The sequence below is a fragment of the Rhineura floridana genome, chromosome 2, assembly GCF_030035675.1.
Source record: "Rhineura floridana isolate rRhiFlo1 chromosome 2, rRhiFlo1.hap2, whole genome shotgun sequence".
NCBI lineage: Eukaryota > Metazoa > Chordata > Lepidosauria > Squamata > Rhineuridae > Rhineura > Rhineura floridana.
The window spans coordinates 91,596,405-91,800,886 of record NC_084481.1 but is presented as its reverse complement, the minus strand read 5'-3'; the positions used below and the strand labels follow the sequence as shown (position 1 = coordinate 91,800,886).

The 204,482-nt window shown below is 43.1% G+C and overlaps 4 protein-coding genes across 14 annotated transcripts; 1 reads left to right on the top strand and 3 right to left on the bottom strand.

Annotated features, from left to right (window-relative positions):
• Window positions 1–3,590: 3,590 nt before the first annotated feature.
• PLCD4 (phospholipase C delta 4) lies at window positions 3,591–51,052 on the bottom strand. Of its 6 annotated transcripts, XR_009760552.1 has the most exons (18): window positions 50,810–51,052; window positions 28,584–28,642; window positions 27,879–28,037; window positions 25,487–25,715; window positions 24,435–24,564; window positions 23,264–23,495; window positions 22,664–22,865; window positions 19,990–20,134; window positions 18,169–18,321; window positions 15,616–15,780; window positions 15,045–15,074; window positions 13,720–13,876; window positions 12,243–12,359; window positions 9,460–9,638; window positions 8,265–8,400; window positions 6,911–7,060; window positions 4,867–5,056; window positions 3,591–4,652 (listed from the first exon to the last, which is right to left on the bottom strand). XR_009760552.1 is itself a non-coding variant. In XM_061609294.1 (17 exons), the coding sequence occupies exons 2-17, from the start codon at window positions 28,606–28,608 to the stop codon at window positions 4,953–4,955; spliced, it is 2,313 nt and encodes a 770-aa protein (XP_061465278.1). In that variant the 5' UTR covers window positions 28,609–28,642; window positions 50,810–51,052; the 3' UTR covers window positions 3,591–4,952. The 6 variants fall into 6 exon arrangements, 5 of the variants coding, with proteins under 5 accessions (XP_061465278.1, XP_061465279.1, XP_061465281.1 ...); XM_061609294.1 differs by having other exon boundaries at window positions 3,591–5,056; XM_061609295.1 differs by lacking the exon at window positions 50,810–51,052 and adding an exon at window positions 35,957–36,007 and having other exon boundaries at window positions 3,591–5,056.
• A 21,765-nt stretch (window positions 51,053–72,817) lies between these two features.
• CNOT9 (CCR4-NOT transcription complex subunit 9) lies at window positions 72,818–89,194 on the bottom strand. Of its 4 annotated transcripts, none has more exons than XM_061609293.1 (8): window positions 88,867–89,194; window positions 82,517–82,696; window positions 81,975–82,090; window positions 79,923–80,032; window positions 78,193–78,302; window positions 77,312–77,389; window positions 75,343–75,433; window positions 72,818–74,525 (listed from the first exon to the last, which is right to left on the bottom strand). In XM_061609293.1, the coding sequence occupies exons 1-8, from the start codon at window positions 88,888–88,890 to the stop codon at window positions 74,350–74,352; spliced, it is 885 nt and encodes a 294-aa protein (XP_061465277.1). In that variant the 5' UTR covers window positions 88,891–89,194; the 3' UTR covers window positions 72,818–74,349. The 4 variants fall into 4 exon arrangements, with proteins under 4 accessions (XP_061465277.1, XP_061465274.1, XP_061465275.1 ...); XM_061609290.1 differs by having other exon boundaries at window positions 77,312–77,410; window positions 88,867–89,182; XM_061609291.1 differs by having other exon boundaries at window positions 72,818–74,518; window positions 75,342–75,433; window positions 77,312–77,410; window positions 88,867–89,177.
• USP37 (ubiquitin specific peptidase 37) lies at window positions 89,069–141,065 on the top strand. 3 transcript variants are annotated; one of them, XM_061609289.1, is made up of 24 exons: window positions 89,069–89,531; window positions 92,710–92,921; window positions 94,717–94,885; window positions 95,034–95,134; window positions 99,739–99,920; window positions 100,207–100,278; window positions 101,791–101,888; window positions 103,215–103,299; window positions 103,423–103,581; window positions 106,844–106,975; window positions 107,555–107,678; window positions 112,635–112,840; window positions 114,987–115,104; window positions 123,304–123,383; window positions 130,540–130,704; window positions 131,231–131,296; window positions 132,039–132,183; window positions 133,298–133,553; window positions 134,454–134,620; window positions 136,218–136,278; window positions 137,722–137,837; window positions 138,977–139,046; window positions 139,455–139,593; window positions 139,953–141,065. In XM_061609289.1, exons 2-24 carry the CDS (start codon window positions 92,766–92,768, stop codon window positions 140,038–140,040), a joined length of 2,955 nt encoding a protein of 984 aa, XP_061465273.1. In that variant the 5' UTR covers window positions 89,069–89,531; window positions 92,710–92,765; the 3' UTR covers window positions 140,041–141,065. The 3 variants fall into 3 exon arrangements, with proteins under 3 accessions (XP_061465273.1, XP_061465272.1, XP_061465271.1); XM_061609288.1 differs by having other exon boundaries at window positions 89,070–89,531; window positions 92,754–92,921; window positions 136,215–136,278; XM_061609287.1 differs by having other exon boundaries at window positions 89,072–89,531; window positions 136,215–136,278.
• Window positions 141,066–145,252: 4,187 nt separating this feature from the next.
• Window positions 145,253–180,351, bottom strand: VIL1 (villin 1). The gene is made up of 20 exons (XM_061609286.1): window positions 180,215–180,351; window positions 173,420–173,528; window positions 168,524–168,598; window positions 166,000–166,196; window positions 165,380–165,488; window positions 163,346–163,456; window positions 162,160–162,362; window positions 161,056–161,134; window positions 160,534–160,632; window positions 157,910–158,063; window positions 155,851–155,951; window positions 154,828–154,965; window positions 154,334–154,492; window positions 152,875–153,054; window positions 152,591–152,736; window positions 150,264–150,408; window positions 148,205–148,393; window positions 147,579–147,647; window positions 146,486–146,623; window positions 145,253–145,424 (listed from the first exon to the last, which is right to left on the bottom strand). Exons 1-20 carry the CDS (start codon window positions 180,349–180,351, stop codon window positions 145,311–145,313), a joined length of 2,652 nt encoding a protein of 883 aa, XP_061465270.1. The 3' UTR covers window positions 145,253–145,310.
• Between the last annotated feature and the right edge of the window lie 24,131 nt (window positions 180,352–204,482).

The window sequence follows — 204,482 nt, the reverse complement described above, 5'->3', positions numbered from 1 at the left end:
CTCTCAACTAAAAAGCCCCAAATGCTGCAACCTTTCCTCGTAAGGGAGTCTCTCCATCCCCTCGATCATTCTGGTTGCCCTCTTCTGAACCTTTTCCAACTCTAGAATATCCTTTTTGAGATGAGGCGACCAGAACTGTACACAGTATTCCAAATGCGGCCGCACCATAGATTTATACAACGGCATTATGATATCGGCTGTTTTATTTTCAATACCTTTCCTAATTCTCCGTAGCATGGAATTTGCCTTTTTCACAGCTGCCGCACACTGGGTCGACATTTTCATCGTGCTGTCCACTACAACCCCAAGGTCTCTCTCCTGGTCGGTCACCGCCAGTTCAGACCCCATGAGCGTATATGTGAAATTAAGATTTTTTGCTCCAATATGCATAATTTTACACTTGTTTATATTGAATTGCATTTGCCATTTTTCCGCCCATTCACTCAGTTTGGAGATATCTTTTTGGAGCTCTTCGCAATCCCTTTTTGTTTTAACAACCCTGAACAATTTAGTGTCGTCAGCAAACTTGGCCACTTCACTGCTCACTCCTAATTCTAGGTCATTAATGAACAAGTTGAAAAGTACAGGACCCAATACCGATCCTTGAGGGACTCCACTTTCTACAGCCCTCCATTGGGAGAACTGTCCGTTTATTCCTATTCTCTGCTTTCTGCTTCTTAACCAATTCCTTATCCACAAGAGGACCTCTCCTCTTATTCCATGCCTGCTAAGCTTCCTCAGAAGTCTTTGGTGAGGTACCTTGTCAAACGCTTTTTGAAAGTCTAAGTACACTATGTCCACTGGATCACCTCTATCTATATGCTTGTTGACACTCTCAAAGAATTCTAATAGGTTACTGAGACAGGACTTTCCCTTGCAGAAGCCATGCTGGCTCTGCTTCAGCAAGGCTTGTTCTTCTATGTGCTTAGTTAATCTAGCTTTAATCATACTTTCTACCAGTTTTCCAGGGACAGAAGTTAAGCTAACTGGCCTGTAATTTCCGGGATCCCCCCTGGATCCCTTTTTGAAGATTGGCGTTACATTTGCCACTTTCCAGTCCTCAGGCACGGAGGAGGACCCGAGGGACAAGTTACATATTTTAGTTAGCAGATCAGCAATTTCACATTTGAGTTCTTTGAGAACTCTCGGGTGGATGCCATCCGGGCCCGGTGATTTGTCAGTTTTTATATTGTCCATTAAGCCTAGAACTTCCTCTCTCGTTACCACTATTTGTCTCAGTTCCTCAGAATCCCTTCCTGCAAATGTTAGTTCAGGTTCAGGGATCTGCCCTATATCTTCCACTGTGAAGACAGATGTAAAGAATTCATTTATTTATTTATTTATTTATTTATTTAATTACATTTCTAGACCGCCCTATAGCAGAAAGCTCTCAGGGCGGTGTACAACAAATAAGCTTCTCTGCAATCTCCTTATCGTTCTTTAGTACACCTTTGACTCCCTTATTATCCAAGGGTCCAATCGCCTCCCTAGATGGTCTCCTGCTCTGAATATATTTATAGAATTTTTTGTTGTTGGTTTTTATGTTCTTAGCAATGTGCTCCTCAAATTCTTTTTTAGCATCCCTTATTGTCTTCTTGCATTTCTTTTGCCAGAGTTTGTGTTCTTTTTTATTTTCTTCATTCGGACAAGACTTCCATTTTCTGAAGGAAGACTTTTTGCCTCTAAGAGCTTCCTTGACTTTGCTCGTTAACCATGCTGGCATCTTCTTGGCCCTGGCGGTACCTTTTCTGATCTGCGGTATGCACTCCAGTTGAGCTTCTAATAGAGTGTTTTTAAACAACTTCCAAGCATTTTCGAGTGATGTGACCCTCTGGACTTTGTTTTTCAGCTTTCTTTTTACCAATCCCCTCATTTTTGTGAAGTTTCCTCTTTTGAAGTCAAAAGTGACCGTGTTGGATTTTCTTGGCAATTGGCCATTTACATGTATGTTTAATTTAATAGCACTGTGGTCACTGCTCCCAATCGGTTCAACAACACTTACATCTCGCACCAGGTCCCGGTCCCCACTGAGGATTAAGTCCAGGGTTGCCGTCCCTCTGGTCAGTTCCATGACCAACTGGTCTAGGGAATAGTCATTTAGAATATGTAGAAACTTTGCTTCTTTGTCATGACTGGAACACATATGCAGCCAGTCTATGTCCGGGTAGTTGAAGTCAACCATTACTACCACATTTCCTAGTACGCAACCCCTGTGCTGTGGAAGCTCCCAGTTTACACAGTTTACACAGATGAAAGAAATTGCCCTATCGAGGACACAATGCCTTACCATTGGACTCCATCTGTGAACTGTTAAAGTTGCTGTCACATTCTCAGGATAAAACCCCCACTGTTGAAGGATCATTGGTCAGGCTGTGGATCTGAAGGAAAATGACCAAACAGCATTCTACAGAAGTGATAGATAATGTAATACAAACACATAGATTGGGAAAAGGGTACAAACTAATATGCAAGTGTTTGGATATCCCAGTGAGCACAGTTGGATCAATAATCAGGATGTGGAAGCTGCTTCACACCACCCAGGCACTGCCAAGAAAAGGCCGTCCCTCAAAACTCGGCACTCGAACAGGAAGGAGACTTGTGAGAGAAGCCACAGAGGGGACAACAATCACTTTGAAGGAGCTACAGAGTTCAGTGGCTGGGAGTGAAGTAATGGTGCACCAACCATATCAAGAGTTCTGCATAATACTGGCCTGTATGGGAGGGTGGCAAGAAAGAAGCCATGACTCAAAAAGTACCATATGAAGCACGTCTGGAGTTTGCCGGAAAGCATGAGAGTGCCCCAGCTGCGATGTGGGCAAAGGTTGTGTGGTCAGATGAGACCAAGATAGAGCTCTTCGCCCAAATCTAAAAGTGCTATGTGTGGGGCAAACCTAACATTGCCCATCCCTCAAGACACACCATCCCTACAGTGAATATGGTGGTGGCAGCATCATGCTATGGGGATGCTTTTCATCAGAAGGGACTGGGCATCTTATTAAAATTGAAGGAAGAATGGATGGAGCAAAATACAGGGAAATGCTGCAACAGAACCTGCTTCAGTCCACTAAAAAACTGAAGCATGGGAGGAAATTCACTTTTCAGCAGGACAATGATCCCAAGCTCAAGGTCAAAGCAACATTGGAGTGTCTCAAGAACAAAAAGATGAATGTCCTACAGTAGACCAGTCAAAGTCCTGATCTCAGTCCCATTGAGAATCTGTGGCACTCTTTGAAAATTGTAGTCCACAAACGACATCCAACCAACCTCAACAATCTGGAGCGAATCTGCCAAGAAGAATAGGCCAAAATCCTTCCAACACTACGTGCAAAGCTGGTACATACCTATCCCAGAAGACTTAAAACCATTATTGCAGCAAAAGGTGGCTCTACCAAATATTAATGTGTGGGGGTTGAATACTTATGCAAGCAACATGTTTCAGTTTTTTATGTTTCTTACAAATATTTCCCAACATAAAACCAATGTCACCTTACAATAATTGATTTTGAGTGTCAGTGTTTCAAAATAAAATATAACAGAGAACAAAATTACAATGTAACATTTGTAATTCAGTAATGTGAGAGCATTGGTCTGATTACTTTTGCAAGGCACTGTATAAGGTTCTTAACCCTTCCTACTTGGAGTTAATTTAGAGGCTGATTCAAGCCGAGCCAAGAGATTTCTATATAAAAATAGCACTTAGTGGCCAGAACTCCTTGGCCAACACATACTTGTCAGAAAGCCAAGTCCCTGGAGTAGAGAAAGGGAGTTGGTATCTCTTCCATCATGACTACAGTCCTCAAGCAGTCAGCAGAATATGTTTCTGCTACTCCTTGCCCGTGGACTAATTTGCATAGGCACACACTGTACATCATTTGATAACATCTACCTAAATGTGCAAACTGCCTCCACTAGAAATTAAAGACTTTGTGGATAGCACATGGATGGCTGTTGATGTGCATTGTCAGTTCCACAGATGTATATTGTCACTTGATTACTAAGTAATGAACATGTATATATGCAAGCACCCTATTAGCTGCTAACTGGGTGATAGTAACAGGAAAGATCTACAGCTAGACGACACGGAAAGGGAAATTCTATGTTTCACCACAGTTCAGATTAGCATCTGAAAGGCAATGGGAATAAACGGAGCTCATTTTCTCCTTTCTCATGTGCAGTTTGCAAGGAAAAAGAGCATATGGTTCAACAGTTTAGCTTCTTCCTGCCTCTTTTGGTCTGTTAGACAGGAGGATGTAGCTTTCCAGCTAAGAGATGTTGTTACAAGAGCCACAGATGGGGTCCTTTCTTTCTTCCATCAGGTGTTGCCAAATGTAGCCAGAAGCCTCTAGGAACAGCTTGAGCGTTCATAATCTGATCCTGTTTTAGAGATGGACAGCAAGTTGGCCCTGCTTCCATGCCTAGACAAGGAGAGTTGCCGCTGAAGACAGGTGAGGAAAAAATGCCCTTTGGAAAGACATGACGGGTGATGAAAGAAACTCACTCTTCCTTTTGAAGACTGTAAGCCTGTCTTGCGGTAGTTTCTGTTCCTGGCTGTAGCAGCCTAGCCTGCCCTTGGTATACAATGGAGGTAGATTTTAAAACAGAGCCATCAGAGTTGACAGACTTAGTTGAAGCCTGCTTGAAGGGTCTGGGATCTGTGCAAATCACAATAATTTTTAAATATCTATATCTATATCTATATATATCTATATAAAAACAGCAGCAAAATGATACAAAATTGTTGGGGGTTTTTTGTTTGCTTAAATAAATAAATAAACAATATAATAGTGCAAAATAGCCTTTCATTCCAGTCTTGGATAGGAACCAGAGAGGCAGGCAGATGGAGTGTTGTATGGCATCTTTCCTTACCAAGGCTATTGTCTCCTTCACTCCCTCACATTCGCCAAACTAAATTGGGCAGAGAGGGATGAGTTGCACTTTGAGAGGCAGCTGATTCAGTCACTCTCTGCTGACAATGCCCTGATTTGGATGTGGACAAATAGGGATGCTGGTGGGATACTTGTTCCATCTTTGGAAAGAAGGTGGATGTGGCGGTATCCTGCACGGGAGACAAGAAGTAAGAAACGTATGAAGCTTCCTTATGTTGAGTTAGAGCAGGGGTAGCCAACTTTTGGCCCTCCAGAGGTTGTTGGACTTCAGCCCCAGCCAACCTGGCCAATGGTCAGCGGTAGTGGGAGCCATAGTTCAACAACAAAAAGGGCACCATGCTGGCTGTCTCTGAATTAAACTGCTGGTCCATCAATCCAGTACTGCCTACTCTAACTGGCAGTAGCTCTTAGAGGTCTTTCCCAGACCTGCTAGGATCCTTAAAAAAAACAAAATTCTAGGGCCATCTGCATGCAAAGCCTGTGCTCTCTTGCTGAGCTATGGACCTTTGGCTAGGATATTGGCGGAGAACATGTGTTTGTTACTAGAAAGTTTTTTCTAACTGGTCTCTTGAACCCTCTTCTGAATAATAACAAATGTGGGGCTCTTCCCAATCCCCTATGTGATGTTTTCCTTATCCCCCCAGCATGTTTATTTAGCTGTCACATAGAGGAGGGTACAGATTTGTTCTCTGCTGCCCCAGAGGGTAGGACTAGGTCTAATGGTTTTAAGTTGCAGGAGCGTAGATTCAGATTGGACATTAGAAGGAACTTCTTGACAGTAAGGGCAGTTCGGCAATGGAACCGACTGCCTAGGGAGGTGGTGGGATCCCCTTCGCTGGATGTCTTCAAGCAGAGGCTGGACAGCTATCTGCAGGAGATGCTCTAGCTGTGGATTTCCTGCTGTGAGCAGGGGGTTGGACTCAATGGCCTACAAGTCCCTTTCTAACTCTATAATTCTATGATTCTATTCATATCACTGTTAGAGCCAGCAGAGGTGACTCTTCTAGTATCAGTGCATAGCACAGTACTTCTCCATAAGATGGAGGAAGCATCCCCCCCAATGTACATACACAGGATAGGAACACAGAACTCTGCTGTTTGATCTAAGAGGAGCAGCAAATAGATAGGATCAAATTAGAATACTGTAATAACTAATCCAGGATACAAGCCAATTGATCCTGAGGATGCACACTTTTTCATATTGCAAGGTGACTTGTAGATGTCTCTTGCGGAAGAATCGACCTGTGGATTGCGAAAAGGGTCAGGTCTGCTTTGGAATTACAAATAAAAATTAATTCAGTGAACAGTTGTACATGTTTTGAAGGGCAGCAATTACACTGGAATTTAACTGAGTGAATCCAGACTTAATCCTAACCCCACTTTCGTGGGAGTAAGCATCATTGAACTTAGTGGGATTTACTTTTGGGTAGACATGGTTAGGATTGCACTATCTGCCACTTAGAGTAGAGCCACTGAAATTGTTGGGACCTGAGTAATTTGAATCCCATTGACTGCACTGGGCAACCCTAAGCATAACTAAGGCTGTGTATACACCATATATTTAAAGCACATTTAGGACACATCCTCACCTATCCCAAGAATCCTGGAGACTGCACTTGGTTAAGAGTACTGGGAACTGCAGCTCAGTGAAGTGGGGTGTGTGTGTGTGTTTTAAATGTATGGTTGTGTATGTAGGTTCCTACTGGGAGGAAGGGTGGGATATAAATCTAATAAAGAAATAAATAATATGCACCATAGGTCTGGGTTTAACCATAGGTCTGGGTTTTTGTGTTGTGCTGTTGACACCCTGTCCATATGCTGCCATTCTGACTGACTGAGTTGCTACCCCCTTTGTTGTAGGAAGTAGCTTATGCTGCCTTCTTTATATACACAAATAGATGCCTCTGGTTAATGTTGCCCTTTTGGTCAAGGGCCCAGGCCCAGATATGCTTTCATCTCCTGATCTTGGTAGAAAACTGGTACATGGTAGTCATACATCATGGTGCTGAGAGGAAGACACTCACCTGCTTTGACACTAGTAAGAGGTAGAGTGTACTGTCCCACAAAGTCATTCCAAGATGCCTTGTCATAATCCTCCACCACAAAGCGCAAAAGTGCCAGCTCTGGTACCCAAACTTGGAACAGAAAGGTCTCACCCCAATGTGGGTTAAAACCTGGCCAGGGATGTTAAGGTGAAAAAGAGGATGTCATCATGGCAGAAAATCTCAGTGTCTCCCTCAGTCTCTCTCGGACTTCTCTATAAAATCTCACATAGCTTCCATCTTCGCTACTACTTCTGCTCCCTTCATCTTTTCATATCACCTCAAAGACATCCCTCCCCCTTTGCATCCTTTTCTGGCCCAACTTGCCCTTGCACTTTGAATGCCCCAGAACAAAGAGAGACAATGCCTTTAAGTGAGGCTGCATAGTCTGGCATCTGGCAGAGAATTTATCTTCTTGCAAAGTTCAACTTTCTTTCCAAAATGACCCTGCAATTTTCTAAGCTGCAGGAGTGCATAGAAACATTTGAAAATATAATAGACAACAGCATGAGTGGGCAAAAGTTACTTCTGATTAAATCCCACTGAAGTCAGTGGGACAAATAAGCTGCCATTTATTTTTATTTTAAGCTATCTCTATGCTGCTGTTCAGGCAAAACATCTCAGACAGCCTATAATAATAAAAAGTATAATAAATATGTAAGAACAGTGTAAGAACATCAGCTCATTCCATCCCACTGTTTTCAAAAGGGCTTAGTCATAACTCACTTAGTCTGGGTTGTTCCCTTTGTAGTGGTCCACAGCAAGGCAATCCAAGGCTTGCAAAGGAGATTTATATGCTCTGCGCAACACTAGCTCCATGCCTTCCTCCCCTCCCTCACTTCTCCTGCTACCTGTTTCCAACTGTGCTGCTTCCCTGAGCTCCACCAACCCAGTGTTGGAGCACAGTCAAGAGCCAGTGTGGTGCAGTGATTAGAGTGTCAGACTGGAACCTAGGAGACCAGGGTTCAAATCCCCACTCGGCTATGAAGCTCACTGCATGACCTTGGACCAGTCACTGTGTCTCATCCAGGGTTCTATGAGGATAAAATTTGGATGGAGGAGAACCTGTTTGCACACCACCTTGAGCTCCTTGGAGGAAAGGTGGGATATAAATGTAATGTCTGATATGTCAAACATTTTAAGTACATTTATTCCCAAGGCAGAATTTGGGTTTCTAAAATATAGAATCTGAATTTCCTTGTCCCAGATAAAACCAGGATATCTACCCATCCCTACTGAAGAATGAGTGGTGCCAGTGTCAACACCTATATGAAGTCCCCGCATACTGTAACTCCATCTCAGCAGTTCCTCACAATGACCAATAGAATTGTCTCACCATTGTTATCAATATATTTGGTCTCCTGCCTAGCATTGTCAGCAGGGACCCCATGAATCTCCACCCGCACAAGTGGATCCACGATGGAGCCTTCTTTGCTGTTTGGCATCTTGGGAAGCTGCTGCCCGCTAATGACCTGGAAAAGAAGGTCTCATGAGCATGGAAAACTGGCAAGGGCACATGTGCGAAAGCTGTGACATGTCAGCAGCTTCACCATGCAACTCATGCACCTCAAAATGGTGACTTATTAGAAAGGAAATTGGACACAATGGCATACAAGCCCAAAGATACAAAGGACTTGAAACAACACTGTGCTTGTCTGTCTGACAGTGAAGCTCCTCACTGGAAGCTCATCTTAGCTGCAGTAGACCAGGTGTGGGGAACCTTTGGCTCTCCAGATATTGCTGAACTACAACTCACATCAGCCCCAGCATGCATGGCCAATTGGTCAGGGATGATGGGAGTTGTTGTTCAGCAACATTAATTAATTAATTAATTTATAATTTATAATTTATATCCCATCCAGGGTGGCAAACAAAAGCACTAAAAACACTTTAAAACATCATAAAAACAGACTTTAAAATATATTAAAACATCTTTAAAACTTTTTTTTTTAAAAAAAGCTTTAAAACATATTTTTTTTAAAAAAGAAAAGGTTTAAAAACATATTAAAAAGCAATTTCAGCACAGACTGGGATAAGCTCTCAACTTGAAAGGCTTGTTGAAAGAGGATGGCCTTCAGTAGGCACTGAAAAGATAACAGATAATTTGCCTGTCTAATATTTAAGGGGAGGAAATCCAAAGGGTAGGGACTACTACACTAAAGGCCCATTTCCTATGTTGTGTGGAACGGACCTCCTGATAAGATGGTATGTGCAGGAGGCCCTCACTGCAGAGTGCAGTGATCAACTGGGCACATAAAAGATAAGACGGTCTTTCAGGTATCCTGGTCCCAAGCTGTATAGGGCTTTGTACACCAAAACGAGAACCTTGAACTTAGCCCTGTAGCTAATAGGTAGCCAGTGCAATTCAGCAGCGGGGTGACATGTTGGCAATACCCTGCCCTAGTGAGCAGTCTCACCACTACATTTTGCACCAGCTGCAGCTCCTGGACCAACTTCAAGGATAGCCCCACATAGAGTGCATTACAGTAATCCATGGTAGATTAAGGTATGGATAACAATTCACAGTGTACCTTAATGACTAAATTCAGTGGACTATTGTTACCCCTGCTTTGGGGATTCTCAGGACTGAAGGCTGTCTCTGGGTCTCTCATAAAGGTCGGCTTCAGCACATAGCCACAGCGGCCATTTTGACTGAAGAGTCCATCACATAAGTCCATCTCTGTTCCAGCCGTCTGAAAATTCAAGGCCACTGAGAGGAGGAGACAGGAATCTCTTTCAGACCAGCAGCAATTGGAGGCAAATGAGAGAGCGGTTTTGCAAGCTTCTGCCATGCAAGGCATCTTAGAAATACAAACGAAAGCCCAAACTATACATTGTGGTGGGAGGACTGTCAACCCACCTCTCTCTGATAATGAGCAGGTGAAAAAATACATCACGATATCATAGTATTAGCATTTCCCTGGCCCCCACCCCATTTCACTGGCAGCTTCTTATCCTATTGCTGAAGCTCCATCTTCCATCAGCTCCTGTCTTGCAAATCCGTATTTGCAAGATAGAAGACATTTGGGGAAACCAACATTATGAAGAGGCAGATAATCCTGCCCCCACCCTGTATGAGCAGCAGTGCTGTAAAGTTAAGTTTTGACCACTGAGGCATGGCAATGGCAGAAAAAAACAACTTAGTATTTACATAAAGTGGTTTCTTTATTTATTTTCCATCAAGGTGATGTACATCTGATTCCCAGGCAGTCACCTATCCAGGCACTGCCCAGGCCCAGACCTACTTAGGTTAAACAAAGTGGTGGTGTTATATGCCTTCAGGCCATACTCTGGGACCAGGCTTACTGACTTACAATACTGTATCTGAGAGCAGAACTGCGATCTACTTCAGCAAAGCATGGCCTGCATGTGTGTTTGCTGACATCCCACAAATGTAGGAGGGGATTTGCAGGGGAGGACCAGTGTGGGAGGGGGGCTTAACCCGTTTCCTGTTTCTCAACTCCCCTGCAAGTCCCCCCAGCTGTTTTCTCCCCAGCAGGATTCTGAGACTGGAAAAATCACTGGGATAACTCGGTAAATAGAACCCTGCTGGATCAGACCAAAGGCCCCTTTAGTCCAGCGTCCTGTTTCCCACAGTTGCCAGCCAGGTGCCTCTGGGAAGCCCGCAAGCTCTCCCTCTGTTGCTCCCCAGTGACTGGTCTTCAGAGGCAAGCTGCTTCTGATCCTGAAGTAGCAGACAGCCATTCTGATTCATAGCCATCAACAGCCTTATTTTCCACCAATTTGTCTAATCTCCCTTTCAAAAGCCACCTAAGTTGGTGGTCATGCCACTGCCACATTATGCGACAAGAAGGCTTTACTTTCTTACTTATTTATTCACAGTATTTATAGGCTGTCCCATAACAGAGTTTTCAGGGTGGCTCATGACAAAAATAAAACAATTTACAATTCAATGGCATGTTAAAAGCATAACGGAGCATAAAAACACAAGTCACAGGGAGTAAAAACATCTTACAGCTAACAGATTAAGAGGCCTAGGAAAATTTAAAAAGTCTTGTTTGTCTGGCATTGAAATAATGCCAAAGCAGGTGCCAGGAAAGCCACATGGTCACCACAGAAAAGGCCCTTTGCCCTGGAGCAACCCACCACACCTGACCCGGAGAAGGCATTTCAAAGTGCTAAACATTCCCTTCCCACCTGCCAATTACTTCAGCATAAGCAAATCTGGTAATTTATACTGTAGTTCTGCCCTCTGTAATCCTTGCAATAATGCTTTAAGGCAGGGGTGGGAAATTTGTGGCCCTCCAGATCATCCCCAGGCAGCATGGCCAATGGCCAGGGATGACTGGAGCTGTAGTCCAACATCTGGAGTGCCACAAGTTCTCCACATCTGCTTTTAAGGCAAGTCAGCATTATTATCCCTATATTATAAATCAGGGCCTGAGGCTGAGTGACACCTAAGGCCATCTGGTATGTACATGACTCAGGTGAAATTTGAATGAGATACTTTCCAAGTTCAGAGCTTAGGGAAGCTAATTGGTCAGAGGCGATTAGGAACAGAGCTTGGAAAAGTTACTTTTTTGAACTACAAGTCCCATCAGCCCAATCCAGTGGCCATGCTGGCTGGGGCTGATGGGAGTTGTAGTTTAAAAAAGTAACTTTTCCAAGCTCTGATTAGGAACAAGCCCATACATAATCACAAATGCCCCACTATAGTCAGCGCATTCTACCTAGAAGGAAAGCTCATGAGAAGTTCTGGTTGGAGGGTGGGGAAAGCACACAGTCACAAATAAGGTCCGGGTATTAGATACCACTTTGTGGCATCTTTCATTCAGAGCCCAAATGTTTAGTCCATGTCCCTATTAAAATAACAGTTTCTACCCTTTCTAGAAGCTGTACCAAACTGAGTAACTACGACTGTAATGAAGGAAGCATTAATTTGGAGAGAGGCATGGTATTTGGGGGCCAGGACTCGAGTACGAAGAAACCAACCTCAGTCCTTCATGGCTGCTTTCTTACTTTGAAAGAGGGGTATCTGAGCTTCATTTCCCCAACCACCATCACCTTGACCAACCATTCTGACACTGGGTGGGTCAGGGGACTGTCGACCAAAGGAGGATGGCTGAAGATGTGGCTGATTGTTTCCCTTTCCTTGGGTTAAAAGCCCTACTACTAGAGAGAGGCCCCAGAAGCAGCAGCTTAGTAACAACAAGCAAAGTGGGCTGCATAACAGAGGTGATTGCTCGGCAGAGTTTTGACAAGGACATAAAGTAGCACAGAAAAAAGAACAACAGGCGACTGCCTCACCCCCCACCCCCCTTAAATCTCTCTGGTGCTTGCACCTCCGGCATACCCATCTGGCATCCCACATTCCACATCGCCTGGGGGTTGTAATTGGAGGAGTCGGTCCGCAGTCCGCTGGGGAAGATGCGCGTCAGCTGCCAGGCATTATGGCGGACAAAGTCATTCCCTGCAGGAGGTAGTTAGCACACCAAGAGTTAGGGACCCACGGATGGCCTCTGTAGTCAATGAGGTGGGAAGGCACTTGGTCTGGGAGATCTTTAGACTACAGCTGTCATTTAGGATTTTCCCAAAAGAGGTCTATCCCGAAATAGAATGGGGATGGATTGGGTGTCAGGACCAGAACAGCCTGAAAGGGATAGAGCCACTTTTTCCTTACAGGGAGTGTGAGAAAGAGATTTAAGTAAGTAAATGGTGGGAAAGGCCAACACATTCACAGCAGCTATTGTGCAAGAGAAGGAAGACATGGATTCCTGCCTCCTTCCAAAGCAAGCCTTGTTCTTGTAGGCTGCAGGGTCACCGTGGGATGGTTAAACCTATTTTAGTAAGGTTGTCTTCTTCAGTGCTGAGAACTGAGGCAAACGTGAATAAAGTATTTGGGAAGACAACAAAATCACAATATGTTGTCTCTCTTGATTATTGTGAATAGATCTATCTCTGCAGCTCTATTTAGGCATTCAGACCCCTGTGGAAACACTCCCGTGATGGAAAATATCCAAAGGCTCATTCCCTCTGTCATGTCACCCTCATCCAGCTTACAGCCCTCCTCTGCAAGTTTGAGGGAGAAAGTCTAAAGAGGGGTCTCCTCTACCTCATGGGGGCTCCCCAAGCGATTGAGAATCCTAGTTCTCCATGAGCAGAGGAGGCTCCCCTCTTCAGACCTGCACTCTCAAACTCATGGAGGGGAGCTGTTCGCTGGATGTGTGCTGAAGGGGATAGGACTTGCCTTGTTCTCCCTCAGATGAGTGTTTACACATATGGGATCTGAATGCCTAAATAGTGTCTTCTGATGCGGATGAGGGATTTAACAAAATAATCTTAATATTTCTGGATTTTTGGGAACCCCATCTCCAGTTGTCAAGAGTGCAATATTCATTAGGGCTTGGGGAATATGACCCTCTCCAGCTAAGGTGAGGGGTCAAAGAAACAGGTTTGAGCCACTTTACATAAAAGATAGGTTGAGAACTAGAAATTTCTAGTTTGTTAATTGAAATGAGGGTGGACCCCTCTTCTGTGCATGTAGGGCTTCACAAGTTGCTTTCTGGGAATCTGATGCAGAGTTAAGAGTGGATTTGCTGCCTGCTGATAAGAGACTGCTTGCCTCCACTATGCTCTGCTGGTATATTTTAGTGCTCTGTCTCATCCACAGGAAATGAAACAGGAATTTCTCACTTGTTGGCAATATGGGATGAGTGAATAACATTTGTGTGTGTGTGTGTGTGTGTGTTTTGGGGGGTAAGGGTCACATGGCCACCAATGTTTATTCCAAATGTCTTGCCTGCCAGCTGCCTCCCTCCCCATTTTCTCACCAGCCTCTCGGATGAGCTTGCGGGTCTTGGATTCGGCAAAGGAAGACATCTCATAGGACTTGTAGTGGCTTCGGGAGTGCTGGAAGCTGTCAAAGGGCACACTCTTGCAGTAGATAATACAGTCAGAAAGCTCCTTGGAGAGGGATTGTTTGGCCTTCTGCAAAGAATGTGATATTAATTTGTAAATTATGTCTTTGTGTATGTGCAGACGTGGAAATAGGAATGACTCCCAACATCTTCTAAAAAAATAATGATGCAGTGCTGCCATGATTTTTCAGGGGTGAGGAAGGCAGGTCTCCTCTGCCTGTAATGGGTGCAAGGCAGGTAGACATTTGGCCCTGGCAACTTTACCTGCCTCTTGTTAGAATGTTAGGGAGGAGAAGCTAAAGCTCAGCCAGAGCCTGCATGCTTTGCATACAGAAGGGGTAGCAGTTTCAGTCTCTGGCATTTCCAGTTAAAAAAAACCAGCGCTGGGAAATGCCCCTGCCTGGGACCTTGCAGAGCTGCTGCTAGTCGGAGAACACAATGGATGGCCCAATGGTCTGACTCCGAAGGCAGCTTCACAGGTTCATATAAGAAAAGAGTCCCTTTGAGCTTCTGAGAAAGAGCCCCCAACTCAAAAGGATTTAAAGGCTGTTCTAGGGAGTAAGCAACTTTGCCTTCTCCTTACAGTGGCATCTCAGGGCTTCCCAGTAGAATCAACGTAGTTATTCTACACTAGAGTATGTAGTGTGTGTGTCTGTGGCAAGTGTGGTGCTTGCTGTTTGTTTTCTTTGCATACTTGAGGGGAAATAGAGAAAGGGTCCTCCAGCCGGCTACACTTTCCTATCTTTACCTGTGATCCTCTCTATTTCTTTCTTTATTATTTATTTATTTATTACATTTATATACCTCCCCGTAGCCAAAGCTCTCTGGGCAGTTTACAGCAATTAAAAACAATAAAAACAAATATACAAGTTTTAAAACACAAAAAACAATTTAAAAACACGATTAATAAAAAAAAAAAAAAAAAAACTTCCGTCCATGTAAACTGATACTCTCAGGGAAGCTGACCTCACTTCTGACCCACCTTCCTGTTTACATTTTCTTTGACTGTCCGAGGAGAGAGGAGACATATTTGTCTTTCTTCTCTCTCCTGAAGCATGAGGGCAATGTCCTTGGGCTTTGCTGCTCCAGCTTAGTTGGTTAGCCAGAACAGGGGTACTTTCCTATCCACTACAGTATGTACTTCTATAAATAAAGTAGCTTTTCTTATTTTTACAAAGGCTTCTCACTGGTTTTAAATGCAGGGTAAAACCCTGCTTTTTAAGTAAATACATACTCACAGGCACAAGCAGCTCAGATTGCTGAAAACTCTGCAGAAAAATATACACAACAGCATTGTCATCAGTTGCTGCTTCTGAGGGTGCCTCCAGACTGTCAGTATTTTGTAGGAGGGATTCAAGCACATATCAGAATTTTAGGTTTGCACAATTGAAGTGGATGAAGGAGCTCTGTTGCCCTAGCACAACAAATCCACTTCTTTAAAAACCCAGACTTTTTGCAGTTTGGAAAGTGTGGGGAAATGCATTTAAAATTGTGGGATGAAAAAATGATTAATGGGGAAAAAATGTAAACATCCCACAAGAAAATCAGGATGAATGCAGGGTCAATGTTCACTGCTGTATAATCTTCCCACAATTAAATCATGTTATAGTCTAACCACTGCATAAGATTTGTGCAAGCGAATCAGTATGAAAGCTCAACGAACAGGATGAATGCTCAACAAAGACAGAGCATAGTCTAACCACCATGTACACTTTATACCAGCAAATCAGGATGCATAAATAGATTGTCTGGAGGAGCCCTGAGATGACACTACCTCTAAAGAGCTGACCACCTAGGATATCCATGTACCTTCTCTTTCCTCTTGTTTTGATTGTGCAGGGCTTCTTCTTCTGTCTCTGGTCCCTCCTCCTCTTCCTCGTCTTCCCGCTCAGGCATATTGTCCAGATGTCCATTCAGAGAGTCCTCCAGGTGTCCAATCTTCTTGCCCTTCAGAATGATCTTGCTCTTCAGCTCCTGCGTGAAGACACAGTGGTAGTGCTTTAAGTTCAGTTTATGGGGAAGGGCCTCTAGCAACTCCGGCTCACCCAGGCTGCCGTTATTTATTTATTTATTAAAAAAATCAAACAAAACTGTATTGAATAAAACAATATATGTAAATATATATAAAAATAATTGCTGTCCCGTCCTGGTCTTCCTGTAAAACTCCACCTTTCCCTAGAGCTATGGCGCCCTCTTAAGTGTGCTTCAAGCAAACAACCAGTATCAATAGTTCCTTCTCAAACTGGGTGGAAGTAACGAGTGGGGTACCACAGAGCTCGGTCCTGGGCCCAGTGCTCTTCAGCAATTTTATTAACGACTTAGATGAGGAGGTACACGGCATGCTTATCAAATTTGAAGATGATACAAAATTGGGGGGCATAGCTAATACCGTAGAAGGCAGAAACAAAATTCAAAGGGACCTTGATAGGTTGGAGCACTGGGCTGAAAACAACTGAATGAAATTTAATAGGGATAAGTGCAAAGTTCTCCACCTAGGAAAAAGGAACCAAATGCACAGTCATAAGATGGGGGATACTTGGCTCAGCAAGACGACATGTGAGAAGGTTTTTGGTAAAAAGCATCGTAACTTTCATTGGTCTTTGGACGGCCATTTAATCGAACAATGCCGTTCTTTTAAATACTTGGGCATATTTTTTCAGGACAATCTTTCCTGGAAAAAACACATTGACTACATCAAAGCTATTGCTCTGAGAACATGTGGAACCATATTGAGCTTTTATAGGTCAGCAGGAGGTAATCTCATCCCCCCAGCAATGAAAATTTATAACACCAAAGTTATGTCGCAGATCTTGTATGGTGCTCTGGTCTGGGGCTGGGAGGGCCCTCTTCTACGTAATCCTGAGGTGGTCCAAAACAGCTTTTCCAAAAAACTTTTATGTTTGCCTGCAGGTACTCCGACTGCATTACTGCGCGCTGAGCTGGGTATTCCTCCTGTTAGTGGCCATATCCACTGCGCTCTACTTAACTTTTTGGAGTCAATTTTGAAATTATGCGGTGAGTTGGCCTCTAGAGACAGACTTTGGGGTGATAAAATGTCTGGCATATACCATTTGTACCATATCTCACCACCTGTTTCAGCTACCCTTGATAAATCAAGGCTGAAAGAGACAATCTTTCTACACTGCCATTGGCTAGATAGATTGGCGATTATTAATTCCCAATTCTCTAGATGGTTCGGGGCTATTAAAAAGGACCACCAAAGGGCAAATCATTTGGCCCACCCTATGACATCAAACCTTAGACAAGCTTTCACTGCACTTTGGTTTCAGTCAATGCAGAATGCTGTGTTGATGGGCCATTATAACCAGACCCCGTGGTCCCAGCGATTTTGTATCTGTGGGACTAAAGTGATCGAGGATCTTCTGCATTATTTGTTAGAATGCCCCTTATATGCACATCCGCGCTCCAAAATATTGAGCGAATTACTGGTAAGCGGGAGGCCCCCGCAGGATATTATTGTCTCTCTTTTAGCTGACAAGGACCCTATGGTTACATATAGGGTCGCTCTCTTTGCCTGCGCGGTGCAAAAGATCTGGGCGGTTTAGGTAGCTCATCTGTCGGGTAATCCATAGGGGGTTTCATGGGGTTTTTTAAGCTAATCATTCTGTATACTTCATGAAATCTATCGCTGTATGTTTTAATACATGTTTTATATAAGTTCAGATATGGTGCAAGTTGCAATGGCCTATGGCTAGGCAATAAAGTTTGACTGACTGACTGAGAAGGATCTTGGAATTGTCATTGATCACAAGCTGAATATGAGCCAACAGTGCAATGTGGCTGAAAAAAAGGCATGCTACTTTAGACTGCATTAACAGAAGTATACCTTCCAAATTGCGTGAAGTATTAGTTCCCCTCTATTCAGCACTGGTTAGGCCTCATCTTGAGTACTGCATCCAGTTCTGGTCTCCGCACTTCAAGAAGGATGAGGGGAGATATGATAGCATTCTTCAAGTACATGAAAGCTTACCACACAGAGGAGGGCTGGGATCTCTTCTCGATTGTCCCAGAGTGCAGGACATGTAATCATGGGCTCAAGTTGCAGGAAGCCAGATTTCAACTGAACATCAGGAAAAACGTCCTAACTGTTAGAGCCATACGACAATGGAACCAATTACCTAGAGAGGTAGTGGGCTTTCTGACACTGGAGGCATTCAAGATACTGCCACGTGTCTTGATCCTAGCTCCTCATGCCACTCCCCCATGGCTCTTCCCCTTCCTATGACCATCTTTTTAATACTTCAGACTAAAAGAAATTGGGTCATGTGAGCATTAACATAACTGTCCTGCAACTGCAATCAAGGTATGTAAGCCCAGTTTGAGGAAAGACTCTGTCCCCACCTCTGGTGAAGGCAACTGCACGGGGACACGCCCATCAATGGTGGTGACGAGGAGCTGCTCTCCCAGAATCCCTTTCAGCTGCTGTGCCATGACGTCCTGCTGCTCTACACTGCAGTGGTTCTCAAGTGACAGGATGATGGGGTATTCGGAAGCCTGAGAGACCAGAGACACAAAAAGCTAAATAAGGCACTAATAGACCAAAAGTGTAAGAGATTGAAGATGGAGCATAGTGACAAAAAGAGGGGGATGGGGCTACTGCAAAAATCACTGGGAGCTGAAGCAAATCCTTGCAGGATAGTGAGCTGCCTTTTAATTCAGGATAACCTGATTCCTGGTGAGCAGACAAGGAGTAGGATAGAGGGAAACAAACTCACTACTGGGATGTGGCAAAACTGGAATCACAGTCTTTTGGAAGAAGAGATGGTATGCCCAAGTTAACTCTCAGAAAGGGATGGGATTGGGGGCAACTGGAACTATACTTAGGCTTTCACAGCTTTGATGTGCTATCTGGAGAATGGTGAAATTTAATCAAAAGCAACAGGGAGAAATATTTTGGTTATAAATGAAATAATTACAACACAAACACACACTTCACATGAACTGCTTCTTCCAAATCCCATTAAGATGTAAAGTTAAATCTGTGAGAGCACATTGGGCAGGGTCTTTTCAATTGTGGCTCTGAATCTAGAAGTCCATTTGAAGAGAGGCCTGCTTCAGCCTGACTCTGCAGGTGTTTAGGAAGAAGATAAATATTTTTTCCATCATTGTGTAGTGTAATCATATCACTGTAAACTGTCTGACTCTAACCTATCCGTCTGCACAAGATAAAAAAGTGGGAGGTGAAATATATTGTAGCAAAATTCTAGGTGTGCTGTATGTTTTTAATTGACTATGCCCACCTTTCCTTACGTGGACTAGTTTAAGCATTACAGGCTGAAAACATGCATCTTGGGCAGGCCAAGTTTGTTTTTTCCAACAGCTAGAATCATTGCTTAAGTAGCAACATATTGTAATCAGTCTGATTTTACATCAAACTGCAGTTTCAAATTCAACTGTTAATGTGCCCAGAACAAAAATACAGCATAACCTTCAGTTTGAAACACAAAAGGCTATCTTCACCATCATATGACATTGACCAATAAAAAGGCTTTGAAATTAATAAAAATAAATTTGACACAGATTTCTTGGATGAATAATGAGAGAAATATAATTTTCTAGGTTAGATTCTCTATAGAAACAATAGTAACACAGGAAAGAAGCAAAGTAAAAACACCAACAAACATACAAAAATGTAATTCTCTCACTTTGGAGATTGCAGGTGTTGCCACCACTCACCATATGCTCAGAGGCACGTTACCAAATTCTTCCAAGCTACACAGGAAGTGGATTGGACTGTGAAAGACCGACCCAAATTGTGTTTGCATTTTGACAAATTTGTAGGGCAGTACAATATCTCAGAGAGGAGGTCACGTCTCCTGCTCCCCTGGTGTATTCACTATAGCTGCCCAATTTCCCTGCTTTTTAAAGTTTGATAGAAATATCTGTTGGCTATAGATACACTCTTAAACCGCAAGGTTTTTTGCCTGTTAGTGAATAACAACAACATGATACAAGAGATTCATGGCAGGTCATGCTTATCTCTAGGAGGGATAAAAACCTGGCAGTCTTTATAGGAATCTTTAATTTTCTGCAAAAATGGATGTGTTCTTAAACCGCAAAGTTTTTTGCCCATTAATGAATATCAGTAGTAACATAATGAATTTGGCTCAGTAACAAATCAGCAGCAATCATAATTCCCGGTGGCAGAAAAGTTCAACCTACCCGGAAAGCATATTTCTCCAGGGTTGTCACAACTTCCCGGAACGGGATCTTAGAGGTGAAGGTATGGCCATGATAGACAATGGGCTCCCCATTAGGCCCATCCCAACAGTCTATCTCTAGACACCGGCAGCCTCTCTTCAGAGCCCTGCAGTAGAAAAGAAGGCAATTCGTGAGCCCTTTCTACCTTCTCAGTTTACAGGCAGCACCTTTCACTGCTAGCTGGTAACAGGGGGGCGGGACATCACTTTTTACCATACTTCACCTGTGCCCACCTGAAACCAGCACCGATTGCATTAGGCATTTCTTTGTCTCTTGGGCATTTCCAAATGGCAGTTTCCTGTGCTCTCAGTTCAGTGCTTGGATATTAAAGTAGAAGGGTGAAGAAGAATGAGGTGAAATATAAAAGCAGAGCTCTGAGCAGGTCCCTCCATCGCAGAGTGAGCCCTGCTTCCTTCCATCTTCACCAGTGAAATGACAGATGTGTATACCAGCAAATAACAAAATCAAATGCTGGGTCAGCCATCAGTCTTTTGCCAGTCATTAGGCTGCAGCTGGGCTACCATTTTTTAAATTAATTAAAAGAAATAGCGCTGCGTGAATGTTCCTGCATTTCATCCATTACTTTAGTATTTCAGAATGGACACTTTTGAAAGTACAAAACTGCTGCAGGGTCTTGGTGACATCCTGGGAATGGGTGGGGAAGCCAATCAGAGCTGTACCCAGCTGGATTCTGCTTGAAATTTGCAGAGCCATTTTTCAAGAGTTTGACCCCTGGAGAGGAAGGAATAAGTGCTACTTCTAACTCTCTCCCACCACTCTGTACACATTACATCTGTCTTCACTCTTAAGGCAGGAAGAAAACATTATGGAGACCCTGAAAATGCGGGTACCTTTTTATGAGCTTATTTAGGGTTGCCACCTTTTTTCCTGACAGAGGCTCTTGTTCCTTTAACAGCTGCATGATGGTGAGAAATTCAACTGGTACATTTTTCTTCCTGCAGCAGTGTGCCTCTGAATGCCAATTGCTGAGAATTGCAAGTTGGGGGAACACTGTTGCGCTCAGGTCTTGCTGTGGGCTTTCCATAGGAATCTGGTTGGACCCTGTCAGAGCAGGAAGCTGAAATAGATGGGCCTTTGGCCTGATCCAAGAAGGTTCTTCTTATGTTATGAGAGAGAAAACAGCAGGATTTGTTGAATTTCCCAACATTTGGCAGCTGTTGAAGGTACAGAAGTTTCTGTTGGGAAAGAATATGGTACTCCTATGAACAATTCCAGTTATACTTGGTTTGTGGAGGTGTTGAGAGTACTGCTGCCTGTGCAGAGCAGCATGAAGTCACAACAAGGTGTGGATTGGTACGCCTTAACTTGCACATCACTTTGGTACTGTGCACTGGAAGGATTCTGTATCTCTTCCAAGATCAGAGCCTGTTAGAGGAAGGAAAGAAGCTCAGACCTTTCCCAGTCAGATTGGTAAGGATGAAGCATCGAACTAAGGAGTGAGGGAGAGAATGAATTTGTGGTAGAAGAACAACTAAAGTTAAGTGCAAATGAAATTTTAGGAAGGGGCAAGGAGAACAGGTAGCCATATTGGTGGGACTGAAGAGCCAAGGAGGGCTTTGCTGAACCAGGAAGTGAAGCAGGATGTGGAAGGAGTAAAGCAAGGTGTGGAGTCTATGGGACCCATAGTATATTGTTTATTTTATTTAACAAAATTTGTATACCACTTAATCGTAAAAACCTCAAAGCAGTTTACATAAAATAAAATATGCATTAACACTCTTGATAAAAGTCAGAGTTAAAAACAAGATGACCTAAAAAATCAAAATATAAATAAAATCAGCAGTTAAAATTACAAAATAAAATTACATATTAAAATATAGGTCAACTTAGGTGTTCTGCTGCCCAGCATAAGACTACTGAGGGGTAGATTTATGTCGAGAAAGGAAATGAACAAGAACGGCAGGGTGTAGGAATGAGCAAATAAAGTTACTTGGACCGCAGGAGGCCTATGACTTCCAACAAAGAATCAATGGCTCTGGGAGCTGAGCTCCAGCCCTGGTTCTGGAAGACCCAGTGGTTGACATCTCTGGCATTCTGGTGTGTTTGTCATCTCATTACTTCACCATAGGGGAAGTGCACTCCCAGGTACAATGTACAAGCAAAGTTTTGGTGATGAAGAGGTTGTAATGTTGAAAGAATCCAGTCTGTGCTTGAGGTATCCCAGTTCACCAGAGTCTGAAGCCGTTCCATTTGTGGTTTTACAAAAAGCTCAGGAGACTAGGTCCTGAGGCAGCTGAAGAGATAGATTTCTGGTGGGCTTTTCCCATGCCTAATGTGTGTTTGGGTTTGTTCTAAATAAAGAAGGATGGTTTGGCCACCATCATTCATGTGATGAGAATATCTTACAGAGGTCTTAAGGGATGTATCTTGTGCCTGATTCTGTTGTGGAAGGGAGTAACTAGTGACCCAGGCTGCATACACACCATAAATTTCAAGCACATGACTTTCCCCAAAGAATCCTGGGAGCTGTAGTTTGTTAACAGTGCTGGAAATTACAGCTCTGTGAGGGGTAAACTGTAGCTCCCAGGATTCTTTGGAGAAAGTCATGTGCTTGAAATTTATGATGTGTGCTCAGTCCCAAACAGTCTACTGCCTGCCCTGTGATTGCAGTTACCTGATATATCCCTCAATGCTGCTCTGTCCTCGCAGCTGGTCCTCCATCAGATATGTATTGTGGGAGGAGGAGATAAAATAATGGCAGAGGGGCTGAGACATGTCTTGAAAGACCTTTCTGTGCCCAGGGTTGAAGATGGAGCCATCAGGTGAGCATAAGTACATGAGAAATCCATCAATGCTCAGGATGTGGCGAGCCTTGGCTGTGGGAAGAGAGAAGCAGTTGGACAGAGAAAACAATGTCAAAGAGGATCAGCCTCGTCCACAAACAAAGACTCTGGAAAGGGACAAAGATGCTGAAACTGGACAAATGCAGTGAAACAGAAGCCTCTGGAGGGCCAAGGAAAAGCACCTGCGCTAGCAGTTTCTATGGCAATAGGTGACATGAAACCAATACAGGTAGTGATAAATGCTTTGTGGAGATCTACTAGGACAAGAGAGACATACAAACACCCTCTCACCCTCAATGCCTGAGAACTCTATTCTTGGTGAGGATTCTTCCAGGACTCCAGGGCCAACGTGTGCTAACCCTGGATGCTTGTCCAGGTTGTGGGCCCACCAGCTCTCCCTCCTCCTCCTCCTCCTCCTCCACCCCGCCAACCTGTCTCAGATGGCTCATATCTGTCAATCAGCTCCATGGCATGCTCATCAATTCCATCCCCCTCCATCTGCTCCTGTTGCAAGAAGTCCACAAGCTCCAACAGTGTCAGCTTCTTGCCATCCTCGGAGTACTCCTGGAACAACTCGAGCACCTCGTCCCGCTGAGTCAGTGCTTTGTAGAACAGCACAAACTCCTCCCCCTCCAGTGTACCTGTCTCTGATTTGTCAGCCATCTGCAAGGAATGGAAGGGTCTGACCAATGGGGTCCTTGTGCAGGAAGGAGAACATTGCAATCAAAGCAATGGAGTAAGGCAGAGGTAGCCATTGTGATGCCGTCTAGAAAGCTAGGACTACAACTCCAAGCCAGCATGGCCAATGGTTGAAGATTATGGGAGGTGGAGTCCACAGCATCTGGAGGGCACCATGTTGGCTGCTCCTGGAGTAAGGGACCTGAGGCTTACTCATGGAGACTCTTTTTAATGTTTTTATTTAACTTTTTTGATTTTACAGAAAAACAAATGGATACTCTTGAGACACACTGCTGTTGCTGTTACAGCACTAAGTGTGTACTAGGTGGTATATAGTACATCAAAGCAATGTGGTTCTTGCCCAAAGGGCTCTAATCTACCTTAAAATGACTAGATGGAGACTGGAGGAGGAGAAAGAAAAGGTCAGGGATTGAATGCACAGTGTGAGTAGGATGGAGGGGGGCAGATTCCGGTTCTAGGATATCAGCAGCTGCTCTCAGCATTTGCCTCTGCTATCAGTTGCAGAAGCCAGAAGCCACTATCAACCCTCACTGGGATCAGCAGCATGAGAGACAGCACAGAGAGCCTGTGCAGATGACCCACAGTGATGTCTTGGGGAACCCTGTTCTCTATCGTTGAATTCAAATAGACAACAGACAACATCTTCAGATGGGCAAAGCGCTGCAGCCCGGTGGATGATGCATTGGGGAAGAGACATGATACCAGAAAACAGAACAGCAAGGTTTGGGGTTACAGAGCACAAGCAGAAAACAAGAGAAACTGGTATATCTGCACTAGGGTTTGAGTGTTATGGGTGACCATAAAGCCTTTGAGTGACGTGTTGCCATCTTATGATGAGAAAGCACAGGGCTCCCTCTACGTAACCCATTTTCATATTCCCCCCACTCCTGCACCCAAATTCACCTGGAAGAGAAGGAAGGCATGGTCTTCATTCATATCCACATTCATCATCCTGAGTAAGTGCTGCACCTCCTTGAAGTTCATGCGCCCATCCTTGTCCTTGTCAGCTTTTATGAACCAGTCACAGATCCATGTGCAGCCCAAGATAAGGGTCAAGGAAAACAGACTCATAGGAGCTGAGCATAGCTATGCCTTCAATGCTAGCCATAGTGCATAAGCAAGCCAAGATGCATCAGGAAATTAGTGTGTGTTGACTCCTTGTCAACATCATTTGCAATATCTGGCATCTGTTAACAATTGCATCTTGTTGAGATGCACTCACATGGACCTTCTTTGCTACATGGGTTGAATTTGTGTAAGACTAAGCCCTTCATTCAACTTCTATATACGTATTTACTATTTCATCGATGTACTATTCTTCATTTTTAAAAAGTCATAGAGCAGTTTACAGCATAAAACAATAAAATACAACAGGCAGGGAAAGACATGATCATTTTGTATCAGCAGTTTTGTGTTGCTTAAGGCAGTGTTTATAAAAAGAGGAAGATCCAGAACTGGCACAGAACAGAATGATGGGCAGTTCAGCTAAGATACAGCTGGGTGTGAAGGAAGGTTGGTTCTTGGGGGAGCAGAGAATGATGGTAGAAGCAATGCATTGATAAGGAAGGACCCCAGAAGAGAGAAAGTGGGAAGAGCTGAAGCTGTGAAAGAAAAGGCAGGAGAGCTGCAAGTCAGCAACCCAACAGAGCACTGGTCCATCTAGTTCAGGAAGACCTACACTGACTGGCAGCAGCTCTCCAGGAGTTCAGACAGGAGTCTTTCCCAGTCCTAACTGGAGACACCAAAGACCAAACCTCAGACCTGCATGCAAAGCTTGTGCTCTACTAATTAGCTGCAGTTCTTCTCCACGTTTGAGATGATGCTATGGCATTTGGGAATATATACAATATGTCTCCAATATTAGAATGAAAACCAAGCCGAGCTCTGGAGGTTGGATTATCCCGTTTGAGGACAGGCGCTGAAATGGACAATGAATAATTAAAGGGTAAGGATATTGATCAATCTTCTCTTTCTGATCCATGTTAGTGACAATCTCCACAAGGTGCCGCAGGCCTTTGATCCAGCACTGAGCTTCCTCAGCTGAGCCAGCAATTAGGTCTAGATTGTTACGGCGCCCGTGAAAGACGACAGTGAAACAGCACTCGGCTGGGAACTCCTCCGCTAGACTTTGCAGGACCTCCGACTGGTGTCCCTCGCGCACAGTCTCCACATCACTCACTGAGACTTGGGAGAGGGATAACAACCAAGAAGGATCAGCCTTAGAACCATAGAACAGCAGAGCTAGAAGGGGCCTGTAAGGCCATCGAATCCAATCCCCTGCTCAATGCAGGAATCATGCAGGGGGTAGGAGCTTAAATTACCAGATTAGGCCCTTGCTTCTCAGGCTGGACCCCACAGGAAACAGCATCAGCATCATTACCTAGCAGTCATCCATTTACATATTCATCTAATTCAACTTATCTTTCTATCCATCCAATTATTTACTGGGAACATAGGAATCAGCCTTACACTGAGTCAGACCATTGATCCATTTAGGTCAGTATAGTCTACACTAGGGCTGTGCACAGACCCACCTACCCGCCCCTTGGCTCCAATCCAGAAGGGAGGCAACAGGCTGACCCGCCCTAGGTCGACTTGGAACCACCCGCCCTGACAAGAAGGGGGCAGGGCTCATGTATAATTAGGGTTAAAAAAAACCTAATTAAAAGAGAGGGCAAGGGAAGTTAGTTAGTTAGTTAGAACTAGGTATGTCTTTCTATCTACTATGTATTTCTATAAATAAAGTAGCTTTTCTTATATTACTAAGTCTTAAGTCTCAGTGATCTCAATGCAGGGTAAAAGCCTACCACTTAGGTAAATGCACATACTGGCACACATGCATCTCAGACCATTGTTCTCTGCTAATATCTATATAAATTTACACAACAAATTTCACCCAGTGGGCCATTAGCTCAGAGAAGTCGCACCAGCAGGTCAAGAGTTCAGATACATTCTGTTATCTGTGGATAACAGAATGAAAGCATCCAATACTAGAACAGATTATGCAACAAATGGGGAGGATGTACAACTTCCACTGCTCAGGGCAAAATCCAAATATAGGCTAGTGGTTAGTATATTCTCTTGAATCTTTGGATCTTCCACCTGGGGCAAATCAAAGACATGTTTATGACTGAGGTGGAAAATCTAAAATGCACCCCAGACAGTAAAAAACAAAACAAAAACCCCAACTTTAATTACATTTGCTTGCAATTCTGTGCTTACAGTTGCTGCCTGAGGTCACCACCTCACTCTAATTCATGATAGGACCAACCCCACTTCCACTGTCAGACATAAAAGACTCAGTACACCTGGGGACGAGGTTTTACCCACACCCCATGCTCTCTGAGTCCTCAAATATATACATCCAAAATGCTCCTTACAAAGAGTTCAGAACATCACATGCACACATAGAGATACACACAAACATATCGGCTATCATGCTAGCCAAAGCTGTTTGTATTCTCCAGCATGGGAATTAGGGGGTGGCCCAAGGAGCTGAGTCCCCGGTCTTTTGTCCCTGTTCCTGGATCTTCTTGGATCCTGGATTTTTTTTACTTTGATGCTATTGGAGGTTGCTGATTCATAGGGTCGCCATAAGTCATAATTGACTTGAAGGCACATAACACACACACACACACACACAGCACTGCAAAGCTCAGAGATGGAGAGACCTAACCCATGTGTCATCTTAATTTGCTTTCCAGCTGTGGCACAGATCATGTGACGATTGGTGGCAGGGGTCTTGGAATTATGTGCAGTAACTAGATAGGAAAGGAGATGTGTGTGAGAGAGACAGTGAGAGAGAAAAGTCATGTTAGATGCAACTGGACAAGACTTGCAGTTTTGATAAGTATATAAGCAGCAGTTGTTGCCAATAGACCAGAGGGTCCAATCTACTTATATTATTCCCCCCCCCCAAATCTTGTTGGTATCCCATGACATCCAAGAGTCAGAGTTGTTTCCACCCCTCTGAAATTCAGCCTAAATTTACAAATATACATATAAATTAGCATATGCAAATGTATGTCTTGGGCCTGTGCCCCGAGTCTTTTAAATATATGGCAATGCCCCTCTTTTTCAGTGGGAGTCTGTTGCAGCCCAACACTTTTTTTAAAATAGTATTTTGCCTAGGAATTGTGTAATTTTTGCATTCTGATCTCTACCAATAATTGGTGTCACCAGACCTTCATTAAACAGTTTCATGTGTGTGTTTGTGCAATCTGAACATGTTCCAGCCCTTGTGAAAGGATCCCCAAATTGAACTATACATTGCAAGTGCAACCTCAGACAATGTAATATGGAAACCAGCCATATTATCAATCATTCAGAGCCAGGAGTCAAACTCACATGCAGACTTGGCTTTGCCAGACATCTTGGATTTGTACCAGATGGTCATGCAGTCGTCCTGCAACATGAAGTACCGTTGTTTCTTCCAGTTCTTAGACTTCACCTTGCGCATCATTGACCCCTGTTGCATCTGTTCAAGGTTCTCATCCAGTTGAAGGCCTGAGCAGGGGATTGAGGGATAAACATTTCACATCAGAAAATGTGTGAAGGCCAATGCCTGCCCAAGATGGGGCACATAAGTCATCTATGCACCCAGATAAGGAACATAAACTGATGTGAGATTCCACATAGAAGATGAGAAAGACCCAGCTTCTGGGGCAAACATTATGATGGGATCTGAATGAAACAACCCATTCCATAATTACCAAGGTAGCTTTCCCCAACCTGGTGCTAGCTAGAGGAGATCTGGAGTCCGACAAGATGAGGGCACCAGGTTGGGGAAGGCTGTTTGAAGGATAATATTGGCTCTACTACATCCAAAACTAATTTTACTTCCAGCAACTGTAGGGATTCCCTGTCTGCTCAGTTGTACTTTGTTCCTTGGGCCCAGAGAGAGAGGGTGAGTGAGTGAGCATGCACCAGTGATGGCAGCAAGGTGGAGGGGGGTGTCATTGAGGAAGATCTTCTGATGGCATCTTGCCCAAGGTCACCTAACACCCAGAGGTATCAATCTGTGGTTCGCTGGATGCTCCAGAAAATACTCACGGACGCTGTAGAGAACTGAAGTCATGGTTCCTCTTTCTGTGGTTTGGCACAACTATCACCTAGAATGCAAGAGAGGTTCAAAGAAAAAGCAGTCTAAGACAGTTGTTCCCAGACCCCCACACACACACACACCCTTGACAATTGCTGAGGGTCTTGGCAAGCCACTTAATGGTTTTTCTGCCTGTTGTAGCAATTGTAATTCCATAGAATTCAAACTGTAGTACAATACAATCTAAGAAATAAAAGAAGCAATAAAAACACAGTTAAAAATCAATATGAATATTCAGTGTGATGGATGTGCATCTCCCACATTCAACCACAAATCCACAGACATGCCACGGACCACCTGAATGAAGTTTGCAGACCACTGATGGTCCACAGATCACAGTTTGGGAACCCCTGGTCTAAGGCAATGGAGGACTGGCCAGCTGTAATAAGCCCAAGGAAATTGGTTCAATATTGCCATATCTCATAATTTCATCTAGTGTTCTCTAAAGTCTCAGTATCTGATTTATTTTCTAATGCTTTACATAATCAACTGTAGCCCCACATACATACAGAAGAGAAGTGTCTTTTTATCCTTAATCACCTGTCGTTTGAAAGAAGTTACAAAAATAGGAGTTGGACCAAGAAATGAATTATTGTAAAAAGGATTGTATTTGTTTCTGTTAGAATTTATTTTCACAGCCTATTAGCTTGTTTAACATTACCAGCAGCAGTGATAAAAATATCTTCTCACTTTGACTTTTCCAGCAAATATTGGAATAATCGCCATCATATTGAGACAGTTTTCTTTTAAAGATAGAGCCACTGTGTACTAATCTATCTCATTCCACATAAGTTTTCACATTTCCACTGACATATCTATTTGAAATTCCCTGTTCCATTTTGTGATGTAACCTGGTTGATCCATCTTAACGTTCAATTACATATAATAAATTTGGGATGATGATTTCTTAGGTTTGTTCACTAAGACTTGTTCTAACTGGGTCAGTGATCAAACGTTGCCTTCTCCTTGTCTAATCCATTAATTAAAAAGTACCTGATTTGAAAATACTAAAGAAAAGAGGGATCTGAGCCTCCCCCATCTCCTCCTGAAGTCAAATACAACCTAATATGTCTCTTTTGGATCCAGCATCTATATTGACAGAGGGCCAAACTTTATATTACTTTTCTTGCATGGTTAGTAACTTGATCAGAGTTTGTTTGTTTTTAAAAACAAACACATTAATATCAGGCACAAGCTCCAGACAATTGTGTGTTTTTTTCAGGACTGCAGCACACAGGAAGGAAAGGTTTAACCTTTCCCTCCCCAGCTGTGATTCTGATGAAAATTGCCCCCAATCAGAGCAACTAGCTTGGAGGGGGAGCCTCCATTAGCACCAAAATATTTTTTTTTGTCTAAGGCTAATTGTTTCCTCTTAGACCATTTGTTTTTTTTACAAATCTTAGCTGGGAAGGACAGCGTTAAACTTTCCCTTCTTGTGTGCCGTGGTGGTCCCAATGAAAACCTACCCACCCTGCCAGTACACAGTATTAATTTTTTTAAAAACCCAGATATGGTTGCTAACCGTGCAATTAGAGATGCCTGGTTTAACCCTAAATCCCTGCTTAGTTCAACTTTGGAAAGAGCCAGTCTGTCCATGTATCTGTGTTAATCACACATCAACGGCCTGAGAGGAAAAGGAGAGTGGACTGAAAAGGGAAACCAGATCTCTTTCAACACACAAAGGCTTCCCAATCCTGTCAGCTAGAGTAGATTTCTACTCTCTCCCCAAGAGAAGAACGGCTGTTTACAAGCCTTCTTGAAAGTTTATGTGGAATTAACATTTGAGGATGTAAAAATGGGAAGAACATTTACCTATTACTTATTTAACCCCGTTCAAACTGCAAAACAAACTCATTTTTTTAATAAGGCAGAAAAGGTCCAGGATCAGAGATATCTGGGTCTGTTCAGCATTACATGTGGCTTAAAGGACACATGAGCAAATCCCATTGAACTCAATAAGCATGCAAATGATCAAACTTGCCCCTGCCTTTGCCCTTGCCCTCTCCCCTCCTCCCCTCCCCATCTCCCCAACCTCCTTGCTTGCCCCTCCTCCCCACTCCAGCCCTCCCCCTCCTCCAGGTCAGTTTCACCTATCCTAAGCATGATTGCAGGGGAGTAAATCCCACTGAGAGAGCTAGTATGGTGTAGTGGTTAACTGGACTATGACCTGGAAGACCAGGATTCGAATCCCCACACAGCCACAAAGCTCGGTGGGTGACCTTGGGCCAGTCACTGCCTCTCAGCCTCAGAGGAAGGCAATGGTAAACCGCCTATGAATACTGCTTACCATGAAAACCCTATTCGTAGGGTCGCCATAAGTCGGGTTCGACTTAAAGGTAGGCCATTTCCATTTTTTTCCAAATCCCACTGAACTCAATAAGCATGCAAATTGTCAAACCTGCCCTTCCCTTCACCTCCCTTCCTCCTCCCCTGCCCCTCCTCCTCCTCCTCCTCCTCCTCCTCCTCTATGGTCGGTTTTACCTATCCTAAGCATGATTGCAGGAGAGTAAATCCCATTGAACTCAAGAAGCATGCAGATGATCAATCCATTCTCAACAAACTTACACAGAATCCCATTTCTTACCTCCTGGATTAAAAAGCAATGCTTAAACCACTTCACTCAATGAAGGGTAGGCATGGTCAATTAAAAACAGAGCACACCTAGAAATCTGCTAGAATATATTTCATCTCCCACTGTTTTATCTTGTGCCGTGATGTCTACTGGAGACTATTCTGCAGAATAGTCAGTGCCATTATTCCACAATTGTTTTTGGAGGGTTTTTTTTAGTGTAAATTATGCAAAGTGTTACTATAATTTACACATTCACAGAAACAGAAGCAAAAGAAAATAATTTACCATAGGAAATGTCACTAAAATTGAGAAGTAAACCAAACATGTTGAAAGTGAACATCTGAAATACATCAACTGCTAAAACAAGATGAGCACAGCACAGTACATGGTTTGTTTCTGTTATTTGGGCTGATTGCAGGTGTTGCCACCACTCACCATATGCTCAGAGGTGCATGTAGCCAAATTCTTCCAAGCTACGCAGGAAGTGGATTGGACTGTGGAAGATCAACCCAAATTGTGTTTGCATTTTTACAGATTTGTAGTAGGGCAGTACAATATCTCAGAGGTCAGGTCTCCTGTTCCCCTAGTGCATTCACTATAGCTGCCCAATTTCCCTGCTTTTGAAACTTTGGTAGAAATATCTGTTGGCTATAGGTACATTCTTAAATGGCAAGGGTTTTTTGCCTGGTGAATTGCTTCTTACCATCCAGTGGCAAAATGTGTTGTCTCTGGCTAAACACAAAGCTACAAAAAGAAAAAAAGAAGAAAAGCTGTTTCTTTCAGGCTCCACCAAGTCAAGCAAGGTGTGACCAAAATCCTTGTAGCTGGAAGTAGCCACCAGACATCAAGGGCCATTACATTAAGTGCTTTCATATATCAACTAATACAACAGCCAAGGGAGAAAACCAGTTTCATGTAAGGAGCTCACTTGGCAAGTTAGAAGGTAGTGCACACAAAGGACAGTGTCTCAAGATAGCACATTCCATCAGTCTTAACAGCTGCAATAGCACACAGGAAAGATGATCCCAAGGAATATCTGAAAGTAAATTTCCCATCAAAACTGTGATAGGGAGAAACCACATTTTTTAGTCCAGGGGAAAAAGAGAGCAAAATTCTGTAGCTACTGAACCAGCAACAGACAGCAAGGAGCAAAGTATACAAAGTGCAATGATCAAGCAATACAGACCTCTATCTGGCATAAGAACATAACAAGACTTTGTGGGATCAGGCCAATGGCCCATCTAGTCCAGCATCCTATTCTCACAGTGATAAATCAGATGCCTGTGGGAAGGCCAAAAGCAGAAGCGCCACAGGATTCTCCCCCCTCTGGTTTCCAGCCAGGGCTGGCACCAGAGGGTGGCCAGGTCAGGCCCTGGCCGAGAGCCCCTGGATCCCAAGGGGCCCCTGAAGGGCTCCTCCTTAGGGTGGGTGGGTAGTGCTCCCTACTACAATCCATGGCAGCATCGGCTCCCAACCCTGCCGCAGATCGTGGAAAGGGAGCTCTCATGTACCCCCCCATACTACCGCACAGGCCCACGACGCCCACCTGCATGCCCCACCTATCTCTCCCTTGACATAAATGCTGTTCACGCTATGGGCGCAAGCCTGCCATCACTTAAGATGGTGGCTGAGGTTTCCCTAAGGGGCGGATTCCCCTTCCGCCATCTGAGTTGACGGCAGGCTTGCGCCTGCAGCGCAACCAACATTTACGGCAAGGGAGAGGTAGGTGGGGCATTCTGGTGGGTATCGCGGGCCTGTGCAGTAGTAGGGGGGTGTCTGGGAGCTCCCTCTCTGTGATCCGCAGCAGGGTCGGGAGCCAACACTGCAGCGGATCGTGGCAGGTAGGTAGGTGGGGCGTGCATGCAGGTGCTGGGGCCCGGGGCAGGCTGGTGCCCAAGGGCCCTGGCATGCCTGGCGCCGGCCCTGTTTCCAGCAACTGGTATTCAGAATTACATTGCCTCTAACAGTGGAGGTAGAACAAAGCCATCGTGGTTAGTAGCCAATGATAGCCTCATCCTCCATGACTGGCAGAAACCTTCAGTTCCCTGTCTTTCCCTTATAAATGATGACCAAATGCATTCCCAGTCATTTCAATAAAGTATCACTACCTCATTAATTCCAGGAAATACAATTTCAAGAAGACTGTCCATGTTAGTCTGTTGTAGCAGAAACAACAGAGTCTTCATAGAAGCATAGAATAGTAGAGTTGGAAGGGGCCTATAAGGCCATCAAGTCCCACCCCTTGCTCAATGCAGGAATGCAAATCAAAGCATTCCCAACAGATGGCTATCCAGCCGCCTCTTGAATGCCTCCAGTGTCAGAGAGCCCACTACCTCTCTAGGTAATTATTCCATTGTCGTATGGCTCTAACAATTAGGAAGTTTTTCCTGATGTTCAATTGAAATCTGTCTTCTTGCAACTTGAGCCCATTATTCCGTGTCCTGCACTCTGGGACGATCGAGAAGAGATCCCGGCCCTCCTCTGTGTGGCAAGCTTTCATGTACTTGAAGAATGCTATCATATGTCCCCTCAGTCTTCTCTTCTCCAGGCTAAACATGCCCAGTTCTTTCAGTCTCTCTTCATAGAGCTTTGTTTCCAGTCCCCTGATCATCCTTGTTGCCCTCCTCTGAACCTGTTCCAGTTTGTCTGCATCCTTCTTGAAGTGCGGAGACCAGAACTGGATGCAGTACTCAAGATGAGGCCTAACCAGTGCCAAATAGAGGGGAACTAATACTTCATGCAATTTGGAAACTATACTTCTGTTAATGCAGCCTAAAATTTGCCTTTTTTGCAGCCACATCGCACTGTTGGCTCATATTCAGCTTGTGATCAATGACAATTCCAAGATCCTTCTCACATGTCATATTGCTGAGCCAAGTATCCCCCATCTTATGACTGTGCATTTGGGTTTTTCCACCTAAGTGTAGAACTTTATTTCTGTCTTCCACGGTATTAGCTGTGCCCCTCAATTTTGTATCATCTGCAAATTTGATAAGCGTGCTCTGTACCTCCTCATCCAGGTCGTTAATAAAAACGTTGAAGAATCTTGTGGTACCTGAAAGGCTAACCCATTTACTTGCTTTCATGGACCAGAGTCCACTTCATCAGGTGCATGAAGTGTAATCCTGAATTAGCAAACATACTCTGGGAGGGGGTGTAGAGGAATGAGTTTAGAGGGAAATGAAATGCAAATATGATTACCTGAAAGCAAAATAGTTACACTGACGAATTAATGAGGCAGCTCTGGTAGAAAGACAAACATTCTGGAATTGGTAAGCTAATTAACTCAAGTAATGTCATTTAAAAACCACCACCACCCTACAATGTGAATTCAAGCCACAGGTGACCTTACTGAATTGCCTGATAAATTGTAATTCAGCAGTTTCCTGCTAGAGTTTCCCTTCAAATTCCCTTTGTACACCTATGGGTAGGATTCAGACTTCATCCAAGCTTGATGCAGGATTTGCTTATTGGCAACTCAGGGAAAGAGGAGGGGGCAGGATTCCATATCTGGAAATGAATTTGACACATGACAGTGACCCTTCTTTAAACATTGAACCTTTCCCCTCCTAATGCAGCTTGGAGTTATCTGAGCCCTCTCCAAAATGGGCTCAGGCTAAAAAAGATCACAGGAGCATCAAAATTGTGGGTGTGCATTTAGCGGAATGAGGTGTCAGACTTCTGGGAAGAAGTATTAAGCCTGTAGAACATGCAGTACTTTTTCTACATGACAGGGGAAGGCAAGCACATTGCTTTGCCAGGAGCAATTATAATCTTCATGCATAAACTCACTTTCCCATTACAAAGCCAGTCTGTCTTCCCCAAGTAGACAGACATCCCAGAGAGAAAGGACAGAAAAGGACTTGAACCTTGCCATGCACAAGCCCCTGAACATGAGAACGTTGTGCAATGTGGCTGCTGTGAGCTAGCACTGACCTTTAAAAGGCTATAGGAACAAAATATAGACCATGTCACGAATTACAAGGAGCACCCTAAGAGCACACTGGCTGGAAGAAGTAGAATGAATCAAAACTGTCTTCTGGGGTTATCTTCCTTGCCTGGTCCAAGGTGCTTGGTCATCATTCCTTTTAATAATTTACATAACATGTTTCATGTACAAAAATATTTTAAATTGGGAGTTTTTTGGATCCCTCCTTTTCCATCATTTGACTCTTGGAACAATAGTAATGGTATATGTGATAAATCTGAAATAGTATCTCCCTTTTAACATCGACCCTTGCTCTTTTTTAATAAAATAGCCTGTCCAGGAGGACAACGGTGGTAGTGGTTCCAATGTTAGATTTAGACTGGGGAAACCTGAGTTGAAATCAGTGCACAGCCACAAAGCTTACCGGATGACCTTTGACCAAACTCTCTCTCTCTCTTTCTCTCTTTGCCCAACCTAACCTCACAGTATTGTTGCAAGAATAGATGTGGTTACGGTGGGCTAGGGAAAGCCACGTATACTGTTCTTCTCTGAAGAAAAGGCAGGATAAAACAATCTGATATCCCATCTCCCTCCATCCTTTTTAACTCACATCTGTTCGACAGGAAGAAGGTTCCCCACCCACACTCTAAGTCAGGGGTAGACAATGTAGTGGCCTCCAAATGTTGCTAGACTACAGCTCCCATCATCCCTACCGTCTGGCGATGCTGGCTAAAGCTGATGGGAGTCACAGTCCACAGCATCTGTTGTCTATCTCTGCTCTAAGCCTTCCATGGCAACACGTTAACAGACAGGAGGATAGTTACCTCTCCCCCAGGTTCTTTCATAGGAGGATAGCTTTAAGGCATCAGGGTAACTGTGCCACTGTTCAATTTTTCGTACAAATCTGGCTAGATGTAACATGCACAGAAGTCATACAGCAGAGCGTTCACCCTCTTTTTTTCTCCCTAAAAGACAAGTGAAATAAAACTAATGAAAGGTTCACAAAGTGAAAAAGACCTAGGTAGAAGGGAGAGGGTTCTGTTGCTCATCACAAATGACATCACAGACAATGACATGGGGGGGCTGTAACATGTACATGAGAACATTCCACTAGGCAATAGCACTGGATACGCTGTCGGGGTAGAAAGGGATGACTGTATATACCACCTTGAGCTCCTTGGAGAAAAGGCAGGATAGGCTCTTTTGAAAGGAAGGGCAGATATAAATTTAAATATAATTTATTATTATATAAATTGTGTTTTCCCAGGCACAAAAATCACACTTCAACTGCTCAGAAAAACAATGTAACTTCACAACGCAAGGACTACCTTTAGGGCAGATGGGTAGACTATGTGTTATTATTGGGAAGTACAATATAATGCACCCTGAGCAGGGGTGTAGACATCTAGGATCCGGGGGGGGGGGTCTTAGATCCCTTACTTTTTGAGGAGCCAAGTCCCTGCAGGGTCCCTATGTCTCCAGTGTCCTACAGCATGAAAGGGGAGGGTGTCAGCCACTGAGAAGAGTCCCAATGAGTGTCCACTGCAAACAAGACTTTATTAGTTCCTACTTCAAAAAGCCAAGCCAAGTGAGTGAGAATTCGGTAACTGCAGAAGAAAAGACAGTGAATCCTGATGATAGCATCCCATCTACATCATCAAGCAGTTTGGTAGCAGTAAAAGATAAATGTGTAGACACTGAATCCAGTAATTCAAGCAATATCTCTGGCAGTGGGAAAGGACAGTCAACTGGTGACAGTTATAGAGAAGCAGAAAGCAGTCTTCAAACCTGGCCAGTTTATTCTATAATTTTAGAAGGTTGTATAATCTTAGAAGGGGGCATGGTTGTGACTATCATGAAGGGACCCTGGATTCTGAATTGGCCACTATGCTACTGATTCTGAAGGGGGTTGGACTCTGTGTCTTTATAGGCCACTTCCAATGCTACGATTCTATGATAAGTATTTTCTCCAAGGCCATTGGGTAAGTCCATGGCTACGGTGTGATGCAAACCCAGGATCCCAGGATTCAGCGCTCTGTTTTATGTACATCACTAGGTTTGCACTGCGGGGTTCCTGCTCTTAAATATTTCTGTTCAGACTTCTGGAAATTGTCACAATGCAGTGTGTTTTCCCCCAGAAGAAATTCCCTTCCTTGAACACCCTTCTGGATCGAACGCAATATTCCTCAGCCTTATAGATTAAAAGTTTGTCAGGACTAAATCTTCCTGGAGCCAATGAAACAAGTTAATTAGCTTAAGCTATCAATTGGACTTAGTCACAACTAATTTTAGTTGTACTGGAGCCAGTCACAGCATCCAATGTTAAATCTTCAGAAAGAAACCCTGTGATTACAGTCTGCACTCCAGTGGTTGCTGCCTTGAAACAAGATTTTTGATATTAACTCAAGAACAAATCATTGACTCCTTCAGATTGCACTTGTCTATAATTATGTAACCTAGCTGGACATACCATGTTTATGATGAATTTATACACCTTAGCCTTTCTTTAAAAACAAAGAGAGTGAAGGCCACACCTTGTAGATGTAACTCTTGCTTTCTCACATTAATGGAGTCTTTCCTCACATTCATAGATGGTATCATTCTGAAGCCGGATGTGCATAGTGATGTAGCAAAAACAGCCTTTTAGCCTTAGCTATGCAATCTAAGAAAGGTGTAATATATAAGCAGCCATGTTACTAAGGAGCTCAGCCTCACTGTCATTTAAAGTATGCCCCGTCAACTTGACTCTTACCAGAGCTTGGAAAAGTTACTTTTTTGAACTACAACTCCCATCAGCCCAATCCAGTGGCCATGCTGGCTAGGGCTGATGGGAGTTGTAGTTTTAAAAAGTAACTTTTCCAAGCTCTGCGTCTTAACACTCAGTTGTTGTCTGGGAAGGTGAACTAAGTGAAAGTGTAAGGAACAAGGTCACCTTCAGCACATTTGTTAGGAGTGCATCTTGCCAATTGTGAAAAAAGGTGTGAGAACGCTAGCAAATGCTCTCTTCCTTGCCTGGTCTCTAACCTCATCTAACCACCCAAGGTGAATCCACTAATCCAGTTATCTCAGAACCCTGATAAGAGGAAGCCCCATTTAGAGCAATTTGAATATGAGGTGAAAGCTGCTCTTAAAATACTTGGAAGAAACAAATCACCATGAACAAATGGCATACCAACAGAGTTGCTACAAGCTACTGAAACTAATTATTGAACTATTGCCTTAATATCCCATGCAAGTTAAGTAATGCTCAAGATTCTACAACAAAGGCCTTTGCTTTATAGATTACAGCAAAGCCTTTGATTGTGTAGACCATGAAAAACTATGGAATGCTTTAAAAGAAATAAGGGTACCACAGCATATGATTGCCCTGATGTGCAACCTATACTCTGGACAAGAGGCTACTGTCAGGACAGAACATGGAGAAACCGATTGGTTCCCCATCAGAAAGGGTGTGAGACAGGGGTGTATTTTATCACCCTATTTGTTTAATCTATATGCAGAATGTTTCATACGGAAAGTGGTATTGGACCAGGAAGAAGGAGATGTGAAAATTCGAGGGAGAAATATCAATAATATAAGATATGCAGACGATACCATACTACTAGCAGAAACCAGTAATGATTTGAAACGAATGCTGATGAAAGTTAAAGAGGAAAGCACAAAAGCAGGACTACAGCTGAAAATCAAGAAGACTAAAGTAATGACAACAGAAGAGTTATGTAACTTTAAAGTTGGCAACGAGGATATTAGACTTCTCAAGGGTTATCAATACCTTGGCACAGTCATTAACTAAAATGGAAACAATAGTCAAGAAATCAGAAGAAGGCTAGGACTGGGGAGGGCAGCTATGAGAGAACCAGAAAAGGTCCTCAAATGCAAAAATGTATCACTGAACACCAAAGTCAGGATCATTCAGACCATGGTATTCCCGATCTCTATGTATGGATGTGAAAGTTGGACAGTGAAAAAGGCGGATAAGAGAATAATCAACTCCTTTGAAATGTGGTGTTGGAGGAGAATTTTGCGCATACCATGGACTGTAAAAATGACAAATTGGGTGTTAGAACAAATTAAACCAGAACTATCACTAGAAGCTAATATGATGAAACAGAGGTTATCATACTTTGGACACATCATGAGAATACATGATTCACTAGAAAAGACAATAATGCTGGGAAAAACAGAAGGGAGTAAAAAAGAGGAAGACCAAACAAGAGATGGATTGATTCCATAAAGGAAGCCACAGACCTGAACTTACAAGATCTGAACAGGGTGGTTCATGACAGATGCTCTTGGAGGTCACTGATTCATAGGGTCGCCATAAGTCGTAATCGACTTGAAGGCACATAATAACAACAAAAATTAGTCATCAGCACCCATTAGCATCCATCAGGAAGAGAAACCTCCACTCAAATTATGGACATGGAAGCCCTTTTGCATCCACTACCCATGGCAAGAAAGCTTAGATTCAGCTAATACTCTAGATACGTCCTCTCTCTCCCTCCCTCCCTTTGTTCTGGGAAAGCTCTTCTTTAGATGACCAAACGTACAAGAGTTTTCTCCCCTCACTATCAGTATCTAGTCCCAGTCTGCATGAGCCTGGCTTCAGGCCAGCCTGGATTGTTCCATGCTGTCTATGCAAATAATAAATCTTTCAACCTTTATAATAAACTGCATATTCTTCTAATCTAAACTCAGGTCTGAAGCCTTGTTGTATAAGGTGCCCCATGGCATGCTGTGATTCTTAGCTAAAGACCCAAACATGTTTCGATGTGGTAACAATCCAGATCTCCATTACTGTAATTCACACTTTCACAGGGGTGGAAATTCCTAGGATCTGGATCTCAGTTGCCTATGAGCTGGAAGTGATTGATGAAGCTGGACTTGTATTACAACCTGGTGCTGTTAAGCATTTCATCTGCAGTACTCACAATAATAGCCATTGGAGGATTCCAAAACCCCAATGTTCTTGGCAAGATCATGTGTGCACTGAGTTTTTTGGCTAGTAGCCATTTGATAGACATATATTCTTTACATTCACCTGCTCTGTTTCTTTTTTTTCTTAACCTTGCAAACACCAATGGTCTTTACCATAACTGTTAATGCCATTGTATTAACTGTAAATGGGTTTGCCCTTGCCTTTTCATTGCTTCAACCTTGCATCATCGCTCCCTCAATTTGTAAAGTAGACCAAGATGGGAGAAGGGACAGGATCCCTAGAGCTTAGAGGAACCCCCCTCAAAAAAATATCCAGGAAAATCTTGTGGTTTTAAAACAGTTCTTCTGCCAAGTGTGAGTAAAGTAACTGATTTCAGAACTTCCACCCACAGAATGGGTTTTGTGGTCTCCCTTCAAAAAACTGGCTGAGACCAAGGCCTGCACATCATGTGTTCTGTCCATATGCTACCAGCAGATGTTGGCAATAGAGAACAAACTGCAGGCATAAGCCCTCACCCACTGGAGCATTAGGAAGTTACTGCTGCTTGCTTCCCCCCCACCTTGCGACCTAAAGGCAGGGGGAATTGTGATCCAAGTTCAGTTCACTCCCCCATACCCAAAGTTCCTTTGAACTGCAAGGTTTGCGGAGAGAGGAAGGAGCGTCCTATTCACAGTTTATAGGATTGTAGAAGGGGTGCACTTTCAGGAATGCATTATTCTCCAAGCCCAGTTCAATTTGACACCTCATGTTTCCTTTACACTTCAATGGGCATTTGAAGGACTCAAGAAAAATTTGCCTTGGAAAATGTGTACGCACAGGTGTGTGTTGTCTGAACCCAGTTCACCCCTGAATCCTTTAGACCAGGGGCAGGCATCTTTTCTCTAAGGAGCTCAAGGTGAGATACATGGTTCTCCCCCTCCTCTTTTAATCCCCATAATAACCCTGTGAGGTAGGTTAGGCTGAGAGATAGTGACTGGCCCAAGGTAACCCAGTCAGCTTCATGGTTGAGTGGAGATTCAAACCCTGGTCTCCCAGGTTCTAGTCCAACACTCTAACCACTATACCACACTGGCTCAATTTAGGCCCAAGATTACTGATCCAACAAGTAGTACCTGCACAGACAGATGCTTCCTTCTGCACCCAAATGTTTTTCAGGCTTACACTTCTATTAGTTTAACTGTGAAATGAACGTGATGGATCCATGGAAGGCAAATTCATTTGAGTTGCATATTTTTAAGTAGATGCATGTGGTAACCTCTCAAACTGTAATTGTGCAAGACGTTTCAGTGGTTTAAATGTTCCTCAGTTCAATAGGATTTAAGCAGCCTGTGTGCAGAACTGCAGTCTTGATCCACACCACTCCTGAATACCACCCGTATATACAATTGTGTGACTATTAAGACCAGCATTTGCCACCCACCACTCTAAGCACTGATAATGCACTGTTAGTGAATCCTTTACTAAGGTGGAAGGATTTCTGTACGTATAACAGTTGTGTGGATAAATGGATTTTACTGGCAATCCAAGGTGCTGCACGGGCAACAGAGACTGCACTTGCCAAGATTCCTTCTTCAAGGCAACTGCTGAAGGGCCAGGAATCCTGCCTTCCTTTTGCATCTAGCCACCCCCTAGTAGCATTCCACATTACAAACAGGATCCTGGCAAAACCATCAATCTTGTCTAGGCAACCTAGAGAGAATATGAATACACAGCTGAGTTGACTCAGCCTTTTTCATGCATTAGCAGCAATTTCATCAATAACATGCCCAGGTCTGGTTCTTAGGTTCTCTGAAGTTCTGCTGATGTCCTTAGTTTCCTACCATTAGGCTTCTTCTATCAGCTGGTATAGCACAGTGGGGAGGAGAGCCTGGCTGGGAGTCCAGAGTCTGTGAGTTCAAATCCCTGCTTGTGTCTCCTGGGTGTCAAGGGCCAGCTAAAGATCACCCCCACAGTAAGAGGTTCAGGGGTTATGTGCCCTGCCACCTGTGCAGCTGTGGGCAAGCTGCATAGTCCCAAGGAGCCCAGTTGCCCCCCAGCTGGCAGTTGCAGACAAGGAAGGGGCTGGTTTGTGCAGCTGGGGCAAGCTGAGCAGGCCCTAGCCAGCTGGGGAGGACTAGCCTCAGAGGGAGGCAATGGTAAACCCCCTCTGAATACCGCTTACCATGAAAACCCGATTCATAGGGTCGCCATAAGTCGGGATCAACTTGAAGGTAGTCCAGGCTTCTTTTGCAAACCCTGAGCTCTACTTAGTCTCTCAGTCTCTCCTCCACTACTAATAATCTTCCTCGCGCAGCTTCCTAAAGAAGCATTAATGTTATTAAGCATGTGCTTATGTCGCCTAAGGCATCTCTACATCATCTACATCTGGGCTTTTCCAAGAACGCTCACTCACACACTGCTGCTTACCATCAGAAAGGGGCTGCTTTCTTTGCTATGAGACGGAAGCTGACAGAAGCTGCCACAGACACACACAAGCATGCTGTAGGGCATAATGTTCTGGAAATAATCCAAGATGGCTAATAGGGGACAGAAGCCTTCATGGAGATGCGCTGGAAGGATGGTAAGTCTCAGCCTTCACCCCAAGGCCAACAGAGTGTGATTGCTGAAGATAACTTTATTAGAGTAAGATTTCCATTTTTTTCCCTCCTTGGCGTTCTAAAATGTTTGAGAAGAGAAGGGTAGCATGAAGGCACGCGACTATTTCAGTAGCTGATTGACAAATCTTATTCTCATTCCTCCTTTCCCTTTGAGCCTGGGCCCTCATAGCTATCACCTGTATTGATTTCTGTTGTAAAGTGTTGCTCAGAAAACTGAGCCTACATGAGGGCAGATATATTATTTATTTAAATGCTAAATGCTACTGTCTTAACTGGGCCTGTTTACAGTTACTCATACAACCTAGGGCCAATCCTACTGTTAGGCAGAGTGAGACTGCTGCCTCAGGCAAAGGATTCTGAGGGAGGGAACAGGCAGCAGCAGCAAGGTGTTGCAAGACAGAACTGTTTGTGCCACATGCGCTGCCAGGGGTGTAGTTGTCTGGGGTCCTTGGGGTTTTTAGACCCCTTACCTTTTGGGAAGCCAGGTCCCAGCAGGGTCCCTATGTCACGAGCATCCGACAAGCCAATCAGCATTAAAGGGGCGAGTATTAGCCACTCAGAAGAATCCCCATGGGAGTCAATTGCAAGGAAAAAGCCAAGCCAAGTTGTGGAGAGTGAGAATTCTGTAATTGCAGAAGAAGAGACAGTGAAACCTGATGATAGCATTCTACCTACATCATCAAGCAGTTTGGTAGCAGCAGGGGATAAACAGGTAGATGCTGAACTCAGCAATTCAAGCAGTACCTTGACAGTGAGAAAGGACAATCAAATTGTGACAGTGATAGAGAAACAGAAAGTAGCATTCAAGCCTGGTCAGATTATTCTATAATTTTAGGAAGTTGTATAATCTTACAAGAGGGTGTGGCTGTGCATATCAGGAAGGGACTCTGCACTTCTGAATTGGCCACTACACTATTATGCCCTGCCCTGATTCTCCTCAGCTATCCTGGTGCGCTTTAGTGCGGAAGTGGCCATAGCGCAGTGGTGGAGCATCTGCTTAGTGTGCAAAAGGTCCCAGGTTCAAGCCCTGGCATCTCCAGGTAGAATCATAGAATAGTATAGTTGGAAGAGGCCTGTAAGGACATTCAGGTAGGACTGGGAGAGACCCCTGTTAGAAATCCCAGAGAGCTGCTGCCAGTCAGTGTAGACAATAATGAGCTAGATGAACCAATGGTCTGATTTAGTATAAGGCACTAAGACAGCTTCCTAGTTTGCTATCCCATTGCCTTTGTTGAATTAAGATTCAACTGGCTGTCTGATCAGCTTCTGTACATGAAATAGGAGGTGTTCACCTCAGGCAGCAAAATGTCTTGAGGTAGCCCTGATTACTAGAGATGCTCCTTTTTATCTGGTACCTGCTCCCGATAAACGACTGAGCCTATTTTGTCTCTAATTTTACATTTGAGGAGATGTTAGAGATCATGTTTAAACTGTTGTTAGTATGTACCCACAGGCACTAGAGTTCTTCAAGCTTGCCCCCCCCCAAATTAAATAGGAGGGAGGGATACGTCTTCTGGTGCATATAAATACATGCACATGGACATAAAATGCAAACTACTTCCATTTCACCATCCCCCAATAACCACAACCCAAAAATTGTTGCTGAATGTGTTTGAGTAGTGGCTATTTTGCAATGATTAGAGTGCAACCACAGTAAAAGAAACTGTTAAACATCCCTTAGGGAATTACCAGTTTACTAACACAATTTGCTTCAGAATTCAGCATTCAGTGCAAGACAGGATGGCCGCTGTGGTGGAATAAATGAAGAGAAGGTGGAGCAGATGGATAAGAGTTTGCAGCAATGCCTAATTGCTGGGGAGCAGGAACTGTGAGGTAGAGGTGGTTAGTGTACAAATAGGTATAGTAAATACCAAGAGTCTAGAATAGAGATAGGTAACCTGCTGTGGCTCTCCAGATGTCGTTGGACTGCATTGAACTCCACAGTGCAGCTGATCCCAGTGGAGTTCGCTTGCAAAGGAACAATGAGAAGCTTATTTTAAGATTCCAGTTCTTCCTTTGTAGCCTGCCCCCACACCTGATGTCATATACAATGGCAGGTCTGGGGCAGGTGGGTGTGGGTTGGGGAAAATAACCTCATGGCCCTAATTAGGCTTGCAGGGTGGAGGTTCCCCACCACTAGAATGCAACTTCTATCATCCCTGAACTTTGGCCATGCTGGCTGAGGGGCTGATGAAAGCTGGAATCCAGCAACACCAGGAGGGCTATAGGTTGCCCATTCTGATTTAGAACATAAGAAAGGCCCTGCTGGATCAGATCAAACACCCATCTAGAATCATAGAATAGTAGAGTTGGAAGGGGCCTGTAATGCCACTGAGTCTAACCCCCTGCTCAATGCAGGAATCCAACTTAAAGCATACCTGACAGATGGCTGTCCAGCTGCCTCTTGAATTCCTCCAGTGTTGGAGAGCCCACCATCTCCCTAGGTAAATGGTTCCACTGTTGTACCACTCTAGCAGTTAGGACTTTTTTCCTGATAGAATCAGTCTAGCATCTTGTTTCCAATAGTGCCCAACCAGATGTTTCTGGGAAGCCCATGAGCAAAGCACAAAGGCGACAGCCCTCCCCTGCTGTTGCCCACCACTCCAGCAACTGGTTCTCAGATATATACTGCCTCAGCACCCAGAGGTTCCATTCAATTACCGCACACACACATACATACACACATTTATGAGGAGGAAGAAGAGGATGGTTAAAAGTGTATAAACAACCCCTGACAAGATCAGGAGTTACTGATTCACTTCTTTACTCATCCCAACACAGGTGATGTGGGGTGGGATAATAGTATTATTTTGTCTGTAGGCTGGGCAAGGATTCATAGTTCCATAGGAAAACACAGCAGTCTCTTATAAATACAGTACAGGGTTGTTGTGGCTGAAAACACAGGCATTCTACTGTAAACAGAGGTTGTTATCTTAGGGATACTCCAGAAATAATTACTTTAAACCTTAGTTGCTATGAACAAGTCGTAAGGAGTTTAGGACTGAAGTTACTGAAGATGGAGAGGGAGGTAGGGAAGGAGGGAGAGACAGGAATGGGGACACCTCCTAGTCAAGATTTTTCTCCCTATAGACATATGATAGCTCAGGGGAGGGGAACATTTGCCCTCCAGATGTTGCTGAACTACAACTCCTATAAACCCTGGCCATTGGCCATTCTTTTTGGGGTTTATGGGAGTTGTAGTTCAGCAACATCCAGAGGGCCAAAGTTTTCCCACCCCTGTGATAGGTGTCTCCATCCACTACACACAAAGGGATCTCTGATGAGCAAAATCAAAGGCCATTACTGCCAAGTAACCCACAGAAGAGGTAAGGTAAAGACTGAACCCTCCTTGCGATCAGATTACAATGGAACTCAGTCCCTAGTGAGGCAAAGGTTAAGTGACCAGCAGTGCCATCAGGGAATGGCATCAGGGCAGATGTGCGGTGTCCCACTCAGTAGGATGAGTGGGGGCAAGGGGAATGAAAGAGATGACAACTGGGCTGGCTTACCACATTTTAAAGTGAGTTAGCATCTAAAGAGCCCTCCTTCACAGACCATGAAGTCCTGAGTAATTACACAACTTTCGCATGGTAAGTGGTGCTTGGATTCTCTTTCCATCTCTAAAAGGGCAATAAGATGTACTGCAGTAAAACAGTAGAATTCCCTGTAGATGCCAGGGCAAGAGGCAGAATGGTCCCAAGGAGTAGGAGAGGCTGTGTATGCATTATACATTTAAAGCACATGACATCCTCCCCAAGAATCCTGGGAAATGTAGTTTGCTAAGAGTCCTGAGAATGGTAAGCTACAGTTCCCAGGATTCTTTGGGGGGAAGCATGTGCTTTAAATGTTCTTCAAATGTATGGTGTATGCAGCCAAAGAGAGAGAGAGAGAAAGGAAGAAATTCTCTCTCGTTATGAAAAAGAGAATTTCTTAAAACACAGAGTCCCAAAACAAATTGAGCTGTCTTGCAGGATTCACTTTAGGATACAAAGTTTGGTCAGCGTGTCTTGCTTCAGGCATCCCAACCAGCAGAAGGGAACCTAACCAGGATTGATCCCCAGTGCTTACATTTAATTCCTCTGCGGTTTGGAAGAGTAATGCAATCTCCTGTCTCAGTCATGCAGGAGGGAACAGCACGCTTCCTTCCTTTTGCATACCCAAGGAAGGAAGGGGAACTGGTCCTTTGTTCCCACATACTGTGTTGGGGGAGGATTCTGAAAGCAGGAGGTTCAGAGTAACTATACATATAGGCATCTTCATTTCATGTACTGCTGCTTACGTATAATACAAAAAAAGCAAGCTTTGCGTCTTGATTTTCTGTGGAGAGATAACAGCTTATCCCAGGGCTAGCCCAATATATTTTGTTGTCAAAGGCAAAGGAGAAGATGGCAACCCCTCCCATTCCATTCACAGAAGCTTTTGAAACTAGCAGTTGGATTTGTTTCAAGACTAGTGATGGGACAACATCCTCCACTGCATCTAAGGGTATTAGGTTGTGTGCATCCTCTAAGCACTCAGACTGGTCCTCCAACACCTCACTGCACTTCCTGCCACTTGAAGTGGCAGCCTTACTCTGCCTAATGGTAGGGCTGGCCTGGACTACTCATATCTTCCACCCTTTTGCTGTTTTGTTTATTTATTTATTTATTTATTAAATTTATTAGTTGCCCATCTGGCTGGTTGTCCAGCCACTCTGGGCGACGTACAAGATAAAAAACAATACATGAAAACGTTAAAATTTAAAACCATAACAGTAAAAACCTAACCCACCCCAAAAGCCTGCCTGAAGAGCCAGGTCTTCAAGGCCCGGCAGAAGCTCATCATAGAAGGGGCATGGCGGAGATCATATGGGAGAGAGTTCCACAGGGTGGGAGCCACTATTGAAAAAGCCCTCTCTCTAGTCCTCACCAGTCTAGCTGTTTTAACTGGTGGGATCGAGAGAAGGTCTTCTGAGGCTGATCTTGTTGAGCGGCATCCCTGATGATGCTGGAGGCGCTCCTTCAGATACACTGGGCTAAAACCGTGTAGGGTTTTAAAGGTCAAAACCAACACCTTGAATTGGGCCCGGTAAACAACCAGTAGCCAGTGCAACTCCTTCAGCACTGGAGTGATGTGATCTTGCCGGCGGCTGCCTTTAATCAGACGAGCCGCTGCATTCTGTACCAGTTGCAGCTTCCGGACCGTTTTCAAGGGTAACCCCACGTAGAGCGCATTACAGTAGTCTAGGCGAGAGGTGACCAGGGCATGTACCACCAGTGGGAGCAGATGGTTGGGAAGGTAGGGGCGCAGCCTCCGTATCAGATGGAGTTGATACAGCGCCACCCGGCTCACAGCCGAGACTTGAGCCTCCATGGACAGCTGGGAGTCAAGAATGACCCCCAGGCTGCGGACCTGGTCTTTCAGGGGCAATCATACCCCATTGAGCACCAGGTCCACATCCCCCAGCCTTCCCTTGTCTCCCACAAACAGTACCTCGGTTTTGTCAGGGTTCAGCTTCAGCTTATTCCTTCCCATCCAGCCACTCACCGACTCCAGGCACTTGGACATGGTTTCTACAGCCAACCTCGGTGAAGATTTAAATGAGAGATAGAGCTGCGTGTCATCCGCATACTGACGACATTGCAGCCCAAATCTCCTGATGATTGCCCCCAGCGGCTTTATATAGATGTTGAACAGCATCGGGGAGAGGATGGAACCCTGTGGCACCCCACAAGTGAGAGGCCAACATCCTATCTGATTAAACATCCTATCTGATTAAAACATTGAAAGCTTATCAGCAGCTTCCAAAAGGATAGTCTGTCATGATTATATATGTTCAAGGGATTCATCTGAGGATTAAAAGTTCAGTGCGGCATCAACAACAAAGAGTCTTGTAGCACCTGAAAGACTAACACATTTATTCTGATATAAGCTTTTGTGGATTAGATATGATGTGTTTGCCCAAGTGAGCTCTAGTCCACAAACATTTAGGGCATAATAAGCTTATTAGCTGCTGCAAGATTTTTATTGTTGTTGTCGCTATTTTAGTTGGGTTTAACTGTCGGATTTCAAGTTACACCAACAAGAAAAAAAGATGGATTTTCTGTAAATGCATTGTAATGTTGCTAGTTAAAAATGACAAGCTAAGCACCAACATTTCAATGTTATATCTATGTCACTGTCAATGCATGGTTGACAATGGCTGCATACACATCATACATTTAAAGCACATTGCTTCCCCCAAAGAATCCTGGGAACTGTAGTTTACCTGTCACAGAGCTACAATCCCTGGTACCCGTAACAAAATACAGTTCCCAGGATTCTCTGGGGAAAATCATGTGCTTTAAATGCATGGTGTGTATGGAGCCAACGAACATCTTGGGGATGGGGATTGGGTGGGAAAATGAAGTGTCATTTGGAGTCATCTTCAGAAGAGAGGATCTCGGGGGCTGCCTAATTTAAGAGCCCCACAGAAACCTGTTATTCAGTTTTCAAGGTGCCTAAGCAGTGAAGCACCCCTACCATCTGTTCCTACCGGAACAGAAACTGCCCCCTGCCTTAACAGCCATAGTTGTGCCCGGTCCTTGGTGGAACTGTGTACCACAGCTCCTGTTGTCTACATTTAAAGCAGGAATTTCTGGTACCAGAGACACAAAGAGATGGGAAGGCACTCGGGGTTTTTTGCTGTTACTTAAAGTTTCATTCTGCTGCTCAGTGATCACTCTGACCATGAATCTCAGTTCCTAAAGAGATCCAGCAAAGTTGCTTTTGGATCCGGGAATCTAGGGTTCAAATCCCATCTCTTCACACCAAGAGAGCTCAGTTCCCTGACTGTAAAATGGGAATAAACAGTGACCCTGCAAGTATGCACATTTATTTGGAAGTAAATGCCACTTAAATCAGACAGGCTTACTTCTGAGTAAACATTGATAAGATCAGGCTGAAATCTGAAATACTGTAAAACACTTTGCAGATTAAGAGCAGTTCGTAGGTTCTCTATACCCATAGCCTCAGTAGTCTCTCATTTCCCCCTTTCTACCTCTTTTCTAAAACATTTCTTGCTTCTTTTCTAAAATTTGAAAACTCTTATCAAGTTCCTTTTCCTTCAGATTTTCCTTCATAAGGAAAATCCAGTCATTCCCATTTCAATTCTCACAGCTCCCGTTTCCTAAATGCATTATGTTTCCCCACTCTACCCCAATTTCTTTCTGCTTTAACTTTTACTTCTGATATTATAGATCTAGCAAGAGCCAGCAGGAATATTTACTGACACTTTAGCAGCAGCCTGCCAAAGAAACTGCAGCTTTAAAAAAACTGGCATTGCTTTACAAAACACTCAGGAATGCTATCATCTGTCTCCCAAAAACATTTGCCCTTTTTGAGGCAGCATTTCAGTGATGGGGACTGAGGCTCATTTCTCAATTTACTAGAACACCAATCAAATGCAGGCATGCCCACCCATCCCCCCCCCCAAAAAATGAACATAGGAACAAACAAAGAAAGGGGGGCAAAGGCTTCTCAGTGGAGTTGCTGTTGCCTTATGCTTTGTGGTTGTCAAGTACAATGATCAGTAATTAATTTAATTGGCTCTGTTCCTTTGTGACTTGTTTCAGTGTTTCATCTGGTTTGATATCCTGGTACCCAGATGTTAGGGATTTTCTTTCAGTCAACAATCCTCCCATACCTGATGCATAACAGCCTTGGCTTTGTTTTGCCTGGTTTTGTCTTCAACAGTCAGGAATCCAATACAAAGTTATTTCCCACTACTATGCTTGAGCATAGATGCACGAGATCCTGCCCTGCATCAAACACTGAACATAGTCCACCACCAAACAAACATGCACACACTTCTCATTGCCATGGGAGCCATTGGTGAGCTACAGTTATACTTATGTTAATGCATGCTAGTGAGCAAACATCTGATCAGTAACTCCCCTCGCCCCTAAGGCTTTCATTTGTGGTTGTTGTTTTTACTGTGCTGTGCCTTAGCAGTGGAACAGGAGAAACAATCATGCCACTGAACACAAATAGAGTTTCTTTCCCTTACCATCAAATAACCACATCCAGAAATAGGCTTAAAGGTATCCAGGATAGAGGGTGTAACTTCAATGCATACTACAACACCAGCAACTCTTATTTTAGAAATTAAACCACACTCTCACCTGGCTGGTCTTCAAGCGCTTGTTCCTCCTTCTCTCTTTCTCTGCCTGTTCCCAGTGAGCGGCACTGCAGCAAAAAGTCCCAGTTTTCCTTAAGGGCACCAAGTCCTTGCAATACAGCTCTCTTACCAGTAGACAGAGGATCCCAGGGTTGAAACAAGGGCACGGTTTCAAAGTATCTGCAGATCTTAGGGAGGCATGGGGATGGCAGCTTCTGCTTCAGGTTCCCTGCCTTACCGTCTCATGCTGTTGGCACTCAGGGCTGCAACTGACGCAGCAGCTGAGCTGCACTGAGAGAAAGGAAAAGTGAGCTCACAGCAGCTCGGCCCTGCCTAGTGCTTGGCCTTCTCGCTTAAAGGCACATAGCAAGAGGCTCCCTTGTCACCCGGCCACCTGGCAAAGCGGATCCTCCTTGGCTCAAAAGCTGGAGGAGATTAAAAAAAAAAAAAGCTGCTCAGACAGAGAGGGGGATATGCATACCTTGCAGCTACTCATGAAGTGGGAGGGAAATCCTGCTTCCCTTTGGTCCGTTCCTGACATCCAAGCAGAATGATGCCCAGTCGCTCTTCCTCCCCGCATCTGCTGACTCTTGGGGCACCTCCAGACTGTCAGTACTTTGCAGGAAGTATTCAAGCGCATACTGAGAAATGTAGGATTGCACAGTCAGCCCTGTCATTATGAGGCGGGGGAAAGGAGGAGCAGAGCTTGGAAAAGGTACTTTTTTGAACTACAACTCCCATTAGCCCCAGACAGCATGGCCACTGGATTGGTCTGATGGGAGTTGTAGTTCAAAAAAGTAACTTTTCCAAGCTCTGGGGTCAGCCTTTTTTTAATCCCTCCCATTGTCATCCTGCCATTTCTGTAGATGGGGAACCTCACCTGGCTTCCACCGGCAGTTAGGATTGCTCCCTAATAGGGTCTTTTGAGGACAATAATATATTTCTAACTTTGTTTAAACCAGGGGTGGGGGAACCTTACCTGCCTGAGGGCCATCTTCCCTTCTGAGCAATCTCCAGGGGGCCACATTCCAATGTTAGGTGGGACCAGCCAGAAGCAAAAGTAGATGAAGCAATTAATGCAAATCTTACCTTTGTACAGTAGTCTAGTTTCTACACATACCCCTCTTTTCCCTCCCATACAGGCAAGCAAGAGGCATAATCAGTGTTCAAGGACATATTTCAGCCAGGCAAAAAATTCAAGGGGGGTATGAGTAGGGCTGTTTAGGGGTGTGGCCTGGGGAGTGTAGGTAGAGTTCTGAAGGCCACATTTGATCCTCAGGCTTGAGGTTCCCCATCCTTGGCTTGCTTGCTTTATTTATTTATTTGATTGATTTATATCCCACCCTTCCTCCCAGTAGGAGCCCAGGGCGGCAAACAAAAGCACTAAAAACACTTTAAAACATCATAAAAACAGACTTTAAAATATATTAAAACAAAACATCCTTAAAAACATATTAAAACAAAACATGTTTTAAAACATTTTTTTTAAAGCTTTAAAAACTTTAAAAAAATATTATGAAGCCATAATGCCTATAACTAAAAGAAGCACTGGAGTTATCATTTATCTGCTTCACATACTCCAACAGCTATGTCTTTGAGATTTTTGTTTATAACAGTAAGCAATCAGTCTTTCCTACTGAAGATCTTGTTGGGCTGTTGACCCATAGGCATTACTGTCTCTAGTTGTTTTCCATAAAGCCTGCAAGTTTGGAGAAGTAACTGTTATCTCCTGGCCTGAGAGAGAGCAGACATCCAAGGCCAGCGGTTGTCATGGTAACGTGAGATAGCAACTGGGAAAGTTCTAACAGAGTCTGTAAGTTGTGTCTTCTGTATTTTGCCTCTGAACTGAGAGGTTGTCTTCTGTGTTTACCTTTGGAGAGAGATGTACCAGAAGGGGGGGTGACTGAAGAAACTCTACATGTATTTACTCTTAAGCCTGTTGGCCCTAACGTCTTAATAAAGACTCTTAACCTGATCTAATGCATCTGAGAAGTTTCTTGCTCAACTTAACTCCAAAGTAACGTATGCTGTGTCACGCAAGAACCGCCACCATCAACAGGGTTATGGGCCCAGATCCACAGCGCGTTACACAAGAGTAAGTTGCTGGTCTGAACGGCAGACGGAGTTCCAGAGAGGGCAGCGTGATTGATTGTGCCAGACAGAGGTGAGCAGGATGGCTGTAAACATGTCTGGAGGCTTGCCGATGGAATGACTTAATGAAAAGAATTATGGCAGTTGGAAGCCAAGGATGCGTGCTAGTAAAGGAGGATTTATGGGAAGCTATTGATGGAACACCCCCTGCACCCCTTACAGCAGCTTGGACTAGGAACGATGAGAGGGCTCAAGCTTTTATTATTCTGGCTCTATCAGACTCTCAACTTCTACACGTGAGAGATGTTACAAACGCCAGACAGATGTGGGACCGGTTGGAAGGCATTCATGTGCAACAGACCGCGGGATCTAAGTTGTGTTTGGCAAGGAAGCTGTACCAGATGCGCTTCACGGGTGAGTGCGAAATGAGTGAGCATCTCACGGAATTCAGGCGCCTATTTGCTGAGTTGCAGGATCGAGGCATGGAACACTCTGTCCTTCAGAAGACCTATTTGATCCTGGCTTCACTCAATGGGTCTTGGAATAATTTTGTTATGGGAATCGAAGCCATGCCTGATGGAGGCCTGAACATTGAATTTATTGAAGAAAAGCTGACCCAGGAATGGCAGCGGAGGAAAGAGGCGAAAAGTGCCGTGCCAAAGGAGGCAGCCGGAAGCAAGCAGGAACAGCAGCGGTTAAAGGCTTGTTATGGTTGCAGAGCTCGTGGGCATCTTCAGAGAGACTGTGCAGTCAAGCGAAACTCCAGGGACGGAGGCTGGAAACAGGGAAGTGTGAACTTTGTTTGTAAACAGAAATCTCAAGATTTAGGACCTGTTAACTGGATTCTTGACAGCGGTGCGAGCCATATATTAATCACAGACAGGAGTTTGTTTTACACTTCAGAAGATGTGCAGGACTTTGTTTTACTTGAGGATGGATCGCGTAAGAACGTGGAAGCTCGAGGACTGGTGAGATTTGATAAACTTGGAATACTGTCAGATTGTTTGTTTGTACCAGAATTGGCTCATAACGTGTTGTCAGTCAGAAAACTGATGAGTTGTCAATTTTCAGTCTTGTTTGACAGAGGGAAACGTTTTGTGCAAAGAAGAGGCAAAGTTGTCTGTCAGGGTTTCATGACACAAGGGCAATTTAAAATGACCATGGGTGTAAAGTGTGCTGATGCCTTAAGTTTAATGAGGCGGAAAGAGAATGACGGTCAGAGCTGTAAGAAGACAGCTGTTAAAAGCTCACAGCCACAGTATTCATGTAATGCAGTCAGGCTGATGCCTGAAAGAGTGCATCGCAGCCAAGTTTACAAGCCACAGGGTAAGAGACGTGGCAAACATGCACCTAGAGCACAAGAGAATGCATATTTCAGAGTTTGGTGTCCAGAAACACAGCAATTAATCCTGAGCAGAAGCATTAAAGTTGCAGAGAAGCCTTGGGATCAAAGGCAAACAGTCATTCTCACAGGGTCAAGTGACACACAAGCACAAACACAAGCGCAAACATTTAAACCAGATCTTGACATAAAAGTGGAAGGCACACAAATTCCACTTAGAGATGCTTTAAATGAACTCATTTGTGGGAAACGAAGATCGAAGAAACGTAAGGTTGAGGAAATGGAGGATCCTGGGCACGCTGTGCCAAGCACAAGCACAAATGGGGGGGCAGAGAGAGCAGAAGCCCTAGTGCCTTTAAGACGTTCTACAAGATCAAACATAGGGAAACCGCCTGAAAGATTTACTGTGGGGGTAATTACCAGCCCAGGTATGCATAAACAAGTTGAAATGGATCCTGAGACACTGTATTTGACTTGTGTTCAGCCGAAATTTGATTGAATAAAGTTCTAGCTAAATGTACAGAGATGTTCTGAAATGTACTGCAATGTACTGAGATGTAATTTGGATCTGTATGATGCAATGTATTGAAATGTATTACCTTTGTATTGTAGAAATGTATTGCTGAAATGGAAAAGTTATAGATGCAATGGAAAGTTTTGCAGTCTTGATGGAAAAAGGGGAATATGTTGGGCTGTTGACCCATAGGCATTACTGTCTCTAGTTGTTTTCCATAAAGCCTGCAAGTTTGGAGAAGTAACTGTTATCTCCTGGCCTGAGAGAGAGCAGACATCCAAGGCCAGCGGTTGTCATGGTAACGTGAGATAGCAACTGGGAAAGTTCTAACAGAGTCTGTAAGTTGTGTCTTCTGTATTTTGCCTCTGAACTGAGAGGTTGTCTTCTGTGTTTACCTTTGGAGAGAGATGTACCAGAAGGGGGGGTGACTGAAGAAACTCTACATGTATTTACTCTTAAGCCTGTTGGCCCTAATGTCTTAATAAAGACTCTTAACCTGATCTAATGCATCTGAGAGGTTTCTTGCTCAACTTAACTCCAAAGTAACGTATGCTGTGTCATGCAAGAACCGCCACCATCAACAACCAAATTAATGCGGATGTTCCTTGATGAAACCCACATCAAAGGCCCCCAGTGCCAAGATTGATGCTCACCTCCAATTATTTTCTTCATGAATAGTTAAGTCTTGAGTATCCCTATTCATGTGCTCAATATGCAGAATCAAGGTATCTTCTGTGGTTTTCATCATTACTGCTATCTACTTGTTTAGTTCAATCTTGCTCCTGTTGGAAAGTAGGTTTTGCAGTCATCTAATACTGAGAGTGTGAAGAGCGGTCAAAAGCTGCATGGTTTTTGCAAGGTCACAGGCCCAGGTTCCCCTTAATTAAAAAAAAAAGTTTAAAGAGGTGGCTGTCTTCCTTTTCTCAAATGTCAAATTTATCCTGTGTGACCCTGGCTACACAGGGCAATTAGGTGAAAAGGAACTGGTTTGATCTATGACCAGGTTGGAAGCAGTTTGTTGAGGTTCCCTGAAGTCTCTAACAGTGTTAGCTCAAGGCGGGAAGAGCCAATGTAGTGCTCTCCAGATGTCACTGAACTCCACTAGCCCCAGCCAGCATGGCCAATGGTCAGGGATGGTGGGTGATGTAGCCCACAAACATCTGGAGGGCACCTTGTTGGCTACTACTGGCTTAGGAAAATGTAAGAGTGCATAAAGATGCAATGATGCAGTGGTAGTAAATGTTGAGGTGCAGGGGCTCGTCATGATGATCCTCATAGCCCCTTCTATAACTATACAACAGGAGCAGAGAATGTCAGGTTCTCCAGATACTGCTGGACTACTCGTCCCATCATCCCTGCCCATTGGCCATGCTGGCTGGGACCAATGGGAGTTTGAGTCCAGCAACATCGGAGGGCCACAGGTTCCGCTTCCCCATAATAATAGACCTGTTATCTGGCTGAGCAGCTTTTTTTTGGTCTCCTCCAGCTCAGGGCAAGGTACATTTTATTCCCACAGTTACCTCATACAGAGTAGGAGTAGACATGCTTGCAGGATCTGTCTTTTGTGTTTTTACTAGAATACCCAAACTGGTGGGTCTGAGCCTGGGGCAAAATAGTGGTTCTGACTCTGAGAGGGGGGGGCAATATTGCCCTCGTCCGCCATTGCTGGGCCGGCCTCCTCTCTCTGTTCCTTCTAGAGGGGTTTTTCTTGCTTTGTGTATGTCTCTGCCAGTTTGGAGATGGGCGTTTGCCTCCCATCTTTCCTCCTGGGCCCTTTTTAGAAGGCCAAGAAGATAGAGTGAATTTTTGCTTTGTGATTTGTTAATGTATTTTATTGGATGTTGTAACTGCTGCTTTTTGTAAACTGTATTGTTTTTATTGATGTATTTTTATATTTGTGTTTATTTTTTTTGTAAGCCACCTTGAGGGCCTTTTGGCCAAAAGATGGGGTAGAAATAACAACAACAACATAGAATGAAGGAGGAGGGGGCACATGTTCAGTCCACAAATTTGTTCCCAGAAACAGCCCTAAGCTCATAGTCCTGTTACAATACTCCTAGTTCCCCACTACCACAGCTTTTAAAAAAATATCAGCAGCCTAATTCAGAAAGGGGGAGCGCCTTTCTCCATGTTGCTACCGTTAAACCATTTGGAGTCAGAAATCCTTGCTGATCTGCTGCAGATCACTCAAAGATCTACCAGCAGATCCCAATCTATCTATTGCCCACTTCTGATACAGAGTTAGTTTGAAAAATAGTGACTTGCCCAAGGCTATAGCTTAGAGGTGGGAGTATTAGGGACAGAGAGGCAACCACACCACTAGCCAATCAGGTCTAGACATTGAAGCAAATATGAATTGGGAATAGATGTAGAAGTTGCAAAAGTCAATGTGGCTCAGGCAGTATTGACTGCAATGCTCTTTAACTGGGGAACAACATGTACCAGAATTTCAAGTATATTTGTTGTACTATGATAGCCACCTCTCCTATCTCAATACGTGGATCTTTTAGTTCTTCTGTGGGCATGTCAATTGATCCAGTGAAAAGTCTTCTTCCTCAGAAGGGTGAGCACAATATTTTCCTGAGAGCATTCTTGTGCTTTTCTACTACATCCATCAGATAAGCAGGAACCTTGGCAGGTAAAATACCTTGTTTTGCTACAGACAGAACTCTCTGCCTTATGATCTCCGCCATGCCCCCTCCCTGACAGGCTTTCGCCGAGAACTGAAAACATGGTTTTCTAGGCAGGCATTCGAGACCTCTGTCTAATTTAGTTTAAATTTTTGTATGATGGGGGTAGGTTTGCATTGAGTATACTTATTGTTGTTTTGTATTATATGTTATATTTTACTCTATGTTATATTTTAGTCTATGTACGCCGCCTAGAGTGGCCGTTAATTCGGCCAGATAGGCGGCCTAGAAATAAAATTTTATTATTATTATTATAGCTGACTCAGGTTTACCCCAAGTCCAACACAACTCTGACCACTATGCTCTGTGGTAGTTGCAGTGGTAGACCCCCTGCCCCAAATGTAAAGGTAGTCATGTTGGCCCATAGGAAACTATATTAGGGCAATACATTTGTCAGGCAATCAAAACAGTTTTTCTGTTTTCCGGAAACAAAAACTGGCTGTTTCCCAAGTCTGCCTGCATCCTTAGGCAAGCCGCACAAGTTCCTTGATAGGTAGAAAACATTAAAAAAGAAACTAGGTAGTCTTTATGGTGGCAAAGGTGGAAATTAATTTTATATGTTTTGCCAAATAAAAAAAGGCAGCAAGAGCCTAACTGGGTAACTTTACCTAATATTTGGAGGGTATGAATTTAGCCATTCAGGAATGGGCTCCTAGAGAAGGATGATCTGACACCCACTGAAGATGGGTCTACATTTTATGAGGGAACAGAGTGTTTCCAGAAATGAGGAGTCAGCCATTGTTGTGCTTCTTGTTCCCACTAGATCATTCTGGAACCCGATACCTCCATAGCACCTAAAGGGCCTCACTTGAGTGTCTGATACCTTCTTCCAAATTCTGTCTTATGACTCTCACCAGATGCAAACTTATGGCATTGCCAGCCACCAATATTTTCTCTTCCCTCCTCTCAATTCCTTCTTAGCCTGATGAAGAATTCAAGGAAACGCAAAACCTTGTGCACTAAGAGTTGTATCCAGGACTGCTGTTCCGCTTGCGCAACAGCATGTCACCTTCCTCTTTTCCTCCTCCAGCCACCCATGAACCGTCACAATTTGGACACATGCAGGAAGGGAAGAGGAAGGGCAGCCCTATTTGCAATATTTTGATTTGCCTAATAAAAATATTGCCCTAATATGGTTTAAAAAACTGCCTGGGTTTCCTTTTCCCCCTCTTTAAAAACACATTCATTCATAGGCAGATTGTAATTCAAATGTAATAATTATGACTTTTGTATTTAATTGCTTATTAGTTTCTTTCTCTCTCCCCCCCCCATTTCTCTTTTAAAGCAAGCCTCATATAACAGCTGCTGTCTGGAGAATCGTATCCAACTTCTACAGCCACAAAAAGCCATGTGATGCATTTTCATGTCTAATGTATTAGACATAATGCTGAACCTAATGCAGCTCAAATGTCTCTGAGTGACCTCTGAGCTAATAATCATATGCTCAGACCTAGTATCCTTAATCTCCTTTATTCAGTTTGTGACAGTCGCAACACCTTTGAGGCAAAATTGCTTTACTAGTCCATTGCTTGATAAATAATTTTATAAGATGACTTACGGTGCACATACCTCTGATGACTAAGAAGAGAGAGCTGTTTCCACATCCAAAGGATCTCTTGCAATCTGGAATCTGATAGCCTATTAACATATTTCCTTATTCAAATACTGGTTTTAAGGAAATTTCACTGAATGTTGTTGCTTTTTATTGTTTTTGTGTAAACCGCTTTTATTAGGCAGCATAAGATTTTAAAATAAATAAATATTAATACACCATACATTGTACTAATCAAGTTGGGGAAGGGATGTGCTTTATTTTATTTATTATTTTATTTACACCCCACCCTTCCTTCCAGCAGGAGCCCAGGGCGGCAAACAGAAACACTTTGCAATGTAAATGATTTTATCAGAGACAGGAGACAAGCTACCATACTGTTGCCAGTTTAGATTCAGATCTGGTTGTGATAGAGTACACTGGGGTAGGGAACATGTAGCATTCCAGATGTTACTGATCTGTAACTCCCATCTTCTCTGATCCATTGGCCATGCTGGCTAGGATTGATGGGAGTTGGAGTCCAATAACATTTGGAGGGCCACACATTTTCTGGGCTGCTTTTTGGAGGAAGGGTGGGATGTTATTAATAACAAAGATAACAACTTCTCCCTATACCTTCCCTATGGATACCAGGACCACTGTAGTGCTGACTATAAAGTGGTGAAATTATTGGGTTAAGATATAAGAAATCTTTGTGAATTTTAGAAGTCGTTACTCAGATGATTAATTAGCACTATTAGGAAACATGTTTCTCTCAACATTTGAACTGTGGTTTTTATTTAAAGAGGATTTGCCAACATGGGAAGTAAACCTTTCTTGGTCAAGTGTACAAGCTAATTATGTGCTACTCACCATTTTCCAAGCTGCTGTTTCCTGTAATGCTCACGTATGTAGTTTTATTATGTAACTTGAAAGATGACTTGTGTACAGTCCAGTATATAAGCTGCTATCAGAAATGTGGGGAAAATGCACATTGTTTTTCTCTGCAATGTAAACCTCTGAATAAAAGTGACCCAGTTTTATCTGTGCTATTTAAAGTCTGCCTTTGATAAGGAAAAAGCCCTGTGCTGTGAGCCAATGGCAATTTAGGACTTTAAAAAGCATCTTTTGCACCAACATGTATGGACAGCTACCACAAATCCAACACCATGGGTATATCTTCTACATTGTCATTGCACCTGAGGCAGTTCAGTTGTTGAGCTACAGATCAAGTAATAATAATATGAGGATGACTCACACAATGATTTAAGCTTTAATGGATAAGCAAATATCCCCTTTTTGGGCAAGGTGCTCAAGGAGGTGGTGGCGGTCCAGCTTCAAGCATGCTTGAGGGAAGTGATTACTTGGATCCATTCCAGGCTGGCTGCAGACCTGGCCATGGCACTGAAACTGTCTTGGTCACTGTGGTTGATGACATTTGTCAGGAGAGAGATAGGGGGAGTGCAATCTTGCTCGTTCTGCTTGATCTCTCAGCAGCTTTTGATAACTGCTGACAACATCATCCTTCTGGGGCATCTCAGGGAGGTGAGGGTTGGGGGCACTGTGCTTCAGTTGTTCCACTCATACCTCCAGAACCATTTCCAAAAAGTAGCTATGGGAGGCTATGGTTCCTCACCCTGGGAGCTGTCCTGTGCTGTTCTGCAGGGTTCCGTCTTGTCCCCCATGCTATTTAACATCTATATGAAGCTGCTAGGAGCTGTCATCAAGAGATCTGGAGTGGGTGTCATCAATATGCAGATGACACCCAGCTCTATCATTCTGTTCCATCTGAATTGGGAGAGACAGCTGAGGTGCTGGACCAGTGCTTGGAGGCGGTGATGGGCTGGATGTGGACCAATAAATTGAGTTTGAATCCTGAAAAGACAGAAGCATTGTGTGTCAGAGTTCTCATGTCCAGGAGGTAGGGAGACAGGCTATCCTAGACAGGGTTGCACTCACTTGGAAGAAGCAGGTTCACAGCATGGGAGTACTCCTGGATCCAACATTGTCGCTGGTGGATTAGATGGCCTCAGTGGCTAAGAGTGCCTTTTTCCAGCTCTGGCTGGTTTGCCAGCTTTAGACAGAGATGACTTGGGCACAGTACTCCATGCTCTGGTAACTTCCAGATTGGATTGTTGCAATGTATGCTCCATGTGGGGCTGCCGTTGAAGATACCTATGAAACTTCAACTGGTCCAAAATGCAGCAGACAGATTATTGGCTGGCGTTCCTTTTAGATCTCATATAACCCATTTTAAAATAGCTGCATTGTTTCCCAGTTCATTTCCAGGCCCAATTAAAGGTGCTCACTGTAATGTACCTCCCCCTGGCAACACCTGTCAGGCTCCTACCCGTGGCTACCAGCAGTCAGAACGTTAGTTTTAATTTTTTCTTTAGTTCATCCTAGCACAGATCTCACAAGATCCCACTGCTAGGCAAGCACCACCAGTCACTCCCTGTAAACAATACTGCTAGAGACTTCGCCTTAGTCTCCCTATGACTTGTTACTTTGTGTCTGGGTGCCCTTGCTGTCCACAACGCCCTTGTATCTTTGTCTATAAAGCATACAATCCTGGGTTGCTCTGGATATTTGACAATGTTACAATATCTCACACTGCCACCATTTATTTGATACTGTTTCCCTCCAGCCTTGGTAATTACCCTGCCCTCCCTTCTGGTCTGTGTATCCCCAGCCAAGGATCAGACTTTTGGTAAACCAATAAAAGTATTTATTTGATAACACCAGGAAATAAAAAGATTACTTTAGGAATGTTCAACAAGTGTATGGTTTCATATAGTGCCACTCTTTATGATTCCAGTCATATATATTCTGCCTAAATACCAGCCAAATATAATCCAACCCACAACCAACTCCAATACACACTCCACAACCAACCACCACCAACTCCCCCACAAAACAGAACCCTGAACCAACCGTCATCCTCTCATTTATACCTTCAGCCACTCAAACACTCAGCCAATCATCATACATCATTCTCCAGCATTCTAACCCATGTACTCCCCCCTCTAACTCAATCCACTTACCATATATACCTTAATAAACCTGCACTTACCATATTTACAGTCATAAAAATACAGGGGCATCACACTCACACTAGTATTTAAAGCCCTAAATGACTTAGGTCCCAAATATATGAGAGACTTCCCTATGGACCCTCTCAGGTGTTCAGATCAGCAGAGAGGGCCTTTTTGATAGTTCAACCGCCCTCTGAAGCCTAAGGGTGGTGGTGGTGGCGGCAGCCTAAGTGAGGGCATTGTCTGTGGAGACTCCTAAGTTGCGGAACTCCCTCCTCACTGAGTTGCTTCTGGCAACCTTGCTGTACAGTTTTAGGTGAATGCTGAAAATGCATTTATTCATTCTGGCCTTTGACACCTGAGACATGTATTTATAGGAGATTTTAGGTTGCTTTTAATTTCATATTTTATAATTGTTGTAACCTGCTCTGGGACCTTTGGGTAAAGGACAAATAACAAATGATGATGATAATTCCATGGTGTTCCTGGTGTGGAAGGCTATTGCAGAACAGAGTAGTAGTAGTCTGGAGTAAAACTGCAGGCTTGGGAGGAGATGGGTGACAGCTACGATGATTCTGAATAGCTTGACACACTGTTTATCATACATATCACACTGCTGGTCTGAAATTTGTGTGTCAGGATGACTAGTTTGTTGTTGGTGCTTTGATAAGCAAGCAGGAAGTAGAAACTCAGAGGACCTTTCCTACAGGAGCTTCATGCCAAGACCCACTACGGATATGCAATTCCCAAGGGGCATGGAAACACCCTGTGCTGCCTATGGCAGCTGCTTTCAGACCAACCAGATTACTGCTTGACTAAATACTATCCATTAATTATAAAGGGAGAGACTGTAACTCGAGGCAGGGGGGAAGCTTAGTGTCAGGGAACAGGGACATAACACAGCTAGCAACAAGAAGTCCAATTGCACACTTAGGATCTCCACTTCTCTTTCTGACAAGAGCTTAATTTAATTCAAGACTCACCTCTAGAACCATTTTCTTTAAACCTAACGGTCTTTCCTAGAAATAATTGGAGCTCCTCTGAGCATGCACCAAGTACATTCCATAATAGAAAGGGTGGTTTTCATGTAGGCTCAAGGCAGATCTCATCTCATTTTAGAAATAAAGCACTGATCACACGACTGACCGTTAATGGATAAAAATGTTATTCTACCTTTTCAACTAATGAGGAGCCACCCAAAAGCATTTCTGGGGCTAAGGTAGGCAACTCCTTAGGATCCTTTAATTGGAGACATCACAAAATGAAGCTGGGTATTTGTATATGTAAAATATTACATCATCACCAAGATATAGCCTTTCCCCCAAAGTGTCTCTTCCCCTGCTGCTTTTTTGATGCTAGTGGGTAAGCTGTTGGTCTTGACATCCCTGTGTTCAAATCAAACAATGGACTGTCACTTGGGTAATTTATTAAAAGAACAAGAACAGAATACTATCTTTGGGTGTGCAAGGATAAGCGAAATAAAGGTTGTTATGAACTTTGCACATTAGAGGAATCCTTACTACTAAAAAAAAAAGCACTGTGGAACAAACACATAAGGGTTGCCAGAAGAGATCACCTGTGTATCCATAGGAAAGAGCCAAGTAATTATTGGGCAGAATCCAGCATTATGTGAGTGGAAGCCCATTCTGCTTGCGCATGAGCAAGTTTGAATATAGCCCAATGACTTTAAAAAGAAAAAACTGATTAGCAAATGTTTGAGAAATAAGTCTCTGCAGAATTGTGACAGAGCACATGTCCTGAGCACACACATCTGGTTTACTTCATATAGTTAAGGGCACAATCCAGAACCATTAACATCAATAGGCAACTTTTCCTATGGCTTCTAGACAGATGGGATTGTCCCTTTACTTTGGAAGTCTCAATGCGTGGATGAGACGATGGTGTCGGGTGGAAGGGTTTGGATTTGTTAGGCACTGGGGAACATTTTGGGACAAGCCGGGCCTGTACAAAAGGGACGGGCTGCACTTGAACCAGAATGGAACCAGACTGCTGGCACTTACATTTAAAAAGGTGGCAGAGCAGCTTTTAAATTGCCTGAGGGGGGAAACCCGACAGGAGCTGAGGAACGTCCGGTTCGGAATAAACCACCCCCCTGGGATAAAAACCAAAGAAATGATGAAATTTTAAAAGGGGTAGGCCTAGAAGTAGGCATTGTAAGAGCAGGGGCACAGGATATAAATTCAGAAGAGCAAAATTACCACAGGCCAAACCACAAGTGCCAAAGACACTTGAAGAGAGACACTGCTTACAAGTGCCTGTACGCTAATGCTAGGAGCCTCCGAACCAAGATGGGAGAACTGGAGTGCTTGGTCTTGGAGGAGAGCATTGATATAGTGAGCATAACGGAGACCTGGTGGAATGGAGAAAACCAGTGGGATACGGTTATCCCTGGATATAAACTATATCGGAAGGACAGGGAAGGACATATTGGTGGCGGAGTCGCTCTATACGTGAAAGAAGGCATTGAATCCAGCAAGCTCGAAACCCCAAAAGAGGCAGACTCCTCCACAGAATCATTGTGGGTGGTGATACCGTACCCCAGGAGGGACTTAATATTGGGAACGATCTATCGTCCCCCTGATCAAAATGCTCAGGGAGACCTTGAGATGAGATATGAAATTGAGGAAGCATCCAAACTAGGAAATGTGGTAGGAATGGTTGACTTCAGCTACCCGGACATAGACTGGCTGCATATGTGTTCCAGTCATGACAAAGAAGCAAAGTTTCTAGATATTCTAAATGACTATTCCCTAGACCAGTTGGTCATGGAACCGACCAGAGGGACGGCAACCCTGGACTTAATCCTCAGTGGGGACCGGGACCTGGTGCGAGATGTAAGTGTTGTTGAACCGATTGGGAGCAGTAACCACAGTGCTATTAAATTAAACATACATGTAAATGGCCAATTGCCAAGAAAATCCAACACGGTCACATTTGACTTCAAAAGAGGAAACTTCACAAAAATGAGGGGATTAGTAAAAAGAAAGCTGAAAAACGAAGTCCAGAGGGTCACATCACTCGAAAATGCTTGGAAGTTGTTTAAAAACACTATATTAGAAGCTCAACTGGAGTGCATACCGCAGATCAGAAAAGGTACCGCCAGGGCCAAGAAGATGCCAGCATGGTTAATGAGCAAAGTCAAGGAAGCTCTTAGAGGCAAAAAGTCTTCCTTCAGAAAATGTAAGTCTTGTCCGAATGAAGAAAATAAAAAAGAACACAAACTCTGGCAAAAGAAATGCAAGAAGACAATAAGGGATGCTAAAAAAGAATTTGAGGAGCACATTGCTAAGAACATAAAAACCAACAACAAAAAATTCTATAAATACATTCAAAGCAGGAGACCATCTAGGGAGGTGATTGGACCCTTGGATGATAAGGGAGTCAAAGGTGTACTAAAGAATGATAAGGAGATTGCAGAGAAGCTAAATAGGGCAGATCCCTGAACCTGAACTAACATTTGCAGGAAGGGATTCTGAGGAACTAAGACAAATAGTGGTAATGAGAGAGGAAGTTCTAGGCTTAATGGACAATATAAAAACTGACAAATCACCGGGCCTGGATGGCATCCACCCGAGAGTTCTCAAAGAACTCAAATGTGAAATTGCTGATCTGCTAACTAAAGTATGTAACTTGTCCCTCGGGTCCTCCTCCGTGCCTGAGGACTGGAAAGTGGCAAATGTAACGCCAATCTTCAAAAAGGGATCCAGAGGGGATCCCGGAAATTACAGGCCAGTTAGCTTAACTTCTGTCCCTGGAAAACTGGTAGAAAGTATTATTAAAGCTAGATTAACTAAGCACATAGAGGAACAAGCCTTGCTGAAGCAGAGCCAGCATGGCTTCTGCAAGGGAAAGTCCTGTCTCAGTAACCTATTATAATTCTTTGAGAGTGTCAACAAGCATATAGATAGAGGTGATCCAGTGGACATAGTGTACTTAGACTTTCAAAAAGTGTTTGACAAGGTACCTCACCAAAGACTTCTGAGGAAGCTTAGCAGTCATGGAATAAGAGGAGAGGTCCTCTTGTGGATAAGAAATTGGTTAAGAAGCAGAAAGCAGAGAGTAGGAATAAACGGGCAGTTTTCCCAATGGAGGGCTGTAGAAAGTGGAGTCCCTCAAGGATCGTGTGGTGGTCGCCCAACTCCAGAGATTCCTGGATGATACGGATTATCTAGATCCATTTCAATCTGGTTTCAGACCTGGCTATGGGACAGAGACGGCTTTGGTCACCTTGGTGGATGACCTACGCAGAGAACTGGACGGGGAGAGTGTCTCTCTGCTGGTTCTACTGGACCTCTCAGTGGCTTTCGATACCATCGATCATGGTATCCTTCTGGGTCGTCTTGCCGAGATGGGACTTGGGGGCACTGTTTTACAGTGGCTCCAATCCTTCCTGGAGGATCGAACCCAGAAGGTGGTACTGGGGGACTCCTGCTCGACCCCTTGGCCATTGACCTATGGGGTCCCTCAGGGTTCTGTTTTGTCCCCCATGTTATTTAACATCTACATGAAACTGCTGGGAGAGGTTGTCCGGGGTTTTGGTGTTCGGTGCCATCAGTATGCTGATGACACTCAACTCTATTTCTCTTTTCCACCTGAAGCCAAGGAAACTGTACAGACCATAAACCAGTGTCTGGCATCAGTGATGGACTGGATGAGGGTAAACAAGTTGAGATTAAATCCTGACAAAACAGAGGTACTCCTGGTCAGTCGGAGGGCAGATCAGGGAATAGGGGTTCAACCGGTACTGGATAGGGTCGCACTCCCCCTGAATTCTCAGGTTCGCAGTTTGGGTGTACTCCTGGACTCAGCTTTGAATTTGTTTTTTTTTACAATTATTTTTATTCAAATTTTCATAAAACAAACAAAACAAAATCATAAAACATTCAAAGACAAAAAACAAAACAAAACAAAAATGATTAAACAAAAAAAATAAAATGTTGACTTCCCATTTGTCGCAGATCAAATCAGTTATAGGTCTACAATATATAACAATCCTGTTTCTTAAATTATATTATAAAATCACTTTTCTCCAGTAGTTATCTTAATTAATCATCAAATCTCATAAACATTACTTTATTCTTTCCACAAAAAGTCAAAGAGAGGTTTCAATTCTTTAGGAAATATATCTATCAATTTTTCTCCAAATAAACATGTCGATTAATCCATCTCGTTAATAATAATAATAATCTTATTGTCATAACCATAGTCCAAATAAACATTTCGATTAATCCATCTCATCAAAATCTGTTAGGTCCAATAATTTCAATAGCCATTATTCCATTATCCATATTAATTCCATCTTCCATCTTCAATAGTCCTGTTGTCCAGTAATTTCAGTGTCCAATCTTCCATTATCAGTATTCCATAATAATCTTGGTGTCATAGCCATAGTCATATAATAAGAGTCTGATGGGAATTTCCTGTATCCCAAATATTTTCTTGCCATCGATTCTGAATAAGTTGCTGAAATATTGTTGTAAAGTCATATCTCTGTTCTTCTTTTTTACAAAATGCACTGGCTCATCTCTTTAGTTTTTCCATTGTCACATGGCTGCAGTTAATTCCATAGATTTTCTCTATATCAAGCTCCATCACGTCATTCCAGTCCAGAAGATTATCCAAGCCATTAATAACTTTATCTCTAATATCTTCATTAATTTCTTCAGAGATAACGTTAAATTCCAAACAGTAGATTTTATTTCTAATATCCATAAACTCCAGATCTTTTTCCAATTCCACATTTGTTCCAATCTCCAGGGCTTGTATCTTCCCTTTATTTTTTCTTTTCTCATCTCTGATCTCATTCTCCTCTCTCACAGGATCCCCTATTTCTTTAAGCTCCTGCGTCATTTTGCTCAGTTCAATTTTCAGCTCCTTACTGCCCTGTCGCAGGGTTTGTTTCGTTATCTCAATCTCATCCATTATTTTCTGAAACATAATTACTTCCAGATTCTCAGCCACTTTCTTGATTGCCATTTTTAAAACTACGAAAACAAAACAAAAATAAAGAAGAACCACTTCTTATTTCAGCAACAATTGGGTTAATATTCTAGGCTTGATGACATCACAGTATAAACAGAGCAGCCTGCCTTATCTCTCTATGTTCAAGAATACAAAACAAATTTAGTTCCCAGCATCAAAACAGTTAGTGGCGTCGTGAAGAAGCAGATTCGTCAAAATAAAATAGACCAAAAAAAGAATAGTCCCAGACAATATAATGTTCCAAAGTTCATATTTTTTATTTTTTTCTCCTCGGAATAGAAATCCCTCTTCTGTTTATATCTTTAGAATGCACTTCCAGGACAGCTTTTTGCAATAGAAACAGAGATAAGCTGTTAATTTCGTGAATAACAGAGAAGAGTTATAGCTCACCCAGAAGTTCTTTAAAGCTGATTCATTTGACAAATCTCTTTTTGCTGCAACAATTTAAACCAAGTAAAAAAAAATAGAAAGAAGGGTGCTTGCCTGTTAGTCCGTTTTCTCTTTGAAGAAAAGATAAACGTATCGCATTAATCAGATAGAGCTTGTTCGGAAGTCCGTCCGGCATTGCTGGCTGGACCTTTTCTCATAAATTAATGAAATCCAGTCCTCCCAACAAAAACAGGCTTTAGAGGTTGATCTCTACGTTTCTCCCTGCCCGGGAGAAATTTCATCAGTCAAAAAAAAAAGTTCTGACTGATTTATATCTGAATAAGCTTCTTCTGAGGCGGGAGCCCGTCTCAGAAGCAGGCACAAGCGAAGTCACCCTTCCCGGAAGTCTACTCAGCTTTGAATTTGGAGGCCCAGATTGCTGCAGTATCCAGGAGCGCATTTGCCCAATTAAAACTGGTGCGCCAGCAGCGCCCGTTCCTGGACCTGCCTGATCTGACCAGGGTGATGCATGTCTTGGTTACATCCCGCTTAGACTATTGTAACTCGCTCTATGTGGGGCTGCCTTTGAAGACTGTTCGGAAACTTAAATTGGTACAAAGAGCTGCAGCCAGAGTACTAACTGGGGCTGGTTACAGGGACCATACAACTCCCCTGTTACAACAGCTCCACTGGCTGCCAATTTGTTTCCGGTCACAATTCAAAGTGCTGGTTTTGACCTACAAAGCCCTATACGGCTCAGGTCCAGACTATTTGACAGATTGTATCTCCCTACATGAACCTGCCTGGGATTTGAGATCTTTAGGTGAGGCCCTTCTTGTGTTCCCTACACCTTCGCAAGCACATTTGACGTGGACATGAGATAGGGCCTTTTCGGTGGTCGCCCCTAGGTTGTGGAACTCCCTCCCGAGTGAGGTACGATCAGCACCCTCCTTGCCGTCCTTTTGGCAACAAGACTGTTTTATTTCAGCGGGCATTTGGGACAGAGAACGACCAGGATTAATGTCTTACAGGCTTGGTGATCATATTATATGATTTTGTTATTTTAAATTGTTCGCTGTTTTAACTTTTATCTTATAGTTTTTAATTTTCCCTTATAGTTTAATTCTTTTTTAATAATATACTCTGTATGTTTTAATGATGTTGTTTTTAGTTGTAAGCCACTCTGAGTCCTATTGGAAAAGGGCGGGGTAAAAATAAAGTTTTATTATTATTATTTATTAAGGATCGGTATTGGGACCTGTACTTTTCAACTTGCTCATTAATGACCTAGAATTAGGAGTGAGCAGTGAAGTGGCCAAGTTTGCTGACGACACTAAATTGTTCAGGGTTGTTAAAACAAAAAGGGATTGTGAAAAGCTCCAAAAAGACCTCTCCAAACTGAGTGAATGGGCGGAAAAATGGCAAATGCAATTCAATATAAACAAGTGTAAAATTATGCATATTGGAGCAAAAAATCTTAATTTCACATATACGCTCATGGGGTCTGAACTGGCGGTGACCGACCAGGAGAGAGACCTTAGGGTTGTAGTGGACAGCACGATGAAAATGTTGACCCAGTGTGCGGCAGCTGTGAAAAAGGCAAATTCCATGCTAGCAATAATTAGGAAAGGTATTGAAAATAAAACAGCCGATATCATAATGCTGTTGTATAAATCTATGGAGTGGCCGCATTTGGAATACTGTGTACAGTTCTGGTTGCCTCATCTCAAAAAGGATATAATAGAGTTGGAAAAGGTTCAGAAGAGGGCAACCACAATGATCAAGGGGATGGAGCGACTCCCTTATGAGGAAAGGTTGCAGCATTTGGGGCTTTTTAGTTTAGAGAAAAGGCGGGTCAGAGGAGACACGATAGAAGTGTATAAAATTATGCATGGCATTGAGAAAGTGGATAGAGAAAAGTTCTTCTCCCTCTCTCATAATACTAGAACTCGTGGACATTCAAAGAAGCTGAATGTTGGAAGATTCAGGACAGACAAAAGGAAGTACTTCTTTACTCAGCGCATAGTTAAACTATGGAATTTGCTCCCACAAGATGCAGTAATGGCCACCAGCTTGGATGGCTTTAAAAGAAGATTAGACAAATTCATGGAGGGACAGGGCTATCAATGGCTACTAGCCGTGATGGCTGTGCTGTGCCACCCTAGTCAGAGGCAGCATGCTTCTGAAAACCAGTTGCCGGAAGCCTCAGGAGGGGAGAGTGTTCTTGCACTCGGGTCCTGCTTGCGGGCTTCCCCCAGGCACCTGGTTGGCCACTGTGAGAACAGGACGCTGGACTAGATGGGCCACTGGCCTGATCCAGCAGGCTCTTCTTATGTTCTTATGGAAGCATAGCTCATTCCAGCCTGCTGTCCCTTTGAGTGTTGGAATCCCAGGTCTCATAGTGCCAGCTGGGAGTCATGTGGAATGATGCTGCAAGGATTAAGCTTCTGGCAGTACTCACTGCTGTTGCATTAACTGAACATTTCATTGCTATTCTGGAGAACAAGATTCTTAGGTCTTGGCCTGATGCTTACTGAAACAATTCACTGAGACAGAACCAAGGTCAGAAGAGAAAATCCAATCAGAACAGGAAATTAGTATTTAATGGAATGAATGCAGCATGCTAACTAGGATAGTGCCTACAACCCAAGAATCTAGTATTCCACAACTCTGCCAGACAAGGGCATTATGTGGAGTGAGCATAGAATTTGGCATCTTAAAAACTCAGGTCACATTTAACATTTTTAAAAGGAACTTTTAAAAAAAGCTGCATCAACAAAAGGCTGCACAGCCACTGCCTAGGATAATCTCGGAGAGGTAGCTGACCTAGTTTTTCACATCCAGGGTTTTCTACTCCGCATAGCTCTTTGTTCTACTGAATATGCAGAGGGGCAGTGTGCAACAATCATATACTTAATACACATTTGTACAAGTAACACTTGCTTTCCTTGGCACAGAATATAGAAGACAGTTGCAGAATTTTTAGTGCACGTATATGCAACCCAGGGCACTTTTCTTCACAGCAAAATGTACAGAGCAGTGCTCAGCCACCAGCAAGTTTAGTATAAACTGCTATGTCATCCCAGATGTCTATTTAAGAGTAATCAGTTGTTTCTTATGCAGTTCTCACATCATTCCTAATTTTGTTATATGTTGCTCTTTGTTCAGGAAGCTCAGAAGAGATTACTTGGTAGGCCCCAAGCAGTCATTATGTAGGCCAGTATCTACTTAACTTTAACAATGGCTCTTGATCATATGCCTTCACCTTTATATCTTTCTCAGATCATCCTAGTCTATCTTCTGTAAACCAGAACATTCCAATGATTCGAGGATCTTCCTGAAACTATGCTATACCCTGTGTGTCTGTGATGCCCTTTTACGTACACTGAAAGTTCCATTGTAGTAGTGGTGTTCAGATGAGGTATTCAGGACTAACACCCAAACGATAATTTAATAGAAGGATACTTTCATTGCATAAAATTTTTCCACCTTTCCTAATAAAAACCTATCATTGTATTTTAGTAGCAATTAACACAAGCAATAGAGCACACAAACATATCTATTTGATTTGTTCAGGGGGCAAGGAGGCACTTTAGACAACTAGTTTGCATAAATCCAGCTATCAAAAAGCAGTGAGCAATTAAATACATAGCATATGGGAGGGCACATAATGTAATTAGCGCCCACTTCTCTCTCAATATTACCCTAGCTGGGATGGGGAAATCTCAAGCATATTTACAGCCCAATTTCAATCATATCTTCTGAGAATTCAATCCCACTGAGCTCAACTGAACTTAGCTGTAAGTGGGCACAGGACTGCAACACTTCATAACCAATATAACAATGCAAACATTCAAAATAATTTGAATTAACTGAACAGGTTGGGGAAATGTTGCAGCCCAAAGCACACATCTCCCAAATTCATTCCAGTCGGATGACACTGAGAAGAGCAACATAGCTATTGGAGTGGCAGGTTCAGCGTGTATGTATTCTTTCAATGCGAGAGGGAGGCACATCTATGGACAATGGAACTGAAACAGCTTTGGTTTTGGAAGCATATGACACCAGGTGTGTGAATTCACTGTTACCCAGCATCTACTGCATGCTTCAAAAGAAATGCTTTCCAATGACATGTAATCTAATGGAGCAAGACTATCAGGATTATTGTACGCTCTTCATGATTCTCAAAAAAAAACAGAGGTGCACACCCACCCTACCCCACTGACATGAACTGCCCCCCCATCTGAACCCAACACAGTGACCCTCCCCCCCACCACACACAGGTGAGGATTCTCTGAGAAGAACAGCTCCACTCTCATTTAGAGGAAACTGCAGTATTGCCCAGCGTCAAGAGGTTTTGAGAGGACATTTTTTGGTAATATAAACAACCCTCCCTACCCTCCTTCCAAGACTATTTTAAGTCAAAGAGGATCCAGATTTATTTGGCTTATTTTTTATTCAAGTTACAAAACAGAAGCAGTTGGTAAAGTCCACTCAAGGCAGGGATGGAAAAACAAGGCTGTTATAAAACTGGGAGCCGCTATAAGAGCAAAAGCAGTCCATGTAGAGGGAAGAGTTAAGACACTCTTGGCGTGGCCTGGCCAACCGCCAGCAAAGAAAAAAGGGGAAAGGGAAAAATAGGTCCCTACCCAAAGCAGCAGTGGGTACTGAGGCCAAGGGATCTGGCAAGGGACCAGAAGCCACCTGCTCTCAATCTTGTGCAACTGACAAACAGCCTGGATGATTTCCCCCTCCCACTAAACTCCCTCACCTTCCTTTTGTTTGCTTTTCTCATTTAGAGGGTAGAGGAGAGGCTGCTTTTGAAGACTGCTTAATAGCTCCACATCCAACACACAGGGGCAGGTTCAAGGTGATGCCAACTAACAGGGGTGGGTTGAAGGTGATGAACTGGATGCACTTAGTCTGGTAGCAGGGGAAGGATACGATAAAGAGCATGAGCCCTTGCATTTTGTGGCCATTATGCTTTCCAGCACTAGCCAGCAAGGCTGAAATCCTGCAGCCTTTACTGCCTACCTGAAATAGCTCTTGGTCCCTATCTATTTTGCTCATCTCTAGAGTTAGCCCTACCCTAGCCAGAGGCATTGGCTGCAGCAAAGTAGAAGGCCGCATGGCTTGCTGGCCATGCATCCATGCAATAACATTCTCCCCTGGCACAGTCTGAATGTTAAAGGAATGTTCTGGTGGCATTCTGAATCTTACTGACTAGGAAGTGGAGGTGGATCCATGGAAAATTTGACACTAGTTCAAATACAATCACAGAGGCAGGCACTGTTCTAATGCACAGCCAAAGGAATGCAGTCCAGGAAGTCACTGCCTTCCGATATACCAGGAACAATCCTTTAAGAAGCTGTGGATATACTATATTACCATCCCTCTCCCAATCCTCCAAGAGAGTTAGAACTCTAGGGGCTCCAGCCCCAGTGGCTGAACTTATCAAAAAGAACGCATCAGGGAGGATTAGTGGGCTCCTCTTATGAAAGCGCAGTTCCCAATTGGAAAGAGGAACATTGGCCTCCTCTGCTTAGAGCTAGATGCAGTTCAAAAGGTACTCCTAAGAGGGTCAAAATGACCAGACCAACCTTTATTGAACTGACATGTAAACACTGAATAACAAGGGAACTGAGGAACACTTCCCAAGCCTGCCGCATTGAACCAGGCAGGGAGATATACTGTTGGTGGCAGCACTGCCCAGCTTGGTACTCAACTGATCATCGCAACAAAGCTCACACCCTAAATGAGGGCTTCTCTGTCCCAACTGTGTTTGCTGGTGTCATAATCCTCAGAGGCATGATGAGACGTTGCTATAGAAAAGGCCTGCAGTCCAGGTGGCTATTGACAGTCCAAAGAGCTGCCCACACATGCCTGACAGGATCTGGAAGAGGTCATTGGTTCCTGGCTCTCTGTAAACCTGAGCTGTTTCCTCCTGGGTTCTGCAACCTCCTTGGCGGTCACTGTGGAGGAAGGGGGATACCCCTGGGGTCGGTGACTTGGCCTTCCTGCAGGTTCTTGACCAGCTGTGCCAGCCAACGCTTGGTGGTGGTGTCATCCTTCAGGACCTGGGCAAAGGTGGTATCTTTCAGCTGGTCAGGAAGGCACTGCCTGAGGGCTTCCCGTGCCCTACATCAGGAGACAAGAAAGAGGGGGGCCAACAAATAAACTCACACAGACAAGAGGGGTGCAAGCCCCCCTCCTGAATACTTAAGGCTACAATTGCTGTCCTTCATATTGGAGCCACCCATGCATATTTGCAGGATACCACTACATTCTTTATACTGGGGTGGCTAATCCAGATAATGCTGAACTATATTCCCATCATCCCTGACCACTAGCTATGCTGACTGGGACTGATGGGAGTTGGAGTCCATCATTAATCTGGAGGGCTACAGGTTAGCCACCACTGCCTTGTATCCTACTCAGCATCTTCTCCACCCTGCCCACCGGAGCCTCAAAATGTGACCTATAAAAGGAAGCTTAGTGACTTGCCTAATGTTAGGCATTCCTATAGAAATCCAGAACAGCCAAGCACACGAGGAAAAGGATTGCTGGCAGGCTTAATAAACAGACATATTTGCAGTTGGGGAAGGAGGGGGAACAAAGACAACAAACTCTTGTTTTATTACAGTCAATTCAGGTCCTGAACTGTGTGAAAAAGGGGAGGAGACTCCAGTGTTAATTTAGGTCTCCTTATATACACAGATCTCACCTGATCTTGCTTCATTCTCTAGAATCTCTAAGAGGACACCTGAAAAATCTAGTTGGACTCTAAGCTACCGACACTTATTGTGAGGGAAGAGTCATCAGATTATGTTTGACTGTGCTCTAGAGATAGAGGAGCTTGACCTCCATCCAGGCACTGCGTAGTGCAACTGTCCCTAGCTCCACAGGGCAACACCAACCCCCACCTTACAAAGAGACCCCTAGAAACTTCTAAGGTGTCTACCTTGGATTATCAGAAAGGCGAAGGTAACAACGGACCACATGTTTCAGCAGCCTGGCAGAAGGCTCCTTGGAAAGTTGCAGGACCATTTTACCCTGGGTTAAAAACATGGAGAATTTAGAAAAAGGACATTTGCTGAAGCCTAAGTATGTATAACTGTGTTGTTCACACCCATCCCTTGTTACCCTTGCTGCCCCTCCAGTTTAATTATACAGCCACAAGAGTGGCTGTATACTGTAGCCAGCATGGATTTTTCACATTCTGCAATGTTAAATTGAAAATACCCCCATGACATTCTGATGCTTCCCATAAGCTCATTTCAAAACAAAACCTCACAAAACTCAGAAACACTTGCTTAACAACCCTCTCAATTTTCATGGCGATAAACAGTCAGAAACAATCGAGAGTTCAAAGTCTAAAGAGAGAGAAAAAACCAGAGCCCTTGTTCTCTCTCAGAGTTCTCATCATCTGTTAAAATTCATTACAGATCAGCCATGTTTACAGAGGACCTGTAATCCTATTACTGACCTTGCCCCATACTCTGACCATCATCTTCTGCAGTTTAAAAATTAAAAAAATGCCTGGCTGATTTTTAATTAATTTACATGTTACATGTAAATTTAATTTACGTTACCAAATCCTTCCAAGCTACACAGGAAGTGGATTGGACTGTGAAAGACCAACCCAAATTATGTTTGCATTTTGACAATTTTGTAGGGCAGTCCAATATCTCAGACAGGAGGTCAGGTCTCCTGCTCCCCTGCTGCATTCACTAGAGCTGCCCAATTTCCCTGCTTTTTAAAGTTAGATATAAATATCTGTGGGCTATAGGTACCTTCTTAAACTGCAAGGTTTTTTGCCTATTAGTGAATTTAGATTGTAAACTACTTGGGGCAGCAAACTGCCTTTTATTTATGTTACTTTGCAAAGTGCCATGTATCCTGATAGCATTATACAGATGGAGTAATTTCAAGAGATTCAATGCTTTCTAGCCATAGCAGTGATATGGTAGTGATTTGTCTCTCTGCACTCCAAATATGCATGAGTTGCTGACAAGAACAGAAGCAGAGGCAAGAGCCTCTCAGGCTGCCACTCCTGCAACCGTCTTCTAGCACAATAGAGGGAGCAGAAAAGGTAGCATAGCAATTATGGGTCCAGTTTAGAATCTGGAAGACTGGAATCTATTAATCTCTCTGGACATGGGCTCTCCTTTTTGTAAATAGGGACCAAGAACATTGGCTTGCCTCCCCAGGGACTGGGAGAAAAAACTGCAAGAACAAAAAGATCCTCCTTTTCATTATTACTACAGATTCAGCAAGATGAACATCAACACAAGTTACTATGCTAAAACCTAATACTTAATTATTCAGAAGTATTGTATAGACAGCTGTAGTTTCCTCTGACGTTTTCACAGCAGCAAAGCTAACAGCTGAAGAGGTTAGCCATTTTAACCCAAGCAGTAATCTGCCACTGGCAGTGGGAGTTAAGAAATTTAAAATAAAGTTTAAGTAGTGTGAATGCGGTGATGTTTATGACTTTGATTTTTTGCCCCTCTAATTATGTCTCATCATGTATGTTTTATCCATAATGTCCAACTAGCTTTTGTGCTCAAATAACAAGCCCCTACAAAGGAAGGGAACAGGCCTCTCTCTAATATGGCTCACCCATGAAACACTGTCAGCACAGCAGCAACCTGCTCCTCAGACGCTGAGATCCACAATCGCTTCAAAAAGGGGAGTGCTTTCACACAGCCACCCTTTGGGCATAATGCCATGTGTGTTGCTTTGCAATGCTCTGGCACAGACTGGTTCCTTGATATTAGAAGTCTGAAGTCACCTTGTTGTTTGATCAGACATTTCTGCTACAAGGATCCAAACTACATTTGCTAAGCCTTGCTCTAAAGACCATTTAGTTCCCCCTAAAGGCGGGAGCTATGTTGACTTACCAAACCCTCTGCAAGCAAAGCAGCTTACCAATATCATTGCAACGTGAGAAAATCGTTCGTAAGTCTGACAGATATAAGCCAGCCCCGTATCATCCAATAGGATCTTCTGTAGAATAAAAGTAGCAACCTGAGAGACAGAAGATGAGAGATTTGAACAAATGCTTGAGCTGTACAACTGTGCAGTGCTAGGGTGGGTTGCCATATCCTGATCGCATCATCAAAACCTCAGGGTGAAGCTAGAGAACTAAAGGAGAAGAAATAAACCTATGAGACTTTGCCCACTACGAAACCAAAGAAAAACCTCATCCAACACAGAGACAAAAGAAGCAGAGAATACTGCAGTTATCTGCCTTGGTGTCAGGAACTAAAATTTTATTGATGAGGCTTGACTGGAGGAGGAAACCGGCTTCAGTTGTGCAGACAAATGGTGGCGGGGTGATGACTAGCCAAAATTAATAACCTAATGAAGAGTGACAAATGCCTAAAGGTGTGTCTAGGACTAAACTGACCAATGAATGGGGCATGAAAGATGCTGAGGATCTCATGAAGCACACAGGTCCACTGCAGATTTCTCACATAAATGATACTAGGATTGCTCTTATAAAACAATTGCCCTTTTCAAACAGATACTGGGAGTTGCGGCAAGAAATGAGTGTAAGAGCATCTTGGATGAGAAATGGTACAAAAAGAATATGAACCTCTGTTATCCAGGTTTGCTCTCATAGCAGAGATTTGAAAGGAGGCAGCGAATCATGACAATTTGAAATGGGTACATCTGCAGTCACTCCTCAGAGAGAAATAGCCAATTAAGCTCAGATGAAGAACAGGTCTGCTGCATGCAGGAACATGATGTACTGGAAAGTAAACAGCCAAGAAGCTAGAACTACTTCATTACACTAAAAGCAATACCGTTTTGGAAAGTTCACTGCCAGACTCCATGATGCGTAAGCACAAAGGGATAATTTCTGTTGTCAGTAGGAAGTTGATTACTTCTTGCTCATCTGTCTTCACCAGGGCCCCTTAAACATAAGCAAAACACAAATAACTTCATATAACTCGCAAAGGCCTAGCAGGAGCAGGCATATTAAAAAAACAAGGGCTAACAGAAAACCAGTAAGTTCTGGAGAAGCGGAAATTGACAGGGTGAGCACATGGCTAAGAAGCAGCAGCCTTTTAACCCTTTCCTTCACTCTGCACGAATTCTTCCCTTGGCCAATCAAGTATCTGAAACGTTTATACTAGGACCTTTAGAACATAAGCAGGTTTCCATGCTTGCCAAGACAAGTATGGTGCTGCCTTGTGGTGAGTGGGACAAGCAACCACTCATTCTTTCCAATTTGAAGCCACAGAGGCAGGCAGAGATTGTTCTGATAGCTGTGCTGCAATCCCTGCCTCCAGCTTCAAGGTTGGGAGAAAAGCTATCAGTTGTTGGGCAGCGGCATGGCTGAAGTGTCTGAAGAACTTTGGCCATGCAGGGCCAAACCAGACCCCCCCCCCAAAAAAAAACACCCTTGCTGGGCTTTTCTGCTCCAGAGCAGGAAAGGTGGGCAGGGGAATTGCTACTGTAATGTACTCAAAGCATCTTACAGCAGAAAGTTTCAGCTGGCTGTCCTCCTCACCCGCCCTTCGCTTAGGAAAGAGTTGTGTGTTGGGCAGTGCTCTGCAAAGGCGCTAGAGTGCTTTAAAGCAGTGGGTACCAGAAAAGGATTGGTGTGAGGGGAGAGTGGCAGCTACAAGTTGTGGATTAACCCAGGAAAGACATTCAAATACTGTAGACTCCTGAACATAAAACACTCAGATTTTTTTTTAATACCGTGGGTTCAATCACCCAATGAGACACTGCTATGAACCTTACAGATCTGCCAAACTGGAAGCTAACTAGGAGTCAGCACAACTTCTGCGCTGGCTGGATATGTTTCACTTCCCAACATATACAAAAAGGCAGTATGTTGCATTTTGAATTAACTGAAACTTCCTAAAATTCTTCAAGTGTAGTCCAGTACAAAACATAATTAATCATCCTTGAGGTTACAAATATATAGACAGTTGCAAAATCCTTAAAGCTTCATGGAGAGCTTCACATGGCGCTTGGAAAAAGTGCTTTTTCCCCAAGGTCTAACCATGACCCCTATAAGAATGCTTGTGTATTTGATGAGACAGGTAGGGCTCATATCAAAAATGGGTAGGTTTAATTCCCTCAGTGCTCCAGGATCCCCAACTCTGTTATTTCTATCTTTCCCTTATTTAATTTGGAAATTAAACCCTGAGGAAATTGGAAGTCATTGACAGGAAACTTAGCAGCAGAACAGATACTTATAACTAGCCTAAATCACTATTGATGAAAGTTTAATTTCTGGCTGAATTATTGCTTATGCCATACATACTTCCCAGAATCCCGCTTGCTAACAATAGAGAGTCACAACATAGAAGTTCTTTCTAGAAATGACAGTCTGCTACATAATTCCACATTTTTCTGGAATGTTAGAATTTTCTTTTTCAAAACATATGGCCCAAGTCTTAGAAGAGATCAGCTCAGACCAAAACAGCACCATTTTCTGTCCTAAAAACTGATGAATCAAAGCCATCTCCTTTTCTTAGTGTGAGACCTCACCATTTTTAGGATCAGAGTAGCTACTTACCAATTACTCCAAGACTTGTGAGTCGTAGGTACTCAAAAGGCCGAGTCTTGCTGACAGTGTGCAAGAAAGGATACAAGAAGAGAGGGATGTGAGCAGCAAGGAAGGCTGACCTAGACACGGGGGAGAAACGCATTTGGCTATAGAGAAAATATGGCAGAGACACAATCTGTTAACATAATAGCCTAGAATTGTTAAAGGTTTTTGTAGACATTAATATTCAACACTGCTGAGGCAGCAAGTAGCAATGACACCTTCAGAGTAATACATGGGGAGTATCACAAAATCTCAGGGCACGTACAGCATGCCCAATAGCTGGGCAAGTGGACACAAGTTCGTGACAGCTGGCACATTCCTCTTGCTTGTTGCCCTGACATGATGTCTAGCCCACTTCTCACAGAACCAGGCTCCCTTCCCAGTGCTACTTATCTGACATCATGCAAGCATTGACCATTACTGGGAAATGTTGATGGGTAAAATGTCTCACAAGCCAGTCTGCCACCAGTAAAGTACGGATGAAGGTTACCCATGTGCCTTCAGATAGTCTACATGTCCCTAGCGAGGAACCACAGTTCAGTAGTAGAGCTCACAATCTGCATGCATAAGTTCCCAGATTCAATTCCTGGCGTGTCCAGATAAAATAACAAGGTAGCAGTCTGCCCCGGTACAAGGCACATTCCTATGTTCTGGAACACAAACTACTTTTTCAAGCTTTCCAAGGCCTTACCTTCACCTTTTTGCCCCCATATACCTGCACATGATCTTCACTTCTACTTTACTACCATAAACTATCTGAAGGTTCCTGTTCTCTTAACAACTGCACTCATTCTTCCTGTGCTGAGAACCCCCTCCTAGAAATTACATGATGCTTCAAGTTCTTGTCAAGGATCATCTCCGCCCCATGCCTTTACCTTAATCCCTCAGTCCTCACCCTTACCAAAATGAAGGCTAAGTGTGTATCACTGCATTTGCTCACAATTATAATTCCTTGTCTCTCCCATTCCCCTGTCCTGTTTTGCTACCCTTTCTTCTCCCATCCTCTGCTGGTCAAAGGTTAGACTATACTGTATAGTCCTTGGGGCAGGCAGTTGTCTTTTTTGCTTATTGTACTTTGTGAAGCATTGAGGAACACTGACTGCACTATATAATATAGCATTAGCAATCCACTGTTCTCTCAAAGAAACCACCTACAGAGTCAGAACGTATCTTTTGGATATCTGCATACAATGAATTACTTTATGAAGGCTAGGAAACTCAATTCAAATTCTCTCATTTTCCTAGGCTGCTATTATGGGACCTCACCTCGAGGAAGAGGAAAAATATGAGAAATTATGCCTGTAAGACCAGTTTTCTTACTGACTAACTGGCCAATAAGACAGACAGCTTGACTGTGTTATTCATCAAGTTGGCTTAATACTCTAACACACTCCAAAAGCAATGTAAAAAAAAAGTTATAGAATGATTCCTTCCCTGCCTCTGCCAGCAAGGGATATAAGATACTAAGTATCTCTTTGTTCATCTGTTTGATGTCAGCTAATTTTGCTGTATGCTCTTTGACACAAGATAACCACTTGTATGTTAACATAATGGCTACCATTCAGATTGCTCTCAAACACATCCAGTAGGACTTTTCCCCCTTGAACAGCACACATACTATCCTAAAGTACTTTTAAAACTTCCAAAAATTTTAAGTGTGGTTTGCCATGCAGCATAAGCATCTGCTGTTTAAAATAAGTCATATACACTGCTGGATACACGAAACTATTTGTGCAGTTATTTGGATTGTGGCCAGTGCCTTCCAAAGCGAAACACAAATTAGAAAGAGAAATTAGCCATAAATTTCAGGCAACAAGGATACTGAGGTACAACTGGCACATACGGAAATCAATCTGATCCACTCTCTTTATGAGTCTATCAAACATGCAGTTCTGATGCTATACTTGATATGGATGCAGATGCCTGCAGGTCAAGTAACTTTTGTCCAATCTGGGCATAAACCACACTATCAAAATAACATAAGCTTTTCCAGAGAACCAATATACAGGGCATATAAACCTGGTTTCCGGATGTGATGCAACACATTGCAGAAGTGCCAGAGCATTGCAGACTCTGTTGGACTGATGAGCTGTCAAAGTTGGCGGATTTATAGATGGATAGATATTTACAATTTCCTACAGAAAAAAGAAAACAGGATTTTGTGTGAAAGTTCTTCTACACATTTAAGCACTTGAATACTCATGTCAAAGTTCCCCCACTAATTACTTATGACTGATTAATGTCTCAGTTTGAATTTCTACTCACACACTAAATGCACTATAGCTGGTTAGAAAAGATAAAAAAGTATCAGAGAAGAACTACAATACAGATGCCCAAATCATTTACTATAACCCAAATTATTAATATGCAAGATGTGCCTACATAGTGTGGCCCAAGATCTTCATTGCCATCTTTCATCATTGTTGGTACATATACTCTTATTGAGCAAGGAGGGGAAAAAATCAAGATCTTCAGTATCTTAAGATATTCAGGAAAGTATCAAACAATTTGCCCATAAAAGTCTGGCAAGCTATTTCTGAGAAAAGCAATGTCCTACCCACCTGTAAGAGAGCTGCAATTGTGCCAAAGGAGTGCCATAGCATTGGTGCAAGATCAGGGACAGATTCCCGTTTTTTACTCAGCTCCAGCAGTGCATTCTCACGAGTCTCAGGGCTGGAAAGCTCATTGATCCACTGATAAATCTTCTCTCGATCAACCTGAGCCAGTGCCGTTGGCACAGGCTTTGAAGGGAGAGACTAGGTTTAGGTCAAGGTTTTCTGACCCAGTCAAATCAGAATGATAATCAGTAAGTAGTTAATAATACCTCACATAAAACTTCAAAGACAAGTGATCAAGAGAAACATGGCTTAGATTAAGTCCCACATACTTCAGTGGGACTTGCTTCTACTTAACAATCCATCGGGCTGTAGCATTAGTCTTGACAGAGGCACAACATCAGCACGGGAAGGAATATGTCACAGCAGAAAAACACAAAGCTTCTAAAAGAGCTTATGTCTATATGTACTCACCACATTTTACCATACAGTAACTGATGTGTGTTAAAATTCTCATTGTTTATTTATATTTATCAGATGCATAATAACCAATCTCAAAGGAATGCTCAAACAAAAAACAATTTACAAACCACAAAAACTGCACAAAAAAGGCTATAAAACCTTGACAATAAAAATAAAGCAAGAGATTAAATACAAATTCGAGTTCAGCATCAATCATAATACAACGGGCATAAAAAACTCTGAAGCTCAAAAGTACTAGCCTAGAATCATCAGGAGACACCGAGATTAATATATTAACATCTGAGAAGAAGCTCTTTGCCTGGTGCCAAAACCCCACTGAAGTAGATGCCAGATGCCTCCCTTGGATTGTGGTGGCACTTGGAGAAGGATGGCAGATGACAATCTCATGACCCACATGGGTACATTTGTGAAGCATTACTCCTGCAGATACAGAGGCCTCAAGCTGTGAAGCACTTTATAGATAAGAACCAGCACTCAGTGAGATAACAGATAACTGAACTTACTCTTGGGTGGTGTCAGGACTCACCTTTGCTCAGATCCCAAATAGTTTGGTCATCTGTATGGGCTCATTATTAGTGTCGAGTCATTCAGCTAAGTTCTACCCTTTCAAGATGCATTGAAATTAATGAACCAAAGTCATGTATTTCACTTCAAGAGGTCTACGCTGAATAGAACTACCACTGAATACCACCCATAGTCCTTGCAAATCCTCCTGCTTAGGCAGTTTATTTACATCTCATCACCTGGCTACCAGGTGGGAGGAAACTTTTGCTTTCTGTCTATCAGACAAAGATTACAGAAACTGAGCAAAACTGGGGCATGTTTGGAGATAGATAAAGCAAATTTGTTTTACATTGTAGAAAAAAGGCTTTAGGGCATAGGTGGGCAACCTGCAGCCCTGACATCATTTTATACAGCTCCAAATAAAGCTGCTCCATTCTTCCAACCCATCAATTTCCTTTCTTCTTATTCATTTTTTCTGGCTGTTAGAAGTGTTTCCCCTTCTTTCTATGTAATTAGAAGGGGCAGTATTTTATACAATAAAATAAGTTGTTGTTGGTTTTTAAAAATACCTTTTCCCAGTTATAGGCCTGGGGGGGGGGTTCCCCAGTTGTCTTGAGAACAAGTTGGTAGGCTTTTGCCATTTAAATGGGTGCATAAGAGAATGAAATCAGAAAAGTAATACTTCTGCTTGCTTTCCAGAACAATAGGTGTATTGGTCTGTTGCACAAAAAAAATCCTCTATGCTTATTTGAAAGTATACCCATAAAATCCAATGGAGGTTATTTGAGTAGACCTTAGTTAAGACTGGGGAGTCTAATCTGAGGTAGCTACAGGGAAATTATAGCAGGGAAGTCTTCTTTCCAGATTAGTTAATCCAGAACACTTTTGTATCTGGCTCTGCCCATTGCTGGCATTCCCCACCACTCATTCATCTTGAGGGAATGCAGCCATAGATAGAAAAAAGGATGCCCACCCTTGCTTTAGGGGAATGAAAGATGACTGAAGTAACAATGAAATCTTTCCCCACTTCCAGACTGTTGTATACCTTTTCATCAGATGTGCAATAATCATTTGCCCAGAACTCTAGGGCTGCTCCACAGTGAAAGGGATCCACAGTGGTATATCCCTGCCTTATTAACACATTCCTCCTATTCTGGGGCTCAGTTGTGGAGACTGCAGTAGGACCAACACCTCTTATCTAGAACGCTATTGATGTCATGACATTTATATGCTGTTTTTCTATAAAAGAATGATGCTTAGTCACACATAGGTACCCCATGTTGAGCATTCAGCTCCCAGTCAAACAGCAATAGGTTCAGAAACTCAGAGACAAATAAAGCAGAGGAAAGGGGCAGGGAAGAAAAACTGATAACATCCTAGGATCAAATTATGGCAATACAACAGAAAGATTGGTTCCTGAAAATATGCTTTATCTGAGCTGCAGCCTCCAAGATACGGGAGAGGTGGCAAGGGAAATAGCAGACAGGATAGCAAGTTATTTTCCCCATCACTTATAGAAATGTAGGCAACCACATCAAAAATTGAGTATAAGGAAATGTTTTTGCAGAATAATTGCTATTCTTGTGCAGGGCTGTGGAGTCGGAAGCAATTTTGGGTGGAGTCGGAGTTGGAGTCGGTAGAAATGTACCAACTCCGACTTCAAAATAAATTTTGATTGACAAATTTTTTAAAATATAAATTCAAAATGTCAAAGAAGCTTCCCATGAAGTCAGCTGTAGTTGAGCATTTCACCATAACTCAAGATGGAAAACATTTTGTGTGTCAGTGTATGACACAGGACCCAGATGAAGACAAATGCTGTGATGCCAAGATCAGCGCATATTCAGGCAGCGATAAAAATGCTCCTATGAGAGCTTCCAATTTAAAAAGACATTTACAGCCCTTTCCAGGGCTGTGGAGTTGGAAGCAATTTTGGGTGGAGTCGGATAGTAGAAAAATAGAGGAGTTGGAGTCAGAGTCGAAGGTTTGGTGTACTGACTCCACAGCCCTGTTCTTGTGCACAGTATTTTGTTTGTAAGCTAGACATTTCTAGCTACATTCAGTCACTTACTGTTTAATATGCCTTAAAATATAAGGTACTTTTCTAAGGAAATTAGTTTTACAGCCAGTTCAAAAGGCCTCATTTCATAATTATCTTCAGAGTAAATGGATTTTCCCCCCAGTGACAGAAGCTGTAATGGTTTTCCTACCCCATTCAATAAATATCCACAGTTCCAGAACTTCAAGTATTAGCTTGGTAAATATTCACTTAAAACTATACTATGTGTATAGTAAGTGCATCACAAATAAGAAATTGCCAGAATGTCAGACAGGAGTATTTCTAATTAGTAGAGCTAGTACACCATCATAATTTATTTATATAGCACCATCAGATGCACGTGCCATTTACATAAAATAAAACAAAACCAAATCTTTGCCCAAAAAGGCGTACAATCTAAATAAAATAAAATGAGGACAACAAAGTAAGGAAGGGGAAACAAGTAAGAGGACAAAGCAAGGACTTAAAATACACATACTCTAGGTATCCAAATTATAAAAAATAAAAAACTAAGCCAAAATTCCAAAAGCTTTGGGGGGGAAAGGAAGGTTTTTAAATAAGACTTAAAAACTGAAATTGAGGGAGCAGTCTGCAAGCGCTCCAGGAGACAATTCCAGGAATACAGAGCAGCAAGAGCAAACAACCCTGGGATGGGTAAGAAGCACAGTTTGAGGAGTGGAGATCCTGAGTAGGGCTACTAGAGAAATAAAAACTGAGTGATAAGGAGGAGTCAGATTGCAAAGTTTTAGAAGTTAAAACAAGAAACTTGTATTGAATCCTGAAATAAATAGGGAGCCAGTGAAGGGAATTCAAAATTGGAGTACCATGTTCAAAAAGATGAGTGAAAAAATGTCCTTGGCAGTGGAGTGTTGAATAGAAACCAAGGGACTGATATGAGTTCATGGAAGATCAGTCAAAAGAAGGCTGGGATAGTCAAGGTGAGAAATAATTAAAGCATGAACTAACATCTTTGCAGAGGAGACAGACAAAAAAGGTCTGATTCTAGCAATATTACAGAGGAAAAACAACATGACTTTGCTACAGTCTTAATGTGCGGAACAAAAGAAAGAATAGTCAAAAGTAAAATCAAGACTACATGCTTCATCCACAGGATAGACTGGGATGTTGTTAACAGTGATGGAAAATGTATATTGCAAAGAGGGCTTAGTAGAAAAGATGGGCAATTCATATTAAGTTTCAGGCACTGCTGAAGCAACCAGGCTGAAATGTCCGAAAAACATGCCATAATACAATGTTATATTTGAGTGTGCTGGCAAAGATTAGAACTAGATGTGATAACATAGGGCTGCCACAAAAACAACAAGCATGTGTGAAGTTCCCCCTGCCATCCCTTGAAACAAGTAGTAGAAATAAGTAGAGCAATATTATGGGTTGTATCCAGAATTATTCACACTCAGGATAGACCCATAAAATTAATGGTCACTCTAATTTAGATTCAATTTCAATGGGTCTACTCAGAGTAGAACTTAGTTGGATACAGCCCATTGTTACATGTTTACTTGCTCCCATACAGTAGCAGTCAGTCATCGGGGAAAATGAAACATATGACAAGATGTTATGCCATGCATTTTCATTATTACAAATTATGGGAAAAATAAAGGGAAGCTTGATATAAAGGTATCGTTTTTAGAAGCAATTTCAAATTCTTGTCACATATACTTCTACCCCAAACTAACATAGCAGTTACTGTTGGTGATTTTTATTGAACAAAATCCTATTGTTTTAACAACTGAGTCAAGAGAAAATGAACTATCTAGGTTAGCCTAGCAAAATGAATAAAGATATTTACAACTCTACTAAGCAGGCAGCACTGCAGTATCCAATCCAAAGCCTACAAGCAAGTGCTCAAACTAACATATCCTGGAGGAAGGCAAATGTTGATAGAGAGACTGCACCACATCTTTTAACCCCATTCCAATAACCGCTTTTGTACAAGAGTGAGATATAAACTTGTTCACATAGGAGAGGGGAAAGTCCATTTTTTCTGCTATCACCAAGGAGATGTCAGAGTAGGCCTTCCCTGCTGCTGCCTGCAACCCTGGAAGTATCACTCTCAATAAGATGCTACCTTCTGAGTAAGATCTAAGTGTGTCACTGGCTATCACTACTCTTGGAAGTTCCCGTTTCTAATTCTAAGCACTTGTAGCCTAAACAGACTATGAATGAACAACAGTTGTTATGAATCCATGATTAATTCCAAATGCAAAGATTAAAGGCTATATCCACAGATTTCTTTGATTTTAAGCTGTTAAAGCCGAGATAGTGGAGTAAGTAGACAAGAACTGAGAACCAATGGTGAAACACATAGCGAGGAGGAAGGAGGTAGAATAGATAGGATGCAGAACAAATGTGGAATATAAAAGGAAAGAGGCAATAAGAAGGTGGACTACAAAGAAAACTTTGCACTGCAACCCCAATGAAAATGCTGCAAAGGGGTGCCTAGCTCTCTTAAGATATACACTCTTAGTACTATTTCTACTATGCAAGCTCTTTATTTAACCCAACTACTGACCCAGGTGTTGCTATCTCATTATGTTCATGAGCCACACGGCTGTTAAACTACAGCCCGTACAAGTATCTATGTGTGGAACTTTGTTACTCTCAGTTACATTTTAAGGCTATCATCCTAAACTTTACAGAAAAAAAGCCTCATTCATCTCAGTGGGACTTACTTTCATGCGAACGCGTTTATGAACAGGCTTCAGGAACAACAGTTGAAAGAGAAGTAGAGATACGCTATCCCACACGTAAAACCACACAAAACACAAACTTGGTAACACCTCGCTTAGAAGCGCTTGAGAGAGAAATGATCAAGGGTTGCACGTCATGAAACGGACTGGACCCAAGTTTCTTTGCGTATTTCTACGAAATTAAATCTGAGACACAAAACAGCAGTCTCTACTTAAAGAGGTTTTATCTAAACCGCCTGTCTCTCGAACCACATTTTTCACCTATCAGCATTAAGCAATGGGGAATTACAAACCCGCATAGATTAGCATATGGGAAACGCACAAGAGACGGCGGCGACTCCAGGCAAGCGCATTTGAAGGAAAAAGCCCCGCACAGTTCCTTCTTCGCAGAGACTGGCAAAGACCCCTTAAGGGTGCTAAAAGACGTCCGTTTCTTGAAGTGGGCGATTTGGCGGGAAAGAGAGCATTGCTCCTTTCCATGACCCCCCTCCCTTTAACTCGTCGACCAATGATAAGAGAGATAAAGCCTTCCACGCTCCTCCATCAAGGCCCTTGTCGCCCTGGAGGAAAACGGCAAGCGACATCAGGCTTGGTCTTACCGCAGCCGTCGCCAGGCTGTGCATGGTCGGAACTTCTACGCGCGATAGAGCTCAGGAGGCCGTTTCTACTTCAGCCGCCGCCATCATGGATCGAAGCAGAGGCCACCGCCTCTTCCTTTTTCTGGCGCCGCCGCTACTCCTGCTACTGCCGTGACCTCTGACCTCTCTCTGGGATCAGCAGTAGGCCCGAGGAGACTGAGTAGGCGCATGCGCCGTGAAACTAAAAGAAGGCTAAATAAGGTACAACAGACAGCGCGTGCGCAGAGGTACAAGCTTCGTCACTTAGCCTCGAGCAAAAGTTGCTTCGTTCCGCCAAGGATGTCTACAGCGGAAAAAGCCAACTAGCCGTCGCCGTGATGACGTAGAGATTCTCTCCCCCCCTCCCAGAGGCTTAGTTCTTTTTATTTTATTTTTTTACGTGCGTGTTTGCGTCAGGCTGACGGTCGCGCGGCCGATCTGGTTCCCGCCATCTGCCCTTTTCACTAACCTCAGAAGAGGCCGGGCCGCGTTCGGCCAAGACAGCATAGGCCGGTGCGAGCGCTAAAGTGGATAACCCCGAATAATAAAGGAAAGAAAGCGGCGGCATTGAGGCAAAGTCAGGCCGGGACTGGTGTGTGGAGAGAAGGTGGAGGCAGAGGAGGGAAAGCCTCCGCCCGCCATCCGTAGTGAGTAGCTGGGCAGGGCGGCGGGTCTTGGGATGTGTTTGGAGGGGCTGACTGAATGTGAGGGCGCGTGAGGGGCTTCTTCGTATATGCGGGGCAGGGTGTGCTGAGGAAGAGGCTGTGTGTAAGGAGTTGTGGTGGTGGTGGCCTGCTGTGAAAATGGGAGGTGGGTCTCCGTCGTATCTGAAACTCCCCACCCCCTGCCAGCGCCACTCTCCCCGCCAGCGCCACTCTCCCCACGCCCTTGACCTTAGACTGGCCCTTCCCCATCGTTTCCTCAGGCCTAGTCTTCTCTCACCCCACTTCCCCCCTCATCTCCCTTGTGTGGCTACTTCAGACCGGCACCTGAGCCTCAGCTTCCCTCCTCGGTTGTCTTTTCCAGCCGCAGCCTGTTTCCCGCTAATTTATTCCCAGCCCGTAGAATGTCCCAAGACTTAATAGCCGGCCGGGTAGTCCACTTACTAGCCTTGTTGCTATCCCTTTAGTAGTAATAACACAAAGAGATGCCTGGCAAAAAGATAAGAGACGTGGGAAAAGCTGCTACTTCTCTTGGTGAAGTTCTGCGTGCCAGGTTACTCCTAAATACACAGCAGTGGGGGCAATGTAACTTCTGCAGGAAGTGCCTCCTATTCAGTTGCTTTCTACTCACATTCTGTTGTTTTAAAGATTATGCCCATTTTCCTTCTGAGATTTAGACTTGCTGGTTTTAACTTTGTTCTTCCAATCAGAAATTTGCTTGCAACAGTAACAGCCACTTCCTAAGTCAGTGTAGTAGGTGCTGAACAGTCTGAAGGGGACTTCTGTTCCTGCTGGCTTTACAGTGAAAGTTTTTACAAATGCAACAGAACAGGAGAGAGGGGTTGATGAGTTAATATTTATGGGCAGATATCACCATTATGGGTCTTCCATGTCTTTCATTATCAAATGGCATTTCTGTCTTTGCCTTTAAACTTGTACTTTTGCAGAGATGATGCATGTGTTTAAAATCTGCTCAGCATTCTTCACAGTTGTCCTTACAAGCACATTGTTTTCCCTAAAGAGTTGTAGACTGCAATCTGTACAGAACCAGTGGTACATGTTTTGTGGAAATGGGCTTGACTGAAAATGTCATTATCTCTTTTGTCTCATGGACTGGAACGCTATGTTTACGTTCTAAATATATTATTCTTATTGATGTAGAAGGAAAAGTGGTGGTCTGAGCATCTGGTGTCTGCTTTTTGCAAAGAGTGTTTAAGTGCAGTGTGACCCAATAAAACCTTTTATTCAGAGCACTTTTTTAGGCTGATTCTGTGCAGAGTTAAGCATACTTAACCCATTGAAACTAGTGGTTTAGATGCATCTTAACTCTATTTAGAATCAGTCTGTTAAAGTTAAAATTAAAGAAAGATAGTGAAACTAGATTGCTTTGATAAAAGTCTAGCGTTATGCATGTTATAAGTAGGCTCTTGGCTACTTTGTTAAAGTGCAACAAAGCTCTTGATTGCTTTTTCATCCATTATGAGGTTGATGGTAAAACATTTAATTCTCATGCTTAGAGAGCTAGAAATAGTTTTCCTACCCCTGCATTGCGCTTTTTATTTAGTCTGTGGTGGGGAGTTGTGCTGCTCTAGGTGGTGTTGGTCTTCAGTTCCCAACAGCCCCAGTCAGTATGGCCAGTGGACAGAGATGATGGGGGCTGTAGTCCAGCAATATTTGGAGGGCCTTGATTTAAGGCAGGGCTGGGGAACTGCAGGCCTGTGCAGGTCGAATGTGGCTCTCCAAGCCTCTTGGGACTCTCCCAGGCCACACACCCTCTCCTGAGGCCACACTCCTTGGTGGCCCTGCTTTACAGTCTCTTTGAGTGTTTTTGCTTGACTGCTGTGCGTCCTTGAATTCTGGTAATTCCTCCCACTTCCTTTTGCTTGCTGGATGGAAAATAGAGAAAAGTATGTATATGTGTAGAAACTGACCTACTGTACAAAGATTAAATGTACACTTGTTGCTTGCCCCACCTTTGCCTTTAAGCATGAACACCTTTGTGTCTGCCCTGCGCACCACTGGCATACAGCCCCCAGAAGGTGATATGGCTCTTTGGCTGGGAAAGGTTCCCAACCCTAATTTAAAGAAACAAGCTAGTGTAAGCATTCCATTAAAACAGAATAACAGTCTGGTTCAAATACAGTTGATGATATCCAATGTTAGGCATACTCAGAGTAGAGCCATTGAAATCAATTGACTTAAGTCCATTTATTTCGTTGGACCTATCCTGAGTATGACTAACACTAACACTGGATTATGCCCAGTTCTCTTACTTTATATGTAAAATCAATTTTACAAGTTATCTCAATTTATTTTAGTCCAAGTGTTTCATTAACACCCTGTACAAATATCTATTGTAATGCACTTTTCCCCTTTAACTTCTAGCTTGTGACACAGTAGGAATTAATTTTAAGATGTGGTCTTATAATATTTAATTTATTAAAGATTTCTGGATATGTTCTTGCCTCAGTGTTGACAATTAAGATATACTCTTATGTCACTTCCTTCTCATTATTTCTGTGGTTTGTGCCTCATTTTAGTCAGAAGTTAGAATCCTATTATGCTATATTTTGCTATATGCTATATTTTGCAGTGAATAAAAATTATAATTCCCTTTCCCTTCTTTGGCCTTCCTGAACTTGTGATTTATGGCAGTATATAAAGTTTGGGGTGGGAGGGAATGAATAACATTAGGGATTTCATTAAAATTAATTTCTGTTTAGGAAACAAACTAATTCAAGTAGCCTCTTGAGTTTGTATAATTACATTTTGAAACTGGAAGAGTTCCCAAGCTTCCTTAGAAACATGTAGGTTCTTATGCCCTTCCCATCAAATTCAGCAGTGGCTAAAATTTGAGTGGTGCTAGCATATTTAAAAGCATATCAAGTTTAATTCCTTGCTCTGTTAGATATTGTGATATCTGTTCTGAACTACCTACTTTGATTTTTTTAAAGAGATAAGTGACATTGAGCAGATTTAATAACCTTTGGGAGGCAGGCATTCATATGTTGAAAAGAGTTTGTTTACCTTGGCGATATACCCTGAAAGATGGAGTAAAAATCTGTAAAATAATAATAAAAACTGTTTTTATTTTAAATAGTCTCTTGCTTGTGAAGGTATTTACTGAGAAGCTGCTAACTTTCTGACTTTCTTTTTAAAACAGGCTTTGTGTGTTTTAAAACAAGGTTTGTTATTTTCATAAACCAGTTGTATGAAAACATGACTTCGCTGAAGCTATGTGGGCCTATTCGCATGCGCAGCATACATACTGGGACAACAAAATGGAAAGAAGGGACATTTGAAGTTGTTGATAAGGACAGCAGAGTAACTCTGTCAGTTTACTACAATGCTGGAGGAATTTCAAAGATATTTCAGGTATCTCAGAATTTCAAAGGCTTTTTGTTTTGAAGTAATACACAAGTTTTGTGTCTGTGAACAGCTGTCCTTTCCAAGTCCATTTAGCTGTCATTTGAACTTTCCTCAGAGACTTATTCTTGTTTCTCCTTTCCAGAACACTGATCCTATTATACTGTACTGTGAATTATTCAGGTGTACAGTGTACTCGTACAGCAAGGAAGACATTTTTAAATGCTTTAAACATTGGGAGAAAATAAAACCTAGACATTTTATTATTTGTTTAGAATATAAATATTCTTTGTGGCCCCAAGACCAAGAGGCGCTCAAAATGTATTTCAAATAAAATATTTTAAGTATTAGGATGCTATTCTGAATGATTGCACTGATGATAAAGAAGTGTTTATCTGTTGTTTGTTTGGTTTTCTCCTAGTAGTAGTATTGAAAATTCTTATTGTAGATTTATTGATAGATTTTCATTCCTTTATACAGTATATACTTTCTCCATAATTAGCTTCTGTTCATATTGGCAGAATGTATGTGGATTTTGTATCAAAGGCTGCTGTCCTATCACACTAACCTGAGAGTAAGCCCCAATGGCCACAGTAGGACTTGTGAATTAACATGCATAGGATTTTGCTGTATGTCTGTCTCATCTACCAATGTACAGCTCCTCCCTTTTCTTCTATTTGCAACATTTATATCCATTCTAGTCTGGAAAGATATCCAAAATTACTGGATTCTTTGGGAAGTAATTTTACAGGCTAATGCAAGATTTATTATAGTTTGAAAGACTTTTATAAATGGAAACTAAAAATGTTCCTTTAGTTTGTTCTTTTTTATAATCAATATCCCAAATGTTTGCATGTAAATGTGACAAGAATGCAAAGATACGAAGTTGGGAATTGTTCTTTAAAATGTACTGAGTAGGACTTGAGGGTTTTTTTGTGGGGGTGGCATGCTAGGAGTGAAGAAGGAAAACCTAACCTTACGTTTCCAAGCCATGTATGCCAGACATTCATAACTGTTGCTCAGTTATCCAGTGATGGTTCATCTACTTCAGTAGCACTTGATTGTGATGAGACATCACAGGGTGGTATCCAATGTTGATCATTCTTGGATTAGACCCCTGAAATCAGTGGACATCAGAAACTTAAATCTATTTATTTCTGAGTATGATATTTTTGTATATGGTGATGGGGATCAGGAACATTTCCAGTGCTTTATTCTTTTGCAGAAGTGTTTCCCTTTCATAAATTCATGAGTAACAATGAATGGATGCTATTTGCGAATACCATATCAGTTGGCATTTTCAGAGTTTTGATCTTTATTTAATACTAACTATAAGTAACATAACCATGCTAAATAAAATCACTCTGCAGGGCAGGAATAGGGAATCCATGGCCTCTGTATGTTTTGGATTACAGCTTCCATAATCCCTGACCATTGGCCATGCTGGCTGGAGCTGATGTGAGTTGGAGTCTAAAAATCACTGGAGGCCACAGGTTCTCCATTCTTGCTCCAGGGCCCCAGAATTTTTCCAGTGTGAATTACCCTAGACAAATTACTCTAATTTGCATCGGAAAATTGTCTAATTCAATTTTTTCTGGAAAACCCACATTGGTGGTTGGATATCACCTACAGTATGGTTATAGGTTATATCTTGACATGTGTGGAGTTAAATGAACAGACATAGTATGTGTCAGTGGGAAGCATATTTAAATGCATTTTTTCTTACTCTGGGGAGGAGGAAAAACCTTCTTGAATGTAGCTTTTCCTTAAACTATCCACATGATCTCCTTTTTTCCCCCCCTAGCTAAACCATAATATAAAAAATGTGGTTGTGCGACCAAGTAGAGGGAAACTGTGTTGCTTGATGATAACACTAAAAGATTCTAGTTTTCTGACTGTGGATAAAATACCACCCAAAGATGCAGATGAAATGAAGCTGTATCTGGAGGCTGTTCAAAACAGGGTTCATGCAGGTTAGTGTTAACCATAGATTTTTTTTCTTTGTTGTTGGTGGTGGGGAGAGCTGGTAATAATACTCAGAATAAAAGCAGTGATTCTACAGTAAGAAGAGAAAATATGTTACTAAAACTTGTAGACAAACTTAATTTTTTTCCCTTTCAGCTGTAAAATCCTCCCAAGGGTCAGGCAGTTTTGGATGTGTTCTGGGCAATAGAACCACACAGAAGGATTCTAACAGGCAATTCTCATACATTGAAAACCAGGTATTTTAAACCATTTCCTTCACTTCCTTTCCCTATGCTCGTTTGCTCTTATCTGTGTACAATAAACATTATGGTACAGCAGTTCGGAGTATTACAGTGATGTGTCCTCAAGCCTTAATTCAAACAGAAGGAAGGAGTAGTGCTATGTTATTAGGCGATCCCCCTCATTTTGGGTTAGAGGACAGTGCTATGTATGTCTCACAAATCAGCTGTGGGGGGATGTGTTTGATCTCTAGGGCTCCATTGTTAATTTAAACTGGCCAAGGGTCAGTCCCCCAAATAAATATTCACATATTCATGTTTACACATGCTCCTCCAGATGGCAATAATGGAATGGAGCAGAAGAGAAGCCTCTGTTCTTTCTTCCTGCAGGTAGACAAGCAGCTTGGGAAACTCCTACCCTCAGAAGCAGATATTCCTCTTTGGAATAAATTGCTTTAGGGAAGTACTCACCAGCAGGGAATTGGATTCTATTGGGACTAATATAGTAGGATCACAGAGCCAACCTTAACCCTCAGGCCTGCTAACAGCTTCTGATCTGAGGCCCTTATACTACCATGTTATACCCTTAGGAAATTTTCTTGAGGCAGGTCTTCTGCATGCGTGATGTTACAAATTTTACCCTAGGTTATACAGCCTTTATTTTGCTTATTTATAACATTTTTACTGTGCTCTTCAGCCAAAAAGGCTCCAAGAGCAACTTACAGACCAGTAATTTAAAAAAATACAGACTCTGCTTTTGAGTTAGTAGAGACTGCCGATCTATGAAGGGATATAGTTAGGCCTTTGAAGAGCAGTTCTACAGATTTAGGTTTAGATTAATCATCACTATGGATTTATTTTAGTACAAATCTGTTTTAGCCGAGAAGCATAGGCAAAATGAGCATATTAAAGGTAAATTAGAAAGCAAAGTTGTGAGGTGGGTACAAGTTAACCAGAACTGACCAAACAGTTACAGGTGAAACATAACTCTGTTCAAGGACTAAGTGACTAGGCAACAATTTTATTATAGATTTGTTTACTTAAGTTCTTTCGTGGAGTGGGAGGACATCTTGTGAAGGGTTGCTCCACCCAATGGTCTCCAGATGCAGGGCTTAATTGAATTTCCTTCTCCACTTTGAGATGAGGTCCTGTCCAATTCTTGTCTTGTCTTGATCAAAAGTTCAGGGTACTTTGGCTGAAATGCCCCACTACGTTCTAGAGGATCTGCACCATACCATGGCACAAGAGTCAAGTCTGTAGGTCTGCCCTCTGTTCATTCAGGTTTGTCAAAAAGAAAAAAAAGTTAAGCTGCTTTTGATTTCTCTGTAATAGTGAGTGGGGAGGCATGACACTTGGGTTTTTTCCAAATCAGGATTTGGACTTTAGGCCAAATTGGATAGCCTCCCAATTAGTTCAGACTAAATTGGTCTCTTTTTTGAAGTGCCATATCATGGTCTGAACTGAGTCTTGTGGTCTGTGCACACCACTGGTATTCATGTGATGATGCTGGCTTTTCTGACCTGACCCACATCTGTATCAAGGTGTTGGTCTAAATACTCTTAAAAATGCAAGCCACAGCACATAGTAACATTTGGGACCCATGTAAGTGTGTACCCTCTTACACCATTCTCATCTGAAAGGCTTCCTTAGGGGGACAACTGCTCTTCATCCTCTGGCCATTCATTGCGGCTGTCATGGAAACTTCAGACTATTGTGGGGATCCAGAACAAGCCTCATCATTAAATTAAATTCCATTAAATTTCCCTTAAAGTGTTTTTCTGTTGTCAGTGACATCGAACTTGTCAAGGATTATCAATACCTTGGTGCAACATCAACCAAAATGGAGACAGTAGTCAAGAAATCAGAAGAAGGTTAGGACTGAGGAGGGCAGCTATGAGAGAACTAGAAAAGATCGTCAGATGCAAAGATATGTCACTGAACACCAAAGTCAGGATCATTCAGACCATAGTATTCCCGATCTCTGTGTATGGATGTGGAAGTTGGACAGTGAAAAAACTGGATAAGAGAAAAATCAACTCATTTGAAATGTGGTGTTGAAGGAGAGCTTTGCAGATACCATAGATCACAAAAAAGACAAATAATTGGGTGTTAGAACAAATTAAACCAGAACTATCACTAGAAGCTAAAATGATGAAACTGAGGTTATCCTACATTGGATACATCATGAGAAGACATGATTCACTAGAAAAGACAATAATGCTGGGGAAAACAGCAGGGAGTAGAAAAAGAGGAAGGCCAAACGAGATGGATTGATTCCATAAAGGAAGCCACAGACCTGCTGTTGGAGGTCACTGATTCATAGGGTCGCCATAAGTTGTAATCGACTTGAAGGCACATAACACACACACATGTGTCTTTCACAAGGACCAGGTGGTGCCTCAAACTGATTTGTCACTCAGAGGTTAATTCTGTCTTCCACTGAACACACTAACTTTGCGTCCTGTTCTTCTTCCCCAAGTAGCTGCACCCAAGGGAGGTTAGATAGTCCTCTCTAGATGTCCCTTGGGTTCTGCACAGCTATCTTAAGAGAACTTCTTTGATATTCAAAGTCTCCCTTTGTGGTATTTCATCTATTCAGGGAAAGGAGGCTTCTCAGTCCTCCTTGAGTAGGTGGATCCATCATCATTGCCTATCAGTTCTTACTCCTCCCAATCCCAGAAGGTACCTTATCTTGCTCAATGTGAGGAGCAGTCATTTTCAGTGGCCTTTGACACAAATGCTTCCCTATGGGACATCAGCAAAACTGCTGCCTGGGTATTGGTGTCTCCTTTTATAACTACACAGTGAATATATTTGGTCTCTGCTAATGCAGGTGTTAGTCTTGTTCAAGAGCAGCTGTCTCACATGGGGTGGAGAAGCATTACTATTGTCTTGGCTCTCAACCAGAAAAGCAGACTCAGGACTCGGAGACTGGGTTTTTTTGCATAAAGCTTTATTCCAGGAATCAAAATAGGAATCTAGCATCTCATGCCAGGCCTAAACCAGAATTCAAACAGGAACAGACATAACTAGACTTTGGAAGCAACAACAGATGAGATGTTGCAACTGAGAATCACAAGCTTTCTAGGACTTATATATCAATGAGAGGTGGCGTCTACACATTACGGGTTAATTTAAGCACCTTCTTGTAAGGCAAGAGCTTGATTCTAGGAGCAAAAAGAAAACTGCTCGATTAACAACATCTCTCTTCCAGCCAGCGTCCTTGACCGAAGTGTTATCGCTTGCTCTGACAAAACTCCCTGAAAAAACTCCCTGTCTAAGTGTGGGGGCTTTCCTTGACAGAAACACTAATAGGCTTTCTGACCATGAAACAGCCCGAGGTTTTTGGAAGCATTTTCTCCAGGATTACCCCAACCCCTTTCCAAATGTCTGTAACCCACTCATTTCCCCAATCCTGCCAAGAGGTCTCCATGGGACCCATGACAACTATTGTGCATCCCTGCAACAAGATGTCTTCTCACTCCAAGGGAAAGAGCACATTGGACATACCGTGTGTGTTCCTTCTCCTTGGAAACTGAAGGACATCCGTTCCCCACCAATTTCAGAAAGGTTTCTGCTACACACAAAAAGCGTGACTCCCTCTGGTTCAGGTCGGTGTCTTGTTCGCCTTAGTGCCAGGAAATAATGTCCCTTTTCCTGAATTTTCAGAACACTGTAGAATGCCACATTGGACATATTTGGAAAAGTTGTTCTTTCTACATTTAGCATCTAACTGGGAGCAGGCCCCCTCTCCCAAAAAAGTGGAGATAGAAAGTTCAGTTAATCTTTGCCTGTGGAGACTGATGGGTGGAGTAACTCTTATAGGATGACCTCCCATCTCCAAGGAGAAGGAACACTCACGGCAAGTTCAATGTTCCATTTCAGGCCACGGTTCTTAAAGAATATATATTGCTTCTGACTGTATAGCACTTGTAGTCTGTCGATGAAATAAAGACAAAGTACTTAGAGGATAATTGGGACCAAATCTAAATACAGCCTTTGTATCTTAACTGGATTTGAACGGTAAGAAGTTTTCCAGAGGCACTTGAGAAAACATAGTTTGATCCTTGTTTTGTTTGTTTGTTTACAAAGTAGGCATTTTATTAACAAATTAACAAGAGAGTACAGATGAAGGGAGAGGGACAACCAATTTTCTGGATTGAAGCAATTGCTTTTTTCACATTTTAAGATCTTGTTCTTCAAACACACATGCTAGTTATTCTACTATTTTTTCTGCATTACATTTACAGTATGCAAGCCCGCCAGAAAGGTGATATGAGGTGTTTATATATAATCAGGTACCTGGTGAGCACATGGAAAGTACGCAGGTCATCTAGTAAGCTCGCAATCCATTGGGATCCTGTACATGAACCAGTGGCTTCAGTGAGGCCTGTGATCATGACAGGTTAAAATATGGCTGCTGCAATAACTAAAATCATGGCAGCTGTTTAGAGGCCCTATGTGGTTCCTATGGATATAATCTGTATGTAGTCTTTGCTGGGTTACCAGCCTACCGGCTGGCCTGCTAATAACAGATATGCCACTGTCTCTGTGAAATGGGTCCATGATTTGAAATACAGTATGTTGTACTGACTTCAATGTTCCCTTTTTGAATTTTATAGACTCCTTCAAAAAAAGGGATTTTAGAAAATAAAGATGAAACTCTACTTCATAAGATGCTGGGCAGCCCAGGCAGGGCATCAATTAAGAATTCTTCAGTAACTGGAATGTCTGGCAACAAGGTTAACATTTCAAGTACTTCTGCTGCTTCAACACCTCACAGAACAGGATTGTTGGAAAACCGGTATGAAAAGAAACTTTTAAGACTGTGCCTTCCATGTGAATGCATTAAAATATGAATGGCTTTGAGCATTGTATTGGTAAGCTGCTTTTCCAGTCATTATTAATGCTGTCTTGAAAGTGTCCCAAAAGCTTTCACTAAGCTAGCTGAAAGGCAGTTAACTATTTTTGCCTTTTACAATAAGGCATTCAAAAGTGAGACTATTTGGAGATTGTGAAAACATGTTAAGTGACTTGGGCTCACCTGGTTTCCTTGTGGTCTTAAGGAATTTTCCCCCCTAACAAAACAGTGAAAGAAGGAAAAGGACGCCAGCTACCTCAGAGATGAATGAAGATTACCCGAAAGAGAATGATTCATCAACGTACGTTGTTGCAGTTCTTTAAATTTTTCAGATTTGTTTGTTTCTTGCCCCTTCCCCGTATTGATTTTGTTCAGATCTCCTTTCCTATTACATCAGTATAACATGACGTCTTGCAAAAATGCAGTGCTAGTATACTTTAAAATTGTAAGGATTCAGAAATATAGCATGTTTTATGTATTTAGTTTGATATGCTAGTTAAAACTGAACGTAAGAGTTGCACTTTGGTATCATCTGAATGAGTGACTATAAACTGATGGCCTTATATTAAAGCACAAGGCTAGTTTATGCAGCAGATGTATGTAGTAATGTCATTGTTAACCTGATGTATAGCTGGGGCTGCCATTGGGCTCAGTGGCACCCTTGAGGACTTCCCTGGTGCCCACAAGGCCTCTGCACTCCCCCCGCCTACTTGCTGCTCCTTTCTTCAAGGGTGGTTACCTTTACTTCCACTTGCAAAGTACATAGAGCTGAAGAAAAAAGTTAGAAGAGGAATAACTTTCCCGCTTTCAGTTTCAGATCTATGTGCTTTTCAAGACTCAGATGAGCGCCTGAACAGCTGAACAGAAAGTGCAGAATAAAGAGAGTGATTGGGGAGACTGAAGGGAGGGAAACAGTGACTGAGGGGAGGCAGAATATGTCTTTGAATACCAGTTGTGGAGATTAGAAGTAGGGAGAGTGCTATTTCATTCGGGTTCATATCCACTGTGAGAACAGCAGGATAGACTAGATGGGTCTTTGTTTTGATCCAGTAGGGCTATTCCTATGTTCTTATGTTCTAGGCAGGGAGGAGAGAGTGGGATGCCTCAGGAAGCAGAGAAAGAGAATGGACTGTCAAAGAGAAGTAATGCACACAAACACAAATCGGATCCAGTAAAATGCATCCTCTTGGAATTGTTTATGATGTTTTCATGAATCCCCCATGGACTACCAAACCACAGTCATGGTGCTGCCATGATGTAAAAACATAAATCAGAGGCACGGATCCTTACAAATCCTCATAATTTTTTTAGGAATCCCCTTAAAACCACCATCACATCACATGTGTCCACAGATGAGTTCTGTGCTTGTTGTCCTCCTATGTAAAATCTATAAAGTCTGTGCTTTGTGGTGCTGGCAAGCACAGGATCTGTGTGGGTTTTTTTAACTGCAGTTATCCAGTGTAAGCTGCAGTTTGATCCTTTTTTTTTTGTTAAATCATGCAAATTCAAGAACATCTGTTTTAGTTCTACTAGACCTGACTTTTACCCAGACTCCATGGAAAAGCAAAAGAGTGAGTTTGTATGCATGTGTGTTTTCTCTCTGTTTTCTGTTTGCTGGCGGGGGGAGAGTCCATAGCTCTCTCAGAACTCCAAATGTGCACACCACCCCAAAAAGGCTGGTGATGCTTGAATAGTGTGTTGGAAGTGTTTAGATAGCCCGTAAGAGTAATAAATAAATGTAAGCCTAGGGAATTGATGTACAGTATTGCTTTACACATAACTTTAAATAAAAGTTATATGGATTTATCTGCAGCAATAACAAAGCTATGACTGATCCAGCACGGAAATTCTTATACAGCAGCAGGGAAAAGCAGATGAACTTGAAACAGACTGAAGAGAACAGGGCATCAGGTAAACAAAATGATACTGTTTTCAGTGACTAACTAGTCAAACTATAAACACTGATTGTATTCTGAAAAGTGATCTTTTAACATTCTCTTTATAATGAAATTATCTTGGTTCTCACTTGAGAAACGTTGAAAGGTAAAACATTAAAATGTGAACTGTATCGTATAGAGAATAGTTGAGAGTAAGGAGGGTCAAACATGAACTTTATCTTGAGAATGGTTTAAATAAAGGGTTTGGAGGAGAAGAGTGTTATATTACATACCCAGCTGTAAATTGGTCTGCAAGTTTTTGTTTTTTAGTTTGCTGCTGATTTTTGTTATGATTCCACCTTGGTCAATAAATTGCTGCCCCCAAGAGGTGGTAACTGAGTCAGACATTGTGCACTTACATCAGAGCTTGGAAAAGTTACTTTTTTGAACTACAACTCCCATCAGCCCAATCCAGTGGTCATGCTGGCTGGGGCTGATGGGAGTTGTAGTTCAAAAAAGGTAACTTTTCCAAGCTCTGACTTACATGGAAATTTAGGAGGTAGCATTTTCAATTTTCAATTTCTTGTGATGAATGGTGAGCTGTGTATCTTCAGTATAAAACAAGGCCAAAGTTAACTGTCTGTGTGTAATTATAATACTCAGTAGATACTTTCTGTGTGTAATTATAATAGTAGATACTTGCTAGAAACTATAAGTTGGAGGGCATGTTTCTGTTTTTGCTCCAAATCTGAAGTTTCCAGATTAGCAAAACAACCCTAATCATTTATAACAGGGGTGAGAAATGTTTGACCCTCCAGATGTTACTGAACTACCATCATCTCTGGCCATAGGCCATGATTGCTGTGGCTGATGGGAGTTGTAATTCAGCAATATCTGGAGGGCCAAAGGTTCTCCATCCCTGGTCTACATGGTACTGCCATGTATAATGTAAAACCTCCTACGTCCTGTCTAAGAAGATTTTAAAAGCCTTTCCGTGTAATATATTTACAGAAGCACCCATTTATTTTGCATAAAACTAAGTTTCCCTGGAGTAAGTGACAAGGTTCAGTGATGCAAGATGTAACTTAGCAAATCTCATTGTTGTAGCCAAGGCAGAGGGTTTTGAGAAGTGATAAGAGGACAAAAGACAAGAGGACAAAAGATTCCCAGGGTTCATATTCTGTTGAGAAATATCTGTATTTTGCCAAGCAGATACATCCGTTGTTGTATTTTGTAGTTAAAATTAATCATGTTTACATTGTATGTTGCATCTCCTTTGAAGTAGTAAACATTACACACCGTTATATAGTTACCCTACTAAAGCAATGTTTACAGAAGTTTATTTCTCTTCCCTTCCCAGGGGTTTTGCCTTTACAGTCCTCTTCATTTTATGGTAGCAGATCATCTTCAAAGGATTATTCAGCTGGCAATTCTAATCTGGACAGGTAGGTACAGGATGCCTTAGCTATTTTTTTTTCTGAAATGCTTGCTAATTGGAGCACTGCATTCATCTAATGGTGGGAGCACATTTATCTTGGAAAGCAACTTCTTATGTTACTCTATCACAGGTCTAATGTGTTGAATCAGACTTCTGCTAAAAGAAGCTTGGGGTTTGGCTCTCAGCCAGCCCCTCTCTCTGTTAAAAAAATGAGATCAAATCAGGATTACATGGGATGGAACAAACCACGAGCCCCTCTTTCCACTCATCCACAACAGCAACTGCAAGGGTAAGATTTTCTGTTTTCAGTATGTGTGCATGTGCTTGGTGTTCACAGGCTGTGTATGCTCAGTTAAACATTGATTACATAGAAACAGATCCAAAAACCTTTTTTGTAGCTAGTTGTTGTTCCAGTACCCTTTCTCTATTTCTTCATTTTTAAACACTATGTTTGCTCTTCATGTTTGTTCTGTACATCTAACATTATGTTATAATCCCTCTGAGCAGGGGCTGCCTCTTAGCTGTTCTATATAGAATTCTGTTAAAGCAAAATAAGTATTTAACAATTGCTTTGTGGATTGTTAAGGCAGTTATATATATGTTCTAATCTCATGCCCTGATATGCAGTTAAGGTTTTAAATATATTTCCATCTTTCTAAGTCTTTCCCTCTTCCATTTCCTTTTTCGCCTCTTGGTCTGCAAATTAAACATTGTATTCAGGATTGCCCATCAGTGTTCTAGAAGAATTCCATGGTAATAAGGAACCTCAATGTCTTGCAGATCCATTAGTTTCCCCCTCTTCTCCATTCCATGCATGGTTTTAAGAGGTGTTCAGAATATTTTAAAAAATATTTTACTACTGTCGTGCCAGCTTGCCAGCCTTATTCTGGCCTGTAGTTAAAATGGCTGAACACCAAAGCCTTGTGGGGATTTTTTCCCCTTGACATCTTTTTTGTTAACCTGCTAGCAAGCAGATAAACATGGTTCCCCCCATCACTGTGACATGGTGATTTTACAACACAGCTGTATCAGCTTACAGTTAGCTTTGCACCTTCTTATCAGCAGAAGGGGCCTGGTTCTGTCAAGGCCGTAAAACTCCTTGAGTTTGTTATGGGAAACCAAGAGGAGGCGCCAGATGCTGTGGGAACATAGTTTTTTCATCCTTTTGATGAAAATGTCAATTGGTTAATTGTCTCCAGCTGGGTGGAAGATTTCTTCCATAAGAAGGAGCTCAGAACTTTGGGTTTTTGTGTCCCACTTCAGAGCACCACCTTGTCTCTTTGGTGATGTTCTGTTGTGGCTCCATTTCCATCCTGACTCACAGTTCCCTGAGGGGAGACGGCTATCCAGCTAGAGATCCTATGGTCTGTAAGTATAGCTTAGGCCAGAAAGCTTTATTTTGATTTGTGCCAAAAATCTATTTTGCTGTTTTTCTTACCAAACGTTGCCCTGTTTGGGGTGTATGGTAACAGGATTCAATTTGCTGCTAAAACTTACTTTTGTGCACCTCTTTGTTATTTGTAATATTTTTATGCTTTTCTTATTTTTCTTTTCAATAAACTTTAATTACTTTAACCAATGTGTGTTCATTCCATTGAGAGGGGTCAGTTCCTAAATTCAGTCATTGCCATTCGACTACAACTACTGTGTAACAAAGGAACGTTTTACCTGAGACTTTAGAAGGGGCAAGGAGTATATTTAGACTCTTGCCCTGAGAAGCTCTGGTGTTTAACTGGCCTCTGGAGTTCCCTTCGCCCCAGAGTAGCTAACCAGTCTGAAGGGTGGTGGCAGTTACTACCTTGCAGGGTTGGTGTGAGCGTGCACAACCTTGGCAAACCAGGATTTGCTGGGATCAATTGCCCAAGGCTGGGGATTGACTCCTGGGACAGTGAGAGCAGACGGGGAAGGTTTCCCCGCTTTCACTACAACTACGTTTGAAGAAAATTAGCAACATAGTTTGTCATGAGCCTCTTCTGAGTAGCTTGAATTGACAGCCGAGTGTATCTTAAAGGGATTGCCAACCTTTTGCCTATTGTAAGTGTAGCTTATAATAGGGGTTGCCGACCATTTTTGGACCAGAGAGCACATTTCGAATGTTGAGAGTGCTGAGGGTGCCAGTCAGAAAATGGCTGCCATGGGGGGCATGGCATAACACAACATGGGGGGGATGGCGTAACACAAAATCAGAGATAGTACAGTCATTGCTGCTTCTCTTCCCACCACCTTCCCCTGACAACCTCATGTTTGCTATGCAAAGTCATCTATGTCCTGCTCATCCTGATTGTGAAGATACAGCTCTTAAAGGCACAAGAACCCTGTTTTTACCCCAGTGCCAATTCTAAATGAAAGCCTGGGCTGCCATCCTGTACCCACTTACCTGGCAGTAAGCCCTATTTAACACAAAGGACTTACTACTTAAGTAGACATGTGTATTATTGTACTGTATGTTTAACAGTGTATTCTTAATGAGTGCCTTGCCATCAGCTCCTGAACAGCAGGAAACATGCCTCTTTGCAAAGTTTTCATATTTTGCATTTGCCATTTGGGGAGGGAATTTTTTAACATCCACCTGCATTTATTGTGTAGTAGTATTTACTGAAAATAACTTGTATTGAGTACCTGATCTCAGATAAACTCAGCACAGGAAATATGCATCCTGGTTGCTAGGTAAAAAGGAAGAGCAAACTATGGAGATTCCAAGGACTACTAAAAATAAGATAGAAGCAGGAAAAATACATTAAAGGGGAGAGGAAGACAGAAGCTCTTCAGGACTACAGGAATTCCTGTGGCTTGGTATCCAAATAACTCACTTATCAATCACAGTTCTAACTTCACTAATTGGCTAAAAACACTGACAAGGGGGAACAGCCAGGCTGGCTCATTTCACGGAAATTGCTTAGAAGGGTACCTGAACATTAAAGAACTTCCTTTCTAGGAGAGTTAAAGACTTGCTTTGTTTTATTTCTGTTTTTTTTTTTAAAAAGAAAACAGTCTTGGCTACCTACTGGGGAGGCACCATTGAAGTCCTTTACGGGTGCCATGCACCCACAAGCAATGAGTTGGCGACTCCTGTTTACAAGGTTATGCTTATGAACCTTCTAGTTACAGCTCTGCTACTTAGCAAGCCTAAGTAGAGCCTGGAGCCTGATTGGCTCTTGCTCTATAAATCAGCATTATTGAAAGGTCTGCTTTGAAATGTTTCCTCACTCTGTTGTCCAATATATGCTGTGGTTGTTGTTCATTGCAAACTCCCAGCAGACAAACTCCTCTAATTAGTAGGGAACAGAGTGTATACACATGTGCATACACACTGTACCCAGCATAACACATCTGTGTTGGAAATGTTGGACTACGACCTGGAGATGAGGGTTCAAATCCCCACACAGCCATGAAGCTGACTGGGTGACCTTGGGCCAGTCTCTGTCTCCAGCCTCAGAAGAAGGCAATGGTAAACCCCCTCTGAATACCGCTTACCATGAAAACCCTAAGTCGGAACCGACTTGAAGGCAGTTCATTTCATTTTTTCAACGTTGTAATCTTGTTCTTCACAGGTTTACAAACTTGGGAAATACCTGTTACATGAATGCTATTTTACAGTCTCTGTTTTCAATTCAGTCATTTGCTAATGATCTTCTGAAACAAAATATTCCATGGAGAAAAGTTCCATTCAATGCACTTGTCAGGTGAGCACAAGCTTTGTGGTTTAAGTGAACATTTTCTCCTGGCTACAGGCTCAAAAGAAGCATTCAGATTTGGCATGCTATTTGTAATTGTTTTAAGGTATATTTTTATTATATTCCTGTGTTTTCTAATGTTCCAGCTTTTATTACTACAGTTCCTCATTTACTGAGCCTCTGTCATTTCCTCTTCCTTTGCTATGGTAATAAATAAATTTACAGATTGTATTGCGAAAGGCTTTGCAAGCACAGTAAATGAATACTTAGAAAAACAGTTATATGGAGGGGGCATACTAAAGTTTGAATGATATATTCCTGTAAAATTAGTGTCTTGAGCCTTTTTACACGGCTCATGCAGTATTCTACCAATAAGCATAATGTAGTTTATGGGAATTGATTTTTAAATACACATAATGTGGTAGGAGGGAGTGTGAATTACTCATTTCTAAGGGTATTTGTGCTGTTGAAATCATGCTGTGGTAACTTTGCAGATATTTTTAGCATTAACTTTGCAGATATTTTTAGCATTAAACAATGCTAACTTGCTTTTTGACATATAAATGCCACTGCATTTAATTGGTCTAGGCGCTTTACCCATCTGCTTGCTAAAAAAGATGTTTGTAGCCCTGAAGTAAAGAAGGAATTACTAAAGAAGGTGAAAAATGCGATTTCAGCGACTGCAGAGAGATTCTCTGGTTACATGCAAAATGTAAGTATTACACCTTCTGGCAGCAACCGTCAGCCCAGAATTTAAACATTTTAATGGGTGGTGTGACCAACTGTTATAATACCTGTGCAAGACCAGTTGCATAAAAGTGTTCAGAGCAGTTCTGGGCAGATCAGGAAACTTGGAGCTAGTGGTATGTGATGAACTGTTAGATGACTATTAACAAGCAGTGGCAGATAGTACAAAGACAACAGGGCTTCTGATATATTTTTCAGTGATCACATCGTGAATCTTATTTGTTGTACATTGGACATGTGTGTGTTTTACTGTTCACAGAAGGAAAACATGTTTTCCAAAATCTTATTTCTGTCCCTTAATTTTGATGATTTTAGAAACAACAAAAGCTGAAAGATCCATTCTCCTGTCATTATTTTGGCTGTAGTTCTCTTCTTTTCTTCCCTACCCCAGCCCTTTGACAGTTGTCAAACTGCATGTTAGTGTGGCTTATGCAGGCAATTGAGAAAATACCTTTCTGCATTAGTTAATTTATTTCTGATTTTAATTTTTATATGGTTTTATTCTCTGTGTTATATATCTGATATTTTTTAAAACTGAATAGTGGCATATAAATATTTTTATAAATAAATAAATATAAATCCGCTTTGTGAGGCCCCCCTGAAAAGCAGTGTATAAGTGCCTTAAAAAAATAAATATACTGAACCAAGATGTCAGTGTACAATAAATACAGTGCCTTGCAAAAGTAATCAGATCCCCGACCAATGCTGTCATATTACTGAATTACAAATGATACATTGTAATTTTGTTCTATATGATATTTTATTTTGAAACACTGAAACTCAAAATCAGTTATTGTAAGGTGACATTTGGTTTTATGTTGGGAAATGTTTTGCTGCCCTAGGCTCCTGCTGGGAGGAAGGGCGGGATATAAATCAAATAATAAAATAGATATATAAATAAATGTTTGTAAGAAACATTAAAAACTGAAACGTTACTTGCATAAGTATTCAATCCCTGTGCTGTGGAAGCTCCCAGTGTATACAGATGGAAGAAATGCTCTGTGGAGGATGCAGTTACCTTGGCCCTCCACCTGTGAACTGTTAAAGTTGCTGTCACATTGTCAGGATAAAAACCCCATTGTTGAAAGATCATTGGTCAGGCTGTAGATCTGAAGGAAAATGACCAAACAGCATTCTACAGAAGTGATAGATAATGTAATACAAAAGCATAGATTGGGGAAAGGGTACAAACTAATATGCAAGTGTTTGGATATCCCAGTGAGCACAGTTGGATCAATAATCAGGATGTGGAAGCTGCATCACACCACCCAGGCACTGCCAAAAAAAGGCCGTCCCTCAAAACTCAGTGCTTGAACAAGAAGGAGACTTGTGAGAGAAGCCACAGAGGGGCCAACAATCACTTTGAAGGAGCTACAGAGTTCGGTGACTGGGAGTGAAGTAATGGTGTACCACTCAACCATATCAAGAGCTCTGCATAACACTGGTATGGCAGGGTGGCAAGAAAGAAGCCATGACTCAAAAAGTACCATCGGAAAGCACATCTAGAGTTTGCCAGAAAGCATGAGAGTGCACCAGCTGCGATGTGGGCAAAGGTTTTATGGTTGGATGAGACCAAGATAGAGCTTTTTGGCCCTACAGTGAAGTATGGTGGTGGCAGCATCATGCTGTGGGGATGGTTCATCAGCAGGGACTGGGCATCTTATTAAAATTGAAGGAAGAATGGATGGAACAAAATACAGGGAAATACTGCAACAGAACATGCTTCATTCCACTAAAAAACTGAAGCTTGGGAGAAAATTCACTTTTCAGCAGGACAATGATCCCAAGCACAAGGCCAAAGCAACATTCGCCTAGTCTCAAAACTGCCATTCCTGGGCAAGGCCGTTGAGCGGGTAGTGGTGAAGCAGTTGCAAGTGCATTTGGAGGAAGCGGATTATCTGGATCCATTTCAATCAGGCTTCAGGCCTGGACATGGGACTGAAACGGCCTTGGTCGCCTTGGTGGATGATATGAGGAGGGCGTTGGATAGGGGCGAATGCACCTTCCTTGTCCTGGATCTCTCAGCGGCTTTTGATTCCGTTGACCATGGTATCCTTCTGGACTGCCTGAAGAGGTTAGGCATGGGGGCACTGTATTGCAGTGGTTCCGTTCCTTCCTCTCTGGTAGGTACCAGAAAGTGGCATTGGGGGATGAGGTTTCTGATCCTTGGCCTCTCACTTGTGGGGTGCCACAGGGCTCCATCCTCTCCCTGATGCTGTTCAACATCTATATAAAGCCGCTGGGGGCTATCATCAGAAGATTTGGGCTGCAGTGTCACCAGTATGCAGATGACACGCAGCTCTATTTCTCATTCAAATCTTCCCCGAGGTTGGCTGTAGAAACCCTATCGAAGTGCCTGGAGTCGGTGAGTGGCTGGATGGGAAGGAATAAGCTGAAGCTGAACCCTGACAAAACCGAGGTACTGTTTGTGGGAGACAAGGGAAGGCTGGGGGATGTTGACCTGGTCCTCAATGGGGTACAATTGCCCCTGAAAGACCAGGTCCGCAGCCTGGGGGTCATTCTTGACTCCCAGCTGTCCATGGAGGCTCAGGTTTCGGCTGTGAGCCAGGCGGTGCGGTATCAACTCCATCTGATATGGAGGCTGCGCCCCTACCTTCCCAATCATCTGCTCCCATCTGTGGTACATGCCCTGGTCTCCTCTCGCCTAGACTACTGTAATGCGTTCTATGTGGGGTTACTCTTGAAAACGGTCCGGAAGCTGCAACTGGTACAGAATGCGGCGGCTCGCCTGATTAAAGGCAGCTGCCGGCGAGATCACATCACTCCAGTGCTGAAGGAGTTGCACTGGTTACCGGTTGTTTTCCGGGCCCAATTCAAGGTGTTGGTTCTGACCTTTAAAACCCTATATGGTTTCGGCCCAGTCTATCTGAAGGAGTGCCTCCAACATCTGCCGCTCAACAAGATCAGCCTCAAAAGGCCTTCTCTCTATCCCACCAGTTAAAACAGCTAGACTGGTGAGGACTAGGGAGAGGGCTTTTTCAATTGTGGCCCCCACTTTGTGGAATTCCCTCCCAAATGATCTCCGCCATGCCCCCTCTATGATGAGCTTCCGCCGGGCCCTGAAGACCTGGCTCTTCAGGCAGGCTTTTGGGGTGGGTTAGGTTTTATTATTATTGTTGAGATTTTTAATGTTTTAATGTATTTGTATGTTTTTACTTTGTACGTCGCCCAGAGTGGCTGGACAGCCAGCCAGATGGGTGACTAATAAATTTTATTAATAATAATAATTATTATTAATAATAATAATAACATTGGAGTGGCTCAAGAACAAAAAGATGGATGTCCTACAGTGGCCCAGCCAAAGTCCTGATCTCATTGAGAATCTGTGGTGCTCTTTGAAAATTGCGGTCCACAAGCAATGTCCAACCAACCTGAACGACCTGGAGCAAATCTACCAAGAAGAATGGGCCAAAATCCCCCCAACACTGTGTGCAAAGCTGGTACATACCTACCCCAAAAGACTTAAAAGTTGTTAGTGCAGCGAAAGGTCGCTCTATCAAATATTAATGTGTGGGGATTGAATACTTATGCAAGAAATATGTTTCAGTTTTTATGTTTAACATTTCCCAACATAAAAACATTGTCACTTTAATTGATTTTGAGTGTCAGTGTTTCAAAATAAAATATCATACAGAACGAAATCACAACGTACCATATATAATTCAGTAATATGAGAGCATTGGTCAGTGATCTGATTACTATTGCAAGGCACTGTAACACTGAAGTCTCTAACATTATAGCACTATGGTGCATGTTTATGTAAAAAGCCTGAATGCGTTTCAACCGCAAAGGGTTTTCTTTCTCCTTAACAATTGGTAACATGATTTAGGCTGCAATTCAATACATGTCACCTCAGAAGTAAGCTCCATTGGGTTCAGTGTGACTTACTCCCAGGTAAGTGTGTGTTGGACTGCAGACTTAGGCAATATATGTGTTACGAGGCCTTTTACTTGTTACTTTGGGTTTTACAGTAACTTATGGGTACAGGTTTGCTTTTTAAAACATGGCATAATTTCCCACTGAAGAATTAAGGATGAAATGCATTTGGGCCTCTGGTCAGTGGTATAGTGTCAAATTCAGAAATGCAGGGTCCCTTTATGATACTCATGCTGTGCTCTCTCACAGCCATGCCACCTTTCCCTCATCTCCCTTCCTCTCCCTGTCATCTCATGAGTCCGCACTCCATTACAATAGACCACCCAAGGAGCCAATCAGCAAGAAAGGGAAGGCTGCATGTTAGCTACTGAGAAGAATCTTCTCAGTGGCTGACTCACCTCATTTCACTTTGATTGGTTCCAAACAGCATGCAAGGACAAGGACTCTTCTCAGTGGCTAACAAGCTTCCTTTTCATGCTGATTGGGAGCAGGGTCCCAGCTAGGTCCCTATGTATGAGCCAAAGGAGAAAGGGATCTGTGACCCCCCATGACCCTGGATGACTGCACCCCTGCCTGTGGTATCTTGTGTAAGACTCTTACTGTATGTTGTTTTGGTTTAGTAAATATATTTAGCTTGTTAAATTGTTATTTTTTGAATATTTTTTTCTTTAACATCTTAATTTGCTGTTATTTATGGTGAAAGTTAAATCATTTTTCTGTTTTGTTTGTGACCTTAAATGATCAAATATACTGGTGATTATTGGAAAAAAATGAAAGCCATGAGTACACAGACCTCATAGTAAGAATGAGAATTTTAGGTTTTATATATCTTTTAAAACTTAGTCATTTTGGATATTTGTAATTCAAATTAAGTTGATAGCTTGGGTTGTGATTTGAATTTATTGTTTAGATGTCACCTGCTTTAAGTAACTGATACTAACTTGGTTTATATAAGGTATGTTTATATTCATGTGTGAGTGGGACTTGAAAGTTGCTATTCTAAGGAACGTATCTGTGGTTTTAGGATGCCCATGAATTCTTAAGTCAGTGCTTGGATCAGCTGAAGGAGGACATGGAGAAGCTGAACAAAACTTGGAAGAGTGAGCCAATTTCTGGTGAAGATAGTTCTCTGGGACGTATATCTGATGACTTATCGGCCACCAGAGTATACACATGTCCAGTTATTACAAACTTAGAGTTTGAAGTTCAGCATTCTATCATATGTAAAATGTAAGTGTTTTAACAGCCTCCCTCCCATGTCTGTGCTTTCTGTTTATGTCCCCTTCTTCCTTTCCTTGCCTGTACTGCTGCTCACTGAGTTTGGTTAGAACAGGCACAAGGATTTCATTCTTTCAACAATTTGCCCAGTGAGGGAGTCTGATACAGCTGGATGCTATGCAATGAGCAGCTTGCTACCAGTGCTAGAAAAGTCATTATACAGACTCTCCCAATGCAGATGTAGTAGCACAAGCATTATTCCATCCTTGTGTCTGCTTTTGATGAGGTTAAATAGCTCAGGGTAGGGAACCATAGGCCTGGGAACTGAATGTGGTCCTCCAGGCCTTCACCTGGCCCTTGGGACTTTCCTCAGGCCACCCCTTACCAGCCCTCCTGCTCTGTCTCTTCCTCAAACGTTTTTGCCTGGGTGGAATGTGCCTTTGAACAGATAGTGGTGCCTCTTGCTTGCCAAAGAGTGGGCGTTTTGTTTTTACTGTACTTTAATTACTGGCAGGATGCTGCTGATAGTAAGGGACAGAACAATAATCAGTCCATGTGTGTTATGGCCTAGGAATGCCTCCAGTGGAAATGCTGCCAGAATGTTTGATTCCTTTGAGACATTACTTGGCTTTGTTAGTGTGCAATTCTGATACATGGTTAACTATCAAAAAGTTAAAATTATGTAAGGTTTTTCCTTTTAATTTCATTTATTTCAGTTTAAATCATATATCATACAAAAAAAATCTTAAAACACATAATTATTTCTACTAATATTTTAAAAATTAAGACTACTTTTGCTTGTATTATCCTGAAAACAGCCGTTCCAAAATGTAACAAATTCCATCTTAGCGCAGCATTTCTTAAATTGGTCAACCTTTCTTGCCCTTCATGAAATCTTACAAGATACATGTTTAGCTACATACACTGAGTTCCAAACTTCCTTTAACTTGAGGACCCTGTGTTGTCTTCTATTTCTGAGCCACCTGGATGTCCTTATTAATCTGAAACCAATTCTTGTTTCTTTTTAGGTAACAAATAGATAATAGACCCAAGTAATAGCCTTAATGGTAAAATGGAAATTTGTATATATAATATCAATCACCTCCTTCCAAAACAGTTGAACGCTTCCGCATGCTCACCACATGTGGAAGTCATCTGTTCTCAGATTAGTGCGTTGTCTTCTGACATTCATTTTACTTAATTTTAGAGGGATCAAATGCCAGTTATACAGAAATTTAAAATGTTTTTCTCTCATCACTATATGAAATGAAACCTTTTAATTCATTCACAGAACATGGCTATTCATATGTCTTCATTTATCTCTGTTGCATAGGAATTTGACAATTTTGCTTTCAATGAAAGAGTGGTCACCCTTCCTTTCTTTTTTCCTCCCAGTATACGTTAGTTAATATTTTTTAATTATATTAACAGCAAACCCATTAAAAACAGGTTACATTTCAATCTACTTCAAAATTTCACACAAAGTGATGTAAGCAACAACAGGCCTCCGCTTGGGCAAACAGGATTCTTCGAGCACCTGTGCACCTCCAAAATCTTGGTTGAGGGAAGCACAGGATGCAGGGAGGAAGCGGAATTTTGTCACGTCCATCGTTGTGATATTGAATCTTTCCATAGAGTCCTACCATCTATGCTGCCATATAATATTGATATTAGGTATTCCCATACCCCTAGTTTTTGTTTTAACATGAAACTTAATATGCAGTTCTAGCTCTTTTGCTTCCATTGAGCAATACTTTTATCATTTTCTTCCACTGTTCTCTCTTTTCTTTTGGTATATATATTGGTAATATTAAAAGGAACAGCAGCTTAAGGATTCATTTTATAAGGTTCTGTTCTTATTGTCAGAGAAGTTGCAATTTGGACTACTTTTTGATATCCTATCTTCGGCAGTTATTTCAGTGATAATTCTGTTACTTTTGCAGCTAAATATATGCCCAAATATTTAACTTTTCCAGCAGATTTTACTGAGAGGCATTAGTTCATTTTATGGTAATGTTTATTATTAACATTTCTGACTTTGACTCATTTAACTTATACCAAAAAACTTGGGTATATGTATGAGTTACTAATCCTTGTACAGAATATGAAATATGTGTGATTGGGCTAAAATGCACAAGAACGTCTCCTTTCAATGCAGGTGTGGTGAAACAGTCACCAAACGGGAACAATTTAATGACCTTTCCATTGACTTGCCGCGAAGAAAAAAACTTCTTCCGTCTCGTTCAATCCAAGATTCCTTGGATCTCTTTTTCAGGGTATGTAATGCATTTTTTATCATTTAGCATATCTTTCATTAACATATTTTTTCCCACATATCACTGTCAAAATTTCTGAATATCAGTTCCTTTCTTCATGTAGACATAAGGTTGAATGCAAATAGGAAATCAATTTTAAAGCCTTCCTAGTTAAGAGAAATTAGAGTAAATTTGCATGGGCAGGTTTTCCATGGGCTTTTTTTTTTGGTAGGCAGGCAGCTCATAGTGAACACCCATAAAGATCTTAGTCCTATACATGAGCTATTGTTTGGTCTGGTGCTGTGCTGGCACTATTTGAACCATACAATTATTTTATATATTTAAATACCTACAGCTCACACTTTTCACAATGCAATAATGTGGTATACAGCATACAAAACTGCAGTAAGATAAATAAAAACATCAGTGGGGGGCGTGACCAGATGAGTCAGATGACCACTTAATCTCTTAGCACCTCTCCCCACTGGAGTAAAAAAGCCCCCTTTTGCAGCATTTAGCAATGAAAATCTGCAAACATTGACTTGCTTGGCTACTAGGGCATGATATCTTCCTACTTTGAGGCCATAGAAGGAGAACTAGAAGACTATTTTTGTTGGATTAACTTGGTTAGTTCTATCTCCACCAAAAGGCCTCTTAACGGACAATATGGTGCCTGGACACTCTAAATCGGCATGAATGTCTCACAGTGATACAGGACAAAACACTTCCAGCTTCAAGAAGGAATTGTCCTCACAATTAGGAATATTAGAGAAAAAACTAGAAGGAAGCTGGATGGCAGCAATAAAGCCTATAGATGACAAACTAGAAACACTGAACTCCCGGCTGGGGGAAATCGCCTCAGAAGCTATGGACGTGGCTTTAACGAACTCAGAGGACATACTATTCCTAAAACATGAAAAATAAAACTCTTAAAATAAGCTGGAAGAATTTGAAAACCACAGTTGGAGATCCAACCTGAGATTTCATGGAATTAAAGAAAATGTGGAAGAACACTCACCTTCATGGCGTCCTTTTTTGTGGGGTGGCCTGCTTCAACAGCTGAAGACTTCGATAGAGCCCACCGTGCACTGACTACAAAACCTAAGGACTCTACCCCACAGAGAGACATAATAGTTTGCTTTTCATGGTACGGGAAAAAAGGAAGAGCTTCTGATAAAAATGAAAAAACTGAAAGACTTACCTTTTGAAGGAGAGCCAATAATGGTCCTTCGAGATCTAAGCCCCAAAACATGAAGAAAACGCAAGGAATTCTGCCCTATTTGTTACGGGTGGGGCTGCACCTTTTGTTTGATTGTCCCACAGAATGGACATATATTAACTGCATCTACAATACGGGAAGCTGTATCCATCCTGCAGTCATGCAACATAGAAGAACCCAAAGACTCAAACCTAACACCTGAAGAGGGAGAAGAAGTTAGGAACCAAAACAAAGGGAGAATGGCAAAGAAAACAATCAGGAAAACAACTTCGCAGATGACTCACCATGATGAAGGAAGAAGAGAACCAGCGAAAAACTCCATAAGACTCGGGCATTGTAACCAGTCTCGCAGATCCATCTCTAGCAGCAAGAATACAAATATACCTGTTTTAAGAATTATTGGCAACTTTAAAAGCAGTACTATAGGTAAAAGGGTGTGGGTATATGTGCATGTATGTATAGGCATGGGGAATATACATGCATGAATGCATACATACATACTGTACATACCACCTCTTTAAATGGGAAATTAGTTGGGGACGTTGTCCCTTTTAGTGTGTTACTCCCTGTATTTCAGGGAGAAATCTCGGGGGGGGGGGCAAAAGGTAGCGAGAAGTTCTATCGTTACTATTTTCTAAATTAAATTGTAATATTTTATAAATCAGCAGTCTCCCCTGGAAGGAGATAGTGTGTTTGTAACACATGAGGCATATGCCAGTGTCCAACACTGGCTGGCATGGGAGCAGCTTCAGCAGGCTTGCTGGACTGCACTGGATAGACGCTATATTGTTTTAATTAGTTGATAGTTGTTTAGTCAAGTTAATGTTTATAAAGAGGTGTTGGGAGAGAAGGGGGGGTAAAGGCAATGGCAATATTAAAAGGGAATTAGAATATATCATATTTCAGTGTAGGTATTCATAATTTGCTAGCTCTTAAAATATGTTTATGGGGGAAATGGCTTAAAATAATGACTTTAAATGTTAAAGATTTAGGTAATGTAATAAGATAATAATGTCATATGTCAGAAAAAGGGATCTTGCAGTGACCTTTTTACAAGAGATACATAAAATTAGAAATAGAGATTCTTTACTTAATCACTGATACTTTGAAGAGCAATATGTAGCATCAGGCTCCTCTAAGGCGAGAGGTGTGGCTGTTATTTATAAAGTCAGTCTCCCTTTTGTAACAGAAAAGATATGGAAAGACCCAGGAGGCCATTTCCTTTTTATAAAAGGACTGCTCAGTGGTACTGATTATTTCACAACAGGCACAGTTTATGCTCTGAATAAAGGGCAAATCAAATTTTTAACCACCCTTTTAAAAAAACTTAAAATTTTCAAAGGGCACAATTGATAATAGGGGATTACTTTAACATTAATTTTAGAGGCATGACTTCCTTTGAATAAAAAAGGAAGAATGTATCCGGTAAAAAGTATGAGAAACAATCCCCGCTTTCTCATGATAAACAACAATTTGCCACTATTTTCAAGAAATCAAATTTGACAGACTCCTGGACTGAATTAGACCCAAGGGACTATAATCCTAATGGACTGCCTTCAAGTCGATTCCGACTTATGGCGACTTCTCAATCTCATTCAAGGCTGAACAGTATCCTCATCTCAACAGATCTGCTCCCATTTTTAATTAATGCAGAAATAGGAGCAATAAGAATCACAGACCATGCTCCAGTCTCAATAACTATAGAAAGTGCACGATCTATTAAACTCTTTGACTGGAAATTGAACCCTATATTACTCACCATCCAGTCAAGCAGGGAAATAATCCAAAACACTCTAAACAATTCCTTTAAAGAGAATGATACCCCAGGAATGCCAATTAGGACTCAGTGGGAAGCCATGAAAGCTGTGCTTTAGGGGAATTTGTATGAAGGAACTATATGAAATCACAAGTAGAAATAATTTGCAAATTAAACAATGAGATACAAAGTTTAGTACAAGATTATGGGAAAACAGGTTCTCATCAGATTTACAAAAAAAATAGAAATGAAAGGTAAAGAATTAGATCTTTCAAGTTAGTAGAACCAGGATCAATAATACCAAACAAAGATTTTACGGCTTTGGCAGTAGAGGTTTATGATTAATAGCAAACAGGATTAGACAGAAACAGAAAACGCACATGACAAGTACAATACAAAAGAAAGATGGCTCAATAACATGCTCTCCAAGGGAAATTAGGGAGACATTGCTACTTTCTTTAAAAACATATATCAAAATATTACTGTGGACCCAGAAAATATTGAGAAAATTATATGAAAACCAAAACTCGAATCTCTGTCAGATGCAGATAAAAGAATATTAATGAAAGACATTAGCATGGAGGAAATCGAATTAGTAATCAAATCCCTCAAGACAGACAAAACACCATGACCGGATGGTTGCACTAATGAGTTTTATAAGCAATATAGATCAGTCTTGATCCCACAATTATTAAACCTTTATAATGGTATATTTCAAGGTGACTCATTTCCATAGACATGGATTCAATCTGAATTGTAGTTCTTTTAAAACCTTATTGTGATCCTCGACTGACAGATTCATACAGACCCATAGCATTACTTAATACAGATTACAAAATATTTACCTCAGTTATAGCTAATAGATTAAAACGTATAATTCCAAAATTGATCCACTCTGACCAATCTGGATTTGTGCCACATAGACAGATTGCTGACCCCATGAGAATTCTAAATCTTACTAATCACTGCAGAACTAAACAACTGCTGCTAGCCTTTTTATCCTTAGACATTTTTAAAGCGTTTGATTGTGTACATTGGCCTTTTTTAATATCAGCAACACAAACAATTTTGGTAATAAACTTATAGCACTTTTTAAAAAAATTATTCCCCAACAACAACATTTATTAAAATTAATGGCATTGAGTCACCTTATATTGAAATACGTTGTGGCACCAAAGAAGGATGCCTGTTGTCACTTCTCCTGTTCGTTCTGGCAATAGAACCGCTGGCACAGCATCTGAGAAACAATTAAAAAAAAGGGACTTGAAATTGGGAATGAAATGCATTTAGTTAATATGTATGCAGATGACATAGCCTTACTTATTACAAACCCAGTAGAAGCTGTACCCCACATCCAAGACATATTGGAAACTTTCACAAATGCTTCTGGGCTTTGGGTGAATCTTAAAAAATTTGAAGTGTTATGATTCCACATTCCCTCCTGTGGCCCAGAGGCAATTCTAATCTGCCTTGAGGATTCATTTATGCCTGAAGCAGTTGAGATATCTAGACATACAAATACATAAAAATATGAATAAACTGTTCCCGGTTAATTACAGACCTTTGTGATACATCGTAAAGGCAGACATGAATTGGTGGACCAGATTAAAGCTCCCTATCTGCTCAAATAGTTGCAAAAAAAGAATGTCTTACCTAGACTAACATTTCTCTTTCATGCACTCCTAGTATATATATAGCTGAAAAACAACTTAAAATTTGGAAAAAAGAACTAAGTCATTTCATTTTTGAAAAAAAATCCCCTAGGATTAAAAAAATATTCTGCAAAACTACCAAGGGTGGGGAATCCCTCATATAAAATTTTACTATGATGGCAACCAGCTATACCATCTAGTGCAACTGATAATAGATGAGAATTTAAAAAAATGACTCAATTAGAAAATACTGAAATACAAGGCATTCTGTTGGGAATATGGCTCCTTAGAACAAAGGCAAACAAAATAATAACTCAAGCCAATAAAAGTCCATTTACAACTGCTTTGCTCAGGACCTGGGGCCAGTGGTCATGATGACTTGTACCTAATCCGCCTTCTTTAGTCCCTTTATTTTTTCATGAGGACTTTTTCAATAAAAACAGACATCTACCACGGCAACGATGGCAGGAACAAGGACTATTTTGCTTAAGAGATATTTACCCCAAAAATGCTTTAATAAGAGAGAAATTTCAAACAAATAGTGGGTCAATCAGGATTCCAATGGCTCTGTTGGAGGAAAATCCATGATTTCCTTTCCCATCCAAAAATTGAAGCACAAGCAGCATCAAATCTGTCATCTTTTGAAAACAATTGTGGCAGCACAAAATGGAGAAAAAGGAATTACCTCTAAATTATACAATTCACTTCTAGACATGGGCTCAGAACAATTAATAGGACTCAAACATTGATGGGAAGGGGATTGGTCAGTGGAATTGGATGGGAGAGATGGGGAACAATTATGCAATAACTATTTGATACCCATTTCCTCCCGCCAAGTTCGGGAAACTATGTTAAAAATTGCTCATCGATGGTATGCTACCCCAGTATACCTATGGCGAGTGAACCATACCCTCTCCCCCAAGTGCTGGAGGGGTTGTGGTTCAATTGGCACGTACCACCATATGTGGTGGGCATGTGAAAGGGTTAAAACCTTCTGGGATGCCATTTTCAAAGAAATCAATCAAATAACCAAACAAGACATCAATCAAACATCACAACTTGCTATTTCAAATTTATTCATTGACTCTTAACAAGAATGTACAATGTAAGAACCATGAGTAGATGGCTTATTATCTCACAATTGCTAAGCACTGGAAAGATCTTAAAGGGTGCTTCAATACAATATTGGTCACAAATATGGCATGTAGCAATCATGGAGAAATTAACGTCCAAGCTCCAACAAGCAAGGGGCGAGTTGAAGAAAGAAACCTTTGTGGACTCTTGGTACTCCTTCATAATGTATGTAAGTCAAACACACGGGTGGACTCCACCAACACAATATGTGGCCACTTGGAATGCCTAAGCCACAATTTATTCTGATTAGATAAAATTTTGAATGCCTAGTAATTTTTTGTTTTTGTCAACATATTACTCATTCTAATAAATTATTTAAGTTCATTAAAAAATATACCGTTGCATGGGGGGGAGGGGTATTGTTTACTGGGGATTTAATAAATATGAGATAGTTAGCATGTGCAGATTGTATTTGAATACTGATCTGGTATCAAAAATATGTAAAACCTCAACATTTAATAAAAAGTATAAAAACATCAATAAAAACTGATTGAGGAAAAAATAAATTCATATTTCAAAGACCTGTTTTCAGGAGACGTCTGAAATCACAAGTAAACGTGATTTCTGTACTGGCAGGGAGTTCCATAGGACAGCGCCTGCCACACAAAAGGCTCAGTTCCTACTAAAGGCTGACTGACCCTCAGGAATATGGTAAACCACCACCAATACCTCATCAGAGGCTCTCAGTAATTGAGGTTGAGCATAAATTGTTTAGGGGTTTGTGAAATATTGGTGGAGGAGGAGAAAGTGGATCAGAATGAGTATCTGACTCTGTTCTTGACACTGAGGGGCCAAGTACAGGTTGTTCTTAGTTGGGGGCGTTAAAATGTTCTGTCCAATTTTTGTATTAGAATCCTGTTTGAGGCTGGGCAACCACCCCTTCTCTATATTGTAGTACCTAGAAGAATTGCCTTTCTCACTCTACTTACTTTGGACAGTAGCATGAAGAACACACATCAAGAAGGAAGAGCAGCATTCTTCTATGCCACTTATCTTTGACCCTACACATGTCAAGGTTGCCTTTTCAGTGCCAAACTGATAATCTGAACCCCAGAACTCCTAGATTCAAGTTCAAGAATTTGTGTGTATGATTTATTCTACTGGTTTGGAAGGTTCAAGGCAACTTGTATACCAGCCAGTGACCAGCATCAAAATTCTAACCAGCATCAGCTAGCATGTATGTTGTTCTAACATTGGTATCCAATTAAAATATAAAATTTAGGCTGCAATCCTGTGCACGTTTACTTGGGATTAAATCCCATTGAAAATAGTGGGACTTCTGAGAAAAGATAATAATAATAATAATAAATTTAATTTTTGTGTCGCCTATCTGGCCGAAACCACTCTAGGCGACGTACAACATTAAATTCAACAATACATAATAATACAATACATAATAAAATACAATGCAGTCAACAATAACCATTTTAAAAAGCGGCAGTACAGGGCCATCAATAGATAATTTTAAATCAAAACAAAGAAATTAGCCCACCCCGGGGACCCCAAAGGCCTGTCCAAAGAGCCATGTTTTTAAGGCTCGGCGAAATGTATCTAGGGAAGGGGCATGGTGAAGATCGAAAGGGAGGGAGTTCCAGAGAGTGGGGGCCGCCACTGAGAATGCCCTCTCTCTAGTCCCCACCAACCTAGCTGTTTTCGTTGGTGGGATGGAGAGAAGGCCCTGTGTGGCTGATCTGGTCGGGCGGCATAATTGGTGGTACTGGAGGTGCTCCTTCAGGTAAACTGGGCCGAGACCGTATAGGGATTTAAAGGTTAAGACCAACACCTTGAATTGGGCCCGGAAAACAACTGGAAGCCAATGTAGATGAAATAACACCGGCGTGATGTGATCACGGCGGCGGCTGTTTGTAAGCAGGCGTGCCGCCGCGTTCTGCACCAGTTGTAGTTTCTGGACCGTTTTCAAGGGTAACCCCACGTAGAGCGCATTGCAGTAGTCTAATCGAGAGGTGACCAGGGCATGTACCACCAGTGGGAGCTGATGAATAGGAAGGTAGGGTTGCAACCTCCGTATGAGGTGTAGTTGATACCAAGCTGCCCGGCTCACTGCCAAAATCTGAGCCTCCATGGACAGCTTGGAATCAAGAACAACCCCGAGGCTGCGGACCTGATCCTTCAGGGACAATTTTACCCCATTAAGATTCAGGTCAGCAACACCCAACCTTCCCCTGCATGGGATTGTGCTATAACAAAACACTTATTTCAGTGCTTCCACATGGGCATTAGTTATGCCTTAGTTGATTGCAGACAGCCTCCTACAGAGCACTATAATGGATGTGAAAGCATTCAGATTATTTGTTAACTGCTTTTTATTTTATTGCTGTTTTAAAACATTGTATTCTGAAATACAAGGTGGTCACTACCTTGCTGAGAAAGAAAGTTACATAATGTTTGATACATTACGATCCTTGTATTGCATTCATTGTATGTATTACGTCTCTTAGGCAGAGGAGATAGAATATTCCTGTGAGAAGTGTAATGGAAAATCTGCTCTTGTTACACACAAATTCAGTCGTCTTCCCAGGTAGGTATATGATCTTGGTACAAAAATTGTATGAAAATCCTGGTAACTTTCAAGACATGTTGAAGATGAACTAGATGAATGACCGAGGGCGGAGGGGAGTTTAATACTAATTTTGAAATGGCTGTCTTACCTGACTAAATGCAGAACAAAATAACATCATCCCTGGAGAATAGGAGTTGGAGCAAATTCAGTTTTGAGAATGCATTTGCAATTCAGCAGATGGTCTTGAAGATATCTATTTGAAGGGACTTGCAGCTGCAGAATTCTCATTTTCCACAGGTAGCCTGCCATCAGATTGGGTAGTACTGCCATCTAGCATCCGAAGGCAAGAATGCACTAGAGTTAAAACCTGGGGCTCGAGCCCCTCCCACTCCAGTCTTCATTCTTGCCTCCGTCCGAGGCAGATCTGAATTTAGACAGAGCGTAGCTAAGTCTTATTTCCATTCTGTTACTCTTCTTATCTTTTTACCTCTTGATTTCTTCGGGGCTCTTCCCTGAGGCTTCACCAGCAGCGGCTGCTGCTTTTACATTTAGCGGGGACTCCGCGGCTGCGATCCTCCCCCCCCCTTTTTTCTTTGCCGTTTGTTACTCAGCTTTCAGAACTTCCTCCAGCAGCGGCTGCTGCTCTTTCCCATTTAGCGGGGGCTCCACGGCTGCGGTCCCCCCTCCCCCTTTTTGCCGTTTATTACTCAGCCTTCTCAGCCTCCTCCAGCAGCGGCTGCTGCTCTCTCGTGTTTGCGGGGGCTCCGCGGCTGTTAGGCTCCAACAGCAGCGGTTGCTGTTTTTTCGTTTAGCGGGCGCTCCGCGGCTGCGGTCTCCCCCCTCCTTATTTCAGTCTATATTTTAGCCTCTACATAGGGAAGCTTGCGGCTGCGGCTCCCTCGTAGACACCCCGCCCGTTCTGAAGCCTCTTGTAGCGCTCCCGTTTTTCCCGCCAACCCCGATATCGCGGCCGCCATTGTTATTTATTTCTGTCCTTAGGGAAGCTTGCGGCTGCGGCTCCCTCGGCGGCCGCCATTGCAATTTCTTCTATTTTTTTACAGAAGCCCCTCAGCCCTGCTGTTCATTCAACCCGGCTTGGGCTCAATTACTCTTACTGATATCGCCCCTCTCGCCTGTTTTTTAGCAGTGTGCTCTCCTGTTAACAAACATATACTCACCTATTCAGTATTCCCCTCAGACACAGCAAGTAGCCCTACTTGTGTAGTCTCCGGTTATCAAATTTATATTCACTTAATCAGTATTCCCTTCAGATACATCAGGTAGCCCTGTTATACCACACCTTCCTCTTCGTGTGTGTGTATATTTGTAGGTGCACCTCCAGTAGCCCTGTTATACCACACTTGCCCCATTGTGTGTGCGTATATTCGTAGGTACACCTCCAGTAGCCCTGTTATACCACACCTTCCCCAGTGTGTGTGTGTATATTTGTAGGTGCACATCCAGTAGCCCTGTTATACCACACCTTCCCCATTGTGTGTGTGTATATTTGTAGGTGCACATCCAGTAGCCCTGTTATACCACACCTTCCCCATTGTGTGTGTGTATATTTGTAGGTGCACATCCAATTGACTAGTCTGTGCACCTTGGTGGTACCGCACCTTCCCCATTGAGTGCGTGTATCTAACCTTGGCCACACTGCGATTTTTAAATAAAGCTTACCTCTCTGGCAGTGTCACTAGCGGTCTCGCACCTTCCCCATTGTGTGCGTGTACTTAGCTCAAGGCCAAGTTGGCAGTGTAACTAGCGGTCTCGCACCTTCCCCATTGTGTGCGTGTACTTAGCTTGGCGCCAACCTTACCCGAGTTGTTACCTTTCTCGTACTGGGCGTACTCACTCCTGTCATACTGTTTCTAGTCTGTCCTATACTATTTTTACCTTGCCTCTGTTACCGCTCCTTCCCCATTGTGGGCGTCATTCAGAGATTGTCATGGCGGATTTGAACCCTGAGGTGACAATATCCCCTGAAGCAGGCCGTCCATCCCCACGCCAGCCAGCTAAACATAAACACGCCAAGGCAAAAGCAAAGACTAAACACCTGTCTGGTCACGGAGCACCCAAGAGAGCACGCTACGTATCATCACTCCCAGAGAAACCTCGCCATGCAGCCGTTCCTGTACTTTTCCAGTCTCCCTCTGAGTCTTCAGAGGAAGAGTTTGAAGGATTCCCCTGTCAAGCTCCTCAAACTCCGCATGGGCAGCCTCAAATTCCTCTTCAGGAACAGGCACTACCTTCTTCCACTCCCCCAGGGATATAGTTGACCCCTGACTTCCTGCAACAACTACGAGAGCTGCTGGGGTGCCTATCCCATCCCCAGCCTACTCTACATTTGTCTTCTCAGCCCGGAACCTCACGACAGCCCAGCTCTGCGAGACAACCCGGTGACAATACTGATGCTCCACTACCCTCTCCTAACCCATATGAGGTGGTCAGGGGTAGATTGGACATAGAACAATCTCAGTCTGATGACTACATGAACGTTTTTCAGACTGACCTGGATGAATGGAGTGGGGAATCTGACCAGGAGGAAGAGATCTCCTATCGCCTGTTTGACCCGGCGGATTTCTCTCGTCTGTCACGTGGAGTCTTGGACACTCTTGGCATTCAACCAGAACTTATTCAACCGGTTGTCCCTCCTGTCAAGGGTGCCAGAGTTCTCAAGTCCCCCAGATCAGTGCAGCACTTCATTCCCGTGCCAGACCCCATTAAAAAACTGACCAGAGAAGAATGGGCCCATCCCCTTCGTCCACGTCGTTCCTCCTCCTTAGCCAACAAGCTCTATACCCTGGACCCGGAATCCATGTCCTTTCTGAACGTCCCGGGGGTGGACCAACCTATTCCCAATCTTGTATCCCGTTCTCTCCTTCCAAAGGAAGGCAAATCACTGTTCAAGGACCCCTATGAGAGGAGGCTTGACTTTGTCTTCTATAAGATCCATGAGGCCTCCGCTCATTCCATCCGGGCCTCTTCTACTGCCTCTATCTTCTCACGGGCTTCCATGATGTGGTTAGAGGATATCCTTGACGAACCCAACCCGGATCCCGCCAAACTAAGGAAAGGTATCCTCAAGATACACAAGGCTGCTGCCTTTGTGGCCGACGCCACGTTAGACGCTTCCCATCACAGTGCACGCGCCCTTGCAGCCGAAATTGTAGCTCGTCGTACGCTATGGCTCCAACATTGGGACGCCGACTCGACTGCCAGAACCAACTTATCCTTAGCTCCATACTCGGGAAATATGCTCTTCGGCGAGGACGCTCTCAAAGCAGTCCTTGTCGACCCCAAGGACAATCATAAACCTGCACTAGCTACGGCCAAAAGAGACGACCGCAGACCCGGACGACGGTTTACCCCTTACCGTTCCTTCCAACCCTTTCGGAGAGGACGACCCGGTGGACGAGGACGGGACACCAGGCCTACAAATTTCCGTCCCTTCAAGGCACCCTGGTCCAGACAACGATCACAATACAGGGGCCAGTACCAGAGCAGGCAGGCATATGGCAGAGGAAACCGTCAACGCAGGCAGTTCTGACTCCATCCCCATTGGAGGCAGACTCTCCTTCTTCTCCAGCATCTGGCTAAACTTGACAAACATCTCCTGGGTCAGACTTCTCTTCACCCAGGGCTACAATATAGAATTTTGGCGGACACCACCGGACAAATTTTGCATCTCCCCCATCTCCAGGGCACGCAAAAAGATCATGCAGGACGCACTACGACATCTACTAGAGATAGCCACTATAGAGCCTGTTCCCCCATCCGAACAGCTACAAGGCGTGTACTCCGTCCTCTTTACGGTTCCCAAGTGAGACTCCTCATGGAGGGCGGTCTTAGACCTCAAGGGCCTCAACCGCTTCGTCAAATACCGCCACTTCAAGATGGAATCTCTGGCGTCTATTTTAGAGGCTCTACAACAAGGGGACTTTATCGCATCCATCGACCTGAAGGACGCTTACTTACACATCCCAATTTGCCCAGGTCACAGACGGTTCCTGAGATTTGCACTAGGCCACCTCCATTTTCAATACCGGGCCCTTCCATTCGGCCTCTCCTCAGCCCCCCGAGTCTTCACCAAAGTGATGGCCACCATGCTGGCGTATCTCCGCCTCCAGGGGGTCCATATTTATGCTTATCTCGACGACCTCCTCCTCCGAGCAGGCTCCCGGGACTTGGCCAACAGGCAGATCCAGTTCACCCTAGAGGCACTACACTCTCACGGCTGGCTGATCAATGCGGAAAAGAGTCACCTACAACCAACTCAGCACCTCCAGCACTTAGGGGCAATACTGGACACATCCCTAGCCATGTCCTTTCTGTCCCCAGACCGTATTGCTTCCATCACAGCCATGGCAAACTTCTACATCGCCCCACAGCAGATGTCATGTTTCTGGCCCAGTTTCTCGGGGCAATGATCTCCACCATCCACATCGTTCCGTGGGCCCGACATCATTCCAGACCTTTACAATGGGCTCTCCTACATCTCCAAGTCCAACCATCGCGTAATTCCTCTGGGCCAATCTCTGACGCAATCATTCCGCTGGTGGGTATCCACAACTTCCCTTACCAAGGGGACACCGTTCCGGGACCCAACCAGAGTCCTAATCACCACAGATGCCAGTCTGTCCAGCTGGGGAGCCCATTGCAACTCCACCTTTGTCCAAGGCGTGTGGTCAACCCAGGAACTAAGTTACAACATCAACTGGCTGGAGCTCAGGGCTGCTCATCTCGCTCTAAGACACTTCCAGCCACTATTCGCTCTACAACACGTCCTAATTCGCACGGACAATGTTTGCGTGAAATCTCACATCAACAGACAAGGAGGCACAAGGTCCAGGGCTCTACAGGAGGAAGCGACACGACTCTTCGACTGGGCCGAGTCCCACCTCCTGTCATTACGAGCAGAACACCTCAGCGGCACGCTAAACGTTACGGCCGACTGGCTCAGCAGGCAAACGATCCATCCGGGAGAATGGAAACTTCATCTAGCTGTGTTCACCCTCCTTCAGCGGCAGTTCGGCCCCCTCTCACTGGATCTCTTCGCCTCCAGCCAAAACTGCCAACTGCCTCGTTACTTCTCAAGGTACCTAGAGACAACGGCGGAAGCAGTGGATGCTCTGACGACACCATGGCCACACGGGCTCCTTTATGCCTTCCCGCCTATATCACTCCTAGGCAGGACATTGACAAAACTCCGACTCGAACGGACACGGATTTTACTCATAGCACCCTACTGGCCTCGCAGACCCTGGTTTTCGGACCTCCTCTCGATGTCAATGGCGGCTCCCTGGACTCTTCCAATCAGGCCGGATCTTCTCTCCCAAGGACCAGTTTGGCATCCGGACCCGAACTGGCTGAGACTGACAGCCTGGCTTTTGAGCGGACACAGTTGATCTCTGCTGGTCTGTCTCAAGGGTCACAAACACTATTTTAGCATCTCGGCGTCCGTCAACTACTCGAATCTATCAGAGTACTTGGCGTACTTTTTCCAGCTGGTGCACTTCTAAAGGTTTTTCAGCACCCCAAGCCACTGTACAGCACGTTCTACAGTTCCTACACAGAGGCATGACATTGGGACTCAGACCGAACACCCTGCGTAGACAGGCCTCCACCATCTCCTCAGTTCTGTCTGTTTCTACATCGGCAGCACCCCTAGGCACTCACCCGCTCATCAAACGCTTCTTAAGAGGAGCTACCCACCTCTCTCCAGCGGTACGTCACCACTTTCCATCCTGGAACCTCTCCAAAGTTTTGCAGGCATTACAGCAACCTCCATTTGAGCCTCTTGCCTCAGTGCCTCTAAGACTGTTGTCTTTTAAAGTCCTTTTCCTCGTGGCTATCACTTCAGCGAGGCGGATTTCGGAGTTACAGGCCCTGTCATCGGCCCGTCATCTCTGCGTATTCCATAAGGACTCTGTAGTCCTGAGGCTGGATCCATCGTTCTGTCCTAAGGTCAACTCAGTCTTCCACAGTAGCCAGGACATTGTACAAATTTTGCCCAAAGCCGGTCCATCCCCTCGAAAAGGCCTGGCATTCGCTGGATGTTAGGAGAGCGCTCAAAGTTTACCTCTCTCGCACCCAGGATATTAGACAGACAGACGCATTATTTGTATCCTTTCATCCGAGATCTTTGGGAAAAAAGGTGTCCAAATCCACTTTGTCCTGTTGGCTTCGAGCCTGTATTTCTATTGCATATCAGTCACTTAATTTGCCAGTGCCGTCTAACATCACGGCCCATTCGACCAGGTCTGCTGCCACTACGGCGGCTTTCCTAACTAATGCTCCTCTTACAGACATATGCAGAGCGGCGGTATGGGCTACCCCTAACTCCTTTGTGAAGCATTATAAGATTGATCGCTATGCTTCAGCTGACGCCTCTTTCGGGAGACGTGTCCTGCAACACGTTATTTCTGATTTGTAACTTCCTAGGAATCCCTCCCTATTAGGGGGCTACGTTGGTACATCCCAATCTGATGGCAGGCTACCTGTGGAAAATGGTCCCTTGGACCCACCTGAAGGGTGATTTTCACAGGTACGCCTGCCATCACGTCCCTCCCTTGTGGGGGATTTCTGGGGAAATTGGTTCAGTATTTCGTATATTGTTCAATCTATGTGCTTCGTGCTCTGTCTGATTTTCTTTAGTTAAAACCTGTTCTTATGTTGCAAGTTCTATGATATTTGCTATGTATATTTTCTTTGCTGCTGGGGCTTTTGCCCTTTGGTTACTTTCAGATTACCACTTCGGACTCGTCATCATGAAGACTGGAGTGGGAGGGGCTCGAGCCCCAGGTTTTAACTCTAGTGCATTCTTGCCTTCGGACGCTAGATGGCAGTACTACCCAATCTGATGGCAGGCGTACCTGTGAAAATCACCCTTCAGGTGGGTCCAAGGGACCATTCTAAAGAAAAATGGGGCAAAAACATGGCATACTTCAGTGCTTGATGAAAAACTGTAGAATCACATGGCCCTTCTTACCCACATATTTGGTATTGATAGCAAACCAGGGGCAAAGAGAACAAGGTTTATTTGATACTGATAGCAAACCAGGGGAAAAGAGAATAAGGTCTGTTGTGTGTGTTGAGGAAGCCGTATTCTTAACTGGGAATAAAGAACACCTCAAAATGAATTTACCAAGTTTCCAATTGTTGTGTCTTGAAGGGTCTTGATTCTTCACCTGAAACGGTACAGCTTCAACGTGGCACTCTCTCTCAATCACAAAGTTGGACAGCAAGTGGTTATACCAAGATTTTTAACATTGCAGTCTCACTGTACAGAAAGCACAAGGTCTCCACTTAATCTAGGGTGGAGTGCACAATCAGCAATGTAAGCTCTTCCCTTTATTCCAGTAATAAATCACCTCACCTTTACCTACAAATACCTTCAAAATACTTCATGGTGGGTGATTTGCTTTAGGAAAATATCATGATTGTTCCCTTTGCATATTGTATTTAACAAACTTGATCTTGTAGGTTTGACTGAGTTATCCTATTTTGCAGATCATGCTCACTGGCCTGTTGTTTCCAGGGCTTACCAATTAACTTGAGTAAAGTCAATTGAAGGTGCTAGTGGGGAATCCCTCAAGAATGAAGATAACCATAAAGTATAGATTTGTAAAAAGGAGTTAGACCAGAAGAAGTTGCAGCCCTGGCTTAGTGAGAACCATTGCAAAAAGTGTAAAGGGTGAAGTTATCTTGCATACATTTTGTAATGTAACATTGTTAGTTCATTTCAAAGTCTTCTTGTCAGTCTCTTTTGCCCGATAGACTAGTGTTTGGGTCACCATCAAAATGGTCATGCATAGTAGGCTTTCGAGTATTGCACAATTAACACTTGCTTTTATTTTATTTAGCTCTCGGCCATTAAAAGTATCCCAGATGGTGAATTCCTGTTCTGTAAGCACTTCCACACCCTGTCGGTGAGTAATGATTTTCATGTTTATGGACCCTGCAGTGAATAAGTATGCAGATGCAACCCTGATTCCATCTAAATTCATTTGTTTTATTCCCGTCTTATTCTTGTACATCCTTGCTTTTATAATAAATTTAATTTAGTGTGGGGATTAGTGAGCAGGCTGAAACATGTTGGCCATGGGGGAGGGTGTTTCTGGGTTTAGTAACTGTATTTTAGCCCCTTCGTTAAATTGGAGACAAAAGTCATGTTTTAATTCATTAACCTTTTAAGACAAAGTATAAATGAAACAATCCTAGATAGACAACAATTTATTGGCCAGGGCATGAGCCATGTGCTTATGTGCTCCCTCTTTGCCCCTTCCCACACATGCCTGGCTTTAGCTGAGCATTTAGTTTCTTAATGCACAGCTTCCCATGACAAATGAGTTGGCTAAATGTGTGTTAATAATTTTTTTTTAAGATGCATCATGTATTTTGTAGAAGTTACACTGAAATAGTAAAAATGTTGCAGGTTCTATATGTATTGCATCTGAACCAGTTCAACGTTGCTGAACTGGTTACCAAACCATTTAAGGGTCAATGTTAAGTGACCTGAAGAATTCTTGTAGGCTAATGGATTTATTCATGTTTTTGTATTAAAACTGTGTAGTTCTTGTAGCTATTATATGAAACTATTTTTTACCTGTTTATCACTGTGGCAGATTTTTTTCAAAGGTAAGGAATAATGGTTCTGTTTTTAATTTTCAGAAAGTACTCATTCAAGTTTAAAGGTCCTATTCTGAACACTGTAGATTCAGACAGTGAAGATGAACCACTGAAACGTCCTGTTGCAAACAGCCAAAAACACTGTGATTTCCAAAGCAGGGAACCGCAACAAGAAGAGCTAGAGAAAGTAAGGAGAGGGAGGGGTTTGGTGAGGGAAAGCATACATGCTCTTATTACCTGTCTTTCCTAACCTCATGCCCTCCAGAACTTTGGACTGCAACTCCCATTAGCCCCAGCCAGCAAAACCCACCTAGGGATGATGGAAGCTGGAGTTGAAAACAACTGGAGGACTTCAGGTTGAGGAAAGCTGCTCTATTACGTATATGCAAAGCAGGTGATTGAACAGGCAGGAAGAGGGGAAGCTGTGTGTGTGTGTTGCATGCACAGACCCACCCCTTTAAGCAGTAGCTGGGAGCAGTGGCTATGGCCATGGCCAATGCCAGCCTAGTTGGGAGTAAGTAGCACTAAAGCCTACAGAGAAGTGAATAGTCCAGCACTATAAAAAGTGGTTACCAGATTGCCAGTCTCATCGCTGGTATCTTGCAGCTCTTTTAAACAACCTAAACCATCAAGCCCCTTCAGAGGTGTGAAGAAGAAATTTCCTGTGTGTGTTGGGAAGTAACCTTTTCCTAAAATAATGATAGAGGGTTGGACATGCTCCAGCAACTTTGTGGGCTTTTGGCAGCACTCTAATTTTTAACATTCCCCCAGTCACACTTGACTATTTTGTTTTAGGGTTTCAGCAGATTTATAGTTGTCCCTTCTGATTTGACCTTTGCTTATACTCTAGCTGGTTCAGACACTGGAAGATTCCTCCACATGTTGCAGAGTAAGAATTCCTGGACCTGCATGTGGAGGAAGACAATCTGAATGGATCCTTCCCTGGAATATCTACCACTTCACAACAGCCAGTTGTGCCAACTTTTCATCTTGAGTTGCTCTGTGTGGAGAGATTCTCAAACATCTGACCTGGCCTATAGATAGGGGTAAACAGAAAAGTAGTTCCTAATAGTCATAGGCTTGTTTGGACCTTCACTGAAACAGGCAGCATAGATAGCAATAGGTCAAGGTAGTAACAAATTGAGAGCCTCTCTGAGGACTTAATTGTGTTTCTTCAGTCCTCAGTACCTGACACTGGTAGATCTGGTGGTCAGTGGGAGTTCTGGACCTGAACGTAATGTTGCATTAGACTTATTTGTTAGTCATACATGCCCATCACATTGTGCCTTTATCACTTGTAGGCTTCAAAGAAAACGAAAACAGAGAGTGATAAGGCTTCAGAGCCGTCAAATCCTGGCTTTGATGGGATGAGTGAGGATGAGCTTCTAGCAGCAGTCCTGGAAATTAGCAAGAGAGAAGCATCACTATCATTGAGCCATGATGAAGAGAAGCCCACGAATAGTCCAGACACTGGCTTTGGAGATGATGAGCTGCAGGAGTTGCCAGAGAATATGGCACCAATGGATGTGGAGAAACCCAAAGCAGCTGCAGAATCAGGTGAGAATAGTGTTTCAAGCAGTTTTTGCTGACTTAGCATATGTTTGTATTAAAATTAATTCTTTCTAAATAATTGTACTTTCATGTGAAAGGATATGCATTTTTCAATTTACAGTGGAGCCCATGGGTGATATCCAGTAAAGCAGTTCTGTTAGAGCAAGGCCTTCTGGTTGTGCAGTGGACCTTCCCCTCATTCTCCTCTCCCTGCATGGCCCCTAAATCTGTTCTGGCGGGTCCCCCAGCCCCCCGCAGCAGATCAGGGGAAGGCGGGGGGAGAGGAGAGGAAGGGGTAGTTCTCTTGTGCAAATGGAACTACTTTGTTGGATACCATCGCATGTACTTGACACTTTCACATGTAAAAATATGTCTGCCCAAAGTATTTTATTACAGAAATTACAATGAATTACTTACTCTGTTGGCTTATAGTTTGAAAGAAAGAGAGACAAAAAAAAAAGATAACCCAAGTGGAGAATCAAGCAAAATTTTCCTTTCATTTCTCTTAGATCTTAGAAACTAAATTTAAAAAATTGGAATACCAAATTAAGCCACAAGTCAGGAAAAGCAATGCTTAGGATGAAGCTGGCATCTTGATTTTCCTCATGCTACATTCTTCAGGCACATGGCTGCAAATCCTTGCTCAGTGTGGATTTTTAAAAGCATGCAATATCATACTTAATATTCCTCATTTTTAGAGGCATGATCAGATGGAAAATTGTTCTTCACTGTTGAAAACAGCTTTCCCCCCGCTTTGATAGAATCCATCCTGAAATACTCTCAAGTCGGTAGATGTCACTCTGTTCCTCTGATTTGAGTAGTGTGAAAAGGCTGATCACATCAAGAAAACTTACCTGCAACTGCTACCAAAAACAAAGCATCAATGTGGTATTTTTGTTTCCATAGGTTTTACCAACTTCACTGAGATAACTAAAGATTTTGATGAGAATAAGGAAAATAAAACTCCGGAAGGCACTCAGGGGGAGGTTGATTGGCTGCAACACTATGACATGGAGCATGAGAGAGAGGAACAGGAGCTACAGCAGGCTTTGGCTCAGAGCCTTCAAGAGCAAGTAAGAGCCAATGCTCCTTCTCAAATGCAAGAAATCACAACAGCCACCCAGGGAGTCCTGTAGAACTAGGAAATCACATGTCACACTCAGTGTCTCTTTTGAGAAGATGTATGAAGGGTTTTTTTAGCCCTCTTACATAACATGGCACTAGAGACCTTTGTTTTCTAATCTTGTTTTTTATAAACAAATGCTGGTTTTACAGAAGGATGTTCTGAAAAATATCTTACCTGAATTTGACACACTTTTTGAGTAGTGGTTTTAGGAAGTTTGGATTCAGTTGCATAATAGAAAAACCTTTTCAGTGAGGTGTGTGCCTCTGTTCGGACCTCCCACCCACCCAGAATCAGAGCGTGCTATTATCCTGGGATGTTTCCACTAGTTTTGGCTAGTGAAAAGTTATGGAAAAATATCATCCCTAGTGCACTTTTTCCCATCTCTATTGGAAAGAGCATGTTATCGCCAGACGTGGTTCCAAGATTCCCTTTCCATGATCTCATTGCTGCTAAAAACCCATCCTAAGTCAACTGATCCTTCTTTACAGAAACACTGTGAATGTCTTCTAGGAGAGTGTTATTATATTACGATTGGTTTATATGTTGCTTTTTGGCCAGAGGCCCTCAAGGGCAGCATACAAAAATGTTATATGTAAAAATAATTAATTAATTAAATGACAAAAGAAGCAAATCAATAGACATGGATAGTATCAACATTGCTCAGTTAATAACTGTACCTGAGAAAACAAAAGACTAATGGGGTAAAGGCCAAAAAAAATCCCCCTCAACACTGTGAAAAATTACTAAAAGGTTAAAAAAAGGGCTTCCTACAGTAGGGAGTTCCACAACTTAGGCACCAATACTGTGAAAGCCCTGTCATGAGTACCCTCGCCTCAGATCGTGGAGTGATGCAGAGCAGAATCCCTGCTGAAGCATCCCTTATCCTATTCTCTAGTTGCTTAGAAGAGTTTATAAAGTTGGATTTGAATGCCTTTGTGAACATGTTCAATCCAATAAATAAGTTGAGTAGGCATGGGAGGAGCCCTTGTGAGTTGTTGCAAATGATGAGGTTTTTTCCCTGTAACGTATCTGTTTGAAGTGGGGAAGGGAACATCTGGGGGATACAGAGCACCTGTCCGTGAAATCTGTTTTTTGTTAAGCTGCAAGCACTGATACTCTTACAATTCTTAACTGCAGTAGATTTTTCTACTCTTTGTTAAAGGCTTGTGTTCTCAGTTAGCTTTAGGCAAAGTATCATACATCTTGCTACATTGTGTGAAATTTTGTTCAAGGCTATTGTGCTTTGATTTGCAAGCAGTTCACATTCATTTCAAGACTTTTCAAAAGAAAAGCTGTAGAGAGCATGTTATGGCACTTAGGGACTTGCTGTGTTGCATACCAAACTTTAACAACTTGAACAACCTCTTAATTAAGGCTGGCCCTTTGGAATATTTTGGCTGTTGCTGGTCTTAGACATGCCTGCACAGGAAACTAGGTTTGTTGTAGAAACTGGAGTTGCATAGTTATCAGTGGCGGGAACAGGAAGCCTATCAAAAGAACAGGAAATGTCTCAGTGAACTAAGAGAGGTTCTCTACCCCAGCAGGAGGCGCGGGAACAAAAAGAAGATGATGACCTTAAACGTGCCACTGAATTAAGTCTACAAGGTGAGATGTACAATAGAAAATAGGGATGTGTTTTTAATAATATTCCATGACTGCTCAGAGCACTTGAAAGGAGGCTGATGTTTTCTTGTGTGCTTTGTTTGTATCACAGTGTGCTCTAGTTCATTCACCTTGGCTTCTTTATAAAAGCAAATTCTGCTGGTAAACTCTGAAAGACAGCTTGTCTCCTCTTCAGTGGGATTGTTTTGTTAGTCTCATTTTGTGTCTTCACTTGAAATTCCTCAGATATTCTGCCAGGGAGCCCCCTAAAATCACCTGCAATTTTATTTTCTACAACTTTTCAGTAGCACCTCCATTTAAAAACATTTGTAAAAAAACTAATAAATGGTTTAAGCTCTCCTCAAAGTGAGCTTTCTGTGCTTTCCGGTGAATATCACAACTGCAAAAATTACATTCATTTGACACAAGTTGTTGGACAGTTACATAAAACAGTTCATTTATATTATTGCTGCATGAAGCCACAAGACAGGTTAGACATGGAAAGTACTAATTTTGCACTAAACGCAACGTAGGAAGGCTTCTGTAAACATGTATTAATAAAGCTTTTGTCACTAGAGAGGTTGATATAATGCTGGTAGGATTTGTAAGCATAGCAGAATGCTAAATAGACATCCAGCACTTGTTTTCTGTGCTTCCTTCTCCTTCTCAATCTGTTCTTTTGATCAGCTGTACTCTCCCCAGTATATAGGCTGTTCTGTGATCTGCCAGTCCTGACTTGCCAATGGTAAAAAAGTGAATTTCAGATTTCTATATTTGTAGAACTTGACAACGTTGGGTTTCTGCTTCTGTCGCAGAGTTACATACCTTCAAGACTATGGATTTATTTTCCTGAGATTTAATCTTGGTTTAGAGGGATCTACAGAAAAGCCTATAACAAGCAGCAAGTGTGTGTGTGTGTGTTGTGTATTGTGTATTTTGATCAAAGTGGAACTTTTTTATGTAGCTGCAGGAAGGGCAGTTGCCTTGTTGGTGGTGGTATTATTATTATTGTTATTATTATTTTCTGTGAAACCTCTGAAGATGAACTGCTACAGAACCTCAAATCTCCTACTTTTTGAAACTTGTATGTATATTGCTCAGTCTAAGAAACAATAAACTTCTGTCATAAAGAGCAGTTCTTGCCACGAGTGAATGAAGAGGCAAGGTGGTGCTGACATTCTGAACCTCAGTTAAGTCTTAAAAGGATAATACTTCCTTGCATAAAATTGATGCTACTTGTATTCTAAAAATTCAGCTCTGTGGTTTGAAAGTACAGATAATATTCATGTGTATATATAATCTTTCCTTAGTGCCCATTACTTTCTTGCTTTTTTTGGCAAAAGGGGGCAATATTTTGGATTTGCGGTGAGTTACTGTATTGTCTTGTTAATTTTTTATATGCTCATGATCAAAGGTCTTACGCAGTATCATTTTCATGGCATTTAGAGTTTAACAGCTCTCTTCTGGACAGCCTTGGCTCTGATGAGGATTCTGGGAATGAGGATGCTCTGGACATGGAATACTCAGAAGCAGAAGCCGAGGAACTGAAGAGAAACGCTGAGGTGATGATTTGGGCTATTGCGACTAATTCTTGCTCCCCCTCTTTCACTACATGTGGAAGAAAAATTGTGTGAATGCGTAAGGGTGGCTTTTCTGTTTTGATAGTTTAGGTTGTAAGGTATACGTAGTCCTCTTTGAGAATGTTAGTAAACTTTCCTTAGTGGATAGTGTTAGATGCTGGTCCTTGGATACTTCAGTTCAAATCCCTGCCTAATCATGTATTCACTTCAGTGGGTTACACTTTATCTTAGTGGTGTGGGTGGAGGAATACTGACTTCACTTAAAGGATGGTGTGGGGCAAGTGAGCATCTTGATTTATTGGCTAAAGCCAGTAGTGGGCACTTGTGACCTTCTAGTTGTTATTGGACTCCAGTTCCCATCAGCTCTAGACTGCATTGCCAGTGGTCAGGGATAATGGTAGTTTGTAGTCCAGCAACATGTTCCCCGTCGCTGGGTAAAGTAAGTTAGCATTTCATTCAGCGCAGTAATTATGTTGTTGGTAACTTGGGGTTCTTAGTGATGAAGTAATCATACAAGCACCTGTTAGAATTATGTTGAAGACTTGTTTTGTGTGTGTTCTGCATGATTTGGAAAGGTTGCTATTTATACTCAAAGTGAAAAGGTTTGAACTTTTGTTTTAAAGATGTTTAAGAGACAGTCTTATTCCTCAGAATTTTCTGACTGTAGTGCCTGATAGGTTTTGTTAATATTTCAGAATGGTTTCTTTGTGCTTTCCCTCTGCCTGTTGGTTTACACCTGTCCTCTAGGACATGTAATGTAGGCTGTGACTTCGGTCACCCAGTAAGGCCAGAGCTTCTATACTGAGTCTTATGGTCTTTGCAGTGGCACATTGAGGGCATGCCAGGTTCGGATACTTTAACAAATGGAATTATAAGAGCTGGTTTCAGAATGGGAGGGACTTTGAAGCTATATGTTCCCCACTCCTGAGTTCAATGATTTACCAATCTGTTCCTTGTGTAAGTTTTGATCTCAGCAAATTAGCAAGATCTCAAAGGAATTACTCCAGTGTTTGGCACAATATAGTTAGAAGCCTTAAAATCTTTAACCAACATACCTTCCTAAGTCACGTGGAAAAACTAATCGGAAATGAAGCAAAGCTAATAATTGAATTTTTCCCCAGACAGGAGAGCTGCATAACTCCTATCGACTCATTAGTGTCGTCAGCCATATTGGAGACACTTCCTCCTCAGGTAAGGCAAAGATCACCTCTTCCTGCTCTGTATAGGAAAGGCGTGTCTCTTGTGGCTTTTCAGCAACCAAAAACCCCAGGGCAGGAAAATAATAAATGTTTAATACTTCTTTTTGGCTGCTTGAAAAAATTGAGTTTCTCCAGAATTTTAAATGCTATGTCCTACATTCAACACTCAGTTAAGCTTGCTGCAGCCCATTGAAATTATTATCCAAGAGAAACTTGCTACTTTAAGTGAAATTCATCTAAATTGTTTAAAGCAGTCCTCTTCAAAATAACAAAACAGGGTTTATACAAGTCTTCCAGTTTGTTCATAAACAAGTAGGTTTGAAAATACTTTTGGTTCTCAATGTAGTTTGGAAATTACAATATGTGTTTCTCAGATTTTTTCTCTTTTACCATTTTTAAGGTCACTATATTAGTGATGTATATGACATTCGCAAGCAAGCATGGTTCACATACAATGACTTGGAAGTATCCAGAACTCAAGAGACCTCTGTACAGAATGACAGAGATCGGAGTGGCTACATCTTCTTTTATATGCACAAGTAAATGTCTTTTATGTGTATTCTCCATGTGGTCCAATCCTTTTAATTCACATTTTATTTTTAATTTTTACCCCTTTAAAACAGTTTTCTAAAATGTGCTTCTGTGTTTCTAATTGTAATCCTGCATTCCTAATTGCTCACTGTAGTCTGGTCCTGAATTGCTTATATAACAATTCTAGAAACCTGTTTATAGCCCTTAAACTAGGAAGATATAAGATTACCAGGCTGTGCCATGTTTTATCTCTGTAACTGAGGAAATTCCCTTGAATGCTATTGTCTGTCTTTTGCACCCCTACACCTTTGTTTCCCCATAAAGACACTTCTTGTTAATTGATATGAACCTCTTTTCTTTTTCTTAGGGAGATATTTGGTGAGTTACTAGAAACAGAAAAGAATATGCAGCTGCCTTGCACAGAGGTGGGAAAGCCAGTTCGGCAGCCCATGTGAAGAATGTCTCTTTAACTTAACACAATATTCTGAACTTTTGCCTGACATGCAGGAGCCACAAACCCCGAGAACTCAGGGCGCATAGTTGAGACAACCTTTTGGAATAGGAGGAATGGACCTTTCTGCATCTTCCTTTTGAACTTTAACCATGCATTCTTTTATCTACAGTTTCCTTTTTCTAAAAAAATATTCAAGAAATAATTCTGCCAGACATGGCATTAATCAGGCCAGAGGATTTAATAGCTCCTTCAGAAACTTCTCAAAAGATAGTATAAGAGACTGCAAGTTCGCCCATTCGCCTATCATAAGGAAGCTGAGAAGATCCTGCAAATTGGGAGGCCTTCTATTCCTTCCCCACAAAAGAGCAAGATAAGCAATAGTCTGTAATCTGGCAAATACTATGTTTGTAAAATTCATTGGAAAGTGGAGATAGCTGACTTGGCTATAAATGGAATATCCTGGCATTGCTGAAACAGATGAACTTGGACACCTATGTTCTTTATTGCAGAATCATAACGATCCAGGAAACAAACTATTGGTGCTCTGGAACCTATTGCATACATCTTCACACAGTTCGTTTTCGTTCTTGTTTAAAAATTATATATATGTATATTTTAACTATAAATTTTTTTTATTCTTTTTGACTGCATTCTTTTCCAAATACTGCCGTTTGCAAAACGGTTTTATTTCTCTGTGAGTGTGTGTGCGTGTATTACCTGTATCAATCTGTATATACATTTGCTGTGTTTCACAGAAGACTGTCCCAGTTTGGCTGTGACAAAAGCAGCTAACTGGAAGTGCAAGTCCTAGCTTTTGGCAGGCCTTTTTCAACCAGTGCCTAGCCAATACTAATCAGTAAATGAAGCCCAAACAAAGAGTTATTTTCTGTGTTCCTTGTGTTTGCATCAGCCTTCAGCCCTGAAAAACTGCACGTGCTTGAAATGTGTGTGTGTCTTTTCCAACTTCACTACTTTGGGTAAGAGTTGTGTGCTGACAGATGAAACATTAAAATATACTTGGCTTTATTCTAGTTGTGTGATAAGTTCAGTCAACTCGGTTGAAAAAGCAGAAAACTCTCAAAAGTGATTGTTTGACATTTTCAGGACATAGATGTCAAGGTTTTGTTGTTTAATAGGTATTTGGATAACATGAAGCTCATTTTATAGCTTGTTTGACAAAAAAAAACACCCTATAAAATTAATTTGCTCCAGTTCTTCATTTTAATACTGGAAATTAATTCCAGTTCTCTAATTTTTACTTTTGTGGCAATGAAATTGCTAATAATTGAGGTGCTTCTTGGTTTGCTCCTCTAACTCAGACTTGTTTAAAAAAGTTAACAGGTGTTGAGAGGGTTGTGCCCCACCTTGTTGGGGTTTGTTTTTAATTATGATTAGAACTTTATATGAAATACAGTCCTGTGGCTAGAAGACACAAACTGGATGTCAGTAAACAACGGGTATTATATGTTGCAGAAGGATTTCCCTGCAGGGTTTATAGAATTACAGGCTGTGTCTAAATAACATTTGCTGTGTCAAGGATAGTAGCAGGATCTGCCAAACAAAACAAAGTTCTCCTAAAATACACTCCAAAAGAGCATAGTGTTTAAACTTATTCTGTCATTGTAACCTTGTACTGTTCACAGTTAAAGTTACTTGAATGGATTTTTAGTAAGGAGTAAAGGGATATTCTTTTGGTGAAAAGATCCCTTTAAAAAAAAAATCTTCAGGAGTAAAGTTATACTTCCTTTATTGATTCTGAGGTCGTGTTGTCCCCTGAAATTCCCGGGTAAATGCACACTATAAATAGTTGTCATTTGACATCTATAGCTTCATATTGATAACATGATAAAGATAAATTAACTGGCAAAATATTCTAGTTCAGTGTCTTAATAAGAAAATACAGAATGCCCAGGTTAATAGTCGCCTTGATCAATTGTGTGTAAGACTGTTTTGCTTCATCTAGTGTTGAGGAGAGTACAACGTGAAAGAAGAGTTTATGTTCTTTCTACTGGAGGCATGGTTCTCACTTAACCAGAAGTGGTGACTGTCAAATAGTGATTATGTCAAGCAACAAGTCAAGTACTTCTGTCTCCTTTCTAAATAGGTTCTTCCCTAAGCTGAAATGTGCTAGCAAGGAAGGGACCATCTAGTGCTCCCTGCATGTATGGAAATGTATATTTACATTCTGGTTTGCATATACAGTGAGTCTGTTCAAAATCTGTTGTAGGAGGAAGATTCTGAATTCAGTTGATTTTTGTTAATGTATACTGCTTTAATATGAAATATTGAAGCAGTGCAAGAGATTCCCTTGTGCAGTTTCCCCAGCCATTCAGGATAACATTTAAAACCAAATGTTAAAATATGTGGTTTTTAGTGTCTTTTGCCATAGATAATCTTGAGAAATACAGAAGCCGTGGGAACCTAAATGCAGCAATTTACTGCTGTTTAGAATTCTGTTGCCTGCTAAAGGGAGGGTTTGTTTTTAGAGCAGCATGGTGCGAAACATTCTTATACATATTCTCAAGTATACTATTCTTGGCTTCAAAAGGATGCAGCAACTAAACCTGAGTTCACCCAGTTGAATTTGTAATTTGCTCCATATGTGCTTTAGCATCTACTAAATTTACCTTTTCCACATTTGCCCTGTTTTTGCTGTATCTTTCTGCTATATTAACATTTTGATAAAGAAAAATAGCCATAAATGTGTTTGCACTAAGTAACTAAACTCTATAGCCAACCCCCCTCCCGCCCCAACAAATCTTGTATATAGCTGGATTAAGAAATTAGCTCAGGTTATTTACTAAAGAAAACTTTAGAAATCACCAAGCACTTGTTTTTAATGAAGGGTTTTCCTTACAAAAAGCTTGTTTTTTCCTAGCCATGGGCCTGTTAAAATCTAGTTGAACACCTAAGCATGAGATATAGGGCATTAGGCACCATTGTTCTACTTGAAGTTAAATCTCTGCATCAGTTTTGCCGTCCCTGTTGGAATTTGAACGCTTAATGTTTTATTAAAATGGAGGCATAAAACTAAAGTCAGTGGAAAGATCACTGAAGATACCAAGCATTCTGGAGATTTCTCTGTCCTGGGCTCCCCCTCCCCCCACGGGGAACAGCATAAATGGACAGTATTGTACTACTTGTTTCATGCAGACAGGGTCTTTGAAATGCTAGATGGGTTAACAAAAAGCTGCTTCCACTGCAACCAATTGAAGGCTGGATTAATTCTCTAGAATTAAATTAATTAGTCTTTTATTTGAAATTAATGGAATTTTTCACATCCTTATGATGAGAATTCAGGGCAAGGTAGGGAGCTGTAATTTTTTGGATAAGAACAATGGGTGTGCTTTTGAACTGCTCTAGCATGGGGAGTGAACTGCCTAAGAATGAAAATGAAGTGGGTGAGATGTTTAGCTTATGCTGTCTACTTCCATCGTTAACCTACTTCTGTACTCCCATTTCTTTAATATGTTATTCTGTAAAAACTTGGGGAAGTGAGTTGAGGTGGAAGTTCTTGGCATGTGTATTTGAGGAAGTTTTCCATTTTCTTTTATGTTGGGAGTCCCTTGACACAATGTGGAGCAGCACTTTTCTGTGTTTTAGCAGACTTGTTCCTATGTATTCTTTACCAATTCTGCCTTTTTTTCTTCCTCTTTAAATTATGTGTAGATTGATTTCAGAGAAATTAAACACACTTTATTAATGCTGAATTTGTTTCTTCTTTCTAGATAGATGCAAGTGTCTTACAACTTAAAGCTGTTCAGCGTAGGGTTGTATCCAGTGCGGCTGTTCTGCTAGCGCAGCAGACTTCCGCTTGGGCAGCGGAGCATTCCCCATTCCTCTCTTCCACCCAGCTGCACTCTGCACACCCACAAAGTCTGCTCCTGAAGGTTGGGGGACTCTCCAGAGCAGATTTTGAGAGGGCACGGGGAGGAGGGAAGTCCCAGTGTATGAGAAGAACTCCACACATACAGTGTTGAGTGGAACCCTTTGAGTGCTTGGCTTTGTTCTGTTTTAAGCATAAACCTGTTGGAGAAGATACTCACTACACATTTTAAAAAATCATTTTAATCCATGAAGGAAAGAAACTTCCAATTATTGTGCATGTATATTTTGAAAGTTGACTTTCTCAGGAAGTAAAATTCTGTTCCTGATTCCTGCCCACACAACTTGCAGTTGCTCTTGCATTTCTCTTCAGGGAGATGAAGGGCTCCTGCTGGTGTGGAGTAGGCATAAACCATTTTCTGAACAAAGTTTACCTCACTGGGGCCCAAAAGCAACTGCCTGATAATAATCTATCCTAGTAGTTCTTTTGTCCTATAGGGTAAGGGCATGGTAATTTGTTGCTCAAGTGGGGGCAGATCCTCACTTTGAATGAAGACTGTGTATCTGCATTATAAAATTATATGGTGAGTCATGTAAAAGAAATTTCATTAAGGAAACCTGTTTTTCAATTGGCTGATTTTCTCATTGTTTTAATTGGCTGTTTTACTCATTGCTTAAAGCTTGAGAGGTGAAAGAAACTGCAGTTGAGTCCTGTTGTGTGACATTTTTCATTATTACAGGATCACGCATGAAAATGCAATTTTGAGTCATAAATTTTCTCTAAAATGTATTTGGATTAGCCCTAATCTATTAAGTGTGATTTTAAAAAACCCATGCTTCTGTTCTATGTGTATCATATGAAGGGGGGAGCAGTATGTACGTAAAGAAGCAATTTTATGGAAATGTAGCTATATCAGTTCCTTCCTCTAGAGGGACTTCCCCTATGATAGGAAACTGAGATTGGTAAAACAAAACTGAAGAAACCCTTTGAGCATGCATTGTGCAGGTCATTCTGATGCCACTGCAGACATGTGGAGCAAAACAATGTATGCATCTGTCTTAGGGATATGCCAAATGTTAAGTGGTGAACCGTAATTAGGAATTCAGAGACGAAGGAGGAGTGGTAAGATCCAGCCACATGACAGCCTGGCATTGGTAGCTGGCAAGAACAGAACATTGTACCTCAACTCAAAAGTCAAGACTGGGGAAAACAAGTCTTAACGGCTGTTTTTTTCCTTTCTGGTGTGCCATACCTTTCTAATAGCTCAGAATAAGATCATCTGTGAGGCTTATGAAAAAAAATCCTTTTGTTCCTGCACATCTTCTAGTGGCAGAAAAATGCTTGATCATCCATCCTCAAGTACTCCTATTATTAAGCTTTGATTTATCTTTATTTAAGTAAAAATATTCATCTACTTGAAGGCAATGACAGCAGAAAGATTACATTCAGAAGAGTCCTTTTTCCTTCTTGAGAGACTGTTGCTTCCATGGAGGAAGTGCAGCAAAGTTGTGTTGGGACATTCCAAAGACAGCAAGAAAATCGTCTTCTGACAAGTAGTCCTATGTGAGGGGAGAAAGGCGAGGATGAGAGACGGGCAAGCTATGACTGTAAACTGAACAGGTTGCAGTAAACATTTTACATCAAGATTTCCTGTTGAGTATTGGGCACAGCCTGATAAAACTTAAAACAGGCAAAATGGCATGTTAGGAAGCTACATTATTAAGCTGGGCATTGTTCTATATTTAAATTTGTGTGTGTCCCTCAATTTTTTTCTCAGCATCTGCTGGAACAGAATGAAATAATGCTATTATTGGACCAGATTGGGATGGCTATGGGAAGGAACTGTATAGATCTAACCTTTGTCCAGCCTTCAGATGCTTCAGCATACTAGCAAGTTTTTATTCTTACACATCTAAGGATTAGAAGTTTGTTCCACAGATTTAGTATATGCCACCCTATTCTGTACCTGGAAGTGGCTATTTGTTTGAAATTAAGCTGTGGAAAGCTCTATACACAGTTTCTGTTCTGGCCATTGAGTCAGCCAGGTTTCTACTGAAGGATTCTAGGTTTGTTTTACTCTGTGGGGCACAAGGGTAACTGAATGTTAATAGACTGGAAATAGATACTTAGTGGCACATCACAAAGAAGTGAAATTTCTGAGTTCCAACCTTTTAATTTTATTGCTGTGCTGTTCAATGTCAGTGAGAAACTTGAACTGAGTGTATAATCTCTTTCTGGCAGACACTGGAAGAAGATAGTACCACTTTGGTGCAATTTCCCATATCCCTTGGAAAGGCTAATCTTTTATTCAAGCCCACCATTCAAGGCATCACTACACTAGCTACGCTTAAGGGGTGAAAATTTGTGCACAGGCAAGACAAAACTATAATCTTTCCTTTGAATTTTGTTTATATTCATTTGTTTCACTTCTGTTCAGAGCTGCATTTTAGCCTCGCATGAAAGAGTTACTTGCCCAAACCCATCTAGTGAGCTTCTGTAGTGAGTAATAGTTTTATTTTGGGGTGGTGGGTTTTTTTATCCAAGTACCATCTTTAGATTTTGAAAGAATGAAGGTCCCTACAAATAGGAGAAATCTGAATCCAGCCCTCTGATCGCTCACCTCCTTCCTGCCAGGATTTACATCCTTGGGTAGCTCCTCCACAGGCACATTCACCAGTTTCTCCAGAGGGTATGTACAGAATGACTGGTTGCCCAAGGTCGTGTTGGCAGTGAAGACTTCTTTTGCCTCAAGGATTTCCTGGAAGGGAAAGGGGTAGGCAAAAACCTCTAAAGCTATTCTGAAGCTAGAATGCATTGTAACTATTTAAATAAAGTAGAGGGAAGGGAAATTGGCACCGTAAACTGAACTGTTCTACATCAGTAAACACACTATGGGAATGTAGCTAAGTGGTTGTGTCCTTAGGGATCAAATTTGCAAAGTAAGTGACAAATCTCAAAGTGACAGCATTGTGTGTTCTGGGCATTTTGTAAAGTGTAATTTGAAACATTTTTTAAAAAAATATGGGAGCAGGGGAGTTGCATTCTTTAAGGAAGAGGCTATGTTCATACTTATTCCTCAAAAACTTGCCTCTGTAACTATTGTTACTGTAAATATTTAAGCCTTTTATACTGAAATGATTTTTAAAGAAGACCTTACGCTTCCCTCGTGGATAGTACAGGCATGAGATTTACTGCTGTAAAAGGAACAGGTCCCTATTGTTCCTGGTTTTCTACAAATTAAATGGCAACTGTGCCACCTATGCTTATATGATAAAACAATTAAATGGGTTCCCAAACTGGTCTGGGGATCACCATTGGTATGAGAGTTTCATTCAGTTGGTTCATGGCATGTCTGTGAAGAACACTCAAGGCTCTTGGAGGACCACGTAATGATTTTTGCTGCCTGTTGTAGCAATTGTAATACACTGTGCTAGATTCTGAGTTGTGTTTTTGTTGCTTCTATTGTATTCTATTCTAATTACAATTGGAATTCGGTAGAATTCTACAAAATTCAAATTGTAATATAATAAAACACAAATCTAGCACAGTGCATTACAGCTGCTACAACAGGCAGACAAAATCGTTAAGTGGTCCACCAACACCCTTGACACTTCAAGTGATCCGTGGGGTGGAAAGCTTGGGTACCCCTGTGATAAAATCTACAGTTTTTACCTTGCTTTTTATCCCATTCTGGCCTCTCCAGTAATACTTACAGAAGTAAACTGGCCCAGGCTGTCATCATCTGCAAGTTCAGCTTTCAGCTCTTCATAGGTTTTCTTGTCCTGTGTGAAGACACACCTCCAAAAAATGGAATACCACACTACCCAAGCAGACATTAAAGTTGTGATTTGACTGAGAGACGAGAGAATTAAAATGAGGTTCCTTGCAACCGTTAAAGCGATCTGCAGAATCTTAAAGAAGCCTGGTAAGCATGGAACAGGCTCCACCGTATTTGGTGGCCAAATAACTACCTGCTTGTCATGTGTTTACACAGATGATCTGGATGTAACTTCTGCATGCTGAAAATTCATGAAGGCTAATTCTGATGAAACTGTATCGCGGGGGTGGCTCACCTGTGGCTTGCCAGATGCTGTTGGACTTCACTTTCCATCAGCTACCTAGCCCAACGTTCAGAAATAAAAGGCTTTGTGACCCTCAAATTACTGTTAGACTACAAGACAGCTCTATTGCAAGACAGATCAATTAGAGTGGAAGTAATTTTTCTACACATCTCTCCAAACAGATGCCTTTGTAGTCACATGATGTTAACCCCATTGCATGGCGTCGTGTTCACAGCTGTGTGGTGTTAGGCCCAAATAACAATCACTGTGTCACTTACTGTCCTTCTGAGCGGATCCCATGCTAGGAACCAGCCAGTGAATGTTGGAGGTTCATAGCCTTGTTTCACAATCACAATGGGAGTGTCAACGTCACGTCCACCTGGGTGAGTCCGCAGGTACTCCTGGGCGGTTACAGCTGCTGCCTCTTTCTCAGCCTCATTTGCATCTTTGCCAATCCAGAAGAAAACCTACAGGAGACAATGACTCTTATGAATGGAAGCCAATACATAGTTCATGTGCCAGTAGCCGGATTTAGGATAATGCTGAAAAGGAGTTCAAGGATTTCTATCACAGTATTTGTGCTTGCATGTGCTTATCTATCAACCTTAGACATAAAGCTTTTATGACATGTACTTACTCATAATCCCTAAACATTTTTTTAAAAATTATTCATTTATTACTGCATTTATGCTTGGCCTTCAATGAACAAAGGTGGCATACATGGAAGAAGATTGCATAACTAAGTTTCCAGAGGGGTAGTCATGTTAATCTCTTGCCACAAAAAAAGAAATGTTGTGGCACCTTCACTGTGGCATACTCTTTCATGGAATACGTTCTCTTCCATCAGATGCAGAGGGTGTTAGCCTCAGTTGCAGGTTTTCTTTGCTTCCCATTGCAGTAGAAGCATTCGTAATCCAATTTCTTATCCCAAATTTCCAGCAAGAGATATAGTCAAGGACTGATCCTGGTACCCTTCTCACCTCCAGTCTTTCCCTTCTGACACAAATGGTTAGATCTTCTGAAGGATTAACAAGGAATGCTGCAATACTTTAAAGCCCTAATGCATTTAACTAGCCCACCAATAAATGTGTCTCTAACATGCTACAAGGCTCTGGCTGTTTTTTGTTACAATAAACTAAACACAGCTTACCTTCCTGGAAAAATCTCTTGAGACAGCAGTTTGAGCTCAGATCCTGAGTTTACCCTGTTGCCTTAGAGTGAAAGCCCAACTCCCTTGCTTTTGGTCGAAATTCTTGTAGAACATTTGATGGCAATTATATACACTTCCTACCTAAATCTAGATGTTGCTGACTGGATAATGGCAGTGGATGGTTTGACTTGCTCTTTTTATCCAATTTGGGTGACTAGACCCTGTTTTAGTATTATAGGTTTACATTCAGAATAGATTTAATAGTGAAACTGACAGTGCTATGCCTTTCCCTAAAAGTGCTATGAATGGTTCCTGAAGGTGTGTTGAAGCTCAAAGTGTTGCTGGAAAGCACTACAGTATAAGACTGACCCTTCGAATGGTTCCTGGTGACCCCTTTTCTATGTGTGCACAAATTGTTGGATAGTGGATTTTTATCACATAAGATGTGCCATATGTGTAACATGTTTTTAAGCATCTCCGTTACCCTGCAGATGTATGTTTATGCAGGATGGTCTTAACAATTGACCTACGCAGCTTGCAGCGGGCAAAGAATCTAGCTGGTAAAGCAGTGTGCTTGATGGCTGATTTAATTACTTTGTTGGTATCTACACAGGGTTGGGAGCAGTATCAGTCCTAAACCCTCCTATAGTGAACCACTTCTCCATGAAATAAATATTTATTTTGCTGCTTTTCTTTCAGTGCCAGTGTAGTGAGCCAATGCAGATAGCCAATGAAGTTAATCTCTACTGTATGAAGAAAATATGTGCTCTGTGTCAGTTACACGCTGACAACCCACATGAGAATGCTCTTCTAAATCTACACATTTGTGATCTTAACATTAAAAGGGAGTGGTGCTAGAAATCTGGAATGGGAAGGGGAGAAAATACAAGATGGACACGGGAAGGGAAGAAGAGAGGGACACAGTCTTCCATTCTGAATAAAAAAACTGCTTGGCAGTATAGCATTAGCCATCCATCAACAAGTACAGACAGTATTTGTAATTATATCAGATGGGAAGTAGGCATGCAAACAAAGTACCTGTAAAGAAATACCAGTATGCAGAATTAATTATGGAAGTAAAATCCAATCACATTATTTCAGGAGGGAGAAGCATTCCTTTTCTGATGTGCCTCATCAGGAGCAAATGCTTCCTCTCTATTTTCCCTCCACCCCTGTCACAGACCCACCTGGTCCCAGGCATCCAGCAAGAACACATCATCCTCTTCTAAGTCATCTTGAGTAAAATTTGTGATCTCTGTGGCAAGGAAACGTCCGGTCTTATTGGAACACTCAAAGAGCCGAGGTGTGATGGCCATTGTTTCCTCTTGTAATCTGCACAGAAAGGAAGAGAGGCAGGCCAGGTGCTAGGCCAACTTCCTACACCATACAAATGTGCAAGAAAAACCTGAGAGGTGGCTTTTTACCAAGCAGCATCAGAATGGGAGCAAGCTAGAGCGAAGCAGCAGCAGGGCATTGTCTGTGTGAGTGCTTAATTCCCCCTCCATTCCCCTTCCCTTTGCTGCTTTCTCCCTGACACGCCTCCTCCACACTTGCTTCTAGATAACTTCCTCTGTAAGTGGAGCGGGGAATGACACTTGAGGTTTCCTCATACTATGGCTATGTGTGAAGGTAGAGCTTGAAGCCTCAGAAAATTACTAGGATTCCCTGATTCTGAGCAGAGATGGAGTTTGTGGCCTCTTCTATCCAACTCAGAGTGAGGATTGGCATGTGTGTTCAGTGTCTTCAGCATAGGAAGCTGCCATCCACAAAGTCAGACTCTTGGTCCATCTAGCTCAGTATTGTCTACACTGACTGGCAGCAGCTCTCCAGGATTTCAGACTGGGTTCTTTGCTAGACCTACCTGGAGATGCTGGGGCTTGAAGCTGGGACCTTCTGCATGCAAAGCAGATGCTCTACCACTGAGCTAGATGCTAGAGGCTGAGAAGTGTGTCGCCTAGGCAAGACTGTCCCTGCTACTTGGCAGACTGGGACTGCCATTTCAGGCAATGGCTGCTGGGGAGATAGCAACGCCACTCCTGAGTGGGTGCCAGTAGTGTCAATGCTCCCTTGTTGCTGGCCTGGGCTGGCCGCTTGACTTGGCCAGAGTCACCTTCCTGCAACGTTCCACAGACAGCACCACTGGAAAAGGCCCCTGACCAAGTGATCAGCCATGAGGCAGTGAGTCAAGGCCATACATTCCAGCAGTTACTGCATGTGCTGCACTTGTGTTGCTCTGATGACACAGGCGCCACTACCACTGCATAGCAGCATTTGAGCAGGCAGTGAGAGGGGCCAGGCAGAGTGGGGAGCAAGCCATTGGGATGTGTTGCAGGATGAAGCTATGTGTGCCATCTAGCCTTGTCCCCTCAGGTGTGGTGAAGGATGGTGTCCTGGCACTAGTATTTGAAGTGAGGTTCAGTTGCTGCTCCAGCTGGTTTCTCTATATGAAATGAGGGGTGTGGCTGTCATCCTTCAGCTTAGGCGGCCTTGGGGTCAGCCCTAATCTTATCACTGGGCTCTGACTAGTGGTCAAGTGGCGTATCTAAATTGGGAATGGGAAATCTGTAGTCCTCCAGATGTGGTTAGACTTCAGCAGTGGTGGGGAGCCTTTTTTCAGCCAGAGGATCACATTGCCTCCTGAGCAACCTTCCAAGGGCCACATGCTGGGGGGGGGGGCAGAGGCAAAAGTGGGCAGGGCAATGAATGTGAATATTATCTCTGTATAGTAGACTAGTTTCTATTCACATTCACACACCCTCTCTGTCCTCCATCCAGACAAACAAGAGGCACTATTAGAGTACAAGGACACAGTCCACATGAGCAAAAGCACTTGGGGTGTGAAGCAGGGCCAGTGAGGGGTGTGGCCTGGGAAGAGTTCCAAGGCCCAAACTGTGGGGCCTGGAGGGCCATGTTTGGCCCTCAGGCTTGAGATTTCCCATACCTGGTACAGCTGAAGGTAGAGTATGGCAACCCATATGCTTCCAGAACTCAACAATGATTCATTCCGAAGTCATGTTTGTTCAAATAGAACACAAACCCTTTGCATCTTAGAGTGACCGGCAGAGAGTTCGAGGACCAAAGCACAAGCCCTGAGGTTTCCCATGCCTGGACTGCACCTCGCATAATCCCATGCTGATGGAGGCTAATGGGAGTTAGAGTCCACCAGCATCTGGAAAGCCACAAGTTCCCCATCCTGGTTTCAGGAGAGAAAGTCCTCTTGGCTTTCTAATGGAGTACACTTAGCTGCGTACATACACATAACTCAGCTTAAAATGCAGCAAGGCCATTCTTTTTCTCAATTCAGATCAAAGCTGGTTTGGGGGGAAATGCATGAAAGCCCAGTATTTTCATAAGAAATGACAGGATCGAGATGGATTACTGTCATGTATACAATGCTTCCCAACCCAGCGGTGGGAACACGCTGGATGCAGAGTAAATGGGATCATGTACACACCTTTGGTGTTATTCCTCCCATATATGGATGGAGCTCCTCAGAGTTTTGTGAAGGCATTACCTTTTGCTGTTGGCATACTGAGATTTTCCACCCAGAGCAACCCAGAATTCTGCAGCCTCCTGCCCTTCTGCTATCACTGCTTTCTCAGTCTTGGAGATCAGGTCAGCCACGTTCCTGGCCATCTCCCTCTCATCTCCACTGCAACCCTGTGGGAAGGAATCACTTCACTAAATCCCTCTGCCTCTGTTGCAAAGCTGAGGTAGAACTTCTGGAACACAGTTCCTGGTGCCTTCAACTTCCAGATAGCCCTCCCGCAGGACACTTCTCCTGGATAGGATGCCTACCTTCCCGTACCAGAGGTAGCAGCAACTCTGAGTCTTGAGGATAAAGACGTCATTAGAATTGAGGGAGGAAGCCCGCGGAGGCACCTCAAAGGCCTTGGTGTTGAACTCATTGGTCCCATGGACCTGGAAAAGGCGGATGGAGGGCACTGGAGCTGTGCTGCCCATTCGGGAGGTACCACCCTAGATGTAAAGAGGGGGGAAATTAATTCAGAAACCTGTGTGAGTCCAAGCATCAAATCCTAGGCTTCTGGAGCTTGGATGAGCAAGAAAATTATGCACATTTTCAGAATGTGTGCTTCCTTGATTGAAGAAGTAACCCAGAGTATGATACAATCCCAGAGCTTCTCCACCCTGCTTCTTTGTGGTGGTGTGACAAATAGAGCACAAGCATCGCTGTACCTCACAGCCCACGATATTAGCTACATCCCACATAAAATAAATAAAGGCCATAGAAGAGGACTGCATGAAGATAAGATAGGTTTTTGTCGTCCCCCCGCCTGTGGCATAAAGTATTTTGTACAAGCTGTATCTCATCCAACATTGCATCTTCTACTGCAAAGCCATTGAAATGTAGAATTGGACCCAAAGGCCCTTTCCTGTGACTGTCACAGCAGATCAGGATACTCAATGGCCAAAGCATTTGCTGCCCTGGGCTCCTGCTGGAAGGAAGGGCGGGATATATAAACAAACAAACAAACAAATAAATGCCTCCAACATTTTCTCCCTTGCCTTGAAGGGTTCCAAGTGAAGAGTTTTCACAGTAGCCTTTTCCATTCTGTATTCATTAGATGGAAAGGGCCGAAACTTAAAGCTGCTGCTGCTTGCCCTATTTTCAAAGCACAGAATGAATGGATATTTCCCCCTCCCTTCTTTGTAACCCAACAGAAGCATCACACCCAATCAGACCAAAACAAAGTGATGAGTGACAGAGTACACAACCACATGCAGCCTATCATTTAGAAACAAGAATAAAGGCAGTCATAAGCATTTTCCTCATTCCTCAATTGCCTTTAGTGGCAAAATCCAGATAAGGAAAGCTTGGGGACAAAAGAGGTATAAGGTGAGAAATCTGTGCTGTGACATCCCAATGGGTTTTCAAAGTCACTGGGGCATCTTTGATTTTGATCAGAGCGGGGCAACTGGTACAGGGATTGTTCAAACTTACTCCTCCTCATTTTCCCTTTCTAAATTGCCCCTCATACCCCTGAAGCTACTATTAGCTCCGTGTTGGGGGGGGTAGGATCAGGGAGCCTGCATTCCCTCCTCCAACCTCCCCCAACAGGTATCTCTGAGGGTGCTAAACCTAAATCCTCCCCCAACACCTAAGGCTCTGATCAAAATTAGAGCCACCTGCAGCTGCTTTAAAGTTCTGTTTGGCTCTCTTGTGTCATATCTGTGTCTCCATTGCATACCTGGGAGGGAAAAGGGAATGTAATCTTAACCACCCAGTCCTGCTTACCGCATATACCACCATGCGCCCCTTGAAAATGGCCATAAGATGTGCAGGCTCCTTGCCCATGGACACTCGCACCTGCACAGGTTCACCATTATACTGTTGGTCCAGAATGACAGCCTGGTAAGCAGAGGCAGTGATCTCATCATGGCTGGCGTGGCGGCCCTGGGAAGCAGCAACAGAGCAGGCTGACTTAAAAGGGTGGGTTATCATTCCAATTGTTCCTTTGCTACAGTTCAATGGAAAGAGGGCTTTACAACTCTTGACTGCTGTGAATTAATGGAATGCAGCATCCTGTAGCAGAATCTAGCTGCATCATCAGGATCCTAAGAACTTTAGCTTCCTTTTTTTAAAGAAAAATTACAAGGGCAAGCTTCTTGTCCTCAATGTTTGCAACATGCAAATAGTTTCTACAGCTCCTTAGTGACATGTGCACATTTCCCCCTCCATCTCCTTTGCCGGTATCTCAGTTTTCTACTCCCTTTTCTCCCCATGCTCACCTGCCAAATGTAGATCATGTAATGGATCTTACTGGAGACTAGATATTTGTAGAGGATAAGATAGCAATCACCACTGTAGAAATGACCAAGCCAGCGACCCTCCACTGGTGCTAATTCCAAGTCCTCAATTCGCCAGACCTATCAAGGCAAGTGGAATATGAGCAACAGGGCAGCTGTAGACATTTCAGGTGCAGGTAATAGGATGTCTGGCAAAGTTAGCTTGGTCATCAGTTAGGGCCACTGTAATACAGGAGAAGCCCTGTCTCCTGTTAATGCAGGAACTGCATCCCAAATAATGTAAAAAAGTGAATCAAGGCAGCTGGGAGTGATGAATACCTGGTTCTCTGTATGTTAGGGCAGGGGATGTCACATTGGGTACAGAATTCAGCATTCTAAGAATCACTTGTCAAGCCCTTTATGGCTATAGTGATACACTTCAGCTTGTCTGTGTGGTGACCTGCTTAGCCTCAGAAGTCAGACAGGTAACTAAGAAGGCCAGAGACATTTTTTTGGGGGGGGGTAGGAATTCCCCTGTGTAGTTCTTTGTCTCCTTCCCCACTGCAAGATTAGCAAACACGGTTTTTGCAGAATGCAACTTTTCTTGGTGAAGAATCTGAGCAACCTTAGTTTAGAAACTTCCTTTTCTTCGCAGCATGGGATATTTAGTTGTTTAAAATGTTTCTAATCTACTTTCTAATCAAATGCCCTCTGACGTGACTTACAAATTCAAACAATGCAATACAAAGCAAAGCAAAGCAATTAAGGTAATATCTTGGTGGTATGGGAGAGGCTATGGGGCCATGATGTAAAATGAAACCTGTCCCCACCAGCTCTCTGGTATCCCTGTTGCTGTATTCTTCTAAAGCCAGTGGCAAACCCAACTAAAACCAGCCCTCCTCAGAATTGTGCTTCTGGGCAGTGCTGGATGACACTGCCATAAGAAAGGTGGTGCTTCTCCTCACAAGTCCTCCCGCTAGTCTCAAAGCCACTCGAGGAGGGGGTTTATGTGGGCTTGGTCCTTACCTCTACCTCTCCAGAGCCATCATCCACCATCTTGTGCAGAGCAGCTATCTCAGGCTTGGCGTGCAGGGTGGTGGCATCAAACTTCACCTGCTCCACTTTGGCTGTTGAGGGGAGTGGGAGAATAACAGGGGAGATAAGTCGGTAGGTTTGGGTTTCACCAGCACATCTGTGCCTGAGGTGGCACCACAGGTGGGCAGTTGCAAGTTAAGGGAGAGCACTGATGGGATGTGCCTGAATTACTCCTGTAGGAAGGAGACCCAACCACATATGGCTCTTAAAGCCCCAGGACTGGGAACCTTTTTCAGCCAGAGGCCCGCATTACCTTCTGGACAACCTTCTGAGGGCCACATGCCATTGGCGGGCAGGACCAGAGGCAAAAGTGGGTGGGGGCAATGAATGTAAATATTACCTCTGTCAACAGTCTAGTTTCTACACACACTCACACATCCACTCTGTCCTCCATCCAGAATCAGAATGATCGGAATTCAAGAACACATTCCAGATTAACAAAAATGTGGCCTGGGGGGAGTTCCAAGGGCCATACTGAGAGGCCTGGAGGGCCACAGGCTTGAGGTTCACCCATGTCTGCTCTCGCTGAAGACAGAGCATGCCAACCTCTATGTTTTCAAAACCCAACAATCTTTCACTCCAAAGTCACGTTTGTTCACATACAACACCAACAGAAGCAGCAATCCAGCTGCTGGAGGGCATCACGTTGGCTACCCCTGTACTAGACCTCCCACAGTGTAGTGTGTCTGTGTAAACCAGAATGATTCTGACAGAGCTACAGCTTCAGAATGGTTCTGGATAACCACTTTTTTGAGAGGTAATGGATGGGTGAAAGCACAAGAGATTCAACACAAGTCTTCTTCCCAAACTTGAAAGGAGATTAGGGATGCTTGAAGAATTAGTCCTTTATGTATTCAGATATGAAACTGATCTGCACCTCCTGGACTGATGAGCAGAGCAGAACACAGTTAGTTCAAATTTTCCAGTTTTCACTTCATGTAATGTACCAAAATGCATACTTTTTTTTTGTATAAACTTTATTTGTTTTCGTTGTAGGTATCAGCTCTCTATATCACAACAAGTTTTTTTGTACACTACAATCAGATACCAATGCAATCAATTATGAACTAAATAAAAGGGAAAAACAAGGAAACAAAATCTTTCAAGATACATGTCTGAGAACAAATTCAATGCGATGTCTAGCTGGCAAGAAAGTGGTCTGCTTTGCCTGAGCAGATGTTAACTCCTGCATCTAAACACGTTTCCAAATCTGCCAGGCTTCTATGGATGGGCGATGAGCAAATGGGTTTACAGAAGTGTAATCAATAAATCAAGATGCATGCTTTTGAGAGAAAATACTCTTTGAATTTTTTAATATTTACTATATTTCTATCCTGCCTTTCCTCCAGAGAGCTCAAGATAGTATAAATGATTTTCCACCCCCATTTTATCCTCACAACTGCCCTATGAGGTAGGTTATGCTGAGAAAGAGAGTGTGACTGGCTCAAGGTCACCTACTGAGCTTCATGACTGATTAGGCACTTGAACCCTGGTCTCCAAGGTCATAGTCCAGGTTTGGGGAACCTTTGGCCCTTCAGATGTTGCTGAACTACAATTCCTATCATCCCTGGCCATTGGTCATGTTTGTTGGGTCTGATAGGAGTTGCAAGTCAGCAACCTTGGAGGGCCAAAGGTTCCCCTCACTTGTCTTAGTCCAACACTCTAACCACTACACCACACTGGCTTTACACTGTACTGCATGCCAGGAAATAAGTTTTGAAATTCATGGTACTTAAATACATTTTTAAATATTAGTATGCATGTGGATTTTTTTTAAACCTGCAAATTAATACAGAAAAAAGACGGAATGAATTTGGAAATGAACCCATAAACTAACAAAGACTGGAAGAATATGGGCTGATCTATCTATTCACAGAGGAGAGAAACAAATGCAGCATTTTCCCCACCTCTTCCAGCGTGAGATCCATACCTGTCAGAAGCAGCCTCTAATCCATCTGCTCTCCTGAGGTGAGCAGGCTTCAGGACTCACCTACTTTTCCAACTGTGTTGGTCTTGCCAAAGCCAGTACTTTGATTAGGGACAGTCCATTTCTGAAAGAGCTGCCTGAAGATAGCTGATTCAGAGCCGTCGTTTTCTGTCTCCACACTAGTGCTGGGTGGGTAGTTCTTTGTCTTGATGAAACCCTGAGGTGAGAAAGAGGAGCAGGCCACAACGGGGGGGGGGGGGGGAGGGGAAATCACAACAAGGTAAGATGAGGAAGGACTCTACAGTGATTTCATTAAACAAAGCCAGCCAGCCATGCCCTCCTCTAGGATGTTCCATTCCATCCCCCTGCCTCCAGTTTTCAAGTTCTTTCCCCCCCAGTTGACAGTCAACATTTTGTGGCTACTGAGCATGTTCAGCCCAGTGGGCTATGGGATTTTTTTTTATGTGGTGGTGAGGATGCCCCTCACTTTAAAAAATGTTTTGTTTTGTATGATAGCTTCCTCTTGTTTTGATTCCAGTCCACTCACTACATGAGTTAGCCACCATTAGTCCTTCTAATAGCCATGTCCAATAACCCTGAAAAGTCGGTGATACTTTAAGCAAGGAGCTAATGCACCAATGACCAGTGTACCATACAAATGAACCATTAGGTATGAAAAAACGCCTAATATATTTAATCAAGGCAACAGCTAAGCGAGGGAGGGTAGGCACTGTTTTCTTCCTGACTGAAAGGATACTTGGATGTCCTCTCTGTTCCAGTCAGGAAACTCAAATAGCTGTATTTATTGCACACTTTTTTAAAGGAAGGAAATAGTGTAGGCAATTTTACATTTCAACTTGAAACATTCACTTTCTAGCCTAAGGCACACTGATACTATCACAGTGGATATTGTTGCAGGTCTTTGAGGAGAGATCAACAACTTGAGGACATCCAATGAAGCTGAATGTTGGAAGATTCTGAAGAACAGACAAAGTCCTTCTTATTTTATTATTTATTATTATTTAATTGCATTTCTAAACCGCCCTATAGCTAACAGCTCCCAGGGCAGTGTACAACACATAGTGCAGAGTTAAACAATGAAATCAGCTCCCCAAAGAGGTAATGATGGCCACTAACTTGGATGGCTTTTAAAAAAGTTTAGACAAATTCATGGAGGATAAGGCTATCAATGGCTACTAGTCATGACTAGGGTTGCTATGTTCTGGGCCTGAGAATGATTCTGTATCTTTAAGAGAAGATGAAATTCAGCCAAGTGCAGGTGTTCTTGCAACACTGTAATGGGAAAAACCACAAGGTGGAATTCTCCCTTCCCCCTGCACAACTTTTAAAGATACAGAAGATCTCTTGGTTGCCAGGCCCGACCTCCAAGAGGTCTTCTGTATCTTTAAAAGTTGTGCAGGGGGAAGGGAGAATTCCACCTTGTGGTTTTTCCCATTACAGTGTTGCAAGAAAACCTGCACTTGGCTGAATTTCTTCTTCGCTTAATGATACAGAATCATTCTCAGGCCCTGAGCCTGGCAACCCTAATCATGATGGCTACATTCTGCATCCACTATTGGAGGCAATATGCTTCCAAATACCAGTTGCTGAAAACTGCAGGAGTGGTGGTGTGCTTAGGTCCTGCTTGTGGGCTTCCCATAGGTGTCTGTCTGGCCACTATGAGAATAGGATGCTGGGGTAGATGGGCCTTTGACATAATCAAGCAGGATTCTTCTTATGTTAGCTTTGGCTAAAAAGCAAAAATGTAGCAATACAAAACCACCTTGAGCTCCAGCCTTTTGCACCCTTGGTTTCTAGGGTAGCCAGATGCAAAATAGGATAGAATTCCTGCACCTTTTAATACATCACTTTAAATGGAAAATGGAAGGTCTCAAAAAAGGCATGAGTTTTTCCTTGCAAATCGTCATGCTTAATAACTTCTGCCAGACATTTTATTTGTGTGACTTTTCTTGGGGTACATTGGTACAGTCATTTTTTTTCTATTGACTGAAGGTTAAACAAATGACTGCATTCTTGAAATGCAATGATTTCACTTTGCTTCATTGTAAGGACAGTCCTGTGATTAGGAACAGAGGGTATTAAAAAAAATATTACAACTTATTTCTCTGTTATATATATATATAGTTTGCCTGATATCCTCTTCAAGCCTGTGAGAGGGAAGAGGTTGAATGGAAGAGAGACAGGTAGATAGGTAGGTAAGAACATAACAAGAGCTGTGCTGCATCAGGCCAATGGCCCATCCGGTCCCAGCATCCTGTTCTCACAGTGGCCAAGCAGATGCCTATGGGAAGCCCACAAGCAGGTCCTGAACACAACAGCCCTCTCCCCTCCTGCGGTTTCCAGCAACTGGTTGTCAGAAGCACACCACCTCTGACCGTGGAGGTAGTAGTAGGTGGTAGTGGCAACAGCAAGACTCTGGTTCAAAATCCAGAGTGAGAGCCTAAAAGAGTTGGTGACATTCACGTTAATCCATGTCTGGAATCATGGGGTCCAAAATGGCTGAGATCCATTTAAAAGGGAGGAAAGTGAAGGCACTGTCCCAGTATCTCCAAGACGTTCTGACACATTGCAAAAGGCCTTGCCAGCTACGGGATAATGGGACTGGATGGGCCCGGTTCTGCCTCTGTCCTCCAGACGGTAAGTCTCTCAGCCATGCTGTCACTCACCAGGGCCCGTGTCATTGCCTGCTGCTTCTCTTCCTTGCTGGAGCACCTGCCCTTCCACACAAAGATCTTCACACCACCCTGGTCCAGGATGTAGCAATCCTGGAAGGATACAAAACAGGATCCAGATTAGGTGCTTTGTTAGAAAGAAGCCCTGTGGGCCAAAATAGCCCTCTCCCATAGCCAGGGTTACTCTTAGAGCAGGGATGGGGAGCCTGTGGCTCTTCAAATGTTGTTGGACTCCAACTCCCATCAGCTCCAGTCAGGATGGTCAATGCTCAGGGATGATGGGAGATGTAGTCCAGACTCCAGAGGGCTATAGGTTCACCATCCTTGCCTTAGAGACTCTATCCCCTTCAGGTTCTCAGTTTGGGAGTGGAATGGCAATGGGTGGAACAGATATCCTTGTGTAAAAGATGAGCCTTGGAATAATCTCCCCTCCCTTCCAACCTCCGACCAATCTTGAGCAAGGCCAACTCCCATGCCTTGTCATATTGCAACCAAGTCCCAAAGGATGTCACTTGCCTCATGCTTGAGGAGGTCCTGGGTAAGGGGCTGGATAGCAACTTCCTGGATGAGTAGGTTCCCTTCAACATCAGAGACCCTGGGAGAGGGAGGCAGAACAAGATGGGGTCATGGAACCTGCTCCCCAAAGTGATGTTACTACACTTGGTAGGAGGATCAAAGAAGCATTCATACAACACATTCATGATCTTAAAAGCTAAACATCAGGGTTAGGCATATTCAAGGTATGAAACCTTGCAGAATTCATCTTTCTAGAGCAGCCTTTCCCAACGAGTGTGCCTCCAGATGCTGTTAGACCACAACTCCCATCAGCCTCAGCCAGCATTGCCAATGGCCAGGAAAGATGGGAACTGTGGTCCAACAACATCTGGAGGCACACTGGTTGGGAAAGGCTGGTCTAGATAATCTCATAGCCAGTTCACACATTTAACACGGAAGTGGGGAAATAACAATGATAAATGACTCCCATTTATTTCCTTGCTTTTCCTGTAATGTGTGAAGCAGGACATTTGTGAATCCTGAATTGCCTCTGAGCATTCACAGTATTTAATAAATGATTTGGAAGAGCCAGGAAAGTAGGGGGAGAATTTTTTTACCTTTAAGATTGCAGGAAAATATTTGAAAATGGGGGCAGCGTTTGCCAAAATGGCTGGACAACCAAAGCACCCAATTTTCTTTTTGGTTTATTTTCTCCCCTTTGTTGGCCTAGGTCCCTGCCCTGTCCTAGATCTCCTAACCACCCAATCCTTCATATCATCCCCTTCTGCACGCCTGCTGTAGTCAAAGCCCTTTCCACATTGTTCTGAATGTGGAAGAAAGAACCCAAGTGCCACAAAGAGAATTGTACCCATTAAAGGAGTTCAGATGAGTGCTCTCAGTTGCACCACTGATAAGAGAACAGAATAAATGTGCAAAGTGCTTTACAAAGGACTTTTGTCCTCTCACCTGCCATGTACATCCAACACGGTTACTTCATCAGAGGCTTTCTTCCCCACAGTCCCTCGTTCATGCTTTTGCCCCTCTCTCCTACAGCCGTGCCTCCCCCCCCATAAAACCACATCTCTTTACCTCTGTCCCCACTACCGTATATCAAGAGTCACTCACTGGTAGAGCTTGAGGGCGGATTTCACCTTCTGGTCCACCACGGTGTCTGAGATGGCTGGCTGGATGTCCCTCTTCTCCCCCAGCACATATGTCAGGACCTTCATGAGCCCAGGAGAGGCAGCTTCATCCTCACCATCCACCACACCTACCTGCGCTCGGCCCCCACGCTCCCGGTCACGGATGTCCTTGGCAAGATTCATTCCCTGTGGGAAACAGGTGACAACCACCACATACCGGAGTCAGAGTGTTTTGTAGGAGGAAGGCTGAATGGCATTTGGATGATGAGGAAATCTTACAGATAAGAGCATGGCCAACCAGATTCCTAGGTGAAGTCTCCAAGCAGGATGTGAGTGCGGTAACCCTCTGTTGCTTGTGATCCTCAGCACCTAGCATTTAGAGTCCTGTTGCCTCCGATACTGGAGGTAATATATGCCCATCGTAAATGGGTAGCCTAAGCCTTATCCTCCATGAATTTGTCTAAACCTTTTTTAAAGCCATCCAAGGAGTGTGAATTCAGATTGTCTAACAGAACCTGTCCACCTAAACCTAGATGTAAGTGGGTTAGTTACAGTACTGAAAGGAAGGTATTCTGCAAGTGCTCCAATGCACTCTTGTCTTTCATACCTTGTATAGCTTAGCTTTGGCCCAGAAAAAAAAATTGTTGACGAAACTCCTGAGGAATCTTAAATCCAGATCTGGGTAACGCGTCATAGTTCCTGCTGGTATGATTATGTTAAAATGGTTGCTTACAGTTTTAAAGTAAATTAGTTGTTCTTATCAAGTAATGAGTTTCCCTTCTTTTTACCTGCCAAGCCATTTTACGTAACATGACGTGGCAGGGATAAAATAGCCAAAGCAAGGGGCAACCTCCAACTGGTGTGCCAAGTTTGCACTACTTCACTTTTCCCAAATTATTATTATTTTTTGTCTCATTGCTGGGTTGTTAAGTGATGAGTTAATGGCTACATTTGTTCCTGATTTCCCCACTTCCTCCCAATCCCTATTCTTTGTTAGAAAAACAACCCTTCATTCCTTACAGCAGAAATGTTACTTTTGGGTTTATTTATCTTTTAGATTTCAAATATCCATCCCATAATAGAAAGTACATGTACCAAAATCCCCCTTCCTTGCACATCTCCCATCTACCCAGCTTCCCCATTTCCACCATCCACAGAAGCCTTTGCACCTTCAGCCGCTCCATGCGGTTGCTCTCAGGACCATTCCACTGGATGATGAGCTTCCCTAGGTCCAGCAGAAAGACATCCCCAAGATTGAAACTCCTCCAGCTCATCTCTACCTGTGCAAAAAAAAAGCAGCTACCTGAGTTTACTGAAAGAGAGCATACCTGGATTATCTCAATCCAGCACTATACTAGGAATAGAACATCCCTGTTGGATCAGATCAAAAGGTACATCTAGGCAGCATATGCACCATACATTTAAAGCATATTTACAGGACACAGCTTCCCTCAAAGAATCCTGGGAGCTGTGTAGTTGACCCTTCGCAGAGCTACAATTCCTATCACCCTTAACAAACTACAGTTCCCAGGATTCTTTGGAGGAAGGCACATGCTTTAAATGTATAGTGTGTATGCAGCCCTAGTCCAGCATCCAGTTCTCATAATTTATGATTTATCTATAAAAACATGACTATACTGCTACTTGTAAAAACAAACTAACAAAGTGGTTTACAACAACCACACATATATACAATAAAAACTATGTAAATAAAAATCAGGAGCAAGATGTCAGCAATATGCTGATGACACTCAGCTCTATTTCTCATCTGAATCTGGAGAAACTGTGCATGCTCTGAATCAGTGTCTGAATGCTGTAGTGGACTGGATGAGGGCCAATAAATGGTGCTTGAATCCTGGGAAGATGGAGGCTCTTTGGGTAGGTAGTTCCCATGTTTGGGAGATAGGCAAGTCACCTGTTCTGGATGGGGTCATGACCCCTCTGAAAGACAAGGTTTGTAGCCTAGGGGTACTCCTAGATTCATCTTTGTCACTAGAGGCCCAAGTATCATCTGCAGCGTGGAGTGCCCTTTACCAGCTTTGTCTGATTCATGAGCTATGGCCATTCCTGGACAGGGATAGCCTGACCTCTGTAGGCCATGTGCTGGTAACCTCAAGGCTGGATTACTAAAATGCACTCTATGTGGAGCTGCCCTTGGCCCTGGTTCAGAAGCTCCAGCTGGTGCAAAATGCAGTGGCCAGATTGCTAATGGAAACTCATGGCTGACAAAATGTGACACCACTTTTAAAACTTCTGCACTGGCTGCCCATCCGCTACTGAACCAAGTTCAGGGTTCTTGTATTAATTTACAAAGCCCTGAACAATTTAGGTCCAGGATATCTTAGAGACTGCCTGAACCCTTATGTCCCAGCTCAGTCACTGAGATCATCTGCAGGAGCAGCTTTGATTGTCCCCTGAGTTGGCGAGGCTCATTTAACAACATGAAATCGAGCCTTCAGTGTCATCAACCCAGTTCTCTGGAATGCTCTGCCAACAGAGATTCAGCAGGCACCTTCTGTTTTAACTTTTAAGCACCTGCTGGAAACCTTTCTGTTCCACCAGACTTATGCAGGCAATTAAGAAGATGCTTCTTTTGCAACAGTTTACCTTTGTTTTTATTGTATTCTTAATGTTATTTATTCTGCGGTAGTTGTTGTTTTTAATGTTGTAAAATGGTTTGATGTTTTTAGTGAAATAGTGGCATACAAATATTTGTATAAATACATTTTTAAAAAATGGAGATCATCAACTATCTATTTCAGAAAGATATTTTTCTTAATTTCTGGCTTAAGCTCGGCGGCAACCAGGTGTCTATGAAAAATCCACACGGAGGACATGTGCAAAATAGCCCTCTCTCCACTTGTGATTTCCAGCAACTGGTATTCAGAGGTACACTGCTTCTGACAGTGGAGTAGAAACATAGCCATCATGGCAAGTAGCCACTGATAACCTCCTTGAGCACAACAAGAAAATGCATATTGCACTGCTGTGACAAAGTGATGCAACGATGTGTAATTTGCAAAAGAACTGAGTGTGCCTTCGTGGATTGTAATTTGGCCACCACACTGAGATGAGTATTATCTTTATGCATCTACCACCAATGCTCAAAGAGCCATTTCTAGATCCAACAGTTTTTGCCAGGAGCTATGCCACCAGCCACAACTATCCCCTTCATGTTGCTTTTCCCCATGTCTTTGACGTACTTCTCCAGCCACCACATTCTTCTTGCCTTTGACATGCAGCAGCCGTTGCACATTGTATGTGTTGGTCTCCACGTGCTTCATGCCTGAGGCCACTCCACCCTTCTTATAGCTGCAGAGAAAGGGCAAGGTCAGGGTCTGCACACAAGAAGGTATCCCCAATATTCTCAATAGTCAAGTCTTCCACAGAGTTGACCTTTACCCAGAATACCTCATATGAGCCTGGGAGGTGTAGGAGTACTAGGATTTTTTATTTCAAGAGTTGGCAACCCCAGTTGCCTATAGAAGGGCAGATATATGTTGAACACACAAGGGACATGCACTGTAGAACTAGTGCTAATCCAGACTCCCTAGCCAAGAGTATCCGTAATTTTTTTTTGAGGGGGGGCAAGGTCTATGAATTGTTATTACAGGCCACTGGCAACCCACTCCACCCACCATTACATTTAAAATGCTGGGGGGACAAGCCTTCCCCCCCCAGACACCCTCGTCCTTAGCATGCGCCTCTGAATGTTTAGGCACCCATTTCAAATTTGATTTGCATCAAAATGCAAAGCAGCAGCAACAGAACCTGTGTAATTGCCCAGATCAGCCACCAGAAGGCGACAAGGAGCCTTACGCACATTAGGCCCTGTTTGAAGTAGCTCCGGAAGCCGTCGCTCTCATAGTTCTGGACCTCACGATGCTGTACTGCTACCCCACCTAGGTGCTCATCCATCTGGGTAGTGTAGATAGCAGCTGCGCCCTGCTCATCTTGAGATGACGAATTGCCCAGCCAGTAGTGGATGTCATAAGTGAAGTTGTTCCCAGTCTTATGTGTCTGAGTTAGAAAAGGAAGCTACTTAGCAAGCCAGGGCCACCAAAACACCAGAGATAGCTCTCCTTCACTGCACTCAGTAAATGCCACAATGCTAGACATTTTTTTTATTCACAGATTTAGTTCTCCATAACCACCCACTAGAAAAGTACATCGACTCATAACACTATTCTTACACACAAAAGGGTTTCCTCATTCGTGGACAGATGAGCATCGCTCAGCTAGCCCCGGATCTGAGCTAAATATAAAAGCAGTGGGGAAACTGTCTAATTCCAAAAGACAGGAAAAACATCAAGAAAACCCATGTTGCTACATTTTAAGGCCAAAAAGTAAGCAGATGTCTTGTTGATGATGATGTTGCTGCTCTGACCCCTTGGAAAGCTTGCAACGTTTATCCTCCTTGCCTATGTAGAGGAGCAATACTCTTGCAAAGAGCTCTGCTCTGATTTAACAACTCGGCTTGTTCATCTTCTCATCTGTCTATCCATTCCTTAGCCGCATCTCTGAATTGTATGTCAATACCCAATGATCCAGAACTTGTGTGGTGCAATGAGACAGACACTCACAAAGCAGACAGGGAGTGAGAAGGATTAGGAAGGGGCAGGTTGTGTAGTATTGTATTATTTAGTGTTTTATGTCTACCCTACCTTTTGACCAAATACAGCTTTCAAGGCAGCTTCCAACATGCAGAAATGCAAAAGCAGCAATTAAAAAACATGAAAATAACCATGGCTGTGCAAAAGCAGTCAAAATAAAAAATACTACTTAAATGAAACAAGCTTTAAAATAGATCAACAACAAAATAAGAATATTTAGCATTGCATGTATCACTTGAGAACAAAGTGTTTCATATACATTAATTTGTTATTTCTACAACCACCTTGTAACATAGGTCAGTATTACCCATCCATATTGCAGAAGGGGGCTAAGCTGAGAAAACGTGACACTTTAAGCCCACCTTATTATGAGATCAGAGAGCGAGTGTGGTGTAGTGGTTAGAGTGTTGGACCAGAACCTGGGAGACCAGGGTTCAAATCTCCACAGAGCCATGAACCTCACTGGGTGACCTTGGGCCAGTCACTGCCTCTCAGCCTCAGAGGAAGGCAATGGTAAACCACCTCTGAATACCGCTTACCATGAAAACCCTATTCATAGGGTCGCCAGCTCGCCATAAGTCGGAATCGACTTGAAGGCAGTCCATTTCCATTTTATTATGAGATCATAGCAGAGGTGAGCTTTGAACTGAGGATATTTTGATTCAAAACTATCTCGTCTCTTGTCTACCATGCTATATTAGCTCTCAAAAGATTTTTAAACCTTTTGATTCTCCAAATAGGGTTGATACCGAATAGAACTAATATCTGGTTATCTTTATTGCATTATCAACTCTTGCATACCAATATTAAATTAATAACATTATTGATAACGCTGTTAACTGATGAAAAAACTCAAACTTACCTTGCTTATCCTAACAGATGATGGCAATTGTTTGAGACTGAAACAAATCCTTGCCAGCATAGTCAGAGTAAATGGCTAGAGCAAATCCAGAAATTTCTTGAACCCACCGAATGGTGCAAAGCAGGGCCAGACCAAGACCTGTAGTACCTGAGGCACCCCTTCCCTGTCCCAGGCACAGAGGCCGCCTGGACTGGCAATCGAATCTTACTTCAACACTGATGATGGGATAGTGTCCTTCAGTGCACCTGAGGCATCAGGCGAGTGTGTGTGTGTGTGTGTGTGTGTAGGGGACAGGAAAGCCTTGTAGTATACATAGCACTGCTCTCTAACAGAAGGGGAAAGGGGGGCTTGGGATAGGAGCTGCTGCCCCCCCCATTTGGGAGCTGAGGTGGTTGCCTCATTTTGATAGAGCTGGCCCTGGTCTGAAGGCGCCTTAATGTGGTTCCAAAGATGAAGCTAAGCAGACCCACCTCTGGGAGGGGCCTGCTTTAATGGAAGCTGAATAAAATTGCTCTAAGCTCCTGGCTTGAAAATGGAAGTATTGATGATGATGTTATTGTTATTGATGATGATGTAAGAGCTAAGTAGCAGCAAGTTAGTTTAGCCTTTAGTGTGGTGGCCTCCTGCGTAAGAAAGTAAGTTTGTGAAGTCTGGCTCATACTCCATGTTCACATTCATGCATTTGTTCCTAGTCACACACAGCCTTCCATGCAAGCATTCTCCTTCACCTATGATGATTGCCCATATTTTACATGAGGCAAGACACCTTTATCCCGCTGCTTTCTTGGGCTGACTCTCTCCCTCCCTCCCAGCTGTTCTGTCCCATCAAGCTTCGTGATATAAGGGCCTCCACCATTCTTAACTCCTCTTACCGAGAGAAGGACATAAGCATCTCCTTCATAGAAGTTCCCATATGTTTTGGGTGGCACAGGCACCATCTCCATGTTCTGGAAAGGAAGGAAGGAGCAAACATTAGCTGGCTCTGTGCAAAAGATCTTTCACGTGCTCTTGTATGGTAAAGGTAATTCTTCCTGCATTTATCTTCATTTGTAAAGATGTGTCCTGCCTTAATATGTCCTTTCCTCAATACTCTTGTAAAGTCCCATAGCCTCAACCAGGATCTGTAGTTGTCCAGGGTCTCAGGGGGTCTTAGACTACTTACTTTTTTGGGAGCAGGGTCCCTATGTCTCCAGCATCTTATGAGCCAATCAGCATGAAAGGGGAATGCGTTAGCCACTGAGAAGAGTCTTCTAACATGCTTTCTTGTCCTTTCCTGCTGATTGGAGCCAATCAGAGTGAAAGGAGCTGAGTCAGCCATTGAGAAGACTCTTTTCGGTAGCTAACACTCTCCTCTTCTGTGCTTATTAATCCTAAGGAACTCTGTTGTGGGAGAAGGCATTAAAAAGGATCTTGCTCCCAACCAGCAGCAAAAAAAGAGGGAGGGGCAAGGCCTTCTGGGGAAGGGCACATGCTTAAGAGCAGAGCATTTGCTTTCCATGCCAAAGGTCCCAGGTTCAATCAGCCGGCATCTCCAGGTTGTAGCTGGGAGAGAACCATGTCTGACATCCGGGAAAGCTGTTGCCACTGCTGGTCAGCCTAGACCAGGGGTTTCCAAATGGTGGTCCACAAGCTTCAGTCAGGTGGTCTGCGGCATGTCTGTGGATTTGTGGATGAAAGACCGCTTGGTTGCCAGGCCCAGCCTCCAAGAGGTCTTTTGTATCTTTAAAAGTTGTGCAGGGGGAAGGGAGAATTCCACCTTGTGGCTTTTCCCATTACAGTGTTGCAAGAACACCTGCACTTGGCTGACCTTCTCTTCTCCTAAAGATACAGGATCAGTCTCAGGCCATGGACCTGGCAACCTTATTGCAGGCATGTTTTTAGAATAATTGGTTTTAAATTCTTTCAAACTTCCCCTGCTACTGGTGTGCTGTTTATTGATTCTGTTTAATACCTTTAGGAAGTGTGCTAATTACCCTTGTGATCCTTTTGCTTTAGCTTTGTTGCCTGTGTCAACCCCTGGGGGGCCAATTTCTGGAGTGTGTCCAGCTCTCAGTGTCAACAGTCCCCAAAATGGGGTGTCGGGGCTGCATGTGAGAACTGCAGGGCTGCATGCTTCTACCCTATAATGCTCCTCCAAAGGTAGTTTCCTCTGAATCTTTCCTAGGGACCAAACTAGACATAACACAAAATGCCTCTTTTCATTTTACACACATTTTTTTTAAAAATGCAAGTCGCATCTGCTGGGCCAGGGAAACAATAATGATCAGGATTGAAGAGCAGGCAGGGAGGGGGAAACATACCCTTTCCCTCCCCTGCTGCAGTCTGGAAGAGAATCCCTCCTCTAAAGCTGCTGTTTTCATTGGGAAGAAATCCCCCACTGGGGCCACGCTGTAGCACCTTCTTTCCCCGCGTAGAGCTGGAGACAGCAATGCCCCACCAGCTCAGCCAATGGAGGCTTCCCGATGCAGATAGCATCTTTGGGGTCAGAGAGTATTTGGGACCATGGCAGTGAGGGAAAGGGGTAATAAAACTCTCCTACCCTCCCCCTCTGTGGTTATAATGCTGCTCAGCCTCCCTGTGGCAGCTATTTAGTGCATATTTATTGCATTCACACAATTAATATCATGCCTAGTTTGGCCCTAAGAACAGGCCATTCAATATGAGGACTCTGCCCCACCTGGTTGGCAATCTAGAGCAGGAGATGGGGAACCTTTTTCAGCCCAAGGGCCATGCTGTCTTCTGGGCCACATGCCAGTGGTGGGTGGGGTCAGAGGCAAATGTTGGGTGGAGCAACGGATGTAAAACATCCGGAACAGCTGCAGCACTAGGGGGACTGAAGCAGACCTGCCCTGGGAGTGAGTCTCAGAGCATCTGGGTGCTTGCTGCTTGCTCCTCTGGGCTGCTGTCTTTTGAGACAGCTGAAATCTCTGGTAAGTAATGCAATGACTGGGACCCCCTGCCTGACCCTGGCTCCAGAGGGACAGATTAAGATGGTCTGCCCCCGGAGCCTAATGGAATCCACTGGATTCCTAAATGCCCTGGGGGAGTTCCCAGTAGATAGAGCAGGTGACCCTGATGAAACCCTTGTCACGCTGTGGAACAGCAAGGCGTGTCGGGTTCTTGACGTGGTTGCCCCCAAGCTCCCTCTCCAGCATTGTGGAGTCCCATTTGCATCTTGGTACACCAGTGAGCTAAGGGCAATGACACAGGCTGGATGATGGCTAGAGCGCAAGTGGTGAAAGATGTGCTGTGAGGCTGATCGGGCACAAGTAAAATGTCATAACCGTGCCTACTGTGTGGCAGTGACAGCAGCAAAGAAGGCTCACTTCTCTGCCTCCGTTGCATCCTCAAGTAGCCGTCCAGTAGAGCTTTTCCATATTGTTAGGTGTCTATTGACATCAACTCCAACAAATGGAGCTTTAGACCCTTCGGAGGCCCACTGTGAATTGTTTGCAAGACACTTTGAAGGTACAGTTGCTTGCCTCCGTAGCAGTCTTGATGCCCCATCCACATTTACTGTAGTCCCCAATGTGGTCTCCAGTGCAATGTCTGCTGCAACTTCTTGGAAACAGTTTCAGTTGATGCAGCCTGATGACATAGACAAGTTGCTTGCGCTGATGGGCCAGCAACGTGTCCTCTCGACCCTTGCCCTTCTCAGCTTATTAAAGCTTGCTGAGGGGGTTTGACCGAGTGGATCCATGGTGTGGTCAATGCATCATTGTGGAAGGGAGTGGTTCCAGCTGCCTTGAAAGAGGTGGTGATCTCCTGAAAAAGCCCACTCTGGACCCATTGGTTTGTGACAACTACCAACCGGTTGCAAATACCCCCTTTTTAGGGAAGGTGATTGAGAGGGTTGTGGAGCAGCAATTGCAAGTACTCTTGGATGAAACAGGTTATCTTGGCCCATCCCAGTCTGGGTTCAGGCCTGGTTATGGGACTAAATCAGACTTGGTTGCCCTGATGGATGCCCTTTATCGGGAGAAGGACGGGGGAGTGCGACCCTGTTGTTCTTACTTGATCTCTCAGTGGCTTTTGATACCATTGACCATGGTATCCTTCTGGGCTGACTTGGTGAGATGGGTATCGGAGGAACTGTTTTACAGTGGTTCCGATCCTATCTCCAAGGTTGCTCTCAGAGAATAGCATTGGGTTACTGTCTTTCGGCCCCCTGGCAGCTGTGCTGTGGGGTGCCGCAGGGTACCATCTTGTCTCCTATGCTGTTTAACATCTATATGAAGCCCTTGGGAGCAGTCATCAGAAGATTTGGGGTGAGGTGTCAGCAGTACACTGACAATACCCAGCTCTATTTCTCTGTAACATCTGAATCAGGAGAGGCCATGCAAGCCCTGGACCGCTGCCTGGACTTGGTGGTGGGCTGGATGAGGGCCAATAAACTGAGTCTGAATCCTAGCAAGATGGAGGCACTGTGGGTTGGTGGTTCCCGAGTTCAGATAATTGGTCAGTTGCCTGCTTTGGATGGGGTCGTATTCCCTTTGAAAGAGCAGGTCTGTAGTCTGGGGGTGCTCCTGGATCCATCTTTGTCACTAGAGGCCCAGGTGACCTCAGTGGCTAGGAGTGCCTTTTACCAGCTTTGGCTGGCAAGACAGCTGCGGCTGTTTCTGGACTGGGATAATCTGACCACTGTGGTCCATGCACTGGTAACCTCCAGGCTGGATTACTGGAATGTGCTCTATGTGGGGCTGCCATTGAGGTTGGTCCAGAAGCTACATGGTGCAAAATGTGGTGGCGAGACTGCTCAGTGGGGCAGGGTATCACCAACATGTCACCCTGCTGCTGAAAGACCTGTGCTGGTTGCCCGTTTGCTACCAGGCCAAGTTGAAGATTGTAGTTTTGGTGTACAAAGCTCTATACAGCTTGGGACCAGAATACCTGAACGACTGTTTTACCCCTTATATACCCAGTCGATCACTGCGCTCTGCAGGTGAGGGCCTCCTGCAGATACCATCTTATTAAGAGATTCATTCTGCACAACATAGCAGCACCTATCCTGTGGAATTTCCTTCCCTTAAATATTAGACACGCGTCATCTCTGTTATTTCTTTGGCGCCTATTGAAGACCTTTCTCTTTCAACATGCCTTTTTTAAGTTGAGACCTTATCCCAGTCTGCGTCTGTGTTGGAATTACTTTTTAATATATTTGTAAACCTTTTTAAAATATATATATGTGTGTTTTTAACCTTCCCCCCCCCTTTTTAAGATGTCTTCAGAGCTTTTTAAAAAATGTGTTTAAACATGTTTTGTTTTAACATATTTTAAAGTCTGTTTTTATGTTTTAAAGTGTTTTTAGTGCTTCTGTTTGCTGCCCTGGGCTCCTGCTGGGAGGAAGGGCAGGATATAAATCAAGTAATAAATAAATAAAATTTACCTTGGTACAATAGCTTAGTTTCTGTATACCCCTCTCTATCTTCTGTCTACACAAGCAAAAGGCATTGTTAGAGTTCAAGGACATCTTCCAGCCAGGTGAAAACACTTGGGGTGCAAAGCAGAGCCAGTAAGAGTTGTGGCCTGGAGAGAGTTCCGAGGGCCACGTTTGCCCCTGCCCAGGCCTGAGGTTTTCTATCCCTTATCTAGAGTGAGCCCTACTTCAGCTCCTCCTCTTTCTCCTTCAAAAGGCAGGAGATCCCAGGAGAAGATGGAATTCTGGAAAGAGAGGAAATGTGCAGAGGCAGGCCTCCAAATGCAGGTCTCTTTCTCAACTGGATTATAAGACACACACCCCACACCCCCACGCACACATACATACCCACCTCAATTCTCCATATCTGGAGTCCCGGTGTGGTTTTGTTCAGAGTCTTGGTGACTTTGGCACTTAGTTCTGTTGACATGGTGATGGTCAGCCTTTTGTGGGGGGATCTGCTGTTGGGATAGGAAAAGCCACATTACAAATAAAGTATATCCACCAACATATACAAATCTCAGAAGAGACATCCATGCTACCTCCCCAACTTTCAGATCTCTACCCCAGCCCCAAATTAGTGTTGCTAAAAAAAACCCAGATAATCTTACTGCTTGCATTTATTCAGATCATATTCTAAAACTGTGCTGAAGGGGAAGTATGAAGATGTCTCATGTTGCCATACTTTAAGGCTTTGCTCAACCTGAGCTGCTAGAGAACTCTTATGTCTAATTTCTCCTTGCAGTTCTTTGGAGCAGCAGTAACTAGCTGCTAGCAGCTCCATTTTAGGAAAATCATCTTAACTAACATGCAGATGAACTGGGATCTTGGGGAAGTCTGCAACAGAACCTGAGCTGTCCTCCAAAGTGCTTTGTTTAAATCAGGCTAACTCAGCTCTTGTTGAAAGACTGTTTTGGCAACAATGTTATTACCAGAAACATTGTTTAGGTTCGTGCAAGTGTATGTGTGTGCCTTATACTGATCCATCTAGCTCAGTATTGTCTCTGGGAGTATTACTGAGTATTGTCTCTCAGTATTGTCTCCACGCTCTCCAGGATTTCAGACAGGGTTCTCCCCCGTTCCTACTGGAAGATGCTGAGGATTGAATCTGGGACCTTCTGCGTGCAAAACAGACGCTCTACCACTGAGCTACTGCCAGCCCTGTAGGTAGGGTGAGACAAATGGGTGCACTGTCCCCCCAGAGCTCAAGATCCCCCAAAAGTATTTTTAATTTGTGACATGACAGACAGAGGTGGCCTCCATTTAAATAATGGCAGCTTGTTTTAAGAAGAGGAGCAATTTAAGAATAGGATCCTCTGAAAAATCCAGTGAATAAGGCAGGGTGAGTGCACAACAAAAGACTTTTCCTGACTGAGGATGGATTTTTTTAATCACAACTGACCTAAAATTATTTGAGTGATCCTGAAAAGAACAGCCTCTGTAGAATTATACTGGTATAGAGTTAAACTGAATAAAGTGACCCTTGAAGAATTAAATATTAGAAGTTTGTGTTACGGGCTAGACTTAGACTCTACTCCTTGGATGTTCTTTGGGTCTGCTTTTCAGCTTCAGTTGTGTTCTCTACCCAACCAGCAATAAAGACGCATGTTTGTTTTCCTGCAGTAAGAAGTAAGAGTTTGCTTATTCTGTAGTTATTATGATGAGTTGAGCAGGACTGGGTGCTTAGTGCTAGAGAGTGAAATAAAGAGATAATTTAGGGTAGATATTTTTTCAAAGTTACCCTTTGCTCTTTTAAAGCACTCACTTTACTCACAATCATAGTTGCTATTTTTCTTTTTTTTCTTGTGTACTTAATGGCAAAGGATCAAAACAGCCCCAGAGGAATAGAAACACTGATGGGCATGCTACAGTTAACTAGCTGGCTGGCCACTTAGGCGACAATCTAATACATACTTACCTGGTAGTAAATACCATTGAACCCAATGGAGCTTACTTCTGAGTAGACATGTATTGGATTGCAGCCTTAGGCTATAACTCAGGCCTAATTTCTGGTGTTCCCAATGTACATGGGAGCATGAAGGCTTTTCAGGGTTTCTGGGCAGAAAAATCAATCCAACAAGCACTAAAAAAAAACCCATATGCTTTCCACAATGAGTTTCCAATCGCTTACTTAGTCCTTTACATAGCAACAAGTTAAAAAGTTTCCCCTTGATTGTCCCAAAGGAAGGAAAATCTAAAGGTCAGGACCAAGACTAGAAGGAGGGATCCTAAAGGAAGAGTTAACAAACACACCTTAAAGTATTTATTTTCTCTCTTCCCTTCCCTAAATTTGTAGTATGGACAAGTTTGTCTTTTGGGTGGAATCTAAAACAGATAACTCTCTGCATGGAGGAAGAGTGAGGAGGACCTTCCCGTGGCCTGGCCCTCGCATCCTCTCCATCAGTGAGTAGGGGGAGGGTTAGATGGAGCTATGCCCCCCAAAATGTTCCACCTAGAAATATGGCTGCCCCACCTAACAAGGAAGGCTGACTACAGCCCTTCCCCAAAGGGTATGTGTGCATGAGACAGATGGTGTGTACAGCAACTTTCATCTATGGAGTAGGGTGACCATGTGTCACTAAAGAGCTCTCAGGGGACAGTCATCTATATGAATGGCTGTTCAGTCCAAGTCCAGTTTAAAGATGAAGCATCAGTTCTGGGCTGGCTAGGAAATTACTACACATGACCTCTATTACGGGTGTGCACTGGCCACAATATTTGATCTCTATCTTTATCTTTGGAAAGCAGCCTGATCTGTGTCAGTTCCACTCTGTGTCTTTCCAATTTGACTTGTTATTTGGGACCAAATTACCTCTGTTAAAAATGAAGCTTTGTTCTCTCCCCCCCCCATTCACAATAATGGGGAATCTAAAAATAGCTATAACTTTTTTCCCTTTTCGCAGAAGCAGATGAAATTCGCAGGCATAGGAGCCCCTCCAGAGTGGATTAAGGCTGCCAAATTGTAGGCAGATACATCTGGGAAGGTTGTGCAGGGCACCTTTAAAGTTTTATTTTTTAATATATATACTAAATAAAAAGTATATTTTACATTCTGCCAGAATTTGATGCAATTTGCAGGCATGGTCACCTCTTCTGCAATGGTTCTCCCTTAAGGGCAGATGTTACCATTTTGGGATGTGTGTACAACAGGATTCATAAGGAGGGGGCAAGGTGGTGATAGAAAAAAAGAGCATGAAACACCAGAAAAGAGTGGGGTGGTAAAACTGTCCCCCCCCAGCAAGTACACAGTTGCCACAAGGGTCACTGGAAGGGGTGGGCTTCTATCTTCCACCAGGGATTTGGGGAAATACAGCCTCTTCTCCCTGAGGCATCTCCATTGACTTGCACATGAAAAAGGATGGGGGGGGAGAGCATGGATCCCCAGAAAAGACACGGTGTGGGAAATGTCACCCCCAGCAAGGCCTTTGATATCTCAAGGATGTTGGTGGAGAGTTGAATTCTGCCTCCCACCAGAGATTTTGAGGATACAACCTCTTCTCCTTGGGAGAGAGGGATCTTTCCAAGTCTTGCACAGGACAGGATAGTGGAGAAAACAACATAGATCTAGATGAAAGACAAGCACTTTAAAATATTTACTTCAAGATCTCTCCCGCAAATCACTGTGACTGGAGTGCCCGGAGGGGAAAATAATTCATAGTGATTAAAGCCTAGAGCTGTCTGTCAAAACACAAAATCCTTCCACCTCTCCACCCCCTCCCCACTTGAGCTCGGGGTGTTTTCCCAGTCAGCTTGGTTTCATTTTTAAGGGGAAAAATGCAGCAGTGCTTTAAAAATGTAGCATTTTGGGGGGAACCCCTGGACTGATTCAATACTTTAGGGAGTCTCTGATCCAACTCAAGGTGCCTTGTTAATGGTGCAACCCAACTTGGGCCTGTCAAAACCTCACCCAAATCATTGCTATTTGCTTCATAGTACAGGAAGCACAAAGAGCTGATGCACACCCCTAATTTCTATGCCTGATGCTAAATTTTAAATGGGCAAATTGCTTATAGACAGACCTGTGTGTATGCTGGCATTCTACAGGAATGCAGAAAAGTTATTGGATGGCATTGTTGGTCACAGACTTCAGCTTCTTAAAGAATCTGAGGCATTGGTGTAGGGAAAAAGCAGCTTTCTAGTCCTTAAGATTGTAGTGCTGTGCTTGAAAGTATGATGGCAAAGCCCTATGAAGATTTAGAAGTTAGAGAATTGGCCAAAATAGATTTCCAGGGGTCATTGGGTGGGACCTGAGGGTAAGTTCCTCTTCATGATTAGTAGAAGCAGAATAAAGTATGCAAAATACTAAAAACTGCAGAATGAATTGTGCAAAATAAATGGTTTGCATAATTCAGCTTTTGGCACTGCAGAATTTGGAATATCTTGTTATGGAACATGTTGTTTTACATACACAGCTCTGGATTAGAGAAAAGTAAGAGTTGAAACTAAAGCAAAATGTCACTCGGAATTCCTTCACTCTAAACCACACCCACTGATTTCACTTCCGGTAATGTATTTTAAGATGAGAGTGTTAAACCAGTCTACAACCACATGGCCAATGAACATGAAACTTGATTTCAATGAGCAGGGAAGAGGCCAAAGCTCAATGGCAGCACACACAGCTTGTAAACCACATGCCCAACACCCTCCAGTTAAAGAGTCTCAGATAGCAGAGCTGGGAGAGACCCCTGCCCACGACCCTGGAGTGCTGCCTCAAAGTCATATAGATCCGGAATCCCGGTGCCTTCCAGATGTTGTTGGGCTCTAACTCCCATCAGCCCCTGCCAACATGATCAATGGCCAGGGGTGATGGAAGTTGTGGTCCAGCAGCATTTGGAGGTCTGCAAGTTCCCTATCCCTTCTGTAGACAATTCTGGACTAGATGGCCAATGGTCTGATTGGGCATGAGGCAGTTTCCGATTTTGATTCCTTTATTTGTAGCCATTTTTTGGCATCACTTTTATTGTAAAAGGAGCTCAGTGTGATAAACGATAAATGTTTTAAATGACAGAATTCAGCCAAAATAATTAAAATACACACCATAGTACAATCACAAAATCAGCAAAAACTGTTGAGCATTAGCAACCCTTCATTCTGCAAAGGCTTGGGTAAACAGTTGCATCTTTAACTGACACCTGAATGTTAAAAGTGAGGAGGACAACCACAGCTCCAAGAGGAGGAAGTTCAGTGGTTGGAGCATCACAATGGAGAATGCTCTGTCATGAGTCCGTGAGCAACCAATCCTAGCCGGGACCACGAGTGAGAGCCTCTCCTGCTGATCTTAAAGACCAGATCAGCTGATACTGGAGGAGGCACTCCTGCAGGTGCTTGGGCTCTGAGCCATTTACGCCTGTGTAAACTAGCACCAAAACCTTAATTTGGGCCCAGTAGCTCATATGTAGCCAGTGCTGCATTTTTAGGAACAGTGTTATTTGTTCCCATTTTAGTTCAACAACTGGGCAGTCACATTCTGCACTTCTTCCAGGCTATCTTCAAGCACAGCCACATGTAGAGCATATTGCAATCATCCAAACATGAGGTCACTAAAAAATGAGTCATTGATCTTGATCCAGAAACAGCAACAGCCATAGCTAAGAAAGAGGTACTCCTTGCTACCAAGGCCTCCGCTGACAGCGCTGGACCCAGGAGTACTCTTAAGCTACATATCTGTCCCTTCAGGAGAGTGCAGCCCCCTCCAGAAAAGGCCATAACTCATGAGACATGAGAAGCGCCTATCCACAGTGCCTCCATCTTGTCAGGATTCAATCATAGTTAGTTGGCCCTCATCCACCCCGTCACTGCCTCCAGACACTGGTTGAGTGCATCTACAGCCTCTCATGATTCAGATAAGACAGATCAAACTGGATGAGACTCCTGTGCTGGGTCTGGCTGATGGGAGTTGCAGTCCACACCATCTGGAGGGTGCCAGGTTGGCATAGGCTTGTCTATTGACTCCTTTTAACCACAACGCAGCCTGCCACTCTCAGCATGGCTCTCCCTGGAATTCCACAGACAGCTTCATGGGCCCACTCCTGACCTTCATCCCCTCTGCAGTCTGGATTCCCCTTTCCCTGTGTCACCCTTTTGACAGCTCTGTAATAAGGGAGGTCTCTCCTCCTTGCGTATGCCTCTCCCCTGCCACCTCTGAAGACGTTTGCTGGCTTCCAGTGGAGCTTTATGATGCAACGCTTGTGCTAAGCCAGTGACTTTCACTGAACAAGCAAGCTCAAAAGTTGTGCAGGCTCTCTTTGCCTTAGGAAAAGCCCCTGTGTGAACCCCACACAGCGTGGATGCCACAGGAAGGTGAGTTCAATCAAAGCAGGAAGCATCAGCAGCATCTGTGCCTCAGGAGAAACCTCAGGATTGGCATCCCAGACCTTGCCTTCACTATAAATGCCCAGAACCACTCCTTACTTCTTTACTCAGCGCATAGTTAAACTATGGAATTTGCTCCCACAAGATGCAGTAATGGCCACCAGCTTGGATGGCTTTAAAAGAAGATTAGACAAATTCATGGAGCACAGGGCTATCAATGGCTACTAGCCATGATGGCTGTGCTCTGCCACCCTAGTCAGAGGCAGCATGCTTCTGAAAACCAGTTGCCGGAAGCCTCAGGAGGGGAGAGTGTTCTTGCACCCGGGTCGTGCTTGCGGGCTTCCCCCAGGCACCTGGTTGGCCACTGTGAGAACAGGATGCTGGACTAGATGGGCCACTGGCCTGATCCAGCAGGCTTTTCTTATGTTCTTATGTTCTTATGCTCCTCATAATTCTGAAACAAGTTACAAATCATTAAAAAAAAAAAAAGGCCATGCAGATTAAGCAGAGGGAGGGAGGAAGCTGTTTGCTATCCCCTCCTAGGGCAGCCTTCTCCAAGTGGCTGCCCTCCAGATCTTTTGGACTACAACACCCATAAGCCCCACTTAGCACAGCGTGTACGATGGGGTTGATGGGAACTGTAGTCCAAAAGATCTGGAAGGCACTAGATTGGAGAAGGCTGTCCTATGGCAAGATAACATTGGTGTCAAGCCTGGGGCTAGAGCAAGGACAAGCGTGGGCCAGAGGGTGCCAGCCGACACCCTTCCCCCATCAGGCCAAGTTAGCCGGTGTCAGGAGGAGCAGGCTCCAGAGCTCCTCAGAACCAGCCGCTTACCTTTGCTGTGTCTGTGTCTGCTTGGTGGGCACGCAGCACCTTGGAGACGGACTGCACCTGAAGAGAGCAAGCACTGGGGTGACCTTTGTTCCCTCCGTCCCTTGGCACTGCATGCCGTCGCCACCTGTTTTCACCATATAAGGGCGGGAGTGTCTAGGAAGGGAAGAGCAGCAGAGTGAGCCCAAGGTCCTTCAACACACGTGCACTGGCACATTACCCTCATCATCCATGTCACTCTGTGTGTGTGTGTGCCCCTGAGCAGAACAATGGCTCACAGTCAGAGGCCCAGTTGCCTGTCTTACAGGGGAGTCCTGAGTCACCTGGACCCACCAAGCCGTATGCAGCCGGCCAGCCACATTAGGAATGCAAGATACTGCCTGATACTGAGTCAGACCATTTGGTTCACCTAGCTCAGTACACTTTCTGGCAGCAGCTCGTTGGGATTTTTGGCAGGGGTCTGCCTCAGCCCTACCTGGAGATTCCAGGGATTGAACCAGTTGTTCAATCCTTGGAATAAAGCAATTGTTCCACCACTTCTTATTTTTGCAGTCTCAAGCAGAACTTGAGATTTATTGTGTCCCTGGAAGGCTGCTGTATATGTTGGGGAGGGGGGCACTGTGGTGTAGTGGTTAGAGTATCAGACTATGACTGGGGAGACCTGTGCCCACACACACACACAGAGAGACCCTATTCATTCATTCATTCATTCATTCATTCACAGATATCCCACTCACACATACATATCCACACTACATTCTCACATATACACATAACATTTGTGCACATACAGACCTATACACCACATTCACACACACAGACACACACACTCATACCTCACTTGACTTCCAGTGGTGGCTGATGCCTATTGGTAATGGTACGGCGGAAGACCAGGAGCCCAACAGTGGGTGGAGCCAGAGTCAATGACAGGCAGAGCCAACTTAGTCCAGTGTTATTCCTCCCTGCTGAGTTCTACAAAGGCAACACTGAGAGTAAGGAAGAGGAAGGTGACAGCAAGCGCCACCCCCTGGACTGGTTGTAAGTAAGAAGGCAGGCAGGTAGAGACTGGCTAAGGTCAGGCTGAGGTTGGGGGGGCAGTGCCCTATTCGCCCTCATGGACCAGCCTCCAGCCCCCCACTGTTGACTTCTGTGCTGCCCACTGAGAATGACCTCCCAGATGAGATCAGAAACTGTGTTGCTCATGATGACGTCCCAGAAAAATGGCAAAATGTCTTTATTTCGCATGACCTTTAGCAGTTAAGATGAATATGAAGGTGATGGGACGCAGCTGTCATTAGTAGGCTATGGAACTGTTTGTGGCTTTGTTGAACTGAGTTGTTATTCGAGAATGTGCCTTTATATTTTAGGAGAATTTAAATACTGTTTTATTGTTGCATTTCATCCACTTTGAATGCTAGGGATGTGGTAAACACAGAGCTTGGAAGATTACTTTTAAAAAGTAATAAATTACAGTTACAGTTACATGGCCCCAAAAAGTAGTAATTACTGTTACAGTTACAATTGCTCTGAAAGTAACTGATTACTTTACTTTTCCTCCAAAGTAATCACTACAGTTACATTTCAGTTACTTTTAAAAAAAATGCCTACAAGGTGCTGGCCTTGGCTGCTGCACATATAAGTAGCCTAAAACAACATTAAAAATAAACAAACACATACAGAGATAGTAGAATAATTATTTTTATTCATAAGATAGCAATGGTGGTCTCTCCGCTGGTAAGGGTGGTGGGGAGGGAGGCTGAGGCCACTACTCAGATCTTAGCACATCAAACCAAGTGCAACCCCTCCCACTCAGCCAGCAAGCACAATCTCTCTCACTTAACCACCTCCCAGACCCTGCCCTGCCACCAACTAAGGGACACTCACTCAAGCAAACATTTTCCCCTGAGATGCAAAAAAGTTAAAATACTGCAAATGCAGCACAGCAGCCAGAGAGGGTGGTGGAGGCCACTTTGTGTGCCAAGTGCAAGCACAGTATTCTCTCTCTCTCTCTCTCTCTCTCTCTCTCTCTCTCTCTCACACACACACACACACACACACACACACACACACACACTCTCACACTCACACTCACACACTCACACACACGTCATCTTTCACCTCCACAGTTCTTTATCTCCATTCTGCTGCTGCCTCCTTCTCCTCCTTTATCCATGTTCTTGACCTCCGGATCCTTTTCCCCTCCACTCCATTCTTCACCACCACTAACTGTTTTTTTTAAAAAAATGTTTTTTCCACTCCACCCCGTCTCACTCTCCGCCTCCTCCCTCATCACCTCCTACCCACCCACAGAGCATGAGAAAAGAGAGGCACTGCACAGAAGCCCAGTTTGAGGCACATGATTTTCATCCACAAATCAGAGGAGCAGAAGACTTCCCCTGCTCACCCCCAAGTAATGCCCAAAAGTAATTCTGGAAACGTTACAATTACTCCACAAAAGTAGTAAAATTACTCCTAGTTCTATTACAATCAAAATGTAAAGGAATTACCCACTCGTTACTAAAAAAGTAATGAATTACAAGTAATTCGTTACTTGTAACTAGTTACTTCCAAGCTCTGGGTAAACATAAGTCACCAGTAAATAAATAATGTAGAAATATGGGAAGAAAGTACTGGCAAATCTTTGCAGTGCTGGTTTAAAACATAACAGCAAAACTTTGCAACAAATTAAGCTGCAATACACACACTCTCTCTCTTTCTGTCCCAAGTCTATGGGCAGTGGGGGGATAGTGGGAAATTATTATTAACAGTGAGCCAGAGATTATTTGGCATTTTGAACTTGGGCCCCTCTTCTCAGCACACTCTGTCTTCTGTCCTCATGTTCAGTCAGCATCAGTTGACCATTCTGTTTGTTTGTTTATTACATTTATATACCACCCTCCCTCCAAGGAGCTCAAAGTGGTGCGCATTGTTCTCCCCTCTCAATTTTATCCTCTCAACAACAACCCTGTAGGTTAGGCTAAGAGACAGTGACTGGCCCCAGGTCACCCAATGAGTGTGTGGTTATCCTTGCGTGCAATCATAAAAGATGGTAGATGTGTAGGGAATGCAGTACATGAGAGCCCATAGGCTCTAGGGGTCTCACCAAACGCAGAAATCTTCTCAAATTAAGTTGCTATAAAGTTCTAGTATAACTTTGTCATGTTGATTAATACTACATATAAAGATGCACTTATAATTTATATACATTCTGAAGATATGTACTTCATGTTTAATTACATCTCTTTTCACAATAATGTTTCATCTCTAATGCGACTGGATACAGGTGTATAACCAAACTGCCATATGTGTAGATTACTTCTCTTATTAAACTTTGGGAGCTTCCAGATGGGACGTTTATTGATCATGAAATAGAAATGGACTGCCTTCAAGTCGATCCCAACTTATGGCAACCCTATGAATAGGGTTTTCATGGTAAGCGGTATTCAGAGGTGGTTGACCATTGCCTCCCTCTGAGGCTGAGAGGCAGTGACTGGCCCAGGGTCACCCAGTGTGCTTCATGGTTGTATGGGGATTTGAACTCTGGTCTCCCAGGTTGTAGTCCAACACCTTAACCACTACATTGGCTCTTGCTCTCTCTCCTTGGGGTTCTTTAAACTGGTTTAGACAGGACAAACCTTCAAACAGAAAGCTGCCCTTTCACAGCCCTTTGAAAAGAGGACTATTCTCTGTAAAGCAGGACACATGGGGGGCTATTCTACAGTAGGGCGATAAGCTGCAATGGTGAACATGGCTCTTGCACCTTTCATTGTTGGGTAGAAAAGGGAATTAACCAGGTGTCCTTTCTTCTGCCCAACAACTAAAGGTGGAGGAATCCCATCCTTCTTTGAATCTGGTCACCCTACTCTGCCGTCATACCCCTGGGCTCCTGCTAGGAGAAGGTTGCCTCCCTATTTACTAGTTTTTTTGCCCACATCATTATTTCCTGCTTTAAAACAAATCCTTTCCCTTTTACTACAGTGTCGATGGGCAATAGGAGTGAGTGGGTGAAAGAAGTTGCATTAGACAGAGATTTATTTCTGCTAGCTTGACAGTGGAGATAAGATAAATTGAGCATTTCCGCACAATCGTAAAGAGGGGAAGGCAAAATAATCGAAGTCCTTTGGCCCTTCACAGGGGTCACTGACAGCTGTTAAGCACGTAGTGAGCCCTGGAGGATGACTGAGGGGGACTTTCAAAATGAAGGCGAGATAGCAAGGGAAGATAATGCTTCTACGAGAGCTCAGACAAAGAGCATTTCTAGACAAGCTGTTTCTTCGCACAAAATGTGTTATCCCACACTGTCTAGTCCAATTATCCTCTCACTTGTCTTACTGCAAAAAAAAGTCCAATAAGAAAAGTGATGGAAAATTGCATTGGAAAGTGTGGGATAAAAATGTAGCTGGGAATGTCATTTAACCTCCATCCAAGCTTATCAGGATGAATGTTCAATAAACAGGCAATGTCATATAACCTCCGTACAAGTTTTGTGTGAACATATCAGCATGAATGATCAATAAAGAGAGCCAATGTGGTATAGTGGTTAAGGTGTTGGACTACAACCTGGGAGACCAGAGTTCAAATCACCATACAACCATGAAGCACACTGAGTGACCCTGGGCCAGTCACTGCCTCTCAGCCTCAGAGGGAGGCAATGGTCAACCACCTCTGAATACTGCTTACCATGAAAACCCTATTCATAGGGTCGCCCATAAGTTGGAATCGACGTGAAGGCAGTCCATTTCCATTTTTTCAAGGAGAGCAGGAGGAGCCTTGAGGTTGCCCACCAACAAATTGCAGCACCTGGACAGAAGACTGAGCAGGTACACAGTTCACTTGGTCAGCCTCCCCCACTATGGTAAGATACATTGTATTGCCGTATCAACTGTAGTAATTACTTCTAAATTTGCCCCTGTGCATATAAATTAGCATCTGCAAATGGGTGCCCTCCTTTGCCCTCTCTTTTGGTGATGCATTTCCTCTTTCGGGGGTGATGTGTGAGAACCACCCACCATACTGCAGAGCAGTCCTGCTCTTGCAGACAAAACCTCTGAACCTTGTTCCTCGGAAGAGCCCTTCCTGGCTGCAGAGAGCCCCTCCCTGTGCAATGGTCACACACACGTTAGCAAGCACGAGGGAAGCCCAAGAGCTGGAGCATGCCATTGTGCATAAGATATAATCCACCTGCATAATATCTGCAAGGGCCACTGTTACATGTGTGATGGAGTGTGCAAAGAGATATGAGTACAGTAGGGCCCCACTCATACAGCGGGTTATGTTCTGGACCCCCGCTGTAAAGTGAAAACCTCTGTAAAGCCGAACGCATTGACTAACATTGACCAAAATGGTGCCTGATGGCCAAAAAATGCCATAACAGTGGAACAAGCGCCGTAGGAGCAGAGCTTGGAAGATTACTTTTTAAAAGTAGTAAATTACAGTTACAGTTACATGGCCCCCCAAAAGTGGTAATTACCGCTACAATTACAATTGCTCTGAAAGTAACTGATTACTTTATTTTTACTCAAAAGTAATTGCTACCATTACATTTTAGTTACTTTTTTTTAAAAAAAATTGCCTACAAGGTGCTGGCCTTGGCTGCTGCACATCTGAGTAGCCTAAAACAACATTAAAAATAAGCACACACACACAGAGGGTAGTAGAATAAAGTTTTTTATCCATAAGATTAACAGAATGGCACAACATAATCTCACATCCCCTCACTCCACCTCCGGCACTGATGATACCCCAACACACATATTTTTGTATATATAGATTGTCTCCAGCTCTTTTCTCCTTCCACTCCTGTCAATTTTTAAACAATTGTTTACTCCACCCCGTCTCGCTCTCCACCTCCTCCCTCGACGCCTCCTAAGCACCCACAGAGCATGAAGGAAGAACAACGCTGCACAGAAGCCCAATTTGAAGCACATGATTTTTATTCACAAATCAGAAGAGCAGAAGACTTCCACTGCTCCCCCCCAAGTAATGCGCAAAAGTAATGCTGGAAACATTACAATTACTCCTCAAAAGTAATGAAGTTACTACTCGTTCTATTACCAGCAAAATGTAATCAAGTTACCCACTTGTTACTCAAAAAAGTAATAAATTACATGTAATTCGTTACTTGTAACTAGTTACTTCCAAGCTCTGCGTAGGAGCGGGGCCTTTCTGCAATTGACAACCGCTGTATTAGCTGAACGCTGTAAAGTGAAGCACTGTAAAGCGGGGCCCTACTGTACCCTACAATGGGCGATCAGATACAGGTTAGGATCCTGTCCCTGTAATGGCTACGTAGAAGAGGAAATTATTGCAGGTACAGCTAGTCATGCAAAAGAAAATAAAATCTGTGGTATCTGAAATTCCCTGTTTCCCCCACAGCTTTTACAGCAGGGGTAGGGAACTTCTGGCCTTCCAGATGTTGATGGACTGCAACTCCCATCAGCCCCAGCCAGCATAGCCATTGGGTAGGGATGATGGGAGTAGTAGTTCAGCAACACCTGGAGGGCCAAGGTTCCCCAGCCCTGTTTTATAGGGACAGATGCTTTGTCTTCTTTTGCGTTTGGATGTTATAGCAGAGTGAGGTCAGGGTGGGGAATTCTAGCTCCAGTGTGGCATGGCTGTGTCTTATTTGAATGCCCCACTCTCTAGACCAGCCTTTCCCAACCAGTGTGCCTCCAGATGTTGTTGGACCACAATTCCCATCTTTCCTGACCATTGGCAATGCTAGCTGAGGTTGATGGGAGTTGTGGTCCAACAACATCTGGAGGCACACTGGTTGGGAAAGGCTGCTCTAGACACACACCCCAAGAAGGCATGTCCCAACACAGCCCCCTTCACAGTCGTCTTTTACTCCCATTACATACATAACTTCCCTGCCCATTTTGCTCCACCAAGCTGCAACTGGGGGTTGGGTTCATGGGGTTGGGGTGGTGATCTTTTCCCCAACCCAATCCCCAACCCCCAACCCCATATTCCCAACATTATTTTTGCATAATCAGTCCTGGCTCCTCAGACTGGCCCTATCATTAGGCAGTGTGAGGCAACAGATGTGGGGAAAGGGAATAGCAGGAAAGGGTTAGAGGAGTTACAGGCACTGGGCTGCCTACTCTGCACCTCCAAAACTAACCTGCTGTTCTCAAGTGGAGGCAGCCAGAGGGATAGGATTCAGCTGACAGTCCAGTCGGATTTTGTATGTGGAATTGCGGTGTGTGTGTGTATACTATCTTGGCCCATGCCTTAGGTAGTAAAACACCTTAGGCCACCTGTACGGGGTCCCATCTTTTTCCAACCAACTCTGCTCCTGAATCACCTTAGACAGGGAGTACTTGCCTCCCACCAGGCTAGACCTTCTCTTAATCTGCACCCCTCTCCAATGAGATGGTATCTGTGTGACTTCAGAGTATACACACTGGTGCAGAATAAACAACCCTGGTTGTTGCAGTTCTTTCCCTCTTTCAGCAGCTGAAAATACCTAATGCTGCCAGGACTAAACTTTGATATGTGATGCAAGGCTTTCAGATCTGAAGCAACAAGAATTTGCCATCTTTCCCCCACTGAAATACTCTGGGCTGAGATAAGATACTTTTTGGTCTTTAGCCCAACAGCAGAGGCAGTGTTATAAACCTTCAGGGTTGTATGATTCATGCAGAGGAATCCTGTGCATGTTTACATGAAAATAAGTTCCACTGAGTTCAATGGAGCTTACTCTCAGGCAATCATGTGTATGGAATCAATCAGGCTGGAGTCTGGGGAAGGACTGTGGCTCAGTTGTAGACCAGGTTCAGTTCCTGGCATCTCTAGGTAATGTTGGGAATGTCCCCAGTCTGAAACCGTGGAGAGCTGCTGCCAGTCAGTGCACACAAAACTAGCTCAGATGGACCAGTTGTCTGATTCAATATGAGGCAACTTCCTAGGTTCCTAACCCTGGCTGGCAGCAGCAAGGCTAGGCAGACGCAGAGGGACACTGTTGCTCTGTCCAAACTGCCTCCTACATGATCAGTCAAGGTCTTCAACTGCTCACTTAATTATTAAGCAATTAAAAATTTAAAACCATTTTATTGCCATTTTGCCTTTTACTGAGATTAATCAGGTAGCCTTTGCTGCCTCTCCCTCAGTCACAGAAAATACATTTTCCTTCACATAAAAGGGTATGCCTCTTGTAAGGTAGCATCCCCTGTACCATGTGTGTACATCATCATTTTAAAAAGAAAAAGGTATGTTACTTTCTTCAAATTGATTTTATTCATATGCAGATTTATGCAGTTTAAATTATTAATAGATGAAAAATGCATACTATTGATTGTCTGAGATTTCTTTAATCAGATGACAGCTCGACAAACTAGTGATGGATGGGGTAACCTTGAGAAATTATGATGCTGATCCAAATTTGATAGGCCAAGTATCTTGAAAGTCATGGTAATGATGATGACTACATTGCTCTTCTAGACCAATTTGGCCATTGTCAAAGAAAAAGGAAAATCAGAAAATCATATATTTTTTTAATCTGCACGATGAATTCAGATTTTTAATCTCCCTTGGATAATACAGATCTTGTGATGAACTCACAGAGAAGCTTGATTTCTTAAATTCACCTGTTCCTTTTTAAGCAAAGCAAAGCTTCATTATGAAGGAAATTTTTCTTCTCTAAGCAAAGCCTGACGATAGGATGTTACGAAGGGCCTACTTTGTGGAGGGTCCAGTGGTAGAGCATGTGTTTTGCATAAAAAAAACCTAGATTCAATCCCTGGAATCTCATAATAGGACTAGGAAAGACCCCTGTCAAACCCTGGAGAGCCACTGTCCATTATGTGGACAACATTGAGCTAATGGACCAATGCCCTGACTCAGTATAAGGCAATTTCTTATGTTCCTAGGGATTGTCCACATTGGAGTTTACTGTGTGTTTGCAGCTGTTTACATTCCCATTTCATTTGTGTATTCCACATGACGTGACCCTCAAACAACACTACTCTCTATGTAAATTCAGGTTTACCTGATACACAGGTAATCTGATAAATTGGGGGAAATCGGGTTCCAGACTGCTCCACACCAGATCGCAGACTATTTGTTTTGGCAGTTTTGGGTGGTTGGATCAATTGCCACTTTCTGCTACTCCCCTTTCCACACTCACTACTTCCTTGATGCTTTTATTTATTTTCTGTCCATGCTCATAACTATTTATGGCGTCCCTTGGATTTGCACAAAACCAGAAAACTACACAAACTACTAAAAAAATCTACACCAGATATTGTGAGGAACTTAGATTGGCATGAAACCAGAACGCTGCACTAGAAAACCAATTTAAAAATTGTGTGCTGATAATTTACAATGGCCTAAATGTGTTTTTTGTACATTTTTTTTTAAAAAAACAAGGTGCCTGCTCAGCTATCTGGGCATATGCCATGTTGATACTTAATCGGCATAATAGAATCAGCAAAACAGAAGGCGGGGACAAACAAAAAAGGGATTGGTTACTGGTATGAACAGGAAAAACTGGAGTTGCTAGGGCTGTGCACCGGATTTGGCCGAGTCCCGAGCCAAATCGGGCCAATTTGGAGGGACTTGAGTGTTGGATAAGTCAGGTTTAGACAGCCACAGATCGTTACAGATTGGGTTGGATGACCCAGAGCAATTGGTGGCTGTCAGGGGGCAGGGTCTCAGGCAAGGAGAGCCAGGTAGGGCAGGAAAACCCTACAAAATGGCCAAGAGCTACCTCAGATCCCCAGCTATGTCTTCTGGGAGAAGGTTGGCCCAACTTCCTGTCTACCTGATACCTCCCTATCTCCAGGATCGATCCCTTGGTGATTCTGCAGGGTGCAAGTGATGCTCCACAAGTGGCTTTCCTAAAGGAAAGTTGCTGGCAGAGCATCACCTTGACAGGATCCACCCTTCCACTGATCAGCTGTTCAGTGGGAGGAACAATTTTGCAAGGTGCTGCAATGCCTTCCCCCTCCAATCAATGTCTCCTCATTGGAGGGGGGAGGCATCACAGCATCCTGCAGAATTGACCCCACTCATTAACTCTACTCCCAGTTTTATTTGAAACCAAATCCAGGGCAGGGTGGTGGTCCCTAGGTAAGCCCAGGGTGGGTTGGTCTGATGCCCCCCCCCCGGTTCAGAGCCATGAGGTGGATGGGGGAGGGGTCTGTGCAGAGAACTTGCTCCTCATATACACATTGAAATACATGAGGGTGTGGACTATTCTGGGCTAATTCAAATGGGGGAGAAGGAATTAACAGCTAAATAATGCTCAAATATGGACAAGCCCCTAGCATGGATATAGAAATTAAATAGCACCCTGTATCTAAAAACAGAGGAACTAGCTCTTGAAGGCATTCATTTTCAACTCCAGAGCAAACTTTTTGATATGCTCATCCAGCAGTTCTGTTTACATTTCTATTGGAAGTTGATCTTGCGCAGTCTGATAAACAAAGAAAATAGTGATGTGGTGTGAAACAAGTTAATAGCAGTTGTTATTACATATTGGGGTACTTTCATATTATCTAGAAAGTTGAAATTTTGTGATCATGTTGTCTCATTATGAGAAAAATCTACATGTGGGATATTTGTACATCTCTTCCTCAGAATGGGAGACAGGAAGTTCACCCCCTGATGGCTAAATTCACCACTAATGCAGTATTATTATGTCGATGGCATGTTACAGAATGCACCTGTATAATCCCCACCAGTCTGGAGGAGCCTGGAATTTACCTCATAATAAAAGGACAGAGATCTAGCACAGCACAAAGCAACCCACTCGTGCGGGTTCTGATTTTCTTTGCCACAGAAGAGCTTAGTGCAATGAAATAGAATGAAATCACTTCCAGGTACTAGTTCCACATCGCAGCAGGAAAATATATGCATATGGAAGTTTGAAAACCACCCAGGAGACATACTCACATGATGCAGGTTCAGCTCACTGAAGTCAGTGGAACTACTCATGAGAAAATTTGCATTGTTTCACTGTTGCATTGAAAGGTTAGGGCTGTGCACCAGATTCAGACGAGGCCCAAGTCCCGAGCCAAACTGGGCCCATTCAAACGTTTTGGGGCCTTGGCTGAGTCACATTCTGACAGTCGTGTTTGCTACTGGCCAGATTCAATGATCCAGAGCAACCCGGGCTGGTGGAGGTAGGGCATAAGGCAGCCAGGAATAAGTGACAGCCATGGCTGTCCTTCCTGCCTGAGCGCTGCTTTTGCAAGGGACTTTCGCAAACCAGCATGTGCAGGATCAGCTGATGAGCAGAGGCAGCAATTCTGCTGGGATTACTTTGCCAGCTCCCTCCGCTCTGCAAAGATTAGTTTACAAGCAAGATTGCTCCCTCTGCTCACTTACTGTTGAGCCAAGGGAGCATTCCAGCACAGAACTGACCTGCTCTTGGTGGTGGTCGTGGGAGAGAGAGATGCAACATTTCCTTCTCCCACCCCTCCATGTGTTTAACCAGAGTGGGGTTTTTTACCCTAATTAAACTTCATCCTTACCCCAAACTTATTCAGGAGTGGCTCTGGGGTGGGTTGACCTGATGCCCCCCAATGGATTGGAGCTACGGGGCGGATGGGGGGTCCATGCACAGCCCTAGAGGAAGGACCATTGGACTTTTGGATATCTCCAAGCATGCCTTCTAACATTTAAAAATGGCACCCCTTCCACCTCTAATCTGAAGTGACACCATCAGCACTACTGCTACAGGATTCATCATCTCATTCTGCTTACACACAGACCAGCCTTAGCTGACAGGCACATTTGGCCTTCAGAGTCCCCAGGAGAGGTTGGTCCTTGAAACAGGTGATCTTCACAGTCCATGTATTTACTGTGGGAAACCCCAGTGCAAATGCTGGCTTCTTCTTCCCTGCCCTCTGCTGTATGGGCACATCAGTTTATGTATTTGCAGATATACTTGCTTGTTGGGAAACTGTGAGAAGCAATCAGGGTGCTCAGAAGGGATGCTCAGAACAGCATTGCAATGTAAATCATTTCAGCCCGCTCTGTTAGAAAAGAGACCTGACAGGGAGATCTGCAATTAGGGCTCTCCTGTGGCTATTGTTCTGCTAATTGGCAACCCCACAGAGCTGTATGGTGCATCAAGGGCAAGGGTGGGGTGCCTGCTATCCTGTTCCTCTGGGACAGGGCACTTAACCCTTTCCTCAGTGTAAATTGCCCCACCTCCCAAGCTGCTATTAGTGGGAGGGCAATGGGCAAGACAGGAACAGATAGGCTTCATATATGTTATCCCTTCCTGCAGAGCTAATAGCAAGAGGGCAGGAGCACAGGAGGAAAGAGCCTCTCCCAGAGCACAAAGTTCCAGTCTTCAAAGTGACGCCCCATGGCTGCTATAACTAGGAAAAACACCAGCACCGGAGAGCAGAATCTTATGAGAGAATCACACTAAGAAGGGACATACAGTATCCTGTGGGTTTTGAAACACCGTCACTGGCTGCTGGTCTGTTTCCAGTTGCAATTCAAAGGGCTGGCGCTTATCTTTAATGCCCTGTACACCTTGGGATCTTTCCCAAAAACTTGGAGGACTGCTTGATCTATTCTCACATGGCCCTGCCTCTGTGTTATTGAGGTCTTCAGCAAAGTCCTTTCTGTGGGTGCCCTCTCCATCTTCATGCCTTCTCAGGTTAGGCAGGTAGCAGCTTTTGAGAGAGCCTTTTCAGCTGTGGTGACTTCTGGTGGAAGGTATGCAAGGTGCATATGGTTTGGTTTCCCCAGGCCTTTCAAAATATGAGTTGAATTGTTTTTGCTCCCTTTCCTTATCCCCACTGTTACTATCTCTGTGTTGTAGTCTGAGGCAGCGGTGGGGAGACTTCAGGCCTATCGGATCTATTTTTTTTACCAGATCCCCAAGATCTACTGATCATTACTGCATTGTGCTCTATGTAGGGCTGCCCTTGAGGATGATCCAGAGCTGCAGCTAGTGCAAAATGCAGTAGGTCAACTGCTCAGTGGAGTGGAATATTGCCATTATATTACATGTCTGCTGAACGAATTGCACTGGCTGCCAGTTAGCCACTGGGCTAGGTTCAAGGTGCTGGTATTGGTTTCCAAAGCCCTATACAGCTTGGGACCAGGATAACTTACAGATTGCCTCATCCTCTACATAGCCAACTGATCACTGCATTCTGCAAGAGGGGGCATCCTCCACATACCATCCTATCAGGTGCATTCCACACAATAGCAGAATTGGGTTTTTAGCAACACTTAAGCTTTAGAATTCCTTCCCATTACATATCAGAGAGGAACATTCCCTACTGTCTTTTCGGCACCTGCTAAAGATGATCCTCTTTCAGCAAGCCTTCTAAAATCTTTATCTATCTTGGATTTAAATTAATTTTAAATGCAAACTGAATCAAATTTCTCCCCCATCCCTAGTTCCTGGTTTGCTTCCTTCATTTCTGCAGTGTACTCTATATATTGGAGAAATCATTTTATTGTGGCTAAATACTTGGGTGCCAGAAACCTTTGCTGATCTGTTGCAAATCATCCAGAGATCTACCAGTCAATCCCAATCAACCTTCTGCCAACCCCTGTTTTAGTCTCTGTCTCTGTTTTATTGTTGCCATTATGGATTTGTTTAAACTATTATGTTGTTTTCAAGTGATTGTAAAGGCATCCTGGTAGTAATTGTTACTGAAGGTGTGGGTATAAATTGGATCAACAAACATACAGTCACATTACAGTAGCCTTCAACGCACTGGTCCCCACTAGATGTTGTGGGCTACAACTCCCATTAACCCCAGCACACCCAATGTCCAAGTATTATGGGAGTTGTAGTCCAACAATGTCTAGCAAACACCAGGTTGGGGAATGCTGCATTAGAGACTAAAACTATTTTCACATACGACATTTATATCAGTCTTTGCGTTTCCATTGTTTACAATCCAGATTCCATTGGTTAGAATGTTCATCATTCAGTTTCTAAACAGCTCTCCTCTTTTCATCTTGCCTTAACAAAATGCACAGGTTTGCACTGCAAATAGCGCGAGAGAGGCTCAAATGTATTTTATTACATTTGGATCCCATCCTCCCTCCAGGAAACGCACAGCAACCTCGTCTGATGGGTTAGGCTGAAAGATGACAGTGACCAGACTAGGATAAGGCCATCCATTAAGCTTCATGGTCGACTGGAGATTTGAACTGAGATGTTACTCCCCAGTCTATGCCCAACATCTGTCCACTGCACCACCCTGGCTCATTGAACTATTGTTACATGTTTGAAAATAGCCTAAAAGATGTGATTAGCTTCACTCATGAGAACATTCTATGCAGGGCAAAGTGGCAGGATCTTATAGGAGCGGGCAGGTTTATTGGACAGGAAAACCTAGATTTGGGGTGCAGTGGGGGTGGTTATCCTTGAAGTATCTTGTCTTAAGTATCAGTGGCTTCAAGAGGGAGGAGAGGCTATTCCCCATTATCTAGTTGATTCTCAGCAGCATATTCAAATATTAACAAGCAGTTTCCTTTTATTGCTTTTATGGCTCAAAGAAAAGCAAACAGTGTATGGGGAAGATAAATAATTTATGATGTCGACTCTGTCCCTGGCCTCTGGACTATCATCTTTTGCAGTTCCTTAAAGGGAGAAAGGGAATAAAGCACGAAAACATACTAGCCAGGCACCAGGATAGTACTAGGGCACCATGCCCAATCCGTACACCCAGTGGTAAAATGGCCACCAGTAAAATGCCCTCTCTCTGTTCCTCAACTAATTCTTCTCAATTCTTCTTATTTGTTTATTTATTTATTACATTTATATACCGCCCCATAGCCGAAGCTCTCTGGGTGGTTTACAGCAATTAAAAACAATAAAAACAAATATACAAATTTTAAAGCACAAAAAACAATTTAAAAACACAATTTAATTTTTTTTTTAAAAACAATTTAAAAACACATGCTAAAATGCCGGGGAGAAGAGGAAAATCTTCACCTGGCGCCGAAAAGATAACAGTGTTGGCGCCAGGTGCACCTGGTCAGGGAGATGATTCCATAATTTGGGGGCCACCACTGAGAAGGCCCTCTCCCTTGTTGCCAGCCTCCCAGCCTCCCCCCGAGTAGGCATCCGGAGGAGGGCCTTAGATGATGAGCGTAGTGTATGGGTGGGTTCATGTCAGGACAGGTGGTCCATCAGGTATTGTGGTCCCAAGCTGTGTAAGGCTTTATAGGTTAAAAACAGCACCTTGAATCGAGCTCAGAAACATACAGGCAGCCAATGCAAGCGGGCCAGAATCAGTTTTATATGTTCGAACCATCTGATCCCTGTTACCAATCTGGCCACTGCATTTTGCACAAGCTGCAGTTTCCGAACCGTCTTCAAAGGCAGCCCCACGTAGAGCGCATTGCAGTAATCTAGCTTGGAGGTTACCAGAGCAGGGGCAACTGAAGCCAGGTTATCCCTGTCCAGATAGGGGCGTAGAAGTTGGTAGAAGGCACTCCGTGCCACTGAGGCTACCTGAGCCTCAAGTGACAGAGATGGTTCTAGGAGAACCCCCAAGCTACAAACCTGCTCCTTCAGGGGGAGTGCAACCCCATCCAGGACAGGTTGGACATCCACCATCTGGTTAGAAGAACCACCTACTAGCAGCATCTCAGTCTTGTCTGGATTGAGCCTCAGTTTATTAGCCCTCATCCAGTCCATTGTCGCAGCCAGGCACTGGTTCAGCACATTGACAGCTTCACCTGAAGATGAAAAGGAGAAATAGAGTTGCATGTCATCAGCATACTGATGGCAACACAATCCAAAGCTCCGGATGACCGCACCCAACAGTTTCATGTAGATGTTGAACAGCATGGGGGACAGAACTGACCCCTGCAGAACCCCATACTGGAGAGTCCAGGGTGCCGAGCAATATTTCCCAAGCACCACCTTCTGGAGCCGACCAGCCAAGTAGGAGCGGAACCACCACCATGTAGTCCCTCCCACTCCCAACTCAGCCAGTCTTCCCGGAAGGATACCATGGTCGATGGTATCAAAAGCCGCTGAGAGATCAAGGAAAATCAACAGACACACTCCCCCTATCTCCCTCCCAACAGAGGTCATCATACAGGGTGACCAAGGCTGTTTCCATGCCAAAACCAGGCCTGAAACCCTACTGAAATGGATCCAGATAATCGGTCTCATCCAAGAGTGTCTGGAGCTGGCCTGCCATCACTCGTTCAAGGACCTTGCCCAGGAATGGAACATTTGCTACCGGCCTATAGTTATTAAGATTTTCTGGGTCCAGGGAGGACCTCTTCAGGAGTTATCTCACTACCACCTCTTTCAGGCAGCCAGAGACCACCCCCTCTCGCAGGGAGGCATTAATCACTTCCCTGGCTGAGCCGGCTGTTCCATCCCTGCTAGCTTTTATTAGCCAAGAAGGGCAAGGATCCAGCACAGCAGTGGTTGCATGAACCTGCCCAAGAACCTTGTCAACATCCTCAGGCTGTACCAATTGAAACTCATCCAAGAAATCAGGACAAGGCTGTGCTCTGTATACCCTGCTTGATTCACCTGCTATAACACTGGAGTCTAAGTCCTGGCGGATGCTAAAGATTTTACCCTGGAAGTGCCTAGCAAATTCATTACAGTGGGCCTCAGATGGTTCTACCATGTCCCTGGGGCCAGAGTGTAATAGCCCCCGGACAATTCTGAAGAGCTCCGCTGGGCAGCAGATTGATGATTTGATAGTGGCAGCAAAGTATTGTTTTTTTTGCTGCCCTCACTGCCCCTAAATACAGCTTACCATAGGCACTTACCAGTGTGTAATTGCATCCACCAGGAGTTCGTCTCCATCTGCACTCAATCCGTCTCCTATATTGTTTCATCGCTCTGAGCTCTGGGTATACCATGGAGCCATAAGAGCGCTACACAGGAGAGGGCACTCAGGAGCAATCATGTCAACCGCCCGGGTCATTTCTGTATTCCACAATTCAACCAGGGTTTAACATGAGAGTTGAATGACCCAAATCCCTTCACATCCACCAGACTAACTTTGTCCCCAGTGATGTGAGGGTATGTTCATTCAAGCTCCCAAAATGCCATTTTGGAGAAACCTGTTGTGCTAAGGTATACATAGTGGAAACAAACGGGGTCGTGCTAGGGTAGAGGCATGCATTTGGAAAGGATGTCGAACAGAACAGAGATCAGGGAAGTTGTGTGCGTATTGAGGATAATGGAATCAAGGAGACATATGTGGGGTGTTATGTGAGAATGGCTAGTGGGCTATGCAGTAGGGATATGTTCAGCCTCCTTCATTCTGGTGCCCTGCAGATGTTTTGGACTACAACTCCTACTGGTCCCAGCCAGCTCTAATAATGTTAGTGGATGGATAATGTGAAATGATCAGGATGATGATAGGAGTTGTAGTCCAAAACAACTGCAGGGCACCAGGCTGGGATAAGTACAGGACAACTAATACTGGAATGTATTGGGTTTCTTCTGAATGGCCAATTCCTGTGCTCTTTTGGAAGAAACTGATTAAATATCTGTTCTCTAACATTTATTAATTTTTACACCAAGTGAGCGTATACTGGAGATGTGAGATCCAGACGGCTCCTGCAGTACTGCTCCAGAGATCTCTGCTTTCTTTTCATTCTTGATGAACCTCCACTGGCATGAAGCCTTTTTCCAAATGACTAGTCTTAATCACCAAATCATCACAGCTGTTCATTCAAGAAAGCAGGGGTGGGGAAACTTTGCCCCTCCCAGATGTGGTTAGACTCCAACTCCCATCAGCCCCAGCTAGCCTGAGTGGTCTGGGATCATGGAAGCTGTAGCCCAGCAACAGCTGGAGGGCCACGCTCCTGCGGGTTGCCATAAGTCGGAATCAACTTGGAGGCAGTCCATTTCCATTTTCTATCACTCAAGCAGTGATATCTGTCAAGCCAGCAGTTCTAGTGTAATTCTATACTCACAACAGGACCACAGATTAGCCATATTTATTTACCAGCTTCTTGCCCTTTATGTCACATCACACTCTCTCACCCACATCCCTTTGCCAGGGTGGGAGAGATCCTTTTCCTCTATCATTCATTAAAACATCACCTGTTTCATAATCAGAACTATCATTGTAATCTTCAATCCTTTGGCCACTACCAGAACCACAAGTGATGTTGTTGTTATGTGCCTTCAAGTCGATTACGACTTATGGCGACCCTATTTCCCCCCTCCCCCATGCACACAAACTTTTTGTGTAGTTTTAAAAGTTCTAAATTTTAAATATGTAAAATGTACTGTTGTGAGATAAGCCGGTCCGTCTCTCGCTCTGGTTCTTAGTATAAACACCAGACAGCAGCCCAGGAGTAAAACTACACAAACATGTTTATTCAAAAAGAAAGCACTCACACACATCTGATGCCAGATGGATGGGTCAACCACGACAGACAGTTACACGGGTATCTTATACCTTCAAGCTCTGAGGTTTCAGGAAACACGCTATATATGGCACACTTCATTATTCATACTGGTTGGCTAATTTCCAGTTTCATATTGCTCTTTTTTCTCTATAACAGTTTACAAACCCTCTCTGCTTCAGCCTAGAAAACAAAAACAGGAGAAATAGATTTGTGGAAGAAGATGGGTCTGTGAGCCTCAAAATCTCAACAGTACAAATTCTACATTGTAAAGTTCTCATGTAAAATATTAACCTAAGGCCTATTTGGCTGCACCTACATAAGCTCCTACAAACAGAATATAGAATTCCAAAGCTTATATCTATCACTTGTTTAAATGCAAACTAAGTAAGTACTAAGGTTTGGCACACAGTAGGTTAAGAAGTGATAGAAAAACATGGAAGATTTTAAAAAAAAGTGGTTGTGAAAAGTTTGTAATATCTTCTGAAACGTTTCTGAAACTATTTTTTCCAATCACCTCTTAAACTTTCCACTAATAGAATACAGATCAACTTCTGGATAGCTCAAGCTAAACGCCCACCCACTTTCTCAGCAAGTTATGGCCCATGAGTAATGAAGTATGGATTTTTTAAAAGCACATTTATAGTCCTTGTTAACAAGGCAGGTCAACCCAATAGAACAGCCATATGTGGCTGGGCAGAAGCCCTGCAGAGTACAATAAAGATGGCAAGTGTGGTCTTTAGAGGAAGTGGGTACCATAGTCTGATTCTTCCTTTCTCTCGTGTGTGTGTTATGTGCCTTCAAAGTCAGTTACGACTTATGGAGACCTTATGAATCAGCGACCTCCAATAGCATTTGTTATAAACCACCCTGTTCAGATCTTGAAAGTTCAGGTCTGTAGAATAGAATCAATCCATCTCTTGTTTGGCCTTCCTCTTTTTCTACTCCCTTCTGCTTTTCCCAGCATTATTGTCTTTTCTAGTCAATCATGTCTTCACATTATGTGTCCAAAGTATGATAACCTCAGTTTCATCATTTTAGCTTCTAGTGATAGTTCTGGTTTAGTTTGTTCTAACACCCAATTATTTGTCTTTTTTGTGGTCCTCCAACACCACATTTCAAATGAGCTGATTTTTCTTATCTGCATTTTTAACTGTCCAACTTTCACATCCATACATAGAGATTGGGAATACCATGATCTGAATGATCCTGACATTGGTGTTCAGTGACACATCTTTGCATTTGAGGACCTTTTCTAGTTCTCTCATAGTTACCCTCCCCAGTCCTAGCCTTCTTCTGATTTCTTGACTATTGTCTCCATTTTGGTTAATGACTGTGCCAAGGGATTGATAAATCTTGACAAGTTCCTCATTGTCGACTTTAAAGTTACATAAGTCTTCTGTTGTCATTACAATACTTGAGTCTTTCTGACATTCAACTGTAGTCCTGCTTTTGTGCTTTCCTCTTTAACTTTCATCAGCATTTGTTTCAAATCATTACTGGTTTCTGCTAGTAGTATGGTATCGTCTGCATATCTTAAATTATTTATATTTTTCCCTCCAATATTCACACCTCCTTCATATTGGTCCAATCCCACTTTCCATATGATATTGTTGCACGCCTCCCTAATCATCCCATACACCTCGAACAGCAACCAACTCTCTGTGAAGAGTTCGAGCTGTGCCCTAATTGCATTAAGTGGTCGATCATGCTTGATAAGGATCTGAAAGAGACTCTAAATTCGGCCAGATCTCTGGCCCTTCGTGAATACATACTTACAGCGGCATCCCCAAAAACTGCCCTCAACTCTTTCCATCAACTGACCTCGAGATTGCAGAACCACTTAATCCCCAAACCTCGGACTAAAGGTTTTTTCTTTACAGGCAAATCCAAACCTTGGTTTGATAATGAATGTTTGGCCCTGAAAAAAAGACTTTTGGCTAATTACGCAGTGTACAGAACCAATAACTCTCAGTCTTTGCTCACCAACTGTTTGGTACTGAAGAAATCTTACAAGCGCCTAATTCTACATAAAAAGGCTCTAGCCCCAAAAGAAAGCTGGCAGGCTCTATTAAAAGCCTCTAAATCAAAGGACACGAGCTCTTTCTGGAAGCTGCTCGCTAGGGGTTGGCCTAAATTCTCAATTAACCTGGACTACCATATCTCACCGTGCACCTGGGAAGCTCACTTTACTGAGATATATGCCTGTGAACAATTACATTGCCAACTGCCTTTGACCGAGTTACATGAGTATCCTGAATGGCCTCCAGTTACTCCTAAGGTAGTTTCCAACCTTATACAGAAGCTGAAACTAGGTAAAGCACCTGGCCCAGATAACATCCCTGCCGAGGTGTTCAAATCCTTTCTGGAGTGGTGGGCATCAACACTAGCTACTCTATTTACTGCTGTTGACCGATCAGCCTGTATTCCGGAAGACTGGGGCCTCGCCATAATAATACCAATCTATAAAAAAGGTTCCCATTACGATCCCTCCAACTACAGACCAATTAGTCTCCTCAATGTTGTTAGCAAGCTATACGCACGCCACCTACTTGAGAAATTGCAAGACTGGCTAGACCAAAATCATATCCTAGTTGAAGAACAGGCCGGCTTCAGAGCAGATCACTCTACTACCGATCATTGCTTAGTCCTCCTCCAACACTTGGTAGAAAAGTACAGAGCCAAACCTGGGGGAGCCTTATACTCGGCATTTATTGATTTTAAATCTGCATTTGACCTGGTCCCCAGAGACAGGCTCTGGATGAAATTGGAGTCCATGAATATCGACAGGCGCCTCTTGTTACTCATACGCTCTCTATATGGTAACACCTATGTGCGAGTAAGATGCAATACTGCTGGCCAGCTATCGAAGCCCATCTCTACCTCTAAGGGAGTTAAACAAGGATGTATTTTAGCACCCACCATGTTTAATTTGTATATCAACTCCCTGATTAATAGCCTCACCCCGTATTGCTCTCATCATCCGAAACTATCCCAGAGGCCTCTTTCCATCCTTAAGGCGTTTATTAAGTGCATTTGCTTTATACTGCCAAGAGGAACTCTTGACAATCAATTATGCTAAATCAAAGATTCTAGTCTTCTAAAAAAAAAGGGCCATCCATCGTTGGCAGATTAATGGCCACCCAACAGAACAGGTGACCACTTTTACTTATCTTGGGATAACGTTGCACACCTCTGGTACGTGGCGACATCAAGCAACAAAAGACATCTCAAATGCCCAAAAAAGCATGAGGGACCTCCTTTCCTTTTTTTATTCTAAAGGGGGGCAACTTGTACCTCCAGCAATCTGCATCCTTGTAGCTAAAGTCATTGCTCAGATGCTCTATGGAGCACAAATATCCACTTGTCAATCATGCCCCTTTAGAATCTGTTCAAACTCGATTTCTAGGCTCCCTTTTTTGTATCCCATGCTGTGTACCCAATCCCATTCTACGCTTAGAAGCTGGGGTTCCCAAGATAGAAACCCGTATCTGGATGAGCAAGATAAAACTATGGCTAAAAATGATTTTTGCCCCTGTCGGCCTCGCACCACTCACGTTGTCTGATCCTTTCCAGTCTAACTGGAAACGGTCATTAAATGCAAAACTGCTTAGTTTAGGTTTCTCAATTAGCTCGATTTCCACTTTAGAATACTCCAAAGCTCTTCTACTCCAACGAATTTTGGACACTGATTTCCAAAATCATGTAATGCTAGCGGCACCTTACTCCCATCTTAGGTTCAACTTAAACCCATTTGCCGCTGCCCATTATTTAACCACCTTGACAATTCCAAAATTCAGGAAAGCCTTTACCCGCGCCAAACTTAATATCTTACCTTCGGCCTACCTAGATGGCAAGTTCAAAAAAAACCACACAAAGAGCGGCTCTGTCCCTGTGACGAAGGGGCAGTTGAGACAGTAGACCACGTTCTAGTGTACTGCACCTTCTACCACAATCTAGTTCTGTTTTAATAACTCCCATCCTTCAAACTTTTCCTGGTAGGAACGAGGCCTTTTATTTGGAGTTCCTTTTATCAGATGTTGTCCCACAAGTAACCACCAAGGTAGCAAGCTTTTGTGCCGCTGCCATACTCTGCAGAGCGAAATTGACTAAAGGCCCATAATATGGTACTGTCTCTAATGTGAATTTATCGCTAGTCATACTCCTGTTTTAATTGTTTAATCTTGTACATTTTTTTTTACGAATTTTTATATTTTGTATTTTCATGCTGGTCTATGTACCGTAATAAACCGATTCATTCATTCATGCACACCTCCCCAATCTCTGAGCGGTGAGATTTCCAGGGTCCCTGCTCTCATCCAGGGTTTGGTTTCCTTTGGGAAGAAGGTCAGCGGAGACTGTGGTGTCTTTATGAAATGTGGTTTATTTATTTACACACATTCCAATCTGAGCTTAGGATGGAGGGGTTCAAGGCATCAGCAATCCAATATCCAGCTTTCCCATCAGTGTTACAGGAGGCACCCCAAATGCCATGGTGCAGAGAACCAGCCTTTTTCCCTGCCTCCAGTTCCCAGCAATTCTTTAGCCAATTCTAAAAACACAAAGCACAGACCTCTGCTAGCTGCCAGGAGGGGGGGAGGAAGGCTCTCCTGCAGAGTTTAAAATGACAAAAGGATCTTCCTGGCTCATTCACCAGTTGCTGGGCACCTCAAAGACCCATTAGCAACCTGGCCACGCTATTAGCTTAACAAAAGAAATTCAACTGGCCAGCAGAACCAGCCCCAAGGCACAGGATTCCAAATCAGAAACTGGAAGGGGACCCACAGGGATCATCCATTCCAACCCCCATGCTCATAACAATGTTCTGCATATAGATTAAACAAATAGGGTGATAACATGCACCCCTGTCTCATACCCCTTCCAATGGGCAACCAATCGGTTTCTCCATATTCGGTCCTTACAGTAGCCTCTTGTCCAGAGTATAGGTTGCGCATCAGGACAATAGTAATAATAATAAAATTTAATTTATGTGTCGCCTATCTGGCCGATGGCCACTCTAGGCGACGTACATATAGTAAAATACAGCAAAATACAATACAATAAAATACAATATAACAATATAAATTATAAATTATGATGACAACAATACAGAGTAGGAGGCATTTTGATCATAAGACCATTAAGCCCCAGACGTCCCAAAGGCCAATCAGATGCTGTGGCACCCCCATTTCTTTTAAAGCATTCCATCATTTTTCATGGTCTACACAATCAAAGGCTTTGCTGTAATCTATAAAGCACAGGGGGATTTCATTCTGCTATTCCTTGGTCTGTTCCATTATCCAAGGTATGTTTGCAATATGATCTCTGGTACCTCTTCCCTTTCTAAATCCAGCTTGGACACCTGGCATTTCTTGCTCCATATATGGTAAGAGCCTTTGTTGTAGAATCTTGAGTATTACTTTACTTGCATGGGATATTAAGGCAATAGTTCTATAATTACTGCATTCCCTGGGATTCCCTTTCTTTGGATGTATATTGAATGCTTCCGGTCTGTGGGCCATTGTTTTCTTTTCCGTATTGGTTGACAAATTTTTGTCAAAATTTGGACAGATTCAGTCTCAGTAACTTATAGCAGCTCTGTTGGTATGCCATCTATTCCTGGTGACTTGTTTCTTCCAAGTATTTTAAGAACAGCTTCTACCTCACATGTTAAAATTTCTGGTTCTTCATCATTCTCTCATAGCCTCGTCTTAACTCAACTCTGTTAACTGAATATTTTTCCTTCCCATTATCCTTTCAGGCAGGGGTGGCCCTCCAACTTTTGTTGGACTACAACTTCCATCATCCGTGACCAGGGGTCATGAGCCTATTGAAAACTGGAGTCCAACATCATCTGAAGAGCCCTGCTTTAAGGTCCATTAACACAACTATATTCCTTATGCAGTAATAATCATAATGCCATGTTTTTGTATGATAATTATGC

Excerpts from the sequence above, each read along its gene's own strand:
- VIL1 (XM_061609286.1), bottom strand. The coding sequence starts at position 180,351 with ATGGTGAAAACAGGTGGCGACGGCATGCAGTGCCAAGGGACGGAGGGA. Across the intron at positions 150,409-152,590 it reads CAGTATGCCAACAGCAAAAG|ATTACAAGAGGAAACAATGG; the intron begins GTAATGCCTTCA and ends CTTTCTGTGCAG. Across the intron at positions 147,648-148,204 it reads GGGATCCGCTCAGAAGGACA|GACAAGAAAACCTATGAAGA; the intron begins GTAAGTGACACA and ends GTCTTCACACAG.
- CNOT9 (XM_061609290.1), bottom strand. The coding sequence starts at position 88,890 with ATGCACAGCCTGGCGACGGCTGCG. Across the intron at positions 82,697-88,866 it reads ACAGCCTGGCGACGGCTGCG|CCTGTGCCAACGGCACTGGC; the intron begins GTAAGACCAAGC and ends CTCCCTTCAAAG. Across the intron at positions 78,303-79,922 it reads CACAAGTCTTGGAGTAATTG|GGGCCCTGGTGAAGACAGAT; the intron begins GTAAGTAGCTAC and ends CTTATGTTTAAG.
- USP37 (XM_061609288.1), top strand. The coding sequence starts at position 92,766 with ATGACTTCGCTGAAGCTATGTGGGCCTATTCGCATGCGCAGCATACAT. Across the intron at positions 107,679-112,634 it reads TCTCTGGTTACATGCAAAAT|GATGCCCATGAATTCTTAAG; the intron begins GTAAGTATTACA and ends CTGTGGTTTTAG. Across the intron at positions 139,594-139,952 it reads ATCTTCTTTTATATGCACAA|GGAGATATTTGGTGAGTTAC; the intron begins GTAAATGTCTTT and ends TCTTTTTCTTAG.
- PLCD4 (XM_061609294.1), bottom strand. The coding sequence starts at position 28,608 with ATGACTTCAGTTCTCTACAGCGTCC. Across the intron at positions 23,496-24,434 it reads ATGCCTTCCTTCTCTTCCAG|ATGGCTGACAAATCAGAGAC; the intron begins GTGAATTTGGGT and ends CATTCCTTGCAG. Across the intron at positions 22,866-23,263 it reads ATATGAGCCATCTGAGACAG|CCAAGGCTCGCCACATCCTG; the intron begins GTTGGCGGGGTG and ends CTCTTCCCACAG.